This window comes from Astatotilapia calliptera, chromosome 5 (assembly GCF_900246225.1).
Source record: "Astatotilapia calliptera chromosome 5, fAstCal1.2, whole genome shotgun sequence".
NCBI classification, from domain to species: domain Eukaryota; kingdom Metazoa; phylum Chordata; class Actinopteri; order Cichliformes; family Cichlidae; genus Astatotilapia; species Astatotilapia calliptera.
This window is the reverse complement of record NC_039306.1, coordinates 32093978-32358554: the sequence shown is the minus strand read 5'-3', so window position 1 is coordinate 32358554 and position 264577 is coordinate 32093978. Positions and strand designations below refer to the sequence as shown.

Genomic DNA, 264577 nt, shown 5'->3' with positions numbered 1-264577 from the left:
AACTAATGGGGTATTAATGTATTTTCTCAATATAGGGAAATATAGGAGGGGAATATTTAAATCAAGCGCACAAACAGATTTACTAACATTCACAATAGGCACTTTATTGCTACCAACGCACGTCTCATTTTTGGCCTTGATATTGCAGCAGTTATTGCTGCATAGTGAAGGTACGGCATGAGATTTTAGAGAACTCGGAGATGACTTGGAACTTTCAACCTAAAGGAGCCACGCAATACCAGCGACAACAAAACTTCTTTCAACTCTTCAATTTTTGACTTCAGGTTCTTTTCAACATACTGTGGCTTCTGTGGCAGGAATTTCACAGCCTGCACAGTGGGGTTCAAAGTGAAATTGCTAAGGAACAGAGAAAAGTGAGGGCTGACAACATTGACTTTGGACAGCATCCTGAAAATAATCAGATCTTGGATGGAGATGAGACGTGCAAAGTCTTAATAGCAGCTAATTTTTTCATTTTGATGTTTTGAATTGGTTTGATAGTTTGAAAGTGTTGTTTGTTTTGGTTCCATTTATTTATGTTAATAAACTTTAAAAACACATTTTCTTAAACTTAAATCAAATTGTTAGAATTTCACTACCATGCACAGACCCAACAGTTTTCACTGTGATCTCAAGAACTATGCTTGAACACAACTGCTTTTAGTGGCAGACCTACACAAATTCATGCATTTGATGATACATTAGATATGGACACAAACACACACGACTCACAAAGTTGAATGGTGACATGGTGAGAGGTTGTCATGGCTACTGAACGGACCCACGCGCAGACAGTTCTTTCAAGGAAACAAAAGGGGATTTATTTACAATAGGGATCACCTTAGTGCAAAATATATGTACAGTGAGTTGGGAGGGGGTCCAGGGCTCCAGGGAGAGAAGGGGGGGGGGAATCCACACACACGCTTCCTCTTCCACTCAGTCACCGCCACCGCTCCTCCGCACACACGCACTCCTCTTCAGCCGCACTCGCTCCAACACTCCACACACTGCCCCACTTGGACAGGTCCGGTGATTCGGTCCAGAATCCAGGTGGTTCGACGTTCCAGCGGTGAGCTGCTCTGTGCCACTGCCTTAAATAGCAGCTGGGGAAATCAGCCAGATCAGCCGCAGGTGGACACCATCCACAGGGGTGCGTGGGCCAAGAGTGAGAGCCCGTAATGAGCTCCACCCAGGCAGAGAGGAGGAGGAGAGACAAAAAACTAAAACTAACAACAACAAAACCTGTAGCCAGCGTGGGCCAACCAGAGAGACACGGGGACCGTGACAGAGGTGTTGGCAAAGGAAATGAGGGAAGTACACAATCGAGTCCGAGAGTACACAAGGAGCTTGAGGCCTGGTCACCACCATAGGTAGCTGACGGACAAGTGAGTGGAGATGGCCAGGACTCCACCTCAGCCGTTCACTCAGACCTTGACAGAAGAGGGAACCCGAGCAGCTCAAGAATTACGAAGGGATGAAAGAGGTGCTCCAGAGGGTGTGGAAGGTGAAGGCAACAGTGGTCTCTGTGGTAATCGGAGCACTTAGGGCATTGCTATGGCATTCCATGTATGACCGCCTGCTGGCATCTTGCTCCTTGTTTTTATGTGTTGGGCTTTCTGAGGGGCATTTTGCCTGCTATGGCTCTGCTGATCTTGTGCTTAGAGCTTGCTCCTGTGCAGCCATGACCAGTGCCTATGTGCAGTCTGTCAGTCCAGCTTTGTCCAGCCATTGGTAGGGCAGATATCAGCCATAGCTTCTATCTGCCTGTGGACATGGTGACATGGACAGGGGTCTGTCTTCTTAGTGCTCTTTGTTTTCAGGTGTTTGCTGCCTGAGGCATTCACCTAGCACATGGTCATTTGTGGCCATCTTCTTTTGTGGACCTTCTTGCTGTGAAATATCAATGTGAAACACTGTGCTACCAAGCTACCTATAGGCTACAATTCCACATAAACACAAGTCCCTATCCTAATAAGGACGCACATATGATTTTTCTCTTTGTATTTATTTATAAAAAATAAGCTGACAACACAAAGCAAAGCTACTTTAAAAACATTAACAGGTAGAGACAGAGGCTGCAGCCTGACTGCTCAGCTGTTTGTTACCTGTTGAAGATCAGAGTGTGGCTTCAGGGCTGGGTTTGCATTTGCTGAGCATTAAAATCTGTCTGTATCCTTGTTTAGGTTGGCGTTAGCATGCTGTCTGTGCAGATGCTTGCAAAGAGCTACAGTTGTGTTAGCAGCATATGCAGTTGTTTCTGTCATGAATGCAATTTGCACATGAATAAGAATAAAAAATTATCAATATCCATGCTGCAGACTGTGCCACTAATTTCCTCCTCCAGCACATGAACTGAAGTCAGCTGACTGAAGTGCAAGTGGAACTGATAAGCAGGATCAATAGGCAAGCAGACCAGCAGTTCCAGAGAAATTAACTACTGGGAACCCATTCCCTTCACACACACACACACACACACACACACACACACACACACACACACACACACACACACACACACACACACACACACACACACACACACACACACACACACACACAGTGTCTGTCATATATATGTATATCTATATATCTCTATATATAGCTAGCTTGGGATTACCACTGGGACCACTGTTACCTTTACCTTCCACATATTTTTGAGCGCTTCTCTGAGTCCTTGGCACTTCTCCAGCTTCTCGTGTTTCTTCTTCATGATGTTGCTGTCACATATATATATATATATATATATATATATATATATAGGGGGCCGGGGACTGGTGAGTGTCAGCACCACAGTCCAGGATGAGACAACGAACATCCAAGAATACATTGGGAAGATGGCCCCAACTGACCGAGTGCTCAGTGAATACCTCAGGCAGCAGAAACCCAAGAAAGAGGAGGGAGACGAGGAACCATCATGGAAGGACAGAGCCCTGCACGGTATGTACCACCGGCAGATAGAGGAGGTGGCTGATATCCAGAAATCCTACCAGTGGCTGGACAAAGCTGGACTGAAAGACAGCACAGAGGCACTAATCATGGCAGCACAAGAACAAGCTCTGAGCACAAGATCCATAGAGGCTGGGGTCTATCACACCAGGCAAGACCCCAGGTGCAGGCTGTGTAAAGATGCCCCAGAGACAATCCAGCACATAACAGCAGGGTGCAAGATGCTAGCAGGCAAGGCATACATGGAACGCCATAACCAAGTGGCCGGCATAGTGTACAGGAACATCTGTGCCGAGTATAACCTGGAAGTCCCGAGGTCAAAATGGGAGATGCCCCCAAGGGTGGTGGAGAATGACCGAGCTAAGATCCTGTGGGACTTCCAGATACAGACGGACAAAATGGTGGTGGCTAACCAACCGGACATAGTGGTGGTAGACAAACAGAAGAAGACGGCCGTAGTGATCGATGTAGCGGTTCCCAATGACAGCAATATCAGGAAGAAGGAACACGAGAAGCTGGAGAAATACCAAGGGCTCAGAGAAGAGCTCGAGAGGATGTGGAGGGTGAAGGTAACGGTGGTCCCCGTGGTAATCGGAGCACTAGGTGCGGTGACTCCCAAGCTAGGCGAGTGGCTCCAGCAGATCCCGGGAATAACATCGGAGATCTCTGTCCAGAAGAGCGCAGTCCTGGGAACAGCTAAGATACTGCGCAGGACCCTCAAGCTCCCAGGCCTCTGGTAGAGGACCCGAGCTTGAAGGATAAACCGCCCGCAGGGGCGTGCTGGGTGTTTTATATATACATATATATATATATATACATATATATATATATATATATATATACATATATATATATATATATATATATACATATATATATATATATACATATATATATATATATATACATATATATATATATATGTATATGTGTGTATATATATATATATATATATATATATATATATATATATATATATATATATATATATATATATATATATATTATGACTGTACAAAGTATATAGAGGCTGATATAACCTCAATCTTAGGTGCCACAGGTACAATAAATCTGCAAAGTAATAACTTTAAACCACCCACTGATCCCATTACAGTGATTGAAGAACATACAGGAAGTGCAGTTTTTTCACACATTCCCCCTGCCAATCAGTTATTACTCCCCCTCAAGAAATTCCTCCCCCATCATTTATGTTTTCCTCTGACAATTCACAGGAAAAAGGAAAAAAAAAGCTTTCTTCAATTAAGCTGAATTGCCTTAAAATGATCAATGTTTGCCACTGATATTGATAACCAGTGCAGGGAGTATGAGGTCAAGTGGTTCCATAACCCCTTCTGCATTCCCCATCTTAATCAATAAAGTGGTTCTATGTACACCTGTAAATCTGGTGGTATTCACTATTTCTATTCTATACACACACAGAGTGTCACAAAGGTGCAGTGTGTGCCAACTGAACCACAGACATTTACATAATCACACAGCCTGTCAGAGCTAAAGAAGTGCAGTGTATCAGCAGGATATCTAAGTGTTGCTGAAGGAAAGTCTCACTGAGGTTTAGCTTAAGATGTGTCAAAAGCTTTAAAGGATGATACCCAGCATCTTTGACAGGTCGTCCCACACCGCATCATTTCTGCCTTAAATGTGGTTCAGAGTGAAGCTCTGACCATCCCTCAGCACAGAAATAATACAAGAGAAGTTGTTGTTTAAACTGGTCCCAAAATGCATCACAACACAGTCCATGCACAAAATTACAAATGCACATGAGCTAAAAAAAAAAAAAAAAAGCAATAAAAAAACCACACAAACCTCATCTGGCAGCTCCATGCTTATTTCAGAGGTGTGACTTTGTAGGGACGTTGTCTCACTGTGCCATAATTTATTCCCCAAGGAAAGCGCATTTATAACGATTTCTCCTTCCTCATTTACTAGGCCCGTAATAAATATATTTATGGCTCCCTGGGTTTTTAGGCACCACATAGTGCCACATCACATTCTGCTAACAGTTTGGGGTTTTAAAGATTGTGCATTTATCCGAGAAGATTTGCAAATGTACAAAAAATGAAAGCAATGCACGACATCCCAGGACTCTGCAGGGCACTGCAACAAAGACAAAAAACAAAATAAAAAACAAAAAACATTATCTCTTTGTATCATGATCAGAATCTTTCAGAGGGTGGTAGGCATGAGCAACATCTTGTTGCTCATGCCTACCACCCTCTTTTTTGTATTTAAGACTTTGTCAGACACATATATTTCCAAAACGTATATGTGTGGAATAGGTTCATTGCTGTTTCTTTGCGACCACTAGGGAAAAATGGCTCACTGCACTTGCGGTTCTCACCACTCGTCCAGAAAAGTTGGTTATTTTCTGCCCTCCAGCTTCCCTGGTGCATAATGAGCTCATTACAGAGGTCAATCACCCATCTTCATCCACCCATCATGGGTTTAAGCATGCCGACATTTGCTAGCCAGCACAAGACACTGAGTGCAGTTAAACTGTTGGAAAAAGGTGTTTTATTTTGTTGGTCTTAAAACAAATTATTGGACAAACAAGGATTGGGGCAAGAGATCGGCAATATGAATACACTTTCACTGGAATCAGTCCTTTTTGAAACATTTCACTCAGGATCTGGATGTCATAAATAAAAGAAGCTACTTTCGGCTGCTCCCTCATTCACAAAGGCTCACCACAGTGGGTAGCTCCGCATGTTTCAGGGCAATTCATAACAGCTGTTATATTCTAGAAATATCTTAGTTTCCACAAAAGTGATAAAATGTGTGACCATTTATTGAATCACATGGCTACAGGCCAGTGAGGCTCTCTGCCCACAATTCTAAATCTCTGGAATTACAATTGTTTCCTAATAGGATTTAAAGTTCTGTTAGAAGGTCCAGTGGTGGCTGCATTAAAGGGGGAGTCTCCTGGCAGAGAAGATGTTTGATCACCAGCAATGAAACACAACACAAAACATAGAGTCAATGTGACTCAACTAACTTTGATTTAGTAAACAAGGAATAGATATTCATTCCATCTTTAATTATGATTGGGTGCCACATGTTACTAGGATATTTTGGTCTGAATATTTCAACAAGAATCACACAAGGCCTTTTCTCTGTCCATCCTCTTATCCTTATCGGGGGGGAGGGAAGCTTTGGGAAGAAACCAGAGTTCCTAGAGAGAATCCGTGCAAACGGCACAAAGAAAGGCCAAATGATGGGGTTGAACTCAGGATCATCGTGCTCTGAGGCAACAGTGTTAACCAGTGTGTTGACCAAGGGATAATCCCAATTTTCTAAATTGTGCCTCCTAGAGTCCTGCATCCTGCCTGTGACCCGGTATGCTGCACTGAGCAATCGTGTGGTTCCTAAAATGCATCTGAAGGTCAGCAGACAGAGGAGAGAGCTTGTTGGAGTTTTAATCACCTGCAATATATAAAAGAGACACAGCTGGAATACATAAACCATGGTGGGGAGATGACACATTAAATAACTTTTTGTTTACATGTTGTTTCACTTATTTGAGATGATTAAACTCCTTCCCTATTACTGCGTGTGTAATTTAAAAAAAAAAAGGCTGATATTGCCACACTGTACTGTGTTCTGAATTGAATTAAGTGTCTCTAAATATGGAAAAAACAACAATACAACAATTTCTGTATTATCTGGTGTCAAAAACACAGCAGTAGTTGGTTTAAAACGAAACAAATTATGATGCGACTGGGACAAATGTCATATTTAATTGACATAATTGTAAAATGCGAGGATGTTTAAATATCTTTTGCCTCGACTCTTCCTCGTGCCTCTCCCTCGCCTCCAGTGGGAGGGCAAAACGAAAGTGCAAGGAGAGCAATTTGGGAAATGAGAAAGGGAACATTAAGAAACTCATCAAACCGTGCGTTTGAATTAACCTGAATCTGAACACAAATCTTCCAGTAAATCACTTCAGAGGTTGCACAATTAAAATTATTTCCTATTGGCATAACCAAACCTGCCAAACTAATCTGTGTGTTTTCCCAGGAGAAGCTTTCACCACAGCTAGTTATTGGAGCAGTGGCAAAACTAATGGAGTTAAAGGAGCTGACTCGTTGCCAGAGTCCTTTTGGTGATCATACATCATTAAACACAATGATGAAGGCTTTGAAGAAGTCTTTAAGATATAAATTTGACTTCCTCGTGGTCAAAAACATATAGAAAAAAGAAACAGAAAATTCCAATTGCTGATGGAACTTTTCACATAAATGGCTCCAGAGGGACAAACACAAATTCTGCTGCTCGTACACACTTTTGACAGATTTTCACAGTTATCTGCTGCACTAAGCTGGAAGCCTGCAACACGGAAAAATATTGATGAATCAATACAATATTAACAATCGCTATGTGTGCAGCATTTTATAATCCTTAAAGTGTTTAACAGTGCACAGATCTATGATGGTTTTCCCATGGGAGGCCAACGTGACCTTCACTCCAGGATCCATTTACCTTTCATGCTTCGTTAGTACAGTTGCATCGATAGGACTGTATTTCCTGTGCTTATTCTTTAACACTTAAGTGTTGAACGAATGATTAGACTGAACTATTTAAATATTTGCTCATTTGAATTTTAGAATGATTCAGTGGTTTGTAGATCCACCGTTAGCAGGATTAACCTAAATCTGTTGTTTTCTGTACAACTTTATGAGTCTCGCACATCATTTTCGAGGAATTTTGGCCCTTTATAACTTAGTAAAGGAAGTAAAGGAATCGTCACATTGTGCTAACACATACCTGAATGACTTCATGTTGATGATCAGTGCATTTGATTGCCTTCTTTCATGAACCCTAATTCTTAAAGTCCTCTGGAAGCAGTAATCATAGAGTCCTGTGAAAAAACTTTTCTCATAACCGTATATTTGACATCAATAATACCATCTGAGAATGCACGAAGCTGCTTTAATCAGATTACGAGAGATAACTGATTAAGACTGAGCCACTCTGTGCGGTATCCCAGGGTTAATTGTACTGGCAAAAGACTGTCTTAATTATAGAATTACTGTTTTTATGCTTTTGTTATGTTGGCGTCTGTAAATATGAAAACACTTAAATTATGCAATGTTAATTGGAGCAACATGGTATTGAAAATGACAAGAAAAAAATGTAAATGTTTAGTTTAGGGCTCCGTGTGTGACACCACTAGGTGGCAAACAATGGAATACATAGACTTTTTAATATATGTATAGATATTAAAAAATGCATACACGCGTTTAAGCAGCTTGTGTCTATCCGAGAGAAGACTCTGACCTGTCTATATTACCTGATACAGTTAATTCAGCTGTTGAGTCACCATTTCTCATATCCTGTTATAATCCTTAATTATAATAAAAGGGATTTAAGAAAATACTTCTTTAAAAAAATCAATTCATGTGCTGGAACAGTGGTAATTGGTACTGTAAGGAAAAGAGTGAGCTGATTTGGTGGTTGAAAAGAAATGCAGTTTTAACCAGAGAAATCTCCCAGCATGCTGAAGTCAATAAGCAGTGAATGAAACCCACTCACACTCTGGTTGGTCAGCAGACTAAAAACTCACCTCCTACTGTGCCCTGAAAGCATCACAGATTTGAACCTTACCCTGGATATTTGCTTCACATCATCTCCTATTCCACCTTTTCGGCGAGCGCCACGAAGCAGAAGAGCTATTAAGAAAATGTCTTACACTGTTTCCTTGCTGGGAGAAAAGAGGCATTGTGGCAGTATTGGATTGAGCTCTTAGCCGAGCCTGCTAATGACGGCTTTTTTCCCTTCTGTAAGATCTGTCTTCTCTCTAAAGGACAGCAAAGCCTCTGAACCAAGCCACGTTTGTTTACTCAATAATGAATGGACTTTTTCCTCCCACGATGTAAACGCCCAGGTTATCAAACGCCCGTTAGCTTCAGAACAAAAATCTAATATTGGATTAATCACTTATTTTTCAGTACTGAATGATTGACTTCATGTGAAACAAATATTGTAATTTTATTTTTTCCTTTGCATGTTTAAGAACACTGTGACTCGCACTCTAATGATTCATCCCACTATGCTGTATTCTTAAGATTGATGCAATTGCTTTTCACTTGACAGCCTAGAGTCACGTAGATGGAACCAGATGACTGAAAATGGAATTTCTCTTTACCGGCTCTCTGATATCTCAGGTTATTTTCTCTCAGAGAACACAACTATTGTGTGTGAGAGCTAGCTGTGAATGAGAGAACTGACACAGAGGTTTCAAAGACACCTCCCTCCATGTCTCCCCTCCCTCCTCTGGCACCCAAGAACCACAGAGCAGCACATGATATAGAGCAGAGCTGTCATCCTCAGCGGCCTGGGTCTCATTACTCAGGGCATATTTATCCATCCGTGCTCAGGAAGTCTGCGTTTATCAGGCCTTTTTATCGATGGCCATAGGGGTCATTACTAGGGATGGACAGTATTTCCTGTGCAGTCATAATTAAGTCATAGCGCCGCAGTCATTCGTCAGTAAGCGAATAGTTTGACTGAAAGCTGTAAACACCCTTGTGGCAAGCTCTTCTCAATTGCATTTTGCAGAATTACAAGATCACTGGAGCCTCTTTGTCTTTTTTATGATGCTTTGTCAGTGGACTTGGTGCTAATTGACTAGTCTACACGCAGGCATATGTATTAGCATAGTAACACACGGTTGTGTGATTTGTGAAACCCTGGCATACATGTTGACAAAACTTCCACATATATTAAAATCAAGCTGTCATCTGGTAGACCCGAGTCATCATGTCTCCAACCCCAGGGGTTTGCATCAGAGTTATGGGAGTGCTAGCAGGTGGGAGAATTAGAGTGCACGGGTTGGCTTCTATTATAGTGAGGGCTCAGCATTTTAAAGCTAATTTCAGCATTACTGTCAAGTTGATTTCTGAGTCTACAGCCTTGTGTTTTGACTGTTTAATATACACAACATGCGTACATGCAAAACTGAGGAGGCAAAACAATAGGACACACAGATTCCTGTTATGTGGTATGAGTACTTGTGGTAAAATGCAAAATGGATCAGCACTTTTGGCCTTGCTCTTAATGGATGTGAAAAAAAAAAAGAAAAAAAAAAGCATGAGACAGAAGTGACAAAGTCACCAGAGACTCTCTCTTCAATTTGTGGCATAAGCAACGTGTAAATGTTGCTGTGAGACAATAAACAGAAAAGACAGTTAAATCTCTATTCATCCCTTGATGGTGCAGAATAACCTTGTTTTATGGGCTGTGCCACAAAGCAGAAAATTAGTTCTTGAAAAAGTCATTAGCAACTTGCTTGTTTTATAGGGTGACATGCCCTCTTGTGACCAGTACTGTGCATTTTTCATTGTAGAAGCGTTTTTCTTGTCATATACTTGAACACACGAGAAAGCTGTGAGTGGAAAATACTTACAGACATATGGTAAATTAGCTTGGCACTGGTCTGTGAAATTATTTACTGTAAGCATGTAGTTAAACACAAATATGCTGCTATTGTACATAAAAGAGAAAAGATTGATTTTATAGACTACAGAAATGATAGCGTGTAGAACTGAAACTGCTGATACTGACATCAGTATGTTCACTATATGTAAGAGAAGATAACGATCTCCAATATGCAATTAATACTGTTATTAACAATAATGTATATTAGTACAAACCTACCCAGTGAGAATTGATGAAAAATAATAACAACAAAAGCAAAAAATTATATTTTGATAACTTATGGGACACAATTATTCATTTAAGTAAATAATTTAGCTGCACCACAATTAAAATTCATTAAGCCTTTTTACAATACAATACAACTTTATTTATAGAGCACCTTTAAAAACCAAATATACCAAAGTGCTTCACATAAGACAGAAAATAAAACATAAATATTATAAATATTATAGGACCATTAACAAAGTACCAAGTATGCTAACAGGTCAGTGTCACTAATACACAGGAATAGCATAAAGAGCATATCAAGGTTTTAGTTTCTGTGATCTTTTCTTCCTTTTCTAGTTAACTAAACTACCTTTTTTATTAAGTAAACGACACTTGTGAGTTCATTGTAGCACGTTAGCTACTATTTGACCTACTGTTACCTTTCCATCAACTCAAAGCTGTCTATTCTCCTCTAGCATCACTTTCATCCACAGAATGGCTGCTCACCAGATATTTTCTCTTTCTCTGTAAACACCAGAGATGGTCATGTAGAATACTTAGACCAGCAACAAATCACCTTTCTTCGCCATTCTGATACTCGGTTTGAACATCAGGCAGTCATCTTTACCGTGTCTATGTGCAGTTCTACACAAATTGCTGCTTTGTGATTGACTTATAACATGCAGTTTTACAAGTGTATCTAACGAAGAGACCGGTGAGGGGCTTTTTTATGATCAATAAATGTGGGACGAAAAGGATAAATGCCAATCAACACCAGTTTGTGTGCCATTGTCTGTTAATGCATTAACATTGTTTTGTCCTGGTTAGAGAACCATACATGTTAACTACAAAATATTTCCTAATGAGCAATTTTTGTTCCCCTATGTTAACTGTGCAGTTGCTATGGTGGTTGTTTAATTTATTTATTTTTTTGTTAGTGAGGTAGTGACACCATGGGTGCAGTGGGTTTCTGGCCGAGAGGTATCACAGTATGAGCACAGACAGAAGTGTGCCAAGTGATGCTCTACTCAATGCTAAAATAAAACCTGTGAAGCTAATCTCCAGCTGGTTCTCTCATGCTTGTGAAGAGTGAGTCATTGCTTAACCTATATGTACATGTGAGATAAGATCTGACTAATGTCAGTATATCACAGTACTAATGATAATGAAATGTGTTAGTGTGCTTCTTGAAAAATTATGTTAAAAATGATGTCTCCTAATCATAGGAGATTTGAATTAAAGCTGCATTAAGAAATAAAGCACTTCAGGTGGACTGCATTCAAAATGTAAAAGTTGCTTTTACTGAAAATATTTTAAATTGAAATTATCTGACTGATTTCAAAGTGCAATTAATTGATAAATATGCAAGCTGAATATAATGGCACAAAAAATATTTTAAACTGCACACGTCAGAAGCTAATGTGTATTCTACTCTTCATAGTCTATTTCCTGTAATATTGTGTTTTAAAGTAGCTTCTGATATAAAACTAATTTCTAGAGTTTCTGCCTCTTGAAGTATTAAAAATTGTGACTTTCTAGATCACACTAGTAAAATAACCTGTTGTCAGAAGGCATGTTCCTGCAAGAAAAACAATAAGAAAAAACAACAACAGCAACAAGGAAAAAAAGCTACCTGAAAAACTCAAAATGCCAGCATATCTCTTTAAGATCCAGACAGGGAGTTGTTTTGTCAAAATAAGAAAACATGAAGTCAATGAACACATGACACCTTCAGAAGTACTGACACCCCTGGGTAAAACAGGAATTGCAGAACACTGCTGGAAAACAAGCCGTAAAAGTTATTGTAGTTTGCTGCATAAACTGAACATGAGCTGCATGTAAGAAAAAAACGTAAAAGCCATTTAACGTCTTGGAGAATAAAAGGCACAGATGGAACAAGATCTGTGTGCAGTGTCATGTATTTTTCCAAATGAAAGAGCATTTTATCTTTAAAATAAAAAAGTATTAAGTATTGAGAGAACATGACCACCTGTGAAATCCCAGGTCATTGTTAATTGACTGTTAATGAACAGTGAGAGAACGAGCAGAGATATTACCCACAATTAGAAAGGCACTCATTCGGAGGTAGCGCAGGTCAAAGTGCAGTTGATTAATTACTTCTGTCACATGCAAATGGGAGTTAAAGAAGAACGTACACACATAAGGAATCAATGCATGCTGCGTAATTTTCTCCTTAGCTATTTCGAGGCAAACAGAAACACGATCTTAAGATTAACACTTTTGAATGCAGAGCTGAAGAAAATGACAGCAGCATATACCCCAGGTACAACTGTGTTTCTCAGCGACTATAGAGATTTCTTTCCTTTCCTTACCATTCTGAAAAAGATCATAAACAGAAGCCGAGTGTAAGAAGGCAGTGGGAGAAGGGTAGTGTTTTAAGGGATACCATCCCGTCACCCACTAGTGACGTGCTGATCTTCATTTCCCTGCTCACTGTACCACATCTCATCTCATCATGCCTTTCCAGGTGCAGCCTTTTTTTTTTCCCATTCCCTGGTGTCAGCTGGGCCTGCTGAGCTCCTAGAGGACATGCTAACAAGGATATGTGGAGGGTACTCTGTTCTCACAGCACACAGTGCAGACATGTGATAATGTAGGTCCTAGTTAGATTTAAGATCGAGTTAAGCACAGTCACATACAGCACAGGTCACCCATAGCGTACTGTTGCTCTAGATTGACTAACCCACAGCGTTTCAGTGATTTTCTGACGATCTGCATGGGTATTCTATAAAAGATATAAACAGACTGCTATTCTTGCTGTACTGCAAACAGTTTTTTATTGTGTAATGTGCTGTTTCAAGTAAGCATTGAATATTATATATTTTCTGAGAAAAAAAGCCACCAGAGAAGAAAGACAAAGTTGTTATCTTTTATGTTTGAAATGATTTTAGCAAACTTTTTGATCTGCTTAAAGTAAAGCAAATCTCTAGAAATGGACGATACTTAATGCATCCATTCTGGTAAAAGTTAACTATAACTACTATAAGTATGTTATTTGTAATATAATATAACACAATAAGCTGTAAACTCAATATAGGCATATTTGTACTTGACACATTCAGCAGATGTTAAACAACAACATCTTACATTTGTTATATTTCTGATTCTGTGATGAAGGTAAGTCCAACATTATTAGTCCCTCCAATTCTGTTCTGGGCTCCACTAACTCCTGAATGAAATGTAGTGTTAGCTATATTGTCCAATTATTCATTTTATCCAAGTGGCAAAGTCCGAGCCATTTAAAAGAAAGTCATTTCCACTGACTAAAGTTTCTTTTGGCAGCTGCCTGATCCACACAATCGATGACTCTAAATCTGATATGTGGGAGATTTTCCAACCGCATGCCCTTTATCATATATTCCCCATGGGAATTTGTCTCTTCCTGGTCTGAAACTGGGGGATTAAATCACGTGTTAGGCAAATGTATAAACCATTACACTGTGGGGCCACTTCTATATTAAAGCAGTCAACTTTACACCAGAAAGCATGTTTAAAGTAAAAGCAATTTGATCTACGCATCTAATTAGAAGAACAGAGTGATTAAAACTGTAAAATTTACATGATTAGCAGCTTGGATCTTTGATGGGTCTTTGTGAACTTTCCTGTTCTCTAATTCCATCCAGATTATCTTGTTAAGATAATTAGCCTTTTCAGTGCACCAGTGACTGGGAGTTAGAACATACTGGTTTAAGCTTATAACTTACTCCACCCTCTTGTCTAACCACAAGCCACTTCACAACAGCAGTCGCTTAAATTGTTTATTAAATTAAGGTAAAACCCTACAACATTAGAGAGAGAAAAACAATGATACCAAAAGGTAAGATATTTAAGATCTGATTGGGCCTGATCATTCAGGGATTTATTTGAGAAGAAGGATTTTATATTCAACTTAGTTTTGGCCTATAAAGGGATTATTAGGAACCTCAGGCCCATGACTGGTAAGCTGGGCTTTTGCACTTTCTGACCAGTTCCAGAGGCTATTGGAAAATCTGTAATATTGGTGTCACGAAACATCCTTCTACAACTATATTTACTTGACTATACTGCATTAGAGGAAAAAAAAGCTTTAGTAGGTCAATAAAGGACGCATAATACCATCTGCTTTGTTATACCGTGTTGTGTAAAACACCACCCTCCTGGAATATTTGACTGCTAGGCTGCAGTTATTTACTCAAAATTGAAATGAAAGGTTCTAATAATTTGAGATACTGGATTTCTATAAAACTATAAGCCTTAATTATCAAAATTAAGACAAGCAAAAAAGGTTTAAAAATGTTTTTTATATGAAAGCTTACATTTTTGAATTAAATTAAGAAAAAGTAACTTTTTCAAATTATTAACTTTTTTTGAGCTATAAATAAAACAGATTCAAGACTGAGGAGTCACAATCTTTATTTCCCTTAAGCAATCATAATCATATTACAGTTATACTAACCTCACATAGTGCATGAGAGTGAATAAGAGAACAAGTATAAAATCACTAAAAAGGGAGAGCGTTAGCAGTAGTATGGTAATGGACAGAGTGTAAAATGATGTGCACTTTTAGAAGTTGACAAAATATGTGTGCATTTGAAGAATGTCAAAATATGATTGAAAATGATTGACATGACAACTGAATATGTAAACAGGTAGAACTGAACAGAAGAAAACTGACTTCAGCAGCTTTTAGGAAGAAGCTTTTTGAGTCTGTTTGTGTATGAGGGCATAGCTCTGAATCACCTGACTCATGACAGAAGCTTGAGCAAATGGTGTCCAGGGTTTGTGGAGTCTTTGTGGATTCGCCTGTTCACACAGCGAGTGGTGTAACAAGGAAGCAGAGACAGCAACTCGGTGCCAACCATACTTAACTAAAACTAAAGTAAAAAATAAAATTAGATGTAAAAAAAAAATAGACTTGAGAAAACATGAAAACTAACTGACATGAATTTGGGAACTTGAAATACTAACTATCCTTAGCTTTGGTCTTTTTTTTTTTTTAACTTTGATGGACATGTTTATTGAGATTTTTGTATTTCTTTAAGAGTGTGGAGTCTGCGGAGTCGGGGCGGTCTGCCTCCCCCCACCGCAGGGAAAAGGGTAACACCACCTGTGTCTGGGTGCAGTTCTCCCCTCCAGGGGCAAGGGTACCTAGACCCGGTTTGTAGAGTACGCTTGGGGAGTGTGATCGTGTGTACAGCGTCTCTTTATGTCTGTCTCCACGTTGGTTGAGTGTGGAGTAAGTGCATATGAGAGCATGAGGGTGGGAATGGATGTTTGTATCTGTGTGTGCCTGTATGTCTGTGTCTATATGTCAGGTTGGGTGTCAGGCGCCACCTCTCTGGGGACATCTCAGGCCCTCCAAGGTTTGGAGGCCTATCTCCCCCTACCACCACTTCCCCTGCCAGTGGCGGACTCCCTCAGACATCGGTGCGTTGGTGGTTCTTTGTGTCTGGGGATGGGCGTCCAGGTACACACCGGCTCACTCCTTGGCGGCCGCTTATCGGGGCCTGGAGCCTGGGGCTCGCTCGGGCCACTTCGGAGGTGGGGTGCCCCCGGCCTCTCGGCCTGGGGCTCGGTCACTCAGGCGCAGCTGGCTGCCGGCGGAGCTCACGGGCACGTCACTGCAACTCCCCCTGGCTTATGCTCTAATTTGTGTTGTACAGTTATTTCATTTTTAACCTTAATTTATATTTTATTCCTTCCTAGTTAAATTTACCCTTTTTAATTTTTCATATTTATTTCCTATCTTATTCATAGCCTTTTCCTTTTTTGTTTTCTTTAGGTCACGAGCAGTTGTCCAAGCATTTCACTACATATCGTACTGTGTATGACTGTGTACGTGACAAATAAAAATTTGAATTTGAATTTGAATTTGCTCCGCGGCTGCTGAGTGAGCCCTCATCTGGGACTCTCCTCAGCTCTTTCTGGGACAGTGGCGCGGCTGCCCCTCTGTTGGTCTTCCTTGGTCTCTTGTGTTCTGGGGGCCTCTGGATGTCTGGAGTTTTGATCTCCTCCATACCTGCTTCATGCCCTGGAGGACGGGGCTGTGGCCCCCCCACACCCTCTAGCAGATCATTACATGAAGGAACCTTTTAAAAAAAACAAGCGCGTCCATGCTCACAGGTGTACACACGGGTGATCACACCCACAAACTACACCCTTTTTGGCTCCTACCTCAAAGCACACTGTGTTCTGTTGATCTTATGTGCTGCACAATAATGTTTAATATTTAGTATTTATTGTCATATTCCCATATATCATTGTGATGTGGTTTATTCTATTACTCTTGTTCTCTTCTGCTTGTTTTCTTTTTTCTTTCTCAGCAGGTGATCCAGGTGATTGATATATGCATTTTTTATTTCTTTCCTGCCCGTTCTGTTGGTTTTTGTTTTTTGCCCTTCTCCCCCATCCCTCTTCTCAGCTGTTTCTCTTTCCCTCTTTCTTTCTCCCCTTCTTTCCCCCAGTCAAGTCTGTCCCGTATTCAGCAAGTGAAAATAAAATAAACAATAAAAGGTGAATCAAATGGACCATTACGGCAAGGCTGGGATGGTCAGTTTGGTAAAGTAAATCTGTTGGGCATCTTTCTTCGCCTTTAGACAATAATTCTGATGGCAAAAGAGCCAAACGGGACAAGCAGAAGAAAAAAAAAAAAGAAAAAAAAAAAAAGAGTGTGAGTAAGCTGCTTCCAAAAATAGTTCTGTTTTTATTGTAATAACTGGACTGGTTTTCCTAAATTGTGCCTCCGTATTCCTTCAGTAATGGAATAATTAAAAAGAATAAGCTCAGACTGAAACTTATCAAAACTACACTAAAACCAAACATTTATAATCAGTAAAAATTAAACTGAAACGAGCAAACCCACTCAGGAAATGAACAGAAATGGAATTTTTCCTTTTAACCAAAAAGGAAAAAAAAAGCGGCAGCACGGTGGCACGGTGGTTAGCACTGTTGCCGCACAGCAAGAAGGTCCTGAGTTCAATTCCACCATCAGGCCGGGGTCTTTCTGTGTGGAGTTTGCATGTTCTCCCCGTGTTTGCGTGGGTTCTCTCCGGGTACTCCGGCTTCCTCCCACCGTCCAAAGACATGCAGCTTGTGGGGACAGGTTAATTGGATAATCCAAATTGTCACTAGGTGTGAATGTGTGAGTGCGAATGGTTGTCTGTCCCTGTGTGTTGGCCCTGCGACAGACTGGCGACCTGTCCAGGGTGTACCCTGCCTCTCGCCCTATGACAGCTGGGATAGGCTCCAGCACCCCCCGCGACCCTGAAAAGGATAAGCGGAAGCGAATGGATGGATGGAAATAAAAATAAAAACCAATTAGATAATAGAAAACTTTGAAAACTCTGGTGCCAGCAATGTTTTGTGCCGTTTTCACAGCACATTGTGGGCTTTATTTGTCAGCTTTGATGCAGCTACCACACCAGGCTGTATTGCAGGTTGTGAGGATACTTTCTATTGTGCATCTCCTTAGGAAAGGCCCCGTCATGCCTTACCCACAACTACTGTTCTCCTCCTAGAAAGTTGCTCTGTGGTGGTGTACTTGATAGAAAGCCTGAAGCTCTCTGCAGTCTCTGTATTGGTGTGTAGCACTGTTTGATTCTCTTTGTAGTCCTGAAGCCTACAATGATCTCTTTGGTCTTTGGGATGTTTAGGATCGAGTTATTGTTTGCCATGTCAGATTGTGAACATCCTCTCCGAATCCATCCTCATTGTTATCAGTTATGTGCCTGATGACTGTTGCGTCATTTGCAAACTTAAAAATGACATTTGAGTTGTGTATTGAGAGTAAAATGTGAACAGAGCACACAGGAAGGGAGTCAGCACACAGCCTTGGGGAACTATCATGCTCAGAGTGAGGATGTGCTTGCCCAGCCTGAGTGAAGGTGGTTGGTGAGAAAAGCTAGTATCCAGTATACAGTCATGTTTGAAGGTGGTCAGTCCTGGTGCATACAGTTTGTTCGTCATTTTATATAGAATGATGGTATCAAATGCTGAGCTGAGGAGCATGAAGAGCATCGTGATGTAGCTGCTATGGTCACGATCTGACCATCTGTTTGCTCAGTAGCAAACTGGTGTTGATCTTTAAAACAAAGATGAGAGCAACTGGCTGATAATTGTTGAAATATAAGAAATGTATTTTCCACATCAGTACTTTAAATCCTATTTCTGTCTAATTTACAAAAGTTATACATAATTCACACTGTTAAACAAAAATAATACAGTTGAAAGTAATTAACAGGTTTTTACAGGTTGATGAACAAAATGTGGTTTTATAGAGATATACAATTTCAGACCATCTTCCATTTTCACAGCTGTAGACATCTGTGAAGCCAACAGCAACTGGATTTGCCATTTTAGACCTGGAGACACATGGCAGCTCCTTCAGGAGGCGTGATCGGTTCACTTGGCAGGTGGGAAATAATAATGCAATGAAATCTCTTTAGTTGGATTTAAATCATAGGGTCTTCATTGATGTCAGGGTGAGTGTTATCAGTTAGAGGTGTGAAACTACCTGGGAGGGCATGGCACTGCAAGTTACCAATGGATGATCTCGCACAACTCTCACACCTCCACCAACACCCAACTTCTTTTAACAATCTTTCTTTGCGCAAAATCAGGATTTAGCTCTTTATGGAGTGCAATAATATTAGTAAATGCCAAGTTTGCCATTTATACTTGGTGTTGTTTTACCCTCCCAAAGCATAGACTGATATTATATAAAACACGGAGTAATGTATTTGTCATGGTTTCTGCAACTCACTGGTAAAATGAATTTAATTGTTTGGGTAAACTAAATCTGGAAGCTCACAATTGACCTTTGAGTAGTGGCCAAAGTGGATATACCAAACAAAGGATGTTGAATATGATGGGAAGGAAAGAGAAGGACCTCAGAGGTTTATAGAAGGAGGACATGCAAAGGTAGATTAGCAAATTCCAAAATAAAAGTGTTTTCTTAAGTTTTAATTAAAACATTTTTGTAAGCATTTTTAGTGACTAAACCTTTTCTGTGGTTTTATTTTGTATTCTAGCGAGGCTAACACAAACTACCAATATCCTTTTAACAAGTCTATTTGAATCTCCTTGACATTCCTGTGTTTCTAGACACTGCTAAGTATGAGACATTCACTAAAGCGGCTGCAGCTACTGCTGTCATTGCTACAAATGTAGAATTGTTGTAATACTTTTTTTCTTTCTCTGAAGGACCAGTTCATGTAAATACCACTGAAACTGCAACACAATTCATCATCATCATCATCATCATCAACTTTATTTATAAAGCACTTTAAAACAACCACAGCTGACACAAAGTGCTGTACATTGGAACTGTAAAATAAAATTACATGAGATATAAATAAAAAACAAATAAAAGAAGAGTGAAATCATTAATTAAATAACTACTGCATTAAAAAAGAAACTAAGTCTCACTGAGGTTAAAAGCCAAGGAATAAAAGTGGGTTTTAAGACGTGATTTAAAAGTGGACAGTGAAGGGGCCTCTCTAACATGCATGGGCAAATTATTCCATAATTTTGGAGCCACAATAGAGAAGGCCCTGTCCCCTCTGAGCTTCCTCCTGGATCTCGGTACCTCCAGGAGCAGCTGGTCAGCTGACCTGAGAGACCGACAGGGTATGTGGGGCTGAAGAAGCTCAGAGAGGTAAGGCGGGGCAAGACTGTGTAGACATTTAAAAACAAACATAAGAATTTTAAAATTAACTCTAAAAGACACAGGCAGCCAGTGCAGAGAGGCCAGCACGGGGGTTATATGCTCTCTTTTTCGAGTTCCTGTTAGGAGTCGTGCAGCCGCATTTTGAACCAGCTGCAGACGTGAGAGCAATGACTGACTGACCCCCACATAAAGTGAGTTACAGTAGTCCAGGCGGGAAGAAATAAAAGCATGGATCACTGTTTCAAGGTGCTGCCTCAAAAGAAAAGATTTTAGTCTTGCCAGTCGCCTTAAATGATAAAAACTGGACTTCACCACTGCTCTGATTTGGTTGTCCAATTTAAAATCACTGTCCAACTTAAAACCAAGGTCAGTAACAACAGATTTAAAATAGACTTCCAGGGATCCTAAAACAACAGAGGAGGACTCACAGGGACCACTGGGTCCAAACACCAACACTTCTGTTTTCTTTTTATTAAAATTTAAAAAGTTTCGAGCCAACCAAGCTTTAATGTCATCTAGACATGTCAAGAGAGGTTTTATGGAGATGGCATCCTTGCGTTTTAGTGTCAAATAAATTTGGCAGTCATCGGCATAACAGTGAAATGAGATCCCATGCCTTCTAAGGATAGAACCCAGAGGCAGTAGATACAGAGAAAAGAGCAGTGGCCCTAAAATTGAGCCCTGTGGGACACCACATGACAGAGGAGCAGAAGACGATTCGTAACCGAGAAGGCTGACAGAGAAAGTTCTATCTGACAAATAAGACCTAAACCAATTGAGTGCAGTGCCACCAATACCCACTACATCATGTAATCGAGAAATTAAAATATTGTGGTCTACTGTGTCAAAGGCAGCAGTTAGGTCAAGCAAGACAAGAACAACATGGTTACCAGAATCACATGCCAGAAGGATGTCATTAAAAATTGTCGTCTCTATTTTAAATGTATGGTGATTCTCTTAGACAGCTTTGCTGCTACTGATTCAGGACTTTAGGGGTGTAGACTATTATGTTGAAAAATGGTTTAAAAGTAATGACTTAATGTGCTGAGTTTGTGTCTCTATTTCACAGTTGTTCCAATTTCTGACAAAACAAATGAACAAAGAATGGCTTAATTGGGAATTTGGCTGTATTAAAAGATAGTATATGTCAGTGGTTCCCAAACTTTTTTTGCTAAAATAAACTACTACCTCTTCTAAATAACAGAAAAACAAACCATCTGTAATTGTTTTACATGTAGTTGTTTTTGTTTGTTTGTTTGTTTGTTTGTTTTTATTGTGTAAGAATATTCAACACTGCTATCAAGACATTTTTCAAAAAATGCCTCTCTGTGCAAAATGGGTTTCAAAACAAAAACAACTGTGGGATACTGTTTTTCGGTGATTTGGACAGCCCAGCGCGTGCTCCCGATGCAGGGGAAACAAATTCTGTCGAGGATACCTACCTTGGCACCACCGTTGTGCAGGTGAAGCCAAAGGCAAGATATCATACTTTCTAGTCTTTGGCTTGGCAGGAAGTTGGCTTGGAAACATATTTGGCTATGATTCATCTTCTGCTTTGAGTTTGTGTCGAAGCCCCGTCAAAAACTTGTTCATTATGCTAGCAGTGTCCAACCATTCTTTTTTTTATTCATAAAAATGTCAATGGCTCTGCACCCCCCGCCAAACACACACATACACACACACACACACACACACACATATATATATATATATATATATATATAGCAAAACACAGGTTTCAAAGTGTTCAAAGGTTTCAAAGTGTTTCTAAAGTGTATTTGTAAATCATTAGAAATTTTATTTTCGTTGTAATTGTTGTATGTACAACAAGAAAAAGTCCAGCTAACAATAGTTTCAGGAAAAATACAATTCCTGCGCCTTGTGTGATGTGTCAGGCTTTACAGGGTCAGGAGAAGACAGTACTTGGATATATTCAGCAACATGAATCATATATGAGCACAAAGATCTTTTGTAGCCACACAATGTGCAGTTCTTGGAGCGCATCCTTATTCATTCTTCTCTAATGTGTGTTTCTGTCAACGGCTGTAGGAACGGAAACCTTCAGACATCCTTTAGCATGCTAATAAACATATTGCTATACACAACAAATGCACTGCAGTGCAAACATTCAATTAAGCTAAGCGAATTGAATGAGAGACCCAACAGCGGTATATATGGGTTGGGAACTGTGTTGAACACTCAGACGATTTATCTTTGTCCTTTGTTCTCTTTGTCTGACAATGAAATGTTTCTCTTTGCCAGTCGCACACTTGTAGCACCATCCTCTATTGTTGAGGAACCGATAATGTCAGAAAGGCTGAGTCGGGGATTTCATCTTGACATTCAGTCTGTAAAACAAGCAGGCTCTGAAAGTAAAAAAAAAACATTAATGGTTTGGTAAGAAATGTCTTTTTGTTATTTTCATTTTTCTCATTCTGTACAAACCTCGATCCATATTGTGGATATCTCAATGTGCATTCATTATCCTGATAAAAGTATTGTCATCATTCCAATGCACACTGAGGGGCAGACTGTGTGGGGCTGCAATCACGTGTTAACAATTTTACCATCAAAGTTGAATTTAGTCAAAGATTTTCATTTGACAAAAGAACCAATCAATTTAATCAATTTGATGTCCCTCAGTAACTCCATCAAACCTGTCAATGATATGTTGACAACTACATTAAGAGTATTTACAGAGCTTATACACAATCATGTTTCAAACACTATGGAGGAGTAAGAAAAGTCTATATAATATAAAACATATTGAAATGTTGAAAGCGAGGATTGCAGGCAGTGTGAAGGGAAAAAGCCAGAGAAATCTAATCAGTTTGATTGACTGATGGTATCCTAAAACTTGACTTTCCTCACACCTTTCATGGTTAGTCAGCTCAGTGGAAGAGATAAGAGGCAAAAAGCCTGTTTTGAACCTCAGCACAAAACATCCCTAATGGTCTTAGATCATGTTCCCTCTCTGACACACCATTAAGTGCTAAATGTTAGGAATTGCATTACTGCAGCTTCTAAGATTAAGAGTGATAAGGAAAAGCTGTTATTCCTATCCTCTGTGCTCACCAGCACAAGCCATAGCTTTCTGCTGATGAATAATTCACACAGCCAAATCATCCGCCGCAAAAGATAAAGGCCCTCCAACCACTCCTCAAGGGTATTGATTTTTGTCCTCTTCATATGTTGGACTGAAGAGTGTCAAATGGATAATGGAAGCACAAACTGTGAAAAAAGGCTTCATTTAAAAAAAAAAATTAAATTATACTTTAAGGGCAAAAGTTGCAAAAGTTCGTCAAAAGTCTGCAGTGATTTGTCGTTGACTGATTAAATCACACCTTTCTACAGCCAAGTTGTTTATGGGTTATTATTATATCTTAATGTTCATAAAATAATTAATGCTAGAATCATCTGATTGTCTGATCATTGTGGTCATTGTGCTCCTTCAGGCTAACTATGTCTGTAGTTTTACAACAATAAGCAAAGTTAAGTCATACAGTTTGGTAATGAAAGCGTTAAACAATTACATCAACAACAATTCATGGCAGTATCAATCAAACTAATGATGCAAATGATTTCTCTAATGTTAGCTTAGTGCATTTACAAAATAAAAGTAACCAACGTGACTCAGGAGAACATTTAACCTGATGATTCTTTAGCTGTTAGGCAAATAAGGTATTGAGAAACACCCCTGATGTCTCTTTGGAACTAAAAAAAATATACAGCTGGCTTTCAAGGATGACCTCAATTTAAAATTGCTAAACAAATGGAATTGTGTCGAGGACATCCTGCATTTCTCTCACCGTGGCATTTCTCCATGAGCGCATGTATGATGTTTGTTATGTAGTTTAAAACAGGTTGCTTGTCTTTTAAGTGGTTTATAGCCTGAGGAGGTGGCCCATTGTTTGAGTTTTCAATTACTTGATAATGAATAATTTTAATTAATTATGCTATTGCTATTCATTTTTTAAGCTCAAATGTCTCAATTTCTCAAAGGGAAGTGTAGATGAATGCGGAGATCCTATTCGCATTGAGAAATGCACCCTTGGACATGTGACCTGGACATGTGTTTACACTGCCAACTAACAGTATTAAATCTGTAGTCATGTTTTTACTTTTCATGGCACTGAGGATAGAACATTTTCTTAGCAATTATGCATCCTTAACAGGCTAACTCAACAAATCAGCAATAAAGAGATTATTTTTACTTAAGTTTGCATATTTGTCCGTTTGAGTCAAGATTGGATTTGACACAGTGAAGTGCAGAACATAATAACCCCTTGCAAGTCACCATTTAAAGAAGACAATAACAATCTCATCCCGTAAGCGACATCCAACCCTTCTAGTTCAGTGCTCTACCATTTGGTTCTCTAAAACTAGATCAATTTCTTATGTGACGGTTGATCACTGGGCTTTTATGCACCTTCACTCAGTATGTTCGAGGCACACCCCTACAGGCCTGGGCAAGAGAAATCCCTTTTGGAAGAAAGTGTTAATGAGAAATTTCATGCCATATCTCTCTAGGTCTAATGGGAACTGGGTTAGAGGGAAAAAGTTTTACGTTGAGTACTTTATCCTTTCAACTCCATGAAGAGTTTGCACAAGTCTGTAGAAAGAGAAGAAGATGAGTGATGCAGAAATACATAACAAGGAAAAGAGAAACCCTTTGTTGGCTTTGCTGAGAGAGATGAAATTTGACACTGATAAAACAGTGCAGGTCTCTTAGAATTACACACTCTGAAGTTAAAGGAAGAGACTTTAAATGGATATGTGAGATGCAGAAAAAAAGTCATTTTTATATAGCAGCTTAGCGTAGAGCAACCATTGTACAGTGGGGTGTAAAATTTTTTAGGAAATACATTTACACTTGTGCTGATGCTATCATCTGTGCTTGTAAGTGTTTTATGGATTTAAATCAAATCTGAAGAAAACACCTTCCCCACCTCAGCTAGCTTTATATGCTATGGTCGATGACTGACATTAAAACCACTGGTGAAGTGAAGAAAATTGATCATCTCACTGCAATACACTGCTGTGCCGGGGAATCTTGGTTCCTGGCGTTCCTCTGAATGTTACTTGCAGACCAGCACACAGCCCCGTCACAAGGGCGGTCCCCAATGACCGCAAGACAATACACGCTGCCATGCCGCAAAAAAAACTGCTAAGGAGCACAACAAAGAGACTAAGGTGTTAACCCAGCCTCCAAACTCCCCAGGTCCCAATCCAATCGAGCATCTACAGAATGCAGCATAATAAGGTTGACCTAGAGGAGCCAAACGCCTCCATCCAAGAAAAAAGATGACACCAACACAGATCCTGTCGATGGTCCAATGGGGAAGGGGTGGGATTGTAATGCAACTTTTGTTTATAAATATGGCACTGTCTTAAGTTTTTCAGACCTCTGTTTAGAAGCAAATCTTCTGGCTACCCATCTATTTCGTTATTTTCAGGCACGGCATTGCACTTCTGCTCTCTTCCCCTTCTACCATCTTCCTCCAAATGTCCAACCGTGGGAGGAAACGTCCCTTAAACCCAATAAGAAATCAATTACATCTTTAATATAAATAACTTATGGATTTAGATGTCCACTCAGTGGTTAAAATTGGGAGGGCTTGGGAGCGGGAGTTAGGAGTAATCTTTTCTTGGCTCTTGGACCCCAGGTCTGCATGGACCCTTTTTTTTTTTTTTAGCTATTTTCGGGCTTCCAGTTAATACTGGTCTAACTAACCCTACACACTTGAAAATATTAGCCTTTGAATCACTTTTGGCTAGATGTTGTATTTTACTCCTTTGGAAATCTTCAAGACCACCTTCAGTTTCTTTTTGGTTTCGAGATGTGAAGTCATTTCTTAAATTGCAAAAGATAGGCCTAGCGGGAACGGCCAAATATGGAGTTTTATCATATCTGGGGCTCTTTTGTAAACTATTGCAAGTCATTAAACATTTTACCAGCTGATTAACTTTTATGATTACTGTCACGTTACCCATAAGTTTTGGATGCTGCACTTTGAAACCTCAGTGTTAGCAAACATGCTATTTGTTGGATTCAGAAGTAGCCATAGTTGGATGATGTATCTGCCAGTTAGCGATAAGGTAACAGACTAATCGAATGCAAGCATTTCATTCACCACAACTTAGCCGCAAACTTCTTGGTTAGTCTGTTTCTCATAGCAAACAATGAAGTGGCTCACAAGGCACCAATAGCACACTCAGAGTGAAGAGCTCCAGCAGCAAGGGTGAGGCCTAGCACATGCCAATCAGCTCTAACAGCCTGTGTCAGGACATTTGCCAATCAAAGCAGCCATGCCCCATGCATTTGGGCACTGCCCGTAACTCCGGTGCCCAGATAGATGAGCTATAAAAGAATTCACCCCACTGTTGTTATATGAAGTGGGAAACTTTCCACACAGGTAAAAATGTGTAAACATGTATATTAATTCTGTATAGTTGTTTATTTTAACACGGTACTCAGTGGTGATTGGCTACCTTTTGTGAGCAGTCTCAAGGTTTACCCAGAGGATCATCAGTTTTGGCAATCTTGAATTGTTTGTTTGTTTTTTTGGCTTTAATATGATAAGTAAGTCAGTTTATTTTCTTTTAGACCATTGGTTTTAATATTTTAGATACTTTTACCAAACTGCCTCAGACATCATTCTAAGCAATAAAGTGAGTTTGCGATACAGATATGTGATAAAAGCAAGGCAGACAATCCTAAACTATCTTAGATAGAGGTTACAAATAAAAAGTAAAGCATGACTTCATGTAATCAGGATTCTAATAAACGTGGATTCTAATTGAAATAATACAGTTGATGATGCTAAATTAATTTCAAACGCCAAAATTATCCAATAATTTTGTCTTGAAAATTATTATTAGATCACACTACTTTCGTAAATACACTGAACCACATTTTCCTACTCGCCAAAATGTTGAACTGATGTCTGTGGCTTTTGATTTTAAATCATCCCCTTTACACAAAGCATGCATTTTATTTTGTTATTGTTGTATTTCTTTTATTGTCTCGGAAATCTCTTTTTCTCCACGTATGTTAACAAGAATATATTTCCTCTCCTGCTTTGTAAATGCAATGTAAAATTTTGAAATGTAGCAGAACAAAGCATCCAACCATGCCACACTTACATTTCATGAAAGTAACGGTACAACAAATAGTAGTGACACTTTGTTTTTACTTGAATATTCTTTTTCATAAGACACAAACTCTCTAGATCATTGGATCCCTATTTTAAATATAACACGAGTGTCTGCTAAGGATGATGAGTGACTGTTATCATGGTCCATTAAGCACAAGCCAGAAACCAAGAGCAAATAGAATTGACCTGAGCTCTTGCCACATCCCAATCAATTTATTGAAGTGCATAATATGGAAATGTATAGAGGAAAAGGAAAGAGGAAGAAGAGACAATAAAATAGACCCGTATATGGCTGGATTGGCAAGCCTTGGACAAACAGCGCTGCCTCATTAGCCAGTGTTTGCAGAGGCCTTTGTTTACTAAACCAATATTAAGCTAGCCCATTTGGTTAGGTGTACTACTAATCATTTGCATATCACAGAATGTTCTCCTACTATACCCTCACTTTGATCACAATGATGGAAACAGGAAAGCAGCCACTTTTGATTTGATGTGTTTTATAATGGAGAAGTGGGGACAGACGTTTGAAGCAGCTCAGAAATAATACCTAAATATAACACCTGTATTTGCATTTCTGTCAGCATTTATTCATTGATAGTCTTGATTCAAATAAAATAATATTAACAAGGATGATTTAAAGCAATCAAAACAACATTCATAGTTAATAGATGCTCGAACATCAACATGGATTCAAGCTGTCTCTATATATCAAGAGGACTTTCAGAGCAGCAGGAAAAAAAAATGTGAGTCTGCCCAAAAGTACTCAATAATATAGAAATTCCAGGTCAATAACTTCCAAATCAAAAATTCATGTCTCTCTAGCCAAGAGCTATACCACAAGACTGACTGAGACTGTCTTTGTGTAGGACAGAATGTTTTGTCAAACTCCAGCACAAGCTGAAACTTGTATTTTCATATAAAGATTTTGTGAGTGTATGCCTTTGCCCTTAATTTATGTCCCAGTTAACCTTTACACAGCCAGGCTGTGGGTCTCAGTGCTAACAGTGATGATCTTAGTGGCCACACGAGGTTTATAAACAGTCTGACAGGCGTTTATAGCTCCATATTTCCTCTCTATGTAGACTATTAAATCCCAGCAAAGATCTTAGCTTTCTACAAGAGCACTCGCTGGTCAGCAGCGCGACTTTACGGCCAAATTAAACGTATAAAACTGTGAGCGATATTGCCGGATTTGGCCTGACTGAAAAACTGTCTGCGGCCGATCGTCAACATAGGCTCATCGACACACATCCGAGTTTGAAAAAAGGTACACGCGCATCTTCCTCCCAATGGTATTGTCTTCAGCTCAAGAATATAATTGCACTGACTACATGGCCAAACTCAAATGATATGTAACACAAACAAACACAAAAATCAATTTGAGAAAATGATATGGCCACATAGAAACAATGTGTCACACATTGATATTAATTACAGGAATAAATACTGTTTTAAGTTACACATTAGCTGTTTTTTGTTGTGATAAATCAAACTATCCTCTCACAGCATCAGCAGTAACGCTTGTATTGTTACTGTACAATAATGTCCTGTTATAGAGAGGCTAGTCATCTTGTATACCCTCCACTTAGCTGGTTGGGAAAGGTGCTTTTCTGGTTGACTGGCAACTAAAACAGAGAGTACTGTCTCTGATCTGACCCATCTATGAAATACAGTCTGCCTCGTTCAGTCTCGAAGTCAGAATATTTCTGCCTGTAATTAACATTTACAGTGTAATTAACAATTGCATTGTCCTGTAGAGGCAATTTTTGGACCCTATAAATGATCAAAAATGTGGCTACAAGGATGCTTACTAGGTCCTGTAAATAGTCATGAGTGGTGATTGGAATAACAGCGTTAAAAATAACAGTGGTACTTTTTTCAGTAACAAGTACTTTAACTAATTACTATTACTATCGTTACAACGCAGTTACCATTACTAACAAGAAAAGGCCATGTTACAATTTTTCAACACACATACGACTGAAGCTGACTTAGGGACAATCGCACGAGCACTGCTGATTGGCTGAGGAAGAATAAAGTAGTCGTGTGCCGTTTTGTTTGTCAGAACAATGAGGCAACTGCTGAATGTCACTGGTGCTGCCAAAAAGGCAGACTGCAGTGTAAACACTGTCTCCAGGTGGAAAACAGGAGGAGTGATACACCTCCTGATGTCACGCCTGCAGGTATCATTGTGATGTTCTCGTTTATCTTATACTGAACAGAAATTATGTTTCGGAGTGGCACAAATAATTTGTGTGGCATCTTATTTGATCGTTCTGTAAATAGTTTAAGGTGGGGTAGTATAAAAACCCCACCTTGGCTGCATTTTCGGGTAAAAAGCTGCATATAACTTGTTGTTTGCAAAACCTGTGCATAATTTCTGTTTAAATTTCAACTTGAGAAAATGATTTGCTAAACATGTTTGTGGTTGTTACAGTAAAAAATAAAAGTTTTTTTTCTACTCAGATTTTATGTTTTATGTCTGTTTTGAGATCAATTGTGTTAATACAGTATGTCAAAATTGTCACGATCCTGGGTCTTATGACCCAGTGTTTTGAGTTTTAGTTCATTTTGATGTTTTATAGTTTATGTTTAAGCCCTTCAGGTTTTCTAGTTCATTTGTTATCATGCCTAAGTGTTTCTAGTTCTTATTATTTCCCCTTCGTGTTTCCTACTATGTTAAATCTCCCCTGCTCTTCATGCGTTTCATGTCTGTGTCTTACGTTGTCAAGTTCTGGTTGTCATGTCTGCGTCTCATTATGTTTCCTATTTTATTTGGAAGAGATCCTGTGCTTTTATATTATGGGTTATGTTTTGAGTCCTTTGATGTACTGTTTCTTGTTTCCCTAGATCTCAGTTATGGTTATCTTAGGTTTAGCTCTTTGGCTTTGTTTTATGGCTTCCCTGTGTTCCATGTTATGTCCACTGTGATGTTTTGTACCATGTTTCAGGTTCCTATGTTCTGTCCCCCCAGTTGCTGTTAAGTTTGCGTGTTTTAGAATTCAGTCATTATGTTTCCTGTTTTATTGTGAAGAGGTCTGGTGTTTCTGTGTTCATGTTCAGTTTTACTCTCCCACTGTGACGTCGTTATGTTCATGTGTCAGCTGTTTCTCCATGTGTTGCCACTTCTTCTCCAGGAGTTTGAGAAGAAAAACCAAAATCTGCAAGAACTTTACAACAAAATGAAGTTCAAAGCATCTGAGCTGGAAGGAGAAAATGAAAAACTGCAAAATCAGGAGGCAACATCTAAAGTGCTGAAAGAAAGGTTGGAAGAAAAACAAGCCGAAATAGAAGAAGTGGAGAAAAAATGCAATAAGCTGGAGAAGCAAAACACAGTGACAATCGAGGAGCTGAAAATCCTCATCCTCGAGAAAAAGGTGCTTGTGGAAAAGCAGCTGGAAAAAAAGAAAAAACGCTTCCGCTTCTTCTGGAGGAAGAACACTCCTTCTTTCACTACTGCCAATGTCACCTCTTCTTCCCCCACCTCTGTTCCAGCTTAATCCTCCCCCCTCTCCCTTTAACTACTAACACCTCTCCCATCTCCCTCCCCCCTTTTCACAGTCACCCCCCAACCAGTCCCGACAGTTGACTGCCCCCTCTAGAGCCTGGTTCTGTCATAGGTTTCTTCCTTTAAAGGGAGTTTTTCCTATCCACTGTCGCCTAGTGCTTGCTCAGAGGGGATTGTTGGGGTTTTCTCTCCTCTATCCCTTTACTCCTTTCAACACCCCCCCCCCCTTCTTTTTTCTTAATAATATAACAATAAAAACAATTGGCTGCATTTTAAATGTGTCAGATCAATGGCTTTATTCAAGAATACAAGTAATGGGTAATAGCTGCATGTGTGTTTGTGTGTGTGCATAATATGCATACTTTACTTGTTGGATCCATATCCTACAAGGAATTAAATAAAACAAGAAGACAAACAAAAACAAGACAAAAATATTTTTCTCTCCCTTCCAAGGTCAGGAATCAGGATGAGGAAGAAATTAGGTCAGATCAGTGCAGGTTTTCGCACTGCTGACATTGAAAATGTATGGCGAGATTTCCAAAATACATTTGCAATCAAATAACTTTGGAGCTGGAAAGACAGCTTAGCTCAACAGGTTATAGGAGATCCAATGCCACCTACTTTTCATGTCAATCTTCTTTGTGGCATAAATCTCCCCTTTGATCATTGATCAGCAAATCACTGCATATAAATTCATCTAACTGTTATAATTTAATGAGTAAAGATTCTCAGATGATTGAATTGCGGTTTTAGTAAATGTTGAACCTTTTTGCGATTTCTGTTTTTAGAATCAATAGCCCATATTTTCATCCACTGCTGAAACGTGCCTTTGAGTTTTTCATCATTTAACAAGAATAGGTTCAGGCAACCATTGTGTAATTAGGCTTTGTGTATGTTGGAGATGGCATTTGACCAAATAGAGAACATGCTGCTACTACTAAGCTGAAGTGGGGTGTTGGTTCTTCGCAGTGGTCTGAGATCGAGGGCGGAAGAGCTGCTCTGAGATCCTTCCTTTGCTAGCAAGTAAAACCCATCGATTGCTGTTCTGTCTTGCTTTCTTCATGGGATTAAGTCTGAACTAGCGGGCCTGCTGTGATGCAGACCCAACACTGGGTGATGCTGTAGTGCTCTTATTCGTATTACTGAAACCATATATCTATTCTAGCTCACCCTAAAACTGTGGAGTAAATTGATCTGTTAATAAACCTGGTCAATTATTTGGGAATGTTCTGGCAAGCACGTCGCATTCTTCCAGTGGGGAAACTAATCAAGGGTAAAGTCCCACTAACACCTACCACTCACTTTACCACTCATAAGCATACTTGTCGATCACTTCCACACAGTAACGTCGTAATAAATATAATCCCCGGTAAAGTCAGTTAGCGAACCACCTTTCTTTGGTCTTCCCTGACAACAAAGCTGTGAAACATCTGCTCAATATCTGCTGTGATGGCTACCTGTTCATGCCTAAACCGCATTAGTACTCCCAGCAGACTATTATTTAAGTCTGGCCCTGTCAACAGCACATCGTTCAAAGAGATGCCAAGATAAGGAGCGCTTAAATCAAACACAACTTGGATCTGGCCAGGCTTGCGTGGATGATAGACGCCAAAACTGGGAAGGTAGCAGCAGTTATCTCCATCGTTGAGTGCTGAAGCTGGTTCAGCATGATCTCGCTCAAAGATATTCTGCATGAAAGCCAGAAAATGTCTCCTCATCTCAGGCTTCCTTTCTAGAGTTTTGCAGAGACTGGTGAAACGAGTCAGAGCTTTTTCTCTGTTGTTAGGCAGCCGTGGTCTTGGCATGCGAAAGGGCAGGGGAGCTACCCAACTGTTAGCATCATCTATGAACATCTCATTATCCATCAACCGAATGAACCGAGAATTTGTGCATTTGGATCAAGTTCAGGGATGAGATGAGTGATAGACTTTAGGTGTGGGTGGTGGTTGACAACATCAGGAGTAGGTATCTCCGACCTATCATCTTGGATATGACTACACTCAGTAAGTGTGGGAAGAGGAATGCTGAGATGTCCATCCAATGGCTAAGCCACAAATCCAACTCCTCTTCGGCCAGATAACTCAGTGACTCCAGCACATGTGCGCAGCGTGTAGGGAGAACCAGTACCCTTGAGGCCAAACAGGTCAAAGAATTTGGACCGAGCAAGAGACCTATTGCTCTGGTCATCAAGTATGGCATAGACTTTTAAAGATCTTTCTGGTTGTCCTCTAGGATGCACTTTTATGAGGCAGATTTTAGAGCAAGAGCGGGAGTTATTGGCAATTCCACACACTTCTGTGCATTTGGAGATTATGCCTGGAGAAGCCGCTTCATTTTCCTCCCCGCCATGCTCATCCTTAGGGTCTTTGACAGCCCATGGAGCTGGTCCTGGATAAAGCGCTGTGACGTGCTTGTCACTGTTACACTCTTTATAGTGAATGATTGTTTTGCAGTCTTTAGCAACGTGTTCAGTTGAGGAGCAGCATCTGAAACAAACTCTACTATCTCGCAGAAACGTTTTGCGTTCATCTAGTGTCTTAGCTCGGAAGCCCCTACACCGCTTGAGAGGGTGGGGTATTTGTGAATCGTACACTGTCTGTCCACATCCAACTTACTGCTAGCTGACTCTGTGGGCTTGATGGCAGATGTTGATGTAATCTCTGTTTTTTTGGATGAGACCTGGCTCCTTGAATGTGTGTACCTTTTAGGTGAGTTTTCTGGTTTCACTGTTGTCATCCCAAATGAGCTAAATGCAAAACTTGGATCATTACGAGTGCGGGCTTCTTTGCAGACAAAGTCAGTGAAGAATGAGAATGGTGGAAACTGGCCTTGGTTTTGCAGCTTGAACGCACTGCCTTGTGTCATCTATTTTTCTTGAAGGCCATACGGCAGTTTCTCCACTATTGGGTTAATGCCACGAGAGGTATCCAGTAGGGGTGCAACGATACTCGTATCGATATTGAACCGTTCGATACAGTGCTTTCGGTTCAGTACGCATATGTATCGAACAATACAAAATTTTTAATTTATTTTATCAAGTTTCCTTCTGACGATGCTGTCTGTGTTGAGCGCTCAGTGGATCTGCGCTCGACAGTGCAGCCTAGGCGGAGTAGTCGAACGCAGATTCACTGAGCGCAGGGCAAGCTAGCGAGACAGAAGTTAAGCTCTCCTTGCAACATGGCAAATTGAACCTCCCCCACCCTCATTCAGATGTGGCGTTTGGAACTATTTTGGTTTTCATGTGAAGTATGACCCTGAAGCGTCATGGACTAAAGTAAAACAGTATGTTGGATGTGCCACACAATGCTCAATTACATGGGTGGGAACTAGTGTGTTAGCGCAGTTAGCTCGTTAACGTGTTGGCTGTCTAGCCCCATGCACGGGGCGATCGGCGGTAGCTCGTTAACGGAGATTTGCCGTGTTGTGGCGTTAAGGTCATTTCAACGAGATTAACCTGACAGCACTAGTGGGAACACAACGAATATGACTGCACATTTACGCTGACATCATCCTAGTGCAAAGACAAGTGGAAGCCGACAAAAACAACAAGCACGCATGCTACAAACTTTACCCGAGTCATTTAGACAGCCGTTAGCACATGATTCTCCTTATGGGGACCTGATATGTTTAATATGCTGCTGAGAATATACCCCAGAAGAAGCGTATAGTATAGCTTTTATTTTGGAAAGAGCCATTTCTCTGTAATAAACTCTCTTTTCCAAAGATGAGTGATTCCTCAATCAGATACAGGGCTCGCAAAATCGCTAGCCCGACGTCCTGGGGCTAGCGATTTTTCCAGTCGGACTACCAAAATCTCTCTCTGCCCTGCCCATTGGGCTATCGTAGGAAGGAAAAATATATGTCAATGGTTTTGCATTCTTTCGGAAATGTAGCTGGGTAATTATGTCATTGGCATCGGTGAGCCACTGTCAATATGTGACATATTGAAATCGTGTTTGAATTTGCGCTTGTTTTTTGCTTTCACTTTGCAATCGCGCGAACTGTGTATAGAGAGCGACAGCACTGATTGGTGAGTGATGATAATTTGCGCACCAATTCCTCTGACATCGTCTTATCAATCGTTAGCTTACTATGCAAACATGACAAGTGAAATCTCCTGCAGCAAGCTTAAACATGTGAGAGGTTGATCGCGCAGAGAATCGCTGAGCGTTATGTGAGTGCGTGTGTAAAAGCAGCAAAATATATATTTTAGTTCTGCTGAGCCAAATAAGACAGGTCAGAGTGAAGAAGTGACATCCAAAGAAAGGCTTACCACAAAACGGAAAAGTTATGACAAATCAGACTATAAGGCAAAAAGAAAGTGCAGCTTTATGGTTTCATGGACAAAAGAATTTCTTCAGCTGCATTATGACGAGCTATATAACCAGGGGTGCACATAAGTGGTCCGCGGGTGCGCATTCGCTGTCAAAATAAAAAACGCGCACAAGATAAGAAGTTGCAACGCGTGTTTGCGTACATAAGATTTTCTGGAGGAGGACAGACATTTGTTTAAAACTCTTAAAGATGTCGAAGAAGCTCCTTTAAGCAATTACTTTGGTGTTCCTCCACCTCCAAAGAAATGTCAGAAGGAGTCCGAACCACAAAAGAAGCACGTATTCTCAGAAAAGTGGTTGCAGGAGGTGAGCTGGCTTCAAACAAATGATGAACGCACAGATAGGTGGTGCAGAATGTGCCGTGAAAATCCCAATCCAGCGGACAAAAACAGTGCTGTTTATATGGACGCAAACGCGCGTTGCAACTTCTTATCTGGTGCGCGTCTTTTATTTTGACAGCGAATGCGGACCACTTATGTGCACCCGTGTAAATAACATAATGTTCTGCCGGGTGCGTTGTTGGTTTTCCCTTGATTTCTGAGGGAAGCGCCTTTGTTACTGGGACCAGTCATTTTAAGAAAAGCCCCCATTAGAACCCATGAGAAATGCAAGAAATGCATTATTGCTCAGTCTGCAATATCTTTCCCAGAACAAACACCAATTGCAAATAACATACTAAAAATAAACCTGAAAAATCTGTTTAGAACAGCGTGCTATGTTGCAAAGAGTGAACTACCACTGGCAAAATTTAGCAGTCTTTGCAAACTTCAAAAAGCAAATGGCCTAGATCTTGGTTCCACTTGCCTCTTACCCGTGACTTCAGTGGAAATTTCAAATTCAGGATCTGGCACAGACTGATTCATGTCCTACACAGTACTTACAAGTTCATAGAAATTTCTGTTCAATTAGAACCAAGTATTTGAGTTGATGATTGTAATTTTTATACAATGTTGTAATTTGTTTTTCAACATTTTTTTGATTAATGTTTTGTTTCCTTTACAATATTATACATTAAAGTATAATATTGTAAAGGAAACAAAACAGGAAACAAAACATCAATCAAAAAATTGCTCTCTTTTTTATTCGGGCTACTTAAATTTATTTTGGGCTACCAAAAACTGAAGAGTCCCTGCCTGAAGGGCTACCAGGGATTTTGAAATTTTGCGAGCCCTGAGATATATTTATTTTTTTTATTACTTTTTTGTTTCAGTACCATTAAATTTAAAAACTGTACTTTTGAGTTGAAATATAAATTTATAATTTAAATAAATGACAAATTAAAAAGGCATGAACATTTTTTTTTGTATCGAAAAAATATCGAACCGTGACACCAAAGTATCGAACCGAACCGAACCGTGAATTTTGTGTATCGTTGCACCCCTAGTATCCAGATAGGTGAGCCCAGGCAAACAACCTTCTAACTTTGCTGACTCCAACTCCCTTAACAAGTCACCAAGCTCTCTCAGGTTGAGAGGGTCCCTGTTGCTGATCTTAGGAAATCTCTCAAGTTTGTCCAGCAGAGCTTTCTCAATTATTTCAGGAGACCCATAGTTCTCTTCAAGTCGCATCCATGCCATCCTGAGCCCTGCAGCGGGGTAATTGACATGAACAGCTCTGATTCTCCTGACATGCTCAGATAATTGAGGACCTAACCATCTAGTGAGAAGGTCGAGCTCTTCATTGCAGGTGAGTTTCAGCCCCTCGATGATGTTCATGAAGGTAGACTTCCAGCCCCAATAATTCTCTGGACGATCATCAAACTTTGTCATCCCGGCGAGCCATGTAGACAGCAAAGTCATTAATACCGGTATGGTTCAGAGCAGAGGGCTGCGCTGCTTGCATTCTAAGAGGATGTGTGTGTGGTTGAGGTTCCTGCAGGGGGGTGACACTACATGGATAAATCCTAGGGTAATTCTGGGCAGGTGGATTTTTCATACCATTTTCTTCAGAGGTAGTATGGCTCTCGACACGAGCTGGAGTGGAGCTCAGTCTATCAATAGCTGTATGAATGGGATTCAGTTTGTTGTCCTGGAGTGGTGGAGCATGAGAGAAATCGCGTGGCCGACTGGAAGTGATGTGGGACTCAAGGCCGGGCAACGACAGCTGACTAGAGTGCATCCTGGAGTGACACCCAACATAATCATTTGTTCTTTTTTCTGTGGAGTCAGGGGCAATTCCTATGATGTCCACTGCCCTGAGATCTTGTTTAGAGCCGAGTTCTGCTGCAGCTGATTCCAAAACCTCTGCCTCAGCTAAAGCCGCTGCAACTTCATTCTCTTGCTTCAGTGTGGCCAGAGCAGCCTCCATGCGTGCCTCTTCTACTCTAAACTGGGCTTTTTCCACCATGAGTTCAGTTTCTTTTTTGACAAAGGTGGAACGAGCACGCACTGCTTCAGCTCTTGCGCGTGCTTTAGATCTAGTCTTCTGTTGATCTTCTGTATCTGGCTTATTGTCCATATTGACTATTTGGCATGTAAGGTACAACTAAACGACACGGGTAGATTAATGGGTGGTAGCAGTCTCTGCTATCCAGACTTGCTGTGTTATCCCAGGTGTGATGCTGTTTTTTCACTATTCTGGTCCGCTGCGTGCGTGGTTCTGGTACACGAAGTGACAGATAGCTAAACATATGCCGTAGGAAATGAAAGCGTTGAATGATGAGTCAGACGTGAAAGTAAAGTTGAGGGCTGTTTACTTGTTTGTCTTTATCAATGTACATCTTACAGTGCTTTCCCAGAACTTGTGAAACTACAAAAATACAAAAACTAAATATGCTCAATGAAGTGACTCTAATCATCCAATAGGAAACAGCTTCCTGTATTACCCCACTCATGTGACCCTAAACATCCAATAGGAAGGAATACAAGCCAAACCACAGAAAAAAATCACTTGCCCGCAGGCTCACCACTAGGACCACTAGGAGATGCTAAAATTCTCAACATGCACATAACATTACACAGTTACTTTTTGAATAAGTAACTAGTAACTATAACTATTTACTTTTTCAAAGTAACTTGCCCAGCACCGCTCAGGAGTTCCCTTTTTTCAACATCTTGGTGATAACTTACAGAGCTCTGCATTGTCAAATGCCTACTCAGATTAGCAAACTCTTACAGCCATATACAACATGCGGGTCGTTAAGGTACCCGAACCAAAACCTGTGCGTGGTTCTTTGTTCTAGATTAAAATGTGTGTTTGAGGTTGGTGAAGCTAAAAATGATGTGAACCATCCTCAAACAACATATACCTGTGCACTCTCCATTGCCATCATCAAAACACAAAACAAGGAAACATATTTTGCAAGAATGCCATCCTGTCACTTAAAGACGCATCCATGTTCCACTGAGACGCTTTGTTTTCTTTCCTTGAACCTGTAATTCTATCTGTAGGTCACTTATCACTTATCATTGCCAGAGCTGAGTGTCTTCTGAGGGTGTGATGATGGATTCAGAAATGCATTTATCCAATCCCATAATCATGGGCTACTAAAACATGCTTTGGCATTGTCAAGGCAACATGACATGTCGCAAAGTGCTTTCCCATTCTTATTTATACAATTTCAAGTCCCTGCAGCTTTTCTACACTCAGTCACTTACCAGACGGCTCATTTATTTATGTTGTGTTCTTTGGAACATGTGAAAAAAGGGACACATTTTGCTTAGGCGGAGATGGAAAATATAGTAAAATTGAATTTAGTCATGCAAGAATTTTTGTGTTATTAAACCACCCTCTGTTTATTACCTGCACTCTGCTGTTGTGTCAACACAGTTTTGCACATCTCTGAAAGGACCAGTTCACCTACATCCCTTTTTAATATTTATTCACTTCTGCTTTTCTCTGGTTCACACACTCTCTCTCTCACACACATACACACAGTCCCATCACGTTTTATTATCATCATTATTTTTTTTTTATCAGGTTTTCTTTATCCCAGTCATCCTGTATGCAGAACAGGGCAGCACATACTGCAGGTGTGCTGTGTCTTTGTTGTGGGTTGGCTGTATTTAGTTTATATGGTGTTTTATAAATATTTTTTAAAAACCAAAGTTCTATTAGTATTTGTATTAAAAAAAACAATATTTTCTGAAAGAGTAACTATATGCCAGTGTTGGCAGATGGCCCCGCTCCTCCCTGAGCCTGGTTCTGCTGGAGGTTTCTTCCTGTTAAAAGGGAGTTTTTCCTTCCCACTGTCGCCAAAGTGCTTGCTCATAGGGGGTCATATGATTATTGGGTTTTTCTCTGTATGTATCATTGTGGGGTCTCCCTTACAATATAAAGCGCCTTGAAGCGACTGTTGTTGTTGTTATTTGGTGCTATATAAACAAAACTGAATTGAATTGCATTGATTTATTCAAAAGTTGTGCGCAAAAGCAGATTTTCAAATACTTCGTCCCAGAGGAGCTTTATGCTTTTGGATTGAGCTGAGCATTTGGAAAAATGAAAAACCTTTCAAAAAGTTATTTTATTAGATAGCCTGCAATTATTAGACAACTCAAGTGAAAACCAAACATATGGAGTAGAGGGTTCAGAATATGTGAGCTGTGTTTTTTGCACGTGGTATGCAGTTATCAGGGACACAGTCAGTAATTTTGGCAAAAGCCAAAAGCTTAACAATCATCACGCACCATGTAACTCAATTATCAAAGAACATTCAAAAGGACAAAAAAAAAAACCCGGACTTCAACATGAATGATGCAATAAAAAAAAGTCCATTCTGCACAAACGATAATAATTTCCTGGATTTCATGAAGGACAGAGCCATCAACAAACAGAAAATTAAACTTCACTGATGCTAAAATAGAAATACGCACAGGCTTTAAAACAGTTTGCAGAGAGAACAATTGCATACAATAAAAGCACTGCACAAATGAAGATGAAAAGATAATAAAAATGTGATAAAACATGTTTGTCATTTACTCCAAACAGCAGCAACTTAACAACAAAGCATCAAGGATGCATCCTCAACCATTTGATGTCTAAATACAGACACCACCAGCGACTGAGTTTTAATAAACTCGAGTAGATTGCAGATTGCTGACAAATGGTGGAGTGGAAATAACCAAATATGCGAGGAGATGAGTGAAAGATTGCAACGATCACTGAATAAGCTGCACGTTATTTGAGATAAAAATCAATTTCTGTTAGATTTCTGGCTTTGTGTACGCACTAAAGAAGCTGCTGTTTATGGAAAGCTGTTAAAGCCATAATTCAGCTCCTTCTCCCGGATGGCATTTTAACATTGCCGCATGTGATGTGCATGTCACAGTGATAGCAGTTATCATGTTTCTGTTTAGGGGATCGGGAAAAAAAAAGAAAAAAGATAGGAATGATGGCGCTTCCTCACACATGTGGACAGATGTGCACCTTCCTGTACCCCTGTGACAAAAATGTCTCTTTTATTTTATGTGATTGTTGTGGTCTAAAATCTGCATATGAGCTATAGTTTCCTTTCTATTTTTGCAGAAAGTAAAGAAGTCAAAACAAAAGGGTCCAGCAGGAATTGTAGGAGTGCCTGATGATTTGTGGGGACGTCACCTGTACACAAATTGTGCTAAACTAAAAATAACACAAGCCAACATGTAACTCCCTCCAAGTTGAAAAACGAACACAAGGCGTTCTTGATTTACTGGCATTTATTGCACACGGGCGCCACCAACGATGCCACCAGAGATGCCGTAACGATGCCGTGAGAACTGTACAACAACATAAAATAATCAATTTCCGCCGTACATTGTTCTCATAGAGAATAAACAATAAGGTACATCATTAAACAACACAAATGCTTACAATTTACCTTCACAAAATGCTAACATATACACGTGGTTACCATAAACTCGCTCGCTCTATCACAAACAAACATCTTATTTTCTATCACAACATATACAAATTGCATACCTCATTGGCCGCATTAACTTGCAGGGGTTAAATGAAACGCTTCTTGTAGTGTCACTCTTTCCCATAGTCGAACGCTCCGTTGCATACGTCTACATGTTTCTACCACCACCAGAGAGAGACGAAAAGCATGCTGCGCTCTACCGAGTGTGGCGTGTAACTGAAAATATTGTCACCCCAAACAACAGACTAAACATTGGTTCCACCCCGGAAACATTCTGTAACCCTTGTAAATGTATTTCCAGCCAACAACAGACATTACATCACACACATATATTAACAATAAAGTATTTCACTTATTCATTGTAACTTGAACCATAAAATTGTCTCAAATTGCATAACTGCTGCTGACGGCAGCCACACTCCCACCAAATCATTAATGATTTTTCAACTGAACCTCGTTGTAAAGGCAAGTGTATACAGTCCCTTAGTCACATAAATCACAGAGACAAGAATTCTGAACTATTCAGCTTCAAGTAGGGTAACTGTTTTGTGGATAGGTCTTTCAAGATACACTGGCTTGTTAACTCTTTTTCCTTGGTCATCCAATGTCGCATCACTGATTAGCAACTCGAGTTTCCTAATGATTCCATCCTCACTAGGGTACACCTTGGTTACCTTGGCCAACTTCCACTCATTTCTGGGTAGACTATTGTCCATCAGCATCACAATGTCGTTGATCTTAGCATTTCTCCGTGCTTTGTACCATTTTCCTCTCTGCTGAAGATTCAGCAAGTATTCCCTTTTCCATCTGGTCCAGAATTCATTAGCCAGGTATTGCACCTTGCGCCATCTCTTGCGAAGATAAAGGTCTTCCTTCACAAACTCACCAGGTGGTGGTAAAACCACTGAAGACTTCATAGTCAGGATGTGATTCGGCGTAAGAGGCTGTGGACCAGTGGGATCGTTCAACAGGTGAGTTGTTAAGGGCCTACTATTTATGATCGCCATGACTTCATACAGGTAGGTACGCAAGGATGAAGTGTCAAGTCTTTTGGATGAATGATCCAGAATGGATGTCAAAACACTTCTAATCGTTCTAATCTGCCTTTCCCAGGCCCCACCCATATGGCTGGCAGATGCCGGGTTCATGACAAACTCACAACCTAGTTGTCTTAGGCTTTCTTGGTCCATTTTCTTTACAGATTCCAAGAACTCTCGTCTTGCTCCAACAAAGTTGGTACCCTGATCGGACCGAAGTTGTCGAACACTTCCTCGTATGGCGATAAAGGTTCGAAGAGCATTAATAAAGGCATCACTGGTCATGTCGTCAAGAAGCTCTATATGCACAGCACGAGAGCACAGACATGTGAATAGCAGACCATAGCGTTTAAGTTCCCTTCTTCCCTCCTTAACGTAAAATGGGCGGAAGCAGTCCATTCCACAATAGGAAAAAGGGGGCGATGCTTCAACTCTCTCACGCGGTAAATCTGCCATTCTTTGTACCTCAGCATTCCTTCTGAATTTCCTACATTTGACACACTTGTAGATGTAGGAAGACACTGCGTGACTACATCCCAATAGCCAAATGCCATTTGATCGCAGCTCATTCATCGTCATCCCACGTCCCTGGTGATGAACCCTTTGATGGAAGTGTTCAATCAGTAACTTTGATATGTGGGTTTTGTTTGGCAAGATCACTGGATGTTTGATGTGTGGGTGTAAATCTGCATGCTCCAGCCGACCTCCCACTCTTAACACACCCCTTTTATCCAAAAAGGGATTCAGTTTGTGCAGCCTATTTGCACGATCTCTTGTTGTTGTCTGCTTTGCTTTCAGATCTTTGATTTCTTCGGAAAACAGTTCGTTTTGGACAGTAGCTATGATGAAAAGCTCTGCCTCTTTCCTCTCCTCAAGACTGGTGACTTCGTTTGTTCTGTACGTCAGACCTTTCAGCTCTTTGACGTATCGCATGAGTCGTGCAATTGCTTTAACTAGCCTTGTCCAGTTTGAGAATCTTGAGAAATGATTGAGCAACGAATCTTCTGTGGTCAGTGTCTTATGGACAAAAGTCTTACGAAGTTCTGGATCTTCAGCTCCCAACTCTCCCACCTTAATGTCATCAGCAGGAAGTTTATCCTGCCAGAGAAAATCTGGACCGGTGAACCAGCTGGAAGTAATTAGTCCCTTTGCTGTCAGACCCCGTGATGCATGGTCAGCGGGATTGTTCTCAGAAGTCACATATCTCCATTGGTCTGGATCGGAACCTTCTTGGATACGCTGAATGCGATTTGCCACAAATATGTGAAACCTTCTAGCCTCGTTGTTGATGTATCCAAGAACAACCTTCGAATCTGTCCAAAAGAATTCTTTGGCTTGAACTTCCAACTCCCCTTTAAGCAGGTCACTCGTTCGCACGGCGATAACTGCTGCTGATAGCTCAAGCCTGGGTACTGTGGTGACCTTTGTAGGAGTCACCCTGGCTTTGCCAATAACTAGAGAGCAGTGGACTTGGTTTGAAACACTGATTGCTCTCAAGTAAGAACATTCACCGTACCCTTTAACACTCGCATCTGAGAAATGATGCAGTTCATATCTTTCGACCTTCTCAAAACCTTCTGGGAGATAACAGCGCTGAATTTTGATGTCAGCCAGGTTCCTTAAATCCAATAGCCAAGACTCCCACCGTGGTTTGAGCTCTTCTGACAGTGGTTCATCCCATCCAACCTTGTCTTGACACATCTGTTGGAGTATTTGCTTTCCAACCAGAACAAATGGTGCCACAAAGCCGAGAGGGTCATAGATGGATGCCACAGTTGATAAGACTCCTCTTCTGGAAAGTGGGCGTTCATCCACAATCACTCTGAAATGGAACTGGTCTGCAACAATGCACCATTTGATTCCCAGAGCTCTCTCAATTTGGGACTCACCAAGAACCAAGTTGTGGTTTCGTACTGAATCTGCACGTTCACTCTCTGGAATGGATGCAAGTACCTCATGATCGTTAGAAATGAATTTGTGAATTCGCAGTTTGCCAGCACTGCAGAGTTGCCTTGCTTCCTTTACTAACTTAATGGCTTCATCCTTGGTTGCGACACTTGTGAGCCCATCGTCCACGTAAAAGTTTCGTTCAATGAACTGAATGGTCGTTTCACTGTAGTGACCATGTCCTTGGGCAGCAACATGTTTCAACCCAAAGTTTGCACAACCAGGGGAAGAGGCAGCTCCAAATAGATGCACTCGCATGCGATAGACTGATGGTTGAGCCTGGAAGTTTCCATCGTCCCACCAGAGAAATCTCAAGTAGTCCTGGTCCTCTGCTTTGACGTGAAACTGATGGAACATACGCTCGATATCGCACATTATGGCAACTTGTCCCTTGCGAAAGCGACAGAGAACACCTATCAGGCTGTTCGTTAATTCTGGTCCGGTAAGAAGGTGATCATTTAGTGACACGCCTTCAAATCTTGCTGAGCAGTCGAATACAACCCGTATTTTTCCTGGCTTGTGTGGGTGATACACCCCGTGATGAGGAATGTACCACACAGGACTGTTGTTAATTTCTCCTCTTGGGACCTTTTCTGCATCCCCATTTGTTATGATTTCACTCATAAAGGTCGTGTAGTCCCTTTGATATTGTTTGTTCTTTTCAAATCTTCCTTTCAAACATCGAAGCCTATGGACTGCACACGTCTTATTGTCTGGGAGATTTGGTCGATCTTTCTTGAAGGGGAGCGGCATTTCACAGTGACCATCCGCCTTGATTTTGATTCCTTCTTCCATGATGGTTAGGAAACGCAAGTCTTCCTGAGATAGATTAGCATCCTCTACTCTTCTCTCACTGAAGTCAGACTCAAGCATCCTCAGCACATCTGGCGGTGAAATGAACTCCTTGACTTGGGTTCGACATATATATTTCACTTCGTTTGTGAGCTTCTTAGATGTCTGGAGGTGAGGTTTCACTGACTTCATGACAATCTTGTGACTGCTTCCTATAGCATCACCATAGTCGACACATGGGCTAACACAACCGACTATGCTCCATCCAAGATCTGTCCTTTGAGCAAATGGCTCATTGTCTTTACCTGGGACGACCTCTCGGGGCAGCAAAGCCTGTGGACAGTTGTATCCTATGAGAAGCCCTACATCGCACTCAATCAATGGAGCGATCTCCTCTGCAAGATGCTCTAGGTGTGTCCAAGCTCTTGCCGTTCTTGGTGTAGGAATGTGACTTAGATTGGCAGGGATGAACTCTCTTGAATAGGTTACAGGGAGAGAAATCTTCTTTGATGAATAGAAACCTCTCACCTGCAGTCCAACTAACCTTTGACTCGGGATGATTGTATTTCTGGATGAAAGTGTGGAGAGTTTTAACTGCACAGCCTCCCCTTTCATTTCCAGAGCTTCTGCCTTATCTTGCATAATGAATGTGGTATCGCTTTGGTTGTCAAGTAGTGCATACACAAGAATTTCATTCTCTGGGTTACTTGATGTAGATAGCCAAACTGGGACAACCGTAGAGGAGTACATGCTGTCCATACCTTGCACTACTCTGTTTGACGTGGCTTCATTTGATGGTTCAGGAGTATGTTTGCTCTCTGTTCCTTCCGTTGACTTAGCATATTTTGAGTTTTTTACACTCTCCCCATGCTCATCACTGCCTTTCTCTCTTCTGGTTGCTCTTTCACGGTCTTCATGTAAACATGTTGGGTGTTTTTCCTTACATGTCTCACAAAGACTCCTTCTTTTGCAGGTCCTTGAGAGATGTCCTGGTTGTAAACATCCAAAGCACAACTTCCTTGTCTGAACAAACTTAACGCGTTCCTCAACTGGTCTTTCCCTGAACTTCCAGCATGTCTGTATGCCATGATTGCATCTTTCACAAAAAGTGCATTTCTTACGTTCTGCATTCTCTTCAGAGTTGCTCGCAAGCACCTTTGCACCAATGTTTCGTGCCTTTGTTGTCTTTATTTTTTCACCGTCATTAGACTTCAGGGCATGAAGAGAAGTTACTGGATTGCAAGCTATTTTTGCTTCCTTTGTGATGAATTCCACGAACTGACTGAAAGTAGGAAACACATTACAAGTTTCTTCTACCTCGGTCACCTTCCTGTTCCAACTGGCCACCAGCCAATCTGGCAGTTTTGTTAGAAGTTTTTGATTTTCATCACAGTCGTTCAATACTTCCAGACCCTTAATCTGGGACATTGCAGCCTGGCAGCCTCTAAGGAAGTCTGAAAAATCCCTCAGCTCAACACTGTCTTTGGGTCCAATTTTGGGCCATGCGGCAAGCTTATCCTTGAAAGCTTTAGCTATCACGAATGAACTTCCAAACCTTTCTTCCAGGATGTCCCATGCTGAGTTGTAAGCTGTATCCGTTCCTAATAGGAAGTAGCTTTCAATGGCCTTTTTTGCAGGTCCGCCAACATATTTACGAAGGTAATAGACTCTTTCCCCTATTGGAATGTTTTTCCTGCCTATCAGGGTTTGAAATGACATCTTCCAATCGCTATACCTTAGTGGATCACCCATGAAGATAGATGGTTCAGGTGTTGGGAGACGGCTTACATTAATAGACTCTGCTATTGCTTCAGCGAGGACTGTGATACTATCTGCTTGGTGTATCACGGGATGCTCACGTGGACTCCTTACAACTCCTGGAGATCTATGTTGTTGAGCTGCGTGGTTATGAAGTAACTCTGTTATTTCCTCATCCGAGCTTATGTCTTGTTCATAAACTTGGAGTCGTGCCTTCGCCGCACTTAGCTCCTTAACAGTCTGTAAGCGCTCTATTTGTCTGCGTTTCTCTTCCAGTGCTTTCTTTCTTGCCACATTTTCTTCCTCTTGTAATGCAATCTTCTTTCGATTTTCTTCTTCAAGACTTTCAAGTTCTTGTTGCTCACATTCTATCTCTTGCAGGACCTTTAGTGCAGCTTGTGTAGCAGCTAGCTCTGCTACGGCCTCTTGTCTCTTAATGGAGGAAAGGCTTGACTTTTGTGACTTTATGCTGGAACTGCTTGCAGAGCTTAGACTTCTTTGAGAGCCCTTACTTGTGCCTTGAGAAGCTGAAGATGAAAACACTGAACTAGACTCAGGCCAGACTAAATCCTCTATCTGAACGTCTTCGTTATCTTTATTCTGAAGGTAAGTGGTTGCATTGTCCAAGATTATTTTGGATACCGCGTCACAGGTGTCTGCCCTACGACGGATCTCACTGTCTGGGGAAGCACATTTGCGCAAATCTTCATATGCGTGTTTCACATCTGCTGATGCACAACTTAACTTACACATCAAATCCTTCACAACCTCAACAGAGGGGGCTCCCTTTATCATTTTCTTAGCTTGCTTGGCGTTTGCTTTCCATTTATCATAAGTTGTAGTGAAACGATGCTGAAGTTTTTTTGACTTATCATCATGCAGTTGCTGAGCCTTTTCAGTAAGCTTTCGAGGTCTTTGACTTCTTCGTGGCTCTTCTTCACATGACTGCTGTACATTTGTGGCACTACTATCCTCAAGTAAGTCGCCGTTCTTAGTTTCATATTCAGTTGTTTGATCCATTCTGCGATGTTTACTTATTACTTGGCACAAAATAAATTCTAGCTATACCTTTAACAGACATGCGGTTTAACAACAGACCAGCTCAATTGCCTGAAATATTAATAGCTACAAGCTTAACCTTGTCTTTAGGTGAACTTGTCCAAAACATCAAGAATGGATAATACCTTCAAGATTTTACAACACCTTAAACCTTAATAAAATATCTGAATGAATACCATCTTGAGTCGTATAAATATGGTGAACTTTGTTCCTAAACCAACAACACATACGACGCAGCACTTAATTCTACAACACTTCTAGCATCCAAATAACACGAATAGGTAAAATGACTTCACCTATAAAAAATCTTATTAGACAGAACCATGAACTTAGAAAGGAGATATGCAGAGCACAGATTACTTTCAGTTCTTACAGTGTTCCGTTAAACAGTCGTCAAAGTTGACCCACTTCTTAACATTTAACTTGTTTTAAATGCATCACTTAAAGGATCGTCCATGTAAACTTCAACTGTTTGCTGCTTAGGTTAACTGGCGTATGCATAGTCTTATCTGTCTGATGCTAGCGTGCGATGAATTTCTTCTTGCTCAGTGGATGACGACACCGCTACTCGTCTCCTCGCCTCATGCCGAGCAGACTGAGTTCTCACTGTAACTCCCTCCAAGTTGAAGAACGAACACAAGGCGTTCTTGATTTACTGGCATTTATTGCACACGGGCGCCACCAACGATGCCACCAGAGATGCCGTAACGATGCCGTGAGAACTGTACAACAACATAAAATAATCAATTTCCGCCGTACATTGTTCTCATAGAGAATAAACAATAAGGTACATCATTAAACAACACAAATGCTTACAATTTACCTTCACAAAATGCTAACATATACACGTGGTTACCATAAACTCGCTCGCTCTATCACAAACAAACATCTTATTTTCTATCACAACATATACAAATTGCATACCTCATTGGCCGCATTAACTTGCAGGGGTTAAATGAAACGCTTCTTGTAGTGTCACTCTTTCCCATAGTCGAACACTCCGTTGCATACGTCTACATGTTTCTACCACCACCAGAGAGAGACGAAAAGCATGCTGCGCTCTACCGAGTGTGGCGTGTAACTGAAAATATTGTCACCCCAAACAACAGACTAAACATTGGTTCCACCCCGGAAACATTCTGTAACCCTTGTAAATGTATTTCCAGCCAACAACATACATTACATCACACACATATATTAACAATAAAGTATTTCACTTATTCATTGTAACTTGAACCATAAAATTGTCTCAAATTGCATAACTGCTGCTGACGGCAGCCACACAACATGTATGTAATATGTAATACGTATCGCCTTTTCTGTCCATTTGTCCACATAGGTAAAACAAAAAATAGCTTAATGTGATGCATTTTTCTTAAGGATTTATTTGTTTTTAGCATTTATTATGCTCATGAGATATGTATGAATTTAGGTAACCCTCCCTTTCTTTTGTTATTTTCAGTTCTGAGGCTGAGAAGGTCAAGCAGCTTGCCTTTATAATTAATCAGACAAGTTTAAGCAAAAATTTGTGGCATGCTCGAAACATTCAGAAAACAAAACAATCACGTCTATCCCTTTGATTACAGTGTACTTGTCTTCTCATGGCTACTTCCAGCAGGATAGAGCACATGTCACTTAGAGCAGCATTGGGATGTGGTGGAATGGGAGATTTGCATCATGCATGTGCAGCTGACAAATCTGCAGCAGCTGTGTGATGCTGTCATGTCAGTATGGACTGAAATTTTGGAAAAGTGTTTCCAGCGCCTTTGTGAATCTGTGCCATAAAAAATTAAGGCAGAAAAAGGGAATGCAACTCGATTCTATTAATCCTTAAACGTTCTGCAGGAGAAATCTGGTGATAAAAGTTATGATTATTTTAGCCAGATAAACAAGTCCACACATTGTAGTGCAACTTAACTTCACTGCCAAATTTAACTTTCAGAAACAAATATTGCAATGTGTGGAAGCTCGGTGACTCTAGGTTACTATGGTAACTTCCTCTCTGAACTTAACTTGAAGGCAAATGGAAAGCTTTATAAAAATAAGTGATGAGGCACAGACTGGCAAAGTAAATGTTTTTCTGGATCTTTCACTGAAATGTTTGTTGAAAGTTGGTAACACAGTGCAAATGACCACAGAAGCTGCACAGTGCAAATGACCCCCCCCCCCCCCCCCCCAGTTTTCAGTTTGGTTGCAGGGATAAAGTCTCCACAAACAGTAGTTTCTGCAGGTAAACTAGAGCAGGCCGATATATACTGAAACAACATTATAGAAGCTGAATCTCAAACATCAGCTTATTACAGGCCTTGCAGTACTGAATCACTGTTGCTCAAGGAAGCCGTAACTTGCATTGTTCTATACATTGCTGCAATTAAAGCAATGACACTGTGATTAACATTAACCTTCATATGATTTGACATCTCCACCCTGCTGATCACCAAGACCCTTACCTCCCTGCAGCCATTTGCTTCTGGTGGTATGTAGTGGGTTTTAACTTTCTTTTTTAATATAGAAAACAACAAGCAACTGAAATCGTTTTCAACCTGTTTATCTGCTTCTTAATGCAGATATTTACTGATATAAAAAGATGATTTAAGTTATTCTGAACATGGCATCTGTGCTAGATGGACTGGTCTGTTTCTGAGAAACTGCTGATCTGCTGGGATTTTCAGGCACAACCATCTCTGGGGTTTACAGAGAATGGCCTGAAAAAGAGAGAGTATCCAGTGACAGCAGTTCTTTGGGCAAAAGTGCTCTGCTGATGTCAGAGGTCAGAGGAGAATGGTAAGACTGCATTGATCTAATTGGATGGAAACAGTATCCCCATAAACCTGTTACAAGCACGTTAAGCATAAGAGTATCTCTTAATGCACAGCACACTCAACTGTGAAGCAGATGGGCTACAGCAGAAGACCACACTGGCTGCCACTGCTGCTGGCAAAGAACAGGAAAGACACACAGGCGTGCTAAAACTGGACAACTAAAGGCTGATAGTCATTCAGATTACAGGGCCAGACCATGCCATAAACAACATGAGAGGATGGATCCAGCCTATGTTGCAGCCACGGGTCTGGCTGCTGCTGGTGATGAAATACTGTAGGGAAAAGTTTCTGATTATGTCCATCCCTTTATTATGATAATGTGCCCATCTACTGATGAGGTGCCATGTCACAAAGCTCAGATGCTCAATAGAGCATCTTTGAGATGTGGTGAAATGAGAGATTCACATGTGCAGACAACAAAATCTGCAAGGAATGTTTCCAACACCTTACTGAATCTATGACATGAAGAGCTAAAGAAGCTCTAAATTCAAGTCCAACCTTGTATTAACAGGGTGTACCGAACAAATGTGCGGTGAGTGTGTATGATATACTGCTGATATTAAAAGCATCACAGTGAAGAAACAAAGTATGCTTGTGATTTGAAGCAAAGCTCCATTAAAAAAAAAAAACAAGTAAAAAAAAATGTGAGAATTATAAAGACACCTACATGTCAAAATATTTGCTGGTGATACCAGATGTTAGCCAAACAGGTTATTCTATAAAATTTTATAGTGCAGAAGGTTCAGCTTGGAAAAAGGGTTAAATATGGCAAAAATAAGTTTCAAAAATGAGAAACAAAGAGTAACTTAACTTAGTTTTGTTAATAAAATCCATACCTCATAGCCAAGGGTTAGAGAGGGCTGGAATGATCTGGAATAGTGCTCCAGCACATTTGGTTGATGAGTAATTAAATCTGATAGGCTGGTTAATACAAATTACTGTTGCATGATTTAATTTTTTCATGTGCTGAAGCATAGCATTGCTTAGAGTTACAACACAAGGTTAACTGCTTAGTAATAAGGCAAGGCAAGGCAAGGCAAGGCAAGTTTATTTGTAGGCTATAGCACAATTCAACAACAAGGTGATTCAAAGTGCTTTACAGAGACATTAGAAACAAGAACAAATAAAAAGCATGATTTAAAATTGATTAAAACAAGCAAATAAACTAACTAACTAATTAACAAACAAACAAACAAACAAAACAGTATATAAAATCAAAACAGATAAAATCAGAACAGTAGATAAAATCAGTAGTTAAATGTAAGTTTTGAAATTTAAGCTTAAAGTGTGGATTTGGTGCTTTATTCAAATGCAGCTGAGAACAGGTGAGTCTTCAACCTGGATTTAAATAAACTGAGTGTTTCAGCTGATCTGAGGCTTTCTGGGAGTTTGTTCCAGATATAAGGAGCATAAAAGCTGAATGCAGCTTCTCCGTGTCTGGTTCTGACTCTGGGAACTGATAAAAGACCGGATCCAGATGACCTGAGGGATCTGGATGGTTCATACTGGGTCAGGAGGTCATTGATGTATTTTGGTCCTAAACCATTCAGAGCTTTATAGGCCAGCATCAGAACTTTAAAGTCTATCCTCTGACGGACAGGCAGCCAGTGTAAGGACCTCAGAGCTGGACTGATGTGGTCCACTTTTTTGGTCTTAGTGAGGACTCGAGCAGCAGAGTTCTGAATGAGCTGCAGTTGTCTGACTGATTTTTTAGAATAAGAAAACAAGTACACCCCATGGCATTCTTACAGCCTTAACACATCCTTGTTCTTCTCATTCCTGCGATGCGTTCACATGTAACATTTCCAGATGTAAAAGTCAAGGTCGCTTTACTTAAGGATCTACATAGCGCTACAGAAGAGGGGAAAGCATGAGTGAAGTCAGGCTTTTAGTGGCAGGTAAGGCTTCTCAACGAGCGACATTCATAAACTGGAAATCTAAAGCTTACATAATGTTCTGATTCATTTTAAAGTTTTAAATTCAAAATTTAAATCAGACATTTGATCCTTGTGTGTTTATGTTTTATTGTGAAACTTTCTTGCTAAACAAATTGAAATATACTAACTTTTTGTCATTCAAAGGTTGCAGTTTAGAGCAGGCTAAAGTTTGCATTACTGCACTATGTTGGATTAGTGCAGAAGAGGTTGTTGTTTCTTGTAACGTTACATCAAGGGCAGCAGACATGATTTTACATTAGTGCACAAACAGAGAAAGACCCCGGCCTGATGGTGGAATTGAACTCAGAACCTTCTTGCTGTGAGGCAACAGTGCTAACTCTCTGGAGCTCAGAAAACAAGTTATTATGAGCAGTGATGGGAATAACGGCGTTACAAGTAATGGCCGTTACCGTCACTAGCAAGAAAGTGCGGTGCGGTCGCGTTACTATTTTTCAACAAACAGACAGTTGAAGCTGTGTTCAGTTTACCGCACCTTATATCAGTTGCTGTAAGTAATCTGGGCGCTACAACTTTTAGCAGCTGCGCGCCCCCTTTATGGCAATCACTTTTTGGCACAACACCTGGAGCTAGGGGGCAAAACAATCGTATGAGTGCTGCTGTTTGGCTGAGGAAGAATAAAGAATAAAGTAGTGGTAAGCCAATCACATGACCACTTTAAGATGACAAAGCAACAATGTGATATATACCAGTTTTTCGTCACGTTTACTGTCTAATGACAGCGCTAGCAAGCACTCTCTGCTTATGACCAAACAAAAAACAGCCCTTTCATGTTGGTGGAAAAATGCACCATGTCGACCAATCAAAAATGATAAGCCAACATGACATTTGGTTGTTTAGGAAGAGGTGGAAGTTTTAGGCGTGACAGCGAGAGAGACAGAGAAAGAAAGACAGCAGAAAAAGAGAGAGAGCGAGTTTTGAGATGTGAGAGATTTGTGACGTTTAGCGTGTTTGGAGTGTGTAGTTAATGTGTTGTCTTGTGTTGTTAGTGTGTAGTGTTGTGGATAGTTTTGTGTTGTGTGTCAGAACAATGAGGCTACTGCTGTCTCCAGGTAGAAACAGGAGTGATACACCTGCTGCTGTCAGACCTGCAGGTATCAGGCTGTGATGTTTCCTTTATAGTGGACAGAAATTATTTTTTTGGAGTGGCACAAATAATTTGTGTGGCATCTTACTGAATGCAGAACAGCTGATTGTTCTGTAAATAGTTTGAAATGGTTATTTCTAAAAAAGGTAAATGGCTGTAAATAACTTTGTTGTTTGCAAAACTTGTGCATTGGATTTTAAAATTGACAATTGCATTTAACTGCATTTAAAGTTATGAAAGTTATGAAATATGAAATATGATTCAATAAACATGTTTGTGGTTGTTACAGAAATAACTTTTTCTACTTGGATTTTATGTTTTTTGTCTGATTTTAGATGAATTGTGTTAATACAGTATGTCAAAATGAAAACATAACTGCAAATTCAGGCACGTGAGGTTGTGCTGAAAAGGATGATACCAAACAAGGCAAAGTAAATCGATTTTAAAGGTTAAATGTAGAGGAAACATCAAAAGTAGTGAAAAATGGCCAATTATAACCTGGACCCCAGAGGGTTAAACACTTCACACAATAGTTACTTTTCAAGTAACTAATTACTTTTAGAATCTTGTAACTCAGTTACTAACTCAGTTATTTTTTTGAAGAAGTAACTAGTATGTATAATTAATTACTTTTTCAAAGTAACTTGCCCAACACTGATTATGAGTAATTCTTTTTTCCCATGCTGCACCGCTACACGTGACCTTAGGGTTTCCCCTCTCTATCAAATCCTACTTTAATCTGTGCACGTGCCCACCCGCCAGTTTAGGGGATGCACAGGTGTCATCAGTTTAGCAGAGGCTGGTTGTGCAAAGAAGGAAGTAACTTTGGTTCACAGTGCTTTCCTCACCTTTGTGTGATTGTTTAAGGAACCTGTGCTCATGGTATCAGGTTAAAACAGCCACACAGCCTAGTCCAGAGTTAAGCATGATGTACATGGTCTTCTGCAAAAACCAAAAAGACAATATAAACATCTGATGATAACTGAAGTTACTATAGTTTCATTCATTACAATATGATATAAACCCAAACATAGTCTATAATTATATTTACAGGCTAACAACGGATTTGGTCAAAGTCAGTTTTTTTTCTGGTGACTTTCTTTTGGACGTATGCTATCTGTGTGATGATCACACATCATCACATGCAAGCTACAGAAAAAGACTATATTACAAAGCGGGGACTGATAAGGTCATTCGGATCTCTGTGATCTCTGTTGCCTGTAAACAATTTTAAAACAATTTTGTTGTTCACCAGGCATGTCTACTTCTGTGAATCAATCACAAATAGAGTTATACATTCTATAGAGACTCATGCAGACAATAACTCTTTTGTAAATTTAAACATTAATTCATTGGAATGCTCAATTATAACCAATTCAGGTTTTCTTCTTTAGCTAACTCCAGTTCACTGAAGCAGACAGCTGTCACAGGTATTAGGCCTTAAGGCTCCAGTCACATGCTACTAGATCCGTAGCGCACCGCTAACTTAAACTTGTCCAAAGATCTTTTCAGTCTGAGCATTATGCAGAAAAAAAATCTCGGGTTTATGACTTTTTCCAGTCATGCCTTAGCCAGGCCTACCTGAAATGGAGACCCCCCTCCCCCCGCCCCCCTCACACACACAAAAACAAGACATTCCACGGTGGTTATGGATAGGTAAGGCAGGTAGTATATTCCTGTACAAAGGTCAGTGTGTTTCAGCTGCCCAAAGCAAGAAACATTGGGATACTTTTTATAAATTGGATCAAGTTCTTTACTTTTTCAGTATTTACTGATTGAGATGTAAAGCAATATTATTTCTTATGCTCACCATTTTACTTACTGATGTAATTATCAATTCTACTAATCATTTATCATAATTATACTTCCTATAATCACACATATCCTGCTCAGGACATTCAGTTAATGTTTACATCACACATAAGAATGGGACCTCAGTGGCTTTGACTGATGATTGATATGATTGCTGATGCCCTACGTGTAGTTCCTGTACCCCTGATCTCCACTGCTGTCACCTAAATACATTTCCCTTTCCCTAATGGTTCAGTCACACTGTTGTAAAAGTAGGATGGCGACCTCCTCGTGACCGGAATCATCGGTGGTTGCTTAGTGATTGCAGAGTATTTTTTCACATTTGCTGACTCTGGGTTGACCATTTGGTCTTTTGTCATTGTTAAGTCTAATTGTTGAATGTTGCCATTGTGTTTCTTAAATTTGTATAGTCTTAGTTTAAGCAGTAGGATCAAAGCCATCTCTTTGATCCTGACCACCCCTCCAGCCACTCTGTGCTGGGGGAGGTTTTATTGTAGATACATCCTATCTGAAAGATCTGTTTCTTTTGATGTAAGCTTCCTGGGTTTACGACCCTTTGGTCAGCAGGAGGTCACACACACACACACACACACACACACACACACACACACACACACACACACACACACACACACACACACACACACACACACACACACACACACGTAACCAAACGGGGTTGCAGGGGGAGGTGTTTTGTAAACTATTGTTTGAAGTTTGTCAATAAAAGGCAGCGAGAGGAGGGCCACCAGTGTGGTCATTTCGACGTGCTGGTCACAGATGGAAGGGCCTCCCTTGCGTAAGAAATCGATCGAACACCGTTGCCTTGTTTTTCTTTCATGGGAATAAGTCCTGGATACAGCGGGGTCTGAGTTTAGACCCAACAGTCGTGCTCTTGGTCATTATTTCTTTCTGGAACAAAAATTGCACTGACCAAATTAATCATCATATCCTCTCTGAATGTGAAAATAGGGAAAAATATTGTCCACCTTGAAATTCAAACAAACTTAACATCCAGCTTTAACTGCTACCTATCATACTGTTTTCATGTTCATGTATGTTAATGTGTATATCTGCACAGTGAGGTATTTCAATTGATGTGAGCTCAGATTTACCTTGGAATAAAGTACTGTTTTTACTTTTGAGAGTAGACAATTTCTCGTAACCCAAAGAAAATATGTCAAAGCTTATACCAACTACAAATTAATGACAGACCAGAATGATTGTCAATATCTTTCTATAATATTTAGTGTTTGTGATTTGCTGTGACTTTTGCCCAAGTTTACATCCTCACACTCAGGCTTTGGCATGATGATTCTGTATATTTACTCAGTAATACATTAAATCCTATAACACATTGCTGAAAGTGTGATATCAAACAAGCTACAATCAGACAAAGGCTGCACTGATTTTAAGCTTACAGAGCCAAACAATGGGTTCAGTTGAACCCTGCGTGGTTTTCATTTGCACTTCCCTCAAAGTATTGCAATACTAAAAGCAGTGAGTCAGTGCTGAGTAAATGCATATCTTAAGGTCAGGCTGTGACTGTGTTGGATAAGTCCCACTAATAGATGCTTTGACTATTGTGGAGATATTTGAAAACATGCAGAATATGCCCAAATTGAAAGGAGGAATAAACACACAGTCAACATTTTTTCCACTTCAATGAGCCAGTAAATAAGAAATCCCTCTTAGATTCCTCCTTGTAGGCTAAATTACCTGTGTATCTGTTGGGGAAAGATCTGATCATATATTGAATATGTTGACAGGGAGTAGTATGGTCTGTAACCTGGATTTGATGTGATGGCATCAGGGCTGGACTGGGCCAAAAAATCGGCCCGGGCATTTTAACTAGAGACCAGCCCAACAGGTATTAAAGCCATAAAGCCTTTGAATGAAAACAAACACTGTGGTGACAGTGATGTACACTGTCTTGTTGGTATATGTATGATTTCTATAGATTTTACGTCAGATAAAAACTTTGATTGTAAGATTCAGATAATTATTTAATAAAAACTAGATATTTTAAATGAGAATAAGAAACAAAAGTATTTCTTTGTGCCCCCCTTTCCCTGTTAATGCCCTACCTGGCCCCCTGGCAAAACTTTGCTAGACCCGCCCCTGCACAGTTACCAGCTATCAGCTACGTAAAAAAGGATCCTGGTGTTATTTGTCTCTCAGAAACAGTTCATAACTTCCCTTCAACTCATTCATGTCACCTAAAAGCTAAACCTGTTTCTCCATCACCTGTTCAGCTCTGATGATTCAGTAAGGACATCTCCTGGTTTCATCTTCATGTTTCCCTCTCACCAGATAACCAAACTGACATCATGACCAGCAGCTTTACAGCTGTGGCTCCAGCAAACATCAGCTGATACTAGAAATTAATATTAAATAAATTCTAACAACAGCTGATCAAGCTTAAACGTGCTGCTGTTGTTTAACGTGACCTCCACTGGTTTCCTCTTTCTGGCGCAAAGTGGGCGATAAATAAACAAGAGAGAAAAGCCAATCAGCTGATCATTGATCAGCTTCATGATTGAAGTAGCAACAGGAGAGGGAGGGGAGAGAATGAGAGGAGAAGTGACAGCTGACAGCGTAAAGACACAGAATAACTCCAGCTTTGTGTCTTTTTTCATTCTAGCTGAAGTACAGGACAAACTGTGTTTCTTTTCAGCTCAATACGAAACGCGTAATATTTTCTCTGAACGCGGGACGATGCCCTTTTTTAGGGGACGGTTGGCAACTCTACTAACTAACCTTATGAATAACATAAAGTTCACTATCAGTAACATCATGGCACCCACCCAGCTGTACCGAAACTCCATCAAGCTAGCTAGTACGCAGTATGAGTAGCACAACGAAAATAAACTCCGCCTAAACTTGGTTTATATCTGACTCAGACTGCAGATCATAACTTCTCACCTGAAGTTCAGTTCACGTGACACTCGGACCGGCGTCCGCCTCGGGTCTCTCCTCCTCCTGCCTCCCCTTCCCTCATCCACCTGTTGCCTCTGTGGAAGCTCCGCCATAGCCACGACCAAACAACTGAGTTATTTTTACACATCGGCCGGCATCTGGCCAATCCGCCACCTTTCATTGTTTATATCGTTCCAAAAATAAATAAATAAATAATCGGATGGATGGACAATGTAGGGTTACTGGATTAATCTGTGTTGTTTAAGTCTTTCAGGATTCACTGGGAAAAATCATCATGAAACAGCCATACTTTGAGATCATTGTCATGCTGAAAAATGAAGGTGCAACAATGGTGGGGTTGCAGGGTGGACAAGAATCTTAACGATTAATTAAAAAATAATTGAACCTGAACCTGCAGCAAAAGATGGTCAAAACTGTGCCCTCTTACTTTGGCAGTTTTGCTTCCACCACGATAAAATCACATTTCCTGCACAGCTCTTCCTCAGTGTACTTCAAGACCAGTTTCCGACAAGAAAATAACCTCCGACAAGAAAGCCTAATTTCTGCCGTTCAATAGACCAGGCCAAGAGTCAATAGTCTGTAAGGTAGTGACTGGAATAAGTCACAAGGTGTCGCTGTTGAGCTGCATATATGGTGTAAAATTTAGCAATTTTGACCATTTGTCCTCTGCAGGACACCGTACTTCAGATTTCTTGTTCGCGCGGGCGCCATCTTGGTTCAGTGTTTGCTGTGATTTGGAAAGGGCCAGCAGCAGAGTTGGAGTGGTGTTTGCCCCTGCTTCCGAATAAACGGCACGGTCCGAGCCACAAATTGAGCGCCTGTGTCCAACTGGTCTCTCTGCTGTGCACCCCAATCCAACACAAACTAACACAACGCAGAGTCCGGGGTGTAGGGAGGCCCCTGCACTGGTTGGGTTACATCTTTGGTGCCGTGACCCGGATTTGTGGCACTTCAAGACCGAAGAGAAAGCAATGCCGACACCCCCCAGCTACGCAGCCATAGTAAGAGGTGTCGCCATCTGATGGGGTGCTGAACTAAGTATATAACTGCCTGTGCAGCTGTATTATTGGGACTTTCATCTCCCCAGGCATATCCTTTGAAAGTGAAATCTTGGGGTGGTTTCATTTGAGGGTTTCTGTCCCTGAAAAAAAAAAGAAGAGACTCAGAGACTTGAATTGTAGAAAGAATGCTAAATGATGTTCCCTGTCTATAATGATAATCATTGAATACGGTTAAGCAATTGCTGCTGATTTGTGTCATTCACAACCTCTGTGCTGAAGATAGTTGTTTAACTACACTCTGAGTTTAATGCTGTTTTTTTGTGAATTCTTTTTTTTTCTGCGTTATAGAATGATAGTTGTCATACATCTGTGTTGTGTTCTATTTTACTAGAAATATATTGTACTTACTCACAGTTAAGCATACTACAAGTAGCCCACACACATTTTCTGGTGCAGCTAAATTAGAGATACAGGACAGTGAAAATGTTGAGAGACTTTGCAGACACTCCAAAGAGGGCACAGCCTCACCTTTTGAATGAAGGGGCTACAGCTAGCGCCAGTACAGTGGACCAACAGTCATCAGTGAAGTCGAAGCTGGTCACCCAGTTCCCCAGCTTCACTGGCCAGCGGTTACAGTATCACACCCCAATCAGGGACCTCACCGACTCTGGGCTGGGCACACAACAGACCCCACCACCAACCATGCTTTCACCCCAGACTGATCTTGGCGTGGCTCCAGCTCATGCCCCACCACTGCCACCCTATGGAGGCCAAATGCAGGTGCCCTCACACCTATCTGAAATTCGCCCAAGGTCAGTGCCAGCCAACCAGACAAGCCAGTCCAACCACAGCCCTCTAACTACAGCCCCTCCAGTGTTTCGGCCAGATGTACAGATAACTATGCCCCCTGCTTTTTCCCCTCAGGCCAGTGTCCATGGGCCCACTGCTACACCGGCACCCCATGTTGCCTCATATCCCAACTACCCAGCGGTGCACAGTACCCAACATCCCACCCTGAACCAATCACTTAACACTCCTTACCCAACGATGACCGTTCCATTCAGCCCCCAAGCATACACCAGCCATCTGTATTCCACACCTGCCCCCCAAGCCGCCATGCCAAGCCCCCTAACAGTGCAGGGAGTGGGCATAATGAATAATCCCTCTGCAGCCGAGCAGACCCTTGAAAGTTCAAAGCATGGGCTGACGCCCCTTTTGCCCCACATGCCACTAGCTGCTGTCCATGACTCTCGAGCCCCCCTCCACTCATCTGCTATAAGCCCCAACACTGTCATGCCCCCTATCGTGAATATGACCCATGGAGGTTTTATAGCCCCACCCGGCACCCATGCCTCAATGCACGTACCAACCTCTGCTTTAGACCCCCAAGTTAGTGGACACCCTGGCATACCCCCCAGCAGGTGAATACATCTTTAAGCGCTCCGGGCGGGGCTGCAGCCAACGCTAACCCCCCATTAGCTGCCTACGGTGGTTTCATACAGACTCATCAAGTGAAAAATGTCCAAGTCTTCACTGGCAGTGCTGACAGCAAGGTGCTTGTAGAGGACTGGATTCGTGACATGCAGTATCTTCTTGAGGCAATAGAGCTCCCCATTCACCTCCGCTTTTCCACGGTGGTGCGTCACCTAACTGGTGAAGCCCGAAAGCTGGCCCTGAATCTACCTCTCCATGACCAAACACCTGAAAGGGCATTCGAAGAACTGAGAGCAGAGTACGGCGACACACAGAGCTCCTCAGATCTACTAGCGGACTTCTATGAGCGTGTTCAGAGGTCTGGGGAGTCTGCCTGTTCATATGCTATAGCACTGGAGGCAACACTGCAAATTGTGGAAGAAAACCAAAGAGGAGACAAGCCTTTTCCTGACCGTGACAGTAAACTCACCCGGCAGTTCATACGGGGGATTAATGATGAGGATGTGTATGCGAGGATCTCGCCAATGAAGCCCCGGCTTTTGAGTTTCCGTGAGCTGCAGGCTGAGCTCCGAAATTTAGCAAAAGAAACAAAGAGATTCCAGCCTCAAAACAAATCAAAGAAAACTTATGCCCAGGTACAAGTGGCATCAGAGTGTAGTGTGAATGTGAAGGCAGAAAAGGCTAAACATTCCTCAGAGTGGTCAGAGCTAGCAGAGATGGTCAAGAAATTAGCATTGAGCCAGGAGGAGCAGATGGCCAAGTTGACCCACCTTGAATCGAGAATTTATGCTCCATCCTCTGCCACTCCACTGAGAGTCCGACCACCCCCTGGGGCTACAACCCCAATGTCAGTGGTCACATGCTACCGGTGTGGGAAGCAAGGACATATAGCCCGGGTTTGCAGAGCAGTGCTCCCGGGGCCTGAACAGACGTGGGCACACGATCCTCAGCCTGTGACCCCCATGGAGGGAAACACTTACTCAGCTCAGCCTTTAAACAGATAAAGCCCATGGTCGCCGGGGCAACCATGGGCGAGCAGCAAGTCCCCACACTGCAGGTGAACAAAGGTGACGGAGGAGAGAGCACTCCCCTAGTTGGTCCCAGGAATGAGGGGGAGGTGGAAGTCAACGGAATGAAGTGTAGGGCACTCATCGACTCTGGCTCCCAGATAACCAGTATTACGCATCAGTACTGGCGCAGCCACCCCACCCTCCATAAACAAAAACTGCAGCCTTCTAAGATACCCATAGAAGGTGCAGGGGGCCAGAGTGTCACCTACCATGGTGTGCTACGCATCAACCTAAAATTGTTGGGGAGAGAGTTTAAGGGTGTGCCTGCTTTTGTTGTCACTAACACAGAGTACCGCTCCTCTGTTCCTCTGCTTGTGGGAATCAATGTCCTCCGTGCCTCCAGAAGTCACCTCCAGGCAACCTACGGCCAGCAGTTCCTCCTCCAGGTCAAGGAGACTCATCCGGAGTGGCACGCCTCCCTGCTAGAGATTGAGAGCACTGAACAGTGTGATATGGATGACACAGTGGGCCCTGTTGTTTTTACTGGTCGCAAGGTGCACATTCAAGCAGGGAAAGAGATGGATTTAATGTGCAAAATAAAAGCTGGACCACAAAGAAAGACTTATACAGCCCTAATTGAAGGCCACCCCTCCCTGCGGCTCAGCCAAGACATCCTGGTCGCCAGAGTTCTTGCTGATGTAAAGAAAGGATGTGCCTCGGTAAGAGTGATGAACCTCTCCCAGCATGCTATCACTATCAAGCCTCACACGCATCTGGCCAGGGCATCTCTGGTGGAAAGTATTGTGGACTTTTCAGACAGGGTGCAGGGCAGCCATCACATTAGCGGAGGCGGAGAAGCATGCCTGGGTATGGACCACGTTGTGGCAAGCCAGGAAGTGGATTTAAGTGGAGCAGATGTCGAAAACGAGCACCAGCGTTCCCTTCTTAAAGAGCTTGTGGAAAGGAACATGGGTGTGTTCTCACAGCACCCCCTGGATTATGGCCATACAAAGACTGTGCAACATGAAATCCCTCTGGTCGACTCTAAGCCATTTCGACTGCCTTACCGTAAGATCCCCCCATCACAGTGGCAGGATGTGAGAAGGTTGCTGACAGAAATGGAGGTAGCAGGAGTTATCAGGCCCAGCAAAAGTCCATATGCTTCACCAGTCGTGATCGTAACCAAGAAAGATGGATCACTAAGGCTGTGTATTGACTACAGGAAACTGAACTCCTGTAGCACGAGAGATGCTTTCCCTCTCCCCAGAATAGAGGAAGCCTGGAGGCTCTAGGGCAGGCAAGATACTTCTCCACCCTTGACCTCACCTCTGGTTATTGGCAGGTGGAGGTGGCGGAGCACGACAAACACAAGACGGCATTCAGCACCCCTATGGGGCTGTTTGAAGCAAATCGTATGCCCTTTGGACTGCAGAATGCTCCCTCCACCTTTCAGAGACTCATGACCTGCTGCTTCGGTGACTTGAACTTCACCCACCTCCTAATCTATCTTGATGATCTCATCATATTCTCCAAAACCTTTGATGAGCATCTGGAAAGACTGCAGCTGGTGTTCGATCGGCTTCGGGAGCATGGCTTGAAGTTAAAGCCTTCTAAATGCCACCTAGTGAGAAAGGAGGTTCAGTATTTGGGTCACTTAGTGTCTGCTGAGGGGATCCGGACAGACCCAGAGAAGATCAGCAAGGTGAAAAACTGGGCGAGGCCCACAAATCGCAAAGAAGTGTTGCAATTCCTGGGATTCGCTGGATACTATAGGCGGTATGTAAGTGGGTACTCTACCCTAGCTGCTCCCCTGTACCGCCTAACTGCTGGTGACCCCAGAAAGAAAAGGAGAGGGGGAAAGAAAAGTCTGGCTACCGACCCACCCTTTTTGTGGATAGATGAATGCGAGAAGGCATTTAAGACCCTAAAAGAAAGGCTGACAGGCGCTCCAGTGCTGGGATATCCTGACTATAGCTTGCCCTTCGTTCTGCAGACGGACGCCTCAGGGGAGGGTCTGGGCGCCGTTCTAGCTCAGATCCAAGGTGGAGCTGAGAGGGTCATAGCCTTCGCCAGTAGAGGTTTGAGCCCAGCAGAGACAAGGTATCCTGCACACAAACTCGAGTTCCTTGCTCTTAAATGGGCGGTCACCGACAAATTCTATGACCACCTCTATGGGCGTAGATTCTCTGTCCAGACAGACAACAACCCTCTCAAGTATGTTATGTCATCAGCGAAGCTGGATGCCACAGGCCAGCGGTGGGTGTCTAGGCTGGCTGCTTTCGATTTCGATGTCCAGTATCGGAGGGGACAGAGCAACACAAACGCTGACGCCCTCTCTCGCATGTCTAACCAGGAGGTCATTCACATCCTACAGACATGCCCTCAGTGGGTGGGTGTCGACGCACAGGGGCATGGTGTGACACAGGCTACCCAGGATACTCAAAGCCTCACTGGCCATGGCACGCCTGCAGGGGAGGAACTGGAACTCGGGCCACCTACATCCACTGAGCCTTACAGGGATGTGGGGTTGGAATCCCTGCCCACCATGACCAAACAGGAAATCCATGCAGGGCAGAAAAAAAGACCTTGTTATTGGCCCCGTCTTGCACTATAAGAGTATGAACCAGAAGCCGAGCCGCAGTGAGCGAATGAGTGCTGAAGGGCACGTGCGCCTTCTCTTAAAGGAGTGGAGAAGGTTAGCGGTAAGGGATGGCATCCTGTACCGCTGCGTCCAAGACAGCCAAAGGGGAGTAGTTAAGCAATTGGTGCTACCAGAGGATTTGCGTATATCAGTGAAGACTGCTCTCCACGATGACTCAGGCCACCTTGGTTTTGAGAGGACATTGCACATGATAAGGGAGAGGTTTTATTGGCCACGGATGTTCCAGGAAATCAAGGCTTGGTGCGAACAATGTGAGAGGTGCTGCCTTAGGAAAACTCCAACCGCAGGGGTCAGGGCCCCCCTGGTCAGTATCCACAGCAGTGCCCCCTTGGAGCTAGTTTGTGTGGATTTTTTGACTCTTGAGAAATCAAAAGGTGGTATCGAAAATGTCCTCGTGGTCACTGACCATTTCTCACGCTATGCGCAAGCATACCCCACTAAAGACCAAAAAGCCAGCACAGTGGCTAGGGTGCTGTATAGAAACTTTTTCTGTCGGTTTGGCTTCCCAGCAAAACTGCATGCAGACCAAGGGCGCAATTTTGAAAGTGCTGTGGTGAAGGAGCTGTGTAAATGCACCGGCATCACTAAGACTCACACCACGCCCTATCACCCACAGGGCAACGGGACAACTGAACGGTTTAACCGCACCCTCATGAACATGCTGGGGACGCTAGACCCTCACCTGAAACCCCGGTGGCACGAATATGTGGATGCAATGACACACGCCTACAACTGCACCCGCCATGATTCGACAGGGTACACACCATACTACCTGATGTTTGGCAGGCATCCACGGCTCCCTGTCGACTTGGTCTTTGGGCTGTCAACCACTAATGGGTCGGGGGGATATAGCGATTATGTCCAGACCCTGCATGACTGCTTGTCACAGGCTTATGCACAGGCTAATCAGGCCTCTCGCCAGGCTAAAGGTCACCAGAAAAGATACTATGACCGACAAGCAAAGAGTCAAAGCTTCAGCCCGGGTGACAGAGTCCTGGTTAAAGTGTGTTATGTGGAGGGGCGAAGCAAACTAGGAGACAAGTGGGAGTCACGTCCATACATTGTGGTGAAGAAACAGCCAGTATGTGGTGCGATCGGAAAATGGTGATACAGAGAGAGTGGTCCACCGCAACCTATTCACGCAGTGTATGTTTCTTCCCGTGGAGCAGGTGGGAGAGGAGGCAAGCGAGGAAATGGAGCTTGACGTGGAGGAGGTTCATGGAGGAGAGATTGAGGACGTAGAAGACAGTGGAGAGCAGGCTGGTGAAGTAATCAGACAGAATGAAGAGTCGGACATGATCGAGGACGGGGAGGCTGATAGCCTGGAAGGAGGTGTGGAGGGAGTTTCACCTGAAGCAGCAAATGGATCACTTGCCCCCAAGGGACCAGAGGAAAGGGACACAGGGACAGGACAAGAGAGTGAAGATTGGAGGGGGAATGAAACTGTCAGGGTCACCCACTCACCTCCCAGACCAAGTGAACCAAGGAGGAAGTTGCCGAGGAGTCGGCATCCCCCTAAGAGACTGACTTATGGGTCGAGAGTTAACGAACCAGGGGAGGATCAGGAGAAGATAGAAAGGGGATGGAAGCTGTGGCAGAGGGCCAAAGCAAGAAGGGCTGCAGGAAACACATAGGATACACACATAGACATTTTCGCATTACACTGCACATCTTCCACCACCGTTATTCTTGTATACATAGTGAGACTGTTCTGTTTTATTTTGTTTTGTTTGATGACTGGGACGCCATCACTTAAAGGAGGGGCGGATGTAAGGTAGTGACTGGAATAAGTCACAAGGTGTCGCTGTTGAGCTGCATATATGGTGTAAAATTTAGCAATTTTGACCATTTGTCCTCTGCAGGACACCGTACTTCAGATTTCTTGTTCGCGCGGGCGCCATCTTGGTTCAGTGTTTGCTGTGATTTGGAAAGGGCCAGCAGCAGAGTTGGAGTGGTGTTTGCCCCTGCTTCCGAATAAACGGCACGGTCCGAGCCACAAATTGAGCGCCTGTGTCCGACTGGTCTCTCTGCGGTGCACCCCAATCCAACACAAACTAACACAACGCAGAGTCCGGGGTGTAGGGAGGCCCTGCACTGGTTGGGTTACAAGTCAAATAATTAGGAATTAAATATTTACAAGGTTTCGAGGGTTCCTTGACAGTAGATAACTAAGATAAATGATCATAATTATAATATTTCTGACTGAGGCAAAATTGAGTTGAATTCAGTTGGAAACAGAGAGGGGCAGTAACGCGTTACTGTAACGAGTAAAGTAAGGGATTACTATTGCAAAAACGGTAATTACATTACCGTTACTTTCCCATAGGAACGCTGTGTTACTAAAACCGTGATTTTTTTTGCGAGAATGTCTCATGACAATGACGTAAGCGAGTGCGACGTTCGTGACAACAGCTGTGTGCAGATCAACAATGGATAATATATCGAGTGCAGGAGAGAGTATGAGCGTGCAGCGTTTAAAGCGTGGAAGTACTGACCTTACTTTGAGTTACTGCCCATCTCTGGTCTTCACTAGTCAACTATCTAACAATGGCATAACATGACATAAAAATGCCCAAAAAGTGACTGTTAAAAAAAAACAAAAGAAGAAGAAGAAGCACTCCAAGTGTGCAAAACTTCGTCAAGGCAGCTTGGGCCATAGGCAGTGTTTACTTTTAAAGGAATAGCACTGTATTTCCTAGATATTCATTTTGTTTTCTTTGGTTTTTTTTTCAAATGTAGTTAAAGAAGTTTGAAAAGGTACCATGACAGATGTTTACTTTGATTACATGAACATTATGTAGGAATAATTAGTATTGACTTACAAATAACCGATATACAGTGGTCCCTCGCTATAACGCGGTTCACCTTTCTCACTGCCTAGCACAGCTGTCTTTTTTTTTCTTTATTTTTTTTTTAACAGCGCATTGTGTTCTGCGTCCTGATCGGCTGTAGACTATTGTCAATCAATCTCCTGCCGTGTCTCCTGTACAGTACAGAATGCATCCAGCTTTTCAAATTTACATAAACATTTGAACGCTAGCAGTGTGACTCTGAAGTGCTCTATTGTATGTCTGTAATTTTTCTCCCCAACAAACACAACTATGTCAACAAAACGTTTCGCACCTGCGAAAGGCACCTGCGGTAGCACCCAAAAGGCAGAGGAAGATGCTAACCATGGCACAAAAAGTTGGACTTCTGGACATGCTAAAGGACGGTAGAAGTTACCATATTTTCTGGATTATCAGGCTCACTAAGCAAAACAAAACAGTCAGATAACTCAACTCATTCTTCTTGCTTCCTCTACTTCCGTACCATTGAATCATTAATATTGAATTCTCTGGCAGCTGCTCTATTTCCATGTTCTGGACCTGAAAGCAGAGTTTGATCTTTGGTTTCATTCCATATTTATTTTTCTACAAAGGTTTGAACTTAGAGAGCGTTTAAAGAGAGAGAAAAGTGTGAAAATGTTCATGCCTGTCTGAGAAAAGTGCATAAAGTGTAGTGAGGGGTTTTACAGCCTTAAAACATCTATAATAATTGTAAAAAATAAAGCTGGCTACTTTGCTGATTTCAGCTATGAGGGGTTATTTTGAGAACGTAACTCCCGGGATAAACGTGGGACCACTGCATCTCTAACTAACTAGGCAGATGTAAACATATAACATATTTTGGGATCAACTTTAAGGAAAGACAGATGAGATGATAAAGATGGGGTAAGAGGTCAAATGTGATATGATATTTGAATGCAGTACTTCTTAGTATCATGATAATACATACTACACTTGCAGGACTCAAAGTTTTTAAGTTATAAGGCTTTTTGTCAATTTTCCATAGATTATTCATGAAGTTGACCTTGAAGACCTTGGTGAATGTAAGCCAAAATGTAATGGATCGTTAACATGACCACACTCTACATCCCTACAAGGGTTCAGTCAAAACTTTTCCAGCTATCATGTTCACAAACAGAATGGTAACATGAACACATGCAAAACTTTTATTAGCATCTCCATCACCACCTTTGTAAATACAATGGGATCAGTGTTGTATGTATGTTTTTATGTCACGTTTAAAGCTTTACCAATACTCCATTTCCAAAAGCATGGTTATCTATTAAATTCCAGCTACAAACATTAATTTTATTTTCGCCTGAGCTTGCTAACTGAGAAAAGCAAACACGGTTACAGAAATTCGAATGTTTCAAGTTTGAAACGATTAATTTATCATAGGAGCAGAATTCTGTTAGAGTTTGGCGTGTAGGCTACAAGATCATCACTCCCTACAAATATGCTACACAAAAATTAATTCATCCACATGGAGCATCCAGAGGTAGATACACTGTCATGGAGCGGCTGAAACAGCAAGCAGTGATGCAGGGCAGCATTGCCCATATGGAAAAGATATATATAAATCTTATCAAGTTTGTATCTGTCTTGTGTTAAACTTGTATGAAAAGCATACAAGAGTGAAAACAGATATAAGATCCCTTGAAAAATTATATAATAAAACAATATATGAAAGTAATGAGAAAGTGGCCACTTTCATGAGTAAATCATATAAGTTTTTACTATTTCTTTTCCCATATGGGTGGCGCTGACATGTCAGGGGGAGAAATGCAAACTCAAGCTGAAAGCCAGTGCCTAATCGGAGGCCTGAAGCTGCTACATGTTTGTCCAATTAGCCAAATGTATTTGCAGCACGAATAGATCAGTTGGTAGTCATAACAAAACTAATCCACTACTGTTTGCAAGCAGTGTTGGGAATAATGCATTATTTAGTAACGCATTACAGTAACTACGTTATTATTGTGGTAACGAGCACGGTAACTAGGTATTATGCCAGTAACATTAGCAAGTGGTGGAGGCCAGCAGGTGGATGAGGGAAAAGGGAGGCAGGAGGAGCAGAGACCCGAGGTGGCCGCCGGTCCGTGTGTCAGGTGAACTGAACTTCAGGAAGAAGTTATGACCTGGGCCCTATTTCAGGAAGCCGGTTTAGTGCAAACTCTGAGTAAGTATACCCTGAGTTAATGAAAACTCTGGGTTTTCGGTTTCACAAACCGAGTTTAGATTAATTCTGAGTGAGTTACTATGACGACACACTCCGTGAAGCTAACCTGCCCCCTAGCAGGTTTACTTCAACTAACCCTGACTTTCTCCGCCTCTTTGTCGGAAACCTGACTGTAGGAAGTGTCAGACATGGCCTGCCCCTTCCTTGAAGAGCCAGTAGATGTTGAAGCCCAAATTCTCCGCAGAGCTCTCCGCCGGGAGAGAGTGATTAGAGCGCGTTCGGACATTTTATCATTTCCTGATGATTTCCTGTGTGAACGTTACCGTTTTTCAGCACAATCTATAATTTATTTGAATAACATCCTCAGGCCTAATATTGCTCATGTGACACATCGCGGACATTCTCTCAGTTCTGTACATATTATTTGTATTGCACTTCGGTTTTTTGCAAACGGGAGCTTTCTGTATAATACTGGTGACGCTGAGCATGTTTCCAAGGCTACCGTCTGTCGGGCAGTCAGGAATGTTACAGTTGCACTGAAACGTCTCCTGTACTCATTTGTGGTGTTCCCCGGTCATAGACCCACAAGATTTATCAAAGAGGGATGCCACAAAATTGCAGGTATCAGGATGAACGAAACTTAATTCATGATGTGGTGATACTTGAACTACTACGTAAATTTTACATTTATTCTCACGGGTCCCAGGCGTGATTGGCTGTATAGATGGCACTCACATTCCAATCATTGCTCCTTCAGTAAATGAAGGAGACTATGTGAACAGGAAGTCTTTCCACAGCATTAATGTGCAGGTACATAGCTCCCTGTAGCATTTCAAACTAACAAATTATGTCATCATAGTAATGGATGCTAATTTGTGTTCTCTGCACTGTGAAGATCATATGTGATGCTGCCAACATTATCACAAATGTGGAAGCCAACTGCTCAGCCTCTGTGAGTGGTGGTGGTGGAGGACCCCCACCTGTTTTTCGGGCCTCTGCTTTTTTTTCTGTTGGCTATAACGGGTCGCATATGAGCATACAGAGTAAGCAAATATGTACTTGTAATGTGCTCAGATAATTTCAATAAGTGCTTACAGAAAGAAAATTAATGTAGCCTCTAACTGCAATTGATTTACATGGGACAAACAGACCAAGCACTATGGCTCATAATACAATTACACCTTACCTGTTTGGACTATATTTTTATATTTCATTTTTACTTGCTGCCAGGAACGTTTGGGGCCTGTTGGGGTGCACCTGCGCTCAAATCACATCACAAAATAAAATGTATGAAATAAAAAATAAAATATAATAAAATAACGTGTTAAATGGGTGGAAATCCCTAGATCAATGTTTAAATTAACACTCATGCATTGACTCTGTCGGCTATGTTTTGCCATGCATGCTCCCTTTCTTTTGCAGCTGAGGCTGTGTTACTTTTTTTCCGCGGAATTTGCATGTTATCGGCATATGCTGCCATCAGAATTTCGGCCTCAAGCGCTGTAAAATACATTGACCGCGCCTTCTTTCCCTCCGTCTCCATGGTGACTCGCTTAATCTGTGCTCCACTAATCAGGGCTTTATGTATCCTCGTGCGTGCGCTTAACTTAGGGTTAAAGCAACTCCGCGTTGATTGAACTAATTGTTATCAGCCTTTCTGAAACCGAATATTCCGAGTTGGACAGTTCGGGGTTACTCAACCCTGAGTATCGTTTTTCACTCTGAGTTTTCTAAACCGGCTTCCTGAAATAGGGCCGTGCAGTCCATCTGGGTCAGATATAAACCAAGTTTAGGTGGAGTTTATTTTCGTTTTGCTGACTTTTTCGTACTGGGTACTAGCTAGCATGACGGAGTTTCTATACAGCTGGGTGGGTGCCATGATGTTACTGATGTTGAACTTTATCTTGTTCATAAGGTTATTTAAAAAAAAAAAACGGAATCGTCTCGTATTCAGAGAAAATATTACTCGTTTCGTACTGAGGTGAAAAGGAACACAGTTTGTCCCGGACTTCAGCTAGAATGGAAAAGACACAAAGCTGGAATTATTCTGTGTCTTTACTGCACAGCTGTCTCTTCTTCTCTCATTCTCTCCCCCTCCCTCTCCTGTTGCTACTTCAATCATTTAACTGATCAATGATCAGCTGATCGGCTTTTCTCTCTCTTTGTTTATCGCCCACTTTGCGCCAGAAAGAAGAAACCAGTGGAGGTCACGTTAAACAACAGCAGCACGTTTAAGCTTGATCAGCTGTTGTTAGAATTTATTTAATATTAATTTCTAGTATCAGCTGATGTTTGCTGGAGCCACAGCTGTAAAGCTGCTGGTCATGATGTCGGTTTGTATATGTGGTGAGAGGGAAACATGAAGATGAAACCAGGAGATGTCCTTACTAAATCATCAGAGCTGAACAGGTGATGGAGAAACAGGTTTACCTTTTAGGTGACATGAATGAGTTGAAGTTATGAACTGTTTCTGAGAGACAAATAACACCAGGATCCTTTTTTTTAACGTAGCTGACAGCTGGTAACTGTGCAGGGGCGGATCTAGCAAAGTTTTGCCAGGTAGGGCATTAACAGGGAGAGGGGGGCACAAAGAAATACTTTTCTTTCTCATTTAAAATGTCTCGCTTTTAAAAAATAATTATCTGAATCTTACAACAAACGATTGATAGATTGATACATATGAAAACGGTGTACATCACTGTCACAACAGCATTTGTTTTCATTCAAAGGCTTTATGATTTTTCCAATAATGGTGGGCCGGCCTCTAGTCAAAACGCCCGGGACGAATTTTTGTCCCAGTCCAGCCCTGTATGCAGCTCATCTGCAGTCTGGTGTTACCTACATCTTTCCTATTCGGAAGGCAGAATTTCCGAGTTCTGAGTACAATCGAAAGCACCACGACTGCAGTTTTCATGTTGGATGTAAAAAGCGCACATGACACTGTGACGTAGGCTAGAATCATGGCGGTGGTCAACAACGGTCCAGGCGTGGGATTTCTCTTGTGTAAATATCTTTTCCTTTCTATTGGTAGGTGGCGCAGTGCACTTGTGGCAAGTAAGCAAGCTAGAAGACTGGCACTCTCGCTGGATATCCAGTTACGGAAGCAACACATTAACAAGAGAATTCTGAGTAAAACCAAAGTTACTTTCCCTAGTAACTTGCTACTTTGAAAGTAACGATTAACTTGAAGTAACTGAGTTACTTTTGATAGAAGTAACTAGTAATGTAACTAAGTTACTAATTTAAAGTAACTTACCCAACACTGTTTGCAAGCAACCTCCACATTTAGTCTGTTATAGAAGAAAGATTTGATTTGACTGGTGTGTAGGTTGCCAGAATAAGAATCCATAACAAAAGAGAAAACGAGGAATCTCTGACATTGCTCTTCGTCTATAATATTTAATGTTTATAGTTTGAACTTGAAAAGATTTGTATTTGTTCGACTGTATCCAGCGTATTAATTTACACTGGCCTGGTGCTGACACTGCTACACATCTGTAAAAAAACAAGATTATTTTCACAGTTGGAAGACAAGTGTGAATGTGAATGCATCGGCTCGGATCTCTGTGTTAAAGTCCCAGAGTGACAGCTATATAAGACACTGTGTGTCTGCCCATAGGAACATGATCTGACAATTCATTTGCAGGTCTTCATCACCCTCACAGCATAACAGAGGGGTTGATTATTTAAGTTCTTCCTTTAGAAAAAAGGATCCTTTGCAGGATAAGTGCAATAACACCCTCTTTGAGGCAGCCAGGCTATAGATCATGCTGCTCTGACCTGCCAGCAAGCCCAACAAATGTACAGTAAGAGACTCAGGAAATCACTGCTGCCCCCTCGCTCTTTTTTGCAGCTTGTTAAAAGATGAAATAACTTCATCCATGTGCAGCTTCATATCTCAAGTCCATGCTTTAGAGCTTTTAATGCATTTACTCCCAGATGATACAGCTACATCATAAGTGTATTTTTAAAGTCAGTATAATCCTCTTGTCCAAAATCCAGAAGCAGACACATATAATTGTGTTTTTGTATTCAGCGGGAAAAAAAAACCTCCATCAAGTTGTCATATTGCTAGAGAGCCTTCCCTCATTCTGTACATGCGGTATATGTGTAGAAAAGCCACTAACAGGTCAAAGCTGCACTGCGACACAGACTAGAAAGTCAACTGGATTGGAGATTGGCCTCAGGTGACAGGGCCAGATACTTCTCAGCAGCAGGGGGTTGCAATCCATAATGGAGGACTTGTCAGGACTCAAAAGCGGATTCATAATGATATCTTTGACAACAGAATTCCTGACTGCCAATGAGCCCCTGCCTGACAGTGAGCTGAGCCAAATAAGAAGCCACAGAGGTGCACAAAGTGCCTCCCTGCAAGGAAATTTTTATGGACTCTCAAAACAGGGTCCACGTGATTATTTAAAGTTAATGTTGAAAACAAGAGGAAAAACTGCAGCTTTTGAAACAGCTTTCTGGGCAGTTAGAAAAAGTCTTTCATCTTTTAACTCATTCTTTTCTTTTCTGTTCTTTTTTTTTGCTCCAGAGATGTGTAATAACCCTGTGCTGCTTTCCTTGTGATAACACAGCCCAAGTTCATGGCTCTTTCCTGACATTATTATTACGCAGTGCCAAATTGGATGTGTCTCAGGAGGGAGAGATGACATTCAAATATCCCGTCCAGCTCTATTCATTATGGCCAGTGTAAGTTTTCCTCCAACTGGGAACCAGGTGAGCGACTCTTCTCTCAACTCTCACCTAATCACCTCCCCGGAGAGATCGGGTTTCTGCGGAGATGACGCTGTTGTGCGCATGACATTCAGATTTTTATTTTTTTCAGTCATTAAGGTCAAATCCATTACAAAAAAAGTGACTTTAATGTTCAGTAGAAGCTTTTGATTTGTAACAGGCAGGCAGTTTTGGACAATATCTTCAGGGTATTTTGATGTTTTTTTAATGCGCTTTCCATTATACTTTCAATGGAAATAGGAGCTGGCGACAGCTACTCAATAAATATCCACTTATGTTTTTTCAGGTGGTGTGATATTACCCTAAGGTGCCATAGCAGTTGTGCAAGTTATTGACTCTGTTTAACTGAAGTGCTTTCTTCCGCTGTTACGTCCCCTAAAACTATATTCTCAAACTTGCAAACATGGATGGAATTTCATTTTTCCTGAAAGACTACACGGCATACGTCGCTATTTCGCGTCAATCAAATAAATGACCCAAAGTCGCCCACGCATTTTTAGGTTTTCAATTGCCTTTAAGTGTAATCCCAAAGTGGATGCACTTAGCTCGCATTTCTAAATTAGCGTGTCCCTTTTTTTTTTTAACACAGAAAGGCTCCCTAAAAAAGCAAAGCAGAGGTGGCTGGAATGCACAAGATTCACCCATTTCCTACTGAAAAATTATTGGAGCATGTCCCTCTGGCTAGAAGTATGTTAAGTGGGCTGAGACACTATGTACCAATCATTTGGTGGTAACAAAAGGTGAAGAAAAATGTAAATGGAAGACTGTTTTGACCTCTGGTTTCCGAGGAGAACAAGTGGGATGTAGGTCTGAGAGTAATACTGAAGTGTCTTCAACAGAGAGAATGAACACCATTGCTATTGCCTGGCTGGATTTCTAAGCCTCCTTCCTCCTCTGCATTCTGGAAGTGAGAAATGTGAGAGTTTTGCATGTCAGGTCAGTTTTGGATGTTGCTCTCAAATCCCTGATAATTAAATAAAATATCACAGTACAGATTTGTATAGACACAGAGTCTCACAAAGAGTTTTCATTTATATATGTTATATTATTTAATATCTTCAGAGAATAACATGTACATGTTTGAAGTTGCTTCTCTTGAACTAATTATTTTTAGAAGTAATTATAAGTGTCCTGTATTAACCTAATAAGCAGCGGCTCGACTGAGAATTTATTTCACTTGTTCAGTTATTTTCATTTTAATTATCCTGATTTTTTTTCAGTGATGCAAAACTTTTTATTTAATCATAGTCCAGGGTTCGTATGGGTGCTTGAAATCCTTGAAAATCCTTGGATTTTAATGTTGTCTTTTCAAGGTTTGAAAAGTGCTTGAATTTCAGATGTGGTGCTTAAAAGTGCTTGAAAGTGTAACTGTATTTCATTCACCACAAATCACTATCTGATTGAACAGTTTTCTTATCAGATAGAGAAATAAAATGAGTCGCAAAATGTAGAGGCAAAATTTCCCCGCCTGGCTTCCTTGCGCCTCTGTCTGTTTCAACGTGTGACCCCGCCCCTCCCTCGGACAGTCGGGGATGAGTGCGCTAACATACCTTTAGGTTGTTGTTTTAATGAGTGTTTGATGGGAAACAACAATGGCGGAGTTTGCGCTCTCCAGTCGCATTATAGGTGAGTCCTAGTAAATAATTTTCCAGTATGTGTACGTTACACATGCTATTTTTAAAAAATTATGATTATTATTTTGCTATCAGACTCGCTGGAGAAATGATTGAAATGCACTGAGTGTGATGCAGTATGGCAGCGCTATTATGGAATATGCTGTGAACTTAGCTAACATTACTTAGCAGTGATATGAGTTAATTTACTCAAGTGAAAGCTTTAAACATTAGCCCGATACATAACTAGCCAACTTAAGGCTTTCTGGTTAACCCTCTGGGGTCGACGGGCCCAGAGTCTCCATTTCAACTTGGGTCGAACGTGCGGACTTCAAACTGTATACCAGTGTTTAAATTGTGTTGATAGGCCACGTAAAACCGGTGTTTTTTGTTTTTAATAAAACAGTGGCGTTTCCTCCGGGAAGAAACGGCAAAAACGGCGTTTTCTAAGGAGAGCGCTAGCAAACACGCTATGCTTGTGAGTGAAAAACAACAGTCATTGGTGAAAAAAAGAAAAAACACTCCTTCCCTATTGGTGGAAAAATGTACCATGTCGACCAATCAAAAAAATGATATGGCAACATGTGGCATTTGGTTGTTTGGGAAGAGAGGGAAGTTTTAGGAGTGAGCGAAAGAGAGAGAGAGACAGTTTTGATGCATGAGAAATTTGTGACGTTTACCGTGTTTGGAGTCTCAAGTTAGTGTGTTGTTTTGTGTAGTTAGTGTGTAGTGTAGTTGTTGTTTTGTGTTGTGTGTCAGTTCTACTAGTGAATGTGACAGTTGCTGCAAAAAAGCCACCAAAGGCAGATTGCAGTGTAAACGCTGAGTGACACAGATGCTGTCAGATCTGCAGGTTTATCCCAGTGCTGTTCTCATCTGTGTTATAGTGGACACAAACTATTTTTTGGAGTTGCATAAAAAATTTTTGTGCCTTCTTATTTGATGCAGAGCACCTGATTGTTCTGTAAATAGTTTTAAACGGTTATATGAAAAACGTCTGAGCCTTGGCTGCATTTTTAGGTAAATAGTACCATATAACTTTGTTGTTTGCGAAACTTGTGCATATTTTTGGTTAAGACAGCCCGTCAGCGTCTCTTCTTCCTCAGAAGACTTAGAGACTTCCATCTGCCGCTGAAGGTGCTCAAGAACTTTTACTCCTGCACCATCGAGAGCGTCCTGACGGCAAACATCTGCACCTGGTTTGGGAACAGCACCAAGCAGGACAGACGAGATCTGCAAAGAGTGGTGCGCTCAGCCGAACGCATCATTCAATCAGAGCGCCCTGACCTGCTGTCCATCTACACCAAGCGGTGCAAGTCCAAAGCTAGGAAGATTATGATGATTGACCTCTCCCATCTCAACAATGGACTCTTCTCACTGTTGAGGTCTTGGAAGCGCTTCCACTCCCTTAAGGCCAAAACAGAGAGAATGAGGAGGAGCTTCTTCCCCCAGGCTATTCGGGCCCTGAACCAGGTGTAGGACTGGACTCTCACACACATCACCACACGCACCACCACACATTTCCTATAATCCTATATTCCTATTCCTATAATTTCTAATCTTTATAATCTTTATAATCTCTTCTGCTATTTGCACATTCTTTACTGTAAATTCCTAAGTTAATTTGTAAATTTTGTAGTAAACTGTAAATTGTAAATATTGTAAAACTTTTCTTCTGTCATTTAATGGCCGGGCATTGTACAGCTACAAGCATTTCACCCCCATGTCATACTGTTTATGGGTGTGTGTGTGTGACAAATAAAATTTGAATTTGAATTTGAATTTTTAAAAATGTACAATTTCTATTTGCATTTCAAGTTATGAAAATGATTCGTTAAACATGCTTGTGGTTTTTACAGTCAAAAATATCACTTTCTACTCATGATTTAAATTTTGTCTCAATTTAGATAAATTGTGCTGATACAGTTTGTCAAAATGAGAAAATAACAGATTGGCAAGTGTGGTGGGGCGTGGTTTGCGGTGCCGTGCAGGGAGGGCGGACGCACCTACACGGCATCCTTAATCACGCCCGCCTAGTTAAAAACACGGGGACTCAGGGGTTTGGGGTGTTGTGGTGTGACGTGAATTAAATAAAGATGACTCTGAACGTTGCTCCGTGGTCCCGCCGTGCCTTATTCACGCCACAGCAAGATAAACAGTTTTTAAAGGTGAAATATAGAGGCCAAATCAAAAGTAGCCAAAAACGGCCAATTATAACCTGGACACCAGCTTTTTGGAGTATTTGAAATAATGGTAATATGAGGGAGCGATCCATATGGTCACAAAGAATAGCCACTTGTTTCTGTGCTACCAAAGTTCCCCGGCTTTCATTCAAAATGTGTTTATCGTCAGCACCTGCAAATTAAACTACTTAAAACGCATAAATAAATAAATAAATAAACTTCTAAAGAAAAACCCAAAAAACAAAACAAAACTCATAAATGTCTTCAAGCTCACACTGAGGCCTGTGGAGCACTATCAGCCACAGAGACAGTTCACACATTTATATGTGTTTATATATGAATATTTCACACTTTAAGGCTGCCTGTTTATTTAAGGGAGATGAACAAAATACATTGGATTTGTACATAATAATATCACAGATGATAAATTCAATAGATTTTAAGTAGATGCTTGTGCATTCTTAGTCCTATATGTTGAATTGAACTATGTGATCTGTTCAAAGCCTCCCAGTCAGTGCTGTTCTGCAGTCTGACTGTACATGATGTTATTAGCACAAACACTTTAAAAATGATCATTTAGGACTTCAGCAATAATACAGGCAGCAATGTAGTTAGCAAAAAAACAGTTTTATTGGGAATTAACTTAAAAAACAAACAAACATCTGTCTCCTATTTTTTGTCACACAGGAAAGAAGCATCAATATCTGATGAGAAGACTTATTTATTTCTTTTTCTTTTGGGGGGGGGGGGGGGGGGGGTCAACAGGAGAAGAATATCTCTAACAGGTTGATTTGTTCACATTGTCACATCTTAAATTTTAAGTGAAATGTGCATTTTGAGTTTTTACACTATGTATATAAGGCAACCATTTCCTTTTGCAGTATTTTTGTGTGGTTCATTTTTCTATTTCTTGACAAAAGGTGAACAAAGCTGTTTAAGTTCACCTAGGATGGTTTGTTTTAATTTTCACATGGTCTTACTGAGGTGATGCGAATTGAAACATGCATTCTTTTGGGGGGGCGCATGTGCTGGAAAAGCTTGAAAAGGGACGTTGAAAGTGCTTAAAAAGTGCTTGAATTTGACCCTGAAAAAGGCGTATGAACCCTGATAGTCGACAAACTTGGGGATGCCGCTCAATGTAAAGCTTTTATTTCTGCTGTGGGTTTGGATTCCAAGGTGCTTTGCCTCTAATAGCAATAGTACATAATGTCAACTTTTTTTCCCCAGGGTATCAATGTACACATCCTGCAGTGTTAACATCATCCGTTCATCAGTTCTTTATTTGATCCCAATCACAGTAAAGGGGATTAATGTTCCTTCCAGCTGCTCGGCAAACTTTCTTCTCTGCCTGTCCATCTATCACCATTCAGACGACGAAGATCTGAATGACTCAAACTGTGCTCATCAGAAACTTCTTCAGTTATTACCTTAAAGCACAAAAGCTAACTTAACTTATCAGCTATATGCAGAGGAATGTATATAGCTGATAAGTTAGCCCCCGCAGGATTAAGACAAAAAAAAATGTATTTCTGACTTCTTCCTCTTTCTGTTTCTTTGCTGTTTTGTTTACAGCTATTATTCACAGCTATACTTGAACTTTCTTGGAAGATAAGACGGCAGTTTGCAACATGCAAACGTAGGCTCTTTTATTTTCCTCACTTTGGGAACTGTGTACTTTTACTTTACTGCATTCGAGAGATAAATATTCTACATTTTGCTCGGACACAAGCTCTGTACATTGTTTCTTTAAAGAGTGAAATCTGACGCACTTTACTTCACATAATATGATGTTATCATTCTAGATGTAAAAACCCAAGGGCATTTTCCATGGAAATTAGCCTGAGCCAGTCTACCTTTCTCTCACACTGGGATATGTGCGGAACAGTCTATATACAGAGTGTAATACACTCGGTATCAATTCTCCCATTTTCTTCTGTTTAAGGTCACGGGGAAGGTGGGTAAGGTGTGCAACATCTGTGGTTGGGGGTGTGGGATAGTGAGAGACAACTATTCACACATATGGCCAATTAAGAATCACCCAATAACCAAATAACCACCCTGTGCTTATCTCTGCACAGGGTGAGAACGCCACACAAGGGGAACAAAGGCCTCAGCTGACCAGCGGATTTTTACCAAGGACCTTTTTTGTTGTGACATGGCCGTGTTAATCACTGCACTATTTTTGTGTATGCATATATAAGCTTGTACTACATTCTTATGATTCTACTTACACCTGGATTTGAGAATTTCAAGACACTGTAGATTAAGACTGTGGAAAAACCATATATAACACTGATTAGGAGTGGTATAAGAGAAGCATTACTTTGCAATAAATACTTTTAAAGTTGACAATAGTAATTTTTATCTTGATGTGAAATGTAATTATACTATTCCTAAAATCAATAAAGTGAATTAATAGACCAGGATCTAGTATCTGTTATGTTTTACACCTACTCTACAATTTTCCCAACTGCAATCATATCTAAGCACCTAACGCTAAGCCGTCTCCGGAGAGGAACATTCCACTGCAGGAGATTTTATTACTTTGCAGGTGTCACAGCCTGGCAGAAGCACACGTGTTCGACATAAAAACGACCCTGGAAATTCTCACCATAATTCTAAAAAATCTGTGGTTATAAGATGGTCCCCCAGCCACGCTCACCCGGTGACCTCGGGCGTTGTTGGTGATGAAAAGAAGCGGCCCGGTCTGTCATCTCCAAAATAAATCCCTGTGTTCCAATGTGCCCCAGCAGCAGACTCACGCCGCCTTTTAATAAAACACACGCGCACGTCCGCACAAACATTGCACACGGGGTCTCGAGGTGATAACAGGATTTTATAAGTATTGATTTACACGAGTAATTTGAGGCCATCCTACATACTGTGCATCAAAAGTCTCTGACATCGGTGCTATCTGTTTGAAATAAGGCGATCTATCACGGCACAGAAGAAAAAATGAAAGCTGAAAAGACTGGAGAAAACACTGCAGCTGAGGATTCATTAAGCTTTGATTTTTTTATGCAGTTTCCTCCTTTTTTTCAGTCACAGCAGCCACTATTCTCCTGAGAGCCTCTCCGCTGACGCTCTGTTTGTCATTTAAGCTAATGAAATTAATCTCAAAGTCATCATATCTTCTGCAGTTTGTTTACCTTCAAATGTACACAACCTTTTTCCTTCAGCACCCACTGCACCTTTGGCACAAACTACAGCAACATCACGTAATTCCACAGAGTTCCCTTTCAAAGGGAGCAGCCTATTTCATATTTATACCTAGTGAAGAGCGAGGTGTACTTTGCTGCGCTTTTGAGCGAGAGATTTCCCTAGCCTCTCACAAAAATGCTGCCACTTTTTAAACATTCAAGTCATGGTTCGCTAAGGTGCCTGCTGTCAATTTTATTTATAAACCTCCCTGGCTTGTTCTTTCATTCAGGCAGAGGCTCTACCACACCCTCCATCCACCACTCGTCTATTGGCATGAGAGATGAAGACACCACCTACGAGGCGTTCTCAAAGGCAAAGGGTAAACACGGCTCACGACGGCACTTAATGCAATCACTGGGCAAAGAAACACATGCCTCAGCAACATAGAGCTTCGAAGCTCTGTGAGGTGTTAAGGTGAATGAAAATGTCTCGCTACATCCTGTGATTTTAGAAGTGTGTAATTCTTCCAGATCCACATTCCAGAGATTACCCCCCCTGCTCCCTCGGCCCAGTATTTGCCTCTCATACCGCACGAGGCAAGGCTGGGAGGGCGTGATGGCTCCCTGGCTGTACGTCAGACAATAGACTATGTAACTCACAAACCACGGTGATGGTTCCCTGTGCAGGAAGGCAAGATAGAGAGAAGCCCCCATAAAACAGATAGATACCCCGGAGAATGCCAGAGGAACACTCAGAGTGTGGGATTTTAATGACATAATGAGGGCAGTTGCATGCATTTCCTATTAATTTGCTGTTTCACTTTATGCGAGAAGAATAACAGCAACCATGCGAGTGTGTGAGACTGAAGTAAAGATGTATTGCACAGAGGTGGTCATCACAGAGGATCTTGTTAGGCTAATATGAATTGTACTTTTATGAACCCTGCTATTCTCAGTGGTGCTGTTTTATACCTTTGCAACCAAAGTTGTTTTGCTGCTTCTTTCTGTGTCTAATAATAATGTTTCCACAGGCCTCGATGAAAAATGGACAGGTGGAGGATGCCCATCTCTCTCTCTCTTTTGGTAAACCTTTAAGATTTATGCTGCCTTAAGAACTTAGGATAAATCGGTCTACATCTTAAAGTATAACAAGAACATGCATGATAACAGTAGCAGCAGAGTATAGTGGACTGTGCAGTTCTATAAAAAGTAAAGTGCACCCTTTGATTCAGTAGCTTGTAGAAAAACCTGTAGCAGCAATAATCTGAAGCGATAGTTTTCTATATGACTGTATCAGTCTCTCACATAGTCTTGGAGGAATTTAGCCCCACACTGCTTTACAATGTTGTTCCAGTTTATTGAGATTTTTTTTATGCATACCTCGTTTAAGGTGCCAACACACTAGAAAGGCCTTTGACTGGCTCATTGAAATACCTCGATTTTGCTGTTTTTCTTCAGATCTTTGTCCTGTTGCATGGCACAGTTTCTGCCCAGCTTTAGCTCTCAGACAAATGGCCTCATGTTTGACTGTAGTATACTTCGGTATACAGAGAAGTTCCTGGTTTATTCAGTCACTGCAAGATCTCCAAGTCATGTAGCTGCAAAATAAGCCCAAATGAACAGTCTTCCATCGGATATGTCTTAATATTGTGCTGATACACTTTGGCTTTCACTTAGTGTGATGCACTTTTCTGTCTGTTCCAATGCTGACGTCTTTTAGTACCTGCTCAATTCATCAAAATATCACATATTTCCATAAGTGCTCTAACGTTTTCGGAGAGTTTATTTCTCGATCAAGTAACGAGGACAACGATGTGACCGTTTCAGGAGATGATAAAATATTTCTTAACACCCCGACAGCTTGCTGAAGAATTCGAGTTTCTTCTCCCCCCTCCATGCTATCAGACCCTTGAAAGTGACCCGCGCGTGCTTCTCAGCCAATCACAGCGGTAGAGACACCCAGCCTTCCGTTTCCATTAAACTTCCGTTTCCACTATACTCTTTCATTCACATACATTATTCTCTTGCATACATATATTTTCTTCAGACATGTATGCATTCTCTTCTTACATGCATATATTATTTGTGAGATTAAATGCATATTGAATGCATGTAAATGGGAGCAAAATGTAGGAATGCATAAATGAAAATGCATGTATGTTAGAGTGCAAATGTGTAAATATGTACATTAAAATACATGTATAAGAGAGCACAATATTGCAATGTGTATGTTAAATATGTGTAAACATGAGAATAAAAATATCTATAAAAATTAAAATAAATCTATGTGTGTGAGTGAAAGTATATGTATGTGAAAGAAGAATGTATGTGTGTGAGAGTGAAAGAATGAATTTTGGCTTGTACGGCCCCTCATAGTATCATGTTAACACACAACTGAATCACTGAACACTCCAGACCTGCAGACTATCAAAACGTTTGTGCCTTTATAGCCACGCTTGCGGATGCTCAGTTAATCAGTCCCCCTTGATCAGAGGCACCATCCTTACCCTCTGAATTCCTATATCAGGAGTAACTGTGTACACAGTAGATTGTATAAATGAAGTATATTTTAATCTCACATTAACGTCAATACACCCAACGGTAACGTGATCCATTATGTTTTGTCCTAATTCAAGTTGGTTGCCATGTCATAACATTAATGTGGAAGCAAGCATGAGCCTCAGTTGCCCTAACTAGGTCACCAGAACGACTGTACAAGAATAATAATAATGGATTGCATTTATATAGCGCTTTTCTAGGCACCCAAAGCGCTTCACAATTCCACCATTCATTCACTCTCACATTCACACACTGGTGCAGGCAAACCACAGTTGTAGCCACAGCTGCCTAGGGGCAGACTGACAGAAGCGAGGCTGCCATATCGCGCCATCGGCCCCTCTGGCCAACACCAGTGTTGTTCAAGTTACTTGAAAAAAGTAATCAGTAACTAATTACTGATTACTTCCCCCAAAAAAGTAACCCCATTACTTTACTGATTACTTATTTTCAAAATTAATTAATTACTTAGTTAGTTAGTTACTTTTTAAAAACACGATTTACAACCTGAATAGGTAATAAAGTGATAGATCTTCAGCCCAATTTTACTTTTTCTGCATAATCCATCATACAAAATGTAATCAAATGGAAAAGTCTCTTTTTTTAACTTGTTTTATTAGTTTTAATCTTTTAACTTTATGCATCAAGCAAAAATTTAATTATATGCAACATTCTCTGACTGGAAGAAATTTGTTTAACATTTAAAGCTATTTTCTGCACATTCCAGCACATAAAATACAATATTTTTTGTGTTTACACTCACTCTTTCAAATAGATGCAAGTAAAACACAGCAGAAAATAAATAAAGTCAAAGACTCAGCGATCCTGTTGCTCTATTTTCACCTGTATAGCAGGAGTGGGGGTAGGCAGAGGTTTGCCCTGGTGCAGGTGTGCCGCAGCGGTCAGTTGAAGGATCCGCGAGTCTCTCTTTCCCATTACGTGGTAGCGCACTAGGTGCTTGCTTGGAAGTTTAGGGGGTTTTTTTCGCTGTAAAAAGAAGTTTTCTTCCCACGCAGTGAACAGCGGACACTAATGTTTTTGTCACTTTTTACGGAATCAAACTCAAAGTAAGGTCAGTACTTCCACGCTTTAAACGCTGCACGCTCATACTCTCTCCCGCATTCGATATATTATCCATTGTTGATCTGCACACAGCTGTTGCCACGAACGTCGCACTCGCTTACGTCATTGTCATGAGACATTCTCGCAAAAACATCACGGTTTTAGTAACGCAGCGTTCTTACGGGAAAGTAACGGTAATGTAATTACCGTTTTTGCAATAGTAATCCCTTACTTTACTCGTTACTTCAAAAAACGTAATCGGATTACAGTAACGCGTTACTGCCCATCTCTGGTAGGCGGTAGGGTAAAGTGTCTTGCCCAAGGACACAATGACCAGAAGAGAGAGAGCTTGGGGATCAAACCAGCAACCTTCCGGTTACACATGAGCTTCCCAACCACTTGAACCACGGTCACCCCCGTAAGTCTAACAAAAGTAGAGCAGAGTGAGTTCAATTAGTACAAAGTTAGTTCCCTTTCTTTCCTCGTGCTTAACCTTCACACTGTTTGCTTCTGCATCGGATATATGCTGTGCAATAAATAAGACGTCACTGAACAAATACATTAAAAGTGAATAGCTGATTAGATGGCTTACATCTTAAGAATGGTCGCTTTGATATATTGCAAGCTTAAGTATTGCTATTGAAGAAAAAGCTCTTGTGGCATTATAACTACTGCACTTTATCCCTCCTCGGCTCAAGATTGTGAAATTTCAACTATGTCAAAAATATTAGTCGTAAGTGTTCCTGAGTCAGTGTCGGGAAACACTACATAACCCACCAGCCCAGACTCTAAACTATATTTCTGCAATATTGTTGGTGGGAAGATATTAATTATGTAAGACATATCACTTTCAAAGTTCAAACAACATCTTTCTCTTGTTGGAGCCCTTCTGGACTAATTCAGTCAGATTTCCAAGTAACTATCAGAGGTGTATTTTTTCTTTATTTAGTGCTCTATGTACAGTGTATGTACCACATGCAGTAATATGGTTCTAATAGTTAAGGTTTAAGGTTATGGATTTAGGTAAATTAATTTAAGCAATATAGTTTCCAACAAATGTGACTAAAAGCCTGTCCAGTATCAGTTAAAGCTGGGCTGAGTGATACCGTTCTGGCTTGACTGATTACATAAAATGTAAATTAACAACTTTTCAGAATATTATTATGAAATCAGAATATTTGATCAGAATTAACTACAGTGTAGAAAATTTGCATAGAAAGCACAAATTTTGGGCTTACGTGCCGTCACATGATAAATCTGAACATGTTTCTATTCTGAGAAACTGTTTTGCAAAAGCAGCGAAACGCCTGTTTGACTATTTTGACCCTTTGCTTACATTTACATTTATTCAATGTAACTAAAGTAAGGTTTCTCATTAGGATCCTATTACTGGATCATATTTACTGATTCATTAATGTGTATATCACTGCAATGTTGCAGGTGGGGATGGTTGCTTTTACATTAATGAAATACATTAGGGTTTCTGTCTTTATCTACGTGGGCGATCCCAAAAGTAAGGTCTCCAAATCTATGGTGACGTAGGGAAACTGTTCTTACGGCTGTTGGCCACATTGTTGTGACTGGTGCTTCCTCCACTCCCAAACAAGTATGTGCAGCTTCACTGGGATGCTCAATCTTGGCTTGGCAGCCCTATGAAAATTGAGCTCCCGTTGAACGCTACCGCCAAGTGTGAAGTTCGTGCCTTTAAAGTGATGTAAATACTATAGAAAAGAAATGGTTGTTTGTATTTCTAAACATATAGGAGGTCTTACTTTTGGGATTGCCCTCATATAATGACATCATTTAATATTAGATTTAGATTCAAAAATATGCAAAGTAAGCAAAACCTTTGAAATAAATGACGCTGAATACAAAGTGTAATATCTTCATCATAAATTTTATCGGGTAGAAATGGAAAGTAGCATAACATAGTAATATTTAAATAAACTTTAAGCATGGGGGTACCAGGTTTGTTATTCATGTGGAAAGCACCTTTGGACCCTGATTGTTCAGTGGATTCAAATGTAGTTGCACCCCTGCACCTCCTCAAAGAAAACAATGCAGGAGCCTAATCTGCTTCCAAAGGAAACGTTGGCGAGTCATGTGTTTTGTCATACCAGGTGTATGGCATGTTCAGTCAGAAATCTGCTGTAAGGAGGTTTTGCTATGAGTTCCAGGTTGAACAACAGGTTTTCATGAAATGGTGTAAAACACTGTGGGCAACAGGGTCACACTTCAGGCGCAACCATGAATCAGCAGTAAACCCTGCTGTATGTAAAACAACTACCTTTGGTTCAATACTTGTGTAAAATAACAGCGTGGTTGACACACTGCCATTCATATTTCCAAATTCATTTTTTTCAGTTGCTCTTTACTTGAGGTATTTTTGTGCACCTTTTTCTTTGAAATAGGCTCAAATTATTTTATTAGATTCAAGTCAGGTGACACTTTTCTAGGACATAGTTATTGTTCTTTCTTTTCTTTCTTTCTTTTTTTCCTTTTCTTTTTTTTGTTGTTGAAAATATTAAATAATCTTCACCAGTGTGCTATGGAATGTAATCATAGAATATATGGTGCCATCTATAACTGTCATCTCCCCAACTCCTTTTGCAATCACACAGCCCTTTATGATCACACTCCCACCTGTGTGCTTCAGTGTGGGGTCTATGAATTCACTGTGGTCAAGCTGGACAGGCTCACATAACTCTGCTGGACCCCATCTGGACAGAACACATTTGACTTGGTCTTATCTGGCCAAAGAGTGTATCCTGATATTCATGTTTGTAAGAAAGTTTTATGTTACAGTTATGTATGTGTGAGGAAAATAAAGGTAAAAAATCCTTACTTTTTAATTTTATTTGTTTATTTATTTTATAGAGGCCTTTGCACTTGTTTGAGTGGTCACAGAAATTAAAGCACTTGTCACTAATCTGATTGGGGTTTTTTTTTTCAAGTAGAGCACTCACATTAGTGCAGCCTCCATGGCCCAGATTTATAGAACTTTATTCGTCCCATACTATTTTATAGTTTTACAGCCAAGTTTTATCAGTCAGAATCATCTGGCTTTTCCACCATGCAGATGGACAACGGTCATATTGAAGAGTGTACTCAGTTAAATATCAGCTATCATAGATTTTCTAAACTCTGTCAGAAAGTAGAAACCGTGAATGCACCTCTAGATGATATAAGCAAAAAACCAAAACACAATATCAAACATGGTTAACACTTTTTTTTTTTTTTACATATTAAAAAAAATCAGTTCTTAGTACTGTTGGCACACACCAACACCAAAAAGGGTTCAGATCTACTGGCACCTGTTTGTGTGGCTTCCTCCCACAGTCCAAAGACATTGATGTTAGGTTCGCTGCAGACTGTAAGTTGACTGTAGGTGTGGATGCAAGTATAAATGGCTGACTGACTCTGTGTGACATTGGTGTCCCATCCTGGGTTAACTCCAGCTCACACCCTATGATAGCTGAGATAAGTTCCAACCAAACCAGGACCCTAAACTGGAAGAATAAAAAAGATGGAAATTGTTATTTATTGTCAGTTTCAGGTCAATAAAATTTATTTTTGAGACTTCAAAATTAACAGTTTATGGACTTTTAATATTTGTAACCTTGACTGACTATTGCAGTTGTTTTAATCTATTTACATCCTTCATTACACACACACACACACATCACACCCCAAAAAAATTAAAAACCATAAACATGAAAACAACTATGAAAGAGACTTAAAACAATCTGTGCTTAAGCTTCACAGAGTTAAAAGGTTAATACCTATACACATTCACAGTATGTATTTTGTATTTAGAGAACCTTATATTACATAAGTTTAACTTTACAACAGTTGAGTGTTCCAGCCTGTTAAAATAAAACTGCTGTATAAGCAGTTTTGAGAAAATAGACAATCTGGATATGATATAGGCAGATCCCATTGCAGCTTGAGTGTTCTTGTACTGAAGTGCCATCTATAAATTGTTTTGGCCTCAACTGCCAGACACGTTTTTGAGTCTCTGAAAATACAGGGAGTGCAGAATTATTAGGCAAATGAGTATTTTGTCCACATCATCCTCTTCATGCATGTTGTCTTACTCCAAGCTGTATAGGCTCTAAAGCCAACTACCAATTAAGCATATTAGGTGATGTGCATCTCTGTAATGAGAAGGGGTGTGGTCTAATGACATCAACACCCTATATCAGGTGTGCATAATTATTAGGCAACGTCCTTTCCTTTGGCAAAATGGGTCAAAAGAAGGACTTGACAGGCTCAGAAAAGTCAAAAATAGTGAGATATCTTGCAGAGGGATGCAGCAGTCTCAAAATTGCAAAGCTTCTGAAGCGTGATCATCGAACAATCAAGCGTTTCATTCAAAATAGTCAACAGGGTCGCAAGAAGTGTGTGGAAAAACCAAGGCACAAAATAACTGCCCATGAACTGAGAAAAGTCAAGCGTGCAGCTGCCAAGATGCCACTTGCCACCAGTTTGGCCATATTTCAGAGCTGCAACATCACTGGAGTGCCCAAAAGCACAAGGTGTGCAATACTCAGAGACATGGCCAAGGTAAGAAAGGCTGAAAGACGACCACCACTGAACAAGACACACAAGCTGAAACGTCAAGACTGGGCCAAGAAATATCTCAAGACTGGTTTTTCTAAGGTTTTATGGACTGATGAAATGAGAGTGAGTCTTGATGGGCCAGATGGATGGGCCCGTGGCTGGATTGGCAAAGGGCAGAGAGCTCCAGTCCGACTCAGACGCCAGCAAGGTGGAGGTGGAGTACTGGTTTGGGCTGGTATCATCAAAGATGAGCTTGTGGGGCCTTTTCGGGTTGAGGATGGAGTCAAGCTCAACTCCCAGTCCTACTGCCAGTTTCTGGAAGACACCTTCTTCAAGCAGTGGTACAGGAAGAAGTCTGCATCCTTCAAGAAAAACATGATTTTCATGCAAGACAATGCTCCATCACACGCATCCAAGTACTCCACAGCGTGGCTGGCAAGAAAGGGTATAAAAGAAGAAAAACTAATGACATGGCCTCCTTGTTCACCTGATCTGAACCCCATTGAGAGCCTGTGGTCCATCATCAAATGTGAGATTTACAAGGAGGGAAAACAGTACACCTCTCTGAACAGTGTCTGGGAGGCTGTGGTTGCTGCTGCACGCAATGTTGATGGTGAACAGATCAAAACACTGACAGAATCCATGGATGGCAGGCTTTTGAGTGTCCTTGCAAAGAAAGGTGGCTATATTGGTTGCTGATTTGTTTTTGCTTTGTTTTTGAATGTCAGAAATGTATATTTGTGAATGTGGAGATGTTATATTGGTTTCACTGGTAAAAATAAATAATTGAAATGGGTATATATTTGTTTTTTGTTAAGTTGCCTAATAATTATGCACAGTAATAGTCACCTGCACACACAGATATCCCCCTAAAATAGCTAAAACTAAAAACTACTTCCAAAAACATTCAGCTTTGATATTAATGAGTGTTTTGGGTTCATTGAGAACATGGTTGTTGTTCAATAATAAAATTATTCCTCAAAAATACAACTTGCCTAATAATTCTGGACTCCCTGTATACTGAAGTTAAGCATGGCAAGTCATTTGAAGAACATAAACCTTGACAGGGAAGTTGGTGCATTTTGTGCATGATTAACGATCAAAATTGGATAAATGAATAAATAAACAAGCGTATAAATGCATTGAAATATCATGCAAATAGATATTAACTCAGCTTGGTAGGACATTAAACACACTCCAGGTGTCCCAACAAAGGTAAATCTGATGTAGTTATTGTCCAATATTCTAAAGTTTGATATGTTCCGAATGTCACCAGAGCTTCATCAGTTTCTGCTGCTGGATGTGCAGGAACACTGAGCATGATTCTGCAATGAGAACCTTTTCTTTCAGAGTCTATGCTCAAAAGCTACATTTGGGGTGATGTGAGTAAACTAGGGGGTTTCAATCAGCAGGCAAGAGATGTTTCTCAGTGTTACAGCTTCATTTGTTGTGTGCTAACCAAGTCTGAACAGGACAGAGAGCTAATTGAAGAGAAGGCTTTAAAAGTAAATATGCTGCCTTGAAAAATGTTGATGACAACATGAAAGAGTCTTATGATTAAGCGGCACTGCGATGTGAAGTTTTGTGTAACAAGGTGGTTGACATTCACTGACACGTTCAGATTGCATTTACATTAAAGCTTTAGCATTTCCAACATTTACTTTTTTAAGACAATGCTATTCACAGAGAAATACTGAACAGGAAAAGATAAAATTCCTACTTCTTTGCCTTTATTTGATTAGGAAATCAAATTTCTATCAGAGCCAAACTCAGTTAAGGAGTGAAACATACAAAGTAGACAAATCAATAAGAATCTACAATCATGATAACTTCTCAATTCACTTTTATTTATATGGCACCAAATCACGACAACAGTTGCATCAAGACGCTTTATATTGTAAGGTAATCAGTCAATGGGATTGATAGGTGTCTTTAACAATCATTGCTAATACCATCATAATCTCGAGCTTTATTTACACTTTACACAACGAATCCACATTTTCATAATTTTCATAGTTATATTCTCTGAAGAATCAAAGACTTTACTTTCTGGATGTGGAAAGAATGGAAGTGAAAAAAATTAATTTAAATTGAAAAAAACCCTCATACATACAAAACATTGTGGCGTGTTGGGAGCAGCTAGTTATCTCCCATCATGCCTCGGGAACATGTGTTGGCAATTAAGATGATTAAACTGTGTATTTACATTAGTTTTGGCTACGTAACTCTTATGACCGTTCCTGTATTCCGGTGTAAATTCACTAATAGTTGTTGTTTAGAAAGAGACATTACACCACGAGTGAGTTCATGTGTGGAGTTATTGAGCCTCTGAAGCACAATGGACTTATTGCTAAAGGGCTCCCTCCTACTTGGGGTGGAATAGCAGTTCAAGCTTTGTGTGAGTTCTGTGTTGCAAGCTTTTGGTCCATCATCTCACTTTTGCTTTTACCAGCTTCATTTACCGTTGTTTCAGCTTCAGGTCAGGCACATAGCTATCATGGAGCTGTCACACACAACACAACGTAAATGTCTTCATCATGTTTCTTTAGGATAATATTGGTAACATCATTCTAACTAGCCACAGGCTCACTAAATTATCAATGAAGTAAGACATTTTATGTACTAGTAAGACAAATGTTATAAGTAAAGCATTATAACTGCCATTTTCAGGAGAAGTTGGTGGTTGGAGTAATTTAAGTTGTATGAGTTGCTGCACTTCTGTCCCATTGACCTGTTTGTTCAAACTCAACTGGACAATCGAGGGCGCAGCTCTGTTATGCTCACCAATGACCAAAGCTGGTCACACTGAAAGGCAAGCAAGCACCTGATCAGCAAAAGTAGAGCCCCAACACCAAAAAATGTTGGGAAACTGTTGATGGATGGATGGAAACTGTATATAATTAAAAAACAGAATCCAATAATATGCAAATATGACAAACCCATATTATATCCACCATAGAACATAGAGAACACTTGTTTAAACTGAGACGAAAAATATAGCAACAAGAAATCTCAAAAAAAATATTGGGATAGGCTCTTGTTTACCACCTTGAGCATCTCCTCTATTTTTAACAACAGGCCATAAACATCTAAGGAACTGAGGAGAGCAGCTGCTGGACTTTTGGGAGAGGGATGTTTCGCTGTTCTCACCTGATAGTGGATTCTAGCTGCTCAACAATGTCTGCTTTGTTGTATTTTTTAATCTCATGATGCTCCAAATGTTTTAACTGGTGAAATGTTGGTACTGGAGAAGTTCAGCACCTGGACTTTTCCCCACAATGCTGTTGTAGTAGATACAATATGTGTTTTAACCAGGGGCGATTCTAGGATTAGAGCTTTGGAGGTGCTGAGCACCCAGAGAGCTGCCCAGCCAGGCAAGATAAATCATATGATTCTTAAATTCATAAAGTCTCTCTGTGCCTGGTCCTCGTCTCAAAACATGACATCACTGTTTTGTACATTTTAACACAATTTAATACCACATTTGTGAAAGAAAAGCAGAACACTTTTTTGAAAAGTCTGTAACAAAACCATCAAATCTGATAAAGGTTATTTAAATGCTGCAAAAGAAGAATGGATTGGAATAAAAAAAATACATATCCTAACCTTAATTACTGGGGGAGAATAATGAATGATGCTCTTAGTAAAAAGTAAACTGAGTGCATTTTTTGGACAGAGATTCACTTTTAATGTGTATGTATAATATAATACAAATACATAAAAAAAAAACTCCCAAAACAGAATAAATTATTACAAATAAAAATCTTTACTGCAGATACTAATTTTGTGTTGTAAGATTTAGGAGTTTCATGCTTTCATAGTGGTACTTGGGAGAGCTTGACATCTTTTCAGGTGTACTGTAAAAAGTTTGAGAAACACTGATAAGTGTATGTGTGCTTTTGGAAAACATTTAAAGCTGCTGTACAGAATCTTTGAAATAAGCTTAAAACATTTTTAGAATATAAACAGAGCATCTGCTTCTCTTTACAGCTCCTCACTCCACCAGGGCTGTTTGGCTCTTTCTGATAGTGTGCAAATGTGGTGCATGTATTGCAGCAGTCATACAGACAGTTGGCCTACCTATTACTGGCTGAGGTTTTAGTAGAGTTGTGGCTGAACCACATAAAAATATATTATTAATTTTAATCTCCCCAATCAATTATAATGTTATGTTGGAATGTTGTTAAAGAGGGTCAAATGTTTCAACCCAGTTTGTTTTGCAGATTCTGTACAGCAGCTTTAATATAGGGAGGACACAACTTCCAGGTTTTTTCTCTTTGTCAGTTCTGTTGTGCCTGTCACTGTTCCCTGTCTGTTTTCTTACCTGGTTCTTCCTGACCTTGTACTTTCTCCTCACGTTCCCCTCTTTCTTCTCTCCCTCTTTGGACTGACAATCATACACAAATAGATTGTATTCAATTAGATGAAAAATTACATTAATATGAAAAAATATAATTAAGATCACTAACAAAAAGTTCTCTCTCAGTGTACTTTCAACCAAAAGACAAATAACCAAACCACATGAACATCTAATAAAATATATAAATATTGAAACACTGATCCAACATTATTCTTGATTGACGGATCATTTGATTTTACACTTTTAAAATCTAATTTTACCTGAATGTGGCTCCTTTTAAAAAAAACAAAACAAAAAAAAAACTTCCTCATATCCATTATGAACCTGGCTGTCTCTCTGTACAAAACACACACGCACACAACAGGAGTTGGGCATTCGGTCAGTTAGCTAGTTAATATCCATTTAAAACAGGACAGTAGTAACAACAATAGGCTACGGAGAATTTTAAGTTTTAAGTTTTAAATAGGCTGTATACATTTCAATGGGAGCAACAGGGCAACATATAGAACGGATTGTAGGGTAGCAAACATCGCCGGAAAACAAGTTTTTTTACACCCAGGTTACCTGGTGTAATGTTCTTCAGTAAAAAGAAACATGGTCTGACTCCTACCTAACTATATAAAGAGTAACTGAAGGTTAAATGCAGCTAACATGTCCTGTTTTAAGCCAGGCACTAACACCTCCGCTCCGCACCGTCTCAGCCACCATCGCTCTGGCAGCAACTGCTCTAGCCAGAGTAGGGGAACGGCGAGCTGGAACAAACCATTTTGGGAAGGAGGGGGGATCTATACTTTTGTTGTTGAAATGTTATGTCTCAACCAGAGGCTGAGCCAGACATTTGAAACACCCGGGGCTTAGCCCAAAAGGGTACGAATGATTTGCTTTGGTACCTGGTCAAACTTAAGCTCTCCTTAGTATGGCTGGCTCCGTTTCTCCAACAGCGCACTCACAGGCAGCAGCTGCCCCGCCCCCTCGCTCAGTCGCTTAGTGCCTGAGCTCGGATCATACCAATATCAGGGGGGATTCCCACAGTGTGCACTATGTGCTTTGAATATTGTGTGTACTTTTTGTTTTATACAGTTGTTAGCCAGGCATCTAACTATGAAAAAATTACACTCCAAAAGACCCCGGGCTTCTGACAAAGCCCAGTAAGCCACCCCCACGCTCCGCCCCTGGTCTCAACCAAGTTCTGTATGCTTTTTATATTTTTAGCAGTGTGTCACACAAAAAGAAAATATTGTCAAAAAAAGTAAGAAATCTTTGGGGGTGCTTTGATTCATTTTTGGGGGTGCTGATTTTAGCCCATTTTTAGCCCCCCAAAAATGGGCTAAAATCGCCCCTGGTTTTAACACTGTCTTGTTGAAATATGCAAGGCCTTCCCTGAAAATGACAGTATCTGGATGGGAGCACATGTTGCTCTAAAACCTGTATTTACCTTTCAGCATTGATACTACCTTTTCTAGTTGTGCACATTCTAGTTGTGACACAGATGCACTCCCATACCATACTGTATTTCTGTGTTTAATGCTCATTTATTGCTGCTTCTTTGCATGATAAAACTTCATCCTGTGTTTGTGGATGGCACGGTGAGCTGTGCTCAGAGACACTGCTCCTGAGACCACGCAGTGAAAAACAGTGCCTGTTTTTCATTGCAGTGCTGCCCGAGGGCAAGAAGATCACAGCTACCTAGTATATATAGTATATAACATAATCATGACTTGCCCCCTCCTATATCTCTCAGATCTTCATGCTCTGTGCACGCTTTCCTGACAGCTCCTTGTTTCAGACTTGGTGCCACGGGTGTCACACTTTCAGCTGCTCTCTACCTCATCTCTGGATCTCATTACCAGTTCACCTCTGTCAACCAGACTCTAATACATGGTTTAAATCACAGCTCAAAACCCACCTGATTATATCAGACTGGTTTTATAAGCCTCATGTTTTCTATTTAATCCTGTATTTTAAATTTTCTACCTGTTGTACTATTAATCCTGATCTTGTTGTTAATTTTGTGTTATATAGCAACCTTGTATGTTTTGAAAGGCACCACTATTATTATAACCAAGTCTAACAGAAATGTCACAGATCTGAAAGAGTTGACTAAAATTTCAGAGTAAACACACAGAACAGCATGAACAAAGCACACTTCATTGTTACTTTATCTGGTTTTGCTTTCACAAATCCACCATGTATATCGGTGGATAGTCGGTGGAGCACGGACTCTATTTCCTTGAATAAAATAGCCCCGACATGGATGTATTTGCTCAGTGGTGCTTCAATAGCATTTACTACCCTTGCAGATGGCTGCTCTCCTATAGCCTGGAGGAATACAGTCAAGTCTGAGCTGCTTTTAACTGTAAACCAGTGAGCTGGCTTCAGTTGTGTTAGTATTACAAATATCTCGGGGAGAGGAGCATATTTATTTCACCAGCCCTGGCAAATATGAACAAGATAGGACTCAGAATGCTGAAAGTTTAAGCTAAAAATGATAGCCTGTGGACACTCTCCTCAGGTTAATAAGACACGAGGAGTTATTTCCAGCCTTTTTGCATCCCAGATCTTTGCCTTGCTATTTTCTGTGAAGCTGCCGAGCTCGGTCATGTAGAAAAATTCAGGCCTCCTCCCCGTGAGAGAGATGATGAGACTAATCCAGGACCATTCGATCAAATGAAACTTTTCAGTCAGGCTATTTTTCAATGTCACATTCCTTTATGTTTGATCCATGAGGTGGGCGTGTCCCACTGGCATCATCTATCATCATCAAGTCAAGCTACTGGGCTCCCCTGGCCACTGAGCAGCAGCACTCGGGAGACTGATGCCTCAGAGGAACATCTGTCAATCAGGAGCTTGTGGAAGCTGGGCTGCGTTTCCATCTTCAATCAACCAAACGAAACTCATGAATCTGATACAGTGGCCTCTAAGGCTTGTCCTGATGCCTGTGCAGGCATGAGAGCATACTGGAGATGGGTGCATGCATGCATGCATGCTTGGAAAACAGTGCACACTCACGGTTAGTCACTACTGTGCAATTACTTCCGTCTATCTCTGACATTCCGGTTATCCAAATAAAGATTTTCACATGCCGGTTACAGATGTGTTTCCTGTGTGAACCTTGTTAAAAACACAGCTCTGAGCCAATGTGGGAAAACAAGTCTCCTAGAGGAGCAAAGAGTGTTAACATTAATTCTAGATACAGGCACCTGTGTGTGTGTGTGTTTGTGTATGTCTCCTGAAAAGAGTGGGGGAGTCTAAAAGGCAAAAAACAAACATCTTGTGTAGGATGGAGTGACAGCTCAAAGATGGCAGGCTTCCTCAGAGTGGTAGAGGAGCAGCAGTTTATTCTACCACCATTTTTTCTGAGCGCTTTTCAAGGCTAATCAATGGCAGCCTGATCTAAAAACAAAGAACTGTGAGTTAAGCTGTCTATTTAGCAGAAAATATATAAACGTGTCTGGGCTGCTCACCTGGATGGTCCTAGATGAGTTGAAATATCAATGCAACGAAAAGCTGACAGAAGCGCTGACAGAAAGACCGTAGCAGGTAAATCAGAGGCAGTCCCTTGAAGGAAGAAAGAACAGGAGACGCGGCAGATTTTGGGACGTGTGTGGTCACCGAAGGTCGAGCACTCTTCAGACACAGATGATGACAACGTTAATTGGGGTCACTTCTGTGGGACAGCCTGCCTTATCAATGTAATTTTCTTAGGATGATTAGCCCACAGGATAAGCAAGAAACTGTTTCAAACGAGCCAACTTTTCTCCAGATCCTGAGCGGTGAAGTGGGAAAACTGGGATCATTTCATCAAATCATATCTGTGTTTACAAACAATACGTAGCAGCCCTCCTTTGCCAATAATAATAAGTACTGGATGCCAAGTTGCAAACACCATGTCATTAATCTGTTGTGAGCTACACTCAATTACTCCGTTTTCTCCAAGGAGAGAGGAACAGACTGTGGCCTTAACTGTGGTTTCACAACGTCTATAATTAGAGAAACAATTATTCAATTCTGTAATAATCACGGATGCAACAATGCAACACACAAATTGCACCTTCTCTTTGTGTCTTCCTCGCTGTTCCAATTCACCTTCAGGGGTCGTGTGGGGCTAATGAACGTAGCTCGGATGAGCTGCATGCTCCCCAATGATTACAAAAGATATTTCGCTTGTTTATATTCACCATATGGTTGGTGCAACTTTTCAGTGGGGACCTGGGAATGAGGTTACCTTCAACAGAGCTCCCAAATAGCCAGTCTAAACTTTCAATAAGGCTTATTTAGGTGACTTTGTGGGCATTGTGAGCAGGTCTGTTTTTGATATAAAGAAGTATGTCTTTTAAACATTGTTTCTCAAAAAGCTTGGACACTATAACATGCAAGTAAAACTCATTTACAGTAGAGTATAGAGATCATATCAAATATGATCTAAAATAAAACTGATGCCATCACCTTCTCAGGGGTCTGAGTCATTTCAGATAGCTTGAGGTAAACCATAGGACAGTTTTCCATTCAGAATTGGAATTCCTTTATTCTCTCTCTCTTTACCTTAAAGAGGAGAGGCCAAAAGTACTGGGTCACCTGCACATCACGCCTTCAGCAGCTGCTTGGCCTTGGAAACCCATGCCACGAAGCTCCTGCTGTACAGTTTTTCTACTGATGTTAATGCCAGAAGAGGTTTGTCCGCAATTATTGAGTCAACTTGAACTCAGCATGTGCCTGAGCACTTGCTGAGCCTCACTCTGTAACTGTAGGTGTTCTGCCACTTGGATGGTTTCACTTTGCAATGATTTATCTAGGAGAAAAGGAATTTCATAAAATAACTTGTTATAACAATGACATCCTGTAACTGAACCTGGAATTCAGTGAACTCTTTAGAAGACCCGTTTAAAAAAACAACAACAAATATTCATAAAGGCAGACTGCATGGCTCTGTTTTATTTGGTTTGATTTCATACATCTCTGTCAATAAGACTGAAAACAGACGAATTCAAAGAGAAACAGGTGTTCACAAATACACTTTTGAATATATTGTAAATAAAGGTTTTGGAGCAATATATGTGGCCATGCAGACAGCTTCTTTTTCAGGGAAAGCCTTGCTCTTTTCAGCAAGAAAATGCCAAGTTCTATTCTGGACATATGACAGGCACATGTTTCCACAGTAAGAGAGTCTGGCTGCTAATCTGGCTGACTGGCCAGACATTGAAAACATTGCTGAGCTTCTGAAATCCAACATCAGGCATAAATGAGAAAACATTTTTACTTGCAAAACTGCCGAAAGTGGTGCCCTCAGCTCGAAAACACCTCGCTTTTAAAAGAAAAGGTGATGCAACATAGTCGTAAACATGTGAAATGTGCTTCTGATTTGAATTACAAAAAAAGGGATGCTGTTTTTCCACAATATTTCCAAGCTTCAATATGTTAATGTCGTGCAGTTAGTATTTTCAACTAAGTTTAACATTTAAATGTCTTTTTTTACATTTTCCACAGCCTTGCAGCAGTTTTTGGAAAATGCTGCAAAATGGATGTAATGCCAGTAATCTGTGGCAATGTACACTCAGTCTCCAGCAAAATGCAGCAAAGAGACATATTGTCTGTGGTCTCCTGCAAACACAGAGAGTGCTGAGTGTCCAGATGTCAGCACAGTTTTCAGACTGATCGCTTGAGACAAAGTTGGCAATGAAAATAAATCCCTCCACAATCCAGCTCACATCAGAGCTGAAGAAGAATGGGAGAAACGAGTCAGATACTGAGGACGGGAAGTTTCAGGATAACTGCACAATTCCTCTTTAGGAAAAAAAAGAAAAAGTTTCAGCTACTTTTGTTTGAACTGTTGACAAGTTTGCTAACCAGCATTTCAAAGTTCATTTCATGTCTATAATGTTAACAAATGGGAGTCTGGTGATAGAGCTAACAAGCTTAGTTGTCTCTGCAGCATCTATGCATCTTAATGATGTTGAAGAAGCTGGTTGTCTCAGTAATTGCATCTTTGAAGACAACTGCTTCACAGAAAGCGCAAATGCCAATCCTCAGATTGGTAATTAAAAGTGTGCAGTCGAAGCTGGGACGGGATGATTAAGGCAGTATAGCCTCTCCGCTGACAGATGAAGGAATGAAAGCTGTATTGATAGCAGTGCAGAAGAGGTATCAGTGTAGCCTTGTCGCAGTCAGGGCAGAATGTTTTATCCATCCCTGTGCAGCACATTCAAAACAAGCTGAACACACACACATCTAATATAATACAGACTCTTAACCAATTCAGCAGCGGTCTAAATGTTAGCCACAATTTAAGAAACGTTCATGAACCAAATTACAAACATGACTATCTGCCATGTACTATGTAAATTACTTTTCACGCAGGTGGTTAATTTAGTTGCAGAGGTGTCATTATAGACCTGTTTCGTGACGCTGTACCGGACTCTGGGCCACAGCGACTGGAAGGAAACCAGAAATGAATTAAATTTTAACCTGAAAAACTTCAGGTTCAAGAGGATAGCAAATATTATAAAAAAAGGATGCAATTACCCTTGTGCTGAAAGAACTCAGTGTTCAACACTTGCTTGTTATTTGAACTCTTTCAGCTGTCTGTGAAATACGGCAAACAAAGAAGAAGTATATCAGTTTCTTTACAAATTGGTTGCTTGCTTTTTTGATCTGTAAAGAAAGCATTACAACTGCTGCTCAGTAGTGTTCCAGTATCTGATTTATATTTGTTGCTGTGTGAAATGGCAACAAATTACGGGCAAAACAGGGACACAGTCCTAAATTGCCTCAAGCTGAAGTTGTTTGTTTTTGCTATCATTATCAGGACAATGTAACTTTTGAAAGAAGGAACAACGCTTTCCCTCTTTGTATATGAAAAGTTGAATTCATAAGCAGTAGAACAGTAGAAGTGTCACTTATACAATGAATACTTTGAATATAGCGTTGACTTTGACCTAGACTCATGTGCAAAAGTTGGTTGTTCTCCTGAAATCTCCCTCACTAATATAAGAAACAGGTGGCAGTAGAGATTTGCTGAAGTGAGGCAAGAAGCTCATTAGTTTAAGTTTAGTACATCTGTTCCATAATATCTACATACAGCATGTAGGTTGTAATCTTATAAGGCAGCTGTTTGGGTTTTTTGTTGTTGTTTAACAAAAGTAAAGAATTCAGCAAGAAAATGTAATAAAATAATACAATTCAATAGTAAAATGTGTGTGTGTGTGTGTGTGTGTGTGTGTGTGTGTGTGTGTGTGCGTGTGTGCGTGCGTGCGTGTGTGTGTGTGTGTGTGTGTGTGTGTGTGCGCGTGTGTGTGTGTGTGTGTGTGTGTGTGTACTCCACTCTCAGGTTTACTGTGTAATCTCTTGCTCTCTTTTGTCCTGTCTTCCTCCCATCACCTCTAACTGGTCTGTCGGAGGTTTCTTATATATAATACAGAGATATGTAAAGTGTCTTGGGGCAACTGTTGTTGTGAGTTGGTGCTATATAAATGAAAATGAATTGAATTGAACAGAATTGAATAACAGTGTACGGCCCTGCATGTGGCTCAGTCACATGCAGGGCTCAGTCCACTGTGTACAGGACTGGTGTGCTCGAAAAAGTCTGATAAATATATATAAAACTTGTCATAAATATAAAAGTTTAAATCATTTAAAAGAACTTATGACCTCCAATATGAAAAAATATTTCAGGATATGTTTTTTTGGTTTAGCAACCAACCCAAAGCAAATCTGCGCATTGACCATATTTGCTGCTTCGTGCAAAGTCTGGTTTTCTTGAGTAGTATCCCTTCAGTTGCAGCAGCATTACGATAACAGCCAGGCCAATTGTTACTACTTATCAGAGGCTTGTTTCAAGTAAATCAACTTGAACCCATTGGCCACCTGTGCCTCTGATTTCCAACAGAACATTGCTTTCTAAGGAGCACTGTGATAGCAGGAAACCTGGCATCAGAACTAAGTGGAAGTGTCAGAAGTCAGATTGTTATTTTAAGCAAAATAGGGGTTTTCACAGAATCTAGACTGAAGGTTTTCAAAGTGGGTGGTGCATGACACTCTAAAACCCTTTGTTTAAGCTTTATCAGTTGTGTCCAAAACACAATCAGGCAGACCGAAAGTGAGGACAACATCGGAAGATTTGTTCACTGAGAGAAGAGAGGGATGGGGGAGCAGGAGAGAGCGAGAGAGCTTTATCACAAATACTAAATTGTCTAAATAAAGAACCAAAAGCTCTAATCAGCAAACATATGTGTCAGAGGAGGCTGTCTCAGAGGATCTGTGGTGCTCTTTAAGCCGCAAGAAAACAAGTTAAAATCCTTTGCATAGATAAATACGTCCAATTATGTGCAGAGAACAGAGCAGAGAGAATCAGATGACATCAAATGACTCCACCCTGACCAAGAAAATGTTGAAATCCCCTCTTAAGAGACACTGTCTGATTTACAAAAAGATTTATGCAGCAAATCTGAAACCTTAACCAGAAGAAGAACTTAAAGACCAAAGGAGGTCAAGCAGTGGTGGCACAGTTACTATTATTATTATTCGCAGTATTTTAAAATTTGCATAACACTGGATACATCTCTCAATTTTTAACATTTACATTTTCCTATTATCGTGTATTAGCTTCTCATTAGCTTTTTAAAAGCTGTATCTACATTTATAAGCAGTGATGATACATGGAAATCTTTCTGAATATCCACTTAGGGTCCTGAAAACGCCAACGCAGACAGAGGTTTACTCAGCAGACTAGCAAATGGGTTCCCAGGTTTCCTTTGGAGAACACAATAATAATGGATTGCATTTATATAGCGCTTTTCTAGCCACCCAAAGCACTTCACAATTCCACTATTCATTCACTCTCGCATTCACACACTGGTGCAGGCAAACCACAGCTGTAGCCACAGCTGCCCTGGGGCAGACTGACAGAAGCGAGGCTGGCCAACACCAGTAGGCGGTAGGGTAAAGTGTCTTGCCCAAGGACACAACGACCAGGACAGAGAGAGCTGGGGGATCAAACCGGCAACCTTCCGGTTACAGATGAGTTTCCCAACCCCCTGAACCACGGTCATCCCACAATACTGCCAAAACCTGTGTAAACTTGCGACAAAATTAAGAAGCTTTTAGATTAAAAGGTAGGTAGACACACAGAAATATAGTATCGGCATATTCCTCTCTGAAGTGGCTTTTTGGGGTTTTTTCAGTTGAATGATCAAAGTAAAAGTTTTGAATTCATAGATGCGGAGCACAAAGTTACCATAATAATCAGTGGTCACGAGATGAGAAATATACCCATTTCAAGGCTATATCTGTTTGAAAAATGAACACAAAATGAAACTTCTCTAGAACAGGCCCATTTGAAATCATTTCATGATAAATTCTGCCCATCGCCATATCTGTAAGACTCTCAGTGAGAGTAGGGGATGGCAGCAGCATGGGGCTGAGGCGAACGCTGCAGTAAAGCTGAAAGGTTTCCAGCAGCTTTCAGTGGCAGACATTTTCAGACGTGGCTTCCTTCTCTCTGCCGGGAATACTGTCAATTAAAACCAATTTACCCAAGTGTCAAGTTTTGAGAATGACTTTTTGGAAATCATTTATACTCATTATTTCTGATAATCATGCTGTTATTGAGATTTTAAACATGCATTAGCAAAACTAAAATATTTCAAAAGCTTGTCGAGTCCTGTTTCAAATGCCATGCATTACACTGCATCAGTACAGTGCAGTGTTATCTCGTCAAATATATCATCAGTCTCATATTTACACAGATCAAATGTGCTGTATGTTTGTGTTTATCACCCAGAGACCACAGAAGACAGGAAAAGGTATTTACATATTTCAAAGACATACAGGACTAGAATCAATTTGCATAACTATAGAGAGTATCCACACATCTACTGTGTTTAGGACAGCCAAATAGGAAGAAATATCAATGATAAATATGAACCACTGTGCATTTAGAGGTCCTGTACAAGCGAGATGACGTGCAGGCAGCACATAATGAGACACAAACCCACGTGTCACTGATCAATAATTTACAAAGGAATGATCAGCACGCTAGCATACACACCCCAGGGTATTTGAAAGATCAATGGCATACATGCAGTAATGCCCTGAAATGCTGCAGGTCTTTGGTAGTGTATAAGAGACAGGGAGATCTCATTGTTCTGTAGTGAATGACAGAGCAATCGTAGCATTGTGCAAAACAAGTCCAACCTGCTGTTTTGATGGTGGATTTATGGGATGACGCCTACAGTAGGTAATCAATAATGAAAGGCTCACCAGCCTATAGAGACCACATCCTGTAGCATTTGACTGCAGATTAGATGTAGACGCAAACATTGAGAGGTAAAGAATTATAATCGCATCAGTGTTGTTAGTAACATCATTTTTGCGGTGTAAAGTAGGCCTCTTCAGTGTTTAGCTCTCAATTGCTCCTTATATCTGATTTTCTTTTTCTATTACATTTCTCTTTATATCTATTTCTGGCTCCAACCAATATCTGACACCAATATGAACTGACAGACACATTGAAAAGATCTGTGTGAAGAGTGACAGTAACAAAAGATGTCACATTTCTGCAGCTGGTTTTGAACACATTCTGGTTTTGGTCTCTGCCCTCCACTGCTGATGTGATTTGAGGTTTCTTCACAGATATCAGTCAATATACCCACTTTAATCCTCAGTGTTGCTGTCCTTCAGGACGGAGGAAATCCTTGCACAACCAAATATTAACAAAGTTAAAACAGTGGCCTCAGTCTAAGACTTTGTGACACTTTATAATGCAGTCATGTGAAAAGGAAAGTGTTCTCAGGACTCCACACAGAAAACATTTTATTGTCACTGCACACATACAGTGCTGAACAAATTTATAAGACCACCTGTCACTGTATAAATTGACGAATGCAATTCAGGAGTAAATAACTATCATTTTGCAACCTAATGAAAAATTTATAATGATAACTCGCTTTTTAAATTTTAATTTGAAATGTCAGGGGTAACAATAATAATTTTATTTTAGCAAAAAACAAAACAAAACTTCAGTTAAAAAGCTTTAATTAATGGGGATCATCCATTATGAGACCAATGCTGTTACTTTAACGCAGCTGTGGGATAAACCTTACATTAATTTGTTAAGCACAATACTCCATTTATACAGTATTGTATATAATTCTGTGCAATATAATACTGTATTGATTCATACATACTGCATACATACATTAGTGGCTGCCAACACCACTATTCTGTGTCAGTTTAATTAAGTTTTATTAAATTTTATTCATATAATCCAAATTACAACAACAGCTGCCTCAAGGTGCTTTATTTTGTAAGGTAACGACCCTACGATAATGTTGACACACTATGTCATTAACTTTTTGTTTAATCTCTCATCTAGTTGGTTTTGTTGTCCTGTAATTAACTGTCTTCCTGTGCTCCTCTTTACCGTCTTGCTGTTCTCTCCACTCCCCAACTGGTCACAGCAGTTGGTTGCCCCTCTCTGAGCCTGTGTCTGGTGGTGGTGTCTTCCTTTTAATTGGGACTTCTCCCCCACCTTTGCCAAGTGCTTGCTCACATCACCCTTTGAGATCACCGTTGTTAAACTGTAAATAAAAATAATGAAATATAGCTTAATTGAAATGATACACCCAGCAACTATGTTTGAAAGACTGCCTTTATTTTCCCCAGTCTTAAAACTGGTTGGGTGGAAAGCTGATAAAGGTTTTCATTGACAATAGTGGTTCATTCAGATATGCAGCTCGATATATATTAATCCCATTTGTGCAAAGAGGAAACCAAATGCATGACTTTTTTTTTTTTTTGTTGCATACAAAGACAATTGATTGAGAACTTGTGTAGTTTTTACATGGTTGGAGCCACACAATGTACACTAACATGCTCTGATTGGCACAACTTTTTTTTCATTTATTTAAGAAAAACAACATATTTATGTAACTTACTGAAACTTCGTTAACGCATAAATTGTTTGTTTCCTGGTACTTACTTTTTTTGGTGATCAAAGCCATAATTTCTCAGCTGTTCATTGTCAACATTGTTTGGAAGACCTTTCTTTCATTTTCATTCCCTCCCCTCACCCTCACCCTTTCTCAGTTCTCATGCCTGTTCTCATTAGTACCTGTGGATCTGCCTGTCTAGTGAAACTCTGTGGGGCACCCTAAATAGCACCCTTATGGTAAGTTTAAATTTCTTTTTATTTTGCAATGTTTGATAAAACAAACAACAAAAAAAATATTACACAATCTTACCATCGCCACTAAGTTCAAGAAGGACATCCAACAGCTAAGGAGTTAATATGGAGAAATACCATTCCATGTGTTAAGATGTTTGGCAAGAAAGTCCAAAGCTCTGGTTAATATTAACATTTGTATCTATTTGGTGGTGGGAACCACTAATCATTGGGTGTCGGATAGACATGCAGATCATGTCTATACTGGGTCTGTTGGTCCATGACCAACTCTGGACATCTATACGACGTCCAAACTAGTTCCACAATTTGGACGTCCAACCATGACCGAACTTTGACGTCATTATTTTACATTTTCTTGTTTTCTTTAACTGGCTTATTTATTTTAGTTAATTGACTTATTTGTTTGTAACCAGGTCATGGTCATGTCATTTATTAAATTGTGTTGAAATGTTAAAAACATTGAAATCCATGTTAACATGTAAAACAATAATGGTTAAAGTGTTTAGAAAAAAATGGGAAATTCCTTAAAAAAGCATTTGCATTATATATGGTTCATTTTTACAAGTATCCTGTTTTATTGTGAAAAGCTTTGTAAGAGGAAGTGAATGGTGTTGTCATCAGTAGCCTGCTCTGAGAAAGTACAGGAGATGTCCACTGATCACTCTGCTTTCTTGCACAATGTGAAGGCTGTAGCTCAGGAGGTAAAGCAGGTCAGCTGCTTATTGGAAGGTTGGTGGTTTGATCCCCCAGTTTGAATGCCAAACATCCTTGAGCAAGATACTAACCCCGACTTGCTCTCCGATGTATGAATGATAGTTAGAAAGCACTGAAAGTATAGATAAACAGTGCTTGTGCATATGGATGAATGCGGTGTGTTGTATAGAGCGTGTAATGGGCTAAGTTTCCATTCAGCTTAAACACTCCCAAGAAAATCTCCAGGACTCAGACGATTGGATTCCAGAAGTTTTTACTGGGCACTTTTTTGTGAAACTGTAAACACAATACAATGAAATATACTGTAAACACAATACAATGAAATATATGAAATGTATTATAGATGCAATAAGCTCAAAGCATCTGGCTAATTATCACAGCTTGACAGCCTAGCCGCATAGCTTATATGAGACACAATAAAGCTAACCGAATAACAGACAACGGTTCAAAACGCTTCACCGCTTAATTGTACAAAATGAATTATACTCACAGACTATGCCTTAGCGAAGAGAAAAGGATTAATCCTGTAACGGCGGAGCTGGTGGTTGAATGAGCCCAGACGCTAATATCCCGAGTCACACAGTAGATTCACTTCCTGACTCTCAGCGTAAACTGCTCTCGTGTTGTCATGGTTACGAAAATACACACACCGCTCTAAGCTACGATAGCGAGATAAAGAGAACACAAAGAACACATTTCTGGGGGCATAACACTCCCCGCTTGGGGTCTTTAAGAGCCCACATCAATTGGCAGAGTCAGACTTTGGAGAAAGAAGCAGAACTACTTCTGTAATGGGACGAGAGAATCCTCTTCTATTTCCATCTTTAACGACCTCCACTTCGACTCTCCGGACCAGACCGTCCTTCCCTGGAAAGGCTTTCGTGATGATGCCCATGGGCCACTCATTTCTCTCTGCCCGATCATCCTTTAAGAGAACTACGTCCCCTTCTTGAAGATTCGGCTGTTTCCCTTGCCACTTGTGTCGAAGTTGCAGTGTTTTGAGGTATTCACGCCTCCATCTGTTCCAAAACATGTCTGCCAGGCCCTGAACTTGTTTCCACTCCTCCCTGAAGAGATCTGCTTCCTCGAACTTGCCTGACGGCAAAGGAGGCGCGGAGCCTGTTTTGAGAGTCAGGAGCATGGCTGGTGTGAGGATGCAGGGCGACTCGGGGTCGGATGACACTGGAATGATCGGCCTTGCGTTCATAATTGCTGCTACCTCGGCCATAAGCGTGGTCAGAACCTCGTGCGTCAGGCGAGACTTTCTCTGTTCAAGCAGCATGCAGTCCAAGATACGGCGGGCAATGCCGATCATCCTCTCCCATGCGCCACCCATATGGGATGCATGGGGTGGGTTAAACACCCAGGTGCAGCTCTGTTTACTGAGGTACTTCTCCACCCTGTCGAACCCTGAGTTTTCCTTGCCCATCCCCAGCTCACGGGAAGCGCCGACGAAGTTAGTTCCGCAGTCCGAGCGTATCTGCTTCGCGGGGCCCCTGACCGCAAAGAATCTCCTCAAGGCGTTAATAAAGCTGCTGGCACTCATGGCTTCGATCACCTCAATGTGCACTGCCCTGGAACACATACACGAGAACATCACCGCCCATCGCTTGGAGTTCGAAACTCCTCCTCTTGTGCGGCGTGAAACGATGCCCCACGGTCCAAAGACATCGACACCTATGTAGGTGAAGGGAGGTGCTACTTGTAACCGTTCTGCCGGCAGGGCTGCCATCCGTTGATGTTCGGCCTTCCCTCGCAGCTTCTTACAAGTGATGCATCCGTAGAGCAGACTGCTGATACAGCGTTTGGCTCCCACGAGCCAAAAACCTGCGGCCCGAACGGCACCCTCAGTAAGATGTCTCCCCTGGTGTTTTACTGCTTTGTGATAGTGGGACACAAGCAGAGTTGCGAGGTGATGCCGGCCAGGAATGATGATGGGATGAGTCTCGTTCATGCCTAAGCCTGACTGCTCGATCCGACCTCCTACCCTGAGTAGTCGATCCTGGTCCATAATGGGATGCAATCTCCACAAGCTGCTGGAAGATGGTATGTCGACTCCAGAGCCGATACACTTGAGCTCTTCCGCGTAGCACTCACCCTGGACACTCTTTACGATGCACACTTTGGCTTTCAGCAGCTCCTCTTCTGTAGGACGACAGATGTGCCAGCCTCGACATTCACCCTGCGTCGAGCGAGCGAAGGAGCTAGCTACGTGGATCAAATGTGCAATGGCTGCATGGAGTGTGCTGAACTTGGAGAAGCGTTCAAAGCGTTGAGGGCGTACCACGCCTTTAGCGACATGGGTGAGTTTCGTCATCACCTGTGGACGCACTTCGGCGTCGATGTCGGGGTCGACAAGATTGTACGTCTCTTGAAGCTCGGATGGATGCCCTGATGCGTCGCAAAGAAAGGCTGGTCCTTTGAGCCATGGTGTACTGCTGAGCAGGGCTGATGCTACAGCTCTTGACCCAACGTCAGCTGGGTTAAGATGCGTTGGAACGTACTTCCACTGGCCGGGACAGGGTGACTGAAGGATACGTTGGACCCTATTGTGTACGTAGACATAAAATCTCCTTGACTGGTTATGGATGTATCCCAGTACGACCTTACTGTCTGTGTAGTAGGTGATGTTGTCGTACGTTGTGTCCATCTCTGCGACTATCATGTCGGCGATCTCGACGGCGAGCACAGCAGCACAAAGTTCAAGTCTAGGGACAGTTAGGCTAGGTTGGAGAGCCAACTTCGATTTCCCAAAGACAAACCCAATCTCAGTTTGTCCCTGCTTGCCAGTTACCCTGATGTAGGCTACGGCCGCTATTGCTCTGACCGATGCGTCGGCGAAGACGCAGAGTTCTCTCCTTAGGGCGCCTGTGGTGGAGAGGGACGTATAATGCCGTGGTATTTGGAGCCCCTCCAGGTCTTGAAGAGACTGTTTCCATCTAGTCCACTCGATCTCCATGTCTTTGGGAAGGGGTGCGTCCCAATCTTCCGCTTGCAAGGTGAGTTCTCTTAGGATCCGTCTTCCATCAACTGTGATGGGTGCTAGAAACCCTAGGGGGTCGTATAGACTGTTCACGGTCGAGAGTACCCCTCTGCGGGTGAACGGCTTCTGATCGATCTCGATCTGGAACGTGAAAGTGTCCGTGCGCATGTTCCAGAACAGTCCCAGGCTACGCTGGATAGGCAGATCATCGATGGAGAGATCCAGGCCATTGAAATCCTGAGAGCGATCCTGGGAGGGGAATGCTCTGATGACCGCGGAACGATTTGATGCAACCTTGTGCAGCCTGAGGTTGGAAGCCACGAGCATCTTCTGCGCTCGCTGGAGAACTGCGATGCCTTCTTCCTCTGTACTGAAAGACTTTAAGGCATCGTCGACATAGAAATCGCGGTCGACGAATCTCCTAGCATCGCTGCCGTAGTCGGCCTCTGCTGCCTTAGCCGCCCGCCGCAGGCAATACACTGCGACGGCAGGCGAGGGGCTGTTACCAAAGAGATGCACCCGCATCCTGTAATCCACAACGTCAGAGGTAGGGTCATTGTCTCTATACCACAGGAAGCGGAGAAAATCCCGGTGGTCTTCTTTCACGATGAAGCAGTGGAACATGTGCTCGATGTCGGCGGTGATTGCAACCTGTTCCTTCCTAAACCTCATAAGAACACTTAGTAGGCTGTTATTAAGATCGGGACCAATGAGTAAGACATCGTTGAGCGATACTCCCTCATAGGATGCACTGCTGTCGAAGACCACGCGGATCTTGTCCGGCTTCCGGGGGTGGTACACGCCGAACAGGGGCAAGTACCAACGCTCCTGACCGGGTTGCAAGGGAGGGGCAGCTTCTGCGAGCGCCTTCTTGAGCGTCTTGTCCATAAACTCTAGGAAGTCGGCTTTCATCCGTGGTCGTTTTTCCAGTGAGCGCCGAAGTGAGACGAGGCGTTCGAGAGCCTGTTTCCTGTTGTTAGGGAGTCGCTGCCTCGGTGACCTAAACGGCAAAGGTGCGACCCAACTGTTGGAGCTGTCTTGGCAACACTCGGCTTCCATTATCCTTAGAAACTCCAAATCTTCCCTGGATGGAGCAAGTTTGTGGTCGTTGGGAGTGCGAGCGAAGACGGTTTGCCCCAAATTGTCTCCGATTAGCGTCGTCGGGGTTCGCGCTGGATGTTGTTGATAGTCACGTGCTTGTTCAAACACCTCTGTCACTTTGATCTGGTTGTTACATGGCTGGAGATGGCTTGTACGACCGTTCCCTAGAACGGCTGTTTTGTAGCTTCTCACCTCCGGTGGTCTGTGAGCACCTCCGAGGCACACGTCTCCGACGATGACCCATCCCAGGTCAAGCCTTTGGGCGAAGGGAGCATCTCCTGGGCCGCTTATTTGCTCTCGGACCTTGTGGACCCGTAAGATATCTCTGCCCAGTAAGAGAAGAATGCTGGCGTCTGGGTCCGGAGGTGGTATCTTGTCAGCGATGCGTTTTAGGTGGGTATGATGATAGGCCGCACCGGGGGTGGGAATCTCCGCGCGGACGTTGGGAATTTGGTTACACTCGAGGAGTGTAGGCAGAGAGATACTCAGTTTCTCGTCCAACGGCTCTACGGTGTAGCCGCTGGCTCTCCTTCCTGATGTCTCCGTACGTCCCGCGCAGGTCTTTAGTGTGTATGAGTACAAGCGCCCGGAGATCTTGAAGGCTTCGAAGAACTCTGACCGCGCGAGGGAGCGATTACTCTGCTCATCCAATATAGCGTACATTCTCTTGGCCTCCTCTCTTCGTCTGTTTGGGAACACCCTGACGAGACAGATCTTAGCACACGCTCTAGCACTCAGACCTTCCCCACATAACTGTGTGCACGTTGCGTTGACCTCCTGGTTATCAGCTTTGTCCTCCTCCCCGCTATCCTCTGAGATGGAGGGGAACGATTTAGATTTCCAGGTAGGTGGGTGAGGGTGGAGGGCTGTCACGTGGGCAGCGCTACCACACTCGGTGCATGTTATCTTGGCTGTGCAGTTCTTTGCAAAGTGTTCTGTTGACGAGCAACAGCGAAAGCAGACGTAGTGTTCTTTCAGAAGCTGTTTGCGATCGTCTAAGCTCTTCTCGCGGAAACCTCTGCATTTCCTCAGAGGATGGGGTTTTTTGTGCAGGGGGCAATGTTTATTCGGGTCAATACGTTCCCTGCTTTCCTTAGACTCGAACTTGGCAGTGCCTGAGACTTTGTTTTGTGGGTGTGAACGGACGTCTTCGTGGGCCTCTCCCATTTATTCATTCTCTCGGTTGGGGGGCTTGGCGTGAAGAGGTTGAAACTTGGGTCCGTACGTGCTTTTGCCTCGGTGCGGATGAAGTTCACCAACACGGAGAAAGGTGGGAAGCTGACGAAATGTTCTTGTTTGTATCTCGTCCCGTGGTATAGCCACTTTTCTTGTATGCTGTATGGAAGTTTCTCGATGATGGGCTTAATTCCTCTGGAGGTATCCAAGTACGACATGCCCGCGAGGTAGCCATCTTCTTTAGCGGCTTGTAGCTCTGACAACAGGTCGGCTAGATCCCGGAGTCTCCGTGGATCTTTTGTCGTGAGCTTTGGGAAGCTTTCTAGTTTGCTGAACAGAGCTTGTTCGACGGCTTCTGGGGAGCCATATAGTTCGTCGAGGTGCCCCCATCCTGAGCACAGTCCAATAGTTGGATTCCTGATGTTGACCGTTTTTATTCTTCTTACCTGCTCTGTTGACTCCTTTCCCAGGTGTCTGGTTAGGAGGTCGAGTTCTTCTGCAGCAGACAGGTCTAGATTGGCAATGGCGTTCTGGAATGATGTTTTCCAGGCCCAATAGTTTATTGGCTGGTCGTCATATGCGGTGAGACCTGAAGTCACCAAGTGGTTACGAGCGAGATATTTGATGAGGTCAGTGGTTGTAGAATGGTCGTAATCACCTCGGTAGAGTGTCCCGTGGACGGGCTGATGCGTGGGAAGCGTAGAATCTCGTTTGGGGTTCTGCTGTAGGAGTGGAGTTGGAGGGGGGTAGAAGGGTGACTTGGAGCTCTGTCGTGTTGGTGCGTCGCTTCTCCAAGGGCCCTGAAGAGCTTGGTGTGGCGTAATAGCAGCAGGAGCGGCAGCTTGGGTCTGAGCCGCGTTATGCGGGTGAGTGACTGGCTGAGAAGGGGGAAGGTTATTTTCTGTAGCCGATAGACCCTTGGCGCTCAGGCTGGCCTGTTCGGAGACAAAGGCGGCTACGCGCTGGTCTTTGACAGACTGGCGGACCAGGCTGTTAACTTCGCTGCGTACTTCGAGACCCATATCCTGCAGACCAGCTACTAGGGAGTTCGCCTCAGCAACGGCAGCATCCCTTTCTTTTTCATCGATTAATGCGTCGAGGCTGGCTTGAATACGTGCTTGCTCCACTTTAAGCTCGATTTCCCTCTTTGAATGTGCCGCTCTAGCTTGCGCGGCTTCAGCCTTTGCTTTTGCCATGGCGATGGCTATGCTAATTTTTGAGACAGACGACGTGCCGGATGAGCGACTGCTCCCTGAGCGCACACATTCTGACTGGCTGTCTCCAATTCCTTTGTCAGCATTGCTACGTTGTGACATTGCGTGCCGTTGGGTCTCCGGTATCGGGAGATGTGGGCTGCGGCGAAGTTTTCCGAGGCTATATTGGAGGCTGCTTATCTCTCGATAATGAGTAGCTCCGTACAGCGGCGATCCTCGTATCCCTATTAGCTGCGTTGCAGTCTTTTCACTGTAATGGGCTAAGTTTCCATTCAGCTTAAACACTCCCAAGAAAATCTCCAGGACTCAGACGATTGGATTCCAGAAGTTTTTACTGGGCACTTTTTTGTGAAACTGTAAACACAATACAATGAAATATACTGTAAACACAATACAATGAAATATATGAAATGTATTATAGATGCAATAAGCTCAAAGCATCTGGCTAATTATCACAGCTTGACAGCCTAGCCGCATAGCTTATATGAGACACAATAAAGCTAACCGAATAACAGACAACGGTTCAAAACGCTTCACCGCTTAATTGTACAAAATGAATTATACTCACAGATTATGCCTTAGCGAAGAGAAAAGGATTAATCCTGTAACGGCGGAGCTGGCGGTTGAATGAGCCCAGACGCTAATATCCCGAGTCACACAGTAGATTCACTTCCTGACTCTCAGCGTAAACTGCTCTCGTGTTGTCATGGTTACGAAAATACACACACCGCTCTAAGCTACGATAGCGAGATAAAGAGAACACAAAGAACACATTTCTGGGGGCATAACAGAGCGCTTTGAGTACGAGAGAAGAAAAGCGCTATATAAGAATCAGTCCATTACACATAACTGTTTCTGTACATGTAGAAGCATTATAAAGAAGATCTCTAAGTATGACTTTTAAAAGACATCCACATGACCACATTGAAAAAGATGTTGCCTGGAGTTACAAAACAACCAATTCAGTGGACCAAAAGTGGAGGTCCAAAAATAACTTATAAAAGTGACTCCAACGTCACTGTCATGGTCATGGGTCAGCCACCCAGTGTTTTGATCTTATATCATTATTATTATTATTATCATTCTGTGGTTTTATCTTGGCTAATGTCTACTAGTGTTTTGGTTTCTGTTTTGTATTTCTAGTTCCTGTACTCCTCATGTCACTCTTGCCCCTGTGCCTGGTGTATTTCCTGTTGTACTTTGATGGTCCAGGTCTTGTCTGTGTAACTGGTGTCAGCTGTGTCTCCCAGCTGTTTCCTCTTGCCCTGTTCACCTCTTCTTGTATTTAGTGTCTTAGTCTCCCCCTGCTCGGTGTACCCTCATTTTGCTGTGTCTCTCTCGTCGTGTCCCGGTTGGTTTTTCCTAGCATGAGCGTCTTAGTTAGGTTCCTGTTCCCAGTTTTGGTTGTAGTTCTGCATTTGAGGTTTTGGTTCGTTTTTGTAAAATTCATTGCTTTGAAGAGTTCTCCAGCAATAAAGCTGCACCCTGAGGTAACTCCCTGTTTCTGAGTGCTGCATTTTGGGTCTTTTATCTTGCCTGCCGCGCAGCACTAGACATGACAGTCGCTTTATGAAGTGGGGAGGTGGTTTGTTGGTGATCTGCTGCCTCACAGGTTTGAACCCACCAGCCAGCTGGAACCTTTCTGTGTGGAGTTTGCATGCTCTCACCATGCTTGCTTTCAGGGTTCAGGAACTCACTTCCTCACACAGGAAGTGAGGAATGCTACAGACATGCATGGGTATGATTAACTACCAATTCTAATTTGGCTGTAGGCCATTTAGCTTTTGGCCGTTGTGAAAAATGATTGTCTGTCTCAATGTGTTAGCCCTGCGATAGACTGTTCGTCATTACGTTTTTTCAGCTCAGTATGCCCTGTGCCAAAAGCTTATCGTTAGAAGTCGTTTTGGCAGTGAGCCCGAAGTTAAAGAATGCTAGCTGGGTTAGCTATCAAAGCAGGGGTGCCACACTGTGTAATGGAACCAAGAGTCAAAAGTCTGCACTCAGACACAGACTTTCTTAAACAATAGAGTAAATTTATTTGTGAAAATTGCAACAATTGTCCAACAATTGTCCAACACAAAGTCTACAGTAGTGACAATCCCGCTCCCAAAGTGCTCACGATCGTCCTTGCTAGTTTCTCCACAGAAACACTCTCAGGCACACTTTGCTCACTGCTCCCATGGAAAGATTTCCGCATAGGTTAAGAACAAAGACAACGAGCGTTGGAGCTTGGGTTACTCTGACTGTTGCTTAACGATGCAGCGAAGACTGAAGCTCAGCCACGCCCTTAAGTAGTGGCTTCAAGGAGGTATCAGGTAATGGTGTGTAAACATAAGGAGGTGCACAAAGTCCAAAAGGCAGGAACCTGGCCTGAATCCCCCTATTGCACAAAAACTGGCTAAAAAGTATACACCCACATGCACACACACTGGGATAGTGGAAAGGCAAAGTAGAGAGCGAGGAGAGGAGAGACAGACAGGGATTTTTTTGCCAATCTCAGCTTCACTGTTTGGTTAGGTTTGGCCACCATGGAGGCTTGTTAGTTTTAGCCACTGAATATTCCCCTTCACAGCAGTTGCTTTTAAGTGACCTGAACAGGTCTGCATTAGTGGTGAGATGGGAGTGAGTTGTTCTACTATTGCTATAACCTTTGGCCCTGACACTGATGTTAAAGGTTTCTCTCGTGCATGCTTCTTATACTCAAGGTACTTAGACAAAGCTGCAGGTACTGCTGCTCTGGGAATGAAAAAAACCTCTAGTCAAGGCTGTGGCATCAAGCAGTACATATTATTGTAATCATGTTGTTTTTCTGTAACACAGTAATGTAACACATTTCAGTACTAAATTCCACCCTCACATAGTTACAATTATGTTGTTACCTGCGTTACAGAGATTCTCCAATTATCTGTTTGATAGGAGGATGGCAAGCAAAGCAAAACATAAAAAAATGTATTTTCCTTTCTATATACTTACAAAGCAATCAGCTAATTTCAGTTCATGTGCAGCGAGGGGGAGCATGCTGGTGCAGTCTACAGCTTTTGAGAAGTGAAGATATGAGCAGTGCTTTTGTCTTAATTGCACAAAGGGAGAAATATATAATGGTAAAGTGCAAGCGGCATCCTGGACAGAAACAACTGTTAATACAACATTAGGTTTTTAGAAATATCTGCACAGGTAGCATGCAAACACAAAGCTGTCCAAAAATGCAGAATAATGTTAATAAGGACTGTAGCCTCCATTTCTACAGTGTAATAGCAGGGGAGACTGCTTTGAAGGCTCTTTGGGTTGTTTTTCAACTTTCCTCTGTGTTTTTGACTTTGTGTTCAACCTTAAACACTTAAAGAAAGATCATATGCAGTTTCCTCAGCTGGATAGGGATTTGTGTCAGTGTGTGGGACTGTAACATAAAATAAATTTTGTTAACTTGTGAGACTGTGGTTGTGCATTTCAGGTCATGTTAAGTAACATAAAAAACAAATAATAGTAATATATTACTAGTAATCACCCCAACACTGACAACAAATCAGTCCAATAGGTTTTTAAAACAAGGCGGCCGTTCTCTCAAATCTAATAAAAAGGGAAATAGCTTGTGCAGATTTTAACTGATTTAGCTGCTGTTAATGGCTTAGTTATGAATATGCTGGACGTTTTTAATTTGTATCATCAGAGTGGTTTAACTGTTATGGTGAGAACTATGTGTGTTATGAACCTGAATATTGTCATTCTTTGGAAGTAAATTAAAAAAATGAAACTTTATGATTATGTTTATTGTACAAGTCCCATATGTACCTATACTATACACAAACCCTTACTCCAAAAAGATTAGCTTGAGCTTTCATCTCACCCTAAAAGCAGTCAAGCTTTGAATGTATTCTATGACATATCTCAACAACTATTTTACATATTGTCTAAAGCTGCAAAAATGTTATTTTAATGCTCTTAAAATTGTGTTCTCTGTGAATAAAGTTGCCAATTTGCTAATAATGCCTGATCTTATAACCAAATTACCTGGGACTGTAGCTGAACGAAAAAGTGTCATGACAGCACGGTCATAGCTAACACATTCATTTCAAAAGCTGTACCTGCACAGCGCAGTGTAGCAAAAGAATTATCTCAGAAATCTCAGAAACTACAAAAAAGTGTCAAAGTTCATGAAAGTGTAATAAAAAAGTCAGTTCCAATTCAATTTGATTTCTTTATGTTTTGCTAAAAAAGACCAAGAAGAAGATGGTTTGTTGGGGACACTACAATCTTTTAAAAATGATCTAAAAAAAAACATGTAAAAAAAAATGACACTATCCTTTCCCACTGTGCTGTTTCAGCAGGCCCTGGATGACTCAACAAAAATGATCCCGTCATTAAGAATGGTAGAAAAAAGGTCATAACAGTCAGAGTAAAAACAGTGAAAAGAAACTGTTCTGAAAATGGTTCATTGCCTTTTTAGGCCAATCATATGTTCCCTTGCGCCTGAAGAGATGATTCAGTTTAACCCTTCATTATTTAAGGTTCCAGAATCTAAAGACTAAAGTCAGATTAATAAATCACCCTCATTAAGCCTGGCAGCACAGCAACAGCCAGTTGCTGTGCTGTTTTTATACGTTTTTGACTGAGTCAATAGGGCAGTTTGCAGCTGAGTGTGAAGCGGCTGAGAGGAGAATCAGCACCTCCAAATATGAGACCATGTGCAAAAAAGGTGCAGTTCACATTCCAGATTAGGGACCAGTTGTTGACCAAAGTGAGTTTAAGTGTCTCATGGTCTTGTTCACGAGTGAGGGGAATGTGGATCAGGTGATTGATAGACAGACAACAGTCTTGTTGGCATGGCGTCTGAATCTCTCCAACTAGCCTGTTGTGCAGAGGGAGCTGAGCATGAAAGCAAAGCTGCCAGTTTACTGGTCAATTTATGTTCCTACCATCACCTATGCCCATATGACCTTTGACCTCTTGTTAATGCATGGCATGCAGACTTCTTTCACAACCATTTGTGAAAGAATGGGTTTCTCTCAGGAGCTCAGTGAATTCCTGTGTGGTACTGTGATTGGATGCCGCATGTGCACAGACCAGTTGTGAAATTTCATCTCTACTAAATATTCAATAGTGGTATTATAAAAGTGACAGCCACTAATTAGTAGATCGCGTAAAATCACAGAGCTGGATCAGTGGATGCTGAGGCACATAGTGCAGAGAGGATGCCAGCTTTCTGCAGAGTCAATCGCTGCAGACCTCCAAACTTCTCCACCTGGCAATACGATGAATAGGTCTGGGTTTGGCAGTTGCCACGAGAACAGTTCTATAATGATAAGGATTTTTTCGTCAGGAGTTGGGCTCAGCTGCTTAGTTCCAGTGCCAGGAAGTCTTGATGCTTCAATATACCAAGGCATTTTGGACAATTTTATGCTCCCAACTTTGTGGAATCAGTTTCGGGATGGCTCCATCCTGTTCCAACACCACTGTGCACCAGTGGAGCAAGGTCCATAAAGGCATGAATTTGGATGAATTTCTGGAAGATTTGAAGCTGTTATAGCTGCAAAGGCTGGGCCAGGATCATATTAATAACTATGGATTAAGAATGGGATGTCACTCAGGCTCATATGCATGTGAAGGCAGACAAGCAAATATAGTCTATGTCCTACTGAGGGAAGGCCTCAGGGCAGACCTAGATGATGTTAGAGAGATTAACGCCTTGGTCCCCTTCGGACAAGCTGAAGGAGGTTGTTGGGCAGAGGAGAGTCTGAGTGTATAAATGCAGAGAAACAAAAGAACCTGGGTGGACGCATGAACAGCAACAGATTTGCAACGGCAGGTTTATTTATGACAGTCAGTTTTTGTTTTATCTCTAACAGATTATATGTAATAGCCAGCTTGACTAATTCATTCCCATCTCTGATAGCAGGCTGACTCTATCTTATTGCTGCTTTGTTGACATTTTAATGTCACTTTGAACAAAGCAACTGACTGTGACTGGTTGCAGTCCTGTTTCCTGCAACCAATTTTGGTCAAACTCTCAAACCACTCTTTTGCTTAATGTGACTATACTATAATGCAAACTGAGTTATACTGCATCATTAACATCAAATTATTATTTTTATCAACATAACACAACTAACAGCTTTAACATTTATTTTCTAAACCCATGGTAAAAGGTGCTTCACACAAGGCATTAACTTCATAAGTAACATTCGCCATGGCAGCATTACATCCACAGTGGGTTTGAGCTCTTACTGAAAGTTATGCAGTAGTTGCATATATAGAAAATGCTGTGCTATGAATGGCTGGGTTGCGTGTTACTTTTAATTTTGGGACAGCATTATCTCCTTTCCATTTCATAAACAATGGTCCAGTGTGTTGAAATTTAAAGAAAAAGAGAACGGGCCAAGATACATTTTGTTAGCATTTACAGTTGGTCCAGCTCTCATTATGTCTTCTACTTAGATAGTTTCAGGTAATTTTGCTCAGACGGCAAAACAGCAACCAATGGTTAAATTAGAAATGATTATACAGTGGGGCAAAAAAGTATTTAGTCAGCCACCGATTGTGCAAGTTCCCCCACTTAAAATGATGACAGAGGTCAGTAATTTGCACCAGAGGTACACTTCAACTGTGAGAGACAGAATGTGAAAAAAAAATCCATGAATACACATGGTAGGATTTGTAAAGAATTTATTCGTAAATTAGGGTGGAAAATAAGTATTTGGTCACCTCAAACAAGGAAAATCTCTGGCTCTCACAGACCTGTAACGTCTTCTGTAAGAAGCTTTTCTGTCCCCCACTCGTTACCTGTATGAATGGCATCTGTTTGAACTCATCATCTGTATAAAAGACACCTGTCCACAGCCTCAAACAGTCAGACTCCAAACTCCGCCATGGCCAAGAGTGAATCTACAATAGGCAAGCAGCTTGGTGTGAAAAAATCAACTGTGGGAGCAATCATCAGAAAATGGAAGACATACAAGACCACTGATAATCTCCCTCGATCTGGGGCTCCACGCAAGATCTCATCCCGTGGGGTCAAAATGATCATGAGAACGGTGAGCAAAGATCCCAGAACCACACGGGGGGACCTGGTGAATGACCTGCAGAGAGCTGGGACCAAAGTAACAAAGGTCACCATCAGTAACACACTACAACGGCAGGGAATCAAATCCCGCAGTGCCAGACGTGTTCCGCTGCTGAAGCCAGTGCATGTCCAGGCCCGTCTGAAGTTTGCCAGAGAGCACATGGATGATACAGCAGAGGATTGGGAGAATGTCATGTGGTCAGATGAAACCAAAGTAGAACTTTTTGGTATAAACTCAACTCGTCGTGTTTGGAGGATGAAGAATACTGAGTTGCATCCCAAGAACACCATACCTACTGTGAAGCATGGGGGTGGAAACATCATCCTATGGGGCTGTTTTTCTGCCAAGGGGACAGGACGACTGATCCGTGTTAAGGACAGAATGAATGGAGCCATGTATCGTGAGATTTTGAGCCAAAACCTCCTTCCATCAGTGAGAACTTTGAAGATGAAACGAGGCTGGGTCTTCCAACATGACAATGATCCAAAACACACCGCCCGGGCAAAAAAGGAGTGGCTCCGTAAGAAGCATTTGAAAGTCCTGGAGTGGCCTAGCCAGTCTCCAAACCGCAACCCCATAGAAAATCTGTGGCGGGAGTTGAAAGTCCGTGTTGCTCGGTGACAGCCCCAAAACATCACTGCTCTCGAGAAGATCTGCATGGAGGAATGGGCCAAAATACCAGCTACTGTGTGTGCAAACCTGGTAAAGACCTATAGTAAACGTTTGACCTCTGTTATTGCCAACAAAGGTTATGTTACAAAGTATTGAGTTGTATTTTTGTTATTGACCAAATACTTATTTTCCACCCTGATTTACGAATAAATTCTTTACAAATCCTACCATGTGGATTCATGGATTTTTCTTTCACATTCTATCTCTCACAGTTGAAGTGTACCTCTGGTGCAAATTACTGACCTCTGTCATCATTTTAAGTGGGGGAACTTGCACAATTGGTGGCTGACTAAATACTTTTTTGCCCCACTGTATATTCTTCAAAGTTCTGTTGGGGACATCAGCTTCCCTGCATACACTTCAACATTTTCACAGTGTTTATTCTTAATAATTGAAACAGTGACTACAATACATATCTGCCAATTAAAATTAAATTACATTTTTGGGTGCGGTAGTTAAAAATGATTAATTCACCGGTCCGATATTCTCTTCTTATTTGGAAGTAACACAGTTCCTGCATTTGATACTGGCACACAGGAGAGTGGGCTTCAATAAAGGTTTTGAGCAGAAGGTTAACAGCAGAGATCAGACCTTGCTATAATTTGTGAAATAATATTCATCATAAGCCTGCTCTTTAACACCTGTAAATGGATTCCAATAGAAATCCTAAAACCATCAGAACACATTTACTCCCTGACAAATTAAACACCCCTGGGTCCATTGCTATAATAAATTATGGACAGAGGTACCAAAAATAACACTTCATAAGACTTTGTAACAGTGTAACAATCCCTGGAAATGTCTTCTTTCCATGGTGCTCCTAACAAAAGCCACAGCAAAATAACAATGTAACAGTGAAGTTCTGTGAAGAAACTTTGGCATTCAAAGACCCCCGATGAATAAAAGTGATGAGTGTGGTGTTTGTCAGCATTCAGCAGTGGTCTTCCACACAGAGCCTTTTCCCTGTGAACCTGGAAGAGAGCTCTACTGGCTGCCTGTCAGCTGTCCCATGGTGCTTGGAGAGGGCTCATGGTCTTTTTAATTCCCAGCCAATCTTCTGTCCATCACACCACTTTATCCCTACTTTAGAGCGCAGCTCAGGTCCACACACTGTCACTTTTCTGACATATCTCGCAGCCTACACCTCGACAATACCAGAAAATATTGTCAGCTCCTCCACACCCCCAACTCACTTTCAATATGAACAACAAATCATATTTTCAAACTGGATGTAGAAAACAGAGCCTCCTACCTACTTTCCAACACCAATCCCCTCCGCATTTGACTTTTTTCCTTGGCAGCATGTGTGTGTTGGGATTGAAACCATATGTATGATAAAATAAGTTCTCTGGGTTTAGCTCATGACAGATCACCCGGTGCTTATCAGTTGACCCAAGCAGTTTCTTCAGATTGTCCCGTAGGAGGCGTGAGATGTTGCTAATAATGAGAGGTGGTGGATTCAAAGCAGCACAATGTGCACAGCCTAGCAAAGGTAAAGAAGCCACTCTTCGAACGCTGCCATTCTCAGGAGATTTCCATGAATAAAGGATTAACCACAAGCTGTGAGTCAAGCTCTGGTTCTTCCACTTGCTTTACATATTTAAGGCAGAATTTTGCACCAGCAGAACAGGCGGCTTAAAGTCAAAGGAGATTGTGCAGCAGTTTTGCAAAGTAGAAACAGTTTTGAAATAGTCTGTGGAGTTGCTGAAACTGTCAACATGCATGGCTTATCATACCTTATCATACCTTAATTTTTAATTATGTGTCAAAAAAGGTAGTTAAATGTGCACCCGCTCAGTTTATCTCATTTTTGTCTTACTCCTCAGTGCATTTGGAGCATAAATTTTTAGTTTCCTCCTCTGAATTTCCAAATGAAAAGCTTCTCTTTTAGGCCTTGAAAATGCAGCCCCTGTCAGTAGACATATTTACACTAAATCAATGTCACAGCAGCACAGAGATTATGAGCCAAGATCAGAAAGCTTTGAGGAAAGTCATATCGGTGCTGATTTTATCTCCTGAGACTAATGATTAAGGGATAACCTGCAGAATCCATCATACATTTAATTGGTTCAACTGGTATCTATATGGCTGATATCAGGTTTATGAGTGTAAACACATAACTTTAACTGAAAAGTCTGCCTCTCTGAACACCAGTCAAAACTGAGACATGCAGTACTATGAAATAAGTGCTCTTTGTTTGGTAACATGCTGTTTTCTTTGATGGGCTGGTTTTAATAGAACAAAATAGCGACTGGAGAGGGCATTTTATATAGACTACAGTGTTCCAGCTCCTGTATCATAGTTACAGGGCATGTTTATTCTGGTTAGACATTGTTTGGTTTTTCTTTGATTTAACCCTGAAATAACTGCCCTGGGTAATTTTACAGTTGGCTGCATTTCTGCATGATACAACTGTTTAACCGCCTCATTAAATGATCACTGATCTGGCAACTGGACATCTGGACTGGCCGAAAAATTGCTTGGTTGTCTTGCAGTTTGACCAGGTCAAAAATCTGATTTCCCACTTGGCCTTTCAGATCACTTTGTGCTTGTAAGTATTATTGGAGTAATATTGACATGCTGGCTTACTGAGCACACGATAGACCTGGATGTCTCTGCAGAATAGACCCATCTGCACATCTATTGTCTTTCCAGACAGTATTGTTGCATTTTTCTCGAGAGTTTTGATACTACATCACTGTCAGGTGGTAAAACCGATTATTCCACATAACGTTATTACAGTTTGTAAAGTGTAAAACTGTAGTTTAACATCTGTTGTTATAACCAGAATACGCAGTTTAACAACTATTTGACCAGCCACACGATGCAATATACAGTTTCTAAACAGTGACGGCACTGTTATACGTTTATAACAATTTAACAACTGTTGTTGGACAGGCTGCTCAGGAGGACATTTATTATTGTGTAACAAGGTGTTCATTCAAAATTATTATACATAAATTATATGTCACTAAATCAGACACCACAGCACCATTATACTTCTGTTATTCTTCTGTAGAAAAAAAATATTTTATAACTCAATAGCAAACATCGCCACTAAGAAGATAAAGAACTGCAGCATATAGTAATGCAAGTAATGCAATTCAAGCTTGTCTTTTTAATTGGATATCTGTGATAACTAATTTTATTAGCTTCAAGATGTACAGCAGACTGCATTGTCCAATAATAAGGACCAAGTGTTGTGTTGTTTCTTTTTGCCATTTTCTCTTTCTGCACTCTCTTTACCCAAATATTTCGAGGCAGATGGCCGCACTCCCTGGTTCTGCTGGTGGTTTATTTGAAGGGCTCTGAGATAAGTTTTTGGTGATGCTTAAGCAAAATAAATAAATAAATACATTAATTAATTAATTCCACCGATTCGTTTTGTTGTCTGGGTCTGGATGACAGTTTAACAGTCTGAGACATCCATACATCCCTTGCCACTTCCTCCAGGTCTTCTTGGGGTGAGTGGTTCCCAAGACATGATCGTGCCTGGGTCTGCCCCGGGGTCAGTTAGACATGCCTGAAATAGCTCATCTAGGTGGTGTCACGGTCAGGTATCCAAACTATCACGGATTACTCTTGTTGACGTGGAGGTCCAGTGACTCTATTTCGAGCATCTGAAAAATGAGAGAGCACCTCAATCTATCCCTAAAGTTAACCTTACTATTACTCTTATTTACTACCTTTAAACAAGAGATTTTTTGCTGTCTGTTGCAAATCTATTGCAGTCTACATAAACAGAAATTCACATGAATTATTTATGTTCCCAATCCAGCCAGTCTCATAGGTTTGAAAGAAAAAATCAAAAATTCTTTCACAAATAGTAAAGTAGTTACTGCAGCAACTACTTGTAACTGTAACTGTATTGACAATGTAACTGCAGAATGACATAGATGCTTTGTAACCTTGCTTTTATATAAAAATATAATCAAACTACCAGTTCAGTCAAGTAATTTTTGACAGCAAGATTGCAGCATGTTCGCCAACTCTCTGCACTTACAAGTCAGATAACAGCTATCTGCAGACCTTTGCCAATCTGACTCAGCCATTGTTTGCAGACAGGTTGCCTCTCATCAGGTGACCTGCAATTGCCTTGGAGAAGATGGCCACTGAAACTACTTCCAATCCGTTGCAGAATGCAAAAAAAGTTGAACACAATCATCAGTTTTTGCTAGTCTCAAGGAGGCCCATCATTGGTGTTTTACTCTAGAGTGACTGAGCCATTAATGAACCAAAAGGAATCTGCAAAAAAGAAGACAACAAGCAAAAAAACATCAAACCTCATATAATTTTTTTGTGCCTGTTTCATAAACCTTTCATCCCACTGTGCAGTGGAAAGAAAGTTCTAGTCATCTGATGGAGGTATAGCATGAAAATCTCTCGAGAGTCTTTAGGTAATTTTCCCTTGGTCCCAAGGGAACACTCTAGCTACATCTCTTTACCTTTAATTCTCTGCAGCCCTACAGCATAAGCAGCTTGCACTAAACTTACTTAATTGCTGTGATTCTCCACTTTACTCTCTGTAGTACAGCCAGAATCTCCTGAGACCAGTTTTGTAAAGAATAAAAAAAAAGTCACTTAGTAAGGTGCATGACTCAAACAAGAGAGAAAACACTTCAGATGATTAAAGGGTTTCAATGTGAAACTTTTATTGAGCCTTTTTGTCATCTCACAGAGATAATAATATATTAATACAATGGTATTACATTGCTGAATGAAGAAATCGTAGATTCGGTTAAAGACAAAGTACGATCATAAATTTAAGAGCAGGGATTTTGTTTCTTAAATATCAATTTGGGACATCATAATGGGATATTCCAGCCACAATAGTGAGAATAAATAAAGGGAGTCTCATGTAAGATGCACTTATTTAAAATTATACCCAGAAAAATAGTGAATACATAGAGAACAAAATGTGATGTTATATAGTGAATAATCCTAAATAAAAAGAATAGTGTTCACAAAAAAACATGGGAGATGCACCATTTTACACTCTTACCTAAACTTTACAGCACACCACACACAAGCTAGCCATATATCATACATAATTTAGGAGTCTATGAAAGACATTAAAACATGTGCAATAGTAAATAAAAGTGAAACTTAAAACATGACAAACAAACTCAATTTTCTACTATTTTCAGCTATTTAGTATGATCAAAATGGAAATATTTCTCCCAGGTATTCAATAGAAATGTTTTTTTTCAAATTACTTTTTTTTATCTGTATTTAAAAAAGCTCTAGTCCTGATGTAATGCAATTATGTCAAATGTTCTTTTTGTCAGTGTTTATCATTTCAATTTGGGATGTATAATAGATGTTTATGTGACCGCTCTTCCTTTTTAATAAACTCTACATACAATCACATCAAGTGCAAAATACATTTCATGAAATGCGTTTGACACAAATAAAACTTTACAAATCTAATAAATGACATTCTACATTGTATCTTCAATACGTCTGCCCTTTTACAAAATAATTACAATCAACGTGTTTTAGACGGGTTCACAATAAGTTTAAAGAGCATTAATTTAATAAGGCAAAGCAGATCTTACAACCTACACACCAGGTTAACTGGTTAACTTTTTTTCCACTACACAACCTCTTTAAGCAGCAAATCCAAGTATTTCTTTACATATATTTAAAAAGAATCATGTGCATTTTGTCGCTTAACATCAACACAGGAAACATTTATGGTCAGTTCAAGCTGAAACATGGACCAGGGAGGCAGCAGTAGGACACATGTTTAACTGAAGAATCTGTACAGTTACAACCCCCCCAAAAACCAACACGATTAAAAGCAATGACCGGTACAGAGTGCAACAGGAATTATCTTCAACAGTCCAACTGCTGTACAGATGAGCAAATAACTGGCCTCTCTTTTCTGCTAAATACCCCCTTTTTGGGTCACATTAGCCATTATCTGGTGTAATGTAATTATGTCTGTGTGTGTGTCTAACAGTCAGGCAGAGCTTCTGCTTACAGAGCAGCGTTTCTCACAGTGGACGCTTTCATTTGTCATAGTGGGAAAAGGCCCAGCTGGTAATTATTAACAGTAACAATGACTCTGTTCCACTCAGGTGTGTAAGCAAACAATGCCGCTGAGGCGCTGTTGCACAATAGCAAGCCTAACTTGAACTAGAACACAGCCAGTGGATGAAATGCAGTTGTTCTAAAAGTGAGCTGTTACATTTATCAAACGTGCCCAGGTGTAGTGATTAATTTCCCAAAGCAGGGGAATAAAAACAAAACGAAAAAAACTGCTAGATTTTTATGACTTTTATTAGAGAATCCAAACTGGTAGATTTCAAGAACATATATATATATATATATATATATATATATATATATATATATATATATATATATATATATATATATTTTTTTTTTTTTACATATGTGAAAACAGGTGCACAAAGCCTTTTGTGGCTCCAGAGCGAGCTGTACTAAATCTTATAAACAGTTTCAAGTGAAGCTGGGTATCGAGCTAGAAAGAATTGAGTCTACTCGATCTCTGGAGCCTGCCTCTCGTCTGCGTGCGCCTAGCAACTCAAGGCTACGACAGCATAACCCACAAGAATCACTCAGAGAATGTTCGGTGTTCAAAGTGCATTGTGGGTAATGCACTCAGCAGCTGAGTGGGGAAAAAAAGGACGCTGGGCATCGTTCACTTATGTGTGTAGAAACATTTTTTGCCCATCCCACAAAATAAATGCACATGCCAAATAACTGTCAAATTCAATATCAGTAAATCTGAATCTAAATCAAAAGATCTTGTTTGCTGTTTGCTGTGCACATGTTTACCTTGGGGTGGTTCATGCAGAAAGAGGAGACACCTGCACCATTAAAGCAAACAAGCAGGAGAAATTCTAACTGAAGAATCTGAAAGAATATATAACAGTATAGAATAGTATATTATATACTAAGTGCAATAATCCTTTCTGTCATCGTTGTATTTTTACTCAGTTGTATATAGTATTTGTATTTGTATTCTATTTTTATCTTATTGTATATTTATTTTATTTTATTCTACTGTATATAGTATTTTATTTTATTCTATTCTGTACAGTTGTGTACTGTATTTATTCTTATTGTATTCTAATTTTTGCCTCATAACTTTTGCACTGTCCACTTCCTGCTGTGACAAAACAAATTTCCCACGTGTGGGACTAATAAAGGTTATCTTATCTTATCTTATTAAAAAAAAGGTTACTATTGGTGTTAATTTTGATGTACTTTCTTTAAATTTCCTTACCATCAGTTATTTAAATGCATAGGCATTTTTATTTGGAGATACACTGAAAATGCTGATCAATGAAACACACATACCAATGACTTGTATCATTGTTGCTTGTTACTTTGACTTACTGACGTGGACACCGACACCGTGTACCAGTAGCTGACTTTTTGGATAAACCTATAGCACTACTATATTTGTGCATGCTTTAAAACAACACTTAACAAAGTAAATAAAGGAATGTGAATGACTGTTTTAAAGCTGCATGTTAAAAAGGTGACACTCGTGCCTTTTATCTGTTCTTAGAAGCTAGGGCAAAAAAAAGTGGAAATGTAGAGTCGAATGGGGAAACTGGGACACGGACCTGCGCTGTTCAATTCTCAGTGCACGATAAGAAACTCATCTTCCCATGTTTATCAAATGCATGCATCCTGGAGGGTTGCAGTGGTCCTGAAAATTGCCAGATGAAAATGTTTTGTAATTGTGCTGTTGCCTGTGAGTAGCGGTCCGGCCACAGATTCTGTGGGGCAACTGACAACCTGTCAGAATGGTTTCATCATTCAGCTTTGGAAAACTTCTACTTCCGCTGCTTATTCCATAAATCTGATGGAATAAGATAAAAGACCATCTTACACTGTTTTCATTCTTTTGTCTAGAGCTGATTATAAAGGCATTAGAAGCTACAAAATGAACATAGAAAATATCACGAGGGCGGGAAAATGAATTGAAACTGGAAACACAAATCCTTTTGAGTTGAGACCTATAAAGAAAGGAACACAAAGTATAATGTTAGCAAAGAGATTCAAGACATAACTTCTGTGTCTTTTTTGAGTTTTGGAGTTTAGACATGGAAAAATGACAGCGCTGAGTAGAGGAGAAGTGCTTACATTATGATGTATGTTTAGCTTCGTAACACATTCGTTGTTTGGTTCACAGTGTTTCTAACGTGTCCTGATCATTCAAAGTGCCGTTTTTTGTTTCCTAAAATTTCAGAACATCTATATTAACATGCAAAAAGCTGATGTTGTTTATCTCTCTTAATCTTTCGACTTAAAGATGTCAAACTGTGTCTGTTCTTTGAATGACTGAGATTTAGTAACAATGAAAATAGACAGTTGTGTGTAATCTAAATGATTAAGCTTATTATAAAAGCTCTGCTACGTTTACATGAAACTGCTGATCGATCACAGTCAGCAGTCGCCAGCATCACTACGGGGGCAAATTTCACTGGTTGACTGGCCAGGTTGCACCCCTAGGTGTGTGTGGCTGCACTTAGCGCAGGTTTCCTTTTCACAGCTGAGAGGTTCGCTAGATAAGGATTTGGGGCAAAATATTGCATTGGTTTTTTTTGCAATTTGTACATCAGAAACTGATCAATAAATTATAGTTTCCTTACATAGCTTTGAGAGGTATTTGCAGAGAGTAAAGTTAAGACAAACTGAGAATACTGGAAAGTCTAATTGGTGCAAAGGTTTTGCAAAACATCAAAGCAGTTGTAAAGTGCATGCATGTAGAAATCTGAGTGGTGAAAATTTGCTGAAGTCCAGAATATAACAGAGAGGCATTCTTAAAAGCACTTAAAAGTGATTGTGAATGGCATTTCTCCTTATATATTCAGAGGCCCTCATTTTGCCCCTCATCCAAGAGGCTTTTTGAGTTATAGAACAACTGGTGGAGAGTCCAAGGTAATAAACCCCTACTGGGGCTGTCCCCCTTGAAGTGGACCTGAGGGGAATTGATCATATGAGTCATTAAATGAGCCAAGAAAAAAAAAAGCCACGGATCATTCCTGTCACTGGGGCGACAGGTGAAACCTTAGCGAGACTTTGCCCCACCCCATCATTATGTGAGTTATTGAGGGTACCAGAAGCAAAGTATGAATGGAGGTTGAAACACCTGTGAAGGGATCTCAAGATAGGTGGCTGATCGCTAGTGTCATAAACCAACACCTCTGTTCAACAGTGGACATTCATAGTGGGCATAGATGACCTGCTTTACTTCTCTCAAACCATCTGTCTTCTTTGCTAGTGTTCACATCCACACCAGTGTGAACACTGGCATCCTCAAAAGAGTATTCTTTCTCCTTTAAATGCAGGTGTACAGCTGGATCTTATGCTGCTCAGGTGGCTCTCCTATGCTGTACCAAGTGTTTGTGGAGTGGCTGTTTGGTTTCTCCTACGTCTGAGCACTCCTCACTGCATATGCTGTGTTGTTCAACCAGTGTTTGGTGTTTTCTCCTTGGAATGAACCAGGAAGTTCAGTTGCCTTCCTTTACACCTCTCAAGAGGATAACTTAAGAGGATCTTTCTCAGCCAAAAAAATAATTTGTTAACTGTTTTAAAGTAACGATAATCATTTGCTTTATTTTTGAGAGTGAGATGAAATATGTGTATCATTACCTTTAGAGGGACTGGTTGGATTTTTGATCTTTGTACAGTAAGGCTACCTGGTTTTATTTCTCGTATTCACTGGGCTGATCTAAGCTAAATAACGTTTGACTCCAGCTCTGTAGACGCTGCACAGATAACACTCTGATATTGTGTTTCTCCAGCTTCTCTGGGGAAAAAAATGAATGAAGCACCTCTTCACTTTAGAATTTAAATGGCTATAGCTTTCCTGGCACAGGCTATCTCGTAGCTTCCTTTGCACTTATGCACTGCTGTACCTCTTTTAAACTGTACTCTTCATTTAGAGTTTTTGCACTTATCGTATTAAATTCCATGAAACCATATCCATATAATGTTAAATATGCCAATGGGTGTTTTTAGAGCTATTGTAACCTTGAATTTTATTTTGAGTCGCTTTGTTTTTAGGAAAATTTACAAAGACAAAGTCTGCTTTAGTTGAGAAATTGTAATAACAGAATAGTTGTTTAATTAGGTTTCCTGCTGATGATTTACACAGAAAGAAGCAGAGGCACGAGTCAGAGTGACTGACAACTGAAGATCAGAAGCTGCAGATACTCCCGACAGACAAGATGTTTAATTTCAGATTTTCATTCTACCTGCCTAACTTACCTACTCTCATAACACATTTAGTTTTCTCCCCCTTATCCCATCTCTTTAGATTTACATGGAAAACATTTGATTTTTATTTAAAGAACACCAATTTAGTTGAATCAGACATTTACAAATGTAAAAAGGTCAACATATATATGTGTGTGTGTGTGTGAGTGTGTGTGTGTGTGTGTACATTTGCTGAACTATATAATAAATAAAAGGTTAAATAAAGTCATAATTATTTCTGGCAAAGTCAGCTTGTTTACATTTCTCCTCGTCTGTTTCCCAGGTAACGCCAATGCTTAGCCCAATGATCAGATCTTGAACTGACGTGACCCATCAGTTACACCTAAACAGCGACTGTGCTTTATGTTTTCATGATTCATCTGAAAAAGATGAAAACATGCTTCATATTTTCTCTTGTTGGCATTGATTAAGAGACAGCTGTGTTTTAAAAGATGGCTTTTATAGCTCTTTCTACAGTTTGTCTTACATTTATGTTTCCACTCACTCTAAAGACAGAAATGTGAAACTGAAAGAGGATATGAGGTTTGATCTACATGTCTTTGCTAATTGCAGATAATATTCCAAATTGCAAAATTAGTTAGAACAAAACAGATTACATGATTATAATCACTAACACATTTATTTTGACCATTAAACAGATCTAAGCTTCAGCCTTTTAAACTCTTTATTCTGTCTGAAGCAGGAAATCAAAGCAGTACGTCAGCTTTACCTGATTACATTCCGGGGTCTTAATCGTGCCAGAGTCTGCTAGTTGATATTTTCATTGAGACTACATAATACATTGTGATTGTACATCAGCTCCAGCGCTCCAGAAACTGGCAGATAAAGTTGAATTGTTTAACAATGTGATCACACCACAGCTGCCAACAGTTTTTAGACTTAATGAGATGTTTAATATCACAAATAAAGTGCTGTTTACCCTATCAATGGAGATCTATCACACCATCAACTACTCATCATTGTCAGTATATTTGCCAAAATGTTGAGCTACGGTAAGTAGCTCTGAAAAAACAAAACAAAAAAAGCCCCAAGAGCTAAAAAGCCCAACGTTCTTGGGTGAGATATCTGTGTACATTTTGTGTCTCTTCCTCTTGGTTGCATGGCACAGTCTACTTACAATTTATATGTGTATTCTGAAAGCCTTGTTCAAGCTACAGTAAAGCTGATAAACAACATCAGTCACACAGGGGATTAGTTACACACGGTGCACCCATCCCACTGCTTCTCTGCCTAATTCCAGCTCCAATCATTTGCATGCTGTGGAGTGTATGGAACTTACTGGACATCTTTGGTATGCGGATGGGACCGCTGCTGGTGCCATCGCCCCCTTCGGTCAGAGCTTTGATCTCAATGAGGTAGTCCTCTCCAGAGGGGATTTGCAGTTCCAAACTGGTCTTATTGGTTTCCAGTACAGTTGTCCTCTCATGCCAGTTCTGGCGATACACAACCTGGAGGACAAAATGCAATTCTTTAGTCATAACAGTGAGATATTAAACTTTTTTTACTCATCAACAGAAAAATTTGTAACTTCATTCAACGTATCAAACTAGTGTGTAAAAAAACACATTCAAATCCAAGAGTGCCGCACGATACTGTTGCTTCATCTTGGTTATACAATCCTATCTCTAGGAGGTAATGAATTCAAAATGCCACACGGCATGACAGGGATGATTTGGCTCGATGATTCAGGGACTTGAGAACAGCACCTCAGACGTCATTTTTGCACATTTATTTGTGTAGCTTCACCATCATTAAAACGCAGCAGAAAGTTTTATTTAGTCCTCCGAAAGAAACACAGTGTAGAGAGCCAAACTGCAAATTTAGTTAAAAAAAAGAAAAATATGCAAGAAATATTGACAGTATTGTCTTTGTGAAATCTTTACTCGAGTCGTGTCTGCAAAAGAGCCGGCTAAAGACTATGTACTATGTATGTGCGGCGGGTAAAATAAGTATTGAACAAGTCACCAGTTTTCTAAGTAAAAATGTTTCCAAAGGTGCTACTGACATGACAAGCTCATTGGATGACTATGATAACCCAGCCAATCCACACATGCAAACTCCTCTGTCTGAAATCAGGCGAGCAGCATCTGGTCATGACTGCTATATGGTGAAATGATGTTCTTTCTACTTCCACATTAATACCCCGACAGTGCTCACTGCAACCTGCAGTAGCTTAGAATTCTTCTGTAACCAATGCCCTCAATACGTTTTGCAACAATAAGGCTGCATAGGTCTGAGAGAGCTCATCATCATGAGGACGGTAAGCAGAGGACCCACTGGAGGATATCAGGCCCTCAACCCACTTTCATAAAGTTTCTGATTGTTTGGAGGTCATTGTGTAGGCCACCCTTGTAAAAGGAGGAGATACCAATGATAGTGATGGGTTAAGGACCTTCTATGGCCCTGCTCTAACTGCCTGTCTCCTTGAGACTGTGCCAAGAAAACTAGCAATAGCACATAATGATGTACTATCCTAGAGGTAGAGGAGTTGGACTACCTTTGTGTGTGTCTTGTATGTATATATATAAATCACAAACAGTGTGCTTTTCCACACAAAGTATGCAAAGTGGATCAAATATGATTCATCGTTTTACTGCTTAGAAAAACTTCATTCCTTTTGTGGCATGACGCCTTTCATTTTATCACCTGGAACAGATCTTTTAATTTTGAAAGGCCAGACAGGGCCAATCCATAATGTAACACTGGAGTGCTGAGGTCTATCTTTCCACTGCAATGAGAAAGCCATTTATTGAGATGACAGCTGCTGAGGCTCTATTTGTTTCCGCAGTTCTGGACTTTCTGCTGTTATTCTGACAAACTCACCTTGTATCCTGTCACCTCGGACTCATTCTCCATCGCTTTGACATGTTCCCAATTTAGAAAGATCTTAGAGTTGGTCAGTTTCCATTCAATACTCCCTGGAGGGTGACTTGGTGCTGCAAGACATGTAATTACAAAGACAGAAGATTTACAAATGAATGCGTGTCAGTGATCGTATTCTCTAAGCTAGTCTGCACGTAGCCCATTATGCATTTTACATCATATAGTCGTCAACCTTCAAGAGCAAACCGGAGAAAAATGAAGGTGCATGACCTTTGACTATCCACAGGAAATCAAACTACTTGATTAGAAATAAACACAGTGTAGGAAATCATTTGCAGTCTCATGTGCAGTCCTGTGTCCTAATATAGATGGCAATCTGTATAAGGATACTGATTATGCAGATTGGCTCTTTTCAGAATCTTACATGCAATGTAGGTGGATCATAATTTGTGATAACTACTGATTTATGAAGGCAGAAATGGTGCAGAGTGCAAAGTACAATTTCATTTGTTTCCTATGTTCGGCTTTGCATTGTGAGTTTTGAAATATTTCTTTTTCCTATCTATTATGTTAATAGTTACTATTGTTACTTAGATTTACAGTTATTTTATTTTATTGGGTTTATTTTGGTTTCATTTTATTTATTTTTTTATTATTTTGCTCACCTCATTTATATGTCATGTATCATATTTGTTGTGTTTAACCCTAAACCTGTGGCTGCTGTATTTTGACTGTCACCTAAGCATAGTGAAATAAATCTAAGGACCCACAGCCAAAAAAAAAAAAAAAAAATTGAAGTGGCGAGTTGCCTTCACACCTAAACAGAAACATTGATGTAGTCAGAGGTTAAAGTGGGATTTGGCAGGTAGAGGAACTCTAATATCAGTTGTAGTGGCTCAGCATGGGGAGAAGAAGAAGAAGAAGAATTAGTTTCTATTGAGAGCTCCAGTAGATTTTCTTTGTATACCAGCTGTGATCAGCTGACCTGCTACTGCTGCTCTGAGGTTTACTGGTCTTTGTGGATTTGCACAGCTGAATTGAACAGGATGTAGCCCAGTATTTCACAGCTATCTTGGCTGATTTCAGTTCTCTACACTGACAGTATACCGCATATAATGTTTTTATACTAGACAGTGGAAAGTGTGTGTAAAGGTGGAATACACTGCAGTAATATAGGCATTATCAGATTAAATTCTGATTAATGTACACTCTTTTTACACTTTTCTAACAGTGACCATGAACACCACAGCTTTATTATACATTCACCACGGTACAGAAAGCGAACCTGTTTTCATGCAACCTCTAAATAACACAAAGTTTGTATTAACCTCATTGTTCTTCAAGACGTTTCACAACAAAATAAATAAAAAAAAACTTCACACCATACAGATCCAATATCTGATGTGATAAACAAGGACATTAAATGTAAGCTTTAAATCTGCAGTTTATCAAATGCCTCTGAGTTGTCCTTACCTTTAAATCTAACCTCTCTTCTTCCTTTCTTTCCTCATCTCTCAGTAAAGTCACCGCACAGTCTTTTCTCTCCCTGTGAAATATAGCTGCTGTACCTTTAGCTAGCAGAAACTGTGCGGCAGACTGCATGCAACCAGTTTGTGTGTTTGCTGTTATTTGTTGAGCTGATAGGAACGTTGCATTTGAAATTACCTGCCACATTAAAAAACATTGTTCCCCTCAGGATTATCTTTTGTATCATTGTTCTTTTTATTTAGGCTCAAACTGATTCGATGTTTGAAGGCGCACAAAGCTGGGAAATAAGAACCTTATTTAAATGTGTTAAAGCTAAAGTAAGGAGGCTCTTTAGAAAATGTAAGCAGTAGAAAGTACAGATGTTTGTGTAAATATGTTCAAAGATAAAGTAAAAAGTTGTCAGTAACCTTACTTTGTTACTTCTCACCTCTGACCAAGGCAATTTTTAGCAAAGAGTTAGCTTTTCACCTTTCCTGTCAGCACACACTTGTTTAACCAGTATGTCCTCCACACTATTCTTACCAACATGGTCTCATTCTGGGGCATCACATGATGCCATTCTGTCACCTGCGTCACCTTTGATATACGCCATGAGATAACAGCCTTACAAATCCCTGAAAAGTCAGTATAAGAACATAGAAGAGATGCTGATAGTCAAGAGCCCAATGTGTCCAAACTGTTACATGTTTGAAGTTAAAACAGGTGTGACTTTAAAGGAGCTGAAAGATCCACTCTGAGTGTGCTTTTAATAAAAGCAGTCATGGAGAAAATGTACAATTTCCGTGTGGTACAAAAGTGCATTATAAAGTGTGGAGGATGTAATAGATTAAAGTTTCAGTTGTTCCATAATCAAATGAAGTTTTTACGACTGATAAACATTTTCCATGTTTGTCTATATTTAAGGGATAATAAGAAAGGACGGGCTTTTGAAATTAAGAGGCTCGAACCTGAAGATACTTTGAAGCTGAGCCTTTTATTGTCTTCAAAGACATGTTTGAATAGAAACCTGCACCGAACAGGGGCCTGCTCATCAGGTTATCTTTTAATGAACTACACTAACAGGAGGACTTGTGGACACATTGATATTGTATTATTGAAAGAATCGACCCAATCTTACAGCCTATAGTGATTTCTAATTTATTAACGGCTCTCTTTTGTTTTCACTCAGCTATCACACAGGAAACAAGTTTAGCAAAATTCTTAATTCTTTCATTTGGGTTTTTAGCTTAGTTTAATAGACAAAGGTACAAAACTTTTGACTTTATAATCAGAAAAAAAGTAACTTGTAAATTGGTGTTTGTGAAAAAGAAAATCAAAGAGTGTAAGAGAGGCAGCTGTGATGTAGGTGTATGTGTGAATGTTACCCTGAGGTGAGAAACAGCTGGAATAGCTGGAGGCTTCAGTAGTCTGGTAATTAACTGTAGGGGTGTTACCATAGAAATGTGACAGTATAGACGGCTTTCTTCCTGAAAAGATGGATTTGCTGCACAACTATTTGGGAGAATATGACTGGATGGGTATGAGTGAGTAAACAAGTACCACTTTTTATTGTGATTTAAAGTAAATTAAATCACAATAAAAGTTTAAATTCTTGAAAGGAATGCATCTACATTCATGCAATGCTTTAAATACATTTTGATTGTAGGGTTTAGGTTTATAAAAGAGGTATTCAAAAGCCCCTTATGGTAAAAAGCAGATATAAAATATCAGACATAATATAATATTGGGAAGATCTCCAGCTGGTCTCAATGAAGTGGTAATATATTTTTTGAATCTTAAAAAGTATTGAAAAAGTATTGAAAAAGTTTTTCTATGATGAACCACAAACCCTTAAATTTATATTCACAAATCTGACTGTGTATTTAATGATTATTAAGATTTTTTCCATACAATATTGCAAACTCTGATGGTAAATGTTACAATTAATGATTGTAAAGCTTTGTGATTTGACATCAATCTGATGCACTCATCAGAATATTTTTTTTTTGTTTCATGGAACAGGTAAAAAGCATGACGTTTAAGTATAAATACAGTACTTGCTTATATTTAAACATATTTATTTCAATATGGCCCCCTAACAGCATGTTGAAATACTATCCTAATATGATCTCAGTTTTAATATTCCTGCTATTAGAAGGATAATAATAGTGATATTATTGGTGTGAGTAATTACACAGTAACAGCTGAGACTGAGGTAAGTATTATCATCATTGGGCACATATCGAGTATGTCATGTCTAAACTCCATTAAACAGACTCAAACGTATTTTTTTAAAAAAAGAAAGACCCTCGAGTCAACATGAAAAAAGCGGTTAAAGTAAATAGATCCCAGTTTTGTGTGTGGACTCACGTGGTTTCTTGGTGGTGATATTAAAAGGTGTGCTGCAGGGTCCAAGTCCAGCACTGTTCTGGGCTCTGACTGAGATCAGATAAAGTGTGCTGCCCTTCAAGCCGGAGAGCAGAGCTGTGCAGTTGATAACCCTCACTCTGTCTGCTTCACTCTGCTCCAATCCTTCCTCCCAGAAGAGAACCTGGACCAAAGAGACATGAGTTACCACAGACCTCTGAGCATAGTGCCTACCTTTTCATTTTTTCCTTTTAAACTGTCAAGGTAGCCTGTTTCCACCCTGACTGGCCATTAAGATAGTCACATCATGATTATGAAGTAAAACATCCCGCACAATGTCATTTCAGAGTGCATATGCTGTAGATTCAAAGTGCATATGTATGTTTAAGCAGTACCAGCTGACATATAGTACAAAGGAACAGACCTATGGATAAGATACAGATATCAGGTTTAAAGGAGCATCACTTTAGTGCTTCCACTTTATCGACTTAGCTATTGTAAGTCTCCGAGCAGTCCAACACTACCAAATGATACTGTATCAGACAATCAGCAATATCACAAGCAGCAGTGAGAGTGAACAGTACCAGAGCTTGTCAGAATCTGTATTCACTGAGAGACTGTTTATGGCCCAAACACAAAACAGGAAAACCAGACAGGGAAATGTCAAACAGATGGTCTGAATGTAGGTACTTATTTAACTGAGTGCACACACGTTTTTGTTTTTTTTTAGGATCTTGCTTGGGAGAGGCAGATTAGCAATAGGGCCTGGAGTTGCTGATAACAGATGCATCTAGGGTGTTTTCTCCGACTGAATTTTAATTATAGAAGTCTTTTCAAACACTTGGGAAAAATCTCTGAAATACCTGAGCACAAGAAGTTCACAGTTCTTATAGCACCTCTGCAAAGAATCTAAACACTCACTCAAAGAGGGATCGAAGAAGGCTTAAGCTGTCTTGCTGAATCTTATGCTGTCTAATAGAGACAGTGACAGTGAAATATGTCATACCTGCAACACAAATTGTGGTTGTGTGTGGTAAACATGAACAGTAAGTGCTGCTGATTTTACATTATATTATACATTCCAATACTAGATAACCAAGCAGGACAGGTGCTGTTTGAAAAGGAAAGAGCTGTAACTACAAATTAGGACGGTGTACATCTTTCCTTATCTTAGTATGAAGTTAATTCATAAGAAGTGTCACATTGTATACGTGTGGAAATATCCATCCATCCATCCACTGGAGCACTAGTAGTGACACAGCAAATTTTTGGGAGTGGGGTGGGGGGTGTCACTACACTGATGCAATGCATTTCTATTGATGGCCTCACAATATTCTACTGATTTTGCAGTAACAAAAAAAACAAAAAAAAATCTAACAATGTGCCAAAATACAATGCCTATACTTTATATTATAAAGGTTTAAGATTAATGCAGCTTCAGGGTCTGAAAAGTGAAACCAATATGGAAGTGCCTGCATTCTTTCTATTGGCCTGTGGGGGTCGACTCCGCTGGTTGCAGAAGTAGATTGCTTGTATAATTATTTACATCATCAAAAATCTTCCTGATGAATTTATGGTTTAAAATATCCAGATATATTACCATTATGGGTAATTCTACTAACTGTATATTAGTATATTTAAGCTTTGTAAAAGTGTGCGGTTTGTCATTTGTGGGTTTTGTTTTTCTTTAACAAATAAAAGATGAACTGTAAAACTTTTTATGGTGCAACGCCGGGCAATTTGACCTGTGGGATCATGCCTATTTGGACACAAAGAAATGTACTATGCCCATTACTTATTCATGCGTACAGTCAGCATATAGGAGGTGCTGATCCTTCTGTCAAGCTGATGCTGGTACACATTTACAAGATCTCTTCCAGGTCAAGGTGATGGGAGCTTGGATATATCTTTGCCCTATACATCTCTCTTACAGACTGCTGACTTGTCTGTGAGACAGACTGTGTCCCATTGAACAAGAAACAAATATGTCTTCAAAGGTTTTGCTTGCACTTGACCACAACTTGAAGCAAATAAACATCCCAGTATCTAAAGCTGAGCGACCGTCATCCTCCTCTCAACCACGAGCTGCTTCAGAAGGAGCAGTACATCCCAAGAGCCTCACAACCACTACACTTCAGTGTGAGAGGCTGAAGTTGTGCTACCTCTGCTGGAAATATATGTTCTTTGGCTTGAATGCACACCAACAGTGCTTTGATTACTCCAAAAAAGTAATTATTACACAGAAATATTTTCTTAAAAGTAATCCAGTATGTTACTTAATTAAAGAAAGTAATTTGTTAAAATAATTGTTACATTACTTTAATGTTACTCTGTAAAATGACCTGAAAGGCACTGTCTCAAAATTACCATTAAACAGTATGGCTGCAGTCCCACACACCCTGATGAGGACACGCATATGATCTCTCTGTTAGTATTACACCACGGCTCTCTTAGTAGAACAAAAAGCCGACGTCACAAAGCAAAAAGAAAACGAGCACAAACTGCTCAGCCTGACTGCTCATCAGTTTGTTACCTGCTTACGTTCAGGTTCTGGCTGCTGGGCTGAGGTCGGCATTCACTCAATTTTAACGTTACCCTGGGTTCTCGGCTAGCTTAGCATTAGCATGTTGTCTGTTCTGGAAATCCATCCTATCACAAGATCCTACCTGTTGTTTCTGCGTATGAGCACAACATGAAATTAAGCACCAAACCGTCCTACCTTCGTGAATATGAGCTACAAGCATAGTCAAAGGAGCTTGCAAACAAAAGCGTCTGGACTTCTTTAAGTTACTTGAAGACGTTTCACCTCTCATCCGAGAAGCTTCTTCAGTTCTAAGGTCAAATGGTGGGGAGTCCCAGATTTAAACCTGGTGGGAGTATCCCCCCACAGAGGGACAAAAGGACCCCCTGATGACCCTCTAATCGCCTGAGCCAAGGTGTGAAACTGGGTGTGGGTCCCAATCAGCCAGGGTTTCGGGTGAGTTCATTGTGAAACCTGGCCTTATAGACATTGCAGTACTAAAATATTAAAAGAGAATGAAAGACACAATACAAGAGTCCCAAAGCAATGTGCGAATGGCTGTCTTTATCATGTTTATTGAAAAAGTAAGAGGAGTTTTAAGATTCAAACTATTTTCATCCTTCATCACTGTTGCAAAGTTTAATGTTTTACATAAAACTGAACTAAAAACAGAAATAAGTGGAAACTGTGTGGGGAATCATGTGAATTCCTGAGGTCAGATGGCCCAGGATGTGAGTGGGCGTTAAGGCGTCTGGGGAGGGAACTCAAAACTGGATTATAGATGGCAGACATTTGGTGTCGTAAACCACCGCCTCTGTTCAAAGATGGTCGCTCACAGTGGACATAGATGGCTTCTTTCACTCCTCTTTCAAACCATCTGTCCTCTCTGTCCAAAATGTGAACATTGGCATCCTCGAAAGAGTGTCCTTTATCCTTAAGATGCAGGTGGACTGCTGAGTCTGGGGGGATACTCCCACTAGGTTTAAATCTGGGACACCCCACATTTGACCTTAGAACTGAAGAAGCTTCTTGGATGAGAGGTGAAACGTCTTCAAGCAACTTAAAGAAGTCTAGACGCTTTTCTTTGCAAGCTCCTTTGACTACAATGACCTGGATGACTGAGAACCTTCACAGACAACTTCAAGCATACTTCGACGGGTAAAATTAAGTGGCAAACCGTCCTATCTTTATGAATATGAGCCAGAAGCATACTCTGATAGGTAAAGTTGCAAACCGTCCTACCTACTTAAAATTTATGCTGGAATTATTGTGTGACAGTAGAAATGTGCATAAACTATGTACAGTTGGACGGTTTTCCAAAGTAGAACCGGTGCTTGCAGAGAGGCAAAGTTGTTACAGTATAATGTTGTTGTTTCGAATGAAGCTCTTAGAAAACCAGCACACCGCAGACCACGGCCTCTCTGTGTGAGGATCTAAACGTATTCTACGCTAGATTCGACACAGCGAACACCACGAGACCGGACAGTGTGCACACCGCAGATGACGTCAGTACGCACACTGTGTCTGAGGAGGATGTGCGGAAGTGCTTCAGGAAGGTGAACGCACGCAAAGCTACTGGTCCGGACGGGATTCCCGGCCGCGTCCTCAAGTCATGCGCGGCTCAGCTGGTTGGAGTGTTCACGCACATCTTCAACCTTTCCCTCTCTCTGTCTGTAGTCCCAGCCTGCTTCAAAATGGCCACCGTCGTCCCTGTACCCAAATCCTCCACCATCTCCTCATTGAACGACTGGCGACCTGTAGCCCTGACCCCCATTGTAAGCAAATGCTTCGAGAAGCTGGTCAGGGACTTCATCTGCTCTGCACTACCCGACTCACTGGACCCTCTACAGTTCGCATACCGCCAAAACAGGTCCACTGATGATGCCATAGCCCTGACACTACACACTGCCCTGTCACACCTGGAGAAGAGAGACACATATGTGAGAATGCCGTTTGTAGATTACAGCTCAGCATTCAATACCATCGTTCCCTCAAAGCTGGACAGGAAACTGCAGGATCTAGGACTGAGCAGCTCCCTCTGCAGCTGGATCCTTAGCTTCCTGTCTGACAGACGCCAGGTGGTCAGACTGGGCAGCATCACCTCATCCCCCATCACACTGAACACTGGTGCTCCACAGGGGTGTGTACACAGCAAATCCAGCATGTCCAAATTAACACTGTCGGATTTGATTTCAACACTATTAAAGTGTCTATATGGGTCCACACCATCCATCCATCCATCCATCCATCCATTCGCTTCCGCTTATCCTTTTCAGGGTCGCGGGGGGTGCTGGAGCCTATCCCAGCTGTCATAGGGCGAAAGGCGGGGTACACCCTGGACAGGTCGCCAGTCTGTCTGCAGTCTGCAGGGCTAACACATAGGGACAGACAACCATTCACACTCACATTCACTCGCACATTCACACCTAGTGACAATTTAGATTAATCAATTAACCTATCCCCACAAGCTGCATGTCTTTGGACGGTGGGAGGAAGCCGGAGTACCCGGAGAGAACCCACGCAAACACGGGGAGAACATGCAAACTCCACACAGAAAGACCCTGGCCTGATGGTGGAATTGAACTCAGGACCTTCTTGCTGTGCGGCAACAGTGCTAACCACCGTGCCACCGTGCTGCCCAGGATATGAGGAGGATGTGCGGTCCACACCAGAGAGTGTTAATTTAACTCTTTTTGGAGAGTTGGTACGTTAACTCTGATTTAGTGTTAAACACCAAATCTGTCTGGAGTTGATAATTTAACACTTGGTGTTAAGAGTTTATATATTAACTCTCAAAGAGTATTTTAGTTTAACTACGTAAGCGTTATCTTCTAATTCATTCTAAAAAGCGGGGATTTTACTGTTCTGAACTTCTAGAAATTTCTTTTGGAAATAAACATTTACTAAAAAGATGCAATGGTTTTTGAAAAACATTTATTCTGAACTGTGCACCACAATTTCAAAACATTTTCTGAAAGATGTAACAGTATACATGTTCTCACTTTCATTAGAATTTTGTTTATCAAAAGGTCTGACATAGGTGAGCTGGTAAATGCAAATAACAGCATTCTCATCACTTATTTCTTCAATACAATATGCATGTCCTTCATTCATCCCTTTGTGGAACTTCAACGCACTTCTGCTCTCCCCCATATTTCATCTTCACAAGCATATCCTGTGCGGAGATCGAATAAAAATTAGTTGACACTAAATAATGGCACAAATAATCCAGTAAACAATTGCAGCACAGTAAAAAAAAAAAGGAATCCTTTTTGAGCCATTACTTGTGTAAAGTATTTTCCCAAAAGACAAGGACACAGGCAACAGGTAATACTGAACTAAATGTAAAACCTCAACCTTTTTCATTTTTACCTAAACCGTGTGCACAAAACTCTGGAGGGATCTATGCTAACGTAGAACCCAGTCAGGACGTCTGCTACTGCTGTTTGCTCGTTTTTTGTTAATTTTTTTATGGGCGATCGTTTTCAGGCTTCAAGTAGCACCATTATACCAACATTTCACATTCTAGACATTGTTTTAGGTGTATTTGACCAAAAATGTGACTGAAAATTCACATGCAAGCTTTTTTCAAGGCTGTGATATTTGCCCGCAAACAATACCTTTCAGCTAGCTAAAACAGAATGTTATGCTATCACTGAGCAACATGGCTAATGCCTTTCACACAGCTTTGTCTCAACTCCAAAGAGCCACAGAAGTAAAAGCTAATAACAATTGAAACAATCTTTGAAAAAATGACTTACCAAGCATGGCAAACAACTCAAATATGTAGAGCAAAATGTTCTGAAACGGCTTCACTTCAGCTTCGATTGGAGCCGTGCTGAGGGCGGAGTCTGTGAATTTACTCTGTTGGTGTCATAGCCCCTCTAGGAGTTCAGAGTTAAGAGGTCAAGAGTTAATGTTTCCATTGTAACACCTCCAGATTTGACAGAGAAACACTCATTTTTAACACTCGATTTTAACTACTATCATTTTACACCTCAGAGTTACATTAAAAGAATGTGACTCTACTTAGAGTAAAATTAACTCTACTTTTGCAAGGAGACTATTAAAACCAAAAAATTTAACACTTTTGAATTTGCTGTGTACTGAGCCCTCTCCTGTACTCACTCTACACCTACGACTGTACAGCCACTAACAACTCCAACATCATTGTGAAGTTTGCGGACGACACTACAGTGGTGGGTCTTATCACCAATGGTGATGAGACGGCTTACAGGGAGGAGGTCAGCGCCCTGACCCACTGGTGTCAAGACAACCATCTCACCCTCAACGTCGCAAAGACAAAGGAGTTGATAGTGGACTTCCGGAGGTGCAGAGAAGTACACACCCCCATCACCATCAACGGCGCTGCTGTGGAGAGAGTGAGCAGCTTCCGGTTCCTTGGTGTACATCTGGCTGAGGATCTTACGTGGTCAGTACACATAAACAAAACAGTGAAGAAGGCGCAACAGCGCCTCTTCTTTCTCAGGAGACTGAAAAGATTCGGCATGAGCCCCCGCATCCTCAGGACCTTCTATCACTGTGCCATTGAGAGCATCCTCACTGGATGCATCACCACCTGGTATGGCAACAGCACCGCCTACAACCACAAAGTTCTCCAGCGAGTAGTGCGGTGCTCTGAACGGATAATTGGAGGTGAGCTTCCCTCCCTCCAAGACATCTACAGGAAGCGCTGCCTGAGGAAAGCGGGGAGGATCATCAAGGACTCCAGTCACCCCAGCCATAAACTGTTCAGACTGCTTCCATCAGGAAGGAGGTTCTGCAGCATCCGGTCCCGTACCAGCAGACTGAGAGACAGCTTTTTCCATCAGGCCATCAGACTGCTGAACACGTCACAGACACCTCACCTCCACTACTGGAACTTCAACATTATGCACTCCATACTGTACAGTAATGCCACCGTTTTGCACATATCTCAACTCTGTATATTTTTATATATTTTATTTATTGTTGACTCTATTTAATTTGTAAAATATGTGTATACACACACACACACACACACACACACACACACACACGTAGAAAAACACTTAGTATACACATCCAGAATTTTTTTTTTTTTTTTTGCATATACTATTATATATTGTACATATATTTATTAGTTTCAGATTTAGCCATTCGTATATTTTGCCTGTTTATGTTATTGTATTTTGCACAACTCTGTTGCTTGTGAAGCTCGCACACAAGAATTTCACTCGCATGTGCTGTACCAATGTACCTGCACATGTGATGTGACAATAAAAGTGATTTGATTTGATTTGATAGGTTCTGTGATGATCAATAGCCCCTTATCACAGTTGGCATGTTGACCTTTCACAGTAGGAAGGAGCAGGTGCTAATGAACTTAAAGATCTAATATTAAAGTGTAGACACGACAATATGACGGGGATTCAGCATACACAGAGCCCTTTAGCTGAAGCAGCTTTATGGGATTTTGCCATTTGTTCACCATGTATTCACTTTTTCATGTATTTACTTTTATTTACCTTTTGTATGCCATCATAGTTTTAATGATGATGACTATCATTATTAAAAGCATGTTTTGGCATTTTTCAACTTTTGATTGGCAATCATGGAGTTTGCTGAGTTTTTTATTTTTTTATTTTAGGCATTTAACATCTAGAGCTGTAATTTGGACTTGTGCACTCAGACAGTGAAGGCGTGACCAAGTGCTCCTGCTATTTTGGTTCATGCAGCTGAAGCAGGGCTGGACAAAAGTTTGGGTGGAATGGAAGACAAATTGAAGGGTGTGATGATGACTCATTAGCCTCTCAGTCAGTCACATTTCTGCTCTCGTACCTTTCAAACTGCTGTTCCAATCAGAAAGGCATAAGAAGAAAATGTTGCTTGGGACTGACCTCAAGTACAAAATGGTGTTGTATAGAAGTGCAGTTAGGTAAGAAGTGATTGTTCTGAATTTTTGGCATACAAATTTAGAGGTACATTTCCTCATCTTATTTTAATGGTTTCTAAGTATTTCTTTAAAGGGGCACATAGAAACCACTTTTCTTTAGCAAAAAGACTGACTTGAAGTGTAGTTGTCATCCTCTAAGCAGACATATAAGATGGCACTTCACTGAAATCAAAGACACTGCTAACATAAGTAGTATTTGTCACCTAACATACATGGAGGGCTCTTTATGTGTGATAGACTGGCAGCTGGTTGTTCCGCTTCAAGACTTGGCCATAAAAACACTAGTTTTTAGTTCACTTCTATTGGGGTTTCTCCTTATTAACCTGACTCCTTAGTTCCCCATCAGTACAAACCTTTGATAAAATAACTCTGAGGAAAGTGCTGCATTTTGGCACCGTGTACGAACAGGATAATATGAATGTGCAAAGCTCTCCAGCTTCACTCCCCCTCTTCCCTCTTTGGCTGTAAAGAGGAACTTGCTGTGGGAGGAACGGGTATCCTCTTCTGGGAGATTAAAGAGCAACTTCAGATGGAGGTTATTTCTGGAATTCCTCCAGAGGACAACAGGTAAAAAGTTTTTAGGCCAATCCAACTATTTTCTGGGACTCTGGAAAAGTAGATGCTTCACTTAATGTCACTATGGTACTTGCAATAAAGACACTTTATTTAAAGCCTGTGAATAAAAGACTACCATCATTTAGTTACTGCCTGATTTTCAAAGAGCAATGATGTGACTTTTCTTTATATGCACCCAATTCAAATTTATATTCACAGTGCTTAGTTAAGGAAGTGCATAATTGCCCTGGAGTTTACAATAATATAGAAGTAAAGGAGCTCTGATGCTACCCAGCAGGTGTAGGATTCACATAATGTCTACACATTATAAAACCAGCACATTAGCAGAGAACAAGCTACAGCTTGCATTCAGTCTCTTGGGACACGTAACAGTGACATGTAATGGAAAACATTTGACTTGAAGTGTAAAAAATACTGAAAAAACACAGATGAAAGGCCTCCTATGTAGCAACACAGCTGCTAGACTCAGCCACACTGGATGATGCTTTCAAAGCCTGGAGACGCGGTTCCTGTAATAACTCCGCAGACAGGGAGGCTGAAGACACACGAACCAAGCAGATCTCTGTCTGTGCATCTGCACTGCTGATTTAAAGAAAGTGGCTCTAATTTCTAATTTTTGTTAGATAAACATTTTGTTAGGTTCACATAATGACTTGTATGTGATCAGCTAACAAATAGTTGTTATCATTTTGCATATCTCCTCACCTCTTTACAGCTTATTCTTGTCGTTTTACCCACTTTACTTACTGGTTTAACCACACCACCACCAAACGTGTTCACACCAGACGGCAGACACAAATACTCACTAACATGTAACAGTAGTCCAGCATGCAATAGAATGAATTACATGTTGGTGGTAAAGAACAAAACACAGCTAATAAAGAGTGAATCTAGTTAGCACACAACAGCTAATTTATTAGCTCCACCTAGCTAAACATAATGCAATCTATACTATTTAATGTAAATGTTACTTTGTAAAAAAATATTTCAGAGACCTTTTGATATACTTTTGGCTGCTCACTTACTTCAGATGGCACAGTTTTTACACTGGTTGCCCTTCCTGACACAAACCCTACCATTTATCTTGCGCTGGTGACCCCCTGAGTCTGGGTTTGTGTCTCCTCCTCCTGTTGTCAAATTGGGTAATTAACATATATACCATGGGGTCACAAGACTTCTTGATACAAATGTGCTAAACCCTAAAAAATTTATTCATAGGTGTTTCTCTTATTTAGTCCAGCCTCACTGATTTAAACAGGATGGTAAACAGAATTTAAACAGAAGTATCTTTTAGGTGTAACATAACTGATTTAAGCAGCACCACAAACTTTAAACAGATTACACGAAGCCCCTCACTGAATTATAAGAGCACCTGAATATTATGACCTTTATCCAGGGGTAATTTCTAGCAACTACAACTGTTGTTTTAGACCACATTAGCTTTAGCACAGTGCTCCTAATACACTGGCAACTGAGTGTGAGTGATAATAATGTGTCAAGTCCAAAAAAGATTGCAATTGCAATGTGTGTAAGTGTTGTTGCCCTGAGCATTGAAAGGCCGTGGCAGCCCATGGTCTGACCAGCACCAACCAGTAACAAGGCAATAGGATGTATCAGTATAATAACAGTAATGCCACTATGACATTAATAGGCCCCTGGTGCAATCCCACTTTAATTCCCAGTAACCTGAAATAAGCAGAACAACCCACTGCCACTCCAAAGCCATAATAATTTAAACCATAAATTTTCCTCTGGAACGCTGTTGTAGCACAGCCAAAATTAGACTCCAGAGGGGTTTGTACCCAAATGTACAGACTTTAGGTAAGCACTTGAAAACAAAAGAAACTTTATCGTCCACATGAAGTCAAACCCTAGAAATGCAGGTGGGAAAAGTGCATGTAGTTTTCAGTCAAATGCATGCACATATTTTTCCACCATCAGCTGCTGTTTTTTTCTCAGTCTAATCAGAAGATTTCTGACCTGACCTGTTACTTCAACCAATCCATGAGTTCCAACTGAGCAGATTTCAGTTGTAACCTTTTATATAGTTCTGAAAGTAAATAACAACACAAACATAAAATAATTCAGTTCCTTAAAGGAAATTCCACTGTGTGATGATCCAAAGTATAAGAAGCTGTATTTACTGTATATTCTGCAAGCACTAAAGAAAAACAGCACCGACGGGTGTGATGCTGTAGCATCCCTAAACCGTATGCTTGCTGGAGTTGTGCCAAGCCTTTAAAATTCAAATGATCCTCTAAAACAGCTTTTGAGAGGTAATTTAAGCCCTAAATTAGATTAATTAGAATATATGTCACAAAATCCCAGTAGACCTCTTTAGGAATGGTTTGTCATTGCAAGGCTTAAATATAAATATCTACCCACAGGCTGCTGTTCGGTTTTTCAGATCAAACTGGCCAAGCCAGCTGACAAAAGCAATGCCAAAAAATGTAGATTTTACAGTTAGATAGTTTAACATTGTTCTTTTTTATTTTCCTCCAGCTTGCATTCTGGCTTAGGATGGAGCTTCTGTCCGAAGTAGAGGAATTTGAGTATTTTGGTATATTGGTATCACAGGTAAAGTATTGTCTTGATGCATTCTCAATCATCCAGGAAAGTAAATCTCCAAAAGTTGATTCTGTTCATCTGGACGTAGCGTTTTGTGGGAGAAACGTTTCGTCATTCATCCAAGTGACTTCTTCAGTCTCAGCTGACTGCAGTTTTCCCCAATCTTATAACTGGTACATTTACATAATGACTGAAACCAGCCCACTGAAGGAACAATGGGCTGGGAGGTCAATTCCTTAATCTTAATTATGCAAATTCTAATGACCATTGATCAACAACCACTGACCAAAACCCACTGATCAAAGACCACTGATCAATGGCCATGAGTACCATTCACAGAGAGTTGGGGAATGGCTGCAATCACAGCATTGTAAGATGGTGAAAGACGTACCCTTAGCCCCTTCCTCGATTCAGAGATGGTCTTTCGCTTTTCACGTAAATAGGAGGTTGTTTGGTTTCCCCGATGTATAAATCCTGGCAATCCTCCTGGCACTTAACAGCGTACACTATGTTACTCTGTTTGTGTCGGGGGACCCGATCTTTGGGGTGGACCAGTTTTTTGGTGCAGTGTGTTTTGGGGTTTAAAAGCCTGTTCATAACATTGGGGAAACCTGCAGTCAGCTGAGACTGAAGAAGTCACTTGGATGAGTGACAAAACGTTTCTCCCACAAAACGCTACGTCCAGATGAACAGAATCAACTTCTTGGACAAAGGTAAAGTAGTTTATGAAAGCAATGCTGATCCAAGATCCTATCCTCACCTATGGCTAGGTACTCTGGGTAGTGACTGAAAGAAGGAAAGTGGTTACAAGGGATGGAAATGAGCTCTGTTTAGGATGCCTTATAGGTGCCTCCTAAGTGAGGTGGTTTGGGCATGTCCTACTGGGAGGACGCTCGAGGGCAAACCCAGGACATGCTACAGAAATTACATATGTCAGCTCCTTTGCAATTGCCTCAGTGTCCGTCCAAAAGGAGGCTGGGTATCTCTGCTAAGACTGCTTACCCCGCTGCCTGGACCAAGGTAAACGGTAGAAAATGGATGGATAGTGTTTTTTCTGTTGTCTTTGTGGTTTTTTGGATTATATAATTTGCACATGATCAATAAAACCAGCAGGATCATATAAATTTTATAACTGAGCAGTAAATTTGTACTTGCATAGGCTTCAAATTATAATAAGTTGAATATTTTAAAACATTTCTACTCTTAGGAAGCTGAATATTTCATTGGATTTTCCCGTGTTAAACATGAATATTCTAAGCTGAGTTAAATACCTCTGTCTTGTTTCCAAACATGGAAACCTCTGTCTTATGACAATGTGTGTAGCAAACATTGGCAGCGACCTCAAAGCATCTCTGCAGAGGTTAGGCCACCTGGGTATACACTGCCATGTAAAATATCTGGGGTTTCGGAGACAGTGTTATTTTTATCTAGGTTTACCACAGCTAAATCCCAGGAGAGTGTTTGTTGTACAGGATAGTGATGTATGATGTTCACACATTCTCTTATTTATTTTCTCTCCCTTTTTTCTTAATAGCAGCTCTGAGACAGCCTTGGGTGCAGAGTTCTCTTAGAGACTGTAACAGCTGTCAACAGACCTCTGTGACTCCGGCACACACAGTGTTTTAATGCCAGAATATTTCGACAGCGTCACCATTGGTGGTTATATTCAGATGAGATCAGGTTATTGTGCTGTCAGCCATCTGGGATTAATTTTGTGTCTTTGTTTAAATGTTTCACTTTTCTTTGTTTTCCTACCTCATATGCAACGATCTTCTCACTGTTGGACCTCGGAGGAACTGGTTCCCAGAACACCTCGATCTCAGAGGCTGACACCGCACGGGCCCACGCTCTCGAAGGTGCTTCAGAGGGTTCTGTAAAGGATGGATTGTTATCAACAATGTTCCCTCTAAGCTGCGGCGCGTGTGCATTTGCGCACTGCTGGAACGGTCTCTGCGCACAGAAAATCTGCGTTGCGCACAAAAAAAATCTAACCTGAATTGAAATTAAAATAAATACGTTAACAACTCTGTTTTGCAGTGTTAGTCAGTAAGTGACTGGCTGCTCCAGTATGGGATTAGAACGATGCCACCTTATCCCGTAGTCCAGCCAATGATGCGATTCACATTCGTATATACGCAGCTAATCGACGTCGTTGACAGGCTACGACAGCGTCCTTATGTGCCGACACTGGCGTTTTAGCTAGCAAAGCGGCGTGGCTGATGTGGAGTGAAGCCACGTTAATGACAACGTGTACAACCATTGGAGATGTGAGCAGGACAGACGGAACAATTGACGGAAAAGTGTGGACTTTATACCAGTTTTTAAATTGTGTTGATCGGCCACGTAAAACCAGAGTTATGATAAAAATATTTGCAATGTTTGTTTTTTTCCTGAATACTATCGTTGTTTATATTTACTGCAGGAAGAAACGGTAAAAACTGCGTTTTATAAGGAAAACGCTCGAAAGTGCTCTCCACCTGTGAGCAAAGACAAAACCAAAACCCCCAACCTTTCCTATTGGTGGAAAAATGTACCATGTCGACCAATCAAAAAATGATATGGCAACGTGGCATTTAGTTGTTAAGAAACGTGGGGGAAGTTTTAGGAGTGACGGCGGTGTTTTGAGATGTGAGAGATTTGCGACATTTAGCGCAAATCTTGTGTAGTTAGTGTGTAGTGTAGTCAATGGCTGTTGTTCTCCTTTATCTCATCGTGGACAGAAATTATTTTTGGAGTGGCACAAATAATCTGTGTGGCATCAGATTTGATGCAGAACAGCTGATTGTTCTGTAAATAGTTTGAAATGTTTATTTAAAAAAACGCCTTGGCTGCATTTTTAGGTAAACAGCTGCAAAAAACTTTGTTGTTTGCAAAACTCAGTAACTTTTTTGAAGAAGTAACTATATAATTAATTGCCCAACATTGGTCATTATATACTGTATTTTGCAGACAGAGAGTTACAGACTCTCTCCCAGACCACAGACTCATACTCAAAATACAATTCACAGCTTTATATAAAAAAAAAAGAAAGAAAGAAAGTTGTGTTTTCAAAATTGGAGTTCAAGTTATTTTTTACTTCCAATAGTGTTAACATGCTACACAGGTCATGAACAAGATTTTTTTTTACATTTTCATTGTAAGTGGGCTAAAGCAGTTAATTAAAAGTAGTCCGACATAAATGTAAATGCTGTAATTTGATTATTTTAATAAACCATGTAACTTGGATGGATTCGATGCTGGCGTGACCACAGTGCACACGTCTGCTGTTGCTCACAGTGGTCCAAGGGACCGCTCAGGGAGTTGGTGTGTTCGCTCAGACACATGAAAAATTAGAGGGAACATTGGTTATTAATGCACATGTTTTTACTTCATATGTTTATATGTTTCATATGTTGTTTGTTTAATTTAAGACAAAAAAAAAATTAAATGAATGAGAGGTAAAACTTGAGGGGGTAGGGACAAATAAGTAAATACTTCAGCCTACTCCTTTTCAAACAAATAATGGAATGATATTTTGTAATGATTGTGAAGGCACATGTTTGAAATGTTTGAAATAAAAATGAACTGAACTGAACTGAACTGAACTTCTACACAATAAAAAATATATTTTTGTCAGATCTTTCGGGAAATCTAAAAAAAATCTAAACACAGGTGTAATTCTCTAAGCTACATAAAACATGAGCGTCACTTGATTTTTACCTGTTAACTACAGAACAACAACTGCTGCCTGCTGAGCTACCTGCTCTGAGACTTATTTCTGTACTACTCCATCATCTGTGACTCCAGGCAGACTCTTTTTTTTTTCTTCTTCTTTTCTGTCCCTCTGTTGCAATGATCCTGGACTAGACTAGACAAGAGCATGTCCTCACACTAACGACACACACTCGAACTTACAACTCTCCTAACCTTTGCACCAGTTTGTCTTGTTCCTCGAAAAACCTTGATACCATATCTCATCCCATTTTTTGGTAAACTCAAAGTACAAGTTAATGGAGTCTATAATCATAAATGCACAAAAGCAAAAAACTAAAGACAACGACACAGTTGTTTATGATATTGCCTTTTGTGTGTACCGTATTTTTCGGACTACAAGGCGCATTTAAAATCCTTTAATTTTCTCAAAAATCGACGGTGCGCCTTATGTATGAATTCTGGTTGTGCTTACTGACCTCAAACCGATTTTCTGTGGTACACGGCGCTCAAAAATCTGTCAAAAAATGTTTTAGTACGACTTTGGTAAGCTACGAAGCCGCACCACTTGATGGATTGTCGGAGCATTATGGCTACCATAGTCAGGAGCCTCACAGAGTAATTCGTACTGTGCTTCAGCATAATATTACCGTATTGTGTGTGTATAAGGACCCCAAAATGTCAGCTGTTAAGACACATGTTTACGAAGCAGATTTCCAACTCTATCAGTCACACAGTAGAACACGGGAACAAGAGCAGCTGTGAAGATGAAGAATTTGATGGATTTGTGGAATGAACTGAAAAAGTGAGTGTATTGTTCTGTATTTTTTGTGTTACAACCGAATGATGCTGAGTTATTGTGAATGAGTTGAATAAAGTTTAACATATTTGACTGTTTTGTTTCGCATAATTTGCCTTATGTATGAAAACAGACCCGTTCATCAACAGTGCGCCCTATAATCCGGTGTGCCTTATGGTCCGAAAAATACAGTAATTGACACAAAATGCGTATTTTACATTGTTATCATACAGTTATCATCAATACACTGTTGTCGTGAAAGCCCTATTTGCAGCTAAAAGCGAAAGGATAAGTATTTATATTTGCAGGACGTGAAGACGCTCACCTTCCTCTGCAGAAAACACTCTAAGAACGCGGCTGAACGGCCCCTCTCCCATATTGTTGTAGACTCCCACTGTCACCTCAAACAGGGATAGGGGTGCGATGCTGTCATTTCTGTAAATATATCTGGATGCGTCAGGTGATGCCAGCACTGTCTGGATCCAGGTGCTGCTGCCAAGTGGGCGGAAAGCTACAACATAGCCAAAGTCCTCTCCGCTCTGCTGTTCCTCTGGAACTGGCTGAGATGGGGACAGAAAAGTTACGCCTTTGACCCAAACAACTGTGAGCAGAAATTAAATTAGGCAGCTGTAAAAGAGTAAAGCAGTAACAGTGTTTTATGTCTAACAAAGTTTTGAGCAAATCAACGGATCCAGCACCTCTCCGTGCTTTGACCCACATCCAAAAAATGTAAAGCTGTCACCTAATTCTGGATTTACACACGTGTAATTTGCACTGGCTCTGTATCTCCTTGTTGATTTACACAACAGGGGGAGTCAGCAGGCAGCAAATCAGAAAAGCTCTGCCTTTTAATTAAAAGCCATTCCACTGAAGCCAGACTGCTGCAGACGCAGTAACCTGCCAGGATTCCATTCTCATCAAAAGAAGAATACTCTGTCACAATGAATGCCCACTCAGAAATGCCCATGATCCTCTTACCTCCCACATAATAACAAGTTCTCCTCGAGCTCCTCCGCCACCACTCACGTTAATCGGCGCAACCTTGGGAACTAAACAGACACAAAAGGAAACTTGCTCATCCCTCAGTTCTGACTGTTATGTCTGACACAGGTGCAAGAAGTAGTTCAAATAAGGGGATCACAGGCACTATGTGGAGCTTCTGTTTACACAAAATGGGTTAATCACACAGGAGAGGAATTAGGTTTTTGTTGACAGTGGCATTACCACCCGTGTGTGCCGCCGTTATTAGCCGAGTGCCATATGTCAGCCCTGTGCGTGAGGCTCAACGGGAAACTTGTTCCCTTGTGATTCAACCAGCGGGATAGAATTACTCAGCTAACCAGTCAAAAAAAGACTCGCTCACGGCCGTGTCTCGTGGCATGTGCGAGCGGGAGACGCTTCTCTTGATGCAACCACTAATTAAACCCAACACATGCTCCAGAGTGCACAAGAGCTTAGTGCTGATACTTTAAAAAGCATTTTAAAAGTGTAACTCAATTTCCACTCTTCCCGCGTGCGACTGAGTAATCAAAGTAGTGGCATGAAAACATAGAACAGATTTGAAACATCACAGGGAGCACGGACAAAAAGTGGAACTAATCAAACAGTTAAATTACATTTTCCAAGTGGGACTGATTAATTTGTTATGAAGAGAAACAACAAATCGAGAGGGTACCTGCTGCTTTGGTTCGAATCTGTTTTGATGGCGTGCTGGGTTCTCCAACACCAACACTGTTGATTGCCACCACCCTGAATTCATAATCCACCCAGGGGTTCAACTCTTTCACTGTGGCATGCATCATCTGTCCAGGCACAGAATCAGGAACTAGGATTAAAGAATTTAGAATTGACATGTGTTTTGTGTTTTTATGTTTCATGTGTCACATTCACATTTGGTTCCCAGCAAGTATAAGTAGTTCATATACCAATGAAATGCATGGAATGAAACTATGACGTTTACAGTTTAATTACAGCTCGTCAGCATCTCTACAAGCATCATAATTATTGTCGATCGCACAGGTGCATCAGCATCTTGCAATGCTATTTTAAACAGTAACACAACTAGATAACCACAATTAATAAGCTGTTGCGGGACTAAGGATTTTTAGGCTGTATTGCCAAAAGTGGCAAGAAATTCCTGTGAATACCTGATATTTATTTACTTAATGATGGTAAATCAGCCCTCAGTACACGTGCATTTTGATTAGAAAAAATACATTTCAAAGTACAGTGAACAATAGCTCCCCTCCCGGTGGTTCTGAGGGGGGACACAGAAGTGCAGCCTGTGTTTTATTTTTGGACAATAAAGTTACAATGGAAAGGTGGTTAATTTTGAAACCAACTAAATATCAGGATATGTCACTTTTATAGATCAGTGAAAGGGCGATGCTACTTATGTGCAAACGATACTGCGTGGAGAAAAATACCAGGAAATATGTAACTATAAAATTCTGTGAGTAAAAAGAATTTTTTGCATTTCTACATCAAGACTTCTTGTTTATTGTGGAGCTATTCACAACTCACTAAACAGCTTCATTCACTGAAAAAGCTGCGAAGCATTTCAGCTTTCCTCTGTTACATGTCATACATGTGAAATGTGTCATAAATGGTTTATATGCACAAACTTTTAATACATCAAAAAAATTGTTTTTAAATATTGTATTTTGTATTTATATCATGCATTGCCTTAATTATGTTCATTTATAATCACCATAAAGAACACTGAATTTTGAACGTTGAATGATAAAAAACACATTCAATAAAAATATAACTGCCTGACGGTGGTGGTGCATTTGTACCTGTCCTCATAGTCTGCCAGCCTATAGAGAAGGGGGTCCTGGCCTGCATCATGTACTTAGTAACAGGGCTGTGGTTGTCAGGTCCAGAGCCCCAAGACAGTTGCACAGTAGTGTCAGTAATGTCAGTCACAACCAGGCCCTCGGGGGGCCCAGGAGGTCCTGCAACAAGAAGAGACACCTGCATCAGCCTCACTGTACGGCAGCAGCCTAAACAAATGAGCTCACGTCAGCTTTGAGACTCCACTGCAGGTGTTATTCATAACCTAGCTAACAGGAGATATAACAGGCTGTGACACCACCATAATTATTACACCGAATATCACAGATCAGTGGGAACGCAGGTTACACTTCTTTTATCAGAGACTGGGGTGTTTTTAATGCTTTAATTGTTAAAAAAAACAAGTACAACAAGAAAACAGTGAGTGAGCTCATCATGAAATCTGACCTATTTAGTTTCTGGAGACATGTATGCCTCACACCAGCAAGAAAAACAACAAAAGAAAGAGAAACAGGTCGCTGAATATTTTTCTTTTAGGAGGTTTGTTTAGCTTTAATACGTAGATACATTTCAAAAATGCCTTTATTCTTTATCACTGGGTTTCACAGATTAGCTGTACAATAGGTTTAAGTAACCTTGTCTTTACATACTTATAAACTAGGACTAGATAATGTATCCATGTTAAGACTAAGGTCCAGAAAAAACAGAGGTAAAATTGTGCATAACATTATATGTTGTCTAGCCCACTGTAAGTAGGTGTACCTACTTACATTATGATACGTTTTTATCTCTATGAAGATATGTTGCATGGCCGAGACCCTTGGATGAGTTTTTCAGTAAAGATTTCATTTTACAAGTTTTGTGTAGTAGAATGAGCTTATTTTGCTCAATAGGGATTTTCTGTCTGAGGGAGGTTCAGTGTTTTTTGCTAAGTGAAAGTAAGTGAAGTAATAATAACAAAAGACAACATTAATTACCAAGGATTTGGGAAAAAGGCAGATTTTTCAGTTGGTTTCTCACTAAAATCAGGGAACGCAGCAACATGGGATTTCCTGCTAAGCCCTGCAAATCTGCAAAAGTAGCGCTGTGCTCTCAATGCGACTAACTACTTCTGTAGGAAGATGATTGAGCATCGACAACACTGGTTTTGGATTATGCATATAAAAACACAATATGGAAAACCTGCATAATCTATATTGGTGGCAGACTCTTTATTACCTGCATTGTTAATCTGAACGTCTCAGATTATCCCAGACCATTCTTTCTACGCCTAGTCTAACCTTTGCACTTTTATCATGTATTTCCTTTGTGTAATAAGTCATGGTTGTGATGGAGTGTCTGTGAAGATATTTGCAAATTCAAATGGAACTTGAGTCTGCACACTTGGTTTAAGGTTTTGACAGATTTAAACTCAACTGAAGCTCGAGAATAAATATGAACAAGCTTGACACAGTCTGTCTCTCATCTCACAGTTCTCCCTGGCAAAGCCTATAAGGCGCATAACATATGCATAAGCTATGCTAACACATAATAAAAATGGAATAAAAAGAGACAAAGGAAGTGTTTGGAGCTTCGGACACCTCTGAAGGTTGTGTAGAAGCAAGCACCCTGAACTCTACGTTGTTGAATAAAGCCTATTGTGCCTGGGTCACAGACATATTTTGTCTCTACTTAAACTACTGGCACATCAACCAAAGAGACGGGTATGTAGGATATCTATAATCCTTGAGTTTAAACATCAAAAATGCTCTCCCCCAGAGTAACATTTATGGCATGAAATCAGTTAAAAACATACTTTATAAAATGTTTTCTTGCATGAAGACTGTTTTTCTAGATACCCTTGAAGCTTTTGTGGCAACTTACTCTTTCCTTCAAGTTAACTGTGATATAAGAGGCAATGAGTTTAACTTCTTTTATTTTCTCAAAGACTTTGCAGTCATCAGCCTGAAAGTTGGAAACTGGGTAACACGTGTCAGGAGTATCTGTTTAACAGGACTAATTTAACTGACACATATGCTTAATTACCCATCTGTTTTTTTTAACCACTTAGCCAACATCCAACAAGTCTGTCCAAGCAAGACGGTACGGGCAATTACATTCACAAGTTGACCTAACCTCCATGTCGTTGTGTTGTTAGACGAAAGCAGAATACGCAGAAAAGAAAAGAAAAAAAAACATCACTGTGCCACCAGTTAAATCCAAATTATACTCACTAATCACAGAATGTTTTTTTCACAAAAGATCTTATATGCAGAACACTGTTGCTTTGCATCTTTTCATGTGTAGAAATGCCTTCTTTTGGCATATTTCCACTAAAGCCACTGGGACAAATTTGAGTGTAACACCATCGGGGGGATGGCTTACAAAGCCCTGTCTTTATGTCTAGACGGGCTCCTTTCGTTTGGCAGCATCATTCTCCTGGCTGAATTTGAACCGGCTCTCGTCTGCCAGTCAAATCGATCAGTCAACGGCACTATGAGCAACCTGAGTCTGCATTGCCTGCAACAAGCCAACCGTGCCAATACAGGCGGCCGTGTCGTATTAAAAGAACAACTTTCAGTGCTGAAAATCATCAATATTTTCCTTCTGAAATCAGAAAAGGGATCTAACATGTCTTTACAGAGTAAAGCTTGTTTACCAGCAGTGAAAATGCTGCTAACACTGAAATGCTCAATGTCAAATGTAGAGGAGTTTTCTGCTTTATCGCCTGATTTAAAACTTCTGTTGGAAATTATATCAGCAAGTAATGAAACATGCAACAAGTCTCCCTCTTTACACTGTCGGTGATACAGCTCTTATCATCATCTTAAGAAACACAGACATGCAGAGTACTACAAAATGACAAGCAGTGTAAGGAGGAAAAAGCATACCTCTGACAATTAAGTCTGCTGCTGCAGAAACTGTGTCGATTTCAGTGTGTACCATACACACATACTTCCCAGAATGCTTTAGCTGAATGTTCCTCACCATCAGGTCACCCGCAAATCCCTGATGACAGAGACATATGCGACTGAAAGTCTCGGAGAAGAAAAAACCTCCACCAAAAGCAGCAAAGTCAAAGTGAAAAAAGAAAAGACGTATAGGAAATCCTCAGGAGCACATTCAGTTTCATTCTCAGCCATGTGCTGCAAATCCTCCACAAAGGGAGCTTGGAATAATCAACCACAAAAAAAAGAGGCAAAAGAAATTAATTTGGTTTTACGTTGTAAGAAAGGCTACACAAAATTGACTTGTTTTCAGTGTTTTCAGTATTTGTTGTATTTACACTTTAACCTTACAACTCGGCTGAGTGGCTCCAAGAATAATTTTCAGAGATGCTTTTTTCAATTTGTTGCTGCTTGTTCTCTCTCTCTCTCTCTCTCTCACACACACACACACACACACACACACACACACACACACACACACACACACACACACACACACACACACACACACACACACTCGTATTTTGTTTTGTTTTTTCCCAGAGAAACACAGAGACTCTTTGTTTGTTTGAATATTTTTAAAGGAAAGTCAAACATCTGTTGTCATTACGCTCACTGTGAAATGTTAGTGTTTTACGGCAGCTTCAGTGGCCCTGCTATGATCAACCTGCCAAAGCATAAATCTTGCATTCACAAAAATTTTGGCTCCTTTGTGAAGGCTCAAATTGATTGATTTGCACTAAGATCTCCTCTGGGCTAGAGTCTCATCCTTATAGGCTCCCTCATCACGACTCACAGTAATATCTGTTGGCGTCTGAATTGAATGTACACAGCTTTCACGTGGGTTTAAAATGGAGCTAGCCTACAAATACCAGTTCCCCTGGTGCCTTCATGTTCTCACAGGACCAGTTCAGTGTATACAACCTTAAGGAATAATTTGACAGGGTGAGAAATGCGCTTAATTAGCATAAAATCCTGAGAAAAGAGTGATACCACTCACTTCTCTCAGAGACAGGCTGGGACCATTTAGCCTAGTTTAGCACAAACACTGAAGGGAATTCAAAACCTTTTTTTTCAATTCCAGGACCACAAAAGCTTAACAATTACAGACAAAATACTATATTTGAATTTATTCATTGACTATAACGCTATAGGTATGAAGAGGTTAACTGAGTTTATCATACAGATTGCCTGAGCTCACTAATCGCTACATATTATTTTATTAACCCAATATATTTAGTGAGTTTTAGAAGCAAATGTATGTGTTTTTGTCAGCCGGTCAGCCAGCTACCATTTCTTCTGAACCAACTTCAATTTGCTGGCTTAAAATTTGAATGGAAGATTATCTACATATTTACATATTTAATCATGTTTGTCTAATTGTTGCGGAACAACAATTTACAGAGTTTCAGGCATGTACCTGATATAATTGTGCAGTATGATCATGAAATACATCCATTAGCTGACATTTTTATGGGTAAATAATATATATTTTTAAAAAGTTAAATGGCAACACACTGCATCATGCAGTACTCTGTCATTTGATGGCTGTAACCTATACAGAAGTAGCCAAGGGAGCAACAGCTATTAAGCTGCTGCTGTTATGATGAGTTGATGCATGTCTGTGCTGGAAAACAGGACAATAGCGTTTCCTGACTCACTGCAATAACGTGTGTCAAGATGTGGGGCCTGTGTGGGCAGTGATGGGGATATTTTGACACATGTAGGTCCTCCTAAAACCACATGTTGCCATTTTTATATTTCCATTTGTTCCATTTTTTTTGTTTTGTTTTTTTCAGATGGAAACCTCTGAGGCTGAATAATGAAGCCAGTGAGGTGCAGGTCTATAATCTTGTCCCTGACGTCCTCGCACTGCTCTTTGGTCTTGCCCGTGATGATGATGAAACTGACTCTGTGTACAGGTGTGCTTTATATACATAACAACTTGGGATCAGAAATATATGGGATTAACTGTGCCACATGGGCACACAGCCACTCTGTGGAAAACAGAATAATGACTAGCTTATTTCATTCAATGAATGCAAATCAGTTTATAGCTTTTATGGACTGTGCTTTCTCTGGATGTATGTCTGGTACTCTGCCTCTCTTCATTAAAATGAGAGACTGTTCCTATCTTCAAAAGTCAGAAAACTTACAAATTCAGGGATCAAATAATTATTCCTTCCACTGTATGTTTGAAATTGATTTGGATTTTACTGGATCCACCATGTTTGTGACAGATACAGACGTGGTGTATTTTCATCAAACACAAAGCAAAAAAGCTAACCATCATATGTATACATACCCCTCCAATCATCTCAAAGTGCTCCTGTCTGTTGAAGTCAATAGCTTTGCCGTTGAAAAACCACTTGAAGATGGGGCTCAGGGACGAATCACTAGACACCTCACAGGGCAACACGATGCTCTGTCCCACGCTGGCATCCAAGCTCAAGGGTGGAACTATGATCTTTGTGGGCTCTTGGGGAGAAAAACACATTGACTTGTTACTATATGCAGCATGGTGTCGCTATCAGCCAAATGAATAAGGTAATGAAGCTTATTTTGCCCAGAATCACGAGACAGATTTTGGTCTAGCAGTGTAATTAAGCGACCTTAAATAACTTCACTTAAAAAGCAAAAGCTGCCCATAACTCAGTAATGAATAATTAAAGACGCTGCAATCACAGTGTCAACTAGAAAGAAATAAAATGACTCTCTCACTCTCGTTCTCCATAATAATCATCATTTAACAACCCCAAATCTGAAAATGCTACAGGAGCTCTTTTTAAATTAAATGAAAATATTCTTCACTCACAGCTATAGACGTCAGTGGTTTGCCCCACTCTGCTACATGAACAATAACTCAGAGCTGACAAAACCTCGGATGACTTATATGTCTGTCAGAGCGGCAGGAACATAAAACGGCTATATATTTCATTATCCATTTCATGCTTGAGCTACTATTTTTTTTCCCTCTAACAAAAGTTTAAACCCTCGGCTTAGAAGGTACACTAAAAAAAGAAAAAATGGAAAAGAATACCTTTTACCACCAGTGTCCCTGTGCTGCTGGAAGTACCAAAACGGTTTCTGGCCACACATGTGTACCTGCCTCCATCCGATTTGGAGATATTGGTGATACGAAGAGTTCCATCCTCCATGATGGTCCGTCTGAGGAGAGAGAGACAAAACTGAAATAACCCACTTCTTTATGACTTCTTTAGTAATTAACTGAATGAACAATGATGTCAGGAATCAAAGGGACCAGCTCTGGCTGTGATAAGATTTCATTTCTCAAACCATTTGAACTTTCTCTCTTTTATCTTTCTCCATTTAATTCTTTTTGAATGAAGGCTTTAGAATCTATTCCAAAAATCTATTTGCACGCTTCAAAAGATAACAATTATCTTAGCTGAAGCAGAACAGATTTGCTGTAGGGTCAGCACAGTATTGACAGCACAATAGCTTAAATGCACATATTAATTGGACACACAACAGGCCACCGGGGCCGGGCGGGACAGTGATAGGGCGAGGGGAGCAGCGCTGTAGAGAGGGATCTTTACCTGCAGCCTTATCGCTCTACAACATGCGGCGATTATATCAACATGCTATAAGCCATTTCTGAAATGCAATAATATGGTGATATACAAGAATCACACCTTGAAAAAAGCATTAGGCTGGCAGTCTGATTAGAGAGCGAGACAAAAACATGAGTAAAACAACAGCTACACAGAGGAATGATGGCCTTGTTGTAAGAGCGAAACAGCTGGTGACTTACTTTTGTGAACTACATTTTCCTTTGATACAGGAGCTCTCTGTGGTCAATAAAGGTGGGGCTTCTTTTGGGGACTGTGATTGGGGAATTATTACATTTAAAAAAAAGAAAAACAGATATATATATATATTTAATATGTCATATAAAATCATATGTAGTACTGTGCAGATGCCTTGAACTGACCCCCATTTTATTTTTATTTCACCAGGAAAATTGGAACTAGATGCATGAATTATTGGCATAAGTGTAGGCATAGTACACTGAAATACAATATATAAGGCAAAAAGAGTTTGTTCAATTCTCATAAGGCTCAAAGTCAATATTTGGTATGAGACCTTTTATTATTTCACACAAGCTGAACTCTCTTAGGCAAGACTATTCCTTAAATAGTCTTCTGGAATAGCTCTCTGGGTTTCTTGAAGAACATTCAAAGTTTTTTAGACCTCTTTTTGTCCCATTTTCTGTCCCACACTGCTTCAGTAATGTCCAGGACAGGGCTCTGGACTTTTTGTGTTTTTACTGCATTGGCAGTGTGTTTGGGATCATTGCCAATTAAAGTTTTCAAGATCAAGAAATATTCAAGGACTATTCAAGACAAGGTGTCCAACACCGCTGGCTGAAATATGGCTCCAATCCATGACAGAGCCTCCACCATGTTGTACACATGGCTGTAGGCACTCACTGTTCTCTGTCTCTCTTCTGGCTTCCTCTGTTTGAACCAACAGGGCAGGGATAGGGCAGAAGGTAGAGTGGTGCCCCCATGATCAGAAGGTCGGGGTTTGAATCCACTGAACGGCTACCCTGAGGTACCCCTGAGCAAGGTACCGTCCCTACACACTGCTCCCCGGGTGCTGGATTGGTGGCTGCCCACTGCTTCACTGAGTGAATGGGTTAAATGCAGAGAGGACTTTCCCCATGTGGATCAATAAAGTATACATACATACACATACAACAATTTCAAATTTGGATTCCTCCCTCCACAAGACCTGTTACTGCTAATTTTGATGAACCTCAGCCTTTTTTCCCCATTTCTGTTGCTTAAAAATGGCTTCTTGACAGCCACTGAGAACGTTTCTCATGAGGCTTCAGCAAACATATATAGGTGAAGAGCCAAATGCATCTCTCAGATCCTGTGTCAGGATACTATAGATACTATTCACTTGCCACATCTTGTTCTTTCTCTTGTCCAGTTTCCACAAATCTTTACAAGTTACTTTGAAAAAGTAATTAATTACAGTTACTAGTTACTTCTTCAAAAAAGTAACTGAGTTAGTAACTGAGTTACAAGATTCTAAAAGTAATTAATTACTTGAAAAGCAACTATTTCATTACTTTAAAAAAACGTTTAACCCTCTGGGCTCCAGGGTATAATTGGCCATTTTTAACCACTTTTGATGTTTTCTCCACATTTCACCTTTAAAAACTATTTACTTTGCCTTGTTTGGTATCATCCTTTTCAGCACAACCACACGTGTCTGAATTTACAGTTATGTTTTCATTTTGACATACTGTATTAACACAATTGATCTAAAATCAGACAAAAACATAAAATCCGAGTAGAAAACGTTATAATTTTTGACAATCACAAACATGTTTATTGAATCATATTTCATAACTTTAAATGCAAATATAAATGGTCAATTTTAAAATCATATGCACAAATTTTGCAAACAACAAAGTTATTTGCGGCTATTTACCTTTTACCCTCTATTTTTATAACCATTTCAAACTATTTATATAACAATCAGGTGTTCTGCATTCAATATGTACATACTCGCTGTCTCTCTCTTTTTCTGCTGTCTCTCTCGCTCTCTCTCTCTCGCCGTCACTTCTAAAACTTGCCCCTCTTCCTAAACAACCAAATGTCATGTTGCCATATCATTTTTGATTGGTCGACATGGTGCATTTTTCCACCAACAGGAAAGAGCGTTTTTTTTGTTTTGTATTTTTTAAATTTTTTGCTCATAAGCAGAGAGTGCTCGCTGCACTGTCCTTAGATGTTAGACGAGACAAAACTATTGAGGAAAAAATGCCGCATATATATTGTTTATCATCTACATCATGGTTTTACGTGGCCTATCAACACAATTTAAAAACTGGTATATATCACCTTGTTGCTTTGTCATCTTGAAGTGGTCATGTGATTGGCTTACCGTGACTACTTTATTCTTCCTCAATCAAACAGCAGCACTCATGCCATTGTTTTGCCCCCTTAGCTCCAGGTGTTGTGCCAAAAAGTGATCGTGATTGCCGTCCGCCGGAGCGAGCGCAGCTGCTTAAAGCTCTAGCGCCCAGATTACTTACAGCTAGGGATGGGTATCGTTTAGGTTTTGTCCGATACCGGTGCCAAACTACGTACTTTTGAAACAGTGCTCGAACCGGTGCTTAAAGAATGGAGAGCACAAACTTTGTCCAAAAACCTCTTATGTTTTTATTTTTAGCAGTCTCCTTTTTTCTGCAAAATGATAAGAACCGTCCAGCCCCCCGCACGGGGCGATCCGTGCTAACTCACTAATGGAGATTTACCACGCCGGCAGTAGATGTGCTCGGTGTGAGGTCTTGCAGCGAGCTATCAAATACGGTGCATTTCTCGGCTTTTAAAAAAACACTATGCGTCGCCAGGTGTTTCATCAGATTTGAGGTGTTACCTCTTTTGCACAGTATCAACTTAACCTCTTAAGCCCCAAAGGGGTTTCTTAGTTTCCTGCTCGAAAATGCAATGCCCAAATTTTATTGATTATTTCTCTGCAATTACAAACTCTGTGCTTACAATCTTGGTATCAAAATAAAGCTAACACTTGTGAAATTTCATCAGAGGTGTAAATATTGAAGCAGATATTACTGTGTCAAAGTTACTGAGAACACAGAAACACAGAAAAAGTAAGTAGATTTTATCCTCGCCTATTTTTTTTTTTTAGCATATGCCTCAGTTCACATTTCATTACAGAAATTTAGTAACCAACATATAAACATCAACTGTGCAAAGATTTATGTTTGTAAAGTGAAACAGTGAAAAATTACAGCACTGTCAATACATGAATATCCAGACGTTGTACAAAAATGTCCAATTTTGGCACACAATTGGACACCATGCCAGTTGAACTTTTTAGGTATTTAAGAGCAGAAATAAATTAATTTTATTAAGATGCCTAAAAAAATTAAAAAAAAAAAATACATTACTTTTCTGCTGTGCGCATGGAGCGCTTCGCCTTGGGCATTTTTCATCTGTAGCTCTGCTCTAAAAGAACGTACGTACCTGGGCCCGCCTACTATCCTTGGAAAGGTAAAATGATTGGCTAGAATCCAAAGTGTATGAACCAAAGCACCGAAATGTGCGCTACTTTTCGTTCTGGTTACTACTGTTTATGTCAGAACCAGTGCCATTACCGGTACTCATTCCTACTTACAGCTACTTCCCTGCGACTGATATAAGATACCGTAATCTGAACACAGCTTCAACCGTCTGTTAGTTGAAAAAAAGTAACGTGACAGCACCGCATTTTCTTGTTAGTAACGGTAACGGCGTTGCAACGATAGGAATAGTAATTAGTTAGATTACTCGTTACTGAAATAAGTAACGCTGTTAGTAACGCCGTTACTTGTAACCAACATTCTGGCCAATAGCTCTTTGGGAATCACCTTTTTGGTGAGAAACACAGTATTATGCCTGTCAGACTCAAGGAGCAAATGATGTGTTTGCAACAGCCTGCCAGTGACTAAGTGCCTAAATATACTGTTATTTAAAACTATCTCATGGCTAAGTTATCTGTCATGTGCAGACACAACACCGGTCAGTCTATGAGTAGGATGTCTTTTTTATGTTTGAGTGATTCATGGGCTAGTGTTACAAGTGGCCTGACCAAAAAAAAGATTATATCGGCATGATGAATTTTAGAGTCTGCAGGTATTTCTTCCCAAGAGCTGACAAGGTAGGATAACCTGTATTTTGCCTGAAAGGGGAAATCGAGGCCAAATAAGCTCATTGAGCTAATTGCTTCAAGAGTGCGTAATAGCTGAAGATGATTCAGCTGAGTATATAAACATTTTTATCTGCTCGATCTTCTCTGCTCACTCGTGGGGGAAAGGCTCAGAAACATTTTAATAAGAAAATCAACCTTTAACGATAAAATGAGTGGATGAAAAAATAAATATTTTCAGGTTGTTCAGACTGACATTAATATACAACTTTGCTTATACTACTTTACGTTACGCCCTGGAATTTTATTTTGCCACCTCGGTTGATAACAGAGAAGTCGGAAATCACAGAAACACACGCATAAATGAGGCAGATAATGCTCTCCTGTTGTGACCTTTGGATTCAGTAAATCAAACAGAAATGCTGTGAGCAGCCAGCTCAAAAAAATCAAACAATTTCATATTGGCTTCCAAGAATAAATATGTATTTGCTCGGGCCAAGCTAAGACCCAGGGAGCATGTCTGACACAGGGTGCTTTGCGCTGATTTATTGACAAAAATATCAAACACTGAGTGATGGAGGCACACTGAGAACATGACCCGAGGAGCAATGAGCTGCAAAAACAAATAGAAACGTAAAGAACTATCTACTTTGTAGACAAACTGCGTTCCAAGCTGTGAATTTCTATTCTTGTTCAAATGTGCTGCCTGGGTAATTTTTCTCCCTTTCCTCAAGACTGGCCGATGGAAAATATGATAAATAATCAATCCCACTGGTCGCATGTTGAGGCAGGCCTGCAGAGCTAAGGAAAGCCTATGGAAATGTGGTTGTACATAATGATTGGAGCGGGAGCAGGGGGGAAAGAAAGAGGAAGCATGTGATAATCGACATGAAAATGAAATCTAAAAATATAGTCGCTCTGTGAAATAAACAGCACTTCGGTCAGATTTACTTTTTAGCATCTAGAATGTTCTTCTTGATAGAAACAGACAATTGGATACTCAAACCAGTGTACTTTGACTTTCAAATATCTCGCACTTTGTTTTTGATGTGGTATAATATAAAGGAAATGTATTAACAATCCATTGCTGGTTTCTTGGAATACTAATAATCCAAGGAGAATGGACAGCTCTTCTAAGATACACTGTTTTTGTGCCTTCAGGGCTGCAACAGCTTGTCACTGAAGAACTGCTGTTATGCCCTTGACAGGAGTTACTTGTAAGTATTGGCTTGTGGTTTGTACCTTACAGAGACCAGTCTATAACCTGAGGTGACAACGTTTGTACCTTAAACAGTACAAAAATGGACCATTAAAAAAAGGTGCAAAGCTGGTTCCAAGGGCACCCATTCATTTCTTTTCTATATTATTATTATTTGTAGTAGTGTTAGCAGTAGTAGTATCATAGGAGTGGACAAAGATCCTAGGAGAATTTGAACCCAGGACTTTCCAAAGGCAACACAAGACAGATACATACACAACGTATTGAATGCTTTTCCTGTTGTATTAAGAAGGAAATAGTGAAATGAGAAAAATAAAAGAGTAGATTTAATATCTTTCTATTTATAACCATAGGAATGTGATAGAAGTAACTTTTAAGTTTAAACTGCAGATGTCTATTATTAAAAGATACCTCCGTTATAAAGCTTTCAAATGTATTAAAATGTTCATATATTTTTGTATCACATGCTATTACATCCTGACACACACACACACACACACACACACACACACACACACACACACATACACATGCTAATAAGTAAGCTTGAAAAACAGGAAATGCTACGCAACTGTCTCTTGGTATAAATAAATCTGACTGCAATGCCTCGGTTGTGAGTATGATCCAATCTCTCACCCGTGCACGTAGTTCTTTGAAAACTCTCTGACTGTCTTGTATTCCTTCATTGTACTTAAAATGTCACAAAACCACTGACAGAATGTATAACTTGCATGTTTTTAATTTCTTATTTTATTTTCTAATTAAAATGTAAACATTAAAATGAGTGAACTGTGTCCATACTTTTTTTTTCTTCAAATCTACTGGCAGCTAGTTTAAGTATAAAATACTGTTTTCATGGAGAGAACTTATCTAAATGAATTCCTTTCAAACCTGTAAGGTTCATCGTAGGCAGTTTCATTCTGTAAAGAAAGCTGACGTACAGTGTGCCATGAATACTGCTACTGAACCTATTAAAGGCAATAAATTTACAATTTTCAGTTTTCCAATGAAGCCAAATGTAAGAAATTTATGCTACATTTTCCTCAATCAATTCAATCGATTACCAAATTTCACAGTTATTAAACTGAGAGAAACCAAGTGAGACTTCTACTGCCACAAAAATCAGTTCAACAATAAACATGTGCATTGGGTTAAGACTGTGAAAGGCCTCAACAAAGAGCATTTCAAATTGTTTTTTAATGGTTAAAGCCATCTTAAAGTTGATCCCGAGAAGTATTAAATTTGCGGTGGTGAGTTGTTAAGTTGTTGATGTAAGGTTATTTAGTATTAAAAAGCATGAGCCCACTAACTAAGGAAGAATATTTTGAAGCATGTATAAATGGGAATCCTACAGTCTTGTGCCTGTAGGTGGGGTCTTTGGGGTTAGCTTACAACCCACCAATTAAAATTTCCACAGATGAAGAGACCGCTTTTTGTGATGCCGTGTGCATGAGTGACGTTAGCAATAACAAGGACAATAATAAAAAAGGAAATGACCTTTCGAGAAAGCCCTCCACCTGTGAAGCTTTCACTTGTAGCACATATGTCATTTCTAGTGAAAAAGCAGGCAGAGCAGTCAGAATTCTCTGAAAATTCTAAAAGTCCTTGATTTAAAAGGGGAGAGGGAAAATGTAGGCTCTAGTTTTAAGCCAGGGACCATGTTTCCCCCCCCCCTCTGGGAAAAAGAACAATCTCGAGCTGCATGAATCACAGACACGTCTCACACTTTTGAAATACAACAAGTGCCCTTGTACCTATCACCATGCTGATTAAAACTCAACATCTTTATTTTTACATGACCAAAACTGTAAACTACAGGGTGAATAAAAAGTCTTATTACACTATGAGCGCTACTGCTGTAAAACCTTTTCAGCAACTGAAGGCAAATTATGCTGCATCCCTTTTAATCATAGCTGGTCTTTCAGAGATGGTGCCACACTTTGTAAAACCATCCATAATATATATTATAAGGGATCGTGGTGAAGCCCCTCATGGTATCAGCTGTTATGAAGAAAACTGTTTTAGCTCCATTCCACCCGCATATAAACCAAATGTCTTCTGATTGGCTGTTTTTCACAAGCAAAAGGTTTGAACTACAGGTGGGTGCTCTGTCCTCACAGACGGAGCTGTGTGCCCTACATGACCTTCTCAGAAATATTTCTAATATATATGATTGACATCACAGAGAGTAACGAGCACAGCTTGGGGGCAGAGCACTCATTGGTCTGTTGGAATTACACATACGATAACCTCATTATTTAATATTTTAGGCCTGTTTTAATATGAGCATCTTTCACTGTAAAAGTATAAAGATGACAGAAAGTAAGGAAAAGGATAACAGGTCTCCTTTAATAACACCTGTAATAGTAAAAAAATACAGAACAAAATCCAATGTATATCGACCTGTAAGACAATCTAAACAAACTAAACAAGCATGAAAAGTAGTCAGACTGCTAGAATGACAATGAGATCAAATCAGGGTTCAAAACTCGAACCAACAATAATCAAAAAGTTCAAATGCGAGAATAACAGTAAAAGCTAAACAGGAACCCAAACTCAAATAAATTTACAAAGAATTGCAAAAATTACCACAACACATAGGACCATGATACTAGAAGCTGGCTACTGAGATTTATTATATATTAGGGCTGCCACAAACGATTATTTTGATAGTCGACCAGTCACTGATTATTTTTGCGATTAGTCGACTAATCAGATCATGCATCCATTGGACATAAAACGTACAGCTTATTGCACCAACATGCATCTGCTCTTATATAACTATCATTAGCTTACAGCTGTAAGTGTTTCAGGTATGTGCTAACTAAAAATAAAGGCAAGATGATAGTTTATTAAATTTTAATGAAATCTGCAGGTTGTTTAAGTGAAGTTTAATAAACTCCTTGCTATCTATAATATAACGGGACACCGGAGTATATTCTTGAGCATCTCACACTTCTGATAATCAGTTGTCTGCTTGATGTTTATTCAACTGTGTAAAACTATAACTTTAATCTCAGCCAAACCGATTTACCCAGGAACAAATAAAATACTAAAAAAAGCCAAACAATAACATTTTTAAGTTATCTAAGTGACTTATATATCATGTTTAACCTGAGTAGCGAAAGGTTTGAAAATGATTTGCTGGGAGTCCGGTGTTCTCACCGGCTCTAGTGAGCCTTGCCCCCGGCTAGCTATCGAGCTAGTGGGTAACAGACGTCTCCGAAAACGTCGGAGCGCTTTTGCAAATATGTGGTGTCCTGATAAACTGAGCAGATATTTGAGGTTTACACAGCTACATTATATGTTAAACGTTTATTTTGTGACCCAGAAAGAATAATAAGAGTAACATTAAAACTAACTAGCTGCCGCCATTATTGACAACTGCGCTAGGCCGCGCTATGAATTCTGGGACACTGCTTCTTCTTCTTCGGGGTTTAACGGCAGCTGGCATCCTTGTACGTGCAGTGCTGCCATCTTCTGTTTCAGTCCGTTATTACACTCTTAAATCCTGCTACTTATCCCTGCATCTTTTGGGATCTTACAAAGCTTCAAACGACGCATGACTGTTAAATCAGTCGTCGACGATTTTGATAGTCGACGTAATCGTGACTAGTCGACTAATCGTGGCAGCCCTATTATATATTAATTTATTCATATTTATAAAGGATAAATGTTAAATCATACTATTTCTCCATACATTATTCTATTTGGTTAAACTGCCAACTTACTTCAATTTTCAAATATCATATTTCTTTTTTATAAAGGTAACAGCACTATAAACATTTTCCCTTTAATAAAAAGGCTGACTAACAGTTGGTAATGCAGCCTCATTGTGACATCAATACAGGAAAGCTTCTGTTCCTTTGATGGCCAATTTTAATGCATTATTACCAAATTTATGACCTCAGAGCTCCACGTTTAGAATACAATTAAAAATTCAACTTACTGCCAAACCTTTTGTTATTTCAAAGCCTCAATTGATGTTAAGGTGTTGTAAGCCACTGAAGCTGTGGTGGCTTTAGGAGGCAAGGCACTAACACAAAATTGAAGCCATTAAGTAATTATACAGTGTGAGACTGACAAGCCTTTTGGACGGTGTTTTACAGAAAAGACATGCTTTCAATTTCAAGTCGGATGATGTATGGGTATGCTGAACAATGGCTCAAAGACGGATAAACCAATGTGCCAATACTGCTTTTTATTCCCATCAAAAAAACAGAAGGATCCAAAATACTCCAATATTATGTGATTAAGATAATATCATATTGTCAACAGTGGGAGCTGCACTTAGGCGCAGCTCAAAAGTGTGTAAGGAAAGTGATTTTCAGTGATTGTTGACAACTGTTAAACTGCTGTGAAGTTTCCTGGGAAATAATTTGTCTGCCCTTATTGTAGCCTGTCTACCAGTTATCTAGCCATCACTACATGACCTTTCATGTCCCTTTCTTTGACACCCAGCGTTTAATGAAAGCAGACCTCATACTGTGCTTGAACTCTTGCTTGGTTCATCCTGTGTGGATTAGCTTCTGCTGAGGCTGGGTGCAACAGAAAACGGGTTCTTTTAGCTCACAGGTGTCGCCTCAGACCTTCAATCATGACACGGCGCGGCCTGTCATGTCGCCTGAGGTGGCGTTTCACTGAAAGATGGAGTCAGATTGTTTTTCTCTTTGGCTTTCACATGGAAAAAGTCCCAACAGGATCTCTGTTCTACTTTTTTTCCCCGGCTTTGAAGATCTGTAAAACTGCGGCGACACCGGACGCTTTGAAGTTTCAAACAGCTAAATCATAAAGTGCTCTCCTTCCTGTGCATTGCAAAACTGATAAGGCTCGGTGTCATGGCCTCCTTGGTACAGGCAGCAAACGGCAGCAGTGTCAGCAGAAAACCAACATCCATATCCGAGGGAATAAGGTGTCTATCTAAAAAAAAACACATTCTTTGACCAACGAGGAAGTTTTATGCAACACTGATTCCAAAGTCCCCTTGAGCCAAGGCATAAATAACAATCGGTACTGGAAATTAATGCCTTCAGTGGGTTGTGCAGCGGTGCTTATAATACCCTACCTCTCACTGTCCTTCAGGTGCATCCCCCCCTCTCTCCACCAGGAGATTGTGGCCCTGGGAGAAGCGTGGGGGCGACACTCTAACACCACCTCACCCCCCCTCTGGATCACCGTGGACTTCTTCACGGGGCGCCGGGTGAAGTCAGGCGGCGAGGCTGAGGAAGAGACCCGTGTTGATGCAGTTTGTCTCGCTTTGTCAAGGTGCAACAGCTGTGCATCAGCCAAAATGTCAAGAGCATCACCAGCAATTACGGAAATTATATGTCACCACCAGAGCTGGCTCATTGTAGGAAATAATTATGGAAATGAATGTGCAAGGCCGCGGCTCAGTGAGGTGCTAGTTTAGCTGGTTTCTACTTATTTATTCACTTTCAAATAGGGAGCATTTTAATTCCAGTGACAGCAAGATGTACAGACAGCATATCTTTGCCTTGCCTCTTGTTCAGTCCATTGTAAATGAAACAGGGCAAACACGACTGCTTACCTACAACCTTGAGCTCAGCACTGGCATACACAGATCCATGCTCATTCTCTGCCACACACTGATACATCCCAGAGTCTGACAGACTAATCTTGGGTATGGTCAGTCTGCCAGCTTCCAAATGGATCCTCTCCTGAACAATAAAAAAAATTGAAAGAAAATGTCAATTATCCTTTTTAATGATTTTGAAACATGCAGTACTCGTAGTCACTCACACATCTTACCTCTGCTTTTAGTGACTGACCATTCTTCAACCATCTGTACGTAGGCATAGGTTTGCCAATGGCTTTACATTCCCACTGCAGGTTAGCATCGATGGCCATATGGGCATCTTTCAGTGTCTGCACCCACTGTAGATGTTCAGCACCTGCAGAAAGACAAATGGTTATGAATATATCCTATGAATTCAAAAATTAATTGCATATATTCGTAAAAGTGTCGCTCTACAAAAATCATTCCCGATGTGACAAATATGGTAATTTCCCAGTGAAACTCAGGAATTAAGAGTAAGAGAGAAAGAGATTATTTTAAATGAAGAACTACTGCCAAACAACGTTTTTGGGAAGACAAAATCCAGTTTGATTACTCATTCTAAGTCATTCACGTGATTGTAGTGAAGGAGAAGGCATACTAGACCAGAGTTCACACTTCTGGTCTTTTCTGGTCTCTCCTAGGCAGGAATTAGTGACTTGACTTCATTAGTGACTTGACATGTTACTGCTGGCAACAGATAAGGAGTGGCAAGTAAAAGAAAAGGTAGTATTACCTAAGCTGTCTTTGGGTGATTGTAGACTTGACATGCTGCCACAGGTTTGGACCATTTGCAGAGGTTTTACTGTGCCTACTGACAGCTCTGCCATTACAGCATAATCGGTGAAAGATGACACCTCTGTACGAAGAGAGCAGCTCTCTCTGTCATATAGGACCTAATCTTTCTTATATTATATAGTGTATGGCACTGATTCTCTTTGCGAACCCACAGTAAAGAGTTTCAAGTTACGTACAACATGGCCAATCAGTGGAATCATTAATGTAACCAATCTGAAAAACCCAGAAAGAGATGAACTTCAAAAAGCACCCAAAGAGATTCGTAATAACTGTGCGAATGATTGTATACATTAGATTGTATAATCCAATTAGATATATAAGATGAGCTACATAGGGATAGGAAATTAATAAGAATTTGGTTCCTTTGTAGGTCGACTGGGAAATGGTCAACATTATTTAGCATGTGAATATGATCTTTCTTTGATTTCACGCTCATCTGTTTGGCTATTTGCATTAACACTTGTTGCCCATAAGTCCAAAATAATGATTTTATTGATTGATTTATATAAATATAAAACAATACTATTCTAACCGATACCAGAATAGGTATACCTACAGCAAGCGTGTGTTTTTATAATATACTTGAAGATTTGATAATTATGAACTGATCACTGCTTAGTTTAATTTGATTTGTGTCTCTCAGTCTGGTTGGGATTTAGTACTAACACTACTTAGTAAGGGTTAGGCACTAAATTGCACATTGGTTTTCAGAAAAGATTGTGGTTTAGTTTACGATATCTGTATTTACTACATTAACCCAGCACATTAAAAATGGCTCTTTAGCAGCATGTTTAAATATAATTCATTTACATTTGTAATGGGATGGAAACTTCTTTGTGCTGTTGCCATAACCTTGTGTATCTCTGAGACAGGTAATACCAGTATTTGGCATCATAGGCGTGAACCAGCTGTTCATGCAGGGCTTGTCTGAGCTTCAAGTCATACTTTCAGCGTCAGATGTGCAGTATTTAGTTACTAACTTTAAGAAGCTCTTGCTCACTACTACTGTTAGATTATTCTGTTATTATATGTTACCTTATATATGTAATCAAAGTAGTTGAATTAGAATACTGCTGTAGATCACATTATACCCTTTAATATAGAGTGTGTGAGCTGTATGTAGTTTAGTTCTCGTTATACTTTTGAGTTAACAGAACATATTCACATATTAGTTCATTAGATAAATGTGCATCACTCTGTATCCTTGATCTGCTGGGAATGTGTTACACTGTTTTCTTGACATGCTTAATTGTTGAATCATGAAGAGAAGGTTGTAAGCAGGAGACTCTGTGTCTAAAGACAGGGGAGATAGACAGACCACATTCCACACCCCCACCTTACAGAAAGCAGAGAAACAACTGCCGAGGTCATAACTTAGGCGCTGTAACAGAGAAAGAATGTGATGTTTTGGCTTTTACGACTAGCTGGGGGCCACTAGAGAGTATAAAAAGCTGAGCAACCCGTCACCATTTTGAGACATGCTGTCGAACCTCTGCAAGCATCTCTCCCGTCCGGACGTTGTAATGCTCTGACTGTTGAATTGTATGGAAATAAATGATTGTTGATTGAGCATAAATACACCGAGTATTGTCCTTCCTTCAGCCCAAAGATTCAAAGAATTGGGAGATTTCAACACTACTTTTAAGTACTGGTTAAAAACTTCCTTCTTTACACTTAACTTTAAGCTCTAGTTAGTTCTACTTTTGACCCTCAGATTTCTTTTAAATTAAAAAAAAAAAAACTCCATTGAATTTGTTCTTTTTATGTTTTAATGTGACACTGTTTCAATGCCATCTCCATCTCCTTTTGAATTCACTGTGAAGCACCTTGAATTGCATTCATGTGAAATGTGTTGCATAAACAAACCTGCCCGGCGTTACTGCTGCTTTGTGTCAACAGCCATTCACGGCTTAATCTTTAGCACTACTGATGTCATAACCAGACACCTCAGAATCCACGCTGCATGTACACAAGGTCTGCATAAAACAAAGGATCCTGAATCTAGTTCAGACACTGATATCCATCTTTCCTACTTTCTTATCTGCACACATGGCAGACAGGAGCAGGCGAGACACTGACTCCTCTCTCTGATTCAGAGATGGTAAATTTGTCCTGAGATACTGGAAATCATATTTTCTAATTTGAAAATATTTATTGCACTGCATTTACACTCCAACAATAAGGACATATGACTTCAAATTATCATGCTTATTATCCTTCCATTAGAACAAATATTAGAAAAAATAATGCTTGAATAAAGGGCTGTTTTCCAATAATTATAGCTCTGACTAAAGGTCTAAATATTACTGAAAAAGAAAAAAAGGGTTATTAGTAGACTCCGATAAGCACGAAGCAAAATGTTCTTTCTTACTTACTGTGGAATATAAGTTGCCCTCTGGCAACATTTCGTCCTCTGCTGTTTTCGGCTACACACTCGTACACGCCGGCATCCTCTGGGCGAAAATATGGAATTTCCAGAACCCCGCTGGAGTGGTTGATTTTAATCTTGCCAGGGAGTGGATTTCCATCAGCTCTTCTCCATGAGATGGAAGGCACAGGGCTGCGGAGGTCAAACACAAAGAGGTCACGCAGGCCACATTCTCCTGCTCCACCATGACCGGAAAGATTGCTGCTGCCGTGTTTGATAGTAATTGAGGACGCTGCTCTGCAAATACTCCAGTGGACTGTGTTGTGCCACTTACTTTCCTAAGGCAAAGCATTCCAGTTTCACTGACGATCCTTTGGAGACATGAAGGGTGTCAGGAAACTGAACCTCGATCTTTGGCTCGTATTCGCCCATCACCACTGCACAAGGAATAAATGGAAAATCATATCATTTAAAACACAAAAGAAGGGCAAGAGCTGTGGCGCAGGTGACAACTAGTTCACTCAAGTGATTTATCTCATAGACTGATAACCACAAGGCAGACTGGTGATGGTGATGCTCACCGTCCCTCCGTACCACCACTGGGGTTGGAGAGCTGAACACTGTTGAGTTGGTCATCATGTTTCTCACTGCGCATGTGTAGTTCCCCGCATCCGATGCTTCAACTTTGGCTATGTACAAATTTCCCGTCTTCTGAGAAATGAAACGACGAGCATCCTGCTGCAGGAAGCTGCGCTGTCCATTGAAAACCCATGAATATTTGATCTCTGGAATAATGGGAACAGGACATGAAATGCAGATAGTGAGGCACAAAAGAAATAAACTTTCCAGTCACATTTACAAAATTCCCAGAACAGCAAGACCATTAATGCCTAACACATACAAAGATAATTTAAGGACAAAAGTACAGGCCCACCCACACATTACACTTACAGTATGGGAGCTGCTCGGCCATGGACACCCACGCTACAAAGCTTTGGTGCTGATATTAATGCCAGAGGAGATTTGGAGTTCTGCACTTATTGAGTCATCATGGGATTGACCACTTTTAAGGACAATAATAATTAATTATTAAAAGGTGTGGACCGACACGTTCACTCTATGTAGTTTATCAGGAAATGAGAAATATATTTTATTTATCTGTTGAACAATACAAGATGACTTCAAAGCACAAAAGAGTTCAAAGTGTTTTTAGTTAAGCCAAGTTAAGATCAGCTGACCTTCTGCTCGGATGTTGACGCACAAACTTATGGTTGAGCATTTTTATAGTATACATGGTGAATTCAACTCCAACAACAATAAGTCATCAAGAATGTTCTTTTTGAGAAAAAAATAGGACCTTTTTGGACATTTTTAATTAAATTTAATAAATAATTGAGCCATTTTTCTTCCTTTATTATCATAAATTTGGGCATTTATTTTGAGTCGCTCCCCCAAACAACAAATCTGCAGCTGACTCCAGCGCCCACCTGACTATTTTTCTGCTTTTTAACTGAAAGTTTACATTTGTGTGTTATTTTCTAAAGCTTTGTGCCTTCACTAGGCTTGAAGCGACATGGGACTGGGTGCTGCGGAAAGGTTAGGTAACATGGGAAGCACTGAGAGATGGGCTAAGGTTGCGCTGACACATACAGCAAAAGAATAGCCTCTCTGTTTTGACTCGGATCATTGAGTTGCTCAGCGAGGCTGTCATCACAGGGGACTCCAGCAGAAGAATGTAGGTTTGATAAAAGTTGAACCCAGCACTGGGACTTTTTTTTTGGCGATATTGGTCAAGCCTCTAGCTATCAAAAATGTACAGAGTTGGTTAGAATTCTATGTTATGTGTTATAAAAACACTGGAGGATCATATTTTATTCATTTTTTCATTTTTTGATTTGAACTCAGAGTTTTGGGTTATTTTGGATGGCGTCATTGTTCCTGCCTTATCTGTTGAGCATGTGGAATATGGCAACAACACTTATGGTTATTAGTCTCTAACTTTATTAAAAATTATTTTACACTTCTGAAACAAATAAAAAACAAACAAAGAAAGGACTGATAAACAGGCCAATGTATGAGTGCAAAGCGCAAAGAAAAGCGAAAGAGAGCTAAGAAGAGTGAGAAGCGTCTGCAGGGAATGCTGAATGAACTTTGCTATTAGTGCAGCCCGCCCGTATCAGACACATGACATTCTGCAGGCAGCCCTTTTGACTGGGCAGATGGGGAAAAAAAAAGAAAGGAGAAAAAAAAGTCCCACTTGCTTTCCTTCAGGGAAAGCTGTGAATTAAAATCATTACAAGGGAAGTCAGGGCAGTAACTGACAGACCTTTCATGATTAGGGACTATCAGAGAGTGGGTCTGTTGAAGAGCTGCAGTCTCACAGCAACAGAGGACTTGCAGGCACATAATCTCATGTCCTCTGACAGAGTTTAACTCACAGAGCAGCTCCTTTTAGGCCACTTACCTATTGATTGCTCTGAAAAGCTTCAAATGTCTCCTTTTTTAATAAGGTGCATCAGTGTATTCCTCAAGTGGTGCATCAACAAGTATTAAAGAAGTATTTAACATTATCTAAAGGTGGAGGGGAAAAAACACTTTTTTGTTCCATTTTAAAAACACCTCCAGCTACTGTGGCGTTATCACATCGTACAAATCCCATCAAATGTTTCACTATGCTTCATTTAAGAGGAAAAATAAAGAAATTGAGGGTTTTTTTGTTGTTGTTTTTTTTAAACGGGAAGGGAGGGAATGCTGGAGGGCAAATTGCTAAAGTGTGGATTCCCACGTGGCAGCAGGATTCAGTTGGAAACAGAGAGCGGAGAAAGGCTGGTATGCTGGCGTGAAATTGTGCTGGTGGGCATCGAATGGCTGCAGGAGTGTGGACCACTTTGAGGGTCTGCTAATCAGTAGCACACAGACACATGAGCCGACTCACTGCTGTGCCGCGGGATAAACGCTCCCGCGGCCGCACCAGCCACCGGCAGCCTTTATTACCCAACAGATAACCTGCCCACATCCAGGAAAAAAAGGAAAAAAAATGACAGTCGGGGAAGTGGAGCACTGGAGACTTTATAGATGACAGCATGGTCACAGATCATATGGGCAAGAAAAGTGAGCTCAAGGTTAAGAAGTATGAGGCTATGAACTATAGATGAAGGCATGGGTCTGGGCAGGTAGAGCTGCGGCTGATCATAAAAAGTTCCCTGTCTGACAGATAAGGAGAAGTGAGTGGAAAACAGTATGTCACGGTTCTGAGGGAAGAGCTGCAGAAAGAGAAAGTGGGAAGACATAAAAACAAAGAAGACGCTGCAGTGTTACAGCGAGATAATAAGCAGCAGAGTAAGGGAACAATAAAGATTGCTGAGGCAAGCAGGAGTGTGAAAGCACAGCAGACAAAGAGTCAGGAAGGTGCGCTGTACCTCCGTAATGGGGCGGGGGTCCGCAGAGCAGAACCACGGCCTGACCCTCTCTCACCGACACCGTGTTCCTCGTCTTGCTGCTGAAGTTCTGCAGAACTGTTGAGCGCAAAACACATCAATAACTTTTCAGGGTCTGACAGCTGTAATAACTTTAATTTTACGTGCGGGCGACATCCGAGGGAAGGGCGTTTTAATCCTGCACAACATTTCCCAGTTTGTTCATATCGCTCACAAGTCAAACCCAACAGCCCCCTGTTCATATCACGGCATGCGCTAGAGACCAGGCAGAGGGTACACCAAAATGCTCCTCTCCAATCGCGCGTTAGAGATTACTTTCACCTTTAATTAAATGCTGCTGTGCTGCGTGAGACAATAAGCAGTGGGGAGACATATCAATTCCAGCGTCAGAGAAATACCATCAAATCCCGGGAGGGGAGCAAGCAAATATCAGCGGTTGTCAAACCAGAAATCAACTGATTAAAAGTCCTTCCAAATCAAGACGTGCAGGCTTCATTCCTTCATGCATTGCATCAGAGCTGCAGACTAGTGTGCAGCGGTAACACACTTACTGTAACTGCTGTCATCCGTGTAACACTACTTTTTGTTTTTTTGTTGCATTTACTTTTGACAAGTGATTTTTTTTCCAGGTTTAAAAAACAACAGAAAAAATTGATGCTGTGCATTAATTAGGTTTTAAAAACCACTAAAGAAGGCAAACAAGAAATGCACTGTTTGACCAAAACAGGACGTGTTAGACAAAAACAAGACTGGCAATCTCAGTAGCTAAACAAGTAAACAGCTCTTTTTCTGGCAATACTTTACCCTATCCAGTGGAAATATAGTAAGGCCACCAAGTTGTTTATTTTTTGCTTGCTTCTTTTATGCTCAGTCACACTACAGAAAAAAACGATGGCAAAAATCAGTGCTTGCCTGGTGATTTTTCTGCATGTAGCTGCAGCAACCAACTGGTCAACCAGAAGTTGAGCTTACAACACCCTCAACCTCTGGACAATCACTTTCAATCACAAGGGGACACAGGTTGCATGGTGTAAGGCAGCCTGGCTTCTAACAATCACGGTCCGACTGCAGTGAAACAGAGTCAGTCTGCGCTGATGAGCGCAACTCGTCTGCATCTCTTTGCAGTTGAATCAACTCAGTTAATTACCAACAGGCTTTAACAGCAAGGTTTTCGAGCAGCTATGCAGTCCTGTAGCAACTACATCACTATTTGTTTCTAATATAAGAGGTAAGAGTTGCCATAAATCTGCTCGTGACGTGGTCACCAAACACAGTTTTAATTAGTGAGTATGAGCCGCCTTCATCCAGTACTTTTGTTAAGCTTCTTTGGGCATGTCTTACCTCTACAACAAAGAGAAATTCACACCCCACAATGTGGCGGGGCGTGGTCTGGACATAACTGCAGCTGCCGTGCAGGTGCGTGCACCTTCCCAGCACGGCATCAGCAATCATGTCCCGTCTTAAAATCTGTACTGGTTCCTGTTTTGAGTGTTGTTGTTGGAGTGTTCGGCTGAGCTAGGAAACTGCAGCCTTGTGTGTCTGTGAACAGCAATCGAGTGTGTAAATAAAAGTTAATGCTGAAAAGCATGTATGTGTCGTCAGGTCTGCCGTGGGTCCTTTATAGGGCTGGGCTATATCATACCGTTCATGGTAATACCGGTGTAATGTTGGGCAACGATAAGAAAATGAAATATCGCGATAGAATATGGGTAAAACGCGCATGCGCAGTGCCTTTGTTTACATACGCACATGGCGGCGACGCAGAATGAGAAGAGCGAAAGCGGATCGTTGAATGAAACGGATGAACCAGAATTGGTTTGTAAAAATGCTGCAACTTCAGTGGTGGTTTAGCTTTCGTCCGTCAGATACACAACAAAGCACTATTTTTGGTAGCGCATGCTAGCGGGCCGTTGTTATTACCGTGTTGTTTGGAAAATACAGCACACTTAAAATCAATCCTTTGATTTTTCTGAAAATCAACAGTGCCCCTTATAATCCCGTGTGCCTTATGTATGAATTCTGGTTGTTTTTACTGACTTCGAAACGATTTTATTTAGACGGCACTTGAAAATCTGTCAAATGTTTCAGTACAACTTTGCTAAGCTACGAACCCACCGCTTGATGGATTATCGGAGCATTACGGCTATATTAGGCAGGAGCCTCGCGGAGTGATACGTACGGTGCTTCAACATAATATTACCGTACTGTGTGTGTATAACCTCTTTTTAAGTTTTGTGGATATTATACATGGTTATGCTGAGGATACGTCGGCCAATTTCCACTGGAAATGCCTTTTGGTTAAACTGTCAGCGAGGAATTTGCATTTGCACTGTTAAATTTTTATATAACTTTAATGCACTTAAAAAACAGCTGCTTGTTTAAGTGAAAATACATTGATGTTTTGTTTTGTTTTTTTGCACTAATAAAGTTCAGGAGTTGTAAAGTATTTTGTCTAGTGTCAATTATATCGTCAATTATATCGTTATCGCAAATTTTCAAATGTATATCGTGATAAATATTTTTGGTCATATCGCCCTGCTCTGGTTCTTTACACACAGTTTTTATCAGTGATTAATTATTAAAAAACAACTTTGCAAGCAAAGGCCAGAACAGTTACATCAGAAAACTTGAATTTGTTAACTTCACAGCTAATTCTTTTTTAATCTGACTCCGTTTCATTGGTCGTCCACGCTGGACCTGCAGAGGCTACACACCTTGTTAGCAGTGCACCACAACAGTTGGCTTATGGCCATACTTAGAAGTTGGCAGATTAAACATGATGAACTTCTCATCAGAGAAGCTTCTGTGGGTCTGAAATAGCTGTTTAATGACCACAAAGCTTACAATATGCTATATTGATAATATTGTACTGGATGTAAATATGTTTTATATGGAACACTTAGAGGGACATCACAACTATCATCTAACAAATTTACTAGCAAAGCATTAAGAGTAACACGAGTATAAAAACTGGGATCAGATTTCAATATTTCTGAATATCTTACCATTCAAATAAGGAAAAACAGCCAAAAACAACCATTATCTCTGTCCAGTATCATGTTCTTGCCCAGAACAGAATACAGAATACTTCTGGGGTTTGGACACCTGGCCTGACGAATAAAATATTGTGTTCTGGGATTTTTCACCATCTCCTGACATTTTAAAGACCAAATAAATCAAATGATTAACCAGGGAAATTATAATAGAGATAAATGGAATTAATCATCGGTCGCAGCCCCACTCTAACTGTTTTGCATTCCGTTGAGTCACACATAATATCACACCGAGTCAAAGTGGGGTGGGAGAGTGGGATTTTTTTTCACTGCTGTTACAGTATATGCATATTTTAAAAAAAGAAGAATCAACTCACATGCAAACTGGACTTTTGCCTCCCTGCTGACAACAGTCCCGAATGTGTTGGTGGCAATGCACTGATACACTCCCCCGTGATTGATGACATGAGGGTTACTGATCAGCAGGTTCCCCTCTACAAGGCTGTAGTTTAGATCTGAGTCCGTGTTTATGTCTCTTCCATCTACCTTCCACCTGCACAGACAGACTGATGAAGACTGAAGCATTGGCACCATCAATGAAAAGTGATGCTGGCCAAGAACATGTAGCTTTCCTGCTTTTCCAGAAAGCATCGCACAAGGAGACCAACGACTAAACACAAATACTTGTAGTGAACGACTGCATTAAAATATAAATGGGTTCTGTAAATTTGATCCCACACGCTGTAGTCTCACTTTGTAGATAAACAAAAAGCTGTCAAACCACTCACCTATAACGCGGAGGTGGGTTCCCTTTTGCTTTGCAGTTAATAAACACCTGCTTATCATCAGTGCTCATTGGGAAAATACTGTCGCTAGGTTCCTGGGTGAAGACGGGACCATGGCGTGTATTCTCTGCAGAGAGAGAAAAAAAACAAGAAAAGTACAATGGGGAAAAAAAAAAGCACTCATTGCTCAGAAAACTGTGTGTGAACTTAACACCTATTATAATTAGCTGCCAACATGGCTCCTTGAGCAGATCCTGCATTTAATAAACGCTCTCGTGCACATGTCACGAGGCAGATAATACATTATGATGAAAGAGCAATTAACCAAAGATAACCCTCAAGCATTTTGGCTAACTGACTGAGTTTTTCTTCCTCCTCTCCCGTCCTCATTCTTACACATCCACATACACAGTTATGATCGCAAATCTGTGCAGCACATAAATACATTTGAGTAACACATGGCTGAAATGTTACTACTACCATTACTACTACTACTACTAATAATAAGAAGAAGAACAAGAAGAAACAAAATGCATCATCATTAGTAATCATATCATTGGTCAACATGTTTTCAGTGTATACAGGTATATATGATATGTATTTCACTGGTGCTACTTCTATGTGTCACAATGCTTTCAACAGTGTACTGTGAAAGGAAATAAAATTTATCGAGGCGTATTTTCATATGCTTTAAAAAACATGTTACTTTACCTCGCAGCTGTACAGATTTCCTTTCCTTTTGATTTGAAATTTGATCCTTGAAACATTCCAATTTGTTCTGATTTCATGAAAATTGGATGAATAGTTTAGTGCCGAAAATTTAGCCGACAAAATGTATTTTAGTCATTTCTGGTCTCAAGCTGACAAAGTAGCATATCATAAAAATCAGAGTCAAACAACAATTTTAAGCATCTTTTTCAGTTTAAGTGGCAGAAACTGGTACACCACCTGGAAATCACTGGCTAGCTGGCTTCCTCCTAATGATATCACACACACTGTAAAAGATGGCAAACATTTCCCAAGCACAGCTGAAACTATGACTTCTGGCAAAGCAGCTTCTACTATTGAATCAATAGTCCAAATATAAAAGAGTGTTGAGCTTGTGATTATTGCAAACATTTCTAACATGTTTTTGCTCCGTCTTTGGGGGCCGTTGAGTGCAGATTGATGGGAAAACATTTTTTATTAAAATGCCAAAAGACAACAAATACATGAAAGTACAGAAAAGCAAAACACAGAATCCAGTTTAAGCTGAATTACATGTCGAGAATAATTAGAAAGATGGACAAGTAACCCAGCTGGCTAATTGAATTATGTTTTATTTCATCTTTGCTTTAATGCAAGCAGGATGACTTGGTTAAGATGTTTACACGAGAGCCGCAGTAATCAAAGTAGTGCCCCATTCTGCTTATAATCTAATTAGACGAGCGCATGCAAAGCTGTATACATGTTGTTTGAGCATGCATGTCTGCTCCGTGAAGCTTGTTGTTTTGGTTTCCTCCAGCCAAACTATCAATACACAGGAGTAATTAACTGATATTGCACTAATTAGTCCCGTGAAATCTATCGTTTCTTTAGCAGATGCACGGCCACACTGTGGCACTCGCCCTCCCTCTCCACCGACCACGTGTGTCATATGCCCAAGCTGCACAGCAGCGCTGCTCCGGGGGGGAAAAAATTGTCCATTTGTCTTCTGGTGCACTTGAAAGGATGAGGTGCTTTTCTTTTATAATACAGTCTTTAACCTTGACTAGGACAAAACGCGCTCCCTCCCACACCATCATCACCATCATCCTAATGAGAGTGGGAGTCTTTGCCTCTGGTAAGGGCCTTGTTTCCCCAACCTCTGAGGGAGGTGCTTCATTTTTTTACCCTGTTTGCGGTGTCCTTTAAATTAAACAAATTAATGAACCTTTAACAGCGGGGCTATTTCACCTGGGAAACGATTGGGTTGGTTTGAGTTTGTGCTCGCGAACAGACCTGCCCTGAGAACACGCCAACTGGACCACCAGCACAGATGAACACACACATACAAATTAACCTTAATTAGATTTCCTGGGAATGCAAGTGAATGTGCGCTCCGTAGTGAGCGCACATTCACTTGCATGTATGTAGAGTATAGCGTGTAATGACATGTGCATAACCCTCTATTCTCTGCTCTGTGACTGCAGACTACATTATGCGCCTCGGTGAAAATGCTGACTTGAGTCGAGGCTCTAAATCAATGGGAATGCAAGCATAAATAACAATACAATAGACCCCACTCCATATGCTGTATAAATTTAAATGTATTCCTTGATGCCTTGTAAACGGTTGGCTTGAGTTGAGCATACAGTATATTCTTCAAATGTGACTGTCAACACTAAATCTCTACGCTGCGCAGGTTGCCATGTTCAGAGCTCTTAGCGAGATTTTAATGCCTTAGCTGTAACTCATGCAGGTATTAGGAAAATAAAGTCTAACGCTCATCTGCTTTACTCAAAGAGCATCTCAGCACACTGCGAACCTGTGCTGCTGGGGAAGAGGCACAGAATAATTGAGTGTTGAGGAAAGAGTTAGTATGGATTTTTACAGTGCTCTGCCACAATTCATGGAAGTGGCAGCAGCTGGACATAAAGCAAGAAAATTGCATAATAAAACAGCGAGGCATAAAAAGACAAGAGACAGTGAGTCCCACACCGGATGCGAGTCTCTTTTCAAATGTTGGTCTTAACAATGATTCACATCATGAGTCTGAGGTGCTCTGAAAGGAAAATATGAACTCTGATTGTGGCTTAGCGCTATTATCAAAATTTCAATAAATTGATGCACAAAAGTTTTACCATTTCCTACTAAACACTGATTTTAATGAACAAATTGGATCAAATTGGTAGATTTTACCCACAAGCAAAACTAATAGAGTGATTTTTGAGGTCTCTATCTTTCGGTTTGATGTGCAATAGTAACATAAACACGCATTAAGAAAAGGGAAGCCCTTCCTTGCTCAAGATCCACTGTATTCATATTAGGTGTGTGTTATAAAAACGCGACTTCAATTGGCATCTCACCAGCAAGGCACTCTTTGAGTGACAGAAGGATTAACAGTTCCCATGGCAACAACATCTTCATTTTCCAAGGTCAAAGATTCTCCTTCTTCCCATTCAGTTGCCAGAGAGTGCAGAATATTTCCTGGGCAAACGCTCCTCCGTTTGGCTCTGAAAGAGATGGGAGGTAAATGTGTTGCTGTGAAGATGAGGAGATGCAGTCCACATCGAGCCTGCTAGGGAAGAGAAAAAAATAATAAAAAGATGGAACTTGTGGAAAACCAGTGAGCCATTAATAATTCATTCAACCAAATAAGCAGAGCCAAAATCCCATGCCGAAAGGCCAGCTAGCAGTCGATGGGGGAGCTGATATTTGGTGTACACACTGCTACACTATCTCCAAGAGAAAGTCAAGCAGAAAAAAACCCCAAACTGTACAATATGTGTGGTAAGTTTATCACACTGATGAATGGAAACAGATATATTATTGGAGAAAAGCTTCAAACTTTTGACATTAACTTAGAATTAATAAGCAAAATTTTAATTGTTTGGGACTCTGTCGAGTCGGATTATGTGTAATAAAGAGGTAATAACACATAATGCTGCTTTTGAGTAGCTCTATTGTTCAACATATTGTATCTAGACATAACACCTGCCCTGTTTTTAAAATGATCAGTGGCTCAAATATGTAAGAGTCACACAGAAATATCAGCTGATTTTTGCAGCTCCAAGGAGCATTTTAGTTTATTACTATTTAGCTCCCACAACCTATTTTGTCACACGTACCTTATTCATTAGTGGCTTCTTGCAAACACAAGAGGAAGGAGTTTTCAGGTAGCAGCTATAGCGGGGGCACAAGCATTTTAGAGTTGATTAGCTAAATATTTACCTCAGGAGACGGTGGTCTTGAATTTGTCAAATGAAGCGAACTTGTAATGAATGCTAATGTTGCTTCATATGTAATTAGGCATGTGTTTGCTTACAAGTTAAACATAACAACTAAATGTTAATAATATGCCAGTTTTGTGTTTACAGCTTGTTTTTCCTTGCAATGTAAATGTGTGGACAGGGTAGACTAATGATTTAAAGCTGTGTAAACAGAGCGTGACATCTTTGTGACATGCTATTAGCGCCTGTGTTGAAAGAAAAAGGAAAGATATAGTATAACTGCTATAAGGGTACATGAGTTTATGCTATTTTGTTGCATTATTGCCTTTAGTTTAGTTTTACACACTTTATATATATTTGAAAAGAGTTTTGTACATGTGTGAAGCTTCTACGGTTTTAAAAGTCGCAGTCTTTTTCTTTTATTTCATTTTATTCTATATTATATTTGGACAAAAGACGTGAAAGCTTCAGTGCTTCAGTCAAAAAGTAGTGCTTTGGGGTCATGTGACTAAAACAGTAAGGACAATGCTGTCATGCATATAGGCTACTTTTCTTACATTTGAAACAAACACATAATATTCTTTTAAATACTGAAAACAGGGGAATGAATTCTTCTCTGATTTATAGAACAAATTTATAGATTGGCAGATTTATAGATCAAATATTCAGAGTGAACATCTGTGCAAACTATGTGCTTGGAAAGAGTTGGTCATGTTGAGTCTTAGCCTGTGTGTGACCACAGTACGTGTTTAAATCTGACTGAGTTATGACTTGGAAATGAAGTTCAACCACTGATGCAAATTGTGACACTCGGTTACCGAGCTTCTTAAAGTATTTGTCTGCATGAGCTGTGTGTTACACATGGCTGTGTTGATAATGATTTAAATCAGCAGGTCAGACTAAAACAACAAACGTGATGTTTTGGATCACTGTCAGGAGGCTGCCTGTTCAACTTGCTAACTATATTTGACTCTCCGTTCATGGAAAGCAAAGCAGAATCCACAAAGCTGACACAGCATTTACACAACATGTACCTAAAAATGTACCAAATCGAACTCTGACCCCAAACATTATTAGACCGCCTGCCATATGATAAGAGATACGGATGTGTTGACCCCCCAAGATTTATTAAGTACATGTTTACCACACATTTTGCCTTCAAGAAAGTTTTACATTGTACTGACTAACGGTTAACACACTGTTTAACTTATAAAAGCTTAACTTGTATGTAAAAAACAAAACTCAATTAAAAAGAGTCAGAAAACCTGCCGAGTTCTTTTTTCCAGGTATAAGTATTTGCTCATTTTGTACTCTGCAGTAAAGAATGGCCCCAAACTCCTCTTGAACATGCAGTCTTGCTCTGCAGCTGCTTTAAATGCTTGTTTGACGTTGCTGCCAAAGGATTTTTTTTCAACATTATGTTTATTAAAGTTTTACATATATACATATATAAAGTACATACACAATCAAATTTACACAATAAACAAAACATAAGGTACATTCAATGAAAGCACTTGAGTCCATGAGACCTCTGACAGATTTTAAAGAATAATTTTCAGATTGCAGCATATGATTGTGGTCCTGTACAGGGAATAGCTAGGCTGTCCCTGTCTCACACAGCAAACCAGATAGATCTTTATTCCCAATATACTGGATGTAGCGCCCCCAAATTTTCTGGAAAATTTCTTGTTTATCTTTTAGAGTATATGTAATTTTCTCTAATGGTAAACATAAAGACAATTCTTTGAACCAATGTGAAATACTTGGTTTGCCAAGACTCCTCCACGTTAGAGCTATCACTCTCTGCCAAAGGATTTTTAACCAGTTACTAAAAGTGGGGGTTTTTTTCAGCAGCAAAGGGAATGTTTAAATGCTCTAAAAAAAATAACTAAAAGAAGAAAAAAAATCCTAAGAACCCCCCCCCCCCCCCCCCCCCAAATATCAAATGAGCATATTTTAACACATTTGGACTAAAGTTCAGGCAACTTGAAGTTTCCTGTTACGATGCAATCTACCTCAGATGAGATGTATTCCCGCCTTGAGTTGAGTAAAGTATAAACACTATACCCTCCTAGTTTCAAACAGATCTTTTCCTATAGAAGGGAAATGCCATAACCACTCGAATCAAGGTTCTTCTGCTACAGCTGTATTTATAAACCACTGTCAAATAAGAAAGTTCAACCACTGAGCTTCAACTGCTTCAAAAAACAAATTAAAATGAACTGTATTATTGTCAGACAACAAGTAAAATGAAAATGCATGACTGAGTGATCAAGCCTGTGGCAAAAAAAATTCTTTTTCTTTTTTTACTTTCCCTCTAAACAATATAATATTGAGGTGTCAACAAACAGCAATCGAGGTATTAAATGTGGTTTTGGAGAATTATTACATCTAATATCCAGTGTTTGATACATTTCCAGTGATTAAACAAAATGTCAGTGTTGTACAACAATGCCACAATAAGGCAAAGAGGGAACGCATACTGAAAGCTAAACTGTGTTTGTATGCGTACAACACTAACTACAGTGAACAAGAACAGTTAAAACTTGTACATTCACCTTAGTTTTACTGACGATCAGGTTGACTGAGTGCTGCTCAGACAAGTGCAAACCACATGCACTCATGAGGAGCACATGGATGATAGTGTTATCTGCAGGGTTTCCTCGAGGGTAACTTAGCCTCTTGCAGTCTTCTTCTTTAGTAGTCTTCTGTGTAACTCAAAAATCCCTGCTACACAGCTTTGAGAAAATTTATTAGGGTAACTACTGTAAGGCGAAGTTTGTTAGACTGGCAATGTTGTTGTAAATTTTGGAGATAAATAAATTTGAAAACCTTACTTGAATCAACGATTGCTAGCTGCAGTTAATCAAGACAAAAAAAAAAAAAAAACGGCGCTAAAACAGATAATGTCCACAAATCATGAATAGAAGAAGGGAGAATGGACGTGTAGGGAGGAAATGCAGTCAATTTTTTCTTCTCTCTATTATTTATTCTGAGAGAGCTCAGTAGTGTTCATCCAAGCTTCGTCTTGTCAGTCATCATCATTGATTTGGTTTCCACTTTTTTAACCTTCAGCCTTTTTGTTTGTCATCCTGCCCACAGCCTTGTCATGAGTCTCAATCAAATACGGAAGGACTGATCAATAAAAGTTGTGGTTGATGTCTTTCCTTATGAGACTCACTAGATTGATGCATTTCCTGTTGTGCAGAAATGCAATGAAGAAACTTTATCCATCTAACAACTGAAGCCAGTCTTTTGACCTACTTAGGCTTCTGAGGTGTGAAATGTTCCCTTCTTTCAATAAACTGCCTCGCGTTGTGCTATTCTCAGCCTACTTTAGAGTCTGAGGTAATTATATGTTGATTAAGGTGCTGGATGAAGAGATTCTAAATGAATGACACCAAGCTGCATATGGTAATTACAGTTAGATGCGAGGCTTTTATTTTGGCCCAGAAGACACTTTCAATCGATGTGAAATGTTTTCCAGACATTTTGTCAAAACGCCTATCTGTGATCAATGCTGCTATAGACCAGCACCTGTAAGTAATTCCTAATCAATATGTTTTAAAATTCAGACACACTTGCTAAGTGCCATGTGAGCAGAACTCAGAACAAGTCAAATTAGACTTGGATGAAAACACTGAAAAAGCAGATCTTTCTCTTCTTTGCTTTTCACTGACAGTTACTACCGTGCCTTTTAAAGGTCTTGCTTAGAGAGTTTCAGAGATTTGAAAGCTCGTATAAGAAGATCTAGCTGCACTCTTTGAGGTATAACTTGTAGATAGGACTGCATTATCTATATTAATCCTCCCATCATTCATTTTTGCATGTGAGTCAAAGACAGGCCATTTGCCAATATAAAGATACCAGATTAGGAATTAGAGTCGTTGGTATTTCATGGATTGTGAGGATATGAAACCATTAAAGCCAATAGGAGAGGTTGCCTAACAAGCCCCTGCAGCCTAAAGTCATTAGTAGACTTGCTCTGCTCGCTGACAGATGTTAATTTATGTCGAGTTGTCCACTTTCACTTTTGGGATGATCAACTTTATTCTGTCCACTTGCAAACACCCTCGTTTGTTCACCATTCAAAGTCGGGCTCAAGGATTCTGGTCACATTTAGCAATAGACAGTAGCTATTTATGCGTAGTGCAGAGGCCCCAATCCCATAAGGTATATAAGTGAGGGAGCGGGCACTGTTCCTGTCTCAGACAGCACAAGTCTCTTTTAATGATGCATAGGTCCTTGGCATCCTCAGGGAGGATGTGTTTCTTGGTCACAGTCCAGAAATTTAAAGCAGTTGCTTGTGATCCCCATGATTAATTTATATACCCTAGAAAAAATACAATGGTAATAATTCTTGTGCCCAGTGGATGGTGGTCGCAGGTGTTGGAAATACCAAATGGGATGAGGCCAAGCTAATGGTGCCTGGAAGGGAAACTATCTGTCAAGGATAATCCCTAATACTGTAACACCCAGCATAGATAATGTCCTTTCCCCCACCTTTCTCCCCCCCCACTGCCCATGATATTGAGATAACGGTGCTAAAATGATTACATGAGGAATGGGTACTGACACGGATAAATCTGTGTATCCAGAGTGAAGTTTTGCCTGGTTTAACATTTAGTGAAGATTACCTTTCCCACTCTGAAACAGCCAAACTAAGCTAAGAATAAAAGGTGGGGTGGGGGATGTCCTGTGAACTCCAGTGAACCACGTTCCACTTCATTACACTCTGAGTAATTGGTTAAATATGTGACTACAGAAATTAACTTTGCCAGCCTTGCGAGAGGTAATTAAGGCATTTTTTCCTCTTTTTTTGGAGCAGGGAGGACAACCAAGATAAACGCAACATTCAGCATCACACAGAGCCAGGTAAAGACTGCGTAATCATAGCACAAAGTACCAACAGCCTGAAAACACATCCCTGATTTCACTCACTTCCTGATTGTTCAGTAATTATATGGTACGCTAATGCTAATATCAACATATGCCTTCACTGTAGAGCTGTCGCTTCAAAGTCTTTGTTTTATCTTATCCAAGCTGTAAATATCCACAAACCCACCTGATCTCAGATTACAGTCCATCTTAAATCCCATCAGCCACAAGGGAGCGTAAGCAGTGCTGCAGCTCAGGTGGCAGACTGTCACTCATTGTACAAGTGCATAATACAAACACTGAGTAGGAGAAGAATATTGAAAGCTAACACCCTGCCAGTTCAATACAGACTTAGCAAACAGAACTACATGAAGTTAGGGCGTGGAAGGACCAGAAAGACCTCAGATGTGAGGTGAATACTTATAGATGCTCAAGGAAAGAAGATACAGAATTCTCAGCTGTCTTTTGTCAACTTTTGCTTTTCATGCGGCAGGGTTAGGCCATAATTTGTGATCAGTTGTGTAGTTGGAAATGTTCCTACCAGTTTTCTGAAGCTGAAGTTTTCAGATAACCTTACAAAGAAGGACAGAACCATCCTTTAAGCAGTCATGATTTCCTGAGTTGATTTTTTTTCTCTAGAGGACCTGAGCCATTACCCAATGAGGTAATGTCTGCTAGCTCCATTTTACATTTTTAAGAAACATCCGGGTTACGTTAAGTACAGCTCCTAAATGATGCTCGTGAGGCCGCTGAGGAGGTGAAAGATGCTAGAGCTCCAAAACTGCTGTAAAGTTAGCAAGCTAGTTGCAGCTAATGTGGTAAGGGGGGAATGCTACCAATATCAAATTGCCATCCATTGAGGTAAAGTCAGTACATTTAGATGTAAATCTACAGTAGGTTAAACACCTTCGGTACAATGTGATGAGTATGCACAACCTTAAAGTAAAGGGGTGTTTACTTTTAGTAAAATACTGTGATTGGTTACTTTTCTCAGTAACACTGTAACATCAACGCTAATACTGGCTTTAGCTTTCATGTCCCGCAATTGGGGTGAGAAATATAGTAAAACTTCAAAATAATATTGCTTTATATGTACTTTTTTCATGTCAGTCATGTCGTAATCTGGTGTAATCTCAGTTTCGCTCTACTGTAAGCATAGCTTGGGTGTGCATTTTATGCTGTGATAATTAATGTAAATTGTTTTTACTGGATGAATTAAAATTAATATCATTTATCAATACTGTATGTCTGACAGATGGTTTGTATCTCACCTTGCTACAACAACTCAACAATATTAGAGTAAAACATATAATGGGAAATATGGAGGAAGAAAATGAGGTGTGAGGATGGGGAAACTGATTTAAGCAACTTTATATTGGGTTTCTTTACTATTAACGAAATGTTTCTATCACAATTACGTATTGCTTTATATAATTTGTCATTATTGTGGCCTCTTATCCTAATAATTTAATATTATCCAGATATATACATTTTAGTTACCAAACAAATTTCTGGGGATTATGTTGGTAAACAAGTTGTTTTATTGAAATACAACTACACTAATATTTTTTGGGGGGAAATTGTATTTTAAATAGACTTACCTTCACATTTAATCTGCAAACTAGCTCATCAGGGAAGTAAATTTAGAAAATAGCCCCTTTTGACTAGCATAGCAACAACAACATTAAAGTGTCTTTATTTATTGACTGCATGTTTTAGACTACATGTTTTTACTTCTCCAAACCTAAAAAGTGTAATACTTTAAATACTTAAAAAATAGTAAATTGAGAATTGCTAGGACAGAACATACAGATATGGCTAGATTATGCTACCACAGTTCCTTTACCTGGAAAAACAGTAATTTATAGTCAGTCAGTCATTTATAGCATGCAATAAATCACAAAGGCCAAAGACAAGCATGTTTCACACTGATTGAATACTCACAGGAAGTGAGTCTGCTTGCTCTTTCCTTCACAGGTAAGACACAATCAGTCCTTTGGCCAGCTAAGAAAAAAAAACAGAGGAAATGTTGAGTGATTGTAATAATACTTTCATGACAAGAGAATTCAAACTGAGTTTAAATTCAACCATACAATCTGCACAACCAAACAGGCTATTCCTTTAAAATCCCCTAGATTGAAGGCACAAAGTGATACAAGATTAATAAGTGATATGTTTCTAAAGAAAATGTACATCGGAGAGGTGCTGCAAATAATTATGTGAGGGGAAAACCTTCAGATATATAGATCTGCAGGAATCAGAATAAACGCTTTATCCTGTCACAATGTTAAATTCTTTTTATGATTATATTATATGAAAATAATAATTTTGCTGCTCGCAGTAGGATGGCTAAAACAACAATTCCTCCTTCGGCCAAATGTAATATTCGTTCATGGTGTTTTTTCAATCAGCATTTAAAAATCAAACAGAGCAACTGTTCCTTTGTTGTACAATAAGTTGTGAATACTGATAGATTGGATGCATTCCTATAGTGTCCTTGTTTCTATAAGTGATTCATTCTCTAGCTCAAGTGAGCCGCTTTAGTTTTTTTAGTTTAGTTTTCAGAGGGTGGAAATGTCAAAATAATTCTCATCTTTTCTTTGTTCATTATGTTTAATGTAAAGACTGTAAAGTTAAAGCTTAATAGGTCAGACTGTTTATAATATGTGATATGTTTCTTTCGTTTAGACATGACCATTTGTGTTTGCTCTAATAGTAGTCATGTACAAATTTTGTATATTTTACAAAACACAATTAAGTTGATCAGTGAAATTACTGAAATACTACTTTTTTGACTGTTAAACAAAAGTATACAGCAATCATGGAAAATGGAAAATATTCCAACATGTATGGAATTGGGTTTGTATTAAGTAATATCCATATTAAGTATAGCTTTTCCAGTTGAAAGAAAAGCATTTAGAGATTTAATGAAAACGAAAATTGCAGAGAATTTTATTTTTGTTTTATTAGTACTTTTGGTGCTTTTAGTAGTACTAATCTTTAGGTCTTATTGTCACATATATAGTTATTTCACAGATCATCACATTAATTATTTGGTCTATTCATCTTTATTGACTCTAATGTTTCCATAGCTGCTGTGTAATAATGAATAATGAAAAATAAATAAGAAATAATGAAAAAAGGAATGAACAGAACTAGCTAATGTAAAATGGCAATGAACTGCTACGCCGATGACTCCCAGATTTATTTCCCACTTAAAAAGATAAATGGCTTCTCAGTAGACCCGCTGCTCAGATGCCTTGATGAAATAAGGACTTGGATGGCTTTGAACTTTTTACATTTTAATGAACAGAAAACAGAAGTGATGGTTTTTGGTGGCGCTTCTGAGGCCACTATTATAGATCTTGGTTCACTGGCACAGTATGTTAAACCAGTCATCACTAATCTGGGAGTTAAAATAGAGGCAAATCTTAAACTTGAAAGCCAGGTCAGAGCTGTTGTAAGATCTAGCTTTTTTCATTTGAGGGAATTAGCCAAAATAAAGCCTATCTTATCGAAACAGCATTTTCAGACAGTAATCCATGCCTTTGTTACTTCTAGGCTGGATTATTGTAACGCACTTTATTTTGGGGTTAGTGATGCGTCCATTAGGCGCCTGCAGGTTGTGCAAAATGCTGCAGCACGTCTTTTAACTGGAACAAAAAAGTTTGAGCACATTACCCCTATTTTAATTTCACTCCACTGGCTACCTGTACATTTTAGGATTGTTTTTAAAATTCTCTTATTTGCTTTTAAATCTCTTAATGGCCTGGCCCCCCCCTACCTCTCGGAGCTACTACAACCATATACACCTGCCCTTTCCCTTAGGTCCGCCAATCAGCAACTCCTTAAGGTACCGAAAACTAAGTATAAACTTAAAGGTGATCGTGCTTTTGCTGTAGCTGCTCCAAAGTTGTGGAATGATCTGCCCTTGCATGTTAGGCAGGCCTCTTCTCTCTCTGAATTTAAAAGTCTTCTTAAAACATATTTATTCGCTGAAGCCTTTGGCATTGATTAGAGGGGTTGACTCAATTTGTTTTAACATGTTTCAATTTATTGTATCTATTTATTTTATCGTATCTCATTTTAATTTTCTTTACGTATGCTATTAACATGTACAGCACTTTGTGAAACTTTGGTTTTATGTTAAAGTGCTTTAGAAATAAAGTTGGTATGGTATGGTATGGTAATTCCACAATTTGGGAGATATTACTGTTTATTAGCTGATCTGAGCGACAAGGAAAGGGGGTGCAGTGCAAGTACAGCAGCTCTAAGACATAAGACAGGGCAAGGCTATTTAAGGACTGAAAAACACACAAAATCATTTAAAAATAAAGCCTAAAATGGACAGGCAGCAATCTGAATAACAATAAAACATCGGTAATATTCTTCCATATTCTAGTCAAAAGTTGGGCGGCAGCATTTTTGCACCACCTGAACCTGAGACCGGCAGGACTGGCTAACACCCACATAGAAATAGTTACAGTAATCCAACCAAGTTGTGATAAAAGCATGACTGTGAAAAAGAAATTGGTGACAGAATCAGAATACTTTTTTAATCCCTAAGGAAATTATGTGGGTTACAGTTGATCCAAGACAGTAACAGACTAAACTATTAAAATAATACAATTTATTACAGATTTTACAAATTTAAGAAATAGCACTAATATATTAAAAAATGCTCAATTATAAATATCAAGAATTAACAGAGGTGGCTATCAAGAATATTGACAAAGAATATTACAGAGGTGGAATATATATGATTGATATTTGACTCTAACCTGTGAACTTTGTCATTCGCTATTTTACTGTAGAGCATGTGCAAAAAGGATGTAACTATTGCAGTGTTTACAGTGTATTAGGAGTTGTACAGGCAGACTTATATGCATCCCCGTGATAAATCCTTACTTTTCACATGCTGCTGATAATAAAGTGCACTTCATTTACTGATCATCGGCAAGTGTGATCACTACTACAAAAGAAGTTGTTTTAGCAGTTTGCAAGTCTGGAGCACTGCGGTATGTGTTGACACAATGCCACATTTTCCACAATTCCCAAGAAGTGGACATGCCAGCAAATTTAGAAAAAGTTCTCAGGGAACCTGCAAAAAACCCCAAGATCTACATCTAACAAAACAGTCCTCAGTCAGCAAGTTAAATGTTAACGTTCATGGCAGTAGAATTACAAAAGACTGGACAAGTATGGCTTGTTGGTAAGAGATGCCAGGAGAAAACTTCTTTCTAAATAGGACATGGCAACACAGCTTAGATTACAAAGTTGCATCTATACAAAAATGCAAAAGTTCTGGAGCAGGCACGACCAAAGTGGAGATGTTTGGTAGTAATGCACAGAACCATATTAAGCAAAAACCAAACAGAGCATGTTTGCACAAATGGAGGAGATTTACACCATCACTACCAACAGAGGTGAAGATTTTGGTCCAGTCTGCACTCATGAAATCCTGTAGTGGGATCTCCAGAGAGATGCATGAATGAATGAATGCCTGGAAACCTCTGTCAATTGGAGCAAAACTACAAGGAAGAGTGGGCCAAAATTCCTCAACAATGGCTTTCTTCAAGTTATTGCTATTAAAGGTTGTTATAAGATACTGAGTCATGGGCTGTACTTTCTTTTTCACAGGACTGTAGGTTCACAAATATCAACTAAATTCCGTGGGCAGTAGCAATAGGCTTTATGATACTTTGTAGCACCTCATTTAGCTTTAAGCTTGTGTCAATGGCTGTGACCCATTTTAGCTCCTACCTTTGTGGAACAACAATTACAAAGGTGTAGTCATAGTATGAATGAGAACTACTGTGCTGAGCAGCTGCCCCCTTCTCCACATATGACAGCCCACACAGAGGATTGAGGGTAACATTAAATAGGACATGTTTTGCATTAACAAACACTGGTCCCACTTTCCTGAATGTGAAAATACATTTCTACAAGAGATAACATTTGTAAGGAGGAAAAGTCAGATATCACAAACACGTGCTTCGAGACACTGCAGAACTAATCATAATGACCTGAATGTCTGCACAGGCACCACAGAGGCCATTTACTCAGTGCAATTTGGTTTCCAGCAAGACTCCTGCAGAGCCATCACAAAAAGACTGATTGATTCTGGAGCTGGACAGAGCCTTGCTTGCCCTGGCCTAAATAATAATAATAATAATAATAATAATAATAATAATAATAATAATAATAATAATATGAGGAAGAGCAACCAAAAGGGAAAGAAAAACACTGCGAACAGTAAACTGCAAGCATCAGAGGTGTCTTTTCCTTAAGTAAAAAAACTGGAAACATTTTTAATTTGAGAATGATTTTGTTTAGAACTAACAGGTATTACACAAGAGATATACTTGAGGAAAACACAGAGAGAAACAGCTTCCGTTGGGAACTTGTTTAAAAGCGTGGAAACCTTTCAAGAAATGAAATGCATTGAAATTCAAGACTCAGCTCACTGTAATGAAACTTACTAGCTTATGCTCTAAAATTGTCTGCATAAGCACTCAATTGTTGTTGCTTGCATCATTTAAAATGGAATTTTCCTGGGATAGCATACATTGGGAATATCTTGATTGGTTTTTTGATTAAATTATACCTACCTGCATCTTTTTCTTTAAAGATGCCAGAGATGTCTACACTATAAATATGTATCCGCTCAATCCTGTTTAAGTAGGAATAGTATTATCTGGGACTTCCAATAATTTTCTTACAGCTGTATCTGTCATTGATATGATCATAATCCAGTACAAATCTACAATGTTCTTAATTTTTAAATTAAACGTTTGACGGTAAATGACCAACCTTTTCTTATGCCAAACACAGAACTTCTCGTATTATATTAGTCCAGTGGGAATCACCATCTTTGTAATTTTCCTCTTTTATGATGCCTCAATTAGACTGTAAAAAATCCAGTCATATGGAAATGGCAGATGTGTCAAACCACAAAAACGATCTCCATGGCTACATTATGGATCAGTGAGTGTTGGTTTACTTAACCTTTCTTCCATGAGGTTCTTTTAGTATATGGTAAGCAAGAAAGTCTTTAAGTGGTGATGGGGCTAGGGTCCTCCAAATCCCCCAGCTACAGGGCTGGTGGTTTGATCTGACAGACTGGTCCATCTTTGAACAGCAGGATTTAGAGATCTTCACACAGTCTGTCCTGCTGTGTAGAGAATGTGACAGCAACCAAAACCATCCAGATTTTTCCTAACCGAAAATCTATGTGGTCAGGAGGAGACTGAGAGTGGTTAACCCCAGGAGAGCTGCTAGCCCCAATGGCATCTATATCCCAGCATACTGCTGCAGGGATCCTCACCAGGCTGTTCAACCTCTCCTTGACTCATGCCACCTTTATCACCTGTCTGAAGGCCTCCACTATCATTCCCATACCCAAAGAGCCTGGAATAGACAGTCTCATTGACTACAGACCTATAGCCCTCATGTCTGTAGTCATCAAGTGTTTTGAGTGCATTAGAGACCATCAACCCCCCTCCCCCGACCCCTACCTGTTTCCTTACAGAGCAAATCGGTCCACGGAGGATACCAACACCATTAACCTTCACAAAGTGAGCTAAGTGAGGATGCTCTTTATGGACTCAGCCTTCAACACCATAATCCCAGACATTACTACCAACTGAACCACCTTCTGATCCCCACTGCCAACTGCTCCTGGATCAAAGCCATCCTCACCAACTGGCCTCAATCAGTCAAACTCAGACCCAACCACTCTAATGTCCGTACGTAGATGACACCACCGTGGTTGGGCTCATGTCTGATGGAGATAAGACGGTGTGCACTGGTGCTCAGAAAATAACCTGAAGCTGAGGGACAGACAGGTCCACTTCCCACTCATTATGAATAGAGAACGGGTGGAATCTGTCTCGACCTTCAGATTTCTGGGCACCCTCATCTCCGCTGATATCACCTGGACCATAACACAAACTCCCTAAAGAAGGCCCAGCAGCAGCCGCTCTTCCTCCCTGTCCAGAGGGAGAATAACCTGGACCAGAAGCTGCTGCTGGCCTTCTAACGTTCCTCAGTGGTTTCCTACTCTCTGGGTGTTTGGTAAGCAGGGGCCACAACTGAGAACAGGAAGGCTGTGCAGAGGGTTATTAACACTGTCCAAAAACCCTACCCTCTGCCACCCCTGGAGGCCATCGCCAGATCCTCTCATCTCAGGAAAACCAGGGCCATCACAGACGATCCCTGTGCTCACCACCTGTTTGACCCGCTGCCCTCTGATCGACTCCTCAGGTCACTTAGGTCCAACGCCTCCAGACTAACAAACAGCTTCTTCAACTGGGCCATTCGAACTGTCAGCAAATACTGAGGGCCCCCCCACACACACACTTCATCAATCTGACCCATGGTCTGAGTAATCCCCATCAATCAGGCAAGTCACGCACACCAAGTCTTTTCTTTGCACCAATTCCAAGCACTTTGGAACTCTTTTGTTCTCTAATGTGTGCCTTTCTCTTATTTTTGGGTATATTTCTCCTGTTTACTATTTATTCCTGCTGTCTACTATATATTTTATTCCAGCACCTACAATTTTGTTGTACATGTACAATGACAATAAAGGTCTATTCTATTACATTTTATTCCATTCTATAATGAAACAAGGCCAGAAATAGAACATTTATTCATCATCAGTGAAAATTCATCCACATCAACACAGGGCACTGGCTAACTGAGACACCTATGCAAGCTAATTTATTTCTGTGATAGGCAGGAAAGACTAGTTAGTTTCAAAAATCTGGGGAAAAATTGTATAGCTCTCCCACACCTTTCATCCCAGCAGGAACAATTTTCTCTTCCTGCTCTCTGCCTGTCTCCAAGTAAGAAGTCAGTGGTGGCTATCTCCCAAAATCTGTGATATGTTCAATCCTATATCCCGCTCTCCCTCCAAACTTTCTGACTCATTTCCAGATTCAAACCAGTGCCTATAGCTATAAAGAAAAAAAACCTGTAGACACAATACACCCCAACAACACACTAGTATTCTGTCTGAGTTTTATCCTAGGTGATATTTAGGGTTTGATGTTTGCATGCATGAATTAAGTCGCTTAATCAGTTCCCTGGTGTTAAAATTACTCAGGTTTCTCAGGTGAAACTTAACATGATTTAATTAACACATCAAATTTATGCCTCTCTGCAAGGTCACAAATCTGACTACATTTCTCTGACTGTAAATCTATCCAAGTAGTTGTTTCACACCTGAAACTGTCTGATAATGTCTAAAAACAATGCTCGAAATTGTGCACTTTAGCAGTTGTGTGACAACCAAGGATGCACAGCCCTTTCTTAATCCCAAGATATCTACTACAGCTATTTGGATAAAGCCCATGAAGTCTGAAAGATATGCACAAGGTTTCCTTTGATATTATTGCATTGACTAAACGGTAGTAACCAGATCGAAAAGCAGCGCACATTTCGGTGCTTCATTTCGGTACTTTTTTTTTCCTGAGATGTGATACACTTTAGATTCTAGCCAATCATTTTACGTTTCTGAGGATAGTAGGCGGGCCCAGGTACGTACGTTCTTTTAGAGCAGAGCTACAGATTAAAAATGCCCAAGGCAAAGCGGTCAAAAGTCTGCCTGTACTTCACAGCAAAAGATGCAAACTCAGCAGCCTGCAACAAGTGCTTTAAGGTGATACTGTGATACTGTGCAAAGGAGGTAACACCTCAAATCCGATGAAACACCTGGCGACGCATAGCGTTTTTTTAAAAGCCGAGAAATGCACCGTATTTGATTGATTGCTGCGAGACCTCACACCGTGCACATCTACTGCGGGTGTGGTGCTTGTTATCGGACCCGGAGTTAGCAACATCCCCCACAAACCCGAAGAGTAGAGTCCTGGCCCCTAGCCCTGCCAGTGTAGCAGAAATGATAAGGATGATGATGGCAGCAGCAGCCGTTCTTCTCTGTGTGAGAAGCTAAATGGTGTTTGTGTGTAATTTACGTTCTGTAGGCTAACCACGTTATTACATTAATGCATGTAAGGTGAACTACCAAACACCGTCGTAGTTACATGAGGCTGTCTTCTTGTTTGATGGCAGGTGCTCCCTTCACCCTGGCCAAAAAGGCTAAAATGACCAAAGAAAAAGTGGAAAACAGTTAAACATGAGAGGTTTTTGGACAAAGTTTGTGTTTTTTCCATTGTTTAAGCACTGCTTCCAGCCAAGAGTGATACCATATATGCCCCATAGCTGCAGAAAAGGCTAACATTGTTATCTTTTTACAAAAAAACAGCTAAACATGAGAGGTTTTTGGACAAAGTTTGTTTTTTGCCTGTAGCTTTATTACGTATTCAGGATGTGTATCATGTTTTTTTTAAAATTAACTAAGTAACTAATTACTTTTAAAAATAATTAATCAGTAAATAACGGGATTACTTTTTTGGAGAAGTAATCAGTAATTAGTTACTAATTATTTTTTCAAGTAACTTGACCAACACTGTTAATAACTGGGAATGCCTATGCCTATGACTGAGATCTAAGTTGGATGTCTCACTTATATTGGGTAAAATTATCTGAAAAATAATTTGCCTTGCTATGTGGTACAGAAAGATTTTGGTTTTGCTTTTTTTTTTTTAGCATCTAATAAATCTGTTTGTGTGTTTCATCTGCAGAATTTGTAGATGCAGGTTGCTAACCAAGATTGCTTTGCTTTGGTTGAAATATGGTCAATTCTTGTTCCCAAATAACAACAAGAGGCTAATGTTTAAGAAGAACCCAACAGGTTATTATAGTTAACTAAAAGTAAACTAGATCTGTGATTTAGTTATTGGCGTGGCTGTAGCTCAGGTTGCAGAGCAGGTCAGCCACTAATCAGAAGGTCAGTGGTTCGATCCCAGACTGCCTCCTGGCTGCATGCCAAATATCCTTGGGCAAGATACTAACTCCATGTTTGCCTACTGGTGGTGGTCAGAGGGCCCGGTGGCGCCAGTGTCCGGCAGCCTTGCTTCTGTCAGTGCGCCCCAGGGCAGCTGTGGCTACAATGTAGCTTGCCATCGCCAGTGTGTGAATGTGAGCGTGAATGACTGAATGTAGTGTGAAGCGCTTTGGGGTCCTTAGGGACTAGAAAAGCGCTATACAAATGCAGGCCATTTACCATTTCTTTTAGAAAACTAATAAAAAAATTAAATACAGTAAATATCCTTAGTTTCAGTACCTGTTGGTAAATAAATATTACAACTTGCCTGATGAAGCATTGATGGGCATGTTTATTGCGACCCTGTCAACTTACTGCAGAAGCTGAAGTAAGTTGCACCAGTATTAATTGGTTCAAGGACCCTGGAATGTACTTTATTTCTTCCTTGCTCACTATTTAAACTTCTTGGTTTTAAATATATTATCTCCCCCTGCTGGTAATGCAAATTCTGCATGCATGTCCATTTCATGCTTGCATGGGAGAGGCAAAACGTGAAATGCACATGGTGGATTGGCCTGTCTGCACGCTTTGTCATCATACTGCGTTGGGTCGTACCCATAGTCTACGGAGCTCCCGGTGGATATGGTGTACACCTCACCCCTGGCGTCGTTACCCGCCTCTCAATTTTAAATACACGTAGACATTGAGGGCTATCAGGAGGGGCTATGCGCTTACCTGCTGCTCTCTGGCAGGTAGCTCCATGCCCTCCTGGGTTTTAAATGCACCTTAGAACACACATGCATCAACACTACAATGAGCGGGTGGAAGGAGGTTTGGAGTCTTCTCTCACCCCCATTCTCTGCGACCTGCTGGAGCGGGGGGGCTAGGAGGAGGAGTTGGCCGTCCGACTGCGGTCTGGAGTGTGGGGCCTCCCTGCTGCTGCGGAGTCGGGGCGGTCTGCCTCTCCCCACCGCAGGGAAAAGGGTAACACCACCTGGGTCTGGGTGCAGTTCCCCCCTCCAGGGGCAAGGGTACCTAGACCCGGTTCGTAGAGTACGCTTGGGGAGTGTGATCGTGTGTACAGCGTCTCTTTATGTCTGTCTCCACGTTGGTTGAGTGTGGAGTAAGTGCATATGAGAGCATGAGGGTGGGAAAGGATGTTTGTGTCTGTGTGTGCGTTGACATCGGTGCGTTGGTGGTTCTTTGTGCTTTGTGTCTGGGGATGGGCATCCAGGTACACACCGGCTCACTCCTTGGCGGCTGCTTATCGGGGCCTGAAGCCTGGGGCTCGCTCGGGCCACTTCGGAGGTGGGGTGCCCCCGGCCTCTCGGCCTGGGGCTCGGTCACTCAGGCACAGCTGGCTGCCAGCGGAGCTCACGGGCGCGTCACTGCAACCCCCCTGGCTTCTGCTCTGCGGCTGCTGAGTGACCCCTCATCTGGGACTCTCCTCAGCTCTTTCTGGGACAGTGGCGCGGCTGCCCCTCTGTTGGTCTTTCTTGGTCTCTTGTGTTCTGGGGGCCTCTGGATGTCTGGAGTTTTGATCTCCTCCATACCTGCTTCATGCCCTGGAGGACGGGGCTGTGGCCCCCCCCCCACACACACACACACACACCCACACCCTCTAGCAGATCATTACATGAAGGAACCTTTTAAAAAAACAAGCGCGTCCATGCTCACAGGTGTACACACGGGTGATCACACCCACAAACTACACCCTTTTTGGCTCCTACCTCAAAGCACACTGTGTTCTGTTGATCTTATGTGCTGCACAATAATGTTTAACATTTAGTATTTACTGTCATATTCCCATATATCATTGTGATGTTGTTTATTCTATTACTCTTGTTCTCTTCTGCTTGTTTTCTTTTTTCTTTCTCAGCAGGTGATCCAGGTGATCGATAGATGCATTTTTTTTTCCTGCCCATTCTGTTGGTTTTTGTTTTTTGCCCTTCTCCCCCGACCCTCTTCTCAGCTGTTTCTCTTTCCCTCTTTCTTTCTCCCCTTCTTTCCCCCAGTCAAGTCTGTCCCGTATTCAGCAATTGAAAATAAAATAAACAATAAAATGTGAATCAAATGGACCATTACGGCAAGGCTGGGATGGTCAATTTGGTAAAGTAAATCTGTTGGGCATCTTTCTTTGCCTTTAGACAATAATTCTGATGGCAAAAGAGCCAAACGGGACAGGCAAAAAAAAGAAAAAAAGAAAAAAGGATATGGATATGTTAAACCACACACCGTCATAGAGACTTGCGAGTGCTATTAGCAAGGGCACTTCATGTTCCCCATAAAATGCCATTGCTAACATAGATAAAAAAAATTAAAAAAAACAATACCTGAAGAGGGTAAGTGAAGGACCCTTATTAATCAACACTCTGAGACACTTGACTTTCCACAGAACTCAAGTTCTTCAGTTCAACGCTTTAGAGTCTGTTCCTGGTAACCATTTATAAAAGAGCCTCAAATGACTCAAGCACAACTGCTTAGGTAAGGTAGCAGAAGAGGAGCCTATACTAATACACCTGGCTATGTAAGTGTGAATGAAATGATATACACTCCAGATGGGTTGTCAATCCATCACAGAACACATATTTCAAAAGTGATCAAATCAAATCACTTTTATTGTCACATCACATGTGCAGGTACATTGGTACAGCACATGCGAGTGAAATTCTTGTGTGCAAGCTTCACAAGCAACAGAGTTGTGCAAAATACAATAACATAAACAGGCAAAATATACGAATGGCTAAATCTGAAACTAATAAATATATATGTACAAGGTCAGCACAACCAGATGTGTTTTCACCCAGCAAAATATTTAGAACTGTTTGTCTATAGACATTTTCAACTGACACAAGAAATCACAAATGCCATTTCATAAATAATCAAAGAATTCTTGCAATTAGTCATAATGACAAAACGATCATTGTCTTACTGTCCTTGACTATAACAGTGTTTCAGCATGCATAGGGAAGTCTGAAAAGAGACTTTACATTCACTATTGCAACACAGCGTATGGTCGACCTGGATGAAAATAGATTCTCTAAGGAAGAGTGCATTTTATCATTCTGGCAGCAGCAACAGGGGTTTGTTTTGAATAAGTAGAGGAATACTTAACATGTATAACAAGGCACCCTGGCTATCCAGACAAGAAATACAGAGACTCTGACTTCATCACCACAAATCCGATGGAACAGGTACCAACACATAAATAAATAAGCAAATCAAGGACAAATCAGGTTACTTTTCCAATGCAGTGAGTGAAAATATTTTAGATTGTATGTGAGAGCACAAATTCAGAAAATGAGTCATTATCCATTATAGTGTCAGCATGCATCTGTGTTCCTTCGTACATCCAGCTGGTAATTTTTATTGTATGTGACGCTTTAAACATTACCTTCAAACAATCATACACTGTATATAAGATGCCTCTGATCCTGAGCATCCAGATAGTGTTTCAGATTGTTTCTCTGAGGCCTGCTGCTACAGTATGTTGCACAGATTTTGGAAACGCAAACTAGAGGCATTTCTAATGTTTTCAGTTGTAAATCATTAGTATTAGAATTATTAGAAAAGTGTATTTTACAGTATATTTGCTGTAAAACCAAAAATACATTAAAACAAAACAAAAAAACCACTCAGTTCCTTTATCTCTGCATGCAATGAACATTTATTTCAGTTCCTTCTTCCCATGCGTAGGTATCACATGGACTGCTGGAAACCCCACTAAGTGCCTGCAGCAAGAGAGTCGCATTACAGCAGCTGTACAGATTATGAATGATAGGGAAACTCTTTTCCCATTCATTAAAGTGCCACAAATGAATAATTCATGGTTTCAAATTTCGGGCTTCTAAATATGCAGCCATATTGCATGAGGCCTTTCCTCTCCATTTGATTGTTCCCAGTACAGGTTTTCCAGTGGGTTGGGCTCAGTTGTCAATTTAATGCAAAATACAATGGAAAGTCTCATTTGTCAGGAGACACAAAGAAACAGATAAAGCAAGCTAAAGTCATCACCAGAGGGTCTATTAGTCTTTGGATAAATGAGACATTTTAGCAACAAAAAATACAGTGAAGTAAACATATTTTGCTCTTGGCTCAAGCTATTATTTGTCAACCAGAACAGTAATGGTGTTGGTATAATCTTTTATAAAATGTTTTACTCAAAGTAAATATCGCTCAAAGTAATAAAACACCCACAAGAATTTCACAGAGCTGCACAGAAGTGCTAATTCAAGGCAGTAACACTGCCATGCTCATATCTTCCTTTTGCCCTGCAGATGTCTTACATATTAACCTTGACCTCTGCATTATCTGCATAAACATCAAAGACCCTGAAGGGTCCGTATATTCAAGTTTTGACTTTCTTATTAATGCAAGACATAAACCAGCATTTTGGGGTGGCAATGAACAGTTGGTCAAGATGTAGATTTATGCTTTATTTATTTATTCATTTTGATGTTGTCATTGCAGAACACAACTAAAAATTAAGACGAGTACATTTATCACTGTGATGTAACAGTTTTTGTATTTTTATTCATTTTTTTAGTGAGCCAGATGTTTTGGTTTGATCTGTAGGCACAGTTAACATGAGATAGGCTGTTAGAATATATGCTAAGTAACCTGTTCTGGAAAATGAATAAATTAAGTCATTTAAACACAGATCAGGCAGTAGTGTTCTTTGCATGGTCAGTTTTAAATAAAAAAGTGTTTTTCAGCCCAAGCAGCTACTTCCATGTAAGTGTCCTGCCTATTTTTATTGCAGTGCCACCTGAGTGCCTGGCTGTGCAGTTCTGGGTTTTGTCCTTGTTTCTTGCATACAGAGATCATGCAAGACACACAGATGCCACAGATAATGAAATCCCCAAGTTCTTTGCGGTTCTATAATGAGAAATGTTTCTTTTTATAATGTGAAGCATTTCTTTTCCACATATTCTTTCAAAGAACATTGAAACCCTGTCCATTTTTACCTCTGGGAGACTCTACGCGGTGCTCTTATTTTGTTATTAATTGTTTTATTGGCAACACTCAATATTTGTTTCAATATTTTATGCTTGTCCTTTGTACCATTTGTTAATAAATATATGGTGATTTGCAAATCATTACTTTTTGTTTTTTAATTCTATACAGAATCACAACTTTTTGGCGAAACAAAGTCGTACTTAGTTATTAACATTGTAGTGAGATCACTAAATGCAAGTTGAAACGGATCGGTCTTAATGAGGAACACCTAGAGAGTCATCCAAATATACATTTCCCTCCACACGGCCGCTGTTGTTCTGGTTTGGCAGCTTTGCTGCTTGTGTTCATTCTAACTTCTTTTATGAGTCTATTATAAACTTTATTCGAGGATAAAAGTTCAATAAAGTTACTTTACTGTGTTTTACATTAATTGGAAACTAATAGATACAGAGAGACTTAACAATGTCTTAATAAACACACACATAAATGCATCTCTGACTGACTAATGTGGAATTTAAAAATCCAAGGATGTCTATGTAAATATTCTTCTTACTCTGACAATTACCTTGTAAGCCTGAATTACAGCACTTAAGAAGTCAGGTAATCAGAAGAAAATGGAATAACAATGTCGCCAAAACCAAAATCATCTGTATTTCCTCAGTTAGGCACACAGAAATCTAAATGAAAGCGTTTCGGCGAGCACCTTGGAATATTTCACCCATGAAAGAAAAGCTGAGGCAGCCTTGGGAAGAAAAACTGTCCACTGAAAATTACAGTTCTCAGTGTGAGCGATGGCAGCTCTGTGTGTGACACCAAAACAAATTTTGCTGTAGAAAAAAAAAGAGCCTCAATCATAAATTGCTGATGCTGTAACACCCACATCATCATGCCATACAGTATCATCACAGCTACTCAGGCTTCTGTCGACACTGGCTGGGCAATTGCAGCTGTCAGTCACCTAAATAATGTGGGAGATAGTGGTGGTATTTCAGACAATGGAGAGGGATTTTATCATCCTTTCTCCAGTAGGTCATACAGAAAAAAAGAAAAAAAAATTAGTATAGGTGGGGTGCAAGCAGCAACTGCTGTTCTTGACAGGGCTTTGACTGAGTATTGTCATGAAAGAAATGAAGTTCATGGCTGTCTGATCACCCTTCCTGACATCATGGGAGTGAGCCTACAAGGAGCTTGCTCGAGCTAGGAGCCTCACAGCTGGGTACTGCAGCAGAAAATATGAAGACCCCCCCACAATACGGTTACTACATAAAAAATTCATGCCATTTTGTTGCTTCCACGGTTGAATCTCTTCAATGGTTCCAGTGGCGGCTTGTTGGAAGAAGCTTGATAAAGAGAAAAGTCTGCTCTCACTTCTCAGGAGATTTGTAGAGTCAGTCTCTGTGAGAGCCTGCAGGAGGGATCTGCACGCCCCCACTTTGAGCTAGCATATAGATCATGCTGGGTTTTACGTCTGGTGTTCTTTAACTGGTGTCTGGTTCTTTCATGTGCATTTCATATGTTTGCACCAGTGCTTAGATTAAATCGCACCACATCTAATAAGTTGTTATGAGAGAAAGCGAGAGTTTCAGAAGGAAAGATTACTGCCTACAACCTGTGCAAAGGCTCAAGTCTAAGTTTTAATTTGTAAGGATGATGAGGCCTTCAAAGCTTCTTAACACAACAAAGACCAGTGGATTTAGGGTCTAACAGATAGTCAACATCAGCTGATAGCAGTCCTTCTGTTTAGCACACAAACACACACACATTTCTCCATTGTGTATGAATCATCCTGGCCACAAAAGCTAAAACTTAATTTAAACAATATATTGAAAGAAAAACACTTTTCACATTCACTAATCTGAAGACTGAGTCTGCTGTGTGTTCTTTTCTTTGAAAAACATTTTAAAAAATGAAGAAATGAGTTGAGTTACGCTGAAGGTACAAGCAACTAACAGCAGAAAACAACATGACACCATTTCCAAGAAGAAATGGAAATCTCTGAACTAAACTGACTGAACTAGTTTATGTGAAGTGGGGTGTCCACAAAAAACTAATTTGACTAGCTGGGGGTCTTATTCTGGTTCATTGTTTTGCATAAAAGAATATTAAAGAGTTTCAGTTCTGACAACTGTAGGGTCGTAGCACAAACAATGTTTTATTTATAAAACTGAAACAATGCTGTCAACTAATAGGGCTTAGAAGTGAGCTAACTGTAACTTTAATCTATTCACTTACATTTCATAAATGTAGTTTAGTTGAAATGACTTTAAATGAGAAAACAATATTTCAAATAACTGTATATAAAGATGGACATGGTCTGAAAACTAAAGTTAAGAAATGCCTTAGACCAGCATTCTTTAATGGCAGCAGCAGAGAGCAACTCCCTGGTTTCATAAAGAAGTTTGTTTACATCTACGGGGAAAACAAGAATATCTTTTAATACAGTCTCTTGTTTTGACGTAAGAGAATGAATGATTTAGCTTGTGCACCTGCCTACATTAGGCCAAAGCCACATATGCCTAAAGACTGATGGCAACCCCTTGGCAACCTCCGTTACCTAGAAAAAATGTGTATTTCTGGTCTGGTTGCTAAACGCTGTTTGTTGAAATCAGTTCCAAAGAGAGTGCTGCACTGAAATCTGCTTGTGATTTCTTTGGTTGCCCGCCAGGTAGCTGCCAACCAGTCTTTAGGCTTGTATGACTTCAGATGACCTGAGAAAGCTGACTGATGCACCAGGGGCCCACATCTAGCCTTTAAGCCCTTGTACAAACCAAAGGCACATGAGCATACATTATCCATGATACCTCCTTTTCAAAAGATGTCAGAGGTCATGTTGCTTTATTTTAGTGATGACATCATCAAGGTTTTCCAACTGTGAAAAAAGCTGGTCCAGATCCACAAATGATGAGGACTGTCTTCATGGGCGAGTACTACACATTTTCACAAGTAAACTAAACTTAATCTTTAAAAACCATCCTCTTCATGTAAATCAGTTTATAATGTTGTGTAAACAAAACTTTCTTTCTTAGATTCATGGTGAGAAGTTAAGATGGATTACATCCAACCGTGACATTGATCTCTTTGGCAAATGAATTAATGGGCTACATTGTGCTAGCCATGCGACAAACTGGTGGCCTATACAGGATGTACCGTGCCTCTCGCCCTATGATAGCTGTGATAGGCTCAAGAACCCCAAGAACCCTGATAAGGATAAGTGAAAGAGAATGGATGGTCAATAAAGTATCTATCAATAATAAAACAGTAAAATCCAGAATAAGGCTGGTAACAGTGTTGAAATGAATGACATACAAGTTATTTTAAACTAATGAAAAAAACCTGTCAAACTTCACCTACCCTGGTCAAAGGCAGCCAGCAGAAATACGTAAATTGAAAATCTAACAACACTGGCCTGCACACAAAGTGGCTGTACAAATAGTCAAAGAGAACACTATTGCACCTGCTTGAAAGCTGAGACATTTCAATTTCAGAATGCAAATGGTTTGAGACTTCTACTGCTAAAGGGTCATGCCCTGCAAAAATCAGGAATCACCTCGCTGAGAGCAAAACAATCTTTGCACACAGTTCAGTTTCAAAAACAGAGGATTAAAAAAAAGCAATTTCACCTGAGAATATGTTCAAAGAAAAATGTCAGACTTTGGAGAATTATTCCATTGTCTGTGTTAAAGAGTAAGCAAAAGGGGGAGATATTTAGTAAGTGCTCAAATGCAACCATTTGAGGAATATGTGTAATTCTGATACAAAGCATGGGCAAAAGCCTTCCTGTCTCTAAACCAACAGATAAAATATGGTTATTGTGAGATCAACAACGGTTCTTCTTTCTTCAATCAGTCGGTGGGAAAAGCAAGTATGCTTCTAAGATAATCTGTCTAGCTTTTGTTGTTCACATCAACAAGAACAGAGTCCACGTCATTGTGCCAGATATAATTATCTTAAATCAACCATTAAATCAATTTCTGCCTACAATTTCTACTTTAGAATTAAAAGAAGTGATATTGCCTTTCTCTTTTTTTTTCTTCTTTTCAAACATTTTGTTTGAACAGGCTTTACTAGAATAGGCACTGGACAGCTGGTGTTTATGATTAGTGTGAGCTCAGCATGATGGATAGTTGACTGAACCATAAAGAAATGCACCCATCCAACTTTTTCCAATTGCAACTCTATACCGATGCCTTGGCTTCAAATATCAGAAATCAGATCCAACACTGGTATTAAATGAATAAGCTGCGTTTTTGACTGTGAGGAAGCGACTGCAATGCTACATCCATGCTAGCATCTCCTTTTACTGCTCTCACTGTGAGTGCGCCTCCTCACACACACACACGCACACGCACACGCACACACACACACCTGAGATGGACCAGGTGAGAGACAGGTGAACTGAAATAATACTAAATGAGTTGAGGATGACATGTAATCATGTGATAATTCAATAAAAGCAGCATAAGAGTGAACGGACAGTGTGAGAGCTGGAGACGAGCTTTTTGTTGGACTTTTTCAGTTGTCATCTTAAGCAAAAATAAAACAAGTAAAATGCTTAGACTTTTAATTTACAGCATGTTTAAAAATGTAATTTTAAGTTGTAGTTCATTAAGATCACAGAGCCGCAGCATCCATTGTTGACCAACGAAATAGACACTTAAATTAACGAGACAACAGACCCAATGTCATTTTTTGGTTATGAATTTGCTGATAGCATTAGTGTTCAGTACAGCTGCAAATGCTGTTCGAAGCCCGAGTTTTGACAGTGTTAAATTATATAATAATTGAATTAAGTCGTAATTAAAATCACTGCTTGTTTTTTGAAATTCACACCCTTTCCAGTTGTTTCATAAACAAAGTGCAATTATTTATTTAGCTGCATCCATAATTATTTAGAGATCTGGTAACGTTGCAACCTTTCTTTTAAGTATAACAGTATGGCTGCATGACACACACATAAGCAGTAGACATATAAAGACACATAAAATGACACTCAGTCAAAAATAGCATGCCAGAAATTTGTGCACATTCGTTTTTTCCCTTCTGAATTAAGGGTGGTTAAACTAGATTTTGTATTTCAGTACAGTATTATATGCTTTTATGTTACAGACAATTACCTAAAACCAAAAATAAATATCAATAAAGGACCGGGTTGTGCAATCTTAAATCACTAGTCAATGCGCACAATGCCCATGTTGCCGAGCAACAGCCATTTGCCCTCTTTGGCTGAGTCGCTTCCAAAAAGGAAGGACAAGCGAATGCTGTTCTAGCTGCATAAATATGAGTAGGCCACGATGGCTAAAGGGCTACTAAATCAACATACCATCCAAACTTTTGTTGTTCTTTACGTGAGAGAAAAGGACAGGGCATGAAGGACTCTGAGGAAATCTGAATTTTTGAGGAGAAATAGCTTCAGTTGTGATGATGACCCTACAAAGACAACCTTTGTAGGTCATGTAACTCTGGGTGGAGTTGAAGAAGCCCAGCCAGCTGGCTGATTGTGATTGTGGCTTAGAGTGTATAAAGAGATGGCCTGGCCACGTTTTCTTGCTCTCTTCTCTCCTCTACACGACAGGCAGGCTCCTGGGCTGATGGACTCTTTATTCACACATCCAAGCAAGCACCACTGATACATAGACTTTTCTGCTTTCATCTCTCGTCAATAAAACGGTTAATGATTAATATACTTGTGTGGACTCCCTCTTTTGTTGCAAGCTGGAGTTACTTGTAACTCAATGTAAATTTGGTGAAAGAGCACAACTGAGCACAAATTCCAAGAGGTTCAAGAGATTAAAGATGATTGGAGGACAGTTTCCTACCTGTGCTAAGGTTTTCGACCACATGAAAGCAGTGGTTCACCAACTTTCGCGTTTGTTTTTTTCTTTTGTGTGTGTGTGTGTGTGTGTAATTCACAAGGAGCTAGGTGTTGGTTTTTAAAGGAGTTCAGGTGTTTATTTCAAACTCGGGGTTTGAAATTTGAGATATGGTGTTGCCTTTTTCCAGATTATAACCCCTCAAATGGCTATACCTGTCCCTGGTTGAAACAGCAGTATCCCCTACAGCCTCCTTTACGCTTGCCCTCTCATGCACCCCAGTGGTTTCAATTAATTTGTCTCTCCCCGAGCCTGGGCCTGAGAATATCAACCCAGGAGACAAGTCACCCATTACCGCTAGGTCTCGGGCTCCATTTAGGCTGTACGACTGAGGAAAGAATGCCCTGACACTCTGAGGATAATGAAACAATCCTCTACACCTAGGATGAGAGCTGTACAGTCAGACATCTGTGTTCAAATTAGAGACAGTGGATACATAAAAACTAGGACAAAGAAACTTGATGGGTGTGTACACTATGAGCATGAATTTGTGCAGAAGGTTGCATCAGTGTGTCCTTATACTGGGTGATTGGTCTATATTTGGTTACCGAGCCACCTGGATCCTTCGTCAGACACTAACAAGCTAACTACCTGTCACACAAACAAGGGATATATGTGTGCCGAGCACTGAGAAAGGTGAGTCTCTGCCTTATTAAAAAAAACACTGATGCAAAGAATGACGCAGCAAAGACAAGAGCAGAAGAAAAACTGGCAACGTGTTCATGAAAATTACGCAGTTATGCAGGTTAGACCTTCAGCACAAAGAAGCAGATTCTAGTGTGAACACTGGCTCTGGAAATCTTCTGCAGCTTTGAATGAACTTTTCACAGTTTTAAAGACGAAAAAATTCTATTCTTCAGTTTCTGCTTCCACGTTTACGGTTATTTTCACAAACAGCTACAAAGTCATTCTAAAAACTTCAGTGTTGCAATAAAGAAGCGCAACAAGAACACGGCAATGTGACAAAAAAGAAGGTCATTTTTCATTCTACATCTTTTTTCTTTTACTGGCACCTAAGCAACACACACAGAATTCTAACTAGTTGTGTTTGCCAAAGAACTTACTGATACTCCAGGAAACACACTGACATTTCCAACTTTAACTTTGGGGGAATACTGAATTGCATTTTAGGCTGACAGTGAGCATGTATTACAAGCTTTCTGGCACAAGTGATGGGGCTTGTAGTTCACCGTTCACTTGCTAAAATGTCACTTTGACACAAGTTCTCTATAAGCACAAACAGTGCTAACATCCTGGTCTCTAACAAGCACAAAATAGCATCACTAATATGCTGATATTAAGCAGGTGTAACAACTGCCATGTTCACCATTGTATTTCATATTTGTTTGCTTCTCGATGCCTGTTTCTCAATAGAAAAATAAGTGTGTTCTATATAGTGTTGTATATAGCCAACAGGGTCAACTTTGGCTCTTTTACGGAGATCAAAGAAGAACGAACAAAGAACAAGTAGGTATAAGAAAAAGTCACAGCTGGTTTTCTAATTGTCACGTTTCAAAATTAACAAGCCACAAACAGTAAGGCTTTTTTCAGTGTTAACAAGTGCTAATTAGAGCCAAACACATGCTACTGCTGGATCTGCTGTGACTGTATTTCTTTTTTCAGGTATTTGTGATTAAACAAAGTATTGGACACATTAATATTTTTACTCGATCAGAAATTTAGGGATCCCAAGACTTTTAAAAATTCACCATGTGAGGAATATGCAAAAATTCATGGCAAATAAATTCAGTCAGTTCCCTTAGAGACCACGAATCAGCAAATCATACCCACCACAGTCACATTTCTTAAAGAGATTGAACAAATCCTTCATTTTGCTTTCCTTCACTTTTGAATATTATTGGTTAAATGCTAAAATGATCCCTTTTACCTGTAAGTAACGTAGAACTAGAGTGTTTCCAATAATTACTTTAAATGACTTTTTAATCATTTTAGACGACTTAGTTCATCACTTGAACTGCACATTTCAAGAAAAGCACACATCTTATTTGTACTATTTGGCCATTTTATCATTTTCAGATATTGAAGGTTGGTACTAGAATTATATCAGTTACACGGTCTTCCTGCTACTGATTCAATTTAATTTGAATGGGTAAGTGAGCTTTGAAAACGTCGTCAAGGCTCTAGATGATTAAAGATCAAAGGTTACCTGAGTGATATAAAATAAAACTACATTTAAAAATTAATAGTGAAAATATCAGCAACAGATCATGGGCAATCATGGCTCAGGAGTTGGCGGTTCATCTTGTAATCGGAAGGTTGCCGGTTCAAGCCCCGGCTCCGACAGTCCTTGGGCAAGACACTTCACCCGTTGCCTACTGGTGGTGGTCAGAGGGCCCGGTGGCGCCAGTGTCCAGCAGCCTCTGTCAGTGCGCCCCAGGGCGGCTGTGGCTACAATGTATCTGCCATCGTGTGTGTGAATGGGTGGATGACTGAATGTAATGTAAAGCGCTTTGGGATCCTTACGGACTAAGTAAAGTGCTATACAAATACAGGCTGTTTACAAGACAAAAGAGACACGTTCGATCTTTAAATCATTGCATTTTTAACTGGTGAATCATTCTGATTCATGGGCTTGACTCTAAACCACAAAATTACATGTTTAAGTAGACGTGGTTTTGAGCTCAGCTGGAAAATTATCAGGTCAAAATGTCATCCTATCTAGCAGTTTTTAAGAATAGAACATTTCATTTGTTCATCCGAGTCTTACCTGTAAATCAAAAATAATTTAGATTTATTGTGCGAGTTCCATATGTGACGCATTTATGAAAAAAACAAAACATAAATGCAATGACCTCATGAAGCTAGTGGACAACATCAGTATATTTCAGAGAACAACTATATGTACATAATTTTGTGCGAAAGTGACAAGTCGCCTGACAGATTAATTGAGTAACACACCGACTGAAGCCTTAACCTGACTCAATTTCCTGGTGCCAAGCCTACTAACACTGCCATTTCTGTAGGCAGAGAGGGTGAGTAAATTCACATTTATTTACGCCAGCATGTCAAGTCAAGTCAAGTCAAGTTTATTTATAAAGCACATTTAAAAACAACCGAGGCTGACCAAAGTGCTGTACAATAAAATACAAATATAAAATACAATAAAACACAAGTACATAAAACACCTCACTGATAAAACAATAAATTAAAACAATAAGTTAAACCTTGCTAAAAGCCAATGAGAAGAGGTGAGTTTTAAGAGCAGTTTTAAAAGTTCCAAGGCTTGTGGAGAATCTGATGTGAGGAGGTAAACTGTTCCACAGTCTGGGTGCAGCCACAGCAAAAGCCCCCTCTCCCCTAGTCTTTAGTCTGTACCTGGGAACATCTAAAAGCATCAGGTCTGCTGACCTCAAAGATCTCCTCCTCAAAGATCTCCTGGGGCGGTAAATGCTAAGAAGCTCTGCCAGGTAAGGAGGTGCAGTACCGTTAAGAACCTTAAAAACCAACAGTAAATTTTTAAAATCAATCCTAAAAGCAACTGGGAGCCAGTGGAGAGAGCAGAGGACCGGAGTGATGTGGTCTCTCTTTTTGGAGCCGGTCAGCATGCGAGCAGCAGCGTTCTGCACCAGTTGAAGGCGATGCAGGCAGGAACGATCTAAACCAGCATAAAGGGAGTTACAGTAGTCCAGCCGTGAAGTAATAAAAGCATGGACCACCCTTTCTAGATCGTTCCTGGACAGGTAGGACTTGACTTTAGCTAAAATCCGTAGATGATAAAAAGATCCCTTGACTACGGAGCTGATTTGTTTATCAAATTTAAAAGCACTGTCAAAAGTAACACTCTTAATGGAGGAAGTACATTCGGAAGTTAGGGGTCCCATAAAATCAAAGGAAAGGTCGGGGTCTTTAGGAAGCCCAAACACAATGACTTCAGTTTTACTTTCATTTAGATGTAGAAAGTTAAGAGCCATCCAAGTCTTAATGTCAGACAAACAGGAGAATAACGGCTGCAGAGAGTCCTGCAGCCGTTATTCTGCAGCATGGACATACAATGTCCCAGTGGGCCTCAAAGATCTACAAGAGCACTGGTTCTTGACCAAGCATGAGCTCTCTGGCAAAACAAGGTCACTCTCCTTGAAAAATCTCCTGTGGCTGTTGAAAAAAAGAAAAAAGGAAGAAATGGTGAAAGAAGAAAAGCAGTTATCTGAGCCTCACATGAGAGCATACGGTGATGTTACGCTGTGATTGTCATCCGGCCATAATAAGAGCAAAGGTCGCTGAATTCATGCAAGACATTTCATCATCCATTATACATGAGGCTATGGCTAAATAACAGTGCAGCTCCTGGGTCTCTGGGCTATTGTGAATGGATATTACAAGGCAATGTTTTTTGTGTGTAAGAGCCACTTTCCAGTGTTATTCCCTTGAACTCTGCTAAATGACTGTGTCCTAATCCATAAAAAAGTGGTAAAATGTACTGGCAAAAAAGGATTTGTAGAGCCTTTGTTAATTCAAACTGCTGTCTTTATTAACATAAACACCCCCAAAAAGTATACAAAATTACTTAACAGGCTTTAATGTAATCCCTGTCATTGTAATCCATGTCTATCATTATCAGCTGGTTGCGAGCCAATTTCTGTGTCTGTTCTGCCTTTTTTTTCCTTTAAACCAATCAGCAAACTGATTACAGGCAGTACAACAGGACCAGTGACTGAAAGATATGTCAAGGAAGCAAGAGTGCACATTCATTGGCTCAGCTAATTTAAACATATAATGTTGAAAGTAAAATATTATTTCTAAGAGAGAAAATTTGAATCTTCATTTTAAAAATTGGGACAGCATTTTACTAGTAGTGTTGAAAAACACCGTAGGACTACCTCTGCTCTTTAAAATCAGTTTAGTTTTGAAATGCAGGTAGACTTCACATCTTCAACTAAAGTGTCAAAAGAAACTAAAATTTACTTTGAGTTGAGCATATAAATGAGCTGATCTCTACAAACACTCAATTTTTTAACAGCATCATTTATCCCAGCAGAGAGTTTGAAAGAATTAATCTCATTTTAACGGGACATCGTATACATTGGAAAGACAAGAAATATTAAAAATAGTTGTTGAGAGACCAACATTGTTATAAGAGCATGAGACTAAATTAAAAGGATTGGGAATTTCACAGCAGTAAAGGAACTTAAAATCCAAGAGCTAACCACATGGGTAATGGCAGATAGAGTCAGATAATGGGACAAGTTACCAAGAATTGAACCATGATCAGAAAGAAGAATGTCTTTGGAACAAATAAAATCAGGTAAAAACTCTGTCCAATGTGTGTCCTTTGTAATGTGAGGGGGAGGACACATGAAATGAATGAAAAGAATCCACGATACTGAAAGACCTCTGTCAAAGATGATATCGTCAACATGAGTGTGTCACCAAGTATTCCAGTCTGGATAGCTTCAAGGTGAAGGATAAGAAGTCACTCCTTAAAAGTAAAGAAAAACTATTTGGGCCATTTTCTGTCGATATTTTTAAATCTGGTCTGGAAAACCACTTTTTCAGTCTGGCTTTTAACCCGGTATAGAAATGTTGATTTTATTTGGATTTTATTGTCTTTTGATGTTGGTGTTCAATATTGTTTACTGTTATTGCATTTTTATTTTTAGTATTTATATTAATATTTTTTCTTACTTTATGTTCAGCACTTTGGTCAGTGCTAGCTGTTTTTAAAGTGCTTTATAAATAAAGTTGGCTTGGCCGTGTGGACAACGCACTGCAGCAGGGTAAAAGGGATCCTCACTCTCGACTTTAACTGATGAAAACTGAAAGACACAGCAGTAAGACCTCCTCTTTGACCAGACACTCAAGGGTGGCATATGATAGAGCAACCACCTCGGGAAAGTTTGATAAGGAATGAATAATTCGAGTCACACTGTCAGGTTTCTGTAATTAATAAGAAATCCTTCAACTTCTAGAACTAGAAAAACCAACACGGTAGGAAGATAAAATGTTGACACTGAGGTTTTGAAATGTGGAGTTATAAACCACTGGGTCATGTCACAGTGGGTACGTTTTACTGTCTTCATTCTCTTTCTGTCTCGTTTAAACAGCATGTCTCGTGCTTGTGTCATTTGACAGGTTAATATTAGGTTCTACAGTAAATACTTTGCATACTGCAAATATACTATAGATATTATATCTTTCCACGCACATCAGACCGTGTTTGCTCCATGAAAGATGATCTTCTGGTGGGTTGTTCCACTGGTGTCAGGAATCAGTATAGACTTTTTCAGAAGAGAAGGCGGATAGTTTTGGTGCTGTGATTTCCTCAGAATTTGAGAAAAGCCCGTGACTGAAAACCATCATTTAAGACAAGTTTTTCTCAAAGTCTTGAAGATCAGAGCCATGACAGCTGTGACTGGTGAACCTTTCACTCTGGTGACCTCCATGTATTCTTCACGTTGCTGCTCCATTACACAAGCTCAGCACTTAATTGCAGTGGCACAGTCTGGCACATGCAGCGAAACTGTGTTGCTGCAGTCAGCAGTCCACAAGGCTCATTTTCACGTCTGCATCAGTGCTTTACCACCAAAAAGAGAGAGGCTTCCTGTGGAGATACCTTTTACATTATCTTGTCATTATAATTGATGGGAAAATTGCTACTGGTGATCATTAACAACTTAGGCCACTTCTGACTGCAAGTGGCACTTTGTTGAGAGGTTTCAACTCGTTTATCATCCACTGAGCCTCTCGTTTTGGGCTAATCTTCTTACCTCAATTAATGATAATGAATTCAGGATTTTCTACAAATGTGTCATTAGTTTTGATATCAGTTAATGGTGCAAAAATAATAACAGCCAGACAAGCAGTCATAACAAAGAGAAGAAAAAAGAAATACAGTGTAATCATCCTTTTTAAAACAATAAACTAGCTATTTAACTTTTAAATAGGCAATGTTCTGAAAAAGCAATACCAAAAAAAAATGTCACAGCTTTTCCTGACAATTTCAAGTGCATCACCCCACATTCTTCACTGAATGGAAGTACAGGCCCTTAATGACATTATAAACCCTGGCTCACCTTGGATGACAATATTTTTGAATATTTGTGCTTTTATTAACAACTGCATGGCTACATTTTTTCGAAAAACTGAGATTTAAAAAGAAGAAGTGAAATTTAATTGCAATCCTGTGGGAAAGCAGAAAATGCAGCCTCTGGCATGAAAATTAAATATGCTATAATCCTGCCAACCACGAGGACCTCTCCTATTCTGTCCTTAAATAGTGAGGTGCAGAAGTCAGTTCAATCAGTATCAATCAATAGACCATAAAATGTGTCAAAACCCAGGAGTGAAGTTAAATTAAGTTAAAGCATAGCTTATTTTCCAAGAATAAATAGTCTATTATTATGGTTGGTGCTTATATTACATGTGATCAGAGTTTCTAATAATGGGGTCAGCATATGTGCAAGCAATCCCTGAGAGCTAGAAGCTCCGGCTTCAGGTTGTTCAAATATTAGTCTTCAGGAGATCATCTGAGGAGCTTGGAAAGAAAGTAACTGAGTTTCTTCAAGTTTCTTGAAGACGTTTCAACTCTCATCCAAGAAGCTTCTTCAGTTCTAAAACCAAATGGTTCAGAGTCCCAGGTATTTAAGTATTTTAGTGGGAGTTGTTCCTTAAGAGGGCTGCTGACCTGCTATTGATCATGTGCCTCATCACTGAGCCAAGGTGTGAAAAAAGGTGTGGGTCATTGTCAGCAGTGGTTTTGGGTGAAACCATTGGGAGACCTTGCTACACCCTATCATGTGATCTACTGATATCATTTGATGCAAGATGTGAGTGGGGGTTGAGATGCAAACCTGCATTGCAGGTGGCAGACAGTTGGTGTTGTAAGCCATCCCCTCTGTTCAAAGATGTTTGTTCACAGTGAACATAGACGGGCTCTTTCACTCCTCTTTCAAACCATCTGTCTTCTCAGTCCAAAATATGAGAGTGACTTTTATCCCTCAGATGCAGATGGACAGATGGAGTCTTGTCCTGTCGTGGTGGCTCTTCCAGGTTGTGCCATGCATTTATGGAGTGGCTGTTTGGTTTCTCCATCTGAGCACTCCTCGCTGCACTGCACAGCATACACTATGTTGTTTATCTTGTGTTTGGGAGTTTTGTCCTTGGGATGAACCAGTTTTTTTCTGAGAGTGTGGCTGGGTCTCAAGTGAACTGGGATGTCATGTTTGGAGAAAACTCTCGTGAGTTTCTCTAATAAACCTGCTACACAAGGGATGACACTGTTGTCCCGTTTGTCACTCTGTTTCTCCAAGTTGGTGTCTGACCTTGTTTACTGTGCATCTTGATTTTATGAAACCCTAGTTGGAATAACCACATGTTTTAAGCGCTTTCTTTACATGTGTGTGTTCCTTTCCTTTCCTTTCTGGCTTATAGGGAACATTTTCCACTCGGTGTTGCAGGGTCCTGATTACTCCAAGTTTGTGTTCCAGAGGTGGTGGTAGTCAAAGAGTATGTACTGGTCAGCATGTGTGGATTTCTCCTCAATGTGCACAACACAGTCCAGAAACTGCAAACTATTATCCGTTGTATCTTCCCTGGTAAACTTTATGTTTCTAACCACTGAGTTGAAGAGGTGAAGGCTTCCACTTCTTGGGCTTTGATTTTGACCCAGGTTTCATCTGTGTATCTGTACCAGTGGCTAGTTGCTGTTCCTTCAAAAGACCCCAGAGTTTTACTTTCAGGACGTTAGTAATCTATCCAGTATTTAGATAGTTTGACCCAAAGTGACAAACTAAGTGAACTAAAAAGGCTCTAAGGTCTTCTTTTCAATACCTCTGCTGTAGGGCTTCAGCGGGGCTGCTGTCTGCAACTGGAGCGGGGAAGACGGAGTCATTGAGATTAGATGCCATGCAGAATTAGCAGGCAGACAAGGCAACAATGAAAGCAGCATAGGTCATGCAAGTGAGAGGCAAAAAAAGTATTATTTCAATGAGGAGTGAGAAACTGACTTTTTTTTCACAAATGTGAACAACAAGTGTGTTTGATCTATGGCGCGAACCTTGCTCTTGGGAAAAAAATGCAATGTGGAGTTGCATTTCACCACAGTAACTTTTCCCAGGACTTTCCTGCGGGAAGCAACCTCTGCAAAGAAAAGGTAAAAGAGCTGAAAACTATCCTTCAAAAACAACAATCACTTAACAGATGAAGAAGGCTAGCGCATCAACCGAGGCATCATTTAAAGTGGCGCACATCCTGCAAGCACAAAAAACTCTTCACTGATGGTGGGATCATTAAAAAAGCAATGACTGCTGTGGCAGAATCATTGTTCCGGGAGCATAAAGATTCTTTCTGCCATAGTTAATGTCCAGCTTGTCTCAAACACTGTAGCACGAAAGGTTTGCGCACTGTCAGCGGATGCAGACAGACAGCTGGATTTGGACCTGAACAGATGTTCCTGGTATTCACTTCAGTGTGATGAGATTGTGGACTACAGTGATACAGCACAGCTAGCTGTTTTCACATGCATGGTGTTCGATGAATTTTCTACAAAAGAGGAGTTTTTGACATTACTGCCACTGAAAACCGCCACCAAGGGAGTTGACATTTACAATGCAGTGGAGTGGTACTTGTTGGGAAAAAAAGATTCCCATTGAAAAACTGGTTTCTGTTAAAGCTGATGGAGCACCAGCCATGACAGGACATCACTCGGGATTATTTGCACATTGCAAAGTCGACCCAGACTTTCCTAAATTTTTGAACTATCACTGCATCATCTATCAGCAGGCTATTTGTGCAAAAGTCATGGGGTTTGATCATGTTGTGACACCTGCTGTTAAAATCATTAACTCCATTCATGCAAAGGCCAAGCAACACTGGGGCTTCAGGCTTTTCCCAGAGGAATATTCTGCAGAATATGGAGATTTCCTTGGGTGGCTGAGCAGAGGTAAGATACTGGAATGCTTTTTTTCCTTGCTGTGTGAGATCATGGAAATGAGAGGAGAGGATACCACAATACTAAGTGATGCTGAGTGGCTCTTGGATCTGGCTTTCCTAGTGGATGTGATTGAAAAAAATTAACCAGCAGTTGCAGGGTAGAGACAAAACAGTGTGTGAAATGAACAGTGTTCTGAAGGCGTTCACAACTAAGCTCTCATTTTATATCCAGCAGACACAAAATAAAAGACTTTCAGCGCTGCACCTAAGTTGCAAAGATGCTACAGTCCCATTCAGGGGCAGAAAAGGTGTTTAACGGACACAGGGCCTGTGACCTGCTGTCCAAGCTGGGACAGAAGTTGTCAGACTGATTCTGTGACTTTGAGAAACCGGAGCCCTCTGTGACAGCATTGTTAACCCCTTCCTAGATGTTGACATCAGTGAGTTGTCAGGACAGATGGCTGAGCTTTGCAGTGTTGATCCTGTGGAGACGGAGATGGAGATAATAAATCTCCAAAATGATGTCCAGCTTAAATCTGAGCAACATTCCCAACATTTCTGGAGACCCAGACAACTATACAATTCTTCATCAGGCTGGTCTAAAAGTAGCGGCTTTGTTTGGGTCGACATATCTGTGTGAATCTGCCTTTTTTGACATGAATGTTATAAATTAAAGCACAGAAACAGACTGACAGATGAACATTTAAATGACTCCATCAGAGTGAACCTCAGTGGCTGCATACAGCTCTCTGGTTGAATCTATGCAGTGCCAGTCTTCTCACTGACAGAAACTGTGCAACTCATGCACGCTATAAAAAGACGGTGAATTTATGAGCTCAGAAATGTGCATCTTTTGTTCTTTATTTCTTTGACAAACTGTGAATTTAGAGAAGTTCAAGTCCTTCAGATATGCTGGATCACATGCTGTTGAATTAGTTTGGATTATCTGACTTTTACACATTTTTTGAGGTGTTCTTCAGGAGTACAGCATATCTATGCTATTTAATTTATTTAAATCCAGGTTGAAGACTCACCTGTTCTCAGCTGCATTTGAATAAAGCACCAAATCCACACTTTAAGCTTAAATTTCAAAACTTACATTTAACTACTGATTTTATCTACTGTTCTGATTTTATCTGTTTTGATTTTATATACTGTTGTTTGTTTGTTTGTTTGTTTGTTTGTTTGTTTGTTTGTTTGTTAATTAGTTAGTTAGTTTATTTGCTTGTTTTAATCAATTTTAAATCATGCTTTTTATTTGTTCTTGTTTCTAATGTCTCTGTAAAGCACTTTGAATCACCTTGTTGTTGAATTGTGCTATACAAATAAACTTGCCAAACTTGCCTTAATTTCTTTGTGCATGATCTCTATATGTTCATGATCATTTCCACCATTTTGAAGTACAACATATACAACGGTCAGATACTTGTGAATGAAACTTCTTATACACTATATGCGCTCTTGAAAATGGCTATACAAGTAATATTTTGTTAAGCATGAGTAGGTCTGATACTTTGCTGTGTAAAAGTAGCTCACAGAAGAAAAAAGGTCGGTGACCCCTGCTCTAAACGAGGCTAAAACGTGATTTCATCCACATGATTTAACGATGCTCAGGCAAGTTCAATACCATGATTTTGAATCCTTCTCCTCTACAGACCTGTTTGACTGTGAGTCCACTTGGACTCAACCCTACTGAGTGGGGTGGGTGTGGGGATTCAGACTCTTTTGGCTGGCACAGTGAAACATGTGAGTTCCAGTGTTTCGGTGCTGTCTTCTGCTTTTACAGCCAGTGCAACACACAGGGCGATGTCAGGTCACGCAGGCCACACACTTCTCCGAGGCATTGAGTGGCTTCAAAGCAACACTGAATGAGCAGCTGAACATCACCCAGCCAAGTCCCCCTCTGTGTCAAAGTGGAAGTAAATAAAATATGCAGTCTGGATTTCTATTTCCCCCTAGCAACAGGAGTATTAATCTTGTTTGTTGATGTATAAACTACAGTTGTTTCAGATAACAGCTGTGTTGGGTTTGTTTTGGTGGGAGGCTTCTACAATCCTCTGAGGTCTAAGTATGTAAGAAAAAATCCTAGACTATGTAGCAGAAAGTAAAAGTATCCGCCCCCCTGTTTCAAGTTTTATTGTTTCATTGCACCTAAAGAGACACTGGGGGTATAAAACTGAAGTATGGACCAGATTTAAAGAATTTCCATAACTTTTGACATAAAAGGCATATCACATCCCAAACACCCAGCATTCTAACACATGCACTCATGTCTTTTGATAGACACAGTTATGATGGTGCCCCACAAACATTACATGCTCCTGTTAAAAGCTATGGCTAAATTAGCTTAACCAAGATGACATTAACCTATGTGAGCTTTGTGTGGAGGGAGCTGCACTGACTGCAGTCACCAAAGAAGACAAACACGTTGACTTTTTCACTTTGAATTCTGTGTACTGATCCAGATGTCTGTGTCTGAGCTGGTAGATACGTTTGATGCATTTCCTAGTTGAGTTTGACAACATTTGTGTACAAACTTTTGGTCAATGGACTTTTACAAAAAATATACAGTGCATGTACAATTGCTACCACCACTATCTAGCACCTACTGCATCTATGGTACCTGTAGTAACTACAGCAATAGAGAAAAACAAGTACTTTGAAATTTTTCACAACAACCATTAACATAACAGAGAACGTTATTCCACCTGAAATTAATAAAGGCAATTATATGATTATTGTTGAATTTCTTTCTGTGCTGCAGAAGCGGAACCAGTGTTGTAATCATTCCAGTAAGAGGAAATACATTATTATTACTATTGTTACCCACTTTTAGAATATTGTTTGATAAATGATTTAGTGTTTCAAAATAACCTCTGTTTTTTTCTATGGTAAGAAAATTATATTTAGAATATTATCTAACCCAGCCAAACTCAAGCCTGTCGTCATGACTCTGGCGAAGTTGTTTCTTCTGTGAGCCAATCAGCCTCTTTTATGTGTAATTATCTTCTATCTAACTCTGTAGCTCCACCTCAGCCTGGTCTCTCAGAGCCCTCCATATTCATCTTCACCACCACTAGTGTCTGAACTCGCGGGCATCCTGTCAAAATTCATAGTATTGCTGGGTTCACCATCTGGCTTTTCTGTGCGGAGTTTGCATGTTCTGCCCATGTTTGCGTGGGTTGTCTCCAGGTACTCTGGCTTTCCCCACAGTCCAGATACATGCAAGTTGGTGTGAATGGCTATCTGTCTCTGTGTGTCAGTCCTGCGACAGACTGGTGACCTGTCCAGGATGTACCCTGCCTCTTGCCCTATGACAACTGGGATAAGCGGAAGAGTATGGATGGACGGATGGGACTCTATTCTGCTATGATGGATCAACAAAGTCAAATAGCTTATTAATTGAGTTCTATAGCTTCTATAGCTGAAGTTCAAGTCTTCCAATTGATGTCTCCTTAGTGAGGAAAAGCAGAAAACTCTGCTCTTTGAAGAAGCTCTCAAAAACCTCATACTTGTCACAATTAGATAGTTACACGAACACACTTGCATGTTCCTAGTCACCTGATTGCCAATTAGCTGGTGAATGATCAAGTAACTGTGAAGCATGAAGGAAGTAGCTGATACCAATACAACCTGAGTTTTCTATTTAACACTGTGCTCCATTTAACCCTGAATATTCGCTATTAAGATTGGCAAAGATATCCAAAGTAGTACGAATTGTGCACAAAATAACTCAAAAATCATTTGAAAAACATTCCAAAAAGGTAATTTAAAGTGCACTACAAACTTCTTCAAAATACCACAAAGGCTATTTTGCATTTCAGAGGCAAATGTTCTGAGAGGCAGAGGGCTGCTGAGCTCACAAGCCAAAGCTTGAGCGCATGCAGGGTTTCCAACAACACAGCAGGAACTCCAGCTGTGGGAACAAAAATGAACCTTGCAAGCGGACAGACAGACTTCAGCAGACATAACCTGAACCAGAGCAAAGTCAATTGTAGAGAGCAGTTAAATCTATTTTGAGGAGATGAGTTTTAGTACATGTGATTGTAAGCTAGTTTCCTCTGAAAGCAACACCTCTCACTGCTTGGAGTCATGGGCCGACCCTGCAAGTCTTCTCACAGAGGGATAAAGTTTGCTTTCCAACTTTGTCTTATTTTCTTTATTTTACAGCAGATCATTTATAAGAGAATAATCACATGGGGCAAACTGCTTATATCATAGACTGACTTCCTTGGTAGTTTTTTAATCCATAATTCAAAGAAAATTTAAAAGTAGGATGCCCAAAATATTTTCCACTGCACACTTGTTGGTAGTGCGCATGAAAAAACATCAAACATCATTATTAGTCCAGTAGGATTCCTTCTGCCTGAAGACTTTTTTTGGTCACTGGCTGCAAAGTAGTTGGCCTGATTCTGTCTGTATTCTTAATGAACCTCCTAGCAGATCACCTGGAGCATGGCATGTGAGATTTAGTGCCATGTAAAGTCAAATAGCATTGTTCTCATGCGGGCAAATAAATCAAATGGAACAAAAAATACCCAGACTTCAGACATGTAATGTGCAAACACTGTAAACCCCCTGCTGTGAGTGATTTGTTGTCAAGATTACAAATCATCACAGTTTCTCCTTACAAGAGCAGCTAAGAGAGTGAGGCATATGAGCAGAAACCTCTGCATCACTCCAGCATAAGCCAGGATATCACTGACAATGAGCGCACAAGTCTGTTTAAGTGTCATCATGACTCTGTCAAATCTTAGCGGCAGCTCATAAGTATCCATTGGATACTTGTTTGGCGGTGCACCATCAAGTAGATACAAAAATAATTCAATTGGCCAATCACGTAGCAGCGGTATGATGCATAAAATCGGGAGCTTCAGTTTATTTTCTTGTCAATATCTAAATGGTGACTTTCTCAGTGGCATAACTGACGAGACAGGCTGGTCTGTGTATTTCAGGAAATGCATATGTCCTGGGATTTTCAGTTTCCTCAGAATTGTGAAAAAACAAGCAATTCATCAGTGTGTGCGTCAGTTCTAGGGAACAGATTTTGCTGATGAGAAAGGTCAAGGGAGAGAAGCCAGATGATTCCAGCATGATGGTTCACCATGTCACAAAGCAAAAGTTTTCTCAAACTGATTTCGTGAACATGACAATGAGTTCAGTGGCCTCCGTAGTCACCACATGCTAATCCATCTGAACACCTCCGACTGTGCAGCTGACAAATCTGCAGAAATGTTGTGATACAAACCCTTTAGAATGAACCACAGTGTCACAGTAATGTTTTTAACATCATGTTGAATCCATGGCTCCTGGGTCTACATGGGATTGGGGGTATTTTAAGTCCCACATTCATTAGCATCAGCACCTGCAAAGATGCTTTACGTTTCTTAAGAACTTTTATCCATCCACACATGTGGCATTCTCTGCACCAGTGTTCACAAAGTTCTTACCCCGGTCACCACCTGCACCACCTGAAAGGACCTTGCTTGTAGTGCTGAAGTCCTTGAGTAGGAGCTGAGGGCTCAGAGGTTAGATACTCTGTTTGCCATAGAAGGATAAACAATAGCCAGCACCCATTCCACAACATGAAGGCACAAGGAAGCACCCTCCTCATATGAGCTGCAAGTACAATCATCCTTGCTCTTCACCTGTCACCGTGAGGCCATGAAGATGAACCTGACTATGTCTAGCCAGTGTCTTTCAGACTTTTCAAACAAAGTTTTGGCAGCGGTCAAGGCCTGCGTCTTTACCTGCAATTCAGTGCTGGAACTCAGTGGCTCCTCCTGCAGGTGCTGGACCCACAGGACGATGGTAAATCGACCGGTTCTTTTATAGTACTTTTCTACTCTAACTGAACACTCAAAGCACTTTTTACACATCTTGCCTCATTCACCCATTCACACCCATTCATACAAACACTTTTTCTGTTCTTTCCTATGTAAGTGCTTTCTATCAAACATTCACAAACATTCATACTTCGATGGATGCAGAGACTTGAGGTTAGTATCTTGCCCAAGGATATTTAGCATGCACACTGGAGTGGACGGGGATCGATTAGTAGGTGCCCTGCTCTACCTCCATGGATGATGGCTCTATGTGGCTCATACAGGATGGGTGAAAGTACCTGATGGCCAGTGTTTTCCTTTATATGATTAACACAGTTCATTCATCATATTTAGACAGCTCTGGCTCATGATATAGTCACCTGCATATTAAATGTATTGCTAGCAAAGTAGATTTTTAATTTCAGAGGTTCTGATAATGACTTAATTTGCTTATATCTCACAAGACCTATAATTCAGTAGATAATTACTCTCTGAGATGGCAGAAGTAAAATTTCACAGAGCAATTTGACCCTTTGGTGTTCAAATCCAAACAAACAGCAAACAAACAAGCACTAATGGATACCTTACCATCTCGGTGAAGTAGTATGATGCAGTATTTCCAATGGCAAAAGTAGACTCTATACCAAACAGGAAAACCAAAACCTTTTTCCTTCCCTTTGTTCAATATTAGAGTAAATTAAAATAGGATTGCTTATGTTTATTTCCTAGTACACAGGCAGCTGGATCCTTGCTGTCAGTAACACCGGAGTAGGAGGTAATCACTGAAATCTTGGTGACAAAGTTACAAAGACGCTGACAGGAGCGAGGCCAGTGGAAATGGTGAAGCCAAAGGCAACAGTACCATCGTGACTGTCCAATGCAAACAATCGTAATAGTTTATAGACTGGCCACTTATTTTTAACCCACTTTATTTCCCTCTGCAGTATGAGATTAATAGTCACAGTTTGAGAACAATGACTCTTCACTTTTGGTTTTTGCCTCCAAATGTTAGCTTGGTAATCTCCCGTTGCTTCGAGGTCTCAGCAAATACCTCAGTGAACACAATAACTAACTAAAAGTGAGGGGGGACCAAAACAGGATCCAAGCTGTGATAAACTGTAATTTCAATTAAATGTGCAAAACTTTTCTTTCCCCCTCCCTCCTCACAAAAACACCTCCCTGGCAATTTGGTGCTCAATCCTGACAGGAGCAGATCACAAGTGCTCTGCCAACCCCCCGCTCATGCGCTTTAATACAAGCTGTCCTGATCGATCATAGTAGCCAATTAAATGCTGCGCTTCATCTCCGCGTGAGGACAAACATTTAGCATTTGATAATAGGGAGCAGCAGCAAGCGGAGGAGTGACTGGGGGGATAGCTTGTTAAAAGTCTCTCCAGGACATGACCACACCTGGCTGCTGCTGCTACTGCTGCTGCTTGAAACATTTAAACAGGCTGAAATTAGTATGCAAAGCCTTTGTCCACCGAACATGGTGTTTGCAGCCTGTGACAAACAGCAATGAACTGAGCGGGGTCTTATCAACTGCACAGAAACTAGGAATGATCGCAACACTCTGCTGTGATGGAAAGTGAAGCGAAACTACTGCAAAAGGGAGAGAGGCTTAGAGCTGCTAGGCATTGTTTTGTGCGCGTGCTGTTCGTGTCCTCACACATTTACTGTTCTCGGATTATTCTCAAAATGAATGTAAAGCATCCACCCTAGTTATATAGCAAGCAATATTCTAATTTAACATATTTAAGACTGCAGCTGCAGAAATTAGACAGGAGATGCTGCCTCTGTGCTACACACAATCTCGGTTGCTCACTTTAGGAAGAGGCTGTAATCTTAGAGAGCATGACATATACAATACATACCTCTGATGCATACCTTCAATAAAAGACAATTGAAATGACAATAAGATTTACTTCATTCCTTCTAATAGGTACAGAGATTGATGTAAGTCTCAAAGAGAGAAGCAATCTTTTGAAATCCAATTATGTAAAGCTGGCAGGTTTCCCTTTCACAGTCTAAGATCAATTGCACGGCAGAGAAAACGAGATATGATCCACAATATGAAGACAGTGAACAGGTTGAAGGAGTCTGTTGTATACAGCCAAGCAGAGCAGCAACAAGGAATAGATCAAGCGGTTATCAAATGAGTGCAAAAATACAGTATTGAATGATGCTAATATATCTTTGGAGTGTAAACAGCAGGTGTAATATGGTACCTACCTATTGTTAGCCTGTAAGCTAAAACGGTACAGTCAGTGACCTTGCAGTTGTCAAAGAAGAAAGAAAACGTTTGGAAGAAGAAAACACTTAAACCTGTCATTTCCTGCTTGTCTAAAACAGAGCAGCAAAGAGTCTTTTCCCCCCCCCATTCTTTTTGACACTCCACACAGGTTTTTTATTAAAGCACATGCAACTGTAGCAGTCACTGTTTTCTCTCGCCTGTCAAAGCCTGTTGAACAATTTGAGGTTTCACACCAAGCCCAATTAGTTTGGTGGCAGGACTTAGTGGAATGGAACAGCCGTGATGCAGAACAAGAACCAAAGTATTTTCTGGTTAAAAAGGAAAGTCAATCAAATGCATGTCGCATGGTGTCAGGAAAGAAGTGAAAAAAGGTTGATTCACACTGCTGCCTCACAACAGTGTTACTCCCAGCACTTTATTGCTAAATGCTCTCTCTCTTTGTAGCACACCAGCGATGCTGAGAGGTAATATGACAATAAAAACATGTTTGTTATTTAATATGAAGCGAGCACAGTGACATCAGCGCACAGTGACATTAGCGCTGTTTCTGTTTGTAACCAGGGTTACCGATACTGCTACCATATTACAATTTTTTGTTGACGTCAGCAGGCATGTAAATGCATAAATGATTGCTGGTGTGTCGTTATAACAAATAATAGAATAATGTCAAAACAGAAGCAGGGATTCCACCAGGAAAGTTGTTAGCCCTGGAAGCCAGGCACTCAAATACTGTGGTGCTACCACCCTGCTGTAACACTAATTGTGAGGCATAGATATGTGTTGGCCCAAGTGCATCTCTGCACACATAGTGGGTGACAGGGAAGAAAGAGAGATAGCAGTGTATTCTGACAGCTAAGAGCAGTGAAGGAGCACAGAATCACAGTTAATGTCATTCACATATGGTGAAACAAATGATCCAGCCTACAACCATCCATGATCATGGGACCAAGGCTGAACAAGTAAAACAGCTTTAAATCATAATTTCTACCTGGTTCTTTATCCCCCCCCCCCCCCCCCTTTTTTTTTTTCTTTTGCTGTTATATATAAAACAGCTACATGCAGCAGTTGTCTAATATGACAAAGTTTTAACTTTTGTATTAAAAAAAAAACTGTGATTCAGCAGTAATGCATCTTTGGCCATGAGTCTGCTGGTTTTTTAATATACTACAAGAAACCATGTGGGTGCACTGCATTCTCAAGAAGATCAAAATCAAGAGCAGATAATTACAAAGAAAAGGTCAAGCTGTTTATCAATCCCTATTATAATTGAGAGAATACGTAAGACTGTGATACCTGATTTAATCTAGCAATTATGACCTTGTAGCTTATTTATACTAGATCACGCCCACAGTACAGTATTGCTTGATTTTGTCATGCTGTCGGCCATGAAATGAAAATGATTTGATGCTTCTACATGGTTTTGTAGGTGCATAAATGCTTTAAAAAATGGGCCATTTTAGCCCATTGCTAGGTGGCTGCTGGGGAACATGACAACATTATAACATATTATGTATATTTCAGCTTTTGTGGATATAAATGAGATTTTATTTTAATGAAACTAAAACAGCATGATGCTTTGATAAGGTGTTATAGGTCCATAAATGCTAAAAACAGGCCATTTAGGAAGAAGATAGTATCTGTTGCTAGTTGGCTGCTAGGCAACCTGACACCATCGTATTATGCCATGCATAACTGCGGTTGGTATACAAAACTTAGATGTTGTTGTGAAATAAGAATTATGAAACGCCATTATACAACGTGAGCCGTTGCCAGGCAACATGATGACATCATAGTACCTGGTATAGGTAAAAACCCTTAGGGGCCCAGGATCTACTAGTGTGCTTGGAAGTGTCACTTTTTTCTGCAGCATGTTTTAATTGCAACAGAGATTCTCTGCTGGGCGAAAACTGTATGTTTTATGAGTGCAGCTTGTTAAGCTGTTCTGTACTTATATAAGTAATGAAGCTGGACCATGAAATTACACCAGCACAAACTGTGCATTGCATTCTCGCTAGAATGTGTATGTTAATTAGTTCATGTATTTATTTGGTGAAAAATGTATGAATGTTTTTATAGTTGTTTCTAATGTGCGGCTAAGTCTCTTTTGCATTCTGGAATTGCAGCTACGAGAACACAGAACACATAGAATACATACATACACAGATACATAGCATACAAATACTAAGAATACTTATTCAATCAGTAAAAGTTTTGATCGGCCAAAGTGACTAAGTAACCTTCTATGTCTTCCCTGTCATGACAGTAACTTTTAATGTTTAAATATATGGAATTTAAAGATTCAGAACTGTAATATGCAGCTGTCACCTTAGAAATAAACAGCAGCACCAAGAATGCACTCAAGGTTAAAAATGTTTTACTTGAATTGAAATGTTTATTTTACTGCTCTGTGTGCATAATCCCAAGATTAACAATGTTCTATCGTCTTACTTATAACAGCTGTGTTGTACACGTAGGGTATATTTTGGTGGGAAGAGTCATATAAGACATGAAAAAAGCCCTGTTTTATGTGGGCGTGCCTGAAGTAGAAAGTCAGGCTGAACAGAGACCTGTGATTTTTGACGGGATTTGAGTTTTGTTGAGCAAACTAATGCAAAGAAAGGAAGTGTTGAGCTTGCTTTGTATTACACCACTCTGGTATAATCTCCTTATATCGTGAGTTACCATTAGCTGGGCATTTGGCATAATTGTTTTTAGACTGCATTTGTTTACATTTTGAAAATCTTTTTACACCAATTAAGTTAGGAACAACCTGGGATTACTCAGTAGAGCTCAGAAGCAATTATTTTCTTGGTTTTACCTCAGGATAGAGACTTATTATTGTTAGCTATTACTATCTGTTTTATTCACTTTTTAACTTATGATCTCTTTTAAACTTAAAGAAGTTTAAAGAAAATTAAATAATATGAAAGTATTGCAAAGAATTGAAATCTCTCATATTTAAGCAGTGGCAATCATGAAAAACTACAACCCGCTTATGGTGGAGTCTTCATAATTTTAATTAATTCGGACTGATAAAATCCACATTCCAATCTTTTTAGTTGAAACCTTTGTTGTATAAAAACTCTCCAGAGAGATCTGTTGTTGTTGGTTTTTTTTATCATGTGAGGCGACTCGTACCACAGAGAAATGGTCTGTGTGGTATTATTTTATTTTTTTCTTGTCATATTTGCCTCATTAGCACATCAGCACAAATATGAAAAAAATTAAAATTCTCCCACTGGCATCGATCCTGAATATAATTTGATAATCTGGGAACACAAATTGTCCCTGTGCAAGCTAATTTAACATACTGCAGACCAATGTTTTTTTTACTTTTATTGTCTTAGGCTTGTACTTGTTTGATCACATTATGATGTGCACCAAGAATTTTGTTATGCTTTCAAGCTGTCATTTTTTTGTTTGTTTTTTAATAAAATAGAGTATGCAGTTTATGAGGTGAAATCACAGATATACAAAGTCTACAATTAAAAAAAAAGGAAATACTGTTTAGGGACTATTTTTCTTCTTTAATAGTGCTTTCAGCATTGAACACTAATCTCACTGGAGGACTTCAAAACTTTACTACCCTGAAAAAAAAGCTATATGGAGTGCACTGGCTAGGTCTGTCTTCACTTGAAAGACAAGCTTTCTGTAGATATATATATATATATATATATATATATATATATATATATATATATATATATATATATATATATATATACAACATAATTTTAGACAATATGTTAAAGAAGATATACAGAGATGAAAAAAACAAAGAAACCTTTTTTTGAGCAATCAGTGGATATAGCCTCCCCTGGCAATTATCCTGTTCTTTCAACACAGCGTGTGAGTGTTTTTAAAAAGAGACACAGATTGTTTATAAGTCCATTGCTAGTCCAGACCTGTAATTTGATTTGATAGCATTGGATTGTCAGTAACCTTTTCTCTGAGCCAGCTTGTTTAAAAAGCGACCTTGTAACCCTTGACATCTTTAAGTTGTCACGTAAGATGAAAGCCAAGGTAACAGCTCCTTTGAGCTGATCCGTAATTTGTACACCAAATAACTGACTACGCGGTTTTATGACAGAACCTTCGAGATTTAAAACTCACAATATCCACGCAATACTAATCAATACCACAATCACAGTTCAAGATATTTGGTTTACTCTTTGTTGCACTTCAAATCAAAGCTTAATTTGTTGTGCAGGATTGTGAACTTATGGAGTAAATTAGATTTGTGTTCAGAGGTTTCTCATTTCAAACTGAATATGCATTGAGGGATTTCTGGGGCTATTCTGAAAATTAATTATTAAAGGCTGTCCAGCGGCTACAAATAGTCTCAGATACCCTCTCTCAGCCCAGGAGTATTTAACATGCATCACAGTTAATGGCCACCACATGAATGTTTAAATGTTTCAAAAGGTTATGTACCCTGTAGCCTTTTGAAAAGGTTACCCACCCTGCAGTGTTAGACCCATCACCTAGTAGATGTCCTAAAGTGACACAGCTGCTCTGCATTGTGTGTCTGGCAAAACAACACAGAGGTGTTATATGAATTGGTCGCTGTTTGACAGTGATCTGGGGTGATCAGTGAGGCAGGCTTTCTTATTTTGCTGATTTAGTCATAGGTAATAAAATGCAAGCAAAATCTAGGTCTCGTCTAAAACATCAGTAGCATAATGAAGGTAAAAAGTTTTAAACAGATGTATAGATTAAATAAGATTTAAATAAGAAGCCAAAAGTATTATTAGTAGTAGTAGTCAAAAACACCATGCAAGCCACTTTACAATCCCACTTCTGATCCCAGATTCACTGACAACAGTTCCACTGTGTGAATAATCCATCACCAAACAAATGAAATAACAGTCCTATTTTAACTATAGTGACTGGATATGCAGTTCTGCTTGTTTTCCTCCACTTTACCTTAGGGCTGCTCGATTATGGCAAAAATGATAATCACGATTATTTTCACTGAAATTGAGATCACGATTATTTGACGATATTTATTTAACCCTTTAAGACCTACTATAGAACCAAGTCCACCAGAGCTTATATTATTTTTTTTACATGCTGTAGTGCCATTTGTGGGAGCATTTCAAGTTGCTATACAACTGTTATATCCCATATTTTACTAATATGTATGCATTAAGTCCATAGTAATTACATTAATTGCAAAAAAGTGCAATAAACTACAAAAAAAATTGAAAATCGCTTTTGTTTTGTTTACATACATTTCTACTTGGAGAAATTTAAGAGGTTTATCCCTCAAAACTTTAAATACAATAAAGTTGCAAAAAATAGTTTACAACAACAGGAAATTTATTTTGAGTGTCTTCATAGTTTTATTTTGGAGATACAGCAATTTTTATATATTGCAGGAAAAACAAAAAACAATCCTATGATGCAAATTTGCAAAGAAAACAGCATGTGCATCATTTCACTGTGGGAAGTGTTACGAACAGCTGATCGGATCGGCAAAGCGTGTTTCTGGAATATTATGTTTTTGTTCCTGCAAGCGCTTTTTATGCAATTTTTGCAAAGCTATATGTGGAACGAAACCGTGACCGAGGACAAGCTGATGGCATCAGATGTAAGTACAACTCCTCCGGTTTCATATGCAAAACAAATTATTGTGCTAGCTTACACGGTTCAGGTTCTACAGGGATTTAAAAATAATTACCCAAAACGGAGCATGCTGCTCTGACCGGCTTTAAAGGGTTAACAATGACTTTAAAAAATAATATAAAATAGTGTGCAACACCACTGAAGTTTTTTTTTAAACAGTCTTTTCAACCAACGGCAGTCACTCTCCAAATAACTTCTGCTTAGCTTTCCGAGCTTCCCTCGGGTCCTCTTAATCAGCAGTCTCCAACCTTTTTTGCGCCACGGACCGGTTTATGCCCGACAATATTTTCACGGACCGGCCTTTAAGGTGTCGCGGATAAATGAGGGAGGGGCTAATAATCGGCTCAGTCATTTTTAATGATCGTTGAAAGCCCAGATCGTAATCATGATTAAAATTCGATTAATTGAGCAGCCCTACTTTACCTTGTTGCAGAGTTAGCTGAAACCAAAAACACAACTGAGTGGAAGTTTGGGTTTGTGTCAAATATTTGCTCCATAATTAATGGATCGCTCTGTAAAAGCATCTGTTTGCTATATTAACTTAAAAGGGGATGACATGTCAACACTATATCACAGATGTTGGTGTTTCTTGTTAAGGGACATCTCAGCATGCAGACTGAAGGAGCTGGGGTTCAAACCACCAACCTTGTTCAAACATGTTTTATTTATTTCCCATTGAGTCACCGTCCTCTGCAAGTGTTCTTCAGGTTTTAGATCTGCCCCAAAGCTACATCACATAACTGTAGGACCAATGATTATAGTAAGACTTGGAATTAGGTTTGAATGATACCAGAGAAGAAATCATGTGCAAGGATAGGCCCTGTCTAATTAAAAATACTTTTGAAGAGCCCTTTTGAATATGCACTTGAAATGCACAGATCTTCACCTAATATCTTCAACATCTGTGACAAATTCCAATCTTATGCCTGCTGTGACAGATGACCAGAGAGTTGGAATAATAATCTTATGTTTCCAACCCTGCAAAAATTTTTTACGTTTTTTAACCCAGGTTTCCGTAAATATTGATATTTAATGTGTGGTTAAAAGCATGTGGAAAAAAATCCTTCATTTTAAAATGCTACACTGTACTGTATTTTTAGACTTTTTTTCTATGTTGCTTGCAGGAGGGGACTGTTTGTGTTTACTGGTAAGTTACTCGTCCTCCATTCTGCTCCTAGTTGTGTAATGGCAATCCTGGAGTTAGTGTTTAACTGAGGATCTCCTTCATTCAGATTGTTTTCACTGGAAACCCACAATTTTCTTTCACAAAAATGTGTCACCTGACAAATCCTTCAACATTCTGCTTTGTCAATCAGAGCAAGGTAGACGGTGGAAGGAGAGGAAGGGCAAGGTGCTGAAAAAGATATAGAATGGCTATACGTGGTAGAGCAACTCACGCACAGCTTTATCGTGTTCACAGAGGGCAAGCACATGGATTCTTCCCCCAAAGAAAGTAAGTGAAAACCTGCCATAGAAACAACACTGCACGCTAGCAGCATCCATGTTCTGGAGTAACACTTTGTCCAGAGAAAGCTGCATGGACTCATTAACATCTTTTGCTTCTCTTTGCTGTAAGGCATCGCAGAGCAGCCTGAGAAAATAAGTGTGCCGTGTGCAGTTTTCTGACAACATCTTATAGGATTTCAGCTTCCTGAAATTTGCATTTTATTCCCTTTTGCTGTTTGTCCAGGCTGCTTAAGAAACATGGGAGGGTGGAGTTGCTTGGTGCGGCTTAAAGAGTGGTGAAATAGCCACAATCCAAGGGCCTACTCATTAAAGGTCTCCGAATTCATCAAATTTGCCCGGTGGACATTTAGCGCATTGCCAAATTCTGCAGAGTAATCTACTTTTAACACACAGTCTGACTTGTAACAATAACATCAAAAGGCGGGAGTGAAATTGCAAAAGCACAGTGTCAGAAGACGGTTTACAGACCGCTCTTCGAGCATGCAAGGTGAGAAAGAGTTCACGTGTTCTGTCAGTAATTACGGCATGAAGCATTGCATGAAAATGGGAATATTATACCAATTAGAATTTCTGCAACAAACATAAACAGCTTAACCAAATGACAATGATACACAGAGGGAAAGAAAAAACTAATTATATTATTGCTTGCATACGAACATAATTGAGTATGAAGCAATACGACTGCATCATATTCATGCACAATAAAAGGATATAATGCATCTTATTGTACATTATCCAAAATAAATAACTAAATAAAAGTGCAGACGATTCTGTGAACTAACAACAGACAGATTTATCAGCGAACAGTGGCGGATTATAGCCGCTAATGGGTTCAGACTTGACTTCGTCATGCTCCATTAAGACTATAGATTACATGCATGCAAACAAAGTTGCTTTGTTAGAGCTATCTGTCTGTACAGGATTTGTTCTTCAAAGCAGTGAAGGTTGAATATGATCTGCAGTGGTGTTCTGAATATTATTTTTCATTCAGAACAATTATTGGAACGGACGCAGGAGGAAAACACCTCTTTTAAATCTCTGTGTTGTCCTGAATATCATTGAGATGCAGACAGAGACAAACCGTTGGAGACAAATTCCCATTCAACATTTATGGTCCTTGAGAGTATAATGAAATTCTTATCTTTCTAAACATGCATAGATCTCACTAAGCTCTCACCAGAAATAAGAGTCCTTTGGCCAGCTGTACATTTGAGATAGATCTACGGCACTGCATCCAGATCAGCGTGTGAGGAAAACCTAACAGCAAAGCTTCACTTGGACTTGTTAGTAAACTAAAGCCTCTCATTTCTTTTTATTAATTTAGATAATTTGACAGTACAAACGACTCAGAATAAGAAACAACAATTATAGTCCCACATTTAAAAGTCACGTTGCTGCCTGTTAAGTTTGATGAACTGCTTGTAAACAAACTGACGACACGTCTTCAGGCCATCGAGAATTTTGACATCAGCAATAATGAGTGATGGAAGTATGATTACAATGACCATAAAAATGACAAACAAGGCTGTGGCTTCATCTGTCCATATTAAGATAAGCTTGAGTGAGAAGTGAGAGGCTTAGGGGAGGCATTCAGTGGGATGCTGATTTGAATATGATTAATGGAGGGCCAGGTCTTCAAATCCCATCCAGCTCCTGCAGTCAGCCTCTCCCTGATAGGCTACCACTCAAAGTTGCTTCTGCTATCACGGCTCAAACTCGCCGTCTGTTTGTGCCCAGAGCTCAGGAGGGGGAGACGTCTGGGTGCCGTCTAAGCCTAGATCACAACAGAAAGGGTTACAGGCGGTCTGCCTGGCCAACTGGACTGGAATTCAGCATCACGACATCTCAGCCAATAAGAGATCATTTTGATCTAAAACATTCTGCTGTTTTTGGAAGGCTTTAATTGTTTTACAGAGAAAACAAAAACAAAACAACACGATAAGAACAGGAGATGTTGCCTAAAAGCATAAAATTATATTGGAAGTATGAGCGGAATTAAGACCACCAAACACCAATCACATCACATAGCAAGGAGAGAAAAACACTCTGAATTATACCAGTTCTTTATTCCGACACACGGAGAATACACTATAGTCATGCGGTCTTAAATGTGAACCAAATGGTAGGTGGTCAGGAAGTATTCCAGTAATGTCTCCTGATGGGTTTTTAAGGAAAAACATACTGAACCTCATGTGTCCATGTCCATTTTAATATCACATCACAATCACCAGATTGTTTTTTTCTGGAAAATCCCTCTAAACTCTTTCTTCTCTGGTGTAAAAAGAAGAGTCTTTTGGTTATTGATTGTTTTGGGTTTTTTTTTACACACACACAAATGGAAGGAGTAAAACTAATGGTTACATGATATTCACAGTACTATCTCCACTATCTGTCAATGACAACTAAAGATATTTAGTCTAGGTTTCAACCATGATATTTTGGGTTCTCTGTGTTTGCTAATTCTTAGATATTTCAACTATTTTGATGTTGTAGATAGTCTCTGTTTCTGGCTACAGGTGTTATTCTAGTCCATCACAAGTTTATTGGAAAAGGCTAAATTGATACCACAGATGGAGATGCAGCCGCTCTCACTTTCACTATATGTTGTTGTTCTGCTGGCATGTTTGTTTCAGCTCTTTTGTTGCACTTTCCATGCTGGTTGGTCACACCACCATGATTAAAATGAAAAACTGAGCAAAAGGAAAAACCTTGGACTGAAATACTCAGAATAAAACAAAACATGGGATTGTACTGTGTCTAGAGCCACATTTGTATGGTAACTTGCATGAAGATGTATAAACACAACCTAACTTATAGCAACTTTAAACCCCAAACTATCCATAAGAAGTTAAGTTATATTGATAAATTTACAGCATTGCACATTTGCCAAGAAAGCTCTAAATTCTGCTGTGCAGCTTTCTAGTGAAGTGTGGTTAACATGTATGAGAAGACCTCGAACTACAATACACTGCTCCAAAAACTTAAAGCAACACTTCAAATTTCAATGTGAAAAATCATGCATGGGTAATACGTTAGGAACAAAAGAATGCATCATTGTTTGATGGAAATTATACTCCAAGAATCTAAGTGAAAAATGGTGCAGCAGGCTAGTCCATTTCAGTGAAATTTCAGTACAGCAACTCAAAATGACACACAGTGGTCCCCCCTCATTGTATTCATGCCTGACAACATTGGGCTATGCTCCTAATGAGACAATGGATGGTGTCCTGCATGGTGTCCTGGGGAATTTCCTCCCAGATCTGGATCAGGTCATCGCTAAGCTCCTGTACAGTCTGAGGTGCAACATGGTGGCATCGGATACACTGAAACATAATGTCCTAGAGGAGTTCTATTGGATTAGTGAGGTGAGTGTGGGGGCCAGTCAGTGATATCAAGTCCTTCATCCTTCCTTCATCAAGCTGCCTGCATCGTCATACGAGGCTGGGCATCGTCATGCACCAGGAAGAACCCAGGACCCACAGCATCAGAGTAGGGTCTGACACTGGGTTCAAGGATTTCATCCTGATAACTAATGGCAGTCAGGGTGCTGTTGTCTAGATGTAGAGGTTTGTGCAGCCTTCCACAGTTTCTCCAAATCCTTTTACATCTGTCACATGTGCTCAGAGTGAAACTGCTCTAATCTGTGAAAAGCACAAGACAGCCAGTGGTGGTCTTGCCAATTCTGATATTTTACGGCAAATGCCAGTCAGGGTCCAGGGTGGGCCCATTGAAGGACGTCAGGCCCTCAGCCTGAGGGTTGTCTCATTCTTGCCGCTCTAGTGCACTTCATTTTTTTCAGCCGTGTATTAAATCTATGGGAAATCTCTAACAGCCCATTCAGTCAACAGAGTTTTTGAATGATGATATCAGTATGGTTGATGTTACACTGCAGTTACTACAGCCGGCAAAGCAGCCAAATGATCATTTTTCTTCGACAAATGTTTGGTTGATTGCTCCTGATTTCACATTTTGAATAATTTCTTGGAATTGAACCATAATAGTCTATTTGATAACAGTGAGGGGAAAGCATCAGTATCTAGAAATTACACGACCAGGAGCTACCAGATTTACGGGACCTCGGAGCAATTCTAAATGAAGATTTGAGACTTTTGAGATAATGTGAAACTATATTGTGGTCTCTCCTGGAAGCATGCATAAAGCGAGGCATATTGAAAACACTGGGATGATCATGTTCATCGGCTTGGCTTTCTAACATGTTTGGTAGATTTATTTTTAATCTCAATATGCTGTACTGATCGCAGTTTACGGAAATGTGGTCACATCGTGGGAGAGCTTACCCAGTTCAACAATTTCTCATTTGATATCATCCCATCTCGTGCCATCTGGCATATAAAGTTCAGCATGTGCATATTCAAATCTGAAGTGGACTTCTGCAATCTCATCTGTGCTTTCTATATTTCCTTAACAGATATACTCTCTTGAGGAAATACAGAATATATCAATATATCAGAATTTGTTTTGTCCAAACTAGAAGAACAAGATGACCTACAATCGATGCATACGCAAAAGTACTCTACAGAAGTTTCATATATGACAGATGTACGCTGCTGAGTGACTTTATTGGTTTAGCACTGGACAAACTTCAGACTGTGAGCAGCACAAGCACAAAACAAAGAAACAATTTGCTACAGTATGACAGGTAGCATTATTAGCATTGCAACCTCTGCCAATTCCAGTGCTCAGATGAAAAGGATTTCACCAGACTAAATACAAATGCATTCAACTGAAACCAGCATATGTTGTCCTCAGTCTGCAAGTTTAAGACTGCAAATACGAACCAATTTAGAACACGTAGCTGAGCAAACACGACTGTCAGTATAATAAGCAGCTTTTACTGTCTCTGCAGGTTGATAAGACGAGCCAGTGTCAATCAGGAAATATTTTATAATCATGAACTACTTCTGTCCTCTTAACTTCCAAGCTTCCTCAAACCTTTGTAAGTAGAGAATCACATTCACAGCAACAGGAATCCAATAATATTATAAATAAATCATTTGTTGTAGACAAGCTTGTGGGAGCAAGCTGCAATCCTTTGAGCAACCTTTAGAGGCCATTTATTTAAGCACATGTAAAATATTTGCATTTGTTCTCACTTTTTTAATATTTTGAATTTTGGCTGAATCCTGGAAACCTGAAATCCTGTTTTTCAAAATTCTACAGATAAAAAAATATAAAAATATAAAATATATTAAAAAAATATGGAGAAAATATGTAGATAATTTTTGTCAAGGTAACAAATACATTTGTCTTTGGTGGGATTAAACTTGAAAGTTCATGTTTGTCTCCTTTTTTGCTTTTACTGTTTTTAGTCCTTTTTATATTTTTCTTATACTCAATATGCAGTGTTGGGTAAGTTTCTTTAAAAAAGTAATTAATTACTAATTACTAATTACTTAGTCAATATTGTATTTAAAATGCTTATCTAATTACTGTGTCAGAAAAGTAACTTAATTACTCAATAAGTAATTTAAGTAAATACTTTTTAAAATCCCTATAAAGCTTGAATGGACAAACAATAGAAATTAAACTCGTTAAATAATAAATAAATTTTTTTAAAGACGGAGACTCTACAGTACGCAGCGGTAGCATCTCTTCCACAATGTGGCCTGCAATCATTTTTTAAGCTCACCTTCAGATGCTTTCTGTGCTGCTGACGTAAAATCACGTTTTGCCTGCTTAGCAGGAGTTGCCGCGGTGTTCTCCATGGATGATGAACAAGAATCACTCAGAAGTGTTCGTCTATGCTCTCGTGTCAAGCGCTTCAGTAGATTACTCGTGCTATTAACAGCAGCCGATAGTTTCTTCTCCCCAGGACATAGTTTACATATTACTGTAATGTTCTTCTCTGCTTGTTTCAGAAAAGTGAAGAGACGGGAATATGTCCATTTCAAAAAACAGCCGACATCTTCCGCTTTAGAATACGACTATGCAGCAAACTGGCGTGAAATGCCGTGCACCTGGCGGGCAGAGTTTACTTCTACGTTTAGAAGACAAATTATTGAAATTAAATAATGATATTCAGCGAGTTTAATTATTTTACAATGTAACGCAAGTACATTGTAAGTAACTGTAATTAAAATACCTAAAAATGAACAGTATTTAGTTACTCTACTTTTTCAGTGGAAAAGTAATTTAATTACATTAACGCTTTACTTAGTAACGCATTACACCCAACACTGTCAATATGAATCTTAAATCTTGTCCGTTTTATATTTTATCTAAACCATGTGTCCTGTGGTTAAAAGGTACAACAGGAACACGCTTGTCATTCTAATGCCTTACGTTGAAGCAGGTGTAACTATGAACAACACTTTTCATTAGAGTTCATTAGAATTTGCCAGTGGATCTTTTCATCATAACTGGCAATCATCATCACGTGTGCTTTTGTCATGACATGTGAGGGTATTCACTGATAAACCTTGATAGTACCACCAGAAGACCAAGGACACAACACAGTAAAGTGTTCCTTTAAGGAAGCACAGGCTTACCTAAACACAATCAGCATGGCAGCTGCTGAGTCTCACCTTCTAGTTCATGCCACTTTAAAGACATCAAAGGTGATGTCAGCAGAGAGCATGTCATCCCTATCAAGCCTTACATGCATTAAGGTCAACTTTGACAAAGTCAACATCCTTCAGCTACTCAACTGCTCCAACCCCCCCAACAAGAGCTGACTGAGACTTTCTGCCTCTGCTCAGTTTGCTCCCACCGCACTACACCAAGCAAATAAATTTATGAAATGAGACAGCAGTTATGGAATAACACGCAGTAAAGATGGGGTTTTCAGTGTCAAGGATGTTTATTAAATGCATAAAAAGATGCATAACTGTCTTCAATGTGAGACTCTTGTACAGATGACACTTGTTTTTATAACGTGACATTTTCATTACGCTCTTACTGAGTGCAGTGCATGTTTCTATCATGAATTCAAATTTGCTTTCTTTTCACACATTATTCCTGCGTCAGAGTACACACTGCACCATGTGGCTGAGGTCAAAAAATGTTCTGACCCAGTGTATTTTGATTCACTTCACCATCTGCCTGGTCTAATCTACAAGGTCATTTAAATCCCTATTCTCGCTTGACCTCAGATCAAATTGTAATAATCACTCAGGCTTGGCATATAATGCTAAAAAATATGAAGCTGTGTCACAAAGGCAAAAAAAACCCGTCACTTTCATAACTGTTTGTTTTAAGAGTTTCTCTCATTCACAGAAATCTCCAACTTTGCACTAATGCCACAGTGATGCACGTCAAAAACAAACCTTTCACTTGCTAACTCAATTTAATTTAAAGTGTTATATTACACAAACCTTTTTTTCAGATGCATGTATGTGTCTACACACTGTAAACTCAAATGCTCATTTGACTCATTTATTTAAATTGGCTTTTAACTAGATTTGTGCTGTTTGATTGTGCTGTTTTATGTTCATCTGTTTTATATTGTTGTGAATCACTTTGTGGTTTTTATCCTGTGAAAAGTGCTATGTAAATCAATAAAGTACTTAAATGAAATAATGTAAAGTTAATTTTTTAAAACAGCCCTACTAATTAAAAAAGCTTAAGTTTATCTATCATTTTCTTTCATTTAAGTTAGTTTAACTTATCATGTTTGATCAACTTTAGCTATTTTTGCATATTAAGTATCTGCTACTATAATAATACTAATATTATTTTGTTTATTAATTTATCTAAATTAAATGGCAGACGTTTGATTCCTGGGGTCAATTTGACATCAAACATAAACAATATTAGTCTTTAGTCTCATATAACAGCTGGATTGATTTCGATTCTGAGAGAAGACAATGGAGTAAAACTAACTAACAACTAATATGAACCAGCTTTCTGATGAAGATGATTATGATTATGAACTGAAGAGGAGATTTTTCATTAAATCATCCTGTGAATTAGTGGATAGGTTTACAATCACCCTCTCTCATTAATTCAGGACGAGTCTATTGAACCAGATCAGAGATGTTGCAGCGACCCCAAGAATGTTTTAGGGCTTACAGTCCTGGAATGTATGTGATGAGTTTTACATAAGCAAAACAACACTATACAAGAACAGGCACAATGTACAGTAAGTGCACACTGACAATTAAACCTATGAAATGCAATGTATTCAAAAATAGGAGAGCGTATGGTAAACAGCCAAAAGCTGAACAATGTTAAATTAGCAAATTAATATTCAAACGCAACTAAAGCTTCACGGTATGACCACTGAGCAGCAGGAAACACAATAAAGCCAGTGCACTAACGCTGCACACAAAACTCCAGAAAGAGATATTTCTGTTCCTGAAGCAGAAAAAAGAGTGGTCAGGTTTCAGCTTATGAGGCTCATCACTTAGCTGACTGGCATCTGTTCTTTGGGATTTCTCAGTAAAACCAAAACTAATGAGGAAATTTGATCTTGTTAGCGCTGGCCACACTTATCACATGCGTTCTGCTAAAAGTCATTCCAGGTGGTGTGCAGACTGTAATATTAACTTAATGCGCCTTGGCTGTAGAAGTAGGCTGAATTTGTATTGAATTTTTTACCTAGAAGTTATTTATAAAAATGAATGGCTCTAATTACTGATTTTTCTAACGACTTCCCACCCTTTCCACCGTGCTGAGTTCTGAGCACTGCCAAAACATGTGTGTCCTGCACGCAATACTGCACCTAAACCCATATCGTGAAGGCACACAGGCGGTGCTGAAACACCATTATCTCTATGTGAGAAATGCGTTGGGAGAAGACGTTTATAAGACTGGGAACTGAAGGTTGCTGGAGGCAGTCCTAAGTGCTGCTATTTGGCGCTTGGTAGCTGTGATATACAGCGATAATAATTTTGACCACAAAAATGTAGCCTTTTATTTAAACAAATATGTCTGGAGTTTATTCAAAATTATATGGCCGTAGCTGAAAAATGAAACCATCAAAAAAAACTGCAACTCCTCTCTCTGCATCTGCTTCTGGGTCTTGTTCACAACACATTGGCGTACCCCACTGTGACACTTATGTTGAAGTGTGGGCCAATGACTTTACTAGTGTGGACTACCCTGATGACTCATTTCAGCATTTCTACATCTTTATGGACAAATAATATTCTGATAGACAGTCTCCATGCTCTTATTTTGAAAAAACAGTCGCTACTAACCAGCATCCTTTTCTGTGTGTCCCAGCTGGCTTGGCTGGCTGTCTGCTTGTTGCGGTTGTCTTTGATATCATTCAGCTGCTTCAGTCTGCTGGCTCCAACGTCTTAGCCTGCTGCTGCCAACAGCAGTCCTGGTTCTGTTTTGTGAGCTGGACAGTCACCGTGACCAGAACCCACAGCAGGTTCAGAACTGGTTCGTGTGCCACTACGCTGTACTCAACAAGGCTGCGGAGCAGAACAAAGACTACTTGCTGCAGTTGGAGTCCATCCACGATATCAAGACTGGTTCAGAGGCAGCTGATTAGAGCTCCACAATAACACGCACAAAAAGAAGACTATAAATCTGCAGGAAACACTGATGATAGCATACTTCAGTTCTGCTTTTTCCTCACCTAACTCGGCATCCTTCACCGAACTGCAATTTCCTTTCAGACTACAGTGTCTGTGTTTATCATTAAACTTCTACACAACATGTGTTTAATCTTACGCTTGATCAAAGCTCAGTGAGATCTGTGCTACACTGCCTGTCACTAAAGTACGAGGAGCTCCACTGTGCCGCTCAGACGTGAAGTTGTGCTTCATTTTAATTAGTGCACCGAGAAGGTGTGATAAGCTACTTCAAACTACTACGTTCAAAGCCTCGAGAACTGATGGCTCCAAATTTGCTGATTGGTATTTAATCTTCAATTTATATAATTACTAACAACATATGTTGTCTCCTCTTGTAATAACTGTGAAGGAGGAAAAAACGCTGAGGTCAAACCGACAATCATCTCTATCTTGTATTGTTGATCAAAATAACGCATTAAGCACCTGTTAAATATGCATGTAAACAATCTGAGTAATAAATAATAAGCTCTCTGAAAACAAAGCAGCTGTCACCACTGTCTGCAATACAATTGAAATTCCAGAGCAAGCACAGGTGTGTCTCAGTGAATAGATTGTGAATAGCATCTCTTTTATATTTATGAAATTGGTTATGAGTAATCTCAGCCAAAATGCTCTTGGAAAAAAAACAAGAGATGCAAAGTTCTTATATATTTTTTGATTCTGGAGCAGGAAAGCTATCAAAAGTATCCAATTTAGTCTGAACAAAATCATCTGAAGGAGCGACATGAATAAATCTGTGGTCACTTTATCCTCCCATTGCATTTTATAATCAATATCCAAACAGCAGCAGAGTGCTGTGCAACGCCTGATACGACACGCCTCTCAGCGTGGAGACTCTGTGGACCTGCCGAGTTCTCATCGCTGGGAATGTCCACTCACACAAAGTAATGAGATCATCCTGGGTGAAGTGATGCTGAAAATGAATCATCTCCTCGCTATCCCCAAACGGCACAGTGGGTACATTTCTCCTGAACCTTGCACTTTGAGGCCATCCATCCTCCACCACCACGGTGGGCTCCGGCTTCACTCATCAAAGACACAGCGCACCGTCATCCGACCTCACCGACGACAGCACCTGGCAGGGAGCTCACGCTTAATCCAATCACAGCCAAACAGGTCGAACCCAGCAAGCGCATACCTATAAGAGGTATTATGATCTTTCCATTTTGGGTGCTTATTCACTTGAGGATTAAATACAACCGCAAACTGTACAAGCCGAGGTGCAGTTTGGCCTGGTGAAGATCTATATTTGTTGATAAAGGTATGTCAGCCCTGTAGATACACAGTTATACCCCGGTATCTTCAGGACATGTTTTCTATTAAGAGAAAGTGGCTATTTCAGGTAACACAATTTTACTCAGAGACAAAAGTCTACGAACATTCCTGTGGGTTATGAAATCACAATGCGCAATGAGAGGTGGGGTTGAAGGATGGCCACGGACTTTATCCATTAGACCTCGCAGCCTAGTTTTTATGTTGCCCCGATATTAGGATAAAGCGCATTGATGAATTCCTGCTAGTGGAGGCTTTCTTTTTTCAGGGCACAAACATAAACAATAAGAAAAAAGGAGGTTGCAAGCTGGCCACGAAGATAAAGCTTAATCTATCACACCTCAGTAAGTGTCACAGAAAAAGAGTTTAAAGGTTTAGAATAATCACAGATGTCAGAAGCTATTTTTCACTGCACACAGGATATGAGTTGTCTTGGAAATATGTCTTGAGGAGCCACGCTGAGAGCAAAGCTGGGGCTGGGACTGCTGCCCGGGTAACTCAGGGGGGAAATGGAGCAGGTCACAGGGCCAGGTGAGTGACAGAGCCGCAGGAGACAAAAATCAACACAGCCAGGCTGCCGGGACAGACACCCAACAGCGAGCAAACAGGCCTTTGACCAGGTGACCTGCTGCAGATGGGAGAGGAGGGGGGAGTGTATACCAAATGTTCTAAAAGCTGAGACCTCTATTTGTGACGTGCGACTCATCCCGGTCACGTCACGTGAATGAGCCCATCGTGCCTATTCGACATGCAAATTCTCCCATAAAAGACCAGGAAGAGCCACACGGCTGTCGAGGTGCCGGTTTATTGAAAGTGTAAGCGGCTCATCACATGATCAGTTCATTGCAAATCCATTTAGTGTGCAGTGCATTAATCACGCTGCAGGCTGCCAAGGTTCAACATTTATGCTACTCTGTAGATTACAAGAGAGGGGTGTTGGAAATTCTGCTTAATCGCAAGAAAGCTCTCATTAGGTTCTCTCTGCTTTCATTCATTTTTCCCAGTGCTCCGTGTGGTCTTACATACGTGCTCAAACAGGCATGATAGAGAAGCATGGGAGTGATAGAGCATGTGCAACACATCTGTAAAGAGGTTTTGGCTTCTCTCTGAAGCTAGGCTTTGCATTCACTGCGTTTAAAGGCGTATTACTGGACCATTTGTGGGGGAAAAAGCTTGCTGTAAAGTAGATATAGATATCATTATGAGATTCTCAATCTTCCCATCAAACTCCCAGTGGGCTCTCTCAATTACATTCTTCTCGTAGAGCTGCGCTGAGTGGGGTTCTGACATTATATTTGGCGCTAATGTAATGTTACCACTGCACAAGACTGCATTACCTAAAGGTTATATGAATTAACCCAGTTGCAAAAATAGCACGCAAATGCACACAGAGCAGCCACTCTGTGCATGCCACCCATATCTACCTCGACGCATGGTTACTTATTAGATTAATAGCTCTCCATCACGAGCGGTGCACAAAGAAAAGCTGATTGTCAAAAGCGATCACAATCATTTAGCGGTTGTCAAACTTGATCAGAAGCAGCATTATCCATTGAAGCATTGGCTGAGCGCTGAATACATGTATATTAATTTAAAAAAAAGGGGTTTGGATTCATAGAACATCACACACATACACACACGTATAGTTCGTCAATATCAGATAAGGCTCCAGACATGATTTGATGGATGGAGGTGCCAGGAGGAAAATCATTTCTGCTAACTTATCCTAGCTGATGTGAATAAGAAGGAGCGATGGGAAGTTCACAGGATGCAACATAGCAGGTAGTGACACAGGATGCAATGTACTGTGCTTTAGATATATACAGCACAAGGACAAGAGGACTGTCCTCCACTTTTGCAAGTGCACAGCAAAGTTGGATACTGGAAAACACTAACCAGCATGATTCTGCAGCCGACGCAACTGATAATAAAGTACCTCATTGTACCTTTAGGGGCACAGCGGCTTCTCAGTGGGACAGGAACTTCCAAGGGAAAAAGATTGTACTTCTAATAATATGTACTTTATACCCTTGTGGTTTGTACTTCACAGCAGCAGGTCTTGAACTTCTGGTGGTAATTTTGAATATCATTAAATGTTATAAAAAAAACGTTGGAATTATCCTAAAAATTAAGTAGCCATTCATTTATTTTATGTGTTTTTATTCAATTTTATTCAATTTTATTTATACAGCACCAAATCACAACAACAGTCACCTCAAGGCGCTTTATATTGTAAGGTAGACCCTACAGTAACACATACAGAGAAAAACCCAACAATCATATGAGTCCCTATGAGCAAGCACGATAGTGGGAAGGAAAAATTCCCTTTTAACAGGAAGAAACCTCCGACAGAATCAGGCTCAGGGAGGGGCGGGGCCATCTGCCGCGACCGGTGTTTGTTTATACAGTTGAAGCAGGCTAACTGTGTCAATGTCCACTTGAAACTCTATCTATCTCACATCTACACCTACAGCCTGCTTAGATTAACCACTTAACCAACATTTATGTTTTTGTGGGAAACAGAGAAAAATCCACCAGACACCAGGAGAACAAAGTCTATTAAAAAAAGGCACCAAAATCTTCTAGGTGACAAGGGTCAACCAGAAGACAAATATTATTTATTTATTTAAAAACCTATGAAAACAGCAAAAAAGGAGGGAAATTTATAGTTTGTCTGTTTTTTTTTTTTTGTATTGCATGAATACAGACATCTCCTGATACTCCACAGTTCAACTGTGCTTTTGCTGCTCGGGAACATTCTGCATATATACCATTTCGGTGCTTGAAAAGGTACACATAATTACCTTGAAGTCCACTAATTAGCTCTATGGGGGTGCATTTGTTTAGATGGTACCTGCAGGCACAGAAAATTACTTCTGCTAAATCCCCTTTTCTGAGAGTTAAAAAAAAAGTGTAGTGCTCGTGGCTGCAGTTAGGGTGGACTGTGAAGGGAAGTGACACCGCTGCTTAATGCAGTGGGCTTCTCAGTGCTCACATACATGGGGTAAAAAAGGAAAATATAATATCGAGCTGCTTTGAGGTGTTTGCTTCTGCATACATGACTAAAATCACATTCTGCATGGGTAACTATTAGCTGCATATATTGGGAGGAAAGCGCTGTAAAGGCGAGGGATAAAACACAGACTCCTATCACAGACGTTTCCTATTACAGATAGTAAGATCCATACACTGCTCAATAATGTGTTCTTAGTCAGGATAAACTAACACTTTATGCAAGTCAATGCTTCATCTGACCAACTGGCTGCCAATCTCACAAAAATCCTCACTTAGAAAACATGCATTTAAAGAAAAGAATTTTGTGTGGTCTAAAAAAACCACAAGCTTTAGGTTTCCCATTTCAATGATGAGCTGATATTCCACCTGAATATCATCTATTTAAGAGTTTGCAGTTTGCTATTCAACTGTCTGTGTGACGGGTTCATCTTTCATCTTACAGCCTTTCTATCGGCGCAGTGCAGCTTTCGCTCGACTTCAAGCAAAGTCTGTTTTTTGAAAACATGCACTGCCGTTAATGCGTTCGTGACACCAGCACAACAGAGGATTTGTTGGAGGAAACTGAGCTCGGCTCCCGCCTTCCTTCCGTGGTATTATCCTCAATCATCTTTCAGCCACACCACAGAGTCCGACTGAGAAGCCTGTTTGCAAATTTCCAAACTTCACTGGTGTTTGTGCAGATATTGAGTACGTGTTACTTTAAACTGTGAATAACATTTATTTTGTGAGCGCTTAGCTGTTCTCTTTTTATATTGCCTCGGTCACGCTGGGATGGCGTACATCTTCTGACTCAGATATCATTGTAAAACTCAAATCTGCATGGGCGAGCACTCATAGAGATGTCCGAAAAATGGCCATTTTCCATAAGAGACAAGATATTAAAGTGTGTGTGCAAAATCCTGATACAATTACTGATGAGTGCAGAGCCAGGCCTAAATGAATAATTGATTGTAAAAGCTATTGTCGTGGAAATCAACAACAGAAGCAGGAATTATTTATGACATTGTATTTAAGTTCGTAGATGCACCATATAGACTTTCCTGCACTTGGGCTATTTTTAGCGGGAGAGGATGCAAAAGAAAAAGATAAAAGTACCTCCCAGTGCTGTATAGTACAGCCATACAGTACATGGTAATTTCACTCGCTATCCTTCAAAGCAGTGAAAGTGAGGTCTCTGATTTATTCATAAGCCATGCTTCTTCTGCCAGGGAGCATTAGACAAAGGCAGATCACACAAAGGTAACAATTCTGCTGAGAAAAGCGAACTACAAATCAAAACAAATCAAACCAAGGTGAGAGCGGTTTACTGTGATGCTCCAGTAAAGCGCAGGCTAGCCAAGCACTGCAGCTTCTGGGCTCAACAGTTGGAAAGTAAAACTCTGGTATCGAGCAACTGAAGGCAGGACTGTTTGGACAGCTGTTGGTGGGGTTTCTTTCATTAATTCTAATGCTACAACACACAGTGCACCTCAGTGGCTTTAAGGCTTCTTGCAGGTTCATGTCAGGAATAATTCAACATGATTCCAGCTGCACAGGCTCCATCAAGCTTCTGTCAGTTTCTATCAGAGAGTGAAGGTCATCACTCTGTCCTGCTTACCTGGTCTCCTACAGCCCCCGCCACATGTCCTCCTCCTCTTCTCTCAATCCCTTCTGACTGCTGTGGTTGATGACCACAAACACTAAGCCTATTTCAGTCACTGAACTGGTTAAGCAGTTAAGAAATTAGATGGATGGGTAAAAGGCTTCCTCAAAGTATCTCAAAAGTTGGACTTGAATATTACATATTTTAAATTTAGAACATCTTACTGTCTGCAAGAACTAAAATTAGCCATGTAAAAAAGAGAAAGAAAGAGCACACTGAATTTTAAACTATCTGATCTTCTGACCAACCAGTTCATTTCCCTTCTGCATTGTTAAATGGCTTTCCCATTCACTGCTTGCTTCTGACGTTTTAATTCTAAGCTTTTAAACTGGTAGATTCCTTGAAATTGATTCATTAGATGCATGACCAGCACAATGTGCTCCTGATAGACACCAGCCAATCAATAATCACAATAATCAACTGACAACAATCAAATTAAAAAGCAACACTGCGTCAGGCATTTGTTTTCTTTTTATTAGCATTGTTATCTTGACCAAAAGGTTACTTTTAATGAAGAAAAATGACTTCTAATCCAGAGCTCGTGGCTTATACGCCCCACAGGTATGATCCATATTTGTCTGTGCACTCCTCCCTTCTATAGTAACGCAAATCAAACCAGCGTTGCTACAAACAACAAACTCAGGGAGACATGATGTGCATAAAGATATAGATTTTTCAACATATTAGCACATAGCACTGTTCATAAAAGAGTACAATCAATACATTAGCAGAGTCTACCGATTTATATTTAAGGTAACATTCCAATTTTAACTATCAATAAATAATGCTGCATATAGTTTCTATATTACTGATGAGTGTCAGGAGACATATAGATAACCTATAATTTAGTTCCACATATTTTAAAAAAAACTGTGTAATTTAGAGATTTCAACATTATTGTTCATTGACTGTTGGGGTCATAATATGCATTTTGTATAAGTTCATACTCAAGTTTAAAACAACAACTACACTAAAGCTATTCTGTTATACCTGTATCCAAAAAAAATATTTCATAGTTCAGCAATACTGATCAATCTAATAAACTTAAACCTACACCATCCTCCCTATTCTGGTATTTTAAAGAGTACTTAGCATATATATTAAGCAACCTAACTAATAGGGTTCCAACTCCCAGCAACAACAAAAATAAATAAATAAAAAATAGGGAACCACCCCTCACACTCCACCTCATGATGCTTAATCGACGTAATCAACCTTAATTTGATGCAGTGTGGAAAAAAAAATGCACAGAAATCAATTATTTTTCAAGAAATATTAAATAGATTCAACATCTTTCTTCAACAAAATTGCAGACTGCACAGATGGTACCTTCCCAAAGGAAAAAGTACTATAGCTTACTAGGGTATATATATTAGACTTAATAGTCACTATATACAGTAATTGACTTCTATTCATTTTGCATCAAATTAAAACTTTGGCTGTCAGATAATTATTTATTAAAAGCTAGACATTTTAAATGAGAATAATAAAGAAAAGTATGTCTTTGTGCCCCCTTTTCCCTGTTCATGCCCTATCGGCCCCCCTGGCTAAACTTTGCTAGATGCGCCCCTGCACAGTTACCAGCCGTCAGCTACGTAGAAAAAGATCCTGGTGTAGAAAGTAATAATAAATAAATTCTAACAACAGCTGATCAAGCTTAAACGTGCTGCTGTTGTTCAGCCGCTGGTTTCCTCTTTCTGGTGCAAAGTGGGCCAAAAGCAAACTAGAGACACGGACTCGCACAGAAAAGCCGATCAGCTGATCGTTAAGCAGTTTCATGATTGAAGTAGCAGCAAGAAGAGGCAGTCGCTTGTTAAGCTTAACGCAGGAATGCTTTACATTCAGAGATGGACTTACACACTTGCTTTACTTCTCTCGGGATAACTTTGTCGGAGATGAAATGCCGGGTTGCTAGCGAAGCTCCATTATGACCACATCATAATATTCACGAGGGACACATATATCATTTTAATATTATAGTATTAAAAATACAGTGTTGTTATTAATGATTTGTTACATCATTATTAATTGTGATTGGTTTCAAACTTGTAAGGAGTTTAGTAGAACATGGCGGTAAACATTAGATTGACTGTTTTAAATTGTATTTAGCATGCATTTGCCACACTGACACATAAATTGTATCAAAAACATACTCTTTCATGAACGGAAGCCAACCTAAAAGCAATGTGTACATTTCTTCACTTCCTAACATGGATATTGATGACATTAACCTGCGAGCTAAGAGAGCAGTTAGCATTATAGAGATGCTCAAGCTAGCATTAGCATCTTTCACAATTATTATTGCTCTCCTCTACCTCTATTTTGGTCTCCACCAGCTACTGCAACTACCTACATGCTAAAAAGCGCTTTCATTTCATTAATGAAGCAGTTTTATCAGATATTTTTAAGGACAATGACTCAACAACAGCAGTGATATAGAGAATCCTTTCGCTAACTGTTAATTTGACCTGTTAAAATGTATGCTAGCAACATTCTGTAGAGCTGTAGGGAATGGAATGTTGGCTGATTATTTTTCTACAAGAAAAAGTGTTCATATTCCGCTTTGCTATTTTACGAATAGTAGATATAAAAATATTGATGAGGGCAGCTTTAAAATCATTATATTTAATAACCGCTGCCCTTGCCTGAGTGAATTTAAATGCCTGCGCTGTGCAGAAGCATTTACTATACAAGCAAGATCATAAATTTTATATTTACAAGGTGGTCACATAGTTACTTCACACTCAAAAAACATTCGAGTTGTGGTTGTTTGAGAGTGTAGCTTCTCCTTTAGCAATAAGCCATTACCTTTAAGTGCGAAATTCAACAGTAAAACGCAACATAACCATGTCACAGTATGCACTGGCTGCCTGTCTGGCTTGTGGCCAAGGAAGCAGTTGACTTGGAGAACAGAAGCGACTGACAGATGCCTGAGCAGCAACATAGCATTCATCAAGGCATCTGCAGGCTCTGAATACCGAAGCGGCCTCTGCTTGCATCCACCTGCAGCTATTAAGACTGCCAAATCCCAGGCACGAGAGGAGCTGAAGCAGTATTCCAGTATCACAGACCTGACCCTGCTAGACAACAGTCAGCTCTGGGTGTTAAACCACCTCATCCGCTCCATACATCACTGTTATCTCTATCACCCCTGTGAAGATTAGCCTTCAGCCAGCACTGCCTACCTCTTCATACTGCTGCTGTTGAGCAAAAACCCAGAGAGCCCAGACAACACGAGGTGATAACCCCCCAAAAACAAGGTTTATACTTTGAAATGTGAGGAAGCGCCACAGTGTGTACAAGATACTTGCCTTTCCTTTCTCCTCCACTTAAGTGCAGTGTGCAACGATCTCTAATCAGTCTTCATGTAAAATCGCATTATTAAAACCGGTATTTTCACATTATTTATTACTGTGTTCATGCCTTTTGAGTAAATTAATGGGAGGTTAAAAGATTCATTATCATGTTTGGATTTCCCACAACAACAGAAAAACATACCTCGAGCTGCCTAGACCCTAAATTGCATACATTTATATTTTTGCAGTACTGAACTTTATGTCCAGTTCCCAAAAAGTTGATTCTGTTCAGCTGGACGTAGCCTTTTCAGTGGGAGAAACATTTCGTCACTAATCAAAGTGACTTCTTCAGTCGAGACCGATGATGAACAGAATAGACTTTTTGGGATTTTCTTACCTGGATGATGGAGCGTGCATCTAGACAGTTGTATTTCATGCAGACTACACCTCTGTACTCAGGGCAAAATAATTTTGTTTTTTTATGTACTGCAGTGTCGCCTCAGTGTTTTGGATGAGGGCAGCCTGGTGGCCAAACCGTGCCTGCCTCTGTCATTATGTGGTGATGAGTACATGAAGGGGCCATATGTATTCTCCTGATGACCCTCCTGAGAGTAATCGGTAGGGCTACATGAACGTGGCAGGTTTATTAAGTCAGTGCTAAGAAATTAAGCTGCAAAGTGGCTTATTAATCATCATTTTCACTGGACTAAGTGACAGAGGAGTGTGATCACTGAATACAATTTGGGAGGGCTGCATCTGAATGAAAATGGCTAATGGCATTTTTATTATGCTTTAGTGCCCTTCCTGGGGAGGAGAGGGGTGAATAAGTGTGCGTATGAGTGTGTGTGTTTGTTTTTTTCTTGGGGAGGGGGGGTTTCCTACATCCTTGTATGACAGCACAAATGCCAGCATTAATGGCTTTAGACGTCTAAAGACAGAGGTGAGGTAAATTTTGGTTACAGCTCTTCCAAACTGAGGGAACTGCAGGAGGAGCGCATACTGACTGTAGGTGCGCACCATTATTTCACGGTAAGTGTAGGCTTTGGGAGCATTCATTAACAAGTTGTTTGCAAAAAAACCTCATTTTTAAGCATTACTTCCGCTACTACAGTTGGGCTCTATTCAGTCGCTTTCAGTGAGAAAAGCGGTATTTCTCGGAGAAAGCCCCGGTTTCCAGTCTGACACCTCGCTGGCAGGTGCATTTTGCGCTCGAACCTGGTGATCTAAATAGTTGGAATTTGCAAAGCGCGTTTTGCTTCTGTCTCTGCCACCAATCCTGCATGCATGCATCCACTGCTCGTGAGCATCTTGGTGCCCACGAGGAGCGGGGAACCTGCCTCCTTCACACGGCGTTCTGCTGAAACCGCTCTCATTTTAACAGTGAGCTGCACCCGCACTGGAATGCGCAGAGATCCACGGAACACACTGTTAACTGTTAACTTTCCTTACAAAAAATATTTAAAGAGGATATAGCAAAGCACACCTTCTCCTCACCTACCGTTACACGGTAACTGCGCAAACGCACGGTAAAGGAAAGGCAGAGGATTTAGTCAACGTGCAGGCGGGATACACAGGGAACAGCACAAAGATCGCACACTGCTGAGTGGCATAATAACTTTGACAGATCCCTTACCTGTTCAGGAGCGGAGACACGAGCGTGAGCAGAGGAGAGAGGACAGAGAGGGCATCGGGCAGAGCGCCGAGCCACACAGCCTGCACTGTGGATGAAAGAACTGCCAGACGTCCCAGCAGTGAACTCCAAAGTGTGTCTGTCTTTTTACCACGCCAATAACGGACAGTGAGATTCAGACCACTCCCCCGTTGTATCAAATTATTTCCAACTGTTTCCTTCTGATCACAAGCATCTCATTTAGGAGCAGGTCTAACAAAACGACAGCGTGCTTCTGTTCTGCAGTGTGCAGTGCCCTTAACAACAACGGGAAAGTGAATCAGAGGAAATGTGCAAGTTAGCTATGTGATATTATCGCATGCCTGGCTCTGTCAACACGTGGATCACGCGGGTGATTATCAGTCATTATCATTATTATTCCATCTATTTTCTTAGTTAAAACCAACCATAATAACAATAATATGCATATTTAGGCTGCCGAAACAAACGATACATATCCTCACCTTGTGAACCTATTTAAACATCCAGCAGTTACCAAGCAACGCTGGCATTTTTTATTATTTATTTATTTATTTATTTATGTATTTATTTGAGGTCATGTTTCTGGTCAGCAGGTGAACTTAAATCCAGTACTGCTTTTCCTTTAGGCAGTGTCAGCAGGGCAATGTGGCCTCCTCCCTTCAATGATCCAGAGCAGAGCAGATCACACAGTAAACTTCAAGTTTGTATCAGTTTGTATCAGTTTGTATCAGGTCTCTGAGCTTTTGGTAAGTGGGTGAGAGGGTCTTCACTTTAAAAAAAAATGGCACACAATCCTCCCACAATGGGACATGTTTACGTCACACCTGCTTGGGATGCAGAGGTGCCACGCTGACCCACTGGATGGTTTTGGGAACTGTGACTGTATTGTCGTTTTTAGCTTCTTCTTATTGGCAAATCAAACACCCATGGCCTATCATAAATAATTAATAGACTAGGCTTTTGTTTTGTTTGTTTGTTTGTTTTTTAGTGTTCAGTTCATTAACAGGAAAGTTGCAATTTGTTTTTACTCACTTTTAGTTCTATTTTGTTTTATTTTGTTATTGTTTTTTTCATTTACATGACAATTTTTAGTCTTTTATATTTAATCTGGAGGTTTTTTTTTAAAAAAAGGGTAACCAAAAAAGGTAACCAAAAAAATCTGATTTTTTTTTTTTTTAAAGAGTATAGACAACATCTGGTTAATGAGCTGCTAGACTGCCATGTTATGTATGTATTTCTTAAAGTGTTGGTCCACAGAGCTCTGCTAACATTGTTCCGCTTCAATTTACTACTTCAACATTGCTTTATAATGTAAAAAAACTGCAACTTACAAGTGAAGCTGCACCAATTTATTTTTTAAAGATATCTCATAAGTTAAATGTCTTTACACTGAAATAAAAGACAACAGTTTTGCTAGTTTTGCACAGGTGAAATTAAATTGGTCTTTATGTGTCTCATGATGTAAAATAAGGTTGTCACCACCACTCTGGAGGGTTTGCACTCAGAAATTTGAGGAAGTAATCCCTACATCTTGGTAGAGCCTATCAAGCCTATCAGTTGGAGAATAAAGCATGTGTGAACTGCTGTAATCAGATCTGTCCACAGCTCTGTCAGTTTGCAGCAAAGTCAGAGTTTTGTCTGGGTTGCACAGGAATATTCAGTGTCTTGTCTTGTAGCCAGTTTGGTTTACTGTTGTGGATTTTAAGGCTGGAGCAGTTTGGTTTTTTTCCACGGATTTCTGTCTGCATTCATTCTCTGTTTAAGTCTAATCATTCTCCCTGCTGCTGACAAGAAAGCCTATAGGGTGACGCTATTGAAACCATGCTTCTGTGTTTGTTTGTTTGTTTGTTAGCAAAAGATCCAAGGAAGATGCTCTGAAATTGTTATTTATTTATTTAGAAACAGAATCATTCAGAAACAAGCTCAAAAATATTTCATTCAGGGGTCAGAGTCACTCTTCCACAGGATTAATCTGCAAAGATCCACACACAGATTTTTAATTTTCAGGTTCTTGTAGTTCAAACGAACCAAAGCTCAGTCAGACTTACAAATCAGACTCACTTCCTGTCCCAGGTTATTTACTTCAAAGCTCCTGACAAAATCCAAATCTCTTTTTAACTTGACTCTCAGATGATCAGTTGGAGCCTCTGCTCTCCAACTGATCACTCTGCTCACTGGTTTAGGGCTGGCTTCCTCTAGGCAAAACTAGCTGACACTGCAAGAATGTACTTGAGGCAAGAAGTGAGTAAAGTTGAGATTTTAGCAGTTACGTAATCAAACACAAGTAAGGTGGTCTGAGTAACACTCCCAACAGTGTAGTGCAGCAATCTGGTGTTAAATGACAAGCAGAGGTGGGTTTAAATGCTGCAGATAAGGGTAATGAGAGACAGATGCATCAGCTGGAGTTTAAATGGCCATGCCCACTTCTGAGGAGACTTAAGCAGTTTTTATGCTCATACACACCCATTAAATAGAAGGAGAGGTAGACAGAAAAGGAGAAGAAAGACAGAGAGAAAAGAGATCCAGCACCTGGAGGACAACAGGGACATTAACAGCTTTGCCTTGACTGTCGTGGTGCAGCTATAAGCAGGTATGTCTGGTTCTTTGACTGACATAGTGCTTGGTTTAGTTTTTGACTCTTCAGATCAGAGAATAATTTTCTGTGCCCTCCGAATTCTGTGCCCTCCGATTTAGTAGCATCTTAACGGGAGAGTGTAGATTCCAATCAAATGAACCACCCCTATCTAATCTATCCCTTTCCAAGCATACAGAAGAACCTGTGGTAGCTGTCACTTTAACATAAAAAGCACAATCAATTCTGCAGTTTGGATGTTCTAAGCTACTATAATATCATAATGTAAAAAATGGTCCCTAGCATGGTAAGACAGCTTGCTCTCTTAGTACGGATGAAGGCCTCCTTTGTATGATAATATACTAAAAAGAAAGAAAACATAATTTTGTCTACTATATTGCACTGCTTTACTGGTTGAGTCATCTACATCTGGTCCTTTATTAGTCATTTGACAAAGTCCAAACGAGGCATCGTGCATTTCACTCAGCATTGCGTCGCTGTAGCAACTCTGTTACAGGTTTTGTCATCTTTTCAGAGAACTTATGAGGTTCCTTTAGAGCAATTTCTTGATCACCTCAGTTCAAGGCCTTGCTTGTTTGGTTGCTCGGTTTTGCCAATCAACTCTCTGTTCTCCTGGGAACACTCAAAGCTTTAGAAATTGTTTTACACCCTTGCACTGATCTACATCTTTACATTTTTATTGCAGAGGTCTGCAGAAAGTTTAATGTACTTCACAGCTTTTTTTCCCTTTTTTTTTAAATTGAATATAAACAGGTTAAATATACAGGCGAGTGTCTTAATGGACACCAATCAAGATCTAGACACATCTGACCTCAATCATTTCATGACTTCACTTTCCATAAAAGAAAAGGTAGGAATATTTGCAATATGCGATGCTGAAAATTTTTGTCCTGGCATTGCAGTATAAAAATACTGGTTATCTTTAACATAAAATAAAACACGAGAATAAATGAATTACTACAACAACAAAATAAGATTCTGCCTAAAATCCATCTTTTGTTTCCTTCTGTGTCCTTTTAATACAAATTAAAATAAGGTTCTCCACACTTCATCCACTGGTCTCACCAGCTTGCGAGTTTTCTGCCCTCTGCACAAATTCAATTAAATTATTTGTACTTTGCCTCTATTTAAGGATAGTGGTGACTTTGGGGTTCACCTATCTTTAATTGAGTTCTGGTCAAGAAAACGCTTTGTGACAAAAAGCAGCTTGACTCAGAAACAAAGATAAAAGGAAGAAAATTAAAAGTGCTCACAATAATTAAAAAACGCTATAAAAGAAAAAGATGCCCTTAAAACTTTGGGTTATGAGTTTGGAATAGTAAACAGTGGCAATCTAAGGCATTACAAGAAAACTGTATAGTCTAAATAATGTTTCTGAGAGTTTCATATTCTGGATGCTGGTTAAACCAAAATGAGGCTATTCTCTTAATGCATGTTATTGAATTCTACACTTAAAAGAAAAAATAGAAAGGTCAAGTTAGTAACAACCTGTTAGGCTAAAGAATAAAATAGTGATAAAACCATGAGATATGACACATTTTTGCAAGAGCTTTGTCTTGTCCGGTACAGAGGAGTCTACTGGGACACTCGCTTTGTGGCCTCATTCTGAGCACCTGGGCCAGTAAAGAAGCAGAAAGAGAAAGAAGT

General features: G+C 40.3%; 1 protein-coding gene across 4 annotated transcripts; it reads right to left on the bottom strand.

Moving 5' to 3' along the window:
- Positions 1–22599: 22599 nt before the first annotated feature.
- cntn6 (contactin 6) lies at positions 22600–260375 on the bottom strand. 4 transcript variants are annotated; one of them, XM_026168943.1, is made up of 24 exons: positions 260320–260375; positions 195079–195138; positions 187393–187539; positions 184349–184472; positions 183938–184113; positions 180550–180645; positions 177712–177915; positions 177465–177567; positions 177138–177322; positions 174159–174301; positions 173938–174067; positions 173455–173608; positions 162522–162649; positions 161787–161959; positions 159425–159542; positions 156557–156715; positions 155434–155583; positions 154737–154807; positions 154084–154318; positions 151025–151140; positions 137673–137853; positions 133836–133948; positions 132292–132460; positions 22600–22641 (listed from the first exon to the last, which is right to left on the bottom strand). In XM_026168943.1, the coding sequence occupies exons 3-24, from the start codon at positions 187451–187453 to the stop codon at positions 22619–22621; spliced, it is 3012 nt and encodes a 1003-aa protein (XP_026024728.1). In that variant the 5' UTR covers positions 187454–187539; positions 195079–195138; positions 260320–260375; the 3' UTR covers positions 22600–22618. The 4 variants fall into 4 exon arrangements, with proteins under 4 accessions (XP_026024728.1, XP_026024727.1, XP_026024724.1 ...); XM_026168942.1 differs by lacking the exon at positions 22600–22641 and adding an exon at positions 127913–128746; XM_026168939.1 differs by lacking the exon at positions 22600–22641 and having other exon boundaries at positions 131610–132460.
- Positions 260376–264577: the final 4202 nt, after the last annotated feature.

Bases quoted from the DNA above. Each gene is read 5' to 3' on its own strand.
- cntn6 (XM_026168939.1), bottom strand. From the start codon at position 187,453: ATGAAGATGTTGTTGCCATGGGAACTGTTAATCCTTCTGTCACTCAAA. The intron at 184,473-187,392 runs GTGAGATGCCAA...CTCTCTCTGCAG, and splicing joins ACTCAAAGAGTGCCTTGCTG to AGAATACACGCCATGGTCCC. The intron at 161,960-162,521 runs GTATTCTTTTCC...TTTCTCCCCAAG, and splicing joins AGGGACACTGGTGGTAAAAG to AGCCCACAAAGATCATAGTT.